General features: G+C 40.5%; 1 protein-coding gene across 2 annotated transcripts; it reads left to right on the forward strand.

Annotated features, from left to right (window-relative positions):
* Positions 1–37,223: 37,223 nt before the first annotated feature.
* PPP3CA (protein phosphatase 3 catalytic subunit alpha) lies at positions 37,224–232,189 on the forward strand. 2 transcript variants are annotated; one of them, XM_086464760.1, is made up of 14 exons: positions 37,224–37,281; positions 119,237–119,437; positions 175,806–175,930; positions 185,095–185,206; positions 186,522–186,667; positions 189,122–189,261; positions 197,531–197,608; positions 199,442–199,536; positions 209,043–209,168; positions 212,212–212,286; positions 221,274–221,358; positions 225,877–225,974; positions 228,703–228,732; positions 231,977–232,189. In XM_086464760.1, exons 1-14 carry the CDS (start codon positions 37,224–37,226, stop codon positions 232,168–232,170), a joined length of 1,563 nt encoding a protein of 520 aa, XP_086320886.1. In that variant the 3' UTR covers positions 232,171–232,189. The 2 variants fall into 2 exon arrangements, with proteins under 2 accessions (XP_086320886.1, XP_086320885.1); XM_086464759.1 differs by lacking the exon at positions 228,703–228,732.
* Positions 232,190–261,624: the final 29,435 nt, after the last annotated feature.

A 261,624-nucleotide genomic window follows, 5' to 3' on the forward strand; every position in this document is an offset into this window, starting at 1 on the left:
GGGATCTCTGCAATTTAGTATGAATATACATTATGTGAGATTAGTTCTGCCTGAAAAGAGCTTGTGTGGACTGGCATGGTGACACAAATGCATGTTTTCTAACATGTGCCTGAACCTTGGATGAAATTCCATGAAGCCTGATATTCAATACAAGCAGTGTAAGTGTACAATGCTTCCTGATGTGGCCCTAGTGATAGGGGCTGACGTGTCTCTGAGATGATTCATGTACACATGTACATGAGCTAAGCTTGTTGCAAAGGTCATTTATAGTGAGATAAATATACAGATGGACAGAAGCTTCTGTGGAAAATTTGGTCAACAAGAGAGAAAGTAAAGACCAAGGGATAATTTGGTACGGAGTTATTTGCCCTTTTAAAGGAATGTGACTTGTTCTGTGCTGCTAGGATTCTGTTATCTTCTGTGTCCCCAGCACAAGGTTGAGGTAGTGTAAAATTACCTTAAGTGGCCTCTGAAGAGACTCTTTTGCAACAACTCTGCTACTTGATTCATTGTCAAGATCCTACTCCACCAGGCATTGTGGCAGCTGGACCAGAATTAACGTGTTTCACTTGCTTTTGTTCTTTGGGAGTGATTTCTGACTGGCCACAGAAAGACTTGGTTCTGACTTGCCAAGCTAAAATATATTCGGTCTTGAACTCCAGAGGAAGCTTGGGTGGATTTTCAGAATATTCAGCAGAGCCAAGTATGTCAAACATTTTTATTTTGTGAAACATGAGGGAACACTGAATACAGAAAAACAGATATTAGTTGAAAATAGCATGAAAATTCTAATGTGTATGGAGAAGAAAAGGTTTAAAGTGTTTAAATAACCCCTCCACAAACTAAATTGTTGCTGACTCGCATAAAAGAGTTAATTACAGCTTGCTCTCCAGTAAGTAAGACCTTTTTAATACCTGTAGGTATCCAGTAGATTCTTTTGTATCAGCTAGCCATAAGGGGTAACATGGTCATCCACCATTTCCTTTTGAGTGGAAGTAGACACAGTTTGTAAGGTAATAGAGAAGATTAATAACTAGATCTTTATTGAAAAGAAAATGAACACCATACTGAAATGCCTTTCAACTTTTTAGAAGTTCAAACTGGGCTCCAGCAGGGCTCTAATCTGCCTTTGGACTGAAACACTCAAATCAGAGCTGCTTTGTATGTTTGGGTCATTGCTTTACAGCTGAGTTTCAGCCCCATCCTGTTGGAAATCCCCATGTTCTGCTGCTCTCTGCCTGGCGAGGTCAGGCACAGGATCCTCACTGCCAGATATGGCAATCAACCTTTTCTTGGCAGCTCTCAGTAACAGCTAACTACCAGCTGTTTCCTGTGACTGAATGAAGCCAGTGCTTGCTGCTGCTGCTTTCTTTCGGGCTTTAATGCCTTTTATCAAGTTTTCTTTGTATTAAAAAGACTGCTATGGCAGTGCACGTAAAAAATTCAAAAATCTTTGAGCAAGGAAGAGACTTCAAATGTTTGGTGTCTCAGTGTCATAATGAGGACAACAATGGCCAATGCATTCAGAAGCGACTCTGAGGTAATGCTTTTGCTGTTCTACTTGTAGGCCCATTAAATCATTTGCAGGGGACTGCATTCCCTCTGCTGTATCCTCACTTATGCTTTTGGAGAAAGAAAGGGTTGGATGAAAGAGGCCCTCCTCCCCCTCAGTTACACATTTTATGCCGAGGTATCTCTGACCAAACTTTCTCTTGTAGACATTTCTGACCACAAGAAATTCTTCTTGAATCGAGATGTCCAATGTTCTTAGAAAATGGGTTGATAGCGCTCACTGAAATGCTGCCAGTACACTTTGATTCAAATATATATTCAGATATAACATTGCTAAATTGGACTATAAGACACAGTTTGAGAGCCTTCTATCCACAAATGGCTTGATGTAGAAATCACGGACCTAAAAGCTACAAAAAGTAATTTTGGCAGTCATTAAGCACTTCTAAGAAGTATAATAAAAAATCTTAGCAATGCTAGGATAGCCATCCTATGTAACAGCGCAGAAATTATTAGATTTCTTCCTTATGAAAAGTGCAAACTGAAAGCCAAAACCAGAGGTGTTCTTTCACTTTGGGAGTCTGCTATCCTTCTGCATTGATTTTTTGGCCTTTGTTCAGACAAGATACTGTTAGTTATCTTGTTTTACCTCTAAAGTATATACTGAAGCATAGATGCTTGCAGAAGCAGTTCTTAAAATACAACATTTTATTTAATTAATAAGCTAGACTTACACATGCTAATGTTGTGTGTATACACATAGCCATTGTAAAACGCTTCAATAAAAATTGGACCTATGACCAATACCCCAGGTATGTTCTCTTTATTGACCTAAATAGCCATCATGAAAACTCTCCAGACAAGTCTACAGCAATGCTCTCCTTTTTGAATGCTGTGGTACCACCTAAAGAGATCAAACCAATGAGTAACCAGGACCTGACCCACGGAGGGCATCTAAACAGAGAGTCATATAAAGGTCTAGTTGGTTCTTTAAACTAAATACAATGATCTGTAGATTACAACATCAGAAGTGGTCACAGAGACCACAGAGACTCCTGTTTGTCTTCCCTCCATAACACTGGTCTTAGAATTTCACCAGAATAATTGCTCGTAGAACCAAAGCATAATTTTTATGAAAAACTCAGCTACTTTTTCAAAAACTACCAGCCATGGAGAACTCACCACAGCTCTTGACAGGTTGTTCCAGTGCTTAACTATTATAAGCACTTTATTCCCCATCTAGACCAGTCCATCTGCACCTTTTAGCCAGTTAAACTCATGTCTGCTAACCCAAATGGCCCTTTACTCATATTATTACTCACAGAGAGGGGTTAGATTGCTTCTTAACCTTTTCTATTGTAGACTACATAGACAAAGCTTTTAGTTTTTCACTGATGCAGGACATTTTGCAATGCTTTAAGCATGCTCATGGCTCTTCTCTACATTTTTTGCATCACTTTCATTATCCTTCTTGAATTGTCAATACCGGAATTGGAGATAATCAGTCTGTAACTGCAGCAGGAATGCCAAATGAAGGGGTTATGCAAGCTTTCTGCTCCTGCTAGGTTCTCCTTGTTATGTATCCATTATTTAGCACCTGGTGATGCTTTTTGACAAAGGGAGCTTAGAAATTCAGAGCTTTGTGATTCTGTCCGGAAGATGTCCCTCTTCCACGTACACTTAAAGCTCTCAATGTGCCTGAACCACTGTTACTTAGTGCTGCATGCTTTGCTCATAAAATGAGGCAAGGAGTCACAAGCTTTTGCAAATGGAAGCCACTAACGTAGAAGGACCCAGCTCTGGCATGGTTTAAAGAAACTGTTGTTTTAGGGACTGATAATTCATCTTTTTCTTTCCCCATTAAAAAGCCAGCTGACAAATATGTATTAGGCACCCAAGGATCTGATGGAGCTTTGATATGGTCTCACACCAAGCAATGATTTGCAATAATATGGAAAGTCAAGCTTGAAAGACAGTGAAGAACAAACACTGGAGCGGCCTCAGTTCACCCCACCACACAGCGGGGCAGCTGGCCAGGCATGCCAGACATGAACGTCCAGCGTGTCTGCCTTGTAGAGATCTTGCCGCTAGATGCATCGTAGGATTGGCTGGGGTTGCCTTTCAGCCCCAGCTGGGTGCATGTCTCTCAAGGTCATAAGTCAAACATAGATTCCTAAACACGCATCTCGTATGCACAAGCTCGCAGGCCAGTAACGCTAATAAAAAGTCAACAGCTGTTAACAGATAAACCTCACACATTTAGAAACAAGGATAACAAATGCACACTGTGCACTGCTATGTTCTCGTAATTAGCCTTGAAGATGGGCTGTACTATTATCCTGGAGCAGCCTATATACCAGTTCGTTTCAAATTGCACTGATGCTTTGCAAATTCAGAGCTTTTGGAAACACTCTCAAAGCTGGAGCAAAGCCTGTAGTTTGAAAGGAGGCAGTGCGAAACTAAACAAAAGATGGAATAAAGTAGATTTTTGGTTCAGGTGGCTGGTTTATTTTTGTTTGTTGTTTGATTCACCCTTTTTTTTGGTGCCCTTTAGCCTTAGTTGCTTTTTAATGTCCTACAACGTGGCATCTTCACGAACATAAGGTAAATTGTTAAGGATAATATAGGAAAATTATATGGCAGCTTTAGACATCAGACAAGGCATAGAAATGAAAAACACTGAATTTACTCATTTTGTAGCACATATACACATATGTCAACAAGTAAGCGTGTGTGTGCGTGGTTTTAAACAAGTTCCAGAATCTTACTTTTAACTTTCCTGCTATTGTTTTCTGTAGAACCATGATTATTTTAGCAATATTTGGGAAATGTTAACTTGTGCTGTTTAGGAAGAAGCCACAAAAATGATCTGATGCATCTAGAGCACAAATAGGAAATCTAGTATTCCTCTGCAGTTTAACTGGGCTGAGGTGATGGTCTAAGAAAAAGACTTTTAAAACCCCGTGGAGATATAACAGGACATCTAATCTCTGCAGCAAAAGTGACTAACACTAAGTTTGGGGAATGAGGCTGAAATTAAAAGCAAGAGGATAGGTTCAGTCTCCTAAGAGGATAGTACTCAGGAGTTGAAATTAATTCAAATAACTGATCAGGTGGGAATTAATTAAAAAGAGAAAGAGATATAGATCATACTTATGAAGGGTTATGGCTGTATAAGCAATTTAGTAGTTTCTATTTCTCTTTTTAATAGGGAGGGAATGAGTGAAATTGGCAAGAGAATTGCTAGAATGAAGCCATTTGGAAAGGGAGAGAGATACAAAAATCATTCTTCAGCCTTTATCACAGAAATTGGCAAAAAGTCTGGGGAAGTGTCATTGTAAATAACCTGAAAGCTCCAGAGTGGATTGTTTTTCTTACAGACTTACGGATTTTAGAATTTCCTTTCATCCTTTCAGTTCTTGGTCATCCCATAGGCATTTTGGTTTCCCTATGATGACATTCTCACCATGTCCGAGGAGGAATTTTTAATAATGAGCTTTCACTTGAATTTTCCAAAGATGGTCTTTGAAGAAATATTTTAAAAAAGGTCAGTGTAGGTATCTGACTGCAGTAAATGAAAGAAATTCTGATATGAGAGAGGCACATGCAGACAGAGGAAGCATGTGGAGAAAACACTTCCCTTCTGTGTGTCCAAGTTGTCATTCTGGTGCTAGATGTCTTAAGAAATATGTTTATTAAGAATAAATCTTATTCTCCCTCTCCACATCCACAGCAAAACCAATGTGTTTACATTCTTTTGCTTGCATATGTGTGTTGTATGTGCCTATATTACCACTACTAAACAAGTGCATGACCTTTGGGAGCTTTTGCTGCAAAGAAAGACAGGCCTTTAACTTCTACATTGTAAAGACAGCCTGAGTGTGAGTTTATGAGGAGTTTCATGAGGTGAGTTCTGCCTGCACAGAGCAGAAGCAGGCTCTGCAAAGGTCAGCATAAGGAAAAGGCAAAGCAGCTACTGCTGCTGCGGCTGAAATCTTGAGGTGATCTGTGTGCATTGGATTCAGTCCACCATGGAAGGGCCCTCAGTACACCCCGTTCCCTGTCTATGGAGGAGGGCTCCTTTGACTCTCTTGCCATGTGGAAATCTTGCTGGACTTACCATTGAGGACTCTGCACTCAACTTTTTAAAAAAAAGTCCCTATTAAACAAAAATGCGGACAGTGGGAGTAAGGACAGAGAGACTGGGAACAAAAGTCCGGAAATATCTTCAACATTTTAATTTTCTATTTGTTCCAGTTCAAATTGCAGAAAGACTCTTGCCTTTTTTTTTTTTTTGAGTTGGTTTTTGGCTTTTGAAAAATGAGTGAACATCCTCCGCAGAAAACTACCCGCATTCACAAAAGCCATTAGCACTGCTAATGTAGGTGCCTTATCAGCAGCCTCAGTGAGAGGGTCTAATGGTGAAGCTGCAGTCTCAGTCTGACCATGGTTCTTCCGTAGATGTTCTGTGCGGCTTGTGTTGCACCCACTTGATGAATGGCACTCTCCAATGCCTCCAACCTCTGCGAAAGGCACTATGTTTGGGTTTAAAAATTACATGGAATTAAATACAAGCAAATCCAGCACTGTGCAAAATATATGCTCTCACAGTTATAACCCAAGCCATTCCAGATGTATATGAAGTTTGATTTTAATTGGCTATAACTTCAAGAAAGTTGATATGGTTTGGTTTGTTATGTTATTTTAGAAAACAAATGCAAAATGTTTATTTAAGCAGTTCTGAAACTTGCCTACTGTAACCCATAATCCTCCGATATTTTTAGAGAAATGCTTTTAGACCAGACACCATGAATGCAACAGATTCTACGTAGCCTTCTGTGGTTTCTTAGCATAAAAATAATCTAGGACTAAACAAACAATAATAGAGGGAAAAAAACCCCAAAACCACAGAACAGAACTATTTCTACAACTTGAGGAATTGTGTCATGTAATTAAAAAAAGTTCATGCTTTCATTTTTATTTGTCATCTGGAACTTCTCTTAGCCAGGATCATCTAATACTGCTAGAACTAATGTGCCATCTTGCCTGTATGATATTAAAATATCCCTGAGTATCTAAGTACAGCTGCTTCTCACGGAGATTCACAAAAAACCACAAGTGGATCCTTTATCCAGCTTATATTTTAAAAAGGCTGGACTTAGTCCCTTGAATAACAAGAATAATATCTAGCAAAATAGGATGAAAATTTATGAAAACAATCTCATTGCTTATAATGCCAAAAATCTGGAGATGCTATCAATAACTCTGTCATCACCGACACAAATCAGGAATTCAGATTATTGAAAGATACATTTTATACATTTCTGATCATCAGTCTTCAATGCCTTATTATGTATTTTTCCTTTCTTGAAGTGTTTTTGTTCTTTTTCCCCCTCCTTCACAGCTCTCAGAAATGATCCAGTCATCATAACATTCACCTTTTTTTTAAAAATAATTTCCCAAACCAACATTTCTACTGCAAGTCTCCTGGATCCATGTATCCGTGTAATTAGCTGGAAATCTCACTTTTCATTTGCAAAAAAAAAAAAAAAAGTTTCTGCTCATTATGGTTGTCAAAGGCATCTTAAGAACATAAAACCCAAAGGCTTCAGGTCCAAAAAGAATATTAAAAAAAAAATCCAAAGTTCAAGAATTCTCATGTTTTTAAGCCACCTTTGTATGTTAGGCACCTTTTACTTATGTTTTGAATGTTCATATTTAGTGGTACTGCACTCAGAAAAAGTAAAGGTTATCAGAGGAGCAGCTCTATGAGTAAATGTTAAAAAAATGGAATGCAAAAACATATAGATAGGGTTAGATCAACCCTGGGACCTGGAAAGGGGTTTCTTTTTACCCCCACAGATTTGTATTTGAGAATCTCCATCCCCCAGAAAAAATAAGTGTAGAAACAGAAGGCACTCTATGCAGTAAAAAAATTGCTTTCTAATCTAATACAATTATTTGTCTTTGGTGAATTTAAAAGCTACCAAACATATGGATCAGTATGTACAAAACCAAAAGAAAATCCAGTAAATATTTTCTCCAAAAAGGGAGTGGAAGTTTTCCTATAAAAATAGAAAGTATGAACAACTCTATCCAATATGTAAAACTAAGAAATTGTTTTATTACTATCTCATCACAGCCTATCTGCATGGCATAATATGCATCTATAAATAACCTCACATATACAGCTATTGTATATTGCCTGTTTACAACAATCTCCCTAGAATAGCCACACAGGTTTTCTGCTTCACTGTCCAAACCATGCATGATTTCATCTTTCAGGAACATTCACAAGAAATACGTGTTTTCAGTATAAAATGGGCCTAATGTACCTCTTCCATGCATGGAAGAAAAATCTAATTACAGACTTCAGGTCTGTCATATGAAAGCGAAAACTTTTAACTAAAATATGTGGGAATGCAATTATAAATTAGATATAAGTGCAATATAAAGGTATATAAGAAATCTTAGGTAGAATGTTCCAATTTTTACATGGGCACATCTTGTTCATGGTATAGTTAGCAGAGCCCTGTAACATGGTAGCTGATTAAGCTGCCAGTACTTCAGTACAGTGTCATGCATCCCAAAGAACTGTAAGGTACTTCACAAGCTACTAAGATTCAAAAACCTAATGAAATATACTTGCCCCTGGCAAAACAGAAGGCAGTGAGTGCCCATGCAGCACTGGCACACTTCTCATTCCAGCTCTTACAATGTTGTGCACAATGTCGAAAGGCTTTCATTTTGATTTCCCTGGCACAATTATTTTTCCTCATAATTAACTCCACTGGCTATTTAAAGGTTTAGCTTGATTTACTCTGGCACAGAACCAGATTCAACACAGATTTGACTGAACAATTACTCCCTTAGTTACTCATCTGGATTACAACAGTGTAAAACACCAGCAGAATATGGATCAATACTATACTCAAGTCCATCCTGACGCCCAGCCCGACCACACAATGTATTGACCGAGCAGAAAACATTGACAAAATAAAGCAATTCATTAGTTTAAATCTTGAAATAAAATTTCCAGTGTCTTTCCTCTCATCACGCTCAAACAACTCACTTGTGTGTCTTTTCTGTGGAATAGACTCAGATTCTCCGAAGTGTTTGGATGCTAAAGTAACCATGAAAAAATACAGTGGGGCTCTGGTCCCTGGAGCTCTTTCCTGAGCTCTTCCTATCCATAACCAAGCATCTCCACATAAAATATTAGAAACCCAAGTAAAACCGACTTCCAGTAGGGATATTTTGATTATGCCTAACTGAAAATGTACCACTGTAAGTTTGATCTGCAAAACCAAGGTTCAGCTCTTGTCAGGTCAATGTTTGATTTGCTAATTATTTCTTCAACAAAATTCATGTCAAATTCTTAGAATGGTTTTAGGCAGTAGAACAGGAATTCCAGTGTACTCTGAAATACTATGAGGCAGGTAAATGCCATTAGTAATGCTCTTACACTTATGCAATGTATTAAACTTAAATTAAAAAGAATATGGAAATAAATAATGCATTTATTAGGAAATTAGTTGTGACTAAGCATAGAATCGTGTCAATTTTTACCCATTTTTTTTCTCAGCTGATCATGGAATTCAAATCCCTTGAGTTTGAAGTGGCACACAAAGTTGTCCCAATGAGTTTAACACTATTTATAAGAGAAGGGAAAAGAAAAAAACCCAAGATAATTGATATGACACAGTTATTCTGTGCATGTTTTTAAATTTGTGCATCTTCCAAGAAACAAGGAAAATAATTATTCACAATTTGGAGAGAGTGATGGCAAAAACCACTGTCAGTATCTCTTAAGATTTGACCACATACTTTCAGTTCTACTAGTGTTACCTGCCTTTGGCTGTGTTGTAGCAGACTAGCTCCATGACATACCCTGCAGTCCTGCCTCTTTCACCAAGCTTCTTTGGTTACTGCCCGCTGCTTGCACCTGGGTTTCCTCTTCAGGTAGTCAGAGAAGAGGATGTGAGTCTGAACATCATATTGGGTCAGCACACTGTTTGCCCTTGCAGACCTGGTAGCTGGGGAATACCTCGATTCCAATAGGAGAGAGGGAGATTTTAGTCCATTTATACAAAGGCTGACATTTTTAGGACAAAGTAGCATCAAATTAGGAAGGAGACGGATGCAGAGATACTGAGATTCAAGAACTGAATGAATTACAAAAAAGAAATTAAGAAAGAATGACAATTATTATCTCCTATTATTGAGAGATTATAATGGCCTAAGGACAAAGATTGAAAAAAAATGTTCACCGATATCCTTCCTTGGTGTGATGGTGATTTTGCTGCATAGGTCTTACTGACCGTAGTAGGAATTAGGCAGCTCTGGGTTGTGAAGCTCTTTGAAGCAGTATTTTACAGTCTTTCTTGAAATATGTATAGAAACATACACTACAGAAACCTTGCTCTCATTAGATAATTTTAGTGTTAAAATTTAGCAGTCACCCTTCTCCCAAATGCAATATGACTGACTGCACTTTGATGCCTGCAGCCCACCAGACAGACCAATGCACTCAAATGCTTTGCATGAAGAATTCCTTGGCCTCAAACACTTCTGTAATTACCATCCTGCTGAAAAATGAGATTGTGCACACCTGTCTGACACGTGAACCACACACAATCTTCTTTGACTTTTCTAGACTATGATGAAAAGAAAGGCATATACTACTACAGTTCCCATATCTAAAGGATTAATGAGGCTATTTAGTAAGTGTTATACAAGTTATGATTGATCATAGGATCACAGAATCATAGAACCATAGAATGGTTTGGGTTGGAAGGGACATTTAAGGGTCATCTAGTCCAATCCCTCTGCAGTGAGCAGGGACATCCTCAACTAGGTTGCTCAGAGCCCCATCCAACCTCTCCTTGAATGTTTCCAGGGATGGGGCTTCTGCCACCTCTCTGGGCAGCCTGTGCCAGTGTTTCACTATCCTCATAGTGAAAAATTTCTTCCTTATATCTAACCTAATCTGCTCTCTTTTAGTTTAAAACCATTGCTCCTTGTCCTGTCACAACAGACCCTGCTAAAAAGATTGCCCATCTTTCTCATAGGCCCTCTTTAAGTACTGAAAGGCTGCAACTGAGGTCCTCCTAGTAGCCGTCTCTTCTCCAGACTGAACAACCCCAACTCTCTCAGCCTGTCCTCATAGGAGAGGTGTTCCATCCCTCTGATCATTTTTGTGGCCCTCCTCTGGACTTGCTCCAACAGGTCCATGTCTGTTTTGTGCTGAGGATTCCAGAGCTGGACACAGTGCTCCAGGTGGGGTCTCGCCAGAGCAGACTAGAGGTGGAGAATCACCTTCCTTGGCCTGCTGGCCACATTTCTCTTGATGCAACCCAGGATACGGCTGGCCTTCTGGGCTGCAAGTGCACATTGCTGGGTCATGTCCAGCTTTTCATCCACCCACAGCCCCAAGTCCTTCTCGGCAGGGCTGCTCTCAATCCCATCATCCCCCAGCCTGTATTGATACCAGGGATTGCCCCAACCCATGTGCAGGACCTTGCACTTAACCTTATTGAACCTCATGAGATTCACATGGGCTTACCTCTCCAGCTTGTCCAAGTCCCTCTGGATGGCATCCTGTCCCTCCAGAGTGTCAACAGCACCGGTCAGCTTGGTGTTGTCTGCAAACTTGCTGAGGGTTCACTTGGTCCCACCATCTATGTAATTGATGAAGATATTAAAGAACACTGCTGCCAGTATGGACCTCTGAGGGATGCCACTCATCACTGATTGAGCCGTTGACCACTACATTCTGGATGTGACCACGCAACCAATTCCTCACCCACTGAACAGTCCACCCATCAAATCTGTATCTCTCCAATTTAGAGAGAAGGGTGTTGTGGGGGACTGTGTCAAAGGCCTAACAGAAGTCCAGATAGATGGCATGCATAGATCTTCCTTTGTCCACTGATGTCGTCACTCCATCATAGAAGGCCACTAGGTTGGTCAGGCAGGACTTGCCCTTGGTGAAGCCATGCTGGCTGTCACGAATCACCTCTCTGTCCTGCATGTGCCTCAGCACAGCTTCTAGAAGGATCTGTTCCATGATCTTCCCAGGCACAGAGGTGAGGCTGACAGGTCGGTAGTTCCCAGCATCCTCCTTTCTACCCTTTTTAAAAGGGTGCAATGTTTCCCTTTTTCCAGTCACTCGGGACTTCACCTGCCTGCCGTGACTTCTCAAATATCATGGAGAGTGGCTTAGCAACTGCACCAGCCAGTTCCCTCAGGACTCTGGGATGCATCTTGTCAGGTCCCATAGACTTATGTATGTTCATGATTCTCAGGTGTTCACGAACATGATTTTCTCTTACAGTGGGAAGTGGGAGGGACTTTGCTCCCCCAGTCCCCATCTTGAAGCCCATCCACTCGAGAGGTGTAAGAAGAGAGGTTGCCAGTGAAGACTGAGGCAAAAAAGTCACTGAGTACCTCAGCCTTCTCCTCATCTGCTGTTACCGGCTTGCCAGACTTGCGCACCGGGAGGAGGAGGGGGGCGGGGCGGGGGGGGGGGGGGGGGGGGGGCAGTGCGCGCTTTCTTTAACCTTTCTTTTCTGGTTGATGTACCTAGAGAAGCCCTTCTTGTTTTTCTTTGCATCCCTTGCCAAGTTCAGCTCCAGATGAGCCTTGCCCTTCCTGACCCCATCCCTACACAACCAGGAAGTGTCTCTATACTCTTCCCAAGATACTCGTCCCTGCTTCCACCACCTGTGCATTTCCTTCCTGTCCTTTAGATTGCCCAGCAGGTCTTGACTCAACCATGCTGGTCTCTTGCCTTGCTTACCCCATTTCTTACACCTGGGTATCAAGAGCTCTTGTGCTCTGTGGAAAACGTCCTTAAAGATCTGCCAGCTCTGTTCCATGCCCTTGTTCCTGAGGGCACTTTCCCAGGGGTCCTATTGACTAACTCCTTGAATAGCTGGAATTTTGCTTTCCTAAAATTCAGGGTCTTGAATTTACTCTTTGCTTGCCCCATATCTCTCAGGACTGTGAACTCCACCAGCGCGTGATCGCTGCAGCCCAGGCTGCCTCCAATCTTGACATCAGAGATTAGTTCACTTGCATTGGTGACCATCAGGTCCAGTATAGCATCCCCTCTGGTAGGGCTGTCTATTACCTGGCTTAAGAAGTTATCCTCATATTTGGATATCTTGATCTGGAAAAGTAGCATAGAAGTATCACCTTATTTTGCAAGGAACATGGTAGGGCAGGAGCCTGGCTTGCATTTACAAATATTATCTTTATTCTGTTGGAAATTTTCTTTAAGTTGGAAATATATTGATGTGATGAGGAAAAAAAAGGAGAAAACTGACCTCATTAACAGTTGTAGCGTGGTTGCCTTCATTATGAAAAGGAGGTGACTAAGGAAGGCATGACACAGGTCTCTAAAATGATAGATAGTTCAGAGAAAGCAGGTAGGCAGTGATTACTCACTATTTCTTACAGTACAAGGCTTCTTCTACACTCCCACTATCAAGTAACTTCAAAACAAACAGAAGGGGGTAGTTGTGCAGGCAATGCAGAGTGACTTAATGCAGCTTGTTAACTCATGACATTGTGAAGACAAAGAACTAAGAGTGCCAAAGAAAGGCCTAGACATTCCTATAGGAGACAGGTCAGTCAGTGGCTATTAAAAGATTTTTCAGGTGCAGTTTTCAGCTTGGGAAGTTCTTAAATGATTGGTTAGGAAGGTGGTTGAGTATTTAAAAAATGGATAATTTCATAACTGTTCTTGCATTTCTTCCCTAGATCAGTGTTAATGGCCACTGGCAAAGAGTGGATAGTGGAGCTGGAGGGATTTGCAGCTGAATGTACTTGCCTTTATGTCCCTTTTTCCTGAAATTTGTAGTTTTCCGTAACATAAGTTGTTCATAACACTGAAAAACTATTACTTTTCATGGCATTTTCTTGGCTTTTGCAATCTGATGGTGTTCTTATTTAGACCAGCACATGGGTTCTCATTTTGCCTATGCACTGACATTTGTGATGAGATAGAGGGATTGTCCTGTCAGTCTCATAGAGTAAGAGCTTTGTTTAGTAGCAGGAAAAACTGACTCAGATTAAAAAAGCCCACCTGAAGTGGGCTTAAATACCGAACTTTCTGCAGACATCATGATTTTAAATTTGTACTGTAAACTAGAGTCATTTCATCATCATTTCTAATCCACGAAGGACTTCAGGATTCCTTCCTGTGATGGTGAACCGCTAGTGATGGATACCTTTTCTAGTGTATAACTCATTGCTGGAGTGGATGGAATATTTTTCCCCACTTCTAAGGACAGGCCCATTTGCAGATTAAAGAACTCTTTCAAAATTAACTGAATTAACTAGTAGTTAATAATAGCTTGGCAGTAGCTAGTAGTAGGTAGTGATTTTTAGAATAAGCAATGGCAGAAAAACTGAAGGGAAACTTGTTTTCACCTGTAGGGCTTTGGCTCCCTGATCCTTAATTTAGGTGCAGAAAATTAAATGTTGACTGACCGTGAAAATGTACAGTACAAGCTAAATATTGGGTGCAGATGGACAGAAGATATGTTGAGTACTTACTTCCTGGAAGGTTGATTTTTAGTAAGTATGCATGCCTAAATATGAAAGTTAATTCCTCAGCATCATACACATTAATGAGTGGCTGATCTTCCTCAAAGCTCCAGGAGCAGCTCTGGATAGCTTTATTAGGCACATGTTCCCCCAGCTTCAAGGTTTAACATGAACCCAGCAAATGATAAATCTGTGTAGTTACATCCATTTTGCACAGCCATTAAGCATTCAATGGATACAAGTGACTATAAGTCATTTGCTGCCCAATTTATACACTCTGTATACAAAGTCTTTTACTGCATTTCTGTCACCACTATATTTCTGCAAGCTTATGCTTATATTTCACTGATCTCAACAACATGCCAATAGAACAGAGCAGAGTGGAATTCTGTTTGATATTGTGCCTCAGAGTCTAAAGAAATATTATATTAGAAAGCCATGGAAAAAAATCAATTCTGTGATTGGTAACTATACACTATAGATTAATTAAGGCCAGAGGCAAGAGATTAAGCCCAGCACAATCCTTTTTGCAGTTTGATTGCAAACACAGTTGTAAGCAAACTTCTCCAAGAGTACTCAAAGTTGAAGGTCATGTTGTGTGGCATTGGCAAGGATTTTTCCCCCAGAATTTCACATAGGACTCGAATTTCTCTCAGCCTCTGTATGAAACAAGGTACTGGTGACACTGTGGCCATGTGAATGAAACTTTCAGTGTTCCCTGTGCTGCTGTGATGTGGAATGGCCTGACATTTGTTTGGTCATTTTCTCCAGATTGGCAGTTATAGTTTAGATTTTTTTCCCCACAGATTTATATCGTGATGAATCATTGTTATCAATGCACAGATTGCTTGTGAGGGAACGTTTGCCTGTGGAGTAAGTTTTATGTTATTGCTTACCTGTATGACTTCCTATGACAATTTGAAGAATAGTGCTAATTAATTACTACCACAAGTGACAGAGGGATTGGTTTGGTTCTGCCTTGGACTGTAATCAATATAATCTTTCCTTCTGCACCCTACATGGAATGGCCTACTCCCATCACGTTGCTCAGATGTGGCAAAACTCCTTGCAGCATTGTAGCCCAATGATCAGTAATATTTTTAGTTAACAACAAACTTTTGAGGTTAGAAGCTTTTTTCTTTTTTTTTTTTAAATTAAAAACAAAAAAAAGTTGAAGACTTCTCCCAACTTCAGTCCCTTTGAAGCAATGCTCGGTTGGCAGAGAGCCCAGAGTCACTAGAGTAAGGAAAAAGGCATGTGGTGAGAACATGAAAATCTGATAAAGCAAGTAAAATCCCAGGTGTAAACACATGGCAAACCCTTCATTACGGACTCAATCATCTTCATTTCATTTAAAGCACTATCCACTACAAATCCAGTTAATGATTGTAATGGCAAATTAAAGTGAATGAAGTTATCTATTGTTATAATCCCAACATGATTGAGAGTAACTCCTCTTTGGCGCTCTGTATACGTAACATATTCAATGTCTCACTGAAAACGATGCATTTCAAAGCAAATGTAGTTCCTTAATGCTTGAAATGCAGCTTTCCAGAACTGCATTCTCTGCAGAAGGTTTTCCATAATTGTGGAACCAAGATCTCTGATTTGAAGAACTTTCTTTGTCAGTGCATCACTGTGCAACTTTAGTGCATTGCTCATCCTCCATATAAAGTAGAAACACTTCTATCTTTACACATCCCACATCTACTGTAGCTCCAAAATACCTCCCAATTTACAGAGTTTCTGTAACGATTACTTTTTGTACAGTGTCTTCAGGTCAAACAGTTCTTTTGAAATAATTAATTACTTCTGTTTGGTTAAACAGTTAATCATGACGTAGGCTTGGTTTCCTCTGATTTTTTGCACTATTTGGAATGCTTACCCAGGTAGTCCCACTAAAACCCCTATGGTTTATTTGGGAATCACTCACCTTCGCTGTGCTTTTTTATTTATCATAGCTAGTCATCTGTATTTCATGGGATTATTTTTATTTTCTGATTAGGTAGTTGACATTTTTTACGCAAGGGTTTCACAAATGAGCTCTGCTGTTGAAGATGGGGGTATAATTACATTACTGTAACTATGGGGAGACTAATAGTGACAAGCATTTAATTAGTATCCAGTAGTAGCTTGAATGCTTAAAAATTAGTAATTATTGCATGGCTCACTCCAAACAAAATACATTCTTTTGTTAAATATGCATTAGAAAATTGAGGATTAGATTTGCACTTTTAGGGGGAGGTTAGGGTTGTCAGTCAGACCTGTGACAGACACGGGTATCACAGCATTACTGTGTTGCCCAGTGAATGTCTGAGGACAGCACAGAGAGTACTGAACAAATTGTACCTGCAGCACAGAAGGTGCCAGAAACCACTCTCAGTGTAACTGAGTGCATAAACCCAGAAATTCTTGAATATCTGGGAAAGGAGCAGCATAAATAAAATGTTATTTCCTAAGAGAGAAAGTGGAATACATCAAACAGACTTTGAGTGAGGAAGAAAAAATGATACTGTGGAATCTCCCAGGAAAAGAAAGGGAATTTGGCTTCCCACAATTGTGCTTGTATATGGTGCTAAACTTTTATTATGGTGCATTGTTTTACTCGTCTCTCTTCACAAACTCTCTAGCTTCTCAGGATCCAATCTGGCTGATCTAGAAATACCTGTCTCTGATGCTCTGTCCTTTTCAATTACACAATGCACTTGGCAGTAGTCATCTTCGTTTACAATAGCTGACTGGAGATCAAGCACCATTAACATCCCTCTGTGGTTTGATTCCTGGAGCTTGTGTTTGTCCGTTTGGTATATAGACTTTGCTGTCACTTTTGCAGTTTTGTTGGACTGTGGCTCCAGGAGCCTCTCCGCCTCTCTGCCCCTTTCCCTTTCCAGTCTCCAGCCACTAAGGAGCCTCTGGACTTCGGAATTCACTTTGCCAGGCCCCATTGAACACAGTTATTTTATCACTCTTGTAATGTTTTTTACTGAGTCTGTTTGCAGCTGGTGTAGAAGGATCTCTTCAGATACTTGCTGATTATTTCCGAGTAGCTTTGGTTGGTTTGCTTGTGTCTTAATTGTAAAGTCCTAATGTTGGGCCATGCAGATGATGCAGGGCGGTTCAGGACTGCGTCAGGACAGGGGGCTGCAGAAACTGTGCCCAGCTGGGGTGGTGTGGCCTTTGTGGCCAGGGAGCACAGCTTTCTCCTGGGTCTGTCCCCAGCCACAGTAACCAATGCATATGTGCACCTGGGTATCTCTGTGTAAGGCTTAAAGGGAATCTGCTGTTCCTAATCGGGTGAAGGGCCCTTTTATGCTATGGATAGCGCAGATTTTGCAATATTAGAGACTTGTCAGAAATGTGAGGACGAGACGTAATTTGCATGTCCATCCACATACATGTGCATGCATTTTCTACTTGCCTGTACAATAATGGATACAGTAAAATTAAAGCTATTTAATGGCTTCCTTTGGAAGGTACCATCTGCTTCAATGTAATATTTAACATTCAGGACTCTATTTATAAACAGGAAGAGGTGTAGACTTCAAAGCTGGATTTGCTCATCCCAGCACTATGGCCACCTCACAAGCTATATATATATTTAACATGATACAGATCTACAGACCAAGCCCTGTATGTTTAGTGAAGGAACAGAGTGTGAAAGTGAAGGCTTATACACCCTCCTCCCCAAGCTTAAACTAGAAGCAATCAGTGGGCGATAATTCTTATCATTCTACTTTCATTAAATAATCACCAGCATGTGGAAAATATATTAGAGAAATAGAAATTGCATAACTGCTTTGCTATTATACAGATGTATTTATAAATAGATACTTCATAAGAATACCTATTATATTGATCTAGCAGTTTAGCTTTAGTCTTATCACTAAAAATGGTTCTTTACTGGTCAAAAGAGAAAATTGGTTGTCCATGGGATGTTGGTACATATGGTATTTGGATTGGATCCAGTTTCTGCCTGAAGCAAGTAGCCGAACCCAGTCATACGGAAAAGTGAAGGAACAGTCCAGAGAGGTTTGTGGCTCTCTGTCTGAGCTAACCCATGAAGCAAAGCAAGCCAGGATTTGTCTGTTTTCTACATGAAGACAAGAGATGAAACCACTTAAAGCCAGTACTTATCAGTTGAGTAGTTTTGGGTTTGTATTATGTCTTTGTATTCAAATGATAAATTGTTCTGTGAAGCAAGGACCTTTAAAGGACACAGTCGTGGTGTTTGCTTCCTTACTTTGGGAAACAGCCTGCCAGGTTACAAAGTGTTTTACAGTTAAAGGCAGATTAACATCTCCACTGAAACAGTTAGCAAATTATTTTTTTTTTTTTAGTAATAATGATGGTTTCTCAGAATCTACTTCTGGGTTTTTTTGTACACTAGCTTTGAATTGGGAAACATAGCTGTGAATTCATGTTTCGAATATGATCCAGAGAAAAATGAGTAACTTGTAAGATAGGTTTACAAATAAAAAGTTGAATCTTTCATAACCATGCTCTTATGGTTGCCAGGAGTATCATATTCCACCAGTATTGATTTCAACCATCTTTAGTCAGGCAGAACTTCCGGATCCATTTGAAAAGTTTAAGTTGTCTTTATTACATGTTCAAATGGGTTGCAGATGTGGAAAAATCCCCCACCTTTTTGATACACCCACAAATAATCTTGAGATGAAATCTAAGTGCAAACAAATGCAGTACTTTTTGTGATAGAGAATATGAAAGCACAACTACCTGAACTGTAGATGGATTTATTTTCAGAACTTATGTTTGACATTCTGGGCTAACAATGAAAAGTCATTTTGACATTTCACCTTGAAAAGCTACATATGCTTCCTGCCATGGTTGGCTTACACTGTCATCAACGTATACTGTGTTTTCCCTCAGAAGGCAAGGTACAGTGTAGACCTTCTGCTCCAAACTTCCCTCTAATTAGACCCATGAATTTGGGCCTTCATGAGAATTTGGGATAGGAAATGAGACATAACTTCTTTGAACCGGTTGTTTTTTGTCTGGTCATAGACGTTAGTGGGACAAGGTAGGAGGTTGTCTGGATTATTACAAATAATTTCTGAAAGAGATTTGAGTCTGCTGAGTGAGAACTGGGTACATACATGTTTTGGAAGAACATTCTGCATACTACACATAATTTTGCGGGAGAGTTAGAAATTATCTTTTATTGAAAAACTAAAAAGCAACAAAGAAAATGTTGATTGCATTTAAATAGGACATTTGTAATGTCTTTGCCTTGTCATTGCTAGAATCAGTAGAGAGACAGAATGGTTAGACTTGAAACTCTTACACTAGAGAGAAAACAAGTGCATGGATGTATAATTAAAAAAAAAGGTCTACAGAAGGCAGACAAGAAAACTCCAATTTGCCTGGCCAAGGGGCGAGCAGGGTTCATTGTAACTGAACAATCGTGAATGCAGAAATGATGGAAAGACTGTTCTTTCCATGTCAAAATTTAGACTGTTGGATTCAGTGGTGGAAGCTACATTTGGGGTCAGCCTCTTCATCTGGGTACAGAAGAGAATCTTTTAAAATACCTAGAAAACAAATATATCCAGAGTTATAATATTAAATGCACAGAAAGTACATAATCAACTTCCAAGTTTCAGAGAACCAATGGATTTCAAATAATTAAATTTTGGGAGGAAATTTTTTCTGGTGACGTGTCTCAGAAATTATCCACTGCGTACTTTTTTGACTGTATTAACAGCAAAATACTAAACTAGATGGACAACAGTATGTCTTGATTTCTCATGGCCCAATGTTTTGAAGTAGATGTACACCTTAACGTTTTCAAGTACTTGGGAGTCTAAGACTCTAGTGAGATTTTCTAAACTGCTGGAGCATCCAATTAATACCAAAGTCAACAAAAATAAAAGGGATTGCTTTTGTCAGGTCTCAATGTTACGCCTCTGGGAATACCTAAAATCAGATTAAAAGCTGGTGTAAACTACCAAAATACTATAAATTGTCCTCAATTCCTGCTAAAGCTTATAAATTACTGTTGTTTGGCCATGGTCGTATTGTATCTAGATTTAAGCCTAAGGTATCCACATCCATACAAATGTCATGCATCATTTTACTTGATTCAGCCCTTTTCAAATACTGCATTAAATCCTTTCCCCTTTCTGAAGCACAGGCGAAGCCTCTGACACCAGTAGACAAGGAATTTACCCAGTTCATTAGTGCAGGATTGCTACTGAATGTGTAAGTTCTATCAAAAAAAGAGGAACTAACTTAACTTTACCATGGAACTAACTTAACTTTACCATGGAGAGCACTTCATTCATCTCACCTGCAAACTCAAACCAGGGCCTATCAGCTCAACTTCATGGGCAGGAAGCTGAGTTTCCTGAGGGTAGAAGGAAGAAATCAGTACCCAGATAAAATTCTGGGGTTAAGGAACTAAGAAGACCACAGGGTCTTCTACAGTGCTACTGCCAGAATGATCCCCTGCTCCCTTCCAGTCTTAAGACACATACATGCAGACATAAGTATCACATGTAGGTAGAGATATATGCAAAAGGTTTTGTCCAATTTGTTTGTATACCCAGCCTTTTCTCTTTAATTGCTGCTTGATCATAAGGCAGACATTACAGAAGTCGAATGTTGTAAATAGTGACCAACTCGTCTCAGTTACACAATGGTTACACTTCTAGGGTCTATGTACAGAAAGCATGTATAATTTCTCTCCATAATAACTTTTCCTTGAATTCATAGCTATCCTTTTTTCAAGTTGTGGCAGCTGGGTACCTGGTAGTGATTTTAAATCGTGACTAAGAAGGAATCCCATGTACAAAGAGACCTTGAGTAGAGATTTAAATCTGAAACCCAAGTGGAATGGTGGATAATTCTGGCCATCTATAATTTCTTATTTTAAAATGAAATCACTTATGAATTCAGTTTGACATAATAGGCCAAATCTTACCTTCCTTATTTATCCCGTAGATGTCAAATGTGAAATCTGAGTAGCAATGAATGGTGAGCACCTAGAAAGGTGAGATATCATGCAGTGTTTCAGTCCATCTTTACCTGAAAGAGATTATTATGGACCTTCTATGGAACAACATGGATTTAGGAACACGCTGTACTTGGATTTATAGACTTATTCATGTATTTATAAACCATATTAATCAATGAGTATGTTTATGAACCATATTGATAAAAATGTTTCCTTGGGACAATATTATTTGCTCCATTGTGTGATATGTTCAGCTCTCACTCATGGTTTGTTTTATCAGTTGACAGTCACTAGTCTGGGAGTGGACTGTAGCAGATGCACATTTAGTTTAGTTTTATAGCTGGACACTCTTTGATACACAATTGATCTCCATTAAAAACTCTTGATTGCTGAAGTTCTAATACCATCTGATCCTGACAACTCTTTTTGCAAACACTGGCCCTTGAAACCAGTCAGCCTCCTCTGTCCTGTCCTTTCTGGCTGCCAAGTCCCTGTTCTTTACAAAATGTTGACAAAACACTGGTGCTACTGAGTGTCTATTTAATTTTTTGACTGATTTTTCTGCTGCATGAGATCACTGGCAACTGCTAGAACACACTCTTGCTTTCCCAAACTTTGTGTTTATTTCCCTGAAGATCTTGCCATCTGCTGTGCTCAGCTGCCCAAATAAGTAAAATTTTCCATGTCTTACAATTTTTTTTTCCTGAAAACATTATCTGTTCCCTCAATCCTTCCAGTTTTCATTAGGTTCTTTATGATCAGTTCATCCCTAAATAACATGTATCATAACAGGCCATGTTACCACAAACAGGAGTATTGATTTTGGCAGTAGGACAGAGGTTACTGAAGCAACATTCAGTAAGTAGCATTCCAGATACTATCTAGAGGTCAGCCAACAGAACTATGGACAAGATTCATGTATGATGCTCTTTGTGCAGTGTATATTTTGTTGGCCTTACTTAGCATTTACACCTCATTTGTTCCAACTTGCTTAGTGTTGCCAACCCCAAGTGTTCAAAATCATGAAATTGGCTTGAAAGCGATAATGCTTTAAGCAATAATACATTTAGAAGTTCTTAAGCCAGAGTGCTTGCACTTTCAAGCTTTTTCCTGTAGCTAGCAGGAAATGTGCTTTCTTGTGGGGAGGGCGGAAGTGACAGCAGATATTCACACAAAATGTTGTGACCACCTCTCAGCTGAGAAAACATCAGATACCTCAGTTTTGAGAACTCCTTCATGCTGGCTGAGTGGCTGAGTTACCTTTGATTTTTACTAGCATAAGTAAATGAGAATGCTGCATAAATAACTTATAAAATAACTGTGTGTGACAAAAATAATGTATTTTTCACCTGTTAGAACTTACATCATCACTGCCCCCCCCCTACTGGTTCCGTATTATTTCTCTTTAAGAATCAGGTAAACAAAAGCTCTTGAAGATGGAAGGGCATGCTGTGCAATTAAATAGAGAACTGAAGCAGTGAAGACATCCACACTGCCAGACCAGCTAGTTCTCATGTCAATTTGTTTATACCTATCAGTCATCTCTACTGCTCTATTGTATCACAAGATCAGTCTGAGCATACCTTGGGTCACTAATCCTCCCTAGAAGTCATTGCATTATCAAATGGGAATTGGGCTTGATGGCATGAAAGTACTCTCTTCCCTTCTTTGCCTTGAAACGTGTTCAGAAATAGAAATGTGGCATAGTAAAAAAAAAAAAAAGACCCCAAAAGCTTGAATATCTCACAGTCAGCTGTTTGAAAAGTAGAACTGGGCCACAGAACAGAGATTTCTTGTGAATTTTAACTCCGAATCTATTTTGTCTATAGCTTTACTAAGCAAGATCTTCACATTCTTATACCCAGGTCCTCATTTATTTTTCTCTCTTAGGTGATTTCTAGTGGGATGAGAGTGGGAGGTTGAGGGAAAGAACAGAATGAAGAATGAATGAGTGTTGCTCGCATGTGGATCCTGGGGACTCCCATAAAATCTAAAAAGGGAACAGTGGAGGAGGATGTGGCTGGCTGCTGAAATGCTCTGTGGGCTACATCCTGCCTGTGGCTAGGCCAGAACTTGCAAACCCTTCTTGTTTGTTTTTTCGTGTGTGCACTAGGTCCTTAGATGATGCTTGCTACAACAGCATATGTATCTAATATAAATAGAGAGACCATGCCTTGGCACCACATCCTTACTGTCAGTATGCATGTATTGTGCACGCTTGGTTTGTTAATTATCTGCTTTATACAGATAGAAAGCTAATGTGAACTACCACAATGTTGCAAGGATGAACTTTCACTGTGGGAACCATGTTAGGGTTTTTTCCTCAACACAATCTGAATTTTTGTCCTACAGTGCAGCATTTTCCCCCAGCACTGTAAAACTTTTCTGAAATGTCTTTATATCACTTCATGTAGTTCAGCAGAGTGTAAAATAACCTCTTGGCATTTGCTTTAGTTCTGTCATATTCTGTTTACAAATTCAAAAGGACCTAACATAAATAGCTGTCAACACTTACATATTAGTGTGATTCACTGACTTCATCACAAGAATTTTGGTACAGCGGCAGAAAGAGCATCAGTATAAAAATCTTATCTTGAAAGCCATTGCAGTTGTTCATCTCTCTCTCAGTGGGTGTGCACAGTGAATCTAATTGTGTTACTTGAGAAATAATTACGCAGTTGCCAGAACAGGACATCAAAATGGTACCTCAGCATTAGTATGTGGGCCTGAACCACCTAGAAGGGCTTTCTTTTTCTTGTACTGCTACAATTGGTACTGCTTTGATCATCTAGATTTAAAAAATCATGTAAATAGGGGGGAGAAGGAGAAAGGAGAAACAATAGAAGAAATCAGTAAAATCAAAGCATGTATGTCTCTTCTTCTGTAAATTTTCTTTATTCGTAGGTCAAAATTTCGTACAATTCTGTTGAATTTTGGAGGGGATCAATTCTGACAGAATCCTACTATGCAATTTTCAGGCCTGAGGAGTTCAGCTCTAAGGAAAGTCTATTTGGGGTCTCTTGTTTGTTATAGCTATGTAATATCTAGCCATAGACTAGAAAAAACTTGCAGTACTGAGAGCTAGCTGCATACCTGTGGTCCTGTGGCCTATGACATCTCAAACCTTTCATGTGAAAAAGCCATTGGCACACAGCAAGCATTGCTGACTGGGATTTAAATTGTGTCTGCTGTGCCATGGGAAAGGAGAGGCAGAGAGACTTGTTGATCCACTCTTACATAACTATGTGGTGGACAAATACGCATCTGGCATGTATTACATTTTGAAAAAGCACTAAGTTCCAGGCTTTCTTTCTCAATTTTCAAAATCAAAAATGCAGAAACACTTTAGGAGAGTTTGTGTTGCAAAATGACAAACAACTAGCTCATTTGTGGCTACAGGAGGTCTCTGCAGGCAGGACTGTGATGGCCCCAGCTGGTTCAGTTTAGCCTTACTGTTTGGAAATGCAGTCCCCAGGACCTCAGTTTGACATCTCACCTAAAAGAGGCCTGGTTTCTCTGAGACCACCATGTTACTGTACTTCAGTGCTGGCTCAGGGGGCTCTGAATTGCACAAGGACTATTCTGGGCAGTGAAAATATCCTAGGAGACATATTTAGCTCTTGTGGAAGCTTGTGGAGCTTCACTGAAATAAATGGACTAATTGAGGAGTAGGGTAAAACCACTGGCTTTAGTGGTTTTCATGCACAGGCTGAACGGACTAAGTGTTGTCTTCCTTTTTTTTTTTTTTTTTTTTTATAAAATTGTAAACAAGGTGCATTTTAGGGCATAGCTCTGGCTAAAATGTTCCATGTAGGTAGTCCGAGTGATGAAATTCATCTGGCAATCAAACGGGTAACTAGATAAAGTTGAGCAAAGTAATGATGGACTATGAGTAATAACTTGCACTAGTATCACTAGAAAGATGTCCCATTGTGTCAGTGCCATGAAGCGGTCAGGTAAAGGACCTTGTCACTGAGCTTCTGAGAAAAACAGTTTTGTTTTCATGCATGGCATATTTTACTTGCCTGCAGGTACTCAGTGTGGAATATTTAGGAAAAAGACTTGCATAGTCAGCAGACTGGATTGATAAATATGCTGGCATAAAATGCCATGAAGAACTTTCTGAATTAATTGGAGGTGGCAGAATGACACAGGGCATCCAGCATTCAAATATATGATTCCTAGGAATGAGAAGCTGCCATGGATTACAGCTCTTTGGATAGAAGCCAAATTGTTATGCAAAACAACAAGGCATGAGCTGTGGAAACTGCTTCACTGCTTTCTGGCTACCTAGTCTGGGTGACCAGTGCTCTGTCAGTGGGAGCTGAAGTTTCTTTTGGCAATGGCTGGTGAGAGCAGAGTGGAGTTTTTCTCTTTACTCTCCAATGAGGATTTTGCTTTGCAGGGGGCTAAGACTGTCTGACAGAACTGTAATTGTGCTCAGGTTTACTGTGGCTTGTACAAATTAAATGATGAAGACATATAGGTGTATCAGAAGAAATCCAGACAGCAGTGCCTTAGGAGTCTCAGCAGCTCAGTCGTGGTCAATGCAGGGTTAAGTGGTGTGACTTTGGGGAGCCGCTACCCTTTTGTTCTCTAGCTGTAGCCCATCACCATGTAATTTTTACTGGAATACAGATTTTAATTTTCAGGCTATTAAACACAACTGGTTATAAAATAAATAAATAGATGAACAAAAATGTGCAAACATGGGCTTCACATTTTATGGGAATTTTGGTTGGTTGCATTGAAGCCATGCTCTCTTCCACTTGTACACATTCTGTTGTATACATTGTATATTCCATAGTGCACCCAAAGAAAACTAATTTTAAGTACAAGTGCTTGATATTCTCAGCAAAAGTGAATTCATAAATAGTGTGCATTACCAATATTGGTGCAAATTGTGTTTTACACTTGAGTGTTTCTGTTTCCTAGCCACTAAAGCCCTTAGGACTCTCTAGTCTTACTTTCTGCATAACAAGGCCAATGGTTTCTACACTGAATTCAGTATCTTGCAACTGAAGCAGACAGCATCTTTTTATAGACATCCAGACTTGATTTAAAAGCTCAAAGTGTCACAGCATATTCCAAGGCAAGCAATTCCAATGGTTAATTAACCGCACTGTTAAAATGTGTGTCTTGTCTCCAGTTTGAATTTTGCTGAGTTCAGCTTCCAGGCTCTGCATCTTTGAATATGAAATGTAAAACTCTCTTGTTGTTGATTACTTATATAGCTTATCCACACAAGGAAAGGAAACGGTTCTCTGGGGTTGGTGAGTAGGGTGGACAGACGGGTGTTAGCATTCCTGCCCTTCTGCACAAGCAATTATGAAAGATGCCAAGCAGTGGCTTTTAAAGCCCTAAAAGGATACGGTAGCAGGAAGTAGCAGGAGCAATAGGAGAGGCCTTGAATTAAAATAAATGTATACTTTTAGTCTAACATGAAGTAAGCGAAAGGCTAGAAAGCATCTGTTTACCGCTAAATACCAAGAAATGATAAACCTCTCTCCTTCCTCCCTCATTTGGGAATTCAGCATACTCTTGGGAGAAAGTAAATGTAATATTTTTATCATTAATTCCTACGAGTTTTCCTATATGATCTTCATATAATGTGAACATTATATATGAATGATATGCAAAATATGCAGAACTTCACAGTAAAAGGCTGGTGTCTGTCCCTAGAGGGTCAGCAGCTTATTCCTCAGTTTTGTGCTAATATTTATTTCATTGGCCTGCCTGATTAACTTTATCTAATACCTCTGCAGTGTCTCCCAACCAATATTTTGGTTATTGCCAAGGCTTAGCAGGTTTTGGAGTGATATTGTACAGGTTGCCTGGGAAATCTCAATGCAGATGGAAGCTGGCTGCTATGTATGTTACTGTTGGCAGTGACTATATATTTAAAGCAGTATTAGGAATTTCTTTTTCTTTTTTAATTTTTTTTTTTTTTAGTGGGAAAACAATAGATTTACTAAGCTTACCTGTGTTTGTGAGTGACATAGTCAGATTTTACCCTAACGTATTTAGGCAGATACTTCAAAGAGAGCGACCAGAGAAAGCTTGAAGTCATTCAAAGTACATGCTCTGATGGGGAGAAATTGGAGACCACTTGCAATAATGGAGTTTGAGATTAAGAATCTTCAGAATACTTGGGAAAGTGTTTCTGAACACTATGACAGTATCTGCTGGGAACACTGTGAATCACTGGAAAATGTCACAGCAGGCCCTTCTCCATCCCTCCCTATCACTGCCTGCCAAGGGCTACAACAGAGCTAAGAAGACAAGAGGAAAGAGAAAAGGGGTGAGGGGAGAGGAAGGAAGAGAGAGAGAGAGAAGGGCCAGTAGCTCTAATTGGCTATTACAAAGGTTCTTCTAGGAGAAGGGGAATGTGGATGGTACTGCAAGGTGCAATCTTCAGCATTAAGAGGAAACATGCTGTTAAAAAACTTTTCTGAAACATTGTTCCAGCTACTTCTGAAATGAGAGAGGAAGGGGAATAAACAATCCAGAATAAAATGCGAGAAAAGAAGAAAGGAAAACAAAAGAGGAAAATTTTGAGGACACAGAAACAGAAGGAGGTGAACCAATCATTCCCCATTGCATATTCTCCATCTGAGCCCATGAATATGCAAGTGAATATCTGAGCAAACATTATCACTGACACAGATTCCCTTCCACAGCATATTTGTGTTGCCATGCGTATGAATAATTGCATTAGTAAGGCAGAAGGTCTGGTTCCCATATTTTACGTGCATCTATATTTTATCTGTGGCCATGCTTTGCACTCTAATTACATGGTGCTGGAAACATCCATTTGTCTTGTTTCTTTCTAGTATGAACAAGACCTTTTTTCCAGCTGACCCAATGACTGAAAGAAATTGGAGCAAGAATCAAAGGTGTCAGCTCAAGCTAAGTCTGGACAAAACAGAGGCAAAAAGAAAGCACTTCAGTGAAGTGACAGAGGTCAGGTCATCTGCCATCTGGTAGGATCTCGGTGTATTGATAGGCCATGTTTAATTGTGTATCTGCATAGCAGCGATCACTTTCCTGTTTTATCTCCTGCCCATTCCCCTTTGATGTAGGGTCCATTACTAAAATAGATGGATACACAGATGAGATGACATGACTACCTTCTCTAGCACCCTGTTTCCCAGCTGGGGGGAACATGACACAAGCGTACGGTGCTAGCACGGTCTGTGACTCCGTGTTTGGCACCAGTCACAGTGTCAGGGCTGCTCCCACTCTTCAGGTCTCCAGGGCCTGATGTATTTCAACGGCATCCAGATCCTCCACTGGTGTAGTTGTGATCAGCCCTCTGCCAGCTGCTGTATTTAAGTGGAAGACTCCTGAGAATCTGGCAGAGCATGCATCTCCTGGGCTACTCAATCTTGGAAGACTCACCAATCCCACTCTGAGGTCAGGATAAGCCCTTGTTAATTTTTAACTCAGAGCAAACTCATTTTTGCGGATATTAGATGAATTCACTACTGAGCAGAAGGCCAGCACTGTAGTACTTAAATATCACTTAAGCCTTATCTGAAGATTTTAATGGGACTTATTTGGTATATGATCTTGTCCTGGCCTCGGCACAAGGGTTATTTTCACCCAAAATGAACTACTGAGGGGCTGACAACATCCTTTGGAAGACAACCAGCAAGAAGTCATTACTCTTGGGATAGCTGTGAACTCCATGAGAGTTACAGAAATAATTCCTTCTTAGGCAGAAAGCGGTGTCATATAAAGTAAGTAACACAAGTGCTGGGCTTATTGGCAATGCTAAGATAGCAAGAGTAACTGAAAAATATCTACTTACACTCAATAAGTAACATCTTCATAGTTTTGAGTAACATTAATGTCTGTTCCTTGCTTATGGTTTAAATTATTTTCACAAACCATTAAAGTCAAGATGATGAAATTGTCCCATCCTGTAGTGCACATCTATTTCTAGAATGGATGTGCCCTGTACCAATAAGGATCTTTTAAAAGGAAGATATATTATGTGAGTGCTTTTCAACTGTGTTCTCCAGTCCTGTGCATTTGATTGTCATCATCTACAGCCATACCAGCCTCTGGGTAGCACTTTTTTAGCAATTCAGAAGATTTATGTGTCTGTTGCTGTGCTGAATGCTATTCTTTGAGTAAGCACAGAGCACTAAAACTTTGAGGAGTGAGGGAGGAGGAGGAAAGATTAAAACAGCTCATGTGCTTCTTACATAAAACTTGAGAAGCTGAAAAGCAATTTGATTAAAATATGATTGAAAGAATGTTCTGTGGCATGCCTGAGGTTGATGTTTTTAAATGACATGGGTGCATGGGGGAGAAGGGGGGAGTTTGTTGATATTTCTGTTGATTTCTTATGGACATTAACACCTAATCTTACAAGCTGCCTTGCAGGAGAGCCTTGTGGCTAGGGCACTGCTACAGTGAAGGAGTCCCTTTGCAGCAGTTGATTAAGACCGTAGCCCTGAATTTGCATCCTTGGTTGAGAGTGTTCGTGTAGTCAATTGGAAACCTGGTTCTGCCTTATATTAGAGCTGCTCTTCCTCACCCTGGGAATATAAAATGGATTTTAAGTGAGTGTAAGTGTAACTTATAACCATTATAAAGCAGCTATGCATCTTACAGCAGTTTAAAGCCTCAGGGTAAGTGAGAATCTGGATTCCCAATGTATAAATTATGGCCAGTCTGACTGAAAATTAATTGAAGATTTTTATATTTTGCAATGCTACCACTAAGCCATCTTGAATAAGTTAGTTACATTTAATTTAATATAGCAATTGTATTCATTAAAGCTCCTCAAACTGTATGGTAATCTTCAGGTTTCTGTGTTTTGCTTCGTAAATATTTGGGAATTTTACAGACACACATTCAGAGATCAGGTTGTTCTGTCCTTTTTTTTTTCATTCCCAAGTTCCTAGGAAAAGACATAGCACAGGAGGTCAGTATGGAAAAGACATTCTAGTCCTTTGTTCCTTTTCATTTTTGCTATGTTTCTTTAAATAATACATCACTCGACACTTTATATTCTGAGAGGTTTTGGCAATTAAATCAAAGTTTTTAGTGTTTCTTCCTTGGGTATTGACTTATTGTGATTAATTATCTCACCCCAACACCAGTTACGGTCTGTTTGTTACCTCTGAGCCTCAGTTGGCATTGAAGGCACTTGAATAAATTATTTACTCCAGGATGTGTTCCATGCATGTTACCTTTAAAGTAGCAGGGATTTAATCTATAGTGTTTTCTGGCCATAAAGGCAGCAAAAATAAATAATAAATTGTGGCATCTTTATGAAAACAAATAAGGCTTTACTTTTGCAAAAGCAGTTACAGACATTCCTGTTTATTCTTGTGTCTCTGACAAAGGCATTGCTCTTGAAAAAGGAGGCAAAAAAGCATCCTGGGTATTAAACATAGTGAGTATCATGTCTTACTTCAGAATCTCTTCATCTGCCTCTGCCACTAGTAGTTTTTAATACCACACCAGAGTTAAATTAGCTATATATTAGATACTTATAATACAAAATGAACATGTATCTTGTTATTTTTGCTGTTTCCATTTCCTTCAAATATTGTTCCTTTCTCTCTAAACAAATTTCAGTCTGTCATGAAGTTTGGTACTGCTAGAACATCTTAAAAAAGCAGTGAGCTTTCCTTCCATTCCTTTATTGATCTATATTTCCTGGAAGATTTTAATATTCACTGGGATAACATCTTAAGGCCTGTTGCAAAATCTGTATTCTGTAGTCTTCCATTAAAAGCAATTTCTAATTAAGAACCCAAGCCTGCAGGATGAACTCTCTGGGAGCAAATGACTAATTCTTGATAGCAGGACTGTGGTTGTAAGCTGTTGCCAGTGTCTTGAGAACAGTTCGATGCTGGAAGCTGCTCCCAAGGGTCCTTTCTTGCAGGTTCACAAAGTACTGGCATAGGCGAAGGAGACGAGGGAGATGCTCCCAGTCACTCTGCAGAGAGGCTTGGGGGTGTGTGCACCAGCAGGGGGAGGTGAGGGGATGTCTTGCCACTTCTAGGAACCTTAGCACTGTTGCCTGCCTTCAGATACATCTATTTCTTCTACACTGAGGCGTTTCCACTGCACAGACTTGCAGTGCTTAATTAGAGCTATCGTCTTAAACACATTTGGGCAAATCAGTGCAGTGCTCTATTGGATATACACATTGAGTTAAATCTGCTGCTTGCACCAGTATATAGGGACAAGCTACTCCTGCAGGTCAGGTTTTAAATCAATGTACATTACCCTATCTACACTATTGGGCTCTGCCTGGGCTACTGGCTCTGCAGCTGGATGCAACAGAGCAACTGGGACTGTGGCCCAGCTGTGCAGAAGCTAAGGCTTGGCTAATTTCCTCTAATAGCAGATGTGTCAGGCAACTCCACCAGTTGCTTTTGGCAGTCTGCAGTGCCATTTGGCTGTAGTTTTGCTTCTGACTCTCTTGCTTTTCATTCTTGTTTGCTTAGTCTTGATCCCTGGTTCCTGTCTCCTTTGTGTTATGCTCCTATACCTCACCTTGTTCTAGCCCTGATTTATCTTATAACAGAGACTCTAGTTTTCAAACTTCTGGCTCTATGACTTTCTGACTATGTTTTTCAGTTTGGTATGACTGTTTGTGTCTCTGGTGTCTTGATTTATTCTTATGCTGTCTTCAATATTTGTCTCCAAACTTAATTCTAACCTGGTGTTCACCTCTGGGTTTACTAGAGTAGTCTGATGAAAGTACATGCCTCTTAAGAAATCTGAAACTGCAGTGGAGGAAACTCGCATTACCTCGCTTCTCAACAGTATTGGAAAGGGGACAGATGTGGAAGTCCCTTGTATGATTTCTTTTGAGTCTGCATGCTGCTAGGGTTTACAGGCATAACTTGTGGATCAGTTTTGCACCAGAGGCTTAATCTGAATGCAAATATTCATTCGCAGCCTTAGATGACCAGTTCTGCTTCTTTTATATTGAAGGCTGTTGTAAGCAGGCCAGTTTTGGCAGGGGGTACAACTATTTCCAGGGTTCAAGGTTATTTTCTTTCACTTGTGTTCTTTTCTTTTACTATTCCTTGACTTTTCAAATGTCAGTCAAGCTCTGTGTAATTGCTTATGACACCATTTGTTACTGTTTTCCATGTTGATTCAGCATCTTGGAATTTGGAGCTAACCTGCATTCCCTCTCCAGTATTCCGGATGCCATTGCTTGTATTTTATTCCAATACAATTCATTTTGGTATCATCTGTTCCATGACTCTCTGTAGAATTATCTATTTTGCTTTGCTTTCTAAACCAGGCACAGTATCATTAACAGTGTGTATAAATTCTGCTAAAAGCTTCAGGACCAAATCCAGAACCTGTATAAATAGCTGAGCCAAAAGCCTAACAGATGTATGCAAGGGGAAAACAAGCAGAGCTCCAGAGAGGCTGACGATGCAACAGGTCAAGTGCCCACAGTGGATGCATGAAGACCGCATGTGGAGTAAGGAGAGGATACATTTGGTGATGGATTATGTGGCTGTGTTTTGCTGTCTGAACTTTCCATCCCTTTGCAAACATAGCCAGAGAGCATGATACAAAGAATTGTTACCTGCTGCAGGCCCTTTATCTAGCTCCCTCTTGTGTGCTGAGGTAGAGTAAGTGTGGGAAACCATTTGTCACGAAAAGCCTTGGACGGTGCCCCTTGATGGTGATCTGAATTGGTATATGGTCCTTTGTATAGGCTCTCTATGCCGGGGAGAATTTCATCTCTTGGATATGATGGAACCAAACAGCATGTGGAGTACTGATAAATTACATTGGCTTTCCAAGGCTAGTATACAGCACTTGCTATGAAATTTATTTTGGTCAGCTGTAGAAGAATGCACTTCTTTCACAAGTTTTAGGTGCTTGTCGTCAGTGCCGTGAGTGTGGGCTGTAACAGAACATTGATTCCACTACTGAGCATCTCCTGGAGATGCACTGTTGACATAGACTAGTATGTAGTGGTTTTAGTCTTGTAGACAAGTATGTTATAGAGGTTATGGCCTCGGCAATAGACTTAGATACACAACTGTTAAGAATCCCTATTAATTTTTATATTGAAGGGAAGTAAACTGAAACAATTACAAATCTCTTAAAAGAAAAATCAGGAAAATAATCAGTTAAGGCAGCACCAATATCCAGACTAACCTTGTTACACATATTTTCCATGCAGCCACTGTAATACTCCAGAGCACTCTCTAACTCCCCTTTACTTCCAAGATACTGTCAAACTTATATTTATTACATACGAACCCAGAACTTCCAGGGGCGTAAAATCTAATGCATGAAGAACAGACTCCCTGTAACTAGAACAGTTTTTCTCTAATAATAATGATTAAAATTTCAAACACCGTCTTTTACAATCAATACTTTAAAACAGTGTCTTAATTGGTTGAGTCAGTGTGCAAATATATGGTTATGTTTCTAGAAGATAATCTTCATCTTGCTGCTGAAATAAAGTCCAGACAACTCGATTGCTAATTTTTCATGGGACCTATGATGAATTTCGGATTCTGTTAGTCTATACATCTTCATGAAACTCTGGCTTGAAATTACTGCCTTCTTGTTGTATTGGCATCTGTTCCTCCTTCCACTTCAGCTGGATGCTGCTGCTTTCTGGAGCTGCTGTGGGCTTAAAAGAATTGTCATGTCTCAGCTAAAATGGCAAAGAATCCTTCATCTGAGGAAAAGCGGTGGGGACCGACTTACTTCGTTCTCAAAATATTCTCTTTCCCCCAGCTCTCACAGACCTTGTCTCCAAAGTCTGTGATCGAAAGTGACTGCTCTTCAGAAGATGAGAGCTTCCAATGTATCATGCTGGTCTCCTTTTCTACCAGAGGATGAAGTGACTAACAATGCCACTAGGAATTGGTGATGCAAGAGGTCAAGTGTGTTAGAGTTTTCTCAGAATCCACAGACTGTTGTTTCCATTCAAAGATGTGATCTTCATGTTCTCTTCCTACTGTTAAACGGAAAAAGGAATCTAATAGGACTCAGACCACATGAAGAAGAAATCCCTCTATGGTAAAGGAGGCCTTTGTGGGAAAAAGCTGAAGGACCACCTGTGTAGATGGGGGAAAAGGACAGATTTAAGTAATAAGGAGTAATTATACAACCTCTACTACTAACATGGATCTGAAATACAGAATTTTTCTAGTCTGTTACCATCATGAAAGAACAAAGATGGTGTTCGATGATTTCTCTCTCTCTCTTTCCCTCCCTCACAGCAAGGGTAAGGATTCTGCAAATGTTCCTGAAACATGTCATGGGGTTAAGATTGCACTGCGCTGTGACAGAGTAGTCATGAGGTCTTATACCTGTGATCTGAATCTATGGCTTGCAGAAGTGGCATGATGCAAGGTATTTGGCAGTGGTAGTCACCTTTGTCTTATGAAAACTGATCTGAAAACACCTAAAGAAGAAATTACCTGAAATAAGGATTCTACCTTGGAAAGGAAGACTAAATGCATTCAACAGCTGCATAACCAAGACCCTCCACGAGATAAAATGCAAGAGCCTTACTTAGCCTGGATGGCATCTTATAATTAAAAATTTAGAAGCAAAGGAAAACTGTTAAGAAAAAGTCCTAGATAGCTTTCAGAATTAATATAAACATGCTGGAGTTGTGACACAATGTCCTTACATAGCAGCAACAATAATTGTATGTTCTTGTCAAAAAATCAGAGCTGAAGTCTTGTCCTGTGACTAATGGGGGAGCAATTGTAAGCTGCAGAGACCCACAGTCGCTGTTACTGCAGCCTATCAAGAAAAATCCAGATGACTCACGTAAACAGCCTGCAGTCACAGAAGAACGGATCCAAACTGGTCCTTGGCGTCTCATGAAGCTGTGGCCCACAAGATATAGGCAATACCTGAATTTACTGGCCATACTGCATTCCTATCATGCTGCTTCTCCTTCTGTGTCCGAGCACTGACTGCCTAAGCAGCACTCCCCGACAGCGGGGGTGAAGAGGTTGAGTTTTTTCTGTCGAGATTCTTCTGTTCACTAGGTGCTTCATGAAGTATGGCTAACATATGGGCAGCCTTCTGCATACTTGTCATGGGCTTCAGGATTTGTTTGGGCATATATAAAATACCCTTGCTTGAGCGCTAGCTCTGTTTCTTATTCTTGTGTTACCACCACGACAGGCATCTCAGATGGGAACTTTGTTGCCCAGCTAGTTTATGCTCATGGGACAAAAGGATGGTCGCACCACATGGAGCTCACCACGGTTGTCGGAACAAGCTGAGAACTCATGCTGTTCTACTGAATGTCAGTTGCATACAATGTCTTTCCGCGTTCAGTGAAAATACCACAAGGACAGCCAACAAAATGTCCCCTAAAAATGTCAGGCAAATCAAAGCAGAGAATATGTGTCATAACTGCTATCTTTTTTTCTTTGTGGCTTTCTAAAGCAATAGTATCTGCTAAGCAAGTAACTTGTACATCACCCCGGAGGGAAATGGGAAGCCGGGCTAGGTGTCTGTTGATTCTTGGCTCATCTACACAGAAGTTATTCAACAACAACTCTGTAAACATCCCTCTTCCAGAACAGGTGTGCCCTAGTTTCCTCTTTAATTAAAAACTCAGGGTGTTAAACTAAACCGGAACAGCTCAGTCTTATTCTGGAAATTAGTCATGAAATTAGTCAGGAATAGCTCCTCCTGAACAACTACATGTATAAACAAGCCCTAAACAATATTTATGTTGTCTGGAACGATGGGGGACACCCTCACAGATAGAAATTACTTTCCAGTCCCCAAAGAAACATGAAGCAAGAGTTGTCGTCTTCCAACCGCGGCCAACGAACACTGCACGCCCCGCGTCTGACCACTGCGTTTGTCCTTGCGGGACAGTGCGAAGAGACGCCGGGGCTGGACGGGCCCCGCACCACGGCCGAGCGCTGCCCCCCGCGCCTGCCCTCCCAGCAAGGCGGCCTGCGCCAGGTGCGCCGGGCCCGCTGCACGGCGCGGGGGGAAGGACCTGTTCGTCCTTTACCCGCAGCGGAGTCCCTTTCCCGGGGGGTGCATTGGCAACCCCCCGGCTGGAGGGTGTTACTTCAGCAGTTTCCCTTTCGGCAGGCCCGTCCCGGCCGCGCCCGTGCCTGCGTGCGACCACACCGGGGACGCCTCCGCTCGGAGCAGGCCCCCCACCCCCTCGGGACCGGCGGCTACCCGTGCCCTCCGCACCAGCGCGGGGCGGACCGGCACGCAGGCGCGGCCACTGGGCACGGTTGCCCCGCGTGCGGCCGCCGCAGCCACCGTGAGTGACAACCAGCGGCCGCCCACGCGACCATACGGGGGCTTCGCCTGCAGTCCCGCGGTACCTCCGCGCCTGCCGAGCCGCGGCCCCGGAGCGCTGCGCGGTGCGACCCCGCCGGTCCCCACGGCGCGGGTGGGCGCAGGCGGTGCACCTGGGCGGTGCGGCGGCGCGGGCGGGGCTACCTGACAGTGATTGGCACCTCGGCGGCAGCCAATGGCGGCGCGGGGGAGCGGGAGCTGGGAGGGCGGGGCCGGGCGGCGCGGCGCGGCGGGGGGGGGGGGGGGGGGGGGTCTGCGCCGCGGAGCGTGTGCAGCGCCGCGGGGCCGCGGCCGGTGTCGGTGCGAGTGAGGCGAGAGACCCTGCGGGGGGCGGGGGTAAGAGACGGATCCGGATCCCGATCCAGTGCGGCGGCCGGTGGCGGCGGCGGGAGGAGCCGGAGCAGCCGGCGGCGCGCCGCGGAGGAAGGAAACGTAGGGCTGGCCGCTGCGTGTGCAACCTGGCTGTTCCTGCTGCCCGCGTCCACTCGTGGCTTTTCCTGCCGGCGCTGCCTGACAGCCGCCCGCTGCGGGTGTTGTCGCCGGGGTCTTTGGCGGGGGGGGGGAAGAGCGAGCCGTCCTAAACAACCCGGAGGCGTGATTGAAAGCGAGCAATAATTAACTGGAGGAGGAAGAGGAGGAGGAGGAGGAGGAGGAGGACGAGGACGACGACGACGGGGGTGGAGGAAGACGAAGGAGGAAGGCACCGCGCGGCAGAGCCCAGCCGAGCCAGCGAGCGGCGGCGGGACGCGGCAACTTCGGCCGCAGCGGAGGAGCCCGAGCCCTGACAGCAGCGGCGGCCGCCGCCTCAGCCCGCGCCTGCCGTGCCCGAGGGGGGAGAGCCCCGCCGCCTCCCCGGCCGCCGGACATGTCGGAGCATAAGGCCGTTGATCCCAAGTTATCGACGACGGACAGAGTGGTGAAAGGTGGGTGCTGCGCCCCCGCTGTCCTTTCGGCCGGGTCGTCCCGCCGTGCCCTGGGCTGGGGCCGTGTCCGTGTCCGCCCCCCCCCCCCCCCCCCCCTTCCCCGCTCCGGGCAGGTACCGCGGGAGCTGCCGGCAGCACGGGCGCTGGAAAGCGGTGGGCTCGGCCCGGGGGCTTGCGCCGGGCCCCGGTGGAGGGTTTGCGGCTTCCCTCGCCTGTCCGCCCGGCGCTACATTGCAGCATTTCCCCCCCTTCCTCCCCCGCCGCCTCCCCCTCTCCGCCTTGAAGGCGCTGCACAGGGCTGGCGTGAGAGAGAGGGGGAGCCCCAGCTTCCTCACCCGCCCCAGTGCCTGGGCGAAAGCGGGGGCAGGGCTCGGCCCCCTCCCCCAGCCTGTCTGCTCCTCCGGGCATCCCCCCTTCCTCCTCCTCCTCCTCCGGACTGCGCTCCCCGGAGCCCCCCCGCAGGCTGCGCCGCCGCTTGTCACCGCCGTTCGGCTCCCCGCATGCAGCAGGATGCCTGGAAACCTCCCCGCCAAACCAGACCCCCCTGCAGGGGGCTGCGCTGCCCGGCTTCCACTCGCCACCCCCCTCTCCGCCCCTGCAGGGCCGCCCCCGCGGCACCCGCGGCGGGGATGCCGGGCGGGAGGGGTGGCCGTGGCCGCGGGCGCTGTGGGAGGTGGCGAAGGCTGCTTCCTCCTCCTTCTCCTCCATCGCCGTCTCTTGCTGGCGGCCCGGCCTGCGTGGATGTGAAGTTATCCAGCGGGCGTACCGTGGCCGCGCACCCGTGTGTGCGTGCAGATGTGCGTGGGGGTGCGCGGCACAAACGCCGATCGGCTTCATGATTTTTGCTGGGTGTTGGAGGTACGCGTGTGCGGCGCGCCGCGGCCGTGCGGGCGAACGGGAGTTCGGATTAACAGCACGCTGCGCTCTGCAGGACAGACCGGGGTCTTATTCACAGGGATAGTGCCCGATTGCAATCGTACATGTGCATTTCTCGGTACGGGTGGAGTGCGTGGGTCCTTAGCCGTTTGGTGTTTGGTTTTGTGGGGTGGTTTTTTTTCTTTTTTTTTTTTCCCCCCCACTTCCACACTGGCCACATAGCTGGATGTGCTTGGATACAGTTGGATAGCGTGTATTTCATCAGGTTGGGTTATAACCCACACATCGGTACAGGGCGTTATGGTGGAAAGCACAGATCCTAGATGCAGCATGCAGCCTTCCAGAACCCAGGAGGATGGAAACTGAAATGGCCTTGGAATATATACACTGTTGTGTTTACATGAGTGTACACTAAAACTAAACAGGCAATGTAAATATTATTTGGAAAGGCATATTATTTGTATTTTTGTGTTTATATTTACACTTAACCTTCTTATGCCATTTCCCCTCTTAATTTTTTTTTCCTTCCAAATGAAATTGTAGCTCTTCAGATGTTGTAAGAAGCGTAATTACAAGCACAATAAGAATTTTTTAAATATGGCTTGGGAATTCACCATTACCTTCTAATGTCTGGAATATTTTCTGCTTATTGAAGTAGTCAGTCTATTATATCACACTAGGAGTAGGCTTCAGAAGCCTGAAACAGCTATGTTTAGCTGATGCTTATCTAGTTTAGAAATAAGAAATGACCATCCCATTGGGAAGACTTCTTTGTGATTATGGGATGCCTAACTTTTTTTTTTTTTTTTTTTTTTTTTTAAACTGCCTTGGTCCTAACTCATGGCCAAATGCCCTGATCCTTCCTGTGGCAGGACTCCCTTTGGCTTGAGTTGATGTTCATCACTAATAGGAATTACCTCTATATTTATAAACCCCTCAATGGTTTCAGTGCATCTTAATGTGTTTCGTCAGTAATTGCTCGTTGCGTTTTTTCAAACATCTGAAAGCACCATTTCTAAGAAAACTTAGCAGTGTGTATAGTTAGGTATTTTTATAATGCAAATAAAAGAGAAATCAACTTTGTTAAACTGAGTTAAAGTACTGAACAAAAAGAACATGACATACATGCTGCTTAGGTGTCCATCTCACCTGGTAACTCTTGTCTTATAATGTCAGCATTTCACTGGAGATGTGGAGATTTGTTTAACTGATTCAGTCCTTTGTTGAATATTGAAATTCTTTTAAGGTCTTAAAATAGAATCTGAAAAGAGTAATACACAGTAAACTGATTCTTAATAGGATTATTCTTTCTTCTATTGTAGGCACTTCACACTGCCTTCGTATAGACTGTAAGGGAATCCAGTAGGAAAACAATTTGTGATAATAATAATAGAGATAGGAGAAGGTGACTTTGTTATTTCTTGCCTATAGAACATTATTTGTACATTCTTAAGATGACAAGTGGAATAGGCTTGGAATGTTAAATGAATAAGGAATAATTAAAAAAATAGGAAGGTACCTTGTAAGCACCTATGAAAGTAGTTGGAGAGCTTTGGTATTTTGGAGAAGAAAACCAGATATTCTGATGTTGATGAGATACAACCTGTGCAAACAACTTTTTTTTTTTTTTTTAAAGTTAGAATAGCGTATAAAAACTTACTTGGAACGGAAGTGTCTTTAGCATATGTATGCAGGCTCTGGATTAAACTCTGTCTTCTGTTCACATGTGTGGGGGTGTTTTGCTTGTTTTTATTGTGTTTCGTTGGCATTTTTTTAAAATTCTTTTACTGGTGCATGACAGGAGATGTCTCCTTCTAAGAACAGTTCTGGGCTGACTGGTGAAAATCGTGGCTTGGCACCGTTGCGTAACGGCAGGGTGGGTTTGGGGAGGTTGCCGTTCCAGCAGCTTGATGCAGATTGCTTGTGGCTGAGAGCTGCCTCTTCAGGAGGTTGCTGTGGGCTTGTTTTTTTTTCTTTTTGTCTTCTCATGCTTAAAAACTCAAATATACTGAGAAGTGGGGTATTTCCATCTGTGAGGAACATCTCATACTTATTTTGCTTTGCTTATTGAATTGTCTGAACTGTGCTTAAATGATTTGAATCCAAAATAACAAATGGTTTTGGGAGAAGGGGAAAAAAGTTTAGGAGCCCCTAAGGCTTATAAGGTCCTGGTCTTCTCCCACCTCTGTTATGCAGCTTGTGCACAATTATGTTTGACAGTTGGAGTGAAATTTTTGGATTTGACACTGTTGTGCAATGGGCAGTGTAAACAAGAAATTCAAGTCTGCGTGTAATGTTAAGTTTTCAGAAGCAAATTACCTCTTGTTAAAGTTGACAAAATTGTGTTCTGTTGAGCTAAAGGAAAAGTATGTGAATCCAAAGGATGCAGTTATGGTTTGAGAAGTACTTTTTGATTTGCTCTTCTGCTCTCCTTAAGATAGTACGTATGTTATGATGCGAAATAGAGAATTTACTTTTACTCTCTGGATTTTGTGATCCTGTAGAGGAGACACTTTGGTCTGTTGACTGCAAATACGATAACCTGTGCATTCAGAAGTTTGCGGGATTGAGGCTCAGGACAACATACTGTTGCAGTAAATGCTGACTTCACATACTTACAAATGGAAATTTCTTGCTTTTTTGTTAGAGGTATGATGCAGCCTTCACCTGGACAGAGCTGTCTTTAAGTTTTGTCCTTCAGGACTGAGGAAGCTACTCCTTATCCATGCTGCTTTTAACTCTTCTGCTCACCAGCCAGAATGTGGGCTTGGTTGTTCTTGTGAAGGTAGGAATACCTGTCCAGGAAAAACTGGGCTGAGGATACTAGCTCATTCCTCATAGGTCACATAACAGCTGTCTGATGTCAACAGCTTTTGGTCACTACTGACATAGCAAGATTTGAACCCCACCGACCTAGAGGGAAAAGCTGTGTATCGTGTTACTTGACCTCCTCAAAATATTCAGTGTTGCATTACTGTCTTCTAGAAATACTGCTCTAAAGCAAAGTAATTCTAAGTAAAAACTTCGAAAGTGAACTGCAGTAGTCATACAGAGAAATAAAGTCAGTATTTCTTGGAAATCTTGCTATTGGCTAGGGACAATGAATGTTTTGATTCTTCTGGGCAGGTTAGGTGGTTGTGTGCTTTTGAGTGGGTGCTTTGGTATTTTTTGCTTTGAAGGGAAGTGGAGTTGTAATGAAATCCTTCTATCTCAGCTGTTTAGATGGGCTGCTGCCATGGCTTGTGAACCCTGGTGTTGGCAGTCTCCTTTCCTCTTGTGCGTCGCGTGCGGAGGTGTACACAGTTATATCAACAATTGACAACGCCCAAAAAACCAACACCGATCTTTGCTGTCTCTGAATTTCAAACCGTGTCATTGTTAATGGTCTTCTAATGTTCAGGCTGTCAGTTGTTTGTAATGTAATATGAATGCCAGCTCATGATCAATATGTTAGCCATCAGTATTAATTTCAGCTTTCTGAAAGGTAAAATTGCTGTCAATAATGGGAATTAGCAATGAAGCTTAGAGTTTCCATTAGTTCAGGGAGACTTGTGTGTACTCGCCAAAGGCTTGTGCTCCAGGCTGGAATCCAGCATCAGTGTATTGCAGAAGCCTGCCTCTGTCTCCCTTTGAATCAAGTGCAATTTTTCCAGCATAGATGTATCCTGCAAGTGCTGGGCTGCCTGCCCTTCAGTGGTTTTTGAGTAATCGTGTGATGACCTGAATGTCAGTAGTGTTGGTGAATTTGGTATATATTTTGGTGTAAATTTGAGTGTTAGGAAATGTATGATAAGGACCAGTGTTACTTGGATAGTTATAGCACTCTAATGATAGTAAATGGTTATGTGCCCCTCTTCGAGGGTGCTGAAGATTCAGTATCTGCTTGATCCTCATGAGGGAAAGGAAGGAGTTGCTTTGTAGCTGTTGCTATTGGGATAGGAAAACTGACTCTGTTTTTCTTTTAATTAATTCATCCTTTTAGTACTTAGGAATGTACTCACTTATTCTGAGAAAGCCTGCATCTGAGTATAAGGAGTGTTGTTAACTAGAGAATCCTCCTTCAGCTATGTCAGAAAGGTGGCACTGTACAGCTGGGGATTATCTGCTCTCCTCCATCCACTTTTACCTTCATTTGAAGGGATGGGTGTTCTTCCACCCCAGTTTTGGCAGCTCTGTAATTGCAGATCCCCTGGTACCTTCATGAAGCAAGGCAGATGAAGTGCAGCAGAGAACAGAAAACTGAATATGCTTGCATAGGCTTTATGGTTACTTAGGAAAGAAAATGAGGTTGGCTTCTGATATGTAAGTGCTTTGTTCTTATCTTGTGGTCAAAACGAAGTTAATACTTGTAAGACCAGTGGATTCTGTCAGCTGGATATTGCTTGGGTATTCTGGTCTTGGTGTGTTTTACATTGCATAAACCTGTATATCTGTGATGGGTGTATGACACTTGTAAATGATTGTGAATGTAGTAATGAGAAACTGAAACAAAACCAAAGTACAGTGCTTGACAGTTATGCTTGTGTAATAAAGCTGGTGATTTATCTTGATTTGTGAACTCACAGAGCCTCTTAGTCATTATGATCATTTTGTAAATAAGCCCTTTAGCAAAACAAGTCTTTTGCTGTATAGGCGTGGGGGGAGAATCGTGCTCACGCTGAAGGGTGCCTTTCTGATGTAGTTATTGCTGCACTGCATAGGTGGGAGGCTTTTCTCATGCTCTGTGTTATGAGAGTGGCTTGCTGAGTGTGCTGAGTCTCGACTGATATGAGGGGAGGGACAAAATTGCTTTGTTTGTGTACTTCTGAATTCCATGTCGGCTAAAGTTGTCTTCTATCACCTGCTCTATTTGGCTGAGCCTAGCGAGAGAGCTGGTGCTTTTGATACCACTGGTGGTGGTGAGATACTTGAAAGAGGAGTTCATGCTGGATGTTATCAGTATTTAGCTTAATTGGAAAATATGAGCCAGTTGAGGTCATTTTCCATAGGGGGATGTTGTAGAGAACAGTTGTTTCCTCTCTGCTATCCATTCCCAAATTGAATGGTATCTACTTCCATCACGTCATTAGAGACGATAGGTATTGCATGGTTATGCTTGCTTTTCTGTGCAGGTTGTGGCAGGAAGGTCAAATTTTTTTGTAGTTCCATGACTTCCAGAACTTGTCCTGTTCCTTCCCATCTGGTATTTCTAAAGGGATTTTCTGTCAAAATTCATTTTGGTTAATGTCAATGAATAAGTACCTGTAACTTGGATACTCCAAACTAATCTCTTTGTGGGGTTTTTTTGTTTGTTTGTTTGTGTGTTTTTTGTTGTGTTGGGTTTCTTTTTTTAGTTTCTTCTATTTTGCTGAGTGGCTCCTACTTAAAGTACAAAAGCATGACTATAATTTAAATTTGGTACTTCATTTAACCATGAATATTAATTAATCCAAGGCTTACTGGTAATGGTGAAGCAGCATGTAGTGGGGCATAGTTCTCTCCTCATAGCTTTAAAGAATCTGGAGAAAAGTAGTTCCTTAAGAGTATTTTAAGAGACAAAGATACTGCTTAGCACTTTTCTCAAGCGTGCCATAAAAGAAGCCACAAGTTTCTGAAGTAAAAGCCACTTCAAATCATCTTCATAAAAAGTGCCTTCTTATATTCTTTTCTGTGTGGTTTCACGAATCAAATGCAAGTTACAATTGCATAATGGTTCTTCAGCTGAACACTTAAATCATTTCCTGTTCTGATAATCAGTCATTTACCTTGACTTTCCCCCGTAAAAGATCATTTTATGGCTACTTAATCAATAATGGTGGAAAGTATCATCCCAGTTTTGAAAAATATTATGGCGTATGTGCAGCTTAGTTCATGTAAGTGTGTGGCTCATTCAGCAATCTGCTGCTCAGGTTGTAGGTTCACATGTGTTGTTGCTGGAGGTTGTACCCCAGGTACGTTCTTGTTGTTTTCCTTTATTTACTGAATGAAGGAAGAGATGGAAGATTTTATGTGGAGAAACAGTGAGACAGTAAATGCTATGATGGTAAATTTTTCTTTTAAAGATAAAAATCTGAACTACTTATTCCTACCCTACTTACTCCTCCACCAGAAAGCTGCTACTGTTGAAATAACACCTCCAGAGTAGTACCTCCTTGACAGTCAGTTACGTGGATTTTAAACTGACGATGATATCTATATTTATAAGTGAGGTTAGGCATGTTAGCGTTGATATGGCAACACTGCTGTATGAGGAGAACGTGACTGTCTTACTTAAAATTGAATTATGATGCCAACACGATTTCCAACTAATACCGTTTATGTTTGGAGCTGGAGAGGAGGAGGAGAAGGGTGGAAAGGCACCAGAGGTCAAAAGTGGTGGTTTTACTTAGAAGTTAATTCCTGGGTGTCTGGGGGTTGCATGTGCTTGAGGTGTAAATGGCATTCTTCCCTTTTAGGGTGTACTTCATGAAGTTTTTGAAAACGTTTAGTTTGAGGATTGTCTACTTTCTACTTAGAAATGAAACTGTGCTGTACTGAACTTCTGTTGCAGCTTCCTCTTGGTTTTGTCGAGGTGTTTTTTTAATACTTTCTCCCCCTTGTGTTTCAATATACCCTTTCTTTTCCTGTCTATTCCTTTTGTACATTTCAGCAAAATTCTCTCTCCTTATGGCTAAGTATGTTGAGCAGCCTCAGTGCTGCCTGGTAGTTGTGATTTGTGTGAATGTACCTAATGCAAGAGGTTCACTGAAGACAGTGTCTTTCCTTTGGTGCATCTGTAGGTGCCTGGGGAAGCATGTGAGAATAGGGGAAGTGTATATTCTGTCACTTCTTCAGGCTTGTGTTGTAATTCTGCAGCCAACTGCTGACTCTGTAGCTTTCTTTTCAGTGAGTAGCTCCACTACCAGTGCAGTACTCAAGCTCTACCCGACTAGTCACAGAGGGATGTCTCTGTTTTGCAGTTCAGTTTCTGCTTGCAGGTTGATTGGCAGTAATGTTAGAAACTCACAGTGTGACTTTTAGTTTTAACTCATGTAGTTTGCAAAAAGCTCTGAGGGCTAGCATAGACAGTGGTGGTTTTTGGTTAACTTGAGAAGAGAGGTGGTTAAGCGCCTTTGGTGCTTTGGTGTCTTTGCAACCAGACACAGAAATTAGTTAGCAATGGAAGGTAAGTTTTGATGAAGTTGGTAACAGTTGGAAAAACCTGAAGTTCCTCACAGATGAGTGAACTTTAAAACCCTTACCTTAAACTCTAAGCATGAAAGGCGCAGAACCTAGTCTGCATAGAGATTGTATAAAATCTTTGTGGTAAAGAAAGGAAAAACTAAGCTAAAATATGGTTGCATTAAATCTTCCAATAGTGATAGCTATTTTTCCATCTTTCAGATAGATGTATATGGCTTAATATAATAATTGACGTTGGATGCATTATGGGGCTTTCAAAACTGAGAGGCACTGTAATGGGATTAAACATGTACTGATGGAGACAGATATCACTATAACTGTGCCAGTATTCTACACCATATTCTTTTTCTCCACGCTGTCTTTGAGACATGCAGCTTGGGCATTTTATTTTATCAGATTTGTGTCAATCAAAATACTTTCCTTGAGTCGTCCTGACTGTTGCACAATGTAGAACCGATGATAGTGTAGAGCAAAAAAAGTATTGCTAACCTGTTACGGAGCAAATTCTGCTATAACATTGGCTCTGATACATGCTAATTATACAGAAATATCAAGCCTTCACAGCGTTACCACAAGAAAGGAAGTACATTTTGAACTTCTGATGGAAATGGTGAAAATAACGTGTGTTAATAATGGGTTACACAGATGTGATGCTGCAGACAGTCTTTCTCACTCTGGGCATTGTTCAATAGCCTTAATTGATAGAATACAAACTACAGGGTTTTGGCCTAATTTAGTATGTGATTAGATTTTAATTTTTAATGTGTGCCTTTATGAGTGTCTTTGAAGGTAGGTTGTATGACTTTTAAAATTTTTGTTTTATTTTTTTTCACTTGCTGATAGTGACAGCTCGGTAATTGTGTGGCCGTATAAAGTGAAGTTCCTGAGATGTTCATGTTTTGAAGTAACTGTCATTTGGAAAGAAATCCTTTGCAGTCTAGATAGATGGCCCAAAGCGAGCAAAAGAGGCTCAGCATCTAACATGTTTTCGATTGCTGTGTTTGATTATAAGTACATGTGTAACAATTTTTTTCTGTCTTTCTTTGGACAGGGATGCTTCGGTTTTATCATTCTCTTGCTGTGGCTTGTTACTTGTTATGGAATCCCAGATTGGCTCCTATGAAAATCGATGTATGCTGTGTATGATTAGGTGGTAGCCTTTCTGAAGTGTTTGGAATTCCTCTGGAAGTGGTGGTTCTCTCCTGAAGTGGAGAAGCTGGTAAAAAGAATGCTAGTTTTCTTAATAAATCAGTGATTTCCTTAGTAACTAGAGTAAAAAGAAAGCGGTGCAGGAGCTTGTGACTTCTTTCTGGTCTATGGTTCTGTATGGGTGATTTTGGAGGGCAAGGCGCATGGCTAGAGAGGAGCATATACTCTTGTATTTTCTCTAGAAATGACATGAAATTACTTGAAATAGTATGTTCAGGGTTCTGTGGAGATTTTATGTGGGAATACATGCTTTCCCCTAGGTTTTTCTCCATCTGTTAAGGGGTAATGCTCCAGTAGAGAGAGTTGTATCTGAAAATTCTTTCTGCATCTATATATGTGGTGTTTTTTTTTTTTTTTTTTTTACGATTTTAACCTTTTCTTTGCCTTTGTGTATTTGAATCCCTGTGAAAAATCTGATTTGGTTCACATATAGTACAGTTAACAAAACAATTAAAAGCTTCTAGATGGGGAAGTCCACCCTGTTGTTGGCTCCAGAGAAAAGATATTTCATCATCCACTTTGGACTTCAGATAATTTTTATTCAGCACACCTCTTTTCAACAACAAATTTGGGATTTCTTGGCTGAATTCTACTTTTATTACTGGAAAAGACAATTTTAGTAATTTAATACCTTTTATTTACCATCATTTTAAAAGCAGTTTAACATGATTGACAACTTGGATGAAGAACCATTCATACAAGATCCCTTCCTATCCTCCCAAACACAAAGAACAACCCATGAACAGAATTTTTTTTTGGAATCAAACAATTTAAATAATTTTTTAGTCTTTTTTCCACAATGCTTGCCAAGTTTTGATTTGATGTAGATTACAATGGTCATACTGTGTTACAATCTTTGAAAAAGTGCAACTAGTTATTAGCTGCTATGACACGAACAGCTGTAGTATTTTTATGATAACAGCTGGGAACAATCTAATTCTCTTCAATAACTTTCTTTTATTGTTCCTTTCATGCCATTTTTTAAAATGAGAAAGCGAGATTATTGTATTTGTTCTCTATTTTACACCAGGGATTTCTTCATAATCAGTGGTGGCAATTAGGTATCAAAATATGGCATTGCTGTTTGTGACATTTCCCTCTGCAGGACCTGTTTCATAACCCGCTGAAATCTGCAGGAGTTGGAGTTATTACATTAACTTGAGTAAACTGTGAATCAAGCAGTCATCCTAGGATTTATAATTTTGGCCTTCCTTTTCAGTGCATGATGTCTCCTTGGTTTAAATGGTTTTGTTATACCTGATTCTATGCAGCTTAGGACAGGACAGCATTAGCCCTTATTTTAGCACTGAACTAAGGGCGTTTCTACTTTGCTGTGCTCTCATTTAGCAAGTGAAAAGGGACTTGTCTCGTTGTAGGTGGCTGATTTCCCAAGAAATAGTTTGCTGTTCTGTTGCTGTGTCTTCAGAAGTGTAGTCTAAAATGTTTTCCATGTGTGTGTGCTTGTTTTTTATAGTCAGAAAAACAAGTAAGTGCCTTTCTCATGTATAAATTATTTTTCTGTGTCCCCCTACAAATGAGTTTTCTTCAGTAATGAACACATCTGGGTTGCCTTAAATAAAATCTGTTTAACTTATTTTTCTGGTGTAATAGAGTAAGTCTTAATATTAAAATCACACTGGTAGTACTAAAGATGTACATGCTAGATCTGTGTGGGAGCGCTATTTTTTTCCCCAAGAGACCTGCTGTTCTGTGTCACACAAGTGGTGTGTCTGACTAGAGGGGAGCCTCGTGGCATAACAAGGGTATATTGGGCATGCAGCTAGGGAGTTCGGGAAGAAGAAATGAAGAGCACAGTGGGAAAAAGGGTATGTGTTTTCAGTTGAGTAAAGTGTTAGTTAGGGAATCCTATGTAGCTTAGAAATCAAAAGTGGAGACCTATTTTAGGAGTGCTTTGCCTAATGAGTTATATTGGCTCAGGTGAGGTGTCTGTGCAGCAGGGCAGGAAGCTGTGTGGTCACTGCTAGGGAGCTTGACTCTATTAACAAGCAGAGAATGGGCAAAGGCAGTTGGTGACATTTTTAGTTACTCGTATACTCTGTGTGTAACCCCAAGTTTGGTTTAGATTATCAGTTCTGCATCTCTTTTCAGAAAAGTTTCCTGAGAAAAAGTGCTTATAGTTTCTGTTAACTGTAACAACTCTTAAGCTGTTTGTGTTTGTTATCAGTAATAAGGAGGGGGAAATGACTTTAAGATGCTATCTTTTGAGCATACTGAGGTGAGGTAACTTTTGGTAAAGGGAGGAAAGGAGGAGTGAACTGCAAAACCCCATATTTTTGTACTACAAAAGGGGGTGAACCTGCATTAATTTCAGTTGAGAGATTGGTTTTAGTTTCTGGGCTGTTGATACCTTAGCAGGTATGGTTTTTTTCTTTATCATTTAGCCTTCTGGTCTCCACTGAGTAAGGTGGTACTCCACTGGAGAAATGGTGTATCCTTAATTTTTATGAATTATGTGTCAAAGTACTTTTCTCAATCACTCACAACTAAAAAGCATGAGCTCTGACAACTTCACAGAAGCACAGAATGGTTGAGACTGGAAGGGACCTCTGGAGGTCATCTGGTCCAACCCTTGCTTTCTTAGCCTTTCATCATAGGACATCAGTCCCTTAAATCGTCTTAATGGCCCTTTGCTGGACTCTCTGCAGCTGCTCCATGTCTCACAGTTTGTGTGAAATAAATGTAAATAAAAGTAAATTTATATAGATCAAGAACTTGCACATTAGGGAGTAGCATGCTTTTATCCTTTTTAACAAAGTACTGCTGCTTCCCTGGGGCTCTGAATCTCAGGTGACACTTTAGTCACAGGTAAATACTGTCTGTTTACCACATAGAAGATCAGAGATATCACTGTCACTAACATGTCTTAAATGCATGTGAATTTTTTGTACAGCATTAACCTCACGTTTTGTATATAGACAATACTTCACTGAGGATATTGTTTGTATAACCCTGGCTAATCTTAGAAGTACTGCCAGTCAGAAAGTTACTCTGCAAATATCTTTTTGGTTATAATGCAGTTGCTATGACTCCCTTTTATTTTTTCCTTCTCCTTCTCCCCCCCCCCCCCCCCCCAATTTATTGGAGTTGAAGGAGTTGAGGTTTTTATAGGTCATCTTAGAGAATTTGCCAACAGCCTCCTGGGCTGCATTAGGAGGAGTGTTATAAGCAGGTTGAGGGAGGTGATCCTTCCCCTCTCCTCAGCACTAGTGTGGCCACACCTGGAGTGCTGTGTACAGTTCTGGGCTTCCCAGTATGAGAAAGACATGGATATACTGGAATGCATCCAGTGCAGGGCCACAAAGATGACTATGGGACTGGAGCATCTTTCATATGAGGAGTGGCTGAGAGAGCTGGGGCCATTCAGCTGGGAGAAGACAAGGCTTGGGAGTCTTATCAATATGTATAAATCTTGGTGGGAGGAAATGAAGGAGGGGGAGCCAGGCTCTTCTCAGTGGTGCCCAGTGACAGGGCAAGAGGTAATGGGCACAAATTGACAGCTCTTACAGTAAGTGAATTTTCTAGTTTTCAAACACTTGTGCAGGTTGTCCAGGGAGGTTGTGGAGTCTCCATCCTTGGGGACATTCAAAAGCTATCTGAATGTGGCTCTGGGCAGGTGGCTCTAGGTGGCCCTGCTTGAGCAGGGATGTTGGACCAGATGACCTCCAGAGGTCCCCTTCCAACCTCAGCCATTCTGTGATGATCTTTTATTGAGATCTTTTAAATGGATAGTTAAAACACTGTTGATCAAGTCACCTTTTGACCAAACACGACATACAGAAATCTCCCTTTAAAAATGAAAGGTTGTATTTGATAATGAGGTATTCTACAGGAAGAATGCTTTGTGTGGTTATGAGGATCCACCGTGAAAATACTTACTTTGAAATAGCAGCAAGATATGTTGCGTTGGGAAATTATATATCTATATATATATTTTTAATTGACGCATCCATATGTAGCTGGTAGTGTTGCTTGCAAAACATTTGCACAGATCATTCTTGGCAATTTTCAGAAATCTCCTGATCATGTATAGCTCTGGAGTTTGGTGTGCCTTGAAAGCAGGGACAGATAGTATGCCCTCTGTACTTTGCTTTGGGCAACTGTAAGAAAAATGGAAAAAAGCTGTTATATAAAAGCTGTTATATAAATCTTTCGTAGTTATTAGCAACCCTTCTGACATGACCATCGGAAAGGTCCACTTTCTAATTACTGGAAGGAAGTGATTATCTCTTACTAGTCCTTGGTTCATGCGATTTTTTTTTTTTTTTTTTTTTTTTTTTTTTTATAGTGGCATGATGATTAAAACTGAGGGTGATGGCAATTCTCTTTCAGCTCTAATATTCTCTGGCATATTTTTTTCTTTGCTACTTTCTCATTTTTTCATTTCCCTCTGAAGATGCACATTGCCCTGTAAAGGTGACTAGGAAATACCTGAATATTGCACGTGTGAAAGTAAAATCAAACCTGTGATAAAGTAATCTGTTGATGTGGGTGATGGGGAATGAAAATGAGCATTTGGAAGAGTTTGAGTGTGACTAAAGTGTGCTGACTGCTTCAGAAGAGTTAGTAGAGCTTCCACACTAGAAGTTTTGAGCAAGTTCTCTAGGTGGGATCACCTTCATGGATAATTAATCTGGATAATGGAGATTTTTTTTTGATTTTTTTTTTTTTTTGGTAGTGAAAACACAGCTTCCAGGATTGCTTATCTGGCTAGATATTTTTGAGGAAAATGATAGACAGATAATGTAATTTAAAGTGTGAATTACCTCGGTGCTTATATGGAACATACTGTATAATAAAAACCTGGGGCAATATAAATCCCTGCGAAAGAAGTTTAAATGCATTGCAACATACTGAGCAACAACTGGGAAGAGGACTTGCTAGTGCAGGTAATAAATCTTTGGTCTAATTATTTGCGATTAGAAAGGTGTATGTCAAAAGTTCCCTTGTTCTGGAGAACTTCTGGTTGCAAACAGGCAAGTAGAGTGTTGAAGGAGTAGCCTTAAAGATACTTTAAAAAAATGAAAGCAAAAGGCAGGTTGAACATAGATATCATGACCTGGAAGGACGTTCCTGGCAACTAAACACACCAAAGGAGCTGAAGAGGTGCTTTGAATAGATGGAAATGAAGAGCAAATGAGAAAGCCCAACAACATGCAGGTGCTGTTAACAGCATATGTTCACGTACCTGAAGCATGAATAGCTATTCTAGGGGTATCTCTTCTAGCTGGAGGACATTTCTTCCTAAGCAACTCTGACGGTTGCGCCATTATCTCCTGCTCAGGTACAGGCCATGCAAAGAGAAGGCTTTTTTAGCACAGTAGGCATATGTCATAGTCACAAATAAGTCACCAGAGGAAATTGTTTCTTGGGATTGTATTAATGCAAAACTTTTTGAGAGTGACCATGGAAGAAAAGTTATCGTATAGCTATTCAAATATGTCTTATTTTATGAGGGAAGATACGTGATGCTGGGATTCGTTATTGAGAATCTCCTGTATTCTGGTGGTCTGATATACTGGGCGGGATTAAAATCTGACTTCAGTTTGTGCTATGATGCAAGCTGCTCCCAATAAATAATTTTATCAGCAAATATTAACAAATTACCATAGTTTTGTAAGGCTTCTAAAATTTTTGCCTGAAGTCTTAATGTAACAAAGCTGCCAGAACTAAACCCTGGCTCTGTCATGATTCCCAGAAAATAAAGGGCTGTGTGAGGGCAGTGAATTCTTCCCATGCCTTGATGCAGGGCCAGAATTTTAACTGCCTCCCTAAAGGTTTAGCAAAAACATTTTTGACTTCAAAAATGCAGGTTTTATCTTTGTTCAAAGATAACTGGTGGCGGTAATACTTTTTCTAATGTGCAGAGCAGCTGAGTGAACTTGAAGTCGGTGAGATCAGATGGCCTGTCTAGCCAGAGAATGCTACAAAATCCTTTCACAGCTGTATTTTAACTACAGAGTGAATTACCTTTGCCTGAGTTGATATTAATCCAGTACCATGGATTATTTTGGTGAAAACAGTTCCTTTTGAAGTGTTGTTCTTCCTTCCCAAGCATCAGTCTTTTAGAAAATCTACCTTTTAAAAAAAGCATAACAGCATTTATAGACAGTAGTCTATAAATATGGGAATAATACATGGCAACCATTTAATTGCTGGGGTCCTTTTTGAAAACAATGCTTCCCCCCCCCCCCCCCCTTCTCCTGGACATGCAAAAATCATATTTCTTGATGAGTATCTGCCAAGCTTTGTCAGATTTATTTTGAGTCTTCTGCAAGTTTCAGGGCAGTAGGTACCTAGGGAGGAGCAGGCTGGGCTATTCTGAAACTTTGCACATTGTTGGAGGCTGAGAAGGTAACAGACTGAATTTATGACTGCTGCAGTACACCACAGCAGTCAGAAAGGATGCTGCTCAGAGCTAGGGAAAGAGACATGTGGAGTTTGAATTACCTTTCCTTTTCTGCATCAGCACCTGTATGAAGCTTATCCATGTGCCTTCCATCTGCTTTGCTGCCATACTACTAGAAGTAAGTATTTTCTACTGTCCGAGGAGGCCCTGCCTTTTGTGTTTTTGAGTTAAAGAAGAAAGTGACTTGTGTACTAGTTCATCCTGGAACATTCTACTTGAATTGGGCTATTTAGCATAAACTTTAGATTTATGGATTTATGTAATTCAAAGGAGAAGTCTTCTCGTTTAGTATTAACCTTCACTAGCAAGGACTGCCAAGTATGTTAAATGGACCAAAGAGGATAGGAAATAGTTATTTATCTGCTGCACTGTAGAAGTCTCCGTTGAGGGGCTGGTTTCTCTTGAAAGAAACCACCAGAAGAAAACAGGTCCATATAGGTGATGTGTTTGTACATGGCGGGACTGCAATATCCTACAAACCTCTTACTGAGATCAACTGGTGCTTCCAACCTTTACTTCAGAACTGGAAATAGAGTAAGTTTGGATGTTTGCTGTTGAATGGTAAATACCAGGCATGCTACTAGTTTGTTTCTGATAAAAACATCCCCAGTCCACATATGCGTCCCCATTTCTGGTTCACTGGTGTTACAGCAGAAGAGGCAGTATTTGAACCAGAACCAGCATGTAAGGGAAGGGTAAGTGTTAAAAGCTTTCTACTTGAAACCGCACCGATTCCCTTTTCAGCCTTTAACTTCTGGTTTAGATGGGGAAATAACTGTGAGCAGTTGTGTGGCCAGGTAGGTCTTGCAGAGGCGTTAATATTTTGTGCTATGTACTGGCTAGATTTGGATGCTTTAGGAAACTTTGTGCCTTTTTTCACCTCATAAAAGTCCTAGGTCCCAGGTTGCTAAATCTTACTGAAAATGAATGAATTTATTCCTGAGTTAACCCAAATGAGTGCTTTTCAATTCTTAAAAAAAAAAATTAAAAAAAAATCAGCAAACACCTTAGAAAAATGTTTGCATCTGCACGTGCCTTCTTTTTTTCTTCTTTGTATGCAAATTTAGACTCTTCATGAAAAAGAGGATGTTTTCTTGCTTTGGTGACCTAGCTGCTATAAAACCTGTGTTATATGGGCTGTCTAATGTCGTACCCTTCTTCTATACCAAGAAAATGGTGATGACTGGAATGCATGTTGTCAAGTTCTGTAATCAGAGTACTTGAAATATTTACAATACTGTGATTACTGTAAAACTTCTTACGTACACACACACTGTAGCTGCATTATATATTTTTGCCTTTGAAGTTTATATCCTGATTTGTCTCCTAGTCTTGGTTTTTTTTTTGTTTGTTTGGTTTTTTTTTTAAGCAAAAATGTTTGGTAAAAATGAATAAAATGGAAGCTTCCTTGTCTTCCATCTGAGTTTTGCCATGTAGACACTTACAAAATATCCCAGAGAAATGAGCAGGAGGAAGGAGCAATTGTGCAAAGTTTGAAGCTGTTCACAGGCCAAAACCAAACCCTCAAGTGTCTACAGAAGCTGACAAATTCTGTATGAGGGGATTGCCTGTCAAAAGACTCAAACCTTTTAATGAATTAAGCAGCAGGGGGATAAATCCTGGAAAGGATTTGCTGGAAAGGCCTCTGTGTTTGGAAGGCCATTGCAAATGGCCAGGAGCAACCTACAAATAACCACCCACCTGAGTTACTTTCAGTAGGTAGGAGATGCAGGGCAGTTTCAGGGCAAGACTTGGCAGTCCAATACATTTCTTTTCTATTGTGTGCAAGAGCTGTGAACAGCGGGTGCCATCCTTGGTTGAAAAAGCCAGTGCTTTGTAGAAGCAACTTCTACTGCCGGTTTCAGACCCTGATAGTCAGTCCAATGGGAACTAATAAGGTAGCCCGAAACTATTACAGCCATAATATTTCCTGTCCAATGGGTAAAGTTCACAGAAAACCTTCTAAACCCCGACTACAGACTCATTTAATTGAATCTCATATTTTAAACTGAACATACCTTGGATTGAGTCCGGGGCATGAAACTGGAGAGGGTCTGGTGGCACTAATAGACGATGTTCTCCTGTAACTGGATTGCCAGGCATCTGATGCCTGTCCAGGACAAGGCAGCATGAAAGAACATGCCCACCCAGCAACAGGCAAAGACACTTCACTCTTGGATTGCTCCTTGCTGGGGATCTCAGAATCTTTTATGCTGGAGCCTACAACTCCAAAATGAGCCTTTTGTGAGTAGTTTCGCTCCTCTGGCACAAGGGAGATACCCGCAGCAAGAGGATATGGATTTTACTTTATTGCTAGGCTGAAATTGTGGAAATATTATGGCTGTAATAGTTTCGGGCTGCCTTATTAGTTCCCGTTGAACTGACTATCAGGGTCTGAAACCGGAAGTAGAAGTTGCTTCTACAAATAAATTCCACAATTTCGATAAATTCCTCCCTCCTTTTCCACTGGGATGAAGGGTTGTCCTAGATATTACGCTCTGTGTAAGACATGTTTATCTTTGACCTTTCCTTTTCTCATGCAATCTATTGTCTGCTTAAAATCTGGGTGGTTTGATGTGACTCCTACCAAGCTGAAGCTCTTTTTTGTTGTTGTTTTGTTTTGTTTTCTTTCTTGACTCTCTCTCTGGAAAGTGTTCAGATCTCATGTTGCAGATGCTGATTGTTGTTAGTTGATTTGGTTCAGGTTCTCCAGCAAGAAGGATGATGTAAGAACAAGAAGTGAAAACAAATACTGATAGAAAGAAATCATGCCCGCGTGTGTGGCCATGTAGCTTTTGTCTTCCTTGACAGGTGAGGGCTTCTCTGTTCGTGCCTGGCTGACTCACCTGGCCTGTGCTGCTGGGCTGTTCGGTCTGCCTTCCTTAACAGGTTTTAACAGTTCGGGGTTTTTTTCACCTCTGAGAATTTTCCATTTTGCATGGGTTTTTTTAGGAGTCCAGACCCCTCCCTCAAAGGTTGTCTTTTGTATGTTGATGTACATGAACTACGTCAAGGTTTTCTTAAAGATTACTGGAAGCAAGCCCACTAGTCCTCCCAGGAGGAAAGTGCAGTGAGGTCAGTGGTATTCCTTTTGCTTCCCTTTCAGTTTGGTTCACTCCTATGCCTTGTAAAACAGCCAGAAAGATTTGTCATGAATCATTTTTAATTTGCTCTAGTGCAGAATATAATCCAATATGGACTTCTATTTTTCATACTGTAAATCTACCAGGAATTGTTCAGGGTTTTTTTTGAAACCTTAAAACAAAATACAAAACCAAAAAAACCCACCCCAAAAACCCATCTGGGTGTTACAAACATATCTTGGGCATAAGTTCATTCAGATTATTTCATTATTGGTGTCTCATTTGTTTGCTCCCCATGTAGTTAATTGTTATTGGCTCATGGGATGCTTAACTAAGGCTCACCTTGCCTGTATAGCCTTTGGTTATTTTGACTTGTGTTTTAAAAAAACCCCTATATTATAAATTTAAATTTAAATGACTGTTATAAACATCTTCACATCTGTCTGTGAACTATTATTCAGGATTTCAGTTGGATGGTTTTATTTGGGGGGGACGATATCATGACACTAGCAGAAGTGCTGCAGGGAGGGATAATCTGCAGAAAGGGAGAAGAGTAGAAAGCAGGGGCAATACAATTTTTTGTTCTCTACCAACTTATTTTCTTTCCTGATGGTTTTCACTTGAGCCGAGTCCACGTTACGTTTTCAGGGTTTTCTTCTGCTTACTGTTGTGTGTTAGCATCCTCCTTGTGTTCTCAATGTGAGTTACCGAAAGGAGAAATGGATCAGGTGGCCCTGGTGGGAGTTAGCACATGTGATGAGACACACAGTAATTTTTCTTGCCGAAAATGCGCTGTGAGTTACTGGAGTTTGTTGCATGACATTATACATCAAAGTAAATGGTGCGACAATAAGAATGGTATTTCGCTGTGCTGGTACTCTTTAACATTCAAGCTGTATTTGTTTCTTCATTCTTTGAGAGACAGAGAAGAACTTAAATTGCCTCTCTGAGTCCACAGCGGCTCAGTGACTTTCCCATGGTCTTGCAGGAAGGCAGCATCAGAGTCAGGAATGGCATTTTAGTCTCCTGATTTGGAATCCTATAACCAAATCTGTTACATCGAAATTGCTCTCAAAATTGTGCCAGCATTTGTCCTGGCATACACAGCTGTGTTCTCCTTGTACTGCTTTGCCTTTTCTTTAAGTTAGAGCATGTATATTCCCCCCCTGCCCCCCGGATATATGATCCTTCTCTCTACAACTGGAATTCCAGAACAAAAGCAAGGATTAGTCTTTTAAATGAGAATATGAATTGTTAGTGTGAAGCCTAGACTTTAAATACAGTCAGTTGTCCTTATGTTTTCAGTAGCAAATTTCTTCTTATTCTTCTCCAGAGTGGTCACAGCTTCTCCTTTCCATTTCCTTTTTTGACTGCAATATTTGCTACCTTTTAATAACTTGAATAGTAGTGGGTGGAAAGTAGTCAAGCTGCTTGCAGCACAATATTTAAAGGATAAGAGTCTGTTACTTTTACAGTACCTTTCATTTTTGATTCCTTTCTCCAATCTAACTTCTTCAAAATCCAGAGTCTTTATGGTGCTGGGAAGTAAATGAGAAGGGCCAAAATGTCTTGTTTGAACAATGACTCAGGTGTGCAGTCACTTCACTTTCCAAAGGCTTTGTTGTATCTTAAACCAATGTGTGCATCGCTCTGATATATCCTCAGACCTTGACAATGTTCTTGGTCACTCAGCCAAATAGAGATTATCACTACTCTTGAAAACTGGTTGGATCCCAGTATAGTTCGCAGTAATTTATTTCTGTATAGCTATGACTAATTAAAACAAATACCCTCTGAAAAGCCTCTTAAAACTTTTGAAAGAAAAGATCTTATTCTCTCTAATACACGCTTTCCTAAGGCAAAGTGATTATTCTACAAAATCTGAATCCCCTGTGGTGATTTGTCTTCCTCAAGAAAATCTATGTGAAAATCATAGAAGAATATATTGCTCTCAGCTTCTCAGAGGGAGAAAGTCTTATTACAAATTGAAAGCATAATAAATTTACAGCATTAGGAGGGCAACTAAGAAATAATTTTCAATGTTTTTAACCTTGAGCAGGTGGCAACAATTAAAAAAGCATTTTTGCAATTCAAGCAAAAATTGACATTGCTATTCATAATGGCTTGTGACTTGTGCATTTAATGAAAAGAAAGACCATGAAGATTCGTCCTGTCTGTTGGTGAACGGCTCATTCTGTGTGTTAGAGATGCTGGCTTTTGGGGGGTGTATGGTGTTGTCTGGGGAAGAAACCCTGTCCCATTTTATCTTTCGTTCCATTTTTGTCCCTTGTCTCTTCCCCCCCCCCCTTTTTTTTTTTTCTTCTTGACTGAACTGTGTTGATTTGTGACATGATCTGAAAGACAATGATGAAAACAAAGTGTGTTGACATGTTAGCATTCTTTGAGATCTGGTGCCTGAAGGCTTTTGGAAAAATACCTAATTTTAGCACATACAGAAAGTCAGATGAAATATTATATGGGAGACTGCTTTAATTTTTGTCACTACAAAAGAGCAACAAATTATGTTCTTATAACAGTGTTCTAGCTCAGGTGGGCTGTCAGGAGTATTGTCCTTCTAGGGACATTTGTATATAGAAGTAAAAAAAGGCAGGTTGTGTAGTTCTCGGGTGGGATTCCCTATATATATATATATATGTATTCCTTTTTAAATTACAGTTATTTTCATATATAAACTGACTTTCTATCTAAGCTCACAATTAGCTGAAACTAAGCTGAAGGGGATATTTGGGGATATTTGTTTAAATAATTCCTAGTCATATAGAAGTTTTTCAGTATTTCATATTGGAGCCGTATTCCTAAGCCTCCATATACTGGACTGGACATGAGTGGAAACGGACCACTCTTCAGTCTTGTCTGATAAGGTTAAAGCATTTGCTTTAGCTGTGTGGAGACTATATTTTGCCTTTAATTTGACTAATGTAATAGCTAATGAAAGCTGTCAGAATGTCTGTGCAAGAAGAGGTGGTCTGGCCACTGAGCGTGTGGAGCCATTGCTAGGTAGGTTGGCTTGGTGCGGCCCTGGCAGCTCACCCATGCTTCTTGAGAGAAAGCCTCTTCTGGGGATGGTGACAAGCTTACAGTTGAGTGTCCTCAGTTCACAGGCTTGTTATCGAGGCAGCTCATTAAAGTGGTGTGTGGTTTTTTTTTTTTTTTTTTTCTGGTGATGCTCTAATGCTGGTTTGCAGTATGGCTGAAGAGCCAGTTCCTTAAAACGCATAGCATGCGAGTCAGCTGTGGTGCTCCCTGCATCAGCAGTCAGTCCTGTCTTAATGTATCTGATAAGCATAACAGTTTATAGAGGACTGAGGAAATTCACTTAAGGACTGGTAAATACTGTTTGCCTTATCTCTGTTAACCTAAACAGTTTCTCTAAATGGCTGGTGGTAAATGATCTTGACCAAGTTCTATGAAAATAAAGTATTTAATTTTAAATTAGTGCAAGCAGCCAGCCAGAGTTTACTTGTCTGTGATGGCAAGTTCTCAAATAGATAAGAAAATTATGTAGGGGAGGTCTTGACACAGGCTAATTAGATATATTCTGGAACTGTAAACTCAAATTGAAATACAAAGATTTCTCTTCCTTAGTTTTTTGTTCTTAAAAGGTTAGTTATTTTATTCCTGAATTATATAGTTTTGTGTCCTATGGAAGTTGTTACCAGAAATTGTAAAAGTTTCAGCATCCCCTCAGAATAAATAGAAGAAAAATTTAAGTGCAGTGCTTTTGCAAACATCTGCAAGAGGCTGGAGTTTGTTACTTTGTCATTTTGTAGAAGAGGGGGATAGATCAAAAGGCTTTTTCCTGCTGACATCTCATTTGCTGGTCCATAGTCAGCTGAAAGAATAATGAAGCAGCATGGTGTCTTGGCTGTGAGGGAGCTATAACCCTTGACATTTTCTTGTAAAGGCTAGAAGATGACCTGTTTTCTCAGGGTCTTGCCTAAAGCCAAGTATGGAGCGCTTGTTCAGTAACTTAATGATGTATTTTTGATAGTGTTACCAGGTCTTGTTCTGCTCATGATGTCTTGCTGATTAATACAGAAGTTACAGTTCTTTTTAAACTTTGTCATCCTCTTGCTTTACTTTTGTAGTATAAAACACTAGGAACATCTCTGAAATCTACTTTCTCTTGCTTTGCTTGACTGCGAAACCCTTTTAATTTTATAATTTGTGAAAAAGTGTGTTAAATTCCGCTGCCACCTATCCTTCTGGAGAGGATGGAGGGTGATGACCTAGGGTTTCTGAATTACTCGGTACCAGTTGCCTCTGCTTGCCGAGGATGTCTCAGTTGGTGTTGCCCTCCATGTGACAGGAGGAGATGCTGCTGGTGGCCTGCTTCTTTCTATAGTCACCCACCATCCAGACAGAGCAGCTTCAGCATTTCTGGTGCTGTTGCCACAATCTCCATAACATAATGCAGGTCAAGGGACTTCTCGCCTAAGGGTGGGAAGGGCCTGGGATCCTCTGTATGGTGTAGGACTCTTCAAAACCTCTGTGCTGGTTGAAAATGTTTCCCTTTCTGTAGAAGGAGGAAAGAAAAGAGAAGCTGAGAATCTTCTGATCCTCCTTTTTCCTTTCCAACATGAAAAAGCTCATTAGCTGATTGCTAAAACTTACAGCAGTTTCATCTGTGGTGCTAGGCAAAAGTCACAGTAATTAATTAACTAAGTAACTAACTAAAGTCACTGTTAAATAACTATTCTAAAATAAAGAATCATAAGACCATTCTGTAGAACATCTGAGATCACATCTGGAGGTCATAAAGTATAGCTAGGATGTGCTTGTCCCTTAACTTCTTTAAAAGGTTTCTTTGGGTTGAACATTTCAGCTTTTAAAAAGACCAAGCACAATATACGAACTATGATATTCTCGAAAGATGAAGTTTAAGAAAGTCATAAGCATTTTCTAAAATCAGTAAAGGAGTAAGTAGACTTGCTGTAATCTAGACTTGCCTTTCAAATCCAACATTCTGTATTTTTTGTATTCATACAGAAATCACTCCCCTATGCTGGAAAAGCCTGGAGCGATGCAGAGCTGCACTTGCACAGGAATGTTTGTCCCTGGTAGGGAAGTTCCCTTGCAAGTCTCCTTAACAGTGTTGTTCTAGCAGAACTTTTCTCTAGCTGTGTGCAGAGCATAGGCTCTTAAAAACAATCCTTACTGTTTATGAATGCAGCAATGAGAATGAGGCCTCTGAAAATAGATCCAAATCCATATTTGTGGGTGGGAGCATGTGAGGTTTTATGGTGTTTTTTTTTAATCTAATGTCTTGAGACAAGCAGCTCTAGCATCGCTCGAAGGGCTGCAGAATTGAATTAACTAGTCATGCTTTTACTGATATTTGGAAACCAATGGCAACTCTGCCACTGTCCATGGTCAGGTGAATTTCACCTAGCTGGAAATCCCAGTGCTGTTCTCTGTAGTGGAGAAAGCTGAGCCACTGGCCAGACTGTTGCCTGTTGACCTTCCATGATGATTTCCACCTTCCCTGAGGAAGGCTTTCCTGCTCATTGAGTGCTGAAGGATTGTGTCCTTTTGCTCGTAGGAATCTTCTGTAATCCTGAACATCCTGACTTAGAGGTTAAAGTGCGGAAGAATATAGACCTGGGCTTCCAGGTTGAGTGTTTTTTGCATCAATCTCTCTTCTTTGGGACCCAAATAATGCACACTGAACAAAAGTTAGATTAGGCATAATGATTTGTGCCTCATTAGAATTGTCATTTTTTTAAAATATAGAGTCTATAGGTAATTCATATGTTGGAAATATAGCAAGGGAAACTGTAGAACTCAAGGGGAAGAACCAAAAATGAAAATATTTAGTTATTCACAAAACAGCTGACTGACACTGTTTTCTACTAGAATTACAATGCTGGGAAAAACTTCTCATAGTTTCTGTTTTTAGTCACTGACTCTCTTTCCTTTGAAGTCCAGAAAAAATAGTGAGTCTGCATGTCTACAGATGCAGTATGAATACATTTCATACAATATGTTAAAATCTGCTAGGTTTCTTGTGGTAATGTGTTATGTGGGGTTTTTTGACAGTGGACATAAAGACAATTACAGTGTTAATTGCTAAAGCTTAGAAGATGTGAATCTGATGGATAAAATGCCTGTCTTACTCCTTTACTTATTTCAGTATCTAATTGTTTAAAGACTCATTGGGGTGTGCTAACAGCAAAACAGAAGCAAATATGTTTATCCCAAGCTAGTGTAACATCAGCTAAATGTGCAATATATTGTAATTTTCCAGACTAGTGTGAAAAGTGCAAAATTCCTGAAAGGCTGGAGGATGCACGGCAGGCATCGGATGGCAGCCACCTTCCTCTGCGTCCTGGCGTTCCTTGTCAGTCCTGCGGCGGGGTGGGAGGCTCCTGCAGGGACAGCACATCAGCTGTCAAGCACTGCCGAAATGCTCCTAGTTATCTCCCACCCTTCTCTGCAGACCAGGGCATGCTCTCGTGCCTGGCCAGATACTCGTTTCACACTCATGAAGCCAGAAGGCAGAGGCTTTTTCCGCACCTGGGTGTGAATGGTGCCTCAGTAGATCTCCTCGCTCGTTTTTCTTTAAAATGTGGAGATACCTGCCCAGGTCACAGAGTTGAAACTAGACCATGCCCCTTAGTACATGGCCGCATGTCTTCTCAAGCTGTGGCTGTGCAGCTTTAATTATGGCATTGAAGCAAAAGTAAGGGAGAGGGAGTTGGTGCTCAAATGCAGTGTAACATGTAGCATAGCGGTCATCAGTGGGGCCAGTAAGGTAGGTCCATTTTGTGTTTGGTATTTGTGCCAGGAGGCGTCAAGCTGAAGGCTGTAACCCCCAGGGGAGGGTGCAAGACAGTGACAGTGGCCCGTGGCTCTGCTGGCAGCACAGCAAAAGGCTTTTACTGCTCTTGAGAATATTTCCAGTTACTTGAGCTGCTGAATGTTTTGTATTTTGTCTTGCCAGATTAATGCAGATGCTAACCTGCTCTCAGAGCAGTTTTGTGTATTATTAATTTCAGATTTGTGAAACCCTTCTCAATAAATATTTTACTATGTGCATTTCACAATTGGGGTGTAGACTAGGCTCCGATAGCGACAGCCTGAGGGAGCCTTGGCACGAAGCATGTAATGAATGAAAAACTCTGCTTGATCCGAAAGCTGGAATTTGCACTTCTTTTGGGATGGCTCTTTTGTTGTTCCGTCTGCATAAATATCAGATCTCGCCTTTACTATGCTCAATAAAACCTGAATAATTCATGCAACTCTAACTAGTCATTGACAAGAAGAACCAGCAGTGCTCTTGCAATTTATGTGATTGCTGAGATGGCTACTTGTTAAGAATTAAAATTAAGTTCCTAAAAGCTGAGTATAGAAAAATGACTTCAACTGGAAGCATGCTATTGTTAGATATTTTTTCTTTTTTGCAAGTGGGCTTGCAAACCTTGCTAAACAGAAGCATGGCGATAAGAAACAGAAACCGCTGAAAAGGAAGACGGTATTCATGTGTTTCCTGTTTTATCATTATTTTGTGTTTAACTTAATTTGTCAGTCTCAAGATTCACATGACCTAAACATCCCTTTGAAGCAAATTTGCCAACTTGTATGACTGTGCTTATTAATTCTGCATTTTAAGAAATCCTGAGTGCATTCATGAGGAGGCTTACTTTCATTATGATACAATATATTGTGAATTATCAAATACTGCTTTATTTTACTTCACTTACAGGAAATGTATATGGATGACCTTAAGTTATTTAGTTAGTAGTAGGTGGTCCTTGTACTTTTTGGTATTTAATTTATAGAAAAAAAATGTATGAACTGAGTGTGGGAAATTTACATTTCTCTTTTTGTATGAATACACAACAAGGTTTTAATTGCTTCCCTAAGGAGTAGGGTTTAGTTTATAAATGTATCCCTCCTTCTACAATGTAACAGATATATTGCTATTCTCCCTTGGTCACTCTTGCATGAAACAGGAAAAAAGATGCAAAGCTTTCCTTCAAACTTCAGGATAGCTGTGCTGTATAAAAGCTGTCAAACACACCGATGTGACTTGTGAGTTGATGTTTTCTGCTGAGGAAATTTTTGTTGAACAGACTCCAAAACTACAGAGAAGGTCTGGTGGCGTGGTAGAAGGAGGAGATGAATTGTGCTGGGACTCTTCCAAAGCAGTGGGATCAAGGCAGCTTCCCAGGCCCTCATGCATGTCCCAGTTACACCATGACTCCGTCTTGGGATGAAATGGTGTCTAGCATCTTTTTCTCTTTCCCAGGCTCTCTTATGTTGTATTTTTCAACACAAGGAAGCTTGTGAGTGGTGTTTGGCAGGGTGCCGGGGTGCTGTGCAGCCTTACCCTGGGTGGGGTTGCTGGACTTCGGGTGGACTGCAGAAGGCACCTGCAGCGGGGCTTCTTCATGAGCTCTCCTCAATGGAGAGGCACCCAAGTGCATCCCATGCTGGAAATGAAGGGTGTGAGGGGGTTTCCAGGTAATGTGTTGAGCAAAGGGAAGGGATAATATTCATTATCATCTTGTTTTAAACTCAGAAGCAAATCTAGGGGGTTGTAGACTTAAGAAATGGTACCAATAATGGGCATTGGAAAGAAGAGCTGATGGTTTGTGTGTAGAACAGAGCAACAGGAAGATATGCGTAGCTCCTGAAAAGGCTGGCGCTTGTCCTGCTGAAGTGATACGTATAATGTTACAGTAGACTGTTGAGGCTACAGAATTTTGATAGATTAACCTGCAGGTTGTTTATATAGATTTTTCTCTAAGGTTCAGTAATTCCAATTGAAGATGTAGCCCTTTAATGAAATAAAATTATTTTTGTCTCTGTTTCCAAAGCTTGCATGGTGTTCAGGCTGAAGAGCAGTTGCTATTTTGGGGCTTAAACAGTAAGTTCTGTTTGTATAACTTCGCAAACATGAAACAGTTCCACAATCAAGTGAATAGTCTTCTAATCTACATAGATGTGTTCCTGCTTTATTTGAAGTACATGGATCATTTAGTATAGTTTTATTACCTCTGTCTATTATGTCCTTGGGAAAAGCGAGTGGGTTTTGTTTTGCCTTTTTTCCCCCCCCCCCCCCCCCCCCTCCCCATTTAGCACATGATTTTGGGAGAGTTGCCTCATATCTGAAAACTTGGCAAGGAGTCTGCACCTCATATAGTTAGTTCCCTTCCTAAATAGTGACTTCTTTTCCAAATATATTTTTGGTTCCTGCTTAATTACACACTTTTGGCAACGAGAATGTATTTTAGGACAGTAAATAGGTATATACATAGAAAAAACAGGCCCTGGTCAAACTCTGACCATCAAACTAAATGTTAGCATTTAAAAGTCTATCAACAAACACGGTGAGGAAAGAAGCGTTCACAGTTACAAGATGAGATTGGTTAAAGCAGATGCTGAAGAAATTATTTCTTTCCATTGCCTGGATGATGACAGGCAACGCTGCAGTCCACTGAGAAATTAGGCTGAAATGTTGAGCTAGGCTCAGTTGTTTGCTGTCAGACTATTGAGTTAATTCCTGGAGGAGGCTGGCTGAAGTTGTTTACTAGTCGATATTCTCAGTATTCATTATCCATTTGTTACTGTCGAAGACGATAATTTGAGCATTTTTGGAAGACAAAGTGGGAAGGGATTATAAACAGTTAGGAGGACAGATTTAAAATTTCAGATGATGAATTAGAAAAACAGTCTGAAATCGATGAGGCGAAATTTAATAAAAACAACTGTAAAGTGTTACACTTAGGAGAAATCAAATGCACAAATATAAATGGGCTGGGCAGCATGCTGGTCAGGAAGGACCCAGGAATCACAGTGGATTGCAAACTGAATTTGTCAGGGGTGGTGTGCATAGCACTGAGATTTCATTAGGGCTGTATAGGTCATGAAACATGTCAGATAAATAGTGGAGGAGGTAAATATTCTTCTGTGCTTAGGACTGTGCTTTTAGCCTCTCTTTCAGACTTCTTGTTAGAGAAGGATGTGGTAAATAAAGGGGCAGGGTCTCAATGTCACCAACAAGGCTAGGAGATGAGGCTTGAAAAACTCAGTCTTTGAGGAAAATATGAAGGCTTTGAGTTTCTTTAGCCTAGAAAATAGAAAGATTGAGGTATGCCTAAATCTTCAGTGACAGGAAAAGATGGTGTAAGGAAGATGGAGATCAACTATTATTCATTTCTACTGAGGCTAAAATATTTTTTTTTTTCATTTGCAGTGGTGGAGCTTTAGATTACACAGGATGGAAATTTTCCAGTACTGAACATGTTTTAAGGGCTGAAAGAAATTATCCAGGGACTTACAAGAGAGAGATGAAACACTGACACCATTGTAAAGACGCACAAATAAAAGCTGGCCTAAGTAGGTAACCCCTGCAGTCCCTTAGCTGTGGTGTACAGCATAGGAAAGGAGATCATAGCTGGACTCTGAAAGCAACAGAGCAGCAAGTTAACCCTGTTGAGAGCCTGTCACCTCAGCCTTAGAGCTGTACTGACGTAGCCGGGGATATCTGGTTCTGTTCATGTAGCTGCCTGGGATGCTTCTGCAGTGAAATTATGCTGCCTGTGGTAGAGATGGCCTAAAGATGCCAGAGTCAGTCCTGGAGGCAGGGGCTGGTAGTAGTCAGGGCTTCTCAGCTTCTCTAGTCCATATCCAATTTTTCTTATTAAAAATCCTTGCCTCATGATGGTATGTGGTTCTTAAAGTGTGGAAGGGTCTTCATGCCTCACTTGTTTTCTGCAGTGTTTCAACAGTGAGTTACACCTCACAAGTTGGGAAGAACAGACTCAGATGGTTGCCGGGGGCTATTTTTTGAGTTCTGGTTTTCTCATTCACTGTTATGATGATCAGCTCTTTGTGTAATTCAAGACTGTTTGCAATTGAGCCTGAAATCTTACCTCTATCTTGCTCAGTTTCCTTTCTCTGTACACTAGCTCCTTTCAGGACAGCATCTTTCATCTACCTAGTATAAAACTAGTAATATTCCTTTTAAGACCATGTTAATGTTTACTTGTGCTCTTGTATACAAAGCTTATGTACCCTCTGAACTGTGTTTGATAAGCTAATGTGATGCTTACTTAGCTCTGTACTCATTGAGGTCAATCTTGTGTCGCAGTTACCTGGAAAAAAATATGCTTCTTTACTTCTTTCTAGTTATCTATATTCTTTAGTTGTGATTTGTTTGTGTCTTTAGCTTTGGTAAAGCTGCATGCAGCTATGCAATGAATTGACGTTCTGTAGCGAGTGGTAGTTTTATTGCTTCCCTTTTTATTTCTGAAAAGTACAGCATGTACTTCTGGGTTCCCTCTGTGTGTGTGTGCGTATGCGTGAATACTTTAATTGGAGAGTTTTCATGTTCTCTAAATAGTACCAAGTGATTATTTCTTGGATGTTTTTCAGTTTTATCTAAAGGTGCATTTCAAAGTTAGGAAAATGAATATATAAGGATTAGCTTGTGATTTTAAAATAAGTCTTGGATTCATAAGAAGCCTTTAGTTTAGCAGGCTCAGAAGCAGGTAAAATAACAGAGCAGACTGTAGTGTACACATCAGAGTCAATGCTTCTCAGCCGGGTAAATTTACCTACAAGACACTCTATGCTACAAGGACTAGATTGGTTCTTGTATCTGAGCTAACACGTTGAGAAGTGGCTTGAGGGTCTCTGCAGCGCTGACCTACCTGAGTCTTGGGTATGTTCCCCAGCCCCATGGCTGTGGTACAGGGAAAAGCAGTCTTTCCTCTGCTCTGTGTTTGTCAGCACTACTGATTTTGAACCAGCCGGACTATGTTAACTACTGTATTTGGAGAATTATTAGGTGGTAGCTAGAGTCAAAATGTTTTTCTCTTCCTGTCTGGATCTATCCAGCTGCACAGAGCACTGGACTGGATAAATTGTTTACTTGCTTTTTGCTGTGACTTGTAGTAGGAGCTGCTTGCACTGATAAATAAGAGGTGATTTTTTTCTATTCCCCCCCCCCCCACCTCCCCCCGCACTGGGCTTAAACAGCAGAGTGGTAGATGAAAGAATTAGTTATGCTTGAACATCATGGGGGAAAACACCCACACCTGATTACAGGTCCTAATGACTTTTTTACTTTATAAATATGCTTGCTATTTTTGAAATGAATGTCTTAACTCTTGCACAAAAAAGGGGGGGATGAGACAATTTCAGGCAAAAAGAAATTAACAGGGTTTTTTTTACAAGTTGTGGAGCTCTAGTTCGGGGTTTTACTGGAGATTGGCTTTTGAGCTCAGTGAAGTAATTTTTAACTGAAGTGCTACTGCAAATGAGAAGAATGCTTATCTTGGTAAATTAAGGGGGCAAGATTTAATCTGAGCCTTCTGTGAAATTATTTTATTATTTATGGTGGAGGAATGTGGGTAAAAGTAAAATGATGATATTTACACTCATTCAGACAACAAATTGGTTATTTAACTCTGATTATGTAATTTGCAGAGACTAAAAATTTGAAACTCTGATATTCATATAAGTATGTCACTTTATAAGGGTCTGAGTTTGAAAGTGCTACAAATATGAAATTTGTGCCTTTCTATATACTTTTATTTTGGTCAAGTGAAAGCATACAAAACCAAAACATTGGTTTTCAAAGTTGAGGCCATTGACCATTTATATCAGTCTCGGGGAAGTTAAAATGTCATATGCAGAATGGACACACATTCCAGATGATTTTCATCAGATGACTATTAGAATTTAGCATGGTGTAATTTCCAGGCTGCTGCTGTTAATTCCTCACTCAGGTGCTTCTTAAGAAGAAAGGAGCATTTCATTTGGAAAACCTTGTTCTTTGGGCAACTGCAACTGGTGTGTTATTCAGACTTTGTGACTTCTGACATGAAATAAAGACTAGTCTTAATCCCTGCGTTTTCTCTTTATTGAGGTCTCTATCTCAGCTACGGATCTGATACAACACTTGGTGCAGTTGCCTCTTCAGCTGGTTCAAGGGTTGTGTTGGAAGTCCATCTTAGTGCTCGAGTAAAATTAATAGTGTGAAGATTTTTCTAGGTAGTCTTAGCTCTGTTTTGTGGCAGTTATTGAGATGCAGATTAAATGATAACGTGACAGTCGCCTTCTAATGGGCTCTTTCAGTGCATTTTTGTCAGCAGCAGGCTGGTTTCACTTGAATGGCCTCTATTTAGCAGCTTGCATCAGCCTAGTCTGTTTTAATTTCATTTCCTTCCTTGACAGAACCTACAGGAGTTTCTCCTCTGGTTTTTCTCAAGTGAAAATAGCTTTGTTAATTGGCTAACATCACTGTTAGTGTTCCCTTTGCTTCTGGTCAGTTCTTTTTTCTTCAGTGTGTGAAAGTATTAGCTTTGCTGTTTGCCATATGAATAGTATTGTTTTTTTCAGAAAAACTCAAATATTTAGACAGCTGTTTCCTTTATTCAGTACAGCACTAAAGAGGATATTTTTACTAGCCTGACACTGTGCTCTTAAACTAACTCATTAATTCATTTGGCTTGTTTTTCTGCCTTGTCTGTGATAAGACAATTGGTTTATGATAGTCTGTTCTCTTACTTCTCTGCGCTACTTTCTGCTCTCGCTGTACGAGGTGCAGTGGGTATTTTATCAAGGGATTTGGCATTTGTAATATCAATTGGTGTCGGAGACAGGACTCTATTTCCCTGAAAATCTGAAGTAATAATTTTCAGTGTTGTAAATTCAGGCTTAAATATTTATTATTTATTATTAATATAGGCTTGTTGCACTAAAATGAGTCTAGTGTTCTCTTACCAGCCTAGGCAGAGCTTGGCATCAGTTTCTGCACAGCAGCACTTCTGAAGATCTCCCCCAAAACACTTGGAACGCTTTCCACATTGGGTGGAAGGCATTTGTTATTTGTCATCTGATACGATTTTATGTACCAGCAGTACCTGCTACTTTTGCAGCATGTAAATATACCACATAAATATGCCACATGCTTTAATATACTGATTTAAACTTAACACTTGAGACACGCTTTGGTTTTCAGCTGGCTTATCTTTGCACATCCTAGATTCAGACAAATCTGAGGCACCTCCTGGTAGAGATTTTGCTGAACTTCTTTGCGAGTGACATTTACTGTCAGTCCCACTTTGAACATCATGTACTTAATGACAATTTGTAATCAACAAAGCAGTTGCATAGGAGAACTTTTAAACCTGTAGTTTTATGTAGGCTAAATAATTCTCTGCAGCTTTCTGAATTACTAAAATTTGTCATATTTTGAGAGAAATTACCCCATGTTTATGAGTCTATGGAACTTTCAAAATACTCTTTATAGCACCCAGAGCTAGTGTTTGAAATGTATGCAATGCTGGGAAAACAGGACAGTGCTCCCTAAAACAAGGCTTTCGCAGTCTACAGCCTTCTGTGTTGTGAGGCTGTGGAGCATGTAGTGATGTTACTCAGCATGCAATATCTGTATTTGCCAGAGATTGTTCTGAACAGCAGATTCATATGACAAAAGCACATTTATATAAATATAACCTTGGATATGTTCATGTTCTTTTCCACTTCTCGGATAATTTTAGGAACAGCAGCAAATTTGGATAATGGGCTTTGTAGAGTTACTGTGTGGCAAAGGGGTTTTCCCAGTGGTTCTCTCCTTTTTTGTAAGATTCTTAACTATTGATGTCCAAAGATGAAGAAACAGTGTCTTTGAAAATATCTTTTCAAAGTCTTCGTTATTTCTTGTTTTCTTCAGAATTCCTTAACTATCCTTGTTTTCCCCAGCTAACTATTTATAGCCAGTATCTCTTACTGGGAGGACTCAGCTGGCAAGGCTTGGGGGGGGATTCCTAGAGGTGACATCATCTCGTCTGCACAGCAGTCTCCTGCTGGCATGGCAAGGAGGGAAAAACCCTATACTACAGATGAGATAAGAGAGCTTGCAAAATGCCTTTTATAGAGAATACAGGCAAAGAAAGATGTAGTACCTCAGCCACTTCTTACTGCCTGAAGAAATAATACCTCAAAACTCTTGTTGCAGGCTTGGTCTTGAATTTTTAAACTGTCCACCCACTCTTTTCTGTCCTGAAGACTCCTTTGTATTTATTTTCAAGTGGAACTTAAAAGCTTTTTGAAGCAAACAGGAGAAAAGAGATTTTAATTTCCTTGTCTTCTAAGTGGTGGACGAAAACTGGATGGAACTTGAGAAGCTTCGTTCTAACAATAAATGTGCCTTCAGTGGCAGGTAGGGATAAGAGGGGTATGTGTTTTATTGTGTTTCTGTCCTCTTGGATACTCAGCATCCTTTCTTTTACATATCCAAGAACTAGATGGTATCATCAGGAGAAGTGAATATACATGAGACACATACATTTCTTATTTGCCACCTACTTTTTTTATATGAGGAAGTAAAAGGCTTTCTATAGGGCAAAAAGGGAAATCAACATTTTCTCCTATTTGTGATATGCAATAAAATATATTTTGAGAAGAGGTACATGTGGACCTCGTCATCTGGGAAAGTCCAAGTACATGAGGAGGGAGGATAAACTCTTTTATCACATCTTGCAGATAAGGATTTGGAGTGGATGTGGGCTTTTTTTTTATAATTATTATTTTATCAAAGAGTAATTTTAAAACCCCAAATAGCATGAGATCCAGCTTTCTGCATTTGAGGTTTGCCTTTGCTGCAGCCCTGAGCCCAGGTAACAGGGCTAAGAAGACAGACGGTGACCACGTAGCAAAAGCAGCTCTTGAGCTCCCCAGAACGATTTTTGATTTGCAGCGTGGCAGGGCCGTAGCAGCAGCTGATGGGCTGTTGAAACTTGAGCAACTGTATCCCCACTTCACTTGCCTGAGTGCCAGAACATTTGAACTCCAACCCACTTGCCCCTTCGTTGTCCCCCAGGGGTCCAGCAAACTCAAGTTTAAGGTAGTGCTTGCTTGAGAGATTTTAGTCATGGTGAATCCTTTTCAAAATAATATACCTACAGTGACCTGTGGATTTCAGAAATATTTGTGTGAGAAGAAAGTAGTTTGGGAGTGGTGCTTTTTAAAAACAAACTGTTTGTTGATATGATTGATGTTATGACATTTATTGTTGCTGTCATGACCTGGAGAGTATAGATATGTGCCAAATGGAGGTATTTAGGAAGTATGACTCCCTGCTTCCCTCCCCAGTTTGGTTCCATTTTGAGGCACAAAGTGATGTGCTTAGCTAGGCCAAAAAAAAAAAAAAGTTTGTATTCAGGATGTGTTTGCAAACTTGAAAATACTGTGTATATTTTTGTTTACTTTAAAATGAGGGATTCTTGCATCTTGATTCTTTTGCAAGTCTCGAAACAGACAGCTAAAGGTGTGTCAGGGAAGAGGTCGTCAGTGCAGCAGCTGGAGGACTCCTCCAGCTCATAGCTTTCCCTTATAAAACCGAGGCGAGGAGTAAGCTGATTTCTTGACTGAAAAATATACTGGTGTTTTCTAAAGGCAAAAAGATTTCAGCCTCAGCTGTCGAAAACTGATCCTGAGATACTGCTGATAATGTGCTCTTCTGTGAGAAGCTTGAACTCTGTTGCAGGTGATGGCTGACCTACTTGCTCAAGCCTCGTTGAAGAGCAGTGGCCAGCCCTAGTGCCCGCGAGGGACAGGGACATGCAGCCGCCCCGCAGGGACCTTGCCCTGGCCGTCTGCTCTACAAGAAATCCTCTGTCTCCTCTGTGTAATTAGTGGCAGTGTTTAAACCAGCACACTGGCAACAGTTTGGTGCTTTTAATAAAAGCCTGTACCCAAGGGAGGAGGAGATAAAAGGGGCACGATTTGCAAAACGCCTGAATGGTTTAAGCTTGTGTAGAAGGAAGGTGTCTGGTGGCTGAGAGGTTGTAGAAGGAAGGAAAACTTACCATGTAGGTTATACCACTTAACAGAGTGACTTGCATATCCTTTAAAGTATATATATTTTTTTAAATGTCAGAATAAAAAACTTACTTTGTTTCATCCCTTTTTAAACTCTTCAAAATAAGATTTGGTTGGTTAAGGTGAAATGTGTGTTAAGACTCTTGTACTGCCAGTCATGATTAACTCTCCCCTCTTACCTTGCTAATTGCTTCAAATAATGTATTAACTGCCATCAAATGCTAGCAGAGACCTATCACTCTGGGATCCTAATTTACTTGTTCTTGGAATTGCAGTGGGAGGGAGGGAGAAGGACCAAGATCAGTAGGAGTTTCGTTCTTGCTACTTGTATGCGAGTCGTGTAAGTCAAATGAAATTGGAAATGTATTGCATGCCTTGCACTCTCTCTGGCAGCCATCCTGAGGAAGGAAAACAACTAGCTCCTCTTCATATCACTGGGCCGTGAGTGTGCGCTTGGGGCTGAGTGCACGTTGGAGTGCTTTCTTCAGCTGGGGCCATTAGTCATACCGTGCACCCCAGTCATTTTCTCTGTGAAGTACTGATGTTTTTATGAAGTTTAAAATAAAGGGAATAACAGCCACATAAGTGTAGCTTCTTAGAATTTTTTCAGTTAGGCTTTTATGCTATTTCTTTGAGAAGAGGTAAAGAAGCAAAGAGAGAAGAGACAAATGCAACTGCCTGAAATCGCAGCTTTTACCAGTGTGAAGGCCACTATTCCCTAGCTGGGGCTTGTGAATGTGTGGGAACCAGGTAATACTGCTTTCTGGTAAAACACAGATCTCTCCCTGGGGATCTCTCTGTTTTTAAAATCGATCCCACTGTGTATATGCTAATAGATTTAAAAATCTTTGCTTCGTTAAAAAATTCTGCTGGGGCCCTTTTGTCCTTGATGTCAATTTTGTGGAGTCAAAATTTTGTGGGTTTGACCAACTTGGAAACAATATTAACATAAGGCAGAAGAGAAATGTATTTGTCAATTAGAAAAGGCAATGAAAGAGGGCTAAATATTTTCAACACTCATTAAAGGCAGCTCTTCACTGTAGCTGCTTGAGTTAATGAAGACCATTGTGCCATGTAAAGCAGCTCATGTTGATGTCCAGTTGCAAGCTGCTGATCTGGACTCCTCTGAATTCAGCCCTGATATGGCATATTAATTTCTGACTGTTCAAAGGGCAGATCCCGTCTGGAGATAGTACATAGAAGGATTTTAATTTCCCAGTTGTTAAACTAATGGGGTGTAGGGGGGTCATTGTTTGTTTGTTTGTTTGCTTGCTTGTTTTTTTTAGCATGATGTTGGGGGTTGAATGATGATTGGAAACCCAGAATAAAACAGATAGTCATAGCTTACCTGAGAATTAAGGTTTTTTCACTGCCATATCCATTTTGGTATGAAAGTTAATATTTTGGTTTTATTTTAAAACATCTGCATGTTGTATCAGGACTTCAAGATTGCATTTTGTGGATGGGAAGTACATCATAGGCAGCAGCTCAGATGTGATGCTTGTTTGGTACTACTGCTCCTTTACTTCAGTTGACTTTCCTGTTTAGCTGCCAGGCTCTGACAACTTGGGAACAAATTGAGAAATGTTCACACCACAGGTTAATTTAATGCTGGCAGTCCTCTGGTTCCGTGGGTTGGCACGACTCTGGTAAGTGCGTTTGGTCCTCTGAATGCCAAGATACTCAAACGTCCAATGTGGTGTAGACAAAGCTGCAGTAGAACTTGCTTTTAAGCATCAGAAGGTGGCCAGCTACTGAATAACTCTTGAGGATGAATTTGTTTGCACTGAGTTCCCAGTAGGTCCCTACCTCCTGGTGCCAGGAGCCAGCAGCGTTGTGGTAGGTGTGACAGGCCAAATACTCCTGCTTCACGATCAGTTAAAGATGGTGAGTCAGTGATTGCATCTAGGTTTTCCTTCTCGGCAGCTCTGACTTGTCTCGACCACAAAAGCAAAGTGCAGGAATAGAAAGTATTTGAGCCTGTTAGGTTTAAGGGGTGGAGAACAAAGTCCTAACCAGTCATGTCTTATTCACTCGCCCAGAAGCTGCCATTTTTTTCCGTGGAAGCCAAATGCCACGTGTAATATCCAATGTATATATTTGTGGGAGGTGTGGGGGAACACTTGGGTGACCCAGGCTGTTGCACCCCCATTGTTTGCATCTCTAATACCCCTCTTCACACTGGCATTGTGTCATGAGGTCTGTATGGCTCTAAATTCAGTATTTGACTACTCCAAATTGTACACAGTGCAGCAGTGAAAACCCATAAGCTGTAAAATTGTTATATCTTGATGTCATTTTTCAACCTCCTTCCCATCTTATTTCTTTGAAAAGGGATGTTTTTTCCTGCACAGCTGTTGATTATGATTACAAAATTGTATAATGTGGATGCAAATAATTAATAGTATTAAATAAGCTTTTAAATATTATTTCTAAGTGTAACTGTACCATTTGCGATATTAAAATACAGTAGCTAACTTCTGACCCTCAGATATATTTGTAGAGTTGGAATTATTTTTGTTGCATATGTGAGTCAAGCCTGCTTTTAGTCAAATAATAGTTATATTTGAAGTCCTGTAGTCATTGACAAAGCACCGGATTTTAATTTTTTACATTGCTTAATATTGCATCCTGTAATATTACATCAACCTTGTAATTTGTGCTGGAAGGTGAAGAATCTACATGAAATTTCTGGTAATTATTAGCCTGCACACTTTGGGCCACCAGGAGAAGCCTTCTCACCTTCAGTATCTTACTGCAGTTTTGAGCATATTGCTGAGTGCATACTAATGTGTAAAGAATATTCTTCTAAAGAAGAATAAAGAACAGTATTCTAATTGCAGCTAAGCTGCCTCTACTTAAGAAGTTTATTATTTTTCTATAATGAATTTTCTTTCTGTTTTAGTATCTTGTCAGATTCAGTATCTAGCAGTTGACAGTGTCTTAAGGACCAGATCAGTACACGTTGAGTGCCGTCAGAGAGACAAGTTGGGCAAAATTGGACTTTTGAGTGGCAGACAGGGCAAGGTTGGGAGCACCTCTGTAACAGTACTAGCGCACGTGGCCCTTCTGAGATCAGATTTTTTGGATCGTCGGGACAGTGACTCCATTGACAGTAAAACCAACTATAGGGAACGATGTTGGAATTTTAGTACAACTGTTCTACAGTATTCAAGGGAAAAAAAAATCTACCACTTTCCGGAATTTCTGCAAAGCACCGGGTTTCATTTCCCCGAGGAGCGAGCGCCGCTTGAGTGCGTTGCAGTGGGACAGGGGACGTCGGAGAGCAGCGCTGGTGCCGCTGCGCGCCAAAACCCGCCCTGCCGAGCTACCGGCGGTTCAGCCTTGGCAGAGCTGGGGGGAAGCGGGAGGACATGGCTTACCTTGACAGGGACACGAACGTTGTCTAACAGTGCCACCCAGTGATGCCTGCCATAACGGCACGGGAGAGCAAGGCGCTGCGGGTGCGGGGGCCGGGGGGTCCGAGCCCCGAGGGCACGAAGGCCGCAGCCGCCCGCAGGGCGGGCGGGTGTTGCCCGCGCTTGAGCCGCCTTCCGGGAGCTGGGGTTGGAAATGGGGGGCACAAAGCTACCTGCTGTGACAAGCTGCGTCTGCTTCCAGCGTCAGGGGGACATCTTCCTTAAATACGTGCACACACCGGGTTAAGCTTTATAGCTGGGTCTCAGGAGAGATGATTTTTGGAGCACACAAAATGCGTTTCGTTTAGTATGCCTCGTCCGTATGTGGTAGTATTAAACTGACAGCGCAGTCCTGTTCTTGTACGTGTGGCATGAGCTCTGTCTAGCTCTTTGACCCATTTCTAGTCCATATGTGCTAATAACACAATAATTTTGAGACTGGATTCAGTGGCCAAATATGGCAGTAATTGAGCATAACCGGGCTGTTGAATCAAATCACTGCTGAGTATGTCTTACTGATTTAAACTGTAAATCAGTCTTTTGTGAGTACACTTACCTTCCATGTTTAAAAAAAATGAGGTGATTTTTTGAAGTGTTATGAGAAAGAGGGACTGTATAATTTAATCTTGAACTGACATCAGCCCTTCTGTCTTCTGCCATGTCTTCCCAGAGACGATGCTGGAAAACAGCAAAATCTGGAAAGTTGCAGTTCAACTTGCAAGTGCTGAGTCCAGGGTTGGAATTAGGGAGAACTGTAATTTTTAACCTCTGAAAGCCAGCCGGAGAAGTGGAATGGTGACTGGGCTCTGTACAGGCAGGCTTAGCATTTTTAGACTGTAAGAGCAGCTATTGCATATTTTTTTTTTTTTTTTTTTTTAGGAAGGTAATACAGAGAAATCGGAATGTTTTCATGAACAAACTGTTTGTATTCAAAACTGTAAGCGGCGATGACATGAAATAAGATCTATGTGTATTTAAAAGAAAAAGACACTGAACAGTGTGATTGTGGTCTGAAACAAGGATGGTTTTTATTATTATTCAGCACTTCTTTAATTTCAAGCCAGATATAGTCAATAAAAGTCACTGCAAGGCTACAGCAGATGAGCTGCCTTACACTTTTTAATAGTATCTGGCTCCAAACATTTTGGAAAACATGGAAGAAAGAGTTCTGACTACTAATGATATCATTGGCTAACTTGATAATTTTGCGTATTTTAAAACAGTTCATGTATCATGCTTCCTAGAAATACTTTGAGCAAAGGAGGGATAGAATACCTTTCTCCAGAGTTCAGTGGCAAAGTTGCCAGTAAGAATGTAAACTAACGGTGCTGTTTCAAAATTTTCAAAAAATTGATTTTTATTTTTTTGGCGAGTGTGTGTTGATAATGTTAAAGCAGATAAAACATATACTCTTGAAAAAGTGAGTGGATTTTTTTGTCTTTTTTTTTTTCCTTGAGATATATAGATAGATAGATAGATAAAAGTTCTTTAAAAACTTTGGAAACTGAATTCTGAAGGCAGATGCCTTTATGTAGATCAGGCTTTTCTGCATCCAATAAAAATGTTGGTGCTGGTACATGTATGCGGTGCAGAGTGAAAGTAAAAAGTGCTTGTAGGCCTTTTTAAGCTCTCTCACCTTTTGAATTTCTGCATGGTGGTGAAGACCTAAAGGGATGTCTTTCCTACTCTTTGAAAATCTGCAGGCATAAGGTGAGTTTGGCTTTTGTGCTGTCTACTTGAAATGAGCTGAGTCCATTGGTAAGTGGAGCATCGCTCTACAATTTTATTATCTTACCTTGGGACTAACGGGGTTGTCCATGTGCATGTCCATGAACTCCTCTAGTGTTCATAGGGATGAGTGTTACCAGAGAGAAGATTCCTCAGCTGAACGAGTTCAAAGCGCTGCCTGAATGCAAGGCTAATCTGCTGGAAGTGTGTGAGGAGACTGGCACTGCTTGACTTGCAGAGAGCTGCTGTGAACCTTCATGTATTCCAATAAGCAGAATTTGACAATTTTCATTGGGTGCTCTTCCTTTGTCTGCAGTTGTGTTAGGGTGGAAGAGAAGGAAGAACATTAAAGCTCTGTATTGCTTGAAAATCCAAATCCAACTTCTAAAAAACCCACTGTTGAGCCTTTCCGGGATGATGGGACCTCTGCTGTACCATCACTGGTTCCTCTAGATGTAAGCATTGGTTTCTAATGGTAGTTGATGTTGAGTCTTTGGTGTATGGACATTCTGTGGCATTTTGTGTTAGTAGTCTGAAAAACATGCCATATAGAACAAATCGTTAAGTCCCCTCTTTGATATCAAAATACTTGGACCTATTGCTTGCAAAGGAAGATGTACCAAGCTATCTGCATTCAGGGGTGTGCTATAATGACTGTTCCTGTGTGATAGTCAAGATCTAGTACTGGTTTCTCCGTAGCAGGGGTGTTACTCTGTATGCTTTCTGAAGTCCAGTGTTAATGTCTGTTCAAGTGCAAACATAACGAGTGCTTTTCTGAAGTAAATGCAGTTGTTCTTCTGTTTCTTTTTTTTTTTTTTTTTATGAAATGTGCATGACTGTGTATTAAAATTTTAAATATATTTCCCCAGCTTACACAAATGATAGCCCTATCTGCTGGAAGGAAAAAGAGAAAAGTGATCTCTTGATAGTGTATTTTTTTCAGAGTAGTCTTTTACAGGATCAAATATTTAAATTTTACTTGGTCTCACTGAACCCTGGTGCTTAGCTTTCTTTTGACATTTGTTCTAAAATGTTCCATAACTAAAGCTGACCAATTTTTTTTCCTCTCTGTTTCTTAATGTCAGATTTGCAGTAACATGCTGTACATGTACGAGGATGTGAGTGTGTGTAGGTGTTTTGGTCTGTGTTAGTTCTTTACTCAGATAATTGTTAGCACTATTTAAGTATTTGCTTTACTAGCTTAGATTTGCTTGTTCCTGTTGGATTTGAAAAAAGTGGCCTCATGTGCCATCTGTTATTTTCAGACTGCTGTATAGCTTGACCTCTGTAATCCTTGTCAGATGTAGCGCAGTGCTGCCTTTGCTGGAGAGTATCTGGAAGCTGATGGCTTCTTCTCCTCCCTACCTGTTTGAAAACAAACCTGGATGATTTTGCTATTTTGCAGGGTTTAATTATTATTATATGTTTTGCAAAGGCCTTTCCCACAGGAGAGACTTGATCTGTGTACAGGCTGCAAAACTACATCTGCTTACTGTTTACTGCTGTAAGTAGGCCATCATTTTGGTCTGTCATTTCTTTTAGTTCACAGGACTTCAAAATATGAGAATATATAGGAAACTTCTTCAGTTTGTTTTGCAGAAATACGTTTTTTTCCTTTCTTAAATTGGTAAACCACTAACCTTTCAGTCCTCAACTCAAAACATGCAAAAGCTTTTATTGAAAGTCTGTGTGCAGCCTTTCTACTGCAAAGGGAAGGAAAAAAAAGGCACTAAAGGAATATGTGAATTTTGAACACCAAAATTCTCAATTTTGAGCAATTTCTGTTTTCTGTATTGCCGTCTTACTAAGGGACTGATCTCAGTCTTATTGAAAGGTCCATCAGAATTTCAGTTCAGAAAGTGAACTCTCAAATCAGAAGTCTGTGATGCAGATTCAAATAAACACCACCATTTAAAACTTAGTTATACTTAGAATTAATTCTGATACTTGTGATTATGATACTCCAGTAGCTCAGAAAAAAACCCAACAAAACAGTAGAAAAGTCCAGCAAAAGAAATGAGTCTTAAGATGCCTGCATTTTCAAACGGGATGAGTATGGGAACTTAAAATGCTTATACATAGGACAAAACCATTGGCATTCATAGTCTTTAAATACTTAATACTGATGTTTCCTAAACCAAAGGTGTTCAGTGTGCTTCAAACTTTTGAATGCATCTTATGATAAAAAAGGAAGATTGCAACAAAACAAAGCAAAAAACCAATACCCCCCCCGCTTTCTCAGCTACATGGCTGTATGCTTTTCTGTCCAATTCAAAACTTTTTATCCTTTCCAGTCAAATAGTGGAACACTGGATTTATTTGTGGTTTATTAAGGTTTTTTAAGCTCACATCTGTTAGCTGTGAAAACAAAGAACATTTTAAGTTTTCTTTTTTTTTTTTCCAATATATTTTAAATTATCACATTTCTTTCAGGAATTGAGCTGGGAATTAGCAAGACTCACAGTTAATTGTGCATTTCTAAGCAACTGTGAAGCCTCTGACTAGTACTTAGTTCCTTTACCATTAGTTTATTTTGGAGAAATTAGGTTGAGTGAAATGGTATGGTAATTTTTCTTGCTGAACTGGTTTTCAGAAATGTGTTGACTTGTGTATTAGTTAATCAAATTGTTGGGAAAATTTAATTGAAGTTAACTAATTAATAATAATAATTTTAAAAGTCTTGTGCATTAAGCATTTGATGTCTTAATGACATTTGACATGTGTCCATGTGCATCATATAGACCTGAAGAATATCCCACATATGGGGATTAACCAGGGTGATGTGTAAATGTGACAAAAATGTGTATTGGTGGAAGAAGAGAGAAGTTCCAAAAATGTAGACTTAAATAAAAAAGTAGACTTGGAAGCAGTCTACTTTTATAGATAAATAGCTGTACATAAATGCTAGTCTTAAGATGATGAACTCTCCCTGCATCTGCATGTTAAATTGCAGAAATGGCTTGCTTGATAAAATAAAAGTAGTAACAATTGTCCTTCTCTTAAGCTGAATGAGTTTTGTGAAATGGAAGTGCCTAATCATAGCAGGGTTTCATAATGGAGAAGTTGCAAGAGTATCTCTGAGGACAGTATTTTTTGAGCCAGAAGAGGCCTTGTTCAAAAAGCAAGAGTCTAACTCAACAAAATGGATTCCTTTACAGGAAGCTCTGTAAGGTGATGTGGAAAGGTACACAGGGCATAGTGTTACTTAAACTGCGTTGTAAAATTATCCATACTTTTAGTCATATTAATATTAGAAAATTTAGATATTTTTCCAGTGAAACTGTATATGAACAGTCTTCAGCCTTATATTTAGTAGAGAGGTTACTGTGCAATAAAACTTCCCTAAATATTTATCTGAAGTAACTTTTGGATAGGAATATAAATACATAAATGGAGTCCGTTGTGTGTCTGCACAATATAAAGTTATTAAAATCATATCCATGAAATAAAATTATATAAAGATGTCTCTTACATAGCGGCCGCTGAGTAATGCTGATAGAATGACTGCCGCGTGAGAGTCGCCTGCGCTGCGCGGTGTTGCTGAAACCTAAATCAAAACCGTGAACGTTGATCTCTGAAGAAATTCCTGCTTCCCAAGTCAGGAGCCGATGTCCCCTGCCAGCTGTAGCAGTGCTGCCTTATTGCTGTCAGGGCTCTTCCCTGTGTTTCTGCATATGTAAATACTTGGTTGATAATGAACTAGCAGTTGCTAGTCCTCTGGGAAGCTGCTTACATGAACTCTATGGCTTGCTTGCAGAATCAGAGCACTGTATGCATGGCACCACTGACAAAATTAGCAGAGCAGTGATGGCAACTGATTTTAAAAATCACAAAAGGAGGAATCACCCGACCAGGAAAGACCTCTCCTGGAGCACTGAATCTGCTCATCTGCCACCTCCAGTGTTCTTGTAGCCCTTTCTAGAAAGGATTCCAACTCCACTTTAATGCTGTTGAGATTTGTTTCTCTTTCTACCTGGATTCAAAGACTGTGTGAGACCTTTTCAGTGCTCATGTCTGGCAAGCTTCTTATTTGTGACCCAATTTATACCCACGTGTCCTCTGGTCAGCACTGTCCACTGATTTCTCTCCAGCCTGTCTTTCCCCTTTACTGCTCTGATGTCCCTACAGCAGTCGTTTCCCTTCTTTTCCTCCTGCTTTCATTTTGCATAGCAGAAGGACGCAAACTCTTTTAGCTTCTCATAAAACAGACCCAGGGTTGCTGTGATCATCTTCACAGCCCTGCTCTGCACTCGTTTGGGTATGAATTTATTTCTTAATCACAGGTGGCCAGAGCTGTGTATGGTGTTTCTAGCAATCGCTTGCCATGGCCTTCCCAATTACTGCATCTCAAAATTGCCTTGTATGTTCCAGGGTTGTACATATTAAATAATTTGTGCTGTTTACTGGCTTTCTTTCCTCTGTCATAAATGTATTTAGAAAGACTGAATGCATGTATCTAACTTAAGCAAGGATGATGAAGGTCTGGAACCAGGGCATGTTTTGAAATGACAAAGTTTGGGAAATAGAAATATAAAACTTGGACTAATGAAATGAAAAATTTTAGTGGAGTCTTTCAGGAAGAAAGCAGAAGACCTTCAGACCTCTACTAGTAAGTAGATAGCAATGACAAGAATAGTTTAAAAAGTTGTTGCTTAATATTTTTCAAGTTGGACTGTGCAGAACATCCTAAATTTACTAATAGGAAAAAATATCCAGCCCTATCAGGAGAATGCTCTGAGTGATGCAATCAGCATTTCCTTTTTTAACCTCAGTATTTCTGTAATATACCATTGATCCTTACTTCAGAAAATCATGTAGGGAGACAGCCTGAAATAAATAGACCGCAGCAGAAACACAGCCTAAAAATTGTCTTGGATGCGATACACCAAGTCTCTAAGTACAGTAATGAGCTTGAGGGGAATCATCAGCAGGTTCTTTGCACATCAAAAACCGCTGTGCTGCAATGTTGCTGTTCAGAATATAGTACTGGAGCCCTTGAGTACTTGCCTTTGGTACTGTGAGAATACACACCTCAATTCCCCCCCCGCCCCCCCCCCCCCCCCCCCCCCAAGCTTTGGTTTCCCTCTCCTTTCTTGGAGGGAGGGGGGGGGGGGGCGGGGCATATTTGGAAACCAAACAAAACTTTCTGGTTTTAGTACTTGTTTTGAGAGAATGGAATGAAAAAAAGAATGACATTCAAAGTGATTCTTACCTGTGGAATGCCTAGCCTAGCAAAGACTACAGCAGCGTTACCTCTAGACTGTATAATTACTGTCACTGTGGATGTGATGCATTTACTTTTACATCAAACAAGACTTCCCACCCCCCCCATTTATCTCTTGCACTCCATGTGATCTCTGCAGTAATGGTAGTGATAAGCATTGTTTACAAAAATCTTTTGAACATGGTATAAACTCTGAGGTGAGAGGGAGAAATTGAACAGCAAGGCAAATGTTGGTATAACTTCAGATGTTAATTTTGCAGGTAGAAATTAGATAGGGATTCCTAGCATGGGCGTATGGTGGACCTCTGATCATGAAATATGGGATGGGGGCACTGGATTGCTCATGGATTGTCATAGATGCCTGTGTAGGGATGGGACTATAAAAACCTGCTTCAGACTATGTGATTGGAAATGGCAGTTTCAAACCTCATAGGAGTCTCACGCCGGTTGAGTGGACTGTGTGTGTTGGGAGCTGTGGCATGTGGCTCTGAGGGCTGAGTAACTCTGCAGTGAGAAGGTAAAATGCAATAGTATCCTCCTACTCCATTTCTGAAGAAACACTTTACGTATATGAACTAGAAAATGACCCAATGTTTTTTTTCATCTAAGTTATCACACACTGACCTTGTGTTTTAACACAGAATTTACAGTGGCAGGAATTCTACATTATATATGGTGACAAATCTTCTTCTAATTAATCTAGATATTTTTCTCTGAGGGTTAGTAAGTCATTTCTAGTTAGTACAGTACAAAGTTTGCTTGACAGTTCTATTCTCTGTTTGCAGAATATTGTGCCCACAATGAGTACTTCGTGCAAACTTTTCTGATGTAGCAGCCAAATTTAATCTACAGGACCAGAGATGGTATTGCATGTGTAAATTCAGTTTGGTTTTGCAGTTAGGAGCTGTAAGTCCACAATTACTGTGTTTGTTACTACAGAATTAGCTGTAAGTCCTACTTTCGACAGGTAATACCCTTCATCTAAGGAATAATTTTTAAAGAAATCTGAGAGATTCTTGCAGGTTTTTGTCACGAGTGAGTCATTCTGGTGACGTGGTTTCTCCCCACCACAGGACCAGTCAAAATCTTGGTTTTGGTCTAAACCTGCAATGAGATGTGTCAAAACAACTTCTTTCCTTTTCCTCTTTGCCCTGGAAACTCGCAACACCTAATAGAAACTGGGTGGAATTTTCAGTTGGTGCTTGTGGCAGAAAGTGCAGTTTTTAGAAACACTAAAGTATTTCTGGATTAATTTTGATTTTATGCAGTGGTTTATATCTTGTAGAGATGATATTTCTAAAGTCAAGAACTTAATGTTGGCATTTAAAAAGAAGTTAAATGTTTTAACAAAATTTCCATTGGTTCAAGTTTTCTTAGTCAAAGCAAAATATTGTTTAACCCAAATCAGGCTCCGTAAATTCCCGTTTGCCCTGTTTCCTATGTAACACTCTCCTAGGAGGTAAACTTCAGTGAAGTTCCAGTGAACCAGAGGTGGTTTGCTGCCATGATGCTCACACAGCTAGTTCTGAAAATTTCTACTGCTAGGAAAATGAGCAGGAGAAAGCAAGACAACTGATGTTTGATGGCATTTAATTAAAAATAAAGAAGTAAATATGGTTTGCAATCTACAGAAGTAATCTATTTCTAGTATAATTACTCTTCAGTAATTATCTCTCAACCTATCACCAGTTTCTGTTTGATGGGGCGGGGACAGAATTTGCCATTTTTCAGCTCATAGCCTTCTCCTGCTCTCTCCCACATCCTCCAAGCTGGCTCCCCATCCTTAAATAACTTCCATACCCGTGCATCCCACAGCGTTGCGATCGTTACAGTTTTTAATCGACTGCTGTCCGGCTGGCTGAGGAGCCCTGAGCAGCAGGTAGGGGCAGCTGGCAACCAGCATCTCTGGGAGCTCAGCTCGACCAGTGTTGGTCTAATTGGCAGCCAGCCCCAGTGAGCTGCTGTGCAGCAGTCCGCTGCAGCTTTTGGACTTGGCATGGCACAGCTGTGGTCTCAGGTAGCAGAGGAAGCAGAGCGGTGCTTTTCAACCTGTTGTGAAAGAGCAAACTCACGTTACTGCTCTTCAGACTTGAGCAGAAACCTTTGATTTATACACCTGAATCAGCATCGTGGGAGGACTTGTTGCACCCATTCCAGTTATGCGTCTTTTTGTTGCTCATTGCCAGCCCTGACAGAAGAGGTGCAGTAAGTAGGGGAGGCAACTGAAGTAAGGCAGCGGCGGAGAGGGTCTGGGAGCCCAGAGGAGGGAGTGTGGTATTCTAACATGAGCTGGTTCTTGCAGAAGCGCCATAGGAGATGTAGGCTGGACGACAAGGAGGTAGCCTGCTGTCAAGGTAGTTGTGGAAGTGAACCGTCAGGATCATCTTATTCTTAATTCACCCTTAATTAAATGTTGCTTGCTTAAATATGTAGGTAATAGAAGGTGAAAGCTGTTGCAAGCTGACTAAATTTTTTTTCTCTAGCTAGGGTTTTCTATAACCCCTTCTACAAGAAGTTTTCAGTTATATTTCTTATAGTGGTAGATACGTTACACTTTTTTCCTGAATTGGGCTTTGTATAGCCTGTTGTGGTTGTGGCATTCTAATAAAGCTGATGTGATTTTTAGTATCTTTTTTTCAACTAAAATAGAACAGGTATATTATGAATGCATGTTATCACCCTTACGATGTTGCAGATTTATGATTGTATTGGAGTGAGTGGGAACCAGCTACCAAAGTTACTTATTTATGGTCATGACAGGGAAGAAGATGGCTCTTTGCTTCAACAGTATCAGTCCCTGTCTTTAATCTTTAATTAACTCTCTGAATTTGACTAGATCTGCAAATAGCAGATGGTGAAGTGTTGCCAAATTGCTGCTCATCATCTGCTTCTCACATACGTAATTTATAAAAATATAAGTACAAAAAAGATATATCAAAAGTCCTCAGTATGGTATTCCCTGATAGCAGGGAGCTGTGTTCGTTTTTCTTTTGGCAATTAAGTTTAACAGTGAGCAGAAGATTAAATGAAGCATTCACACAAAAGAACACTTTCATGATCGATATTTGAGAACAAGCAAATGTGCAGCTACTCCAAAACTTCGCATTGTACTAAACCAAATGAATAATTGATCTTTAACTGTGTGATGTTAAAATGAAATGGATAGTGACCTACAGATGAAGTATTTTGCTTACTTCAGGTACTAGTAAATGATGCTTTTTGTTACTTGCAGTGATGCTTCTGAACTCTGACTGCGTTGTAGCAGTTAAACACAAAAAGGGGAAGAAAGGCTCATTAAATGCAAGAGTCCCTTTTGCAGGCTGGGAGGAGCATGGTGACTCTAATTTTACCCAGTACAAATACACAAAATTTCTCCTGTCATCTCTGAGGAAAGCTGGAATTATAGACTGTTGTCATGACAGCATCTATAAAAGCTCTTCTTGGTTACTGAATGTCTGTTATTACCTTTAAAAGAAAAAATATAAACACAAATTTAAAAGTAAAATTGACATGTTGAGAAAACTTGCTGCTTGGCCAGTCACTCATCTCCTAATTTAAAGGTATTTCATATTATGCAAGGCTGGCTTTGCTTTATGTTTGCAGGGCATTAGTCTGTAGATAGTACAATCCTCAACTTTAATACTACACTTGCTGTAATTCAAATACGGGCTTACATCAGCAGGTCTTTTTAAGTGATTTGAAGCTTAACGGTGTGAGCTTGACCATATTGCTTCCAATGCTTAGGAGTCATTTAGAATCTGCAGCTGGGAGATGCGTATGTGAAAACGTGCAATGTAGGGGAGGAAATCGCTGCTGTCCTTTAAGAATTTAGTTGGTTGTAGAAGCTTTTTATACCAGAATAAGAAATTGGCCTGGATTTTTATCCCAGGAGCAGAGCCTTACAGCACTCACAGTTTAACAAATGCACAACTGAGCAAAGTATGTCCATAGAAGCAACAGACTTCAGGGAAAGACTTGGGGGAAGGAGAGGGGAGAAAATGAGTAGGGTTTTTTATCCATTATCTGTACTCTTTGGCAATATTTTATTAATGGTTTTTTATGGCTTCTTAACTTTTCAATTCCCTTCTAATTAAGTTTGCATTTAGAGTGTACCCATTACCTCTAACTGACATTTGTCATACTGTCAGGGTTTTATACTTATTTTTGCTCTCTAGTAATAGACATGTGGAAAGCTACATCTTGAGTATATGGATTGAAAATGAAGGCATTAATTTTTCCTTCTTCACAGATCAGTCTGTCATGTCACTTCAAAAAAATCTGTTTCTAAAGAGCTAGTCATTCTGAGCAATGTTCTAATGTGCTTGGCGGGGAGGGGAAGAAGGGATTCCTGAAAGGGAAAAAGTAAAATACGTTTTGCTGAGCATGGTTCAGGAGGTTGGTTGACTTGAATCAGATTAAACCTCAGAGCTCGGATGGTGTCAGTTGTGTTGGTGGGAGGCTGGTGGAAGTTGACAGTTTCTCCTGCTGTAAGTATTATGCATGTGGGTAGTGTGGTTGTCATCTTCTTCAAAAGAAAGTCACAGAAAAGCTGTAGATAGGAGGAAAAAGCTTCTCATTTCTGATTACTGTCATGTAAGCGTTCAAACCCAATAGGTGGACAGCTTGCTCTTACATTTAGAGGTTTATACGTACTTCTATCACATTGTACGTAACCAGAGGATGGACTGTGACTGGTGGGGTTTTTGGTTTGGTCTGATCTGGTCTGCTGACTCAAATCTTTTAACTGACTATATTGCTCAAACTGTGTGATGGTAGCAGCTAGAGGCCTTAGCTGAAAAGGAGAGGCCATTTTATGAGGTACGTACACCGACGGGGCTGGATTCATCTTGCCCTATGTCTCCACCTCAGCCAGTTGCCTTCATCTCCTTTTCTAGGCATGTGGGGCCCAAATCCAACCTATTTAAGATTCGTACCATAGAATAAGCTCAGTCATGCTGTCAAAATGTGGTAAGGGAGTCTAAAGATACTAGGTTAGTCATGCACGTCTGTAGGTAATCTTATGTTAGGGATGAGCTTTGCCCAGGTGATCTTGCAGTTGAAGTCTCTGCTCTGGGAGCATGTTCCACTTAAGGACAGTGTCTCAGTGTTTGTTATGTCAGTGGAAAGTTCAAGGGGACTTGAAAAGGTTTTTAATGTAGTTCTGTCTGGGATGGTCACTGAGGTGGTTTCGTGATCTGGGTTTTGGTTTGCCTGGGTTCTTACACAAAATGCAGACTAGGCAAGCAAAGAGTATGGGAAAGTGGCGAAATTTGCTTGCAGTCATGGAGCAGGTTCATGGCAGAGCCAGAAATGTTGAGAGTGTATGAGAGCCATTTGTCTGGACTGAACTAACTTTTAGGTTCATCTAACAAAGCATAAAGAAATAGGTTGGTCTAGCTTTGATGTTCAGTATATTAGGTAACCTCTGGAAGTCTAAATATGACCTGACTATAATTTTATAACTGAGTCAGGCAGAGCTGGAGGAGTTCTTTTTTTCATCCTGGTTTCAGTATACTGAATGTAAAGAGGTATTCAGTAAAATAAGGAAGGTCCAACTCTGAGAAAAAAACCTGACTGCATCCCCTAGTCCTCTTTTCTAAGTAGAAGAACTCAGACCAGAATGTGGCTTCCTCCGTTTTGTTATTTTACTTGGGAATGAACATATCTGATACATTCATCTGAATTTCAGCTGCTTTCTTCTGAGTGCTGTGAAAAGATGGTTATGCCTCTTATGCTAATATATAGATTAGATGCATAATGTCCTATATTTTGTCTCCCAACAGACAAAACAGACAACTCTTGCAATGTTAGACATAAATCAAAACTGGAAATGCGCTTTTGCGAGAAAATCATGGGGATAGCAACAAGCTAAACGGATTTACAGTGACGAAAGCATGTTGAAAGCAATGTAAAACTGTAATTTTTAAAACCTGACATTTAATTTCTGTTTTGTAAATCTCTGTCCTTAATGGGGGATAACAAGAGATTTAAGAGATAGGAAGTCTTCTTGGTTGCAGATTCAGACGTAGTTAGGGTTTGGGCTAAAACCTCATTTTCTCTTAGCCTGCCTTTCATCCCAGTCCCAAGAAAATCTGACAAGGAGAAACAAAAGCAACTAAAAATATGGCTAGAATTAACACTGTGTAGAAGAAATATGTTTGTGCTTGCTTTTGTGATTTGTTACGTGATCTAAAGGTAGTTTTGAATCATGTTTAGCAAATGTTGCTGGTAGAGGTGGGTTGTCACAGTCCTTTGTATGTGGGAGTGTTACAGGAGTACATACATAGGAGGGGAAGAGAGCCCCTGGCAATGTCAAGCCCTCGTGTCAGGGTGCAGGAGGTAGAAGACAAGTCTGTCTGTGCAGCAGAATTGCATAAAGAACTGGAGATTATCTACTTTTTATCCCTTGCCTTCAAACCAGCATGAATGTCTTTGACTCCAGCGTAGTCTCATAGCGGCAGGAGAGGGATGTGTAGTAGTTTATTGCTATTCCTGTTACCTTTTAAGTTTCACATTGTGCATTTGTAACCCTGCTGAGTTGTGGACGATGGTTTTATCTTGACAACTTCTGTATTTGCTCTAATGCAGATAAAAAGCTGTATTTGTAGCTGGCACTCACAGGAGATTTTTTTAAAGGACATATGAAGTTGCTGCCAGAGCAAGTGCTGCCGTCGCATGGCAGTCACCCGGGCAGCGTGTTCTCCCCTTCCGTGGCTGATGAGTTCAGAGGGGCAGGTGGGCATGCCATTCCTCAGTCTTGCACTGATTTCTGATGGTGACCAAATAAAGGGCACGTGCAGGGATTCATTTTATTGATAGTGAACGAGCAATATACTTGGAATTTGTTCTTCCTTCTTGCTTCTTTTTCCAGTGACAGTAATGTCAGTGCTCAAAAGGAATAAAGTTTCTTGTGGCTTCTTGCAGCTGTCTGTTCCATTTAAAGAGCTGCTTATGGCATATGGATAGCAATGTTAAATATGAATAGGAAGGCCAGTGATGGTAACCGTTGGAGAACAAGGATGTTGGAGGGATCAAGTATGTAAAGGCTAAGTATTCAAGTGGTAAAGCTCTTTCATTGTGTATGTGTGCATTTGTATCTTCCAGTTTTGTGAATACAGTGTTGGAGAGGTTTTGGAAGACCATGTCTTATTCTCTTGATGCTAGAATCACAGAATGTTTTAGGTTGGAAGGGACCTTAAAGACCACCTAGTTCTAACCTCCCTGCCATGGGCAGGGACACTTTTCACTAGACCAGGTTGCTCATCCAACCTGGCCTTGAACACTTCTCGGGGGGGGGGGGGGGGGGGGGGGGGGGGGGGGGCGGGTTGGGGCATCCACAACTTCTCTGGACAACCTGTTCCAATGCCTTACCACCCTCACAGTAAAGAATTTCTTCCTCATATCTAATCTAAATCTATCCTGTTTCAGTTTAAAACTGTTACCCCTTGTCATATCAGTACACTCCCTGACAAAGAGTCCCCCCCGTCTTTCCTGTAGGCCCCCTTTCAGTACTTGAAGGCTGCTATAAGGTCCCAGAGCCTTCTCTTCCCCAGGCTGAACAACCCCAACTCTCTGAACTTGTCCTCACAGGGGAGGTGCTCCAGGTCCCTGATCATCTTCATGGCCATCCTCTGGACACACTCGAGCAAGTTCATGTCTTTCTTGTGTTGGGGGCCGCAGAGCTGGACGCAGCACTGCAGGTGGGGTCTCACCAGACCGGAGCAGAGGGGGAGAATCACCTCCCTCGACCTGCTGGCCACACTTCTCTTGATGCAGCCCAGGATGCGACTGGCTTTCTGGGCTATGAGTGCACACTGCTGGGTCCTATTCAGTTTTTCATCCACCAGCACCTGTAAGTCCTTCTCTGCAGGGCTGCTCTTGATCCACTCATTGCCCAGCCTGTATCTGTGCTTGGGATTGCCCTGACCCAGGTGCAGAACCTTGCACTTGGCCTTGTTGAACCTCATGAGTTTGCATGGGCCCACTTCTCCAGCCTGTCCAGGTCCCTCTGGATGGCCTCCCTTCCCTCTAGTGTGTTGACTGCAGCACACAGCTTGGTGTCATCAGCAAACTTGCTGAGGGTGCACTCAATCCCACTGTCCATGTCGCCAACAAAGATGTTAAACAGCACTGGTCCCAATACCAGCCCTTGAGGAACGCCACTCTTCATTTGTCTCCACTTGGACATTGAGGCATTTGCCACAACTCTTTGAGTGCAACCATCCAGCCAATTCCTTATCCACCAGTGGTCCACCCGTCAAATCCTTGTCTCTCCAGTTTAGAGTCAAGGATATCATAATGGACAGCGTTGAATGCTTTGTCCAAGTCCAGGCAGATGATGTCAGTTGCTCTTCCCTTATCCACCAACACTGAAACCGTGAAATCAGGATGTTAGGAAATGAGGGCAGTAGGGGATACAGCTCATTGAAATGGCCTCATACATCTTTTTGTTCTTGCTGTAACTGATTGCAAAAATATGTTAAAACAGAGAATGAGAAATGCTGACTGGCCTTCTTATTCTGGAGGTAGCAGTATCACACCTGAAACCTGTCATTAGCTAATCTGAATTACTAAGAACATGCTTGTCGGTTTCTTATTTTAGAAATATAGACGTTTTAAGAATAATATTCCCCTCACTCCCTTCTTCTGTAGGTATTAGATCAAAACCTGTTTCTGTTTTACAAGAGCGAAGGCATTTTATCATGTTTCTAGGGAAACCTACAAATTGACGACTTCTCCATCATATGCTAGACGTAAAAGATATTGTAGGTATTGATAACGACCTGAACAATGTGCTGAGTGTGCCCTATCTAGTCTGACTGTTGATACTAACCTAGGGTTTTTGGTCCCATTTGAATGAGAGCATGGTAAGCTTCAATCAAAATTTGCTGGTGTTTCCTTTTGTTGAGAGTTATTGGAAGAATAACAGCACTGTTGGAACTCAGAGTTGCATGAACTAAGTGCTCCTTCTAGGTAAGGTTTATTTAGGTTAAATTTATTTACTGATTATAACCCAGTAAAATGTAGCATTTTCTCAAGTTGTACCATAAAAGACTAGGCTGGTTAGGTTCTGATAGGATCAAGCCTATGCTGCAGCTTTTGTGTAGCTGCACTATGTGATGGGGTAGGTAATCTCTTTCAATACATCTTATTCCAGTTACAAACAGATTAGTAATTTTTCTTCTGGGTGTAGTATTGCTTTTCCTGCTTCTTTTAAGATTGTTTCCTGTGGTCTAGTATATAGTGAGGGGAAAGCAGTTCTAGGTTTATTATGTCATTGTGTGTGTTATTTAATGTTTTAACTATGTGCTGAGTGAAGATGACAACTGGGAGACTGATTCTGTATCTTTGTTTAGGCCTTAGTGATTTTAAGTAATATTTTTTTTGTGACAAAAGAGATTTTTGGTGCTTAGGTGAGATTTTTTTTTTTTTCTAAACTAATAACAAAACTTTATTTGCAAAAGGCCATCAAGAGATGCTTTTTAAAGCATGATTGCTCATTATTTGAGTTATGGTTTCTTTTAAGAGACTCGCCAGAACAAACTTGCTCAGTCTGCAGGTAGAAATAACATTTTAATTAATTTTTTATTTTTCCCCTCAGTTTGTAATTGCCAGCTTTTTGGTCATAGTCTACAGCATGAAAATGAAAAAATATACATATAATATGTATTTTTAGGACATACATTATTCCTGTTATGTAGAGGTTCTGCAGTTAAATTTGAAGAGCTCTTTTAATGATGCATGAGTCAGAAAAGAATCCAGCAGCTACTTCTGACCAATTCTGCTAATTTTCAAGTTGAAAGCTTAGTTCATTTGTCATCTTAGTTTGTGACGACATTATTCCATTAGAGTGATATTAAATTACTGCTAGTAGTGCATTGGATCGCTCTGTGCTGTGGGACAATCTATAGAAATCCAGAACTATGCTCATTATTAAATATCAGTTGTTGACTTTGTACGTGGTATGAAACTCTGATGGTTCTCCACCAGCATCTCAACATGTCTTGGGATATCTTGGCACAAGCAGGAAGTCCCTGATTATAGGATCAACCCTATGCAGCACTGGTGAGGCTATGCCTGGGGTGCTGTGTCCAGTTCTGGGCTCTCCAGTACAAGAGAGATGGGAACATGCTGGAGTGAATGCAGCAAAGGACCATGAAGGTGACTAAGGGACTGGAGCATCTCTCACATGAGGACAGGCTGAGAGACCTGGGGCTGTTCAGCCTGTAGAAGAGAAGGCTCAAGGCAGATTTTGCCAGTGTGTATAAATATGTTGGAGGAGGGAATAAAGACAAAAGAGCCAGGCTCTTCTCTGTATTTCAGTTTGCTTTGAGGACTTTGTTTAAACGCAGGAAGAAATAATTTTACTGTGAGGGTTGTCAAACAGTGGCTTAGGTTGCCCAGTGAGGTTGTAGAAGTCTCCATCCTTCGAGATGCTCAAAACCCAACTGTACACAGTCCTCAGTTTCAGCAGTTTTCCCTTCTGTGAGAATCTAAAACTATAAATGGAAAAATAATGTGGGATTAATGAAAATGATAAAGAGACTAAGATGAAAAATTACTGTACTATGGGTTTTGCTTTAGATGAAGTTGTTCAGTCACATTTATCAGTTCATGCTGTTGCACTGACTTTTCTGCAATCACTTTATTTGGAGTGACAGGAGACTCTGAAGCACAGGCTGCTGCCGCTTCTGGTTTTGTCTTTGCTCTTCTTTGACCTCCTTGCAACCTCCACTGCAGTCTTCCTTAACTGATCTTCCCCTTGCTGCTGGACTGAAGTGACAGATTCGTGTCGTTAGGGTTGTCACAGTACCCGTGCAAGCGAACTGGCATCACTGGGCGGCTGTCTGAAGCCATGTACTTTCCGAGTGAACAGGGAGAGAACCACACAGGCGCTGAACCTCCGACAAGCCAAAGTCTGGATACCCAGTGCTGCTTCTGTCCTTTGTGCCATGTGCTTGCAGTTCTCGGATAATTTCTTATCCCCTCCTCCCAATACTGAAGTGCTGAAAATATGCTGATGAGCTACCAGTGAAAGACTGTAAAAGTGTGATGTGGGAGGAGATTATTAATGATACCATGATGAACATGCTTTAATGGGTTGAAAAGTCATTAAAATAAACATTTTGGCAGCCAAATGTTTTATGCAGGCCTCTGAAATGCTCGTAGGTAGGGTTCTGAACAGAAAGAACAACTGGGCAAATGAAAAAGGGCCTACAGAGGTATGGTACCACTCCTCTCTTTCTGTAATTAGGGAGGAGACAAAAGGGGAAAAAAAAGAAGTTACCTGTGTGAAGAAGCCCAAGCAAAACCACTCTACAATTCACTATTCAGAGAGGAGAAAAAAGAAGTCTTCCTTGAATCCAGTCTTTGAATTTCTAATTGAGGTCTTTCACTGCGTCTTTTGCATTCTGCTGCAAGCAGTAATTTCTGTTAAAACCAGAAAAGACAGGCAAAACTGAAAAACTGCTAAGAAAATCACAGAAGGAAGAAATTTTTCAGGAAATATTAAAAAAAAAAATTAACTAACTTGTAGTTCACACTGCTCACATTTGCTTGCCTCTACCTCCTATCCCACATTACTATTATCTTCCCATTTAATTATTTCAGGAGATCTATGGTAATGAATGACGCTATATGGCTACAATACTGAGATGGTATTATGAATAGAAGTTAATGTTTCTGTGTTTTAAGCCAGTTTCTAGCTGCTAGAAATGATATGCAGTGGTGATGTGGACCCCAGCCCTCCATTGCTGGCCCCTCTCATATTTTCTTCTGAAATGTTTGATAATGTGTGATGTGATGTGTTTAACAGTTAAGGTACTTCACTGCATAGGGGAATAATCACTACCTTGATTCCCCGCCCATGAGTTTTATAATCCTAGGGTCCAGCCTTATGCAGACACTTAGCAAGGTACTTACATATGCTCCCAAAATGTGCCTTTTCTCAGTTGATCTGAGACCTCCTTTTCTTCTGGCTTAGTAGCTACAGCATGTAATAGGCACCTTTTGCTTTTGTGCTTCAAGAAGACCTCTTACCCTCTTACTGCTATGCAGATTGTCATTTCACATATTATTTTGATAATTAGACCAAGATTTTTGTTTGTACCTGTTCTTTGTTATGTTAAAAAAGTATCAGCTGCTGAAACTGATGGGCACAGAGATAAGTCCGTTATCTTTTACTGTAACTGTGTATTGCATGAAACCAAGATATGCTGACTGGAAGTTTTATTCCTGACTTCCGTGGCAGTTGATTTCATCTTCCATCTGTTAGGTCTTAGACATTAATCTAAGCTTCAGCCATGTACTTGAAGTTTATGAGAATTTCCTCTTTTATTAAACTTAAGTAACTTAATTGCAAGCCCAGCACTCTCTCCTTGTTAGCTGCTAAGTTAGATTTCTTTTCAAGTGCAAGTGCCCATTTGTTTAACTGCTTTTCTTCTCTCTTGCCTACCACCTTGCTGAAACGTATGAAGTCTTACCAGGTCTGCCAATCTGTGTTTTGTTAACTCTTCAAAATAAATCCCTGTGCTTCAGAGGTCATTGGAGCAGCAGGCCCACAGGATTATTAGTTCATTTTGCAGTGAGACTGCAGTATCTAGTAGACGTGAAATTTTATGAGATGGGAGGGAAGAGATCTGTTGGCAAAAGCCAAAATGTATATTGTCAGCGTGGAAAAAGCTTTTGCTTGTGCTGAAGTGACATTGAAACAATCTTACTCTAGTTTTCTAAGTAACGTGGCTCAGTGCTTATCCTGAAGTTGGAGTTCCTTAATTTGCATTCCGTTTGAGCCAAGTCCCTGATAGTAGATCAAACTGTCATTCTTAATGGAATCAAGAGCAATAAAATAAGGACGAAGTGTGATGTGTTGTAACACTGTGGAACTCGAATCAGGTTTGTTACTGCAAGAGACATAATGGCACATAGTTCATTCCTGCACACAGGCTGCATCATCTCAGGATAATGATCTCCAAGATGAGACAAAGTGTTTCTGAGAGAGACTGCCAAAAATGAAGAGTATGAGTAAGACAGTGGGGTTTTTTTCCCCTGCAGAAAAGCACTATGTTCCGTAGCCCTAAATGTCAAATTAAATGGTAACTTCCAAGTATAAATACATTTTGGAATAGGCACTATCAACTGTGGAAAGCTGGAAACCTTATAACGCATATTGGAAAAATAAGATGAGATTTCTGTTCCCTGTTGTGTTGGCTGTATAAATGACCTGGAAGAGCAGGTTAACAGTGAGGTATTGAAGTACTAATTTATTCAGGGTCGTGAAGGCCAGCTGTAGAGAATTGTGCAACTGCCTTACAACAAAGCAAATGAAAAACCAACCAACCAACCAAAACCCAAACTCCAAGTATCACCATGACAGCTATAAAGCCCTGCAGAGAATCATGTGTTACAAATACTTGTTCCTAAGAGGAAGAGACATATTCTAGTTGGGAATCCTTGTATTAGGGGGAAAAAATTGTTGGGAATTTTCTTGGCAGAGGGTTTGAGAGTGATTGCTGCTGACTTCTGTGGCAAACCTTGGAGAGCTGAGCTAATGTAAGCTACCAGATGTTCAGGGGTCATTTTCAATTCTAGAAAAGAATAAGCCTTTCCTTGGGCCTAGGGCTTCATGAAAAAGAAAGAAGGGAAAGAAAAACCATCAATAGTATAGAGGCAAAGGCAGGGAATACAGCCGCCTGTTTGAAAGAAGGGCTTGCCTATGCATTATGTGTAAACTTATCTTTAAAGAGCTGCTCAGTATTTAAACCAAAATAACTGTTTGGAAATAGTGTGTTGCCTGTTACTGCTGCAGGAAAGGTTATTTTTTGTTTCTGGATGTGTGTGTGTTTGTTTTTTTTGTTGTGGAGGTTTTTTTTGGGGGAGTGTGTGTTGTTTTTTTGTATTTTAAATTAACTATACCAGCCTATTATTCAGAGAAATATGTGTCCCTCAATTCTATCCTTGCTTCATAGCTGTGTTTATTCCATGCTTGTGGTTTGCTATTAGGGTTTTTCCAGTATGTGCTTCTGAACCCTGGAAGATGAGGGAGACACTGTGTTTTCAAGTATTGTGTTTGAAATGTCATTTCTCAAGTAACCAGGTAGATGGTGTGGATGGCAAACTTCATTTCTTAGTGCTCAGAAAACAAATGCAGCGTGACTGCATGTCCTGGTTTATTTTGAATAACAGAGGAGAGGATTTTAAGCTCTTTTCTGTTAACATATGTGTATATATTTTGCTTTTTGATAGTAGTTTTTTTTCCTGTGGCAAGATTTTTGCAATAAATACATCTTTAGCGTGCTTCTGTATTGTGTTTTGCTGGGAAATGTATGAAGTTAGTTCAACTGAGTGAACCATTACTGTTTTACACAGTACAGCTCTCCCACACAGTGTGAGAAGTAATGCATCATTACTACTTTATAGACCTGGTGCACTGGGAAGCAGGCCTTTTGCTTTTGTTCTGAAATGTCTATCTGTAAGTAAACCAATTACAGCTAACTCCTTTTGAAGTATGTGTCTGTGAGTAAGGCTGGCATTGTGATTTCAGTGTGTTCATCTCGTTACTGGGGAGTCCCACAGAGATGAGAAAATTTGGATGCAGTCCAACATGCATCCTAAAAATTCCAGGGTGAAGTTTGAGGAAAGAGGAACTGCTGTGGAAACTAGATCAGTTCTGTTTTGCAGGATCTCTGCCAAGGCCCTTCGGTTGTAGAGGAAGGCATAATATGTTTTATCTACATTGTGGCATTATAAAATAAAGCACAGTCCCTTGTATGGAAAAGGTGGATATGCAGTGTTTTCTTTCCATTCTCTGAGACTCCACAAACCTCAAAAAACCCATTCATCATCCCTTGCCTTGCGTTTTCTGTGAGGAACAACAGTTTCTTCTTGCCTGCTGGACTAGCCTAAACAATTTTTATTTTTTTTTCATCTTGAAAACATAGCATCATACATAGCTTCTAGCCAGGAAATGTTCTGGGATTCCATTTGGAAGGTTTTAAGCATGAGGTGGGGAAAAAATAGACAAACAACTTAACTTGCTTGACATCTGCTGCTAAAGTTGACGTGCATAAATGTGTCAGATCATTTTGGCTGCCTGAAGAAGAAGGAAATACTAAACCCATAAATTCAGTACTGTTTTGTTTGTCCTGTCAGCTGAGGTTGCCGATTCCAGTGATGATTACTGGTTAAGAGTTTGTGATTAATTTTAACAGATCTCCCTGTGTATCTGCCCCTGACTATAGGCAGGATAGGTTCTGACAGTGATACTAGCAAATATAAAGTGTCAGTGTCAGACTCCAGTAGTTTAGAAATAGTGTTTTTGTAAGATTGAGAATTTAGTAAATAGGGTTTTTTCCCCCAAAGGAGTTAAATTGGAAGCTATTGAGCATAAAGCTTTAAATGTAGAATTTGTCCTTTTGAATTTGCCATTAAGTATTCATTTTAATATTTAAATATCTTTAAAAGATTAGGGTAGTGACATGGGTTTTAAGATCTTCAGATAATGAAAAAAGAGTGGGTATCCATGTATTGTGATTCTTTAATGCATCCCACAGGGCAGAACCATAAACCAGGTTTGAGTTCGAACTCAAAGGCCTTTAAAGTGTGATAACTGCCCTCATGCAGCTGAGTCTCTTGGTTTTCAGGTTGACAGGCTTTCTATAAGGTTAAGTCTATAAAAGCTAACTTCAAAGCAGGGGTCTGAAAGAGCCTGATGATGATGATGCAGGTTTTGCCAAAGCACGTTGTGAGATGGTGCCTCCAGTAGAAAATGACAGCAAAGCAAAAGTAAAAAAATAATATTACTAAAAATTAATATGATTATTTAGCCTATAAGGCTTAATTCTGACATGCTATACTGAACTAGTAAGAGGAAGGGTGGAAACTATAACATTATTTGCATATAGGGAAGCAGGACATAGTTTGGGACAAATCTTTTAGGCCTAGTCACTTCTTTTTGTATGATAGTGCAATTAGTCCAGCAATCTTTGAGGTTATTGTTAGTCTAATCTTTAAACAAAGAAAAAATGTGAAAGTTGTTCTGTGACAACAACATGATTGACAATGATACAACTTGAGAAACTGGAGTTTGAGCTTGCTGACTTGCCTGCGTCTGGGTAAGGGATGGATTCTTTGCTGCTTTGGGAATTTCCCAGAGGCGGTCTTGGACTTTGTTAATACACGTTCAAGAAACTAAGCACAAAGGATTTTGTTTCTTGTGTGCTAAATCCTACTTAGTAAACATTAGTATCTTTATGTTCTTAATGCTAAGATAATATTAATCTTAGAAAAGCCTTTGTGTCATACAAATGTAATATATAGTACATTTGTACTTGCCTTTCGCTTACATGACAGAAGGGCAGGATTTTATACTCTTTATCAAGTTGCCGAGCAATTTGAGACTGCTTGATTCTGCAGAAAATTATTCAGTTGAAGTGCACTTAATTTAATCTCCTCTCTTTCACTGAATGTTTGATAAAAGATAATTGAAAATGCCTCAACTTGTGCTTCAGAAAGTTGTGCTTGTAGTTAAACCAGACTTTGGTTTGCTCTTTTTTTTTTTGCTGCTCCCTCTTAAAGGTCAGTGGATCAAAGGTGTCAATTATGCTTGAAAGCAAGCCATTTACGGACTCAGTCCAGAGCTGATCTAAACCATAGCTGTTGCATTATTCTCTGTCTTACAGTGGGAATGCTGAATTGGTAATCCAAGCAAGTTATCACTGACCTCGAGGTGGGCTATAATTGATTCAATATCTGATGAGTTCTAGATTTTTCTAACAAGTCTCTTTTTGTTCATTTGTGAAAGTAACTCAGAAAGGCTCAGGGGAATACCTGAAAGGTTGGATTGATTTTGCTGCTTATTTTGCAGACAGTGGTTTGGTGGAAGGCTGACCAGGGTGCTGGTTCTGTAAGGCAAGTTCCTTACCAGTTATCATCCCAGTAATTACGATCACCTTGACAAGAGTAAAAAAAGGCAACTCTTTCTGACTCACTTTCATGTCCCCAATTTTTTTTTTTTTAAATAATGGGAAAAATTGTCTCTCTTTTTTTTTTTTTTTTTTTTTTTTTTTTTTGTTCTCAGTGGTGCTTTTTTACTGGCTCCCTAATTCAGTGTAGAGTGTTTTGCATTTTTTTCCCCAGAAGCCAATGCTAGAAATACTAACATATCTTCAACAGAGCAAATTTCCTCTCTGTCTTTCACCATCATTTTTGTTAGAAAATAAAGTTGTCGCCTCCTCCTCTGACAAAACAGTGATGATTTTCTTAAAGATTGTTCTTTAAAGCTATTCAGGAAAACAAAATGTGTCTTAAAAAAGAAAGATTGCATACGGTTTATAAGCAGAGCAGACGAGACTAACAAAGTTTGAAGGAGATAGCTAAGGGAAGGAAAAAAATTTTAAGTAAATAATGACTGTAATTAAATCTACTATTTTGTAGTTTAAATGAAATTAAAACAACTTGCCAGTTGTGAGGTGAAAGGTATTCTTTCCACATTCTGTGTGATATTGTTGCTGCTGTGCATTACTTCTGGTGGCATTAACGAAGTAGTAATGTGGTAATATAATTGTGGGGTTTCACTTCATACCTTGGAAAGAGACAGAGGGAAGGCTGGGGCTGCACGGCATAAACCCTTGTTAATTCAAGCATTCAATAAAATTATTTGGAAAATGGTTCAAGAAGCTAAAGCCTACCATTTCTAGTCAGGAACTTGAGATGGAGTACACCAATGAGCTTCTGTGCCAAGGAGTTTCCACAGCTCTTGGCAGGTCTTTGGCAAAGCAAATCAAGTACAATTGTGAGGCTCAGGCAGAGCAGAAATTATTCCAACAGTAGCTTCGCTTCACATAATGTACTGAGTTAGGAGATGACCTAGCATAATCAGTGTATTTCATTAGAGTGGCAGGGCAAGCACGTTGGAAAATAACGTGCATAGTTATGTTGGAGGAGGGCTGTTGGACAGGCTTTTGCCGTGATTTGTAGTACCAAAATACCTTCTTTTTAGTGTTAGTAACCTTTCCTGGCAGGGAGGTAATATAAACAAAGGCTCTGTGCATGTGATGTGAGGCATGCACAGTTAAAGGGAGCTACTGTGAGCTGAAGTACCCTGTGCTTTGCCTAGTTTGCTTCAACGGAAACCTCCTTACTGGTTCTGCAGGCTGTGATGGAAGGAAATCAGCTACGGTGAAATGAAAAGCAAAAACCCAGACTCTCTAGAGCTTGACTATACATTGAACTGTGTTGCAATACTTCTGTATTCGATGATGGATTAATTCTTGGATATGCTCCAAATAGGAAAAAAAAAAAAACAAACACAAAAAATGGCCAATACCCCACCACAAACTTTTTTTTCATAGACTCCAACAGATTAGGTGGCCACCCGTGGGTAGTAGGCAGAATGCATAGAATCAGTTACACTTGGGAGTGCTAGCAGGGTTTTGGAGAGTAATGATAATCCCTCCCTGCCTCCCTCCCCCAGCCACGGTAGTTTATTGCATTGTAATAAAAAGACGTAAACTAGACTTCAGTATTCAGAAGATACACAGTGACATGTTTTCAAAACCAAATTAGATGCAAATCGCTTAAGCCTTTGCAGCTCCTGTTGAGATTTTGCACATGTTGGATGACAGGAATTAATTCTATTAAGTAAGTCTTATGCAATACAGTAAGTGTCATGAAAAATTTCCTTTATGGTAAAGTACAGTTGAGATGGTTAATTGTATTTTTAGTGTTTTAGTGTATATGGGGGGGCGGGGGGGGGGGAGCAGAGTAAGAGAGGCAGATCTGCAGTCTTTTTAGACACATTCTACTGGAAAAGTATAAAGTGAACAGTAAAAGATATGCTTTCTTCCATGTCAGAACTGGAACCAGATTAATGGCCTGGGAGGATTCTGGTCTGAAATGGAGCCATTTTTTCTTCTAACAGCTACATCATAGTCTACAAGGAGCTGGTTTTAACAAGTGTAGGAAAATGCTTATGTGTATCCACTCATAATATGCTCTAGGGGGAAAAAACAAAGTTACTCCTAAGGCAAAGGTGGTTATTGATCTCTATTGACTCTATTTATAAATTTATTTATCTTTAAGATATTTTCTTTTTGTACTGGAATGTTTGATATTTTTTGTGATGTGCATACAATGTATTAATAGTGCAACTCTCAGCTGCATTTACAAGGAAATACTGTAGGCCGTTCTGGAAAGCTGTAATTAAGTCAGGAAAAGCGGCCTGCTTATGACAAATACGAAAAGAGTATTAAAAAGTGTGGAAGCAAGTTTAAATATCGTTTCAGCTCTCCAGTGGTATTCCAGAGGAACAGTTAGCAGAATGGGAGGGCTGGGAACTGCTATAATCTTTCTAATTTGTTCTGTGCTAGAAAACTTATTTAAAAAATAGATTATTAAATTGGAAACAAAGGTATTCTGTACTGCCTTTTTGATTGTTTTGGAGACCTTCATAACAGGGCAAGCATTTTATACCTGATCAAAAATTACTCCTTAGGGTCAGGAGGAGACAAGCATCTGTCCCTCAGTTGAGCACTTACCTGCAATATCTGCCTGGGTTTAATTTGTTTCTACAGGCACTTTTTATGAAAGGGGGAGGGCTTTTGAAAGGCTCACCTTCTCCCTTGAGTTTTCTGGTGATAAAAGAGGGTACTTCAGTACTTCAAACCTGGAGCTACCCGCTGGCTGCCCATAGAACATGAGAGACTCTTTTGTGTTCCCCTCTCAGAGCAATACTGCTTCTGGAGATAACAACTTTGCTGAAGATACTCTTTGAACAGAGGCAAGCTTGCTGTAGTGATTTGGGTCAATATGAAGGTTGTCTGTACTAAGGAGCTTCTTTCAGTGTGCAGTTCAGGTAAAATACACATTATTTTAGAAGGATCTAAAGGATCTGAATTGCTTGGGGTACTCACAGCCCCGAGATGCATTTCTTTTTACACATTCCCTCAAAAACTTGTTCAAATGGGATAGGTACTTCTGGTGGTAATGTGCTTTTGGGGGTTTGTGCTTGCATTTGCATTGATCGAGAGTTAGCATAGTTTAGAAGCCTTGCAGTTATTTGGTGCATTTGCTAGATAAGATTCTTGAGGTTTTTGGGAGCATGCGAATTGGTGTCCGTTTCCCTTTGAATTCAGCTGGAATCTCTCGTTGAGGTGGCCACACTTAAACACATATACTTCCCCCAGACTTTTACAGAATTGGTTTAATTTTTTAGGGCAGCACTTCTGGAAGTGACAGGTTGTTCACATCTGCACAATGTAATGTTACCTGTCAGCAAACCTAAAGAAGTGTTTTTAATTTCTCAGCTGTGTGTGATGTGGGTTTTTTTTGTGTGAAAAGGAAATAGAAGTTGGTACAGCCTTTGGTACTTCTTTCTTGTTCTGTATAGCTTTAATAGGTAAAATCCATAATCTGTATAGATTTTGCTTGTGTGCATGAACACACAAACATAGGCATGTAGGTATATATAAGTTCATTGCAATTTCTGTAATAGTAATTCTCTCCTTCATTATAAAACATGTAAGAGTGGGTAACAAGGGCATCAACACTATGTCTTGATACCACTATGGTGTGCATTGTTTCCTCCATAGATTGTCTATCAAATACAAAACATATCAGAGTGTTTTGTTTAGAATAATTGTGCACAGATAGGTATTATAAATACTTCGTGTCCGTGTGGAATATCTGTTCACCTTGCAGATACTTCTGTATTTGCTACAGATGGTGCAGAATAACAGAAGTTAAAAATGACTTCAAGAAGATTCATTGTAATTTTTGCAATTATTTTTAATTGTGCAAAGCTGAAAATGTTTGACATACACCCCCCCCACCCCCCCACCCCCCCAAAAAAACCCTCTTGATATTGAAAACGTATAGGGCAAATTGCTCAGTTTGGGATACCTCTCCATTTGAAAGGTGCCTTTTGTTACGCTGTTCCCTAGAGTGACTGTTGCCATGGTCACAGCATATCCAGAGCAGTGGTGATGGGGTACTGGCTATGCAAATCTTCACACACCTTTCAGGTCAGTAAGGTGTATATTTCAACACCATCTTCCAGTTAGTGATATTATGTACCTTTTTTTAATGCCATTCTCGCATATTGTCAAAACTAGGCGAGCTTTGCCCTTTCTCTGAACAACAAACTACTTTGCAAAGGTGTTCATCCTCTTACCAAGGAGAGAACCATAGCAAGCCTTGATAGGGATGGTTTGAAGTGCTCGTCTTGCAAGTAAATACCAGACATCTGCAGGATCCCTACTGGAGGCTCAGCTGAGAGATGTAGCAAATATTTTGCTTCTTCTGTGATGTTTTCACCCAGCCTAGTGGGGGTTGCATCAGGGTGTTAGTCAGCGCGCAGCATCATCTCAGAGATTTTGCTGCATGTGTATTATCAAATCATAGGTTGAGCTTACAACACGATGAGGCCGTGCCAGGGGTTTTGAATAGGTGGTACATCAGAAGTTTACCTTGAAAACACAGTGAAAGAAGGGACAATCCCAAAACCTAAATATTTCTAAATTCTGAATGCCTTGGGAATTACCAGGTTTTATGTTGGTATTTTTATTCCATTTGATTTTAGAGGCCAGCTGTACACAAGAGGTCTTGGAGATGGTTTTGCGTAGGAGAAATAAAAAGTGTGTGAGGGGTAATTTTGTGGATTATTGTTTCCTAAGGCTTTATTAAAACTGCATGAGTACATACAAATGTAAAAGAGTTTCTCCTCAAACAGGAGAAAGTCTCCTCTGTGTGGTTACATCTGTTTCAGGAAGTGTTGAGCACCCAAACTCTTTTTCCCTATTTTTTCTTTTTTTTTTCTTCCTGCTTGTTTTCCCACTGCTTGTTCAGGCTGTGACGTTTTCTTTCCCCTCTGAGCTTCTCTGACCTGCTGCCTGTCTTGCACTGGTAAGAAGATCTGCATGAAGCAAGAACCAGTGAATTCTCTGGCCTCGTGCCACCTTGTGCCCCCTCATTTGAGTTGTGAAGTATGCCTGTTATCTGTGGGTCTTTATTATATGCTTAATGCAAACCCATCGTTCAGTGTGAGAAGTATCTGCAGACTTGGAAAGATGTTTCTTTCATTTACAAGTAGCAGGAACTAGCCCCTTGGTACTTGAATAAAAGCACTAACCACCCCATGTTCCAATGAAGTCAGAGCTGTTTTCCTTGAGTCCGGGTGATCTGCAGAAACGAAGTAATGCATCTAACAAAACAGAACAGAGCAGCACTTTCTCTGAGAGAGAAACTAAGTGGCACATTTGTGGATCGTATATGATGGATGGCTTCTTGGTGCTAGGTTGTGATTATGGCTTACTTCTCTAGGTCCTGCTTCGCTTTATGCTGCTTTGCTTCATTATGGTAATAATGTAGTAGGCCAGCTATATTAGTTAGGTCACTAATGTCAGTATAATGGTATTTCAGATAAATAAATTCTTGTTTCTTGCTAAGGTCACTTAATAAAAAAATTCTGATGAATGTTAGATAAGCTCATCTCTTGGTAATACAGTGAGCGACTGGTCTTGAGAGATTAAGAACCAATGAAAATGTGTAGGCTGGTTTTATGATTTGCAGTCCATTGGTGAATGGATCTGGGGTTTATATTTCCACAAGAAATAGCATCTGTGGCTTCTCATCTGGCCAACGGTGCTTACTTTATGTGTAAGCAGAAATCTTACAGAAAACCTGACTTGATATCTTTGCTAAAGCACCTGAGTCCTGTTTGTCACTTTTGGTTTTTACTGTTTCTTATGTGGAAAACATCTTAATTTTATTTGTCCTAACATTCATTATTAATACTAACTTCCGTAGATGTATGCACACTGCAATCCTGCCAGGCTGCAGCAATAACTTGCACAGTTGTCTCTCCATTCTTCTCTCCTTAATCTTGTAGCCGTACCTTCATCCCAGGCTAATTAAAATACTTTTTCAGTTCAAGGAGGATTAAAATTTCTCACCTTCTGGGAAGGTGCACTAACACTCTATCGCTTCTTCCGGGAGGAAGAGACAATTTCCTAAGCTTCTCTTGAAAACGTAACTGCTTAGCGTAAAAAAAATGGTCAGACTCCTTAGGACCAGAGAAAAGTTGCTTGTGCAGGAGAGGAATGCTGCTGTCAAAATTCCTGACCCTAGGACAGATGAGGCCATTTTTTATGCCCAGTGACCACCAAATGTCAAATGTAGAAGCAGTCTATAGAGCAGATGGCGTAAGTTTAGTTTTCCTGGTGCCTCTATCTGTCTAGGTTGCAGCATCACATTTCTTCTGTTCCCATCTGATCCAGGACTTTTGAGTGATCTTTGGAAAAGTATTTTGGGCTTGGTCAGGGTGAGGGAGAGGACCTTCAAATCTCAGCTTGGACAGATCTATAGCAGAGACGTTCACCAAGAGAAAAGGACATGGCATTGAGCTAAGGTGTCTCAGCCACAGCACTTCATGTTTGAAATAATAGTGACCTGTTCTGCACTAAGGCATTTGAGACCTGAGGTGTGACCGAAAGGGCCTCCCTCCACCTTGCTGTTAGCTGATGAAAGAGTCCTCTCTTCTTGGCTTCTCCCTGGTAACTGTGCTTATTCACTGGCTTTTTTGGAAAGAGTGCTGGAAGTCCTGTTGTGCCGTGCTGGTCTCCATGCAGACATCCCTCACAGAACCACCATGCCCAGCATATACTAGTGGATGACAGAACTGAGCACCCCAGTGCTGAGGTCTCTCTGTGGGTGTAGTCATTGGCAAGTGAAGATTAAATTGCTTGCACACAACAGACCCAGGAATAAAGCACAGATCTCTGATTCTCTTGTAGCATCATAAAGCTGCTTTTTTAGACTCCAGTGTTCTGCTAAAGAACAGGATGTTTCAGAGAGTATCAGCAAAATGTTAAATTTAGGCAGATTTATTTTTATCCAACATGTTTATTACCCAGCAATTGAGATTTGGGGGAAGATATGGTTTACAAAAAAACATAAAAGCATCTTTAATAAATAAAAGGAGGATTTGGATTAAATATCCTTTTACATACAGGTCTAGAAGCTTATACTGAGGGCTTTGAAATGCTACTGGTGCCACGTATACTCAGATTAAATAAATAAAGTCTGTTTAAGTACATAATGGTTTGATAAACAAAAACTTGCCTTTTCAATTTTTTTTTATACAATCCTGCATGTGTCACTTTTAAACAAAAAACAACTTTCTACAGCAGTCCAGGTTAGCTGATAGAAATAAATCTGCTTTCAATATGAATCCAAGGCAGAATTTCCATGCAGACACTACTCTGTGGTGTAAGCACTGGTAGAGACAAGCCATGAAAACCAAACAAAAATACCCAGGCTGATTCGTACCATGTTACTTCAGATTAATGGCAGTGTCACTGGGATTGGTTTGGTAAGTTTTATTTCGACATTGAGAGCAGGCTGAAACCTATTTCAAAGCTCATGGTGTGACCCGTTAATGCTGGATTAGCAAGAATATTTGTTTAATGTCATTACAGTGGCATTACAGTGGCATAGTGTGGTGGTGAACGTGGTCCATAATCTTTAGTATTGATCTATGTGAACTGTTATAACATCACAAGAAAATTAGTTCTTTGAGTGTTTTGGAAGAAGTCATCATTATTGGGAATTGGTTCATACAATGTACTGGAAGGGTTTAAATTCTTTTCATTGCGAGTGAAAGGCACCGTTGCTTACATTTCCCATGGAGGGCTGACATGCCCTTTCTGAAAATTAAGGGCTGAATTTCCCTATTAAAATGTTCTAGTTTGGACTGTAAGCAGTATCTCCGATATCAGGCAAGATGAAACAAATTGTGCTGAGTGTGTGCTAAGTTGATTAAACTTCAGTTCCAGGAGAAGGCAGTCATTTGTACTGGCTTTGGGTATTTAGTAAAGACTCTGGTGTGGTTTTTTCCTTTTTTTTTCTTTCTTTTTTTTTTTTTTTATATGACTCTGTGTAGCGTGATGCATATGTACCTTAATCTTGATCTAGACAAAGCAAAACCATGCTGTAAAGACTGCTGTTACCTAGCTGCAAAGGAAAAAAAGTATAAAAAATGACTGGTACCTTTTTATGTTGCTGTTTTTCCAGGTGTATGACCTGACCCCTAAACAAGAAAGGGCTGTTACTGGATCAGTAATAGGTATAATTGGTTGCATCTTTTTCATGCCTGTCCTGTGTTTCCTGTCTATTGATTATGGCTGAACAAGCAGAATTTAGTTAGTGTAATTCTGAAATGATGCTTTTCACACAAGTATGTTCCTCATAGAGCGTAAACCAGTATGACTTTCACTTGTGCACAAGTATGCTGATTTAAAACTTATGTCAAAAGCAAAAATGCTACTAAAACAAGCAGAGCTGTTTGGGAGTTAAAAAAAAAAAAAACAACAACCACCTGCAACCAGAACCAGAACACAAACTCAAAAAAAACCCCTATCAACTGCTATTTCCAACTACTTTTTAAGGTTAATTTGGCTCCTGCTGCACTTAATCTATACACATATTTATATTTGTAAGGCTTTACTCTTTAATTGATATAGCTTTGGCCTTGTCTGACTGATATATGAAGTGCTGGTGTAGGTCTGCTACTTACTGCATGTCTCGTAAGCAGCAACATAAGAAACCAGGTTAACAGTTACAGATCAGCATGATTTTTTGATTTAGTTCACATGGAATAGTTCAGACATTAATGCTTTAAATGTTCTTCACATCCTGATATTTATTGGCTTAGGGTAAGGGGTTTGGGTCTTTTTTTCATGGTTTTTTTTGTTTGTTTGGTTGGTTGGTTCGGTTTGTTTTTTTTTTTTCCCCCCCAAGGTTTGCTTTTTAAAAAAAAATTTAAATAAACTAAAACTTACATGATTCAGAGATGCTCCTTGCAAGTCCTTTGGTTAGTGTTAGCAGCTTAGAGCCTGGAAGATACAGACAGTAAAGTATCAAGCTCTGTTAATGTCCCTGTCCCCTTGTCTTTGCCCTGTAGGCTGCAGGCTCTTTGGACAAGGTATCGATTGCTGGATGCCAAACCGTCCTAAATTGGAAATGTAAGGGGTTTATTTTTTTTCTTTTAAAGGATTACTTTGTAACACCAGCAGGAATTTCCATTTCCTCTGCCTGGTGAATAGCTTCTTGACTTCCTTGTAGCAGCAAGAAGTGAGCTGGTGTTTCTTGTTCCAGGAAGCAGCTTCTGCAGGCTGATATTTAAGCAGAGCAACTTCTGTAATGTAACATTTAAGCCGTGTTAGAAAACAGAAAATCTGCAAGTAAAGATTGCTTTTTACCTGCGCTTCCTTATCCCTCCTTCTAAGACTGGTTTTAACAAATGTGTGTGACTAATGCCAGACTCTCTACAGTGGTCAATTTTTGGAAGCGATATCTTTGTTGTATTTAAACCTTGTCCTGATGAAGCAGATTTGGAAAGGAGAGGATGTTTGCTTTTCTGCCCTTTCACATGTCACTTGAGACTTTGAGGTAGACCTCAAAGCTAAGCTGATTTTTCACCAAACTTTGTACTTGTGAGTTAAGACCCTCTCACAAAAGTTGTGAGAGGGTCTTAACTAAGACTTAAGTTACTAGGTGAGGAATTGTCTGCAGTGCCACGTTTAACTACATTACCAGAGAAGAGACTAAATTTGGTAGTGTCGACTGACTGAAGTATGTTGAACCAGAAAGTCAGAAGAAAATGGTGCCATAAATCTGGATTGACACCTGAAGGTTATTCAGGTCCTAGAACTGATTTTTTTTTTTTTTGATAGACTGAAAGATTTCACATGCGGTCACTTCCCAATTACTTCCAATTAGGAACAATGGTGAACTCCCATCATAGAAAAAAAATTATCCATCACTCAAGTATTTTGGGGGATGGAGGAGTGCACCTGATTCCTTATCTAAGTCTTGGAAGACCTTTGGTATTTTCCTTTGTTACAGGGGTTCCCCCCCCCCCCCCCGACTTTGTTTTCTCCAAATGAATTGTTCCTATAAAGGAATTTAAACTCTGGATAATTATTGTTCTCTGTTCCAAAAGCTAATAAAAACAAAGCTCGACAGCATGCAGTTGGAGGCCTATGGAAAAACTTGGGTGTAACACAGAGTAGAAAACCAAACTTTGCTGATGAGGCCAGGAAGCTATGATCACATTTTCCAGTTTTAACTGTATGTGTTGGTCCTAACTGGGAATGTTTCCTGTTAAACAGAATTTTTCCTCTCTATTTTATTTTGTAGTTGGCTTTTTATCCATAAACTGTGGACAGGAGGGGATAATAAATGTCAAAGATACTTATATATGACCTCAAACACAGGGAAAGGATATATTTTTGTAATATTTTATAGGGACACATGTTGCTTTGTGCTCTGGTAGGATTTGTTTGCTTATTCCAGTAATTGGCCAAAAAATACTTTGGGATTGATGTTAGTAAGTAACAACATACCCTACAATTTGATATTTCAAACAGACCCGTTTCTTTGAATTATGAGGCTTTTCTTTTGTGCAGCTCTTTTAAATTGTGCTTCCTTCCCTTCTGCTTTCCAACCCATACCTCTTCCTAGGTTCTCAGGATATGCTTTCTGGTGCCCCCATTGCCTGTGAATATAATCTTCTGTAAAAGTTTTTATGTCATTCTTTTTTTCAGTTTTCTTTGAGAAAGTGAAAAAAAAACCAAAACATTTTTATTGCTGGTTGATAATGATTGAAAATTAGTGTTAGATTTGGCTGGTTACGGTAATCCAAATTTATGTGTGTTACGGATATCAATGCTTTAATGTTCAGAGTAGTTAGGCTGGGTACGTGTTCATCAATTCACCAAATGAAAATCAAACCACCAAGGGAATCTGCTGTGTTTATGCAGGCCTTTTTGTGGTTTATTACTCTTCATCTGAGCCCAGAGTAAGAACAATGTGTCACTGCTCTAACCCTTTTGATAACTCCTTTATGTATATTCTTCTTTGCGGTTTTTAACGTTTCCTGTGGTGAATATAAAGAACATAAAATCCTATATTGGTGAGTGGGTTTTTTGTGGGTTTTTGTTGGGTTTTTTTTTTTTTAGGGTGTTTTTTTAAATAGATTATTTTTTTGTGCATGGTGACTTAAGGTGGTGTAACTACTTATGGTTGTTCTTTTCAAGTATAATTTGACCTGAATTTATGAGGAGATCTCTTTTAAAGAGTTGAAGAAAAGTGTTGCTATATACTTTTCTTATTGTTAGGTATTGTATATTCTGGAGAAGGCCAGTAATGTAAAGCTTTTGGTAACGGGCAGGGTACAAGGGTGGCTTCTGTGAGAAGCTACTAGAAGCCTCTCCCACGTCTGATAGAGCCAATGTCATCTGGCTCCAAGACAGACCCACTACTGGCCAAGGCTGAGCCCATCAGTGATGGTGGTAGCACCAGAGCAGAGATTCCCCTGCAGCCCGTGGCCAAGATCATGGTGAAGCAGGCTGTCCTCCTTCCAGCAGCCCATGGAGGTCCACAGTTGAGCAGATATCCACCTGCATCCCACTGTGGACCACATGCTGGAGAAGGTGGGTGCCCAAAGGAGGCTGTGAACCTGTGGGAAGCCCACACTGGAGCAGGCTTCTGGCAGGACCTGTGGACCCATGGAGAGAGAGGAGCTCACACTGGAGCAAGTTTGCTGGCAGGGCTTATGACCCCACGGGGGATCCACGCTGGAGCAGTCTGTTCCTGAAGGACTGCACACCATGGAAGGGACCCACGCTGGAGCACTTTGTGAAGAACTGCAAGCTGTGGGAAGGACTCACATTGGAGAAGTTTGTGGAGGACTGTCTCCCATGAGAGGAACCCCATGCTGGAGCAAGGGAAGAGTGTGAGGATACCTTCCCCTGAGGAGGAAGGAGAGGCAGAGACAAGGTGTGATGAACTGACCACGACCCGCATTCCTTGTCCCTCTGCACCACTTGGGGGGGAGGAGGTAGAGAAATTGGGAACAAAATTAGGCCCAGGAAGAAGGGAGGGGTGGGGGAAAGTATATAAGATTTAGTTTTTATTTTCTTGTTATCTTACTCTGATTTTGCTTGGTAATAAATTAAACTAATTTCCCCAAGTCAAGTCTGTTTTACCCATGACAGTGATTGGTGAGTGATCTCTCCCTGTCCTTGACTTGACCCACAAGCCTTTCATTCTATTTTCTCTCCTCTGTGCAGCTGAGGCTTTGGTGGGCACCTGGCATCCAGCCAGGGTCAACCCACTTCACCTCAGCTGGGTAATTGGACAGAAACAACAGTATTTCATCCCTGTTCTGTGGCTTCAAGTTAGTGGTGACTTTCGATGCCCTTCCTTTTTGCTGTGCTACTCGTCTGTTTGCAAAAAGATCCCTGTATGCTCATTGAAATGGCAGAGGTAGTTGAGACAAGATCATCCTGTCAAAAACATATCCGCATCTTTGAGAGGTAACAAAACAGCTCCTGGCACAATGTGCAGTCCCGGCTTCACAGCTGGTCAGCTGAAGCCTTCTCCTGTGAAGTAACAAGGTGCTACAGGGGGTGAGGCTTAATCTTTCCTTTACAAATTTGAGGCTCAAATCCTGAAAAAAAAAAAAAAAAAAAAAAATTAAAAATCCCATTTTGTGTAAAGAATTTTCTTCCCTTGAGTGTCACAGATTTATGCTACATAAGGACTGGTTGCAATGTGCTTAAATGGGTTGGCTTAGGGTGGGGCATTTCACATTAGGAGTGAAGGGGTAAAGCGTACTGTTTAGAAGGCCACGTCGAGTGCCTTAGCATCTGGAAACAACTTGGCAATATGTTGGGGACGCTACACAGTTGACATAGCCCTTCCTTTTACAAATACCTTCCTAGCATAGCTTCTGCCTGAAGTTAGGTGAGCTACTCTGAGGCAATTCTGCCTTTGCTGTTGTCTCCAGTTACGATTGAAATGTCAGAAGGTATTAAAAATAGTCATCAGAGCTGGGATATTAGATGCAATGTCTTTTGTTATTTTCTTTTTTATCTTTTTATTTCGAGCTTTCATGTGTGAAGAGATTATGCTAGCAAGGCTCATCTCAGTCTTCTGTGAAGCAGTTTCTTTGCAACCTATGATATTACTTTCTGGTGATGACACCAAGGACTAGAATTGGTAAAGGTTTCAACAGCAATTAAGCAGCTCTGTTGTGGTGGGTTCTATTGCCCCCAGCTGTTCCTTGACAAAGATACTCCCCCCACACTTTACATGAAGAGGTGTCAGTGATCTTGGGTAAAAACTGACCATTTTTACCACAACTGACTGCCAGATCTATTGATGACAGTTATTTCTGAGTCACAGGTGTTATTTCCTCTTCTCAAGTGGCCTGTTTTCCATGCTGCCAGATGAGAACTCCTTTCTATTTTCTCTCTAAATTTGATATATGTGGGCTTTGTTGAGGAACAACCCTCTTGTCTACGCCTGACCTGGTTTGCAGGTGCTGTTACTCTAAGGTGACTTCATGCAACAGCATCTTCTTTTTGGTGGACTGTTTCTTTTTGCAGTATTGACTAGCTTGCCTGGTGGAACCCTCAGCTTTATGTGAAACCTCATACCTTGTTCTTGAGTGCCATTGATTTAATTATATCTTTAAATAAATACTGCTGTGAGCACTTCTGGTTACACTGTAAGAACTTCTTGGCTGTGGGGAAAAATTAATGCTAAATTTCTATATGAATCCTCATAGTTTCTTAGTATTTTACATTGTAGATATATTTTCCAGATTTTAATTTCTGACACTTCCACCATCTGGAGAGCAGATTTAGTAAAAACTGTCCTCAAATACATTGTGTCTTAAAATGATAGGTGAAAGCTTGATCTTTTAGAAGGGGGTTGCTAATTCCAGTGATGTTTCAGTCAGGAGTAGCTACCAGGCAGGCTTTACATCATGTGTGCCTACTTTAATTACGGTAACTAATATAAATGAAACCTCATAGTTTTTGTTAGAAAACATCAGAACATGAGTTCCGTTTTCTGTTCCAGTGAGAAGATTTTGGTTTGAGTTTTATGCTGTCATATAAATAGTTGGATTTACTAGGTAGAGACATATTTTCCTGTCTAAAATTCAAGTGGACCAAAAAAACTAATAAGAACTTGCACATTTTATGAATGCTGTAGTACAAATTTTTATACTGAAAGGAAATTTTGTCTTCTAAACTCACCCTTCTGTACGCTACTGCTAAAAAATACCTGCTAAGAAAAAAATGTGTAGGTTAAAAATAGATCCCAGTGATGCAATGTGTTTGAATGGTGAATCTGTCGACCGATAACTGTGTGGACACGAAAGCATTGTCCGCGTGCTGCCTGAGGAAATCTGTGGATGGGGATGTTTGTCATGTGAGAACTCTGTCTGTGTGGCCGAGTGTTTTTGCCAGCGCCCTTTCCCTTTCCAGCTGCTTTGGTGAGCCTGTGTTGCCTGTGAGGTTTTGCTCTGTTCCCCTTAGCAGCTGTGGATGGCAGTGATTCATCCTCTTGTTACTGTCTGCCACCTTAAGTAAGTAGTGTTCTTGGGGGAAAAAAAAAAAATTCATCGTTCCTTCCCTTTTGGTTCATAGTAACCCTGTAAGCCAGAAATTTGTAGGCAATTGTACAGGAACATGCTCAAAATGATGTAGTGTTAAACTGTTGCCTTGGGTCAAAAATTTGATCTTTGACTGCTGCTTTATATACTGGACTGTAGCTTTGGTCAGACGCGGCATGATACAGAAATGCAGAACTCTGATTAAACAGTAAATACTGCAGTATGGGTGGTATTATTGTTTAGCAGGAATGCCCAAGAATATGCCACGTGTTGAACCATGTTGTAAAATGGGGGTAGATTTTCAAAGTCAGCCTGCAAAAAGTGTTATTTAGCTATTAAAAATGTTCCTGGCTTTCAAAAATACAGTTTTGTTGGAGTTTCTGAGATGACAGGAAAATTTTATGTATTCCAAGTCAGAAGGTTATTAGTAAGTAGATGTAAAAAAAATAAAGCTGCTTAGTGACCGACTTTTTTTTTTCACATGTAGAGTAAGTGTCGACCTGTTTAGTAACTTGTGCCACTGCTATAGTGCAAATGTTTCTCAAAATGCAGAGTTGCAAATTGCCATCAGACAAATGCAATGCATTTGGTTTTTGAGGTGATGGTAGTTATTGGTGTGTTTTCCCTACAAATGAGTAGGAAAGCATTTATTTTTCATAAAATTGTGTGCTGTAAACATAGTTACGCACAGACATGCAGCATAAGTTATATGAAATTACAGGACAGGCATTACACAGGGAGATAATTTGCAAGGAACTGAATATTGATGAAAGAGTTTTTCTTATGGGCAGCCTCCTCTGAGAGTATTAATTTAGTGTACGGCTTCATTTTAAAATGAATAATATATAAACAAAATAACGCTTGCCTTGCCGCATGCTTGTATTTTATTTATGTGTGCACGCATCGTCCACTCTAATTAAGCACAGCTCTTTATGGTTTATTTATTTGTTCTAGAGAGGCTCCTTAATGTTTGAGAGAAACAGTAACGATGTGTCTGACCTTTGCAGTGGCTGTGTTAACAGTAAGATAGGTTTTGCAGGAGCGTGCAAGAACAGTAAAATAGCAGGTTGATCTTTTTCTCCATTTGCTGGAACATGCTCAAGAGACCTTGAAATCGCAAGAGAAAAAAAAGCCCGACACAGTAAGTGGTTAGAGAGTATTTTCTTGTGTTTTCAGATCTCCAGAGTATGCTACTGACAGGCTGAGGTAAAGGGTTAAAAACTTTATTTGATTTTTGTTGTGGTCCGTTTTTTATTACCAAAACACCAGGGTAGTATTTCACATGATGCATAGTTGATTGGTTGTTTCTTTTGTTTTGTTTTGAATGCCAATAGAAAGAAATAAATGTAAAAGGAGGTGGAGACCAGTCCAGATTTTAAGTTTTAGAGAGTATGGGTAAGTGTGCAGGCCTTTCTTGTGTGGTGGTCTTGTAGTGGGATTTGCTACTAAACTTCCTAAAAATACGTGTGGTATGTACATACAAATTTTATTGCCTCTCCCTTTTTTGTGGCCTTTGTTTAATACAAGTTTCCACCTCTTTTTACAAAAACGTCGCCTGTGCCGTGGAGCTCTGTGCTGGCAGTTCACCTCCTTCCTCCTGCCTCTCCCTGGTGGGCTCCTCTCCCATTTCCGTGCTCTTCCCTTTGTGCGTGCTGCGTGCACAGTAGCTGTCTGATGAGGCTCTCGGTTTTATTTCTGATAAAGGCAAAATCACTGGGAGAGAAAGAGTTACTTGTTGCAAGTGCCAGTAGCATAGGTTTTAAAAAAAGTGGAGAAAGAAAAGCAGGTATGGAGAAGCTGATGGATACCTGTATATTCAGATGGCAATGTTGCTATATATAAAGCAATGGAAATAAAATATTTGTTATATTTTATAGAAGGATTTTGATTGATCTAGATCCAGGCATTTGTGGGTGATATCAGTAAAGAATGATGTTTAAAGGACCTCCACGTGAACATGACCATTTCTTACGTTGTTCTTCTGTGTAAGCTCTGTGTATGTGTACATACAAAATTAATATTCTTGTAATGGAAGACGCAATTTGTGGTCTATTCAGTCACTCATGTTTTTGCTAATTAATCATTAATCATCTGCTGTTGGAACAGTATCTTTTTTTTCTTTAATTATCCACTAGTACATGTTTGTTAGAAATCTGCCTGCAGAGCTCTCACAGTGCTGCAGTGTATGCCATATTTTTCTCTTAATCAGTAGGTAACATTTCATAGCTTCTGTTTGGTTGCTTGTCTGTTATACTGTATCTTTATAAATGTAAAAATTTCCATTCAGCATATATGCACATATGGTATTTACTTCAAAGTAATAGTACACTACATAGATTTTTACACTATGATACCTTTGGGAAAGAACAGAGCTGACTGTCTTGCAAAGGAACGCAAGGTAGTGGTACATGCTTCTTGCAGCCAAACTGATTGGAGATAAGTAACAACTTTTCCCTCTCCTCTTCCTCCACTTGAGCAATGCAGGGTCATTAGGACTAGCTAGCCTTCTGGGTTGGGTTTTTTTCTCTTCTCTTCTGAGTTGTAATTCAGCTTTCTTCTTCTTGCAATGATTATTCATTTTGTGTTGCATAATGAATTGTTTATAGCTCATGTATATAGAAATCGTGCATTTTACGGCCTGCTGTAGATATGTGTGAAAGGTTGATAAAGCATATAACCTCACATTTGTGAGTGTCATGGGATAGGCTTAACTGCAGTAGCTGCAAAAAGCAGGGTAAAGTTTTGGTCTTTAACAATCTACCTCTTATCATAGACATACCATTCTAAACATAAACTAATTTAAAGCAGTCTAGGAGTACTTGTTGATTGAGATCATAATCACGGATGTGTGGCAGGACTTTCCGGTGCTGAGGGCTGTATTTTAACTTCGTTGTTGGTTGTAGATGTCATTGCTTCAGGAGAATCCCGGTGGTGTTAGGGACATCATAAACTTTCACTTTGTCCCCATTTTCTTCTACTTCTAAGTCTGAGAGCCCTTGGGCTCATTAGTCCCCACCAGACTATTTAAGTGAATGGACTGCTGGAGCTAGGGCAGCAAAAAGAAGAAAAACAAACACCGCCCCCCCCCCCCCCCCCAACAACAACAACAACAAACAAGCCCAAAACAAAACCAAACACCCCCCAAAACCAACACAACGGAATTGACCCAAAAAAAGGGAAATGGCATTTTTCTGAAGACATTTCTGTTTGAAATATCAGTGGAAAATAGCAGCACAAAGTGAAATTGTTTATCTGTTCTGTTACTTCTGGAAGTGCAAATGAAGAGTTCTTGGCTTGGGCTTTAAGTGATGCGTGTGATTTGTGGGCTGTTCGTGATGTACACTGATTGTAAGACGAGAAGAAAACTGAAGCTAACAGATATATTGATCCACTGTGTTAGGGTTTTGTGTGTCACTATGTGGCAGAGCTGTCAGTAAGACACTCTGCGGGAGACAAGACCCTTTGGCAGGGACAGGGTCTCACTGCAGATGTGGCCAGCTGAGACCAGCCCTGCGGCCATCTGCTCTTCCAGCTAGGAGCTCCTGAATAACCTGAGCCTCCCACAGCTGTGGCAGGGATCAGTATAATTACCCTGTGGCTGGTGAGGCAGGTGGTGCCTAATGCCACTCCGACTGAGCTGCGAGGAGAAAACGGGTTAAGCTGGGATAACGCTCCAAAGTCATCCTGGCAGCTGACAGCATCACCTCTGAGTCTTCTGCCTCCGTCTGGCTCCAGGAGAGTGACAGCAGGAGCATCTGAAGTTTGCTGTGTGCCTCGGACCTTACGTGACAGCAGTATCCAGCTCGCTAGTTGCTGCCATGTTGCTAGGGCAACCCGCCTATTTAGTCATTTATTTCCAACTTCAGTCTGATACATCTTCTGCCCTGCCTTTGCTGGAGTGGTCTGTTTGGCCTTCAGGCGTGCTTTGATGGGCTTCAAATGTATCTTGTGTAGCTAACTATTACTTATGCAGGGAAGACATCTTCCATCCCCCTACCCCAAGTTGTTAGAGAGGTCTGTCTTGGATTTTAGCATTTTAATTGGAGTGTATCTACGTGTGTCCATGCACGGAAATTAAATATTGCACTTGTTTGTGCATTTTATGCTCTTAATGGAAGAGAGCATTATATTAATGTTCTCTAGTGCTACTAGAGCAGTTTAAGCTCCATTCCTTTCTTTCCCTGATATTCATGTGCCTTTTGAGGGCTTGTTTGAATGTATCTACCTATAAATATGGCCTAAAACTTCCTCTCAGTTTTTTATAAGCATGAATTAGTTGGTTTTGAATGTGTGAATAATGTAGCCTGCAGAATACATGCACTTTAATGGTGTCTTTGGTAATCTATGTACAATTTAAACCACAAATTATGAGAGACAGTAGAAAATTCATATTAACACTGTTTTGTGGCAGATATGTCTTTTGAAATGTGTCATCATCAGTAACAGAGGCTTTGCTGTAAAAAGTGACCAGATATTTTTGTTGTTTTCCTTTTTTCCACTCAGCTGTCCCATTTCCTCCAAGTCACCGGCTCACAGCTAAGGAAGTGTTTGATAATGATGGAAAACCTCGCGTGGATATCTTAAAGGCACACCTTATGAAAGAAGGGAGACTGGAAGAGAGCGTTGCTTTGAGAATAATAACAGAGGGAGCTTCAATTCTCCGCCAGGAAAAAAATTTGCTGGACATAGATGCACCAGTCACAGGTTAGTATGGAGTTATGATGATGGAGGGGATGGTTGCTGGTTTGGGACATGTTAAGTAATGCATTACTGTATGTGGCTTCCTAAGGAGAGCTGAAAGCCAGCTTGAAAATCATTTGTTCTCTCCAATACTTGATTCTCTCTTTGCTACCACTAGGGTAATAGAGGCCATCAAGCATCTTGTAAAGAAAGGATCACATCTGCTGAGCCCTTTCTGTTTCTAAGGCAGAGAACATTTTTAGTGTCTAGGAGAAGACTAGAAGAACTTTCTTAAACTTGAAAAGTTATCTGGTCTTTTGCACCAGGTATTAATTCCATAATTTTATAGATGTAATTTACCATAGTAGCACTGTTCAGACATACAGACAGCACTGGGCTCTGAACAATGGTGTAAGAGTACATGGAAATTTTAATTAAACACTTAAGGAAAATAACGAGTGCAGAAAAAAGGAAAAAAAATTAGCAGAGTCCCAGTTTGTGTTGCCTGGGGATTAATGAATTGTGCTGGTTGCAGAACCCATCCTGCCCTTGACTATCAAACACTACCACCCACTCATTAATCCTCAGGAAATGCGTTATGCTTTGAATTTCCTTCTCTAATTGTCTCCTGCCTCTGACTGCATTCTGAATGTATGAATGCATTTGCTTGCTCTAATGTGCCTCCTCCCGTTTTTGTGGTCTTTATCAGTTATGAATGCATTTTTGGCAAGAAATCAATCTGTGGCATGGAAAGTTAGCTGTGGGGCAAAAGATAACTAATTCCAGCCAGCTGAAACTCTGAAACCAAACTATAAAACTTCATTTAAGAAGGTGGATCCTTTTGCCATTTTTGTTTCTGGAGAGCCCTGACAAAAGTAAGAGAGAGAGGTTCATCTGCTGCAGACCAGTCTTTATTATCAGTACTGGGGGCATTCACCAAAAACTACACAGAAGTAGCAAAACCTTCATTTTCAGGAAGCTTTCTTTGAAACTGAAAAGCATAGTGTTTGAACTAGAATTTTAAAGCTTGTAATTTTAGAAATGACATCCAAATACGGGATTGTAGCTTGACCTAGAGAGGTAATGTGTGTCATCTTTTATGTAATAATTAACTTCTCGTGCTGCTGTACAATTCTGATGAAAAAGTTATCAATCCTATTGCAGCTCATAGATGAATAAAGAAAACAGGACGAATAAAAGGAACCACCGAATAGACTGAGAATAAAGTTCTACAGATATTTTTGTTGACATTTCTGGATAAATGGAAGAAGTTGGAGAGGTGCAATACCATTCTCTGTAACTGAATGGCAGACATGCAGAAATTCTACCTTACTGTGGATTTTCTCCTTTTTTTAAGTGTGATTGTTTTTTTTTCTTTTTAATCCATTGAGAGATGTAGACAGTTGAGGATGGTAGCAGGACGGGTCTGGTGTGTTGTGTCCCAACTGATTTGCATGAGTCCATGTTTAATGTTCTTTTTCTCTTTAATTTTTCTCTTTATTTTTTTTTTCTTAAATGCTTTTGAAGGTATTGGAATTGTTCTGAATTGTATTTTGGAGATTAATCTCCTGAAGGTTACCCCACTGTATAACACTGGTATAATGTAAGTCTTTGATTCTTTTTTTTTCAGTTGAGCCTACATCTTGCTTTGTTCCTGCTTTTGAAATTATTCTCATGCAGTGAGTGAGATACTGCAGCATTCGTCAGGGTGGCTGGTAGCTACTCTCTTTTAAGCTAGCGTAGGGAAGCTGGGCTCCTAATGCTTGTTAGCAGGGTAGCTGAGAAGTGCTAATGTTCTGTATGAACAAACATGAAAGCTGGAGTTATGACAGTGATCATCAAAAGAATGAAAAAAAAAATTGTGAGGGGGAGGCTGGGAAAGCTTGTGAGGCATGTTGTTGTGGGCCTGACAATTTTCTTTGTGTAAGTAATATGACAGCAGGTGACTGGGTAAAGAGAATATCAATTGACCAATGATGTGGTGGAAGTGCAAGGTATACAGGCAATCAAGAAATGACTATGGAGTAGAGGAAAGCTCTTTTTCAAATGTATACAAGAACAAACAAAACCACTGATAGCATGGAGAAGAAAATAAATTTTAGATTTAGATTTTTTTTAGACTTTAGACATGGCAAGCACTCTTGTGACAGTCATAAATCATTAATATCTGGATCCTTTGTGGAAGATGCCTTCATCTTTTAGAAACATATCCCTGTAGCTGGTTAATGAGATGGTGATCATCAAAAAGAAGAGAGAAGAGCATAACTCTTGAAGTAAGAGTCCTGTGGATTAGTACAGTGATATACTTGATAAATGTTAAAGAACACAGAAAGTTTTTTCTTAAAGCCTTGTGCAGGCATCCGTCAGTTTGAAATTTCTCTTTTGTTTATTTTAAGGTGTCATATAATTGTCCTCAGAACAAATATCAGAGTTCTGTTTATAAGCCAGGTCATGTGAAATAGAGTGGGTAGATAGAAGACCTGGATTTGAGGGAGAAGATGATTTATGGGGCGAGGCATACAAAGAGCCTTCATGTGGAATACACAATGCGTTGTTTGTATTGATGTATAAAACTGTGTCTGTGGTTAGCTGGAAGCACCTATGAGATTGTAATTTTGAGTTAATACTTTTTTTTTTTTTTTTTTTTCCAAATTTGACAGGGTTATAAACCTTTTGAAGTATTGATGAATTCATTTGCAACCTTAGCTCAAATTCTCAGTTTGCTACATACAGACATACATACATGCATAGTTTGCTACAATTCTGGCTTACAACCAAGGTGAACTATTTGTGTAGTCATTACATGGGGCTGCTGTTCTTTGGGTATGAATCTGAACAGAGCCTGAACCAAGAAGAGACTCCAAGTGCTCTGCTATCAGGGCTCTTCTTGCATCTGGGAAGTGGCAAGGGATCTGAGGCAACTTTTATCTTGACTTGTGAATGTGAGTTGGGAAGGATGGGGAGAATTGGTCCAAAAAATTGAGTGTATTGAGGGAAAGGCTGGGAAAAAAAAAAAAGTAAGGATGAAAAGTTGTGACAGGGGCTGCTCAACAGACAACAAAGAGGGGATTGAGACTGACCACTTGACTTGAAGACAAGAATGTATGATGGGATGCACCCACAAGTGCTGAGGGAGCTGGCAGATGTTATTGCGAAGACACTTCATTGCCTTTGAAAGGTCATGGAGAATAGGAGAGGTGCCTAAGGACTGGAGGAAAGACAATGTCACTCCAATCTTCAAAAAGTGCAAGAAGGAGGACCCAGGAAAATGCAGGCCAGTCAGCCTCACCTCCATCCCTGGAAAGGTGATGGGGCAGCTCATTCTGGATGTTAAGCATGTGGAGGAAAAGATGGTTATATCAGGAGTAGTCAACATGGATTCACCAAGGGGAAATCATGCTTGACCAATCTGATGACCTTCTATGATGTCATGCCTGGCTGGGTAGATGAAGGGAGAGCAGTGGGTGTTGTCTACGTCAACTTCAGCAAGGCTTTTGACACTGTCTCCCATCACATCCACATAGGTAAGCTTAGGAAGTGTGGGTTAGATGAGGGGACAGTGAGGTGGGTTGAGAACCAGCTGAATGGCAGGGCTTGGAGGGTTGTGATTAGCAGAGCAGAGTCCAGCTGGAAACCTGTAGCTAGTGATGTTCCCCAGGAGTCAGTACTGGGACTGATCTTGTTCAACATATTCATCGATGACCTGGATGAAGGGACAGAGTGCACCCTCAGCAAGTTTACTGATGACACAAAGCTGGGAGGAGTGGCTGATAGACCAGAAGGCTGTGCTGCCATTCAATGAGACCTGGACAGGCTGGAGACCTGGGTGGAGAGGAACGTAATGAGGTTCAACAAGGGCAAGTGTTAGGGTCCTGCACCTAGGGAGGAATAACCCCATGCACCAGTACAGGCTGGGGGTTGAAGTGCTAGAGAGCAGCTCTGCAGAGAAGGACCTGGGAGTCCAGGTGGACGGCAGCTTAGCCATGAGCCAGCAATGTGCCCTTGTGGCCAAGAAGGCAAATGGTATCCTGGGGTGCATTAAGAAGAATGTGGCCAGCAGGTTGAGGGAGGTCATCCTCCCCCTTTACTCTGCCCTAGTGAGGCCACATCTGGAGTCCTGTGTCCAGTTCTGGGCCTGACAGTTCAAGAAAGTCAGGGAACCACTGGAGAAAGTTCAGTGGGGGACTACAAAGATGATGAGGGGACTGGAGCATCTCTTTTGTGAGGAAAGGTTGAGAGACCTGGAGCTCTTTAGCCTGGAGAAGACTGAGAATAGGATCCTATCAATGCTTATCAATATCTAAAGGGTGGATGTCAAGAGAATGGGGCCAGACTCTTTTCAGTGGTGCCCAGTGAGAGGAGAAGGGACAATGGGCATGAACTGGAACATGAGAAGTTCTGTCTGAACATGAGGAAAGAGTTCTTTCCTTTGAGGGTAACAGAGCACTGGAACAGGCTGCCCAGAGAGGTTGTGGAGTCTCCTTCTCTGGAGATGTTCAAAACTCACCTGTTATCCTGTGCGACCTGCTGTAGGTGAACCTGCTTTAGTGGGGGGGTGGACTAGATGATCTCCAGGGGTCCCTTCCAACCCCTGCCCTTCTGTGGTAGAGGTGAAAAGCTTGGGAGACAAGGAAATAGCCAAGAGGCTGAGTCAGAGGTTGACAGAGTATGGCTGGGCAGGCAAAGTAGGAAGATGAGCAAGAGGTTGACAGGGTATTTGGACTAGCTGGGCAAGGCACCTGGTCTGGGAGATGAAGGGACACGTGGTGGAGTGGGCTTGGCTGCAGAGTGACAGCCGTGGTAAAAGCAGTTACCAGTACAGACCTGTCTCATGACTGGCAGCAGTGAGGGGCTGGCACAAGGGTTGTGGGGTCATTTGAGTTTCCAGTGTGGGCAAGAAGCGAGCTAGGCACCTTGGGTTACCAGGATGCTTTCCACTTGCCTGCGGCACCATGGGGAATGTCCATGCCAACCTTCACCCACCAGGGAGTGGGCAGACGGCAAGGGGACAGGGAGCCATCTTCCACAGATGAGTTGTTCCTGACATCTATACTCTCTTCTCTCGGAGGCATGTGGGCTTCATCTTAAGCTTGTGCGTTTAATGAGGTTGATCTACTATTAGACTTCAGATGTTCAGTGTTCAAAGGAAAGATGTCTCTATGGCAGCCTTGGAATTTCCAGTCCTGTTTTGTGTTCATAGCAGTATAATGACACATGGAGAAATTGGCTCATTTGTAATTGTTTTTTTCTAGAAGGCTAAGGAAATGTATCTCTGAACCTCCCTAATGGTAATATTTACTGAAGTCACACTTCAAAGAACAGTTGGGAATGCCAGATTTCAAATTGCATGAGTAGCTTTATGTGGCTTTATTATATAGATTCGTTACTATACAGAGCAATTCTGGGCAAGTGAATATCCCCTTTGCGTGATGACTGACTAATTACCTGCTTGTTTTTATGGACCCTCACTTCCAGGTCTAAAATCTGCTGTTCTTAAGTACTGAACACTCTTAACTGCATGCCAAGCAATGTGTCCCTTTGACTTCAATGCATGGATAATTTTCACTGTGCATGAATATACATGTATACCTCCATATATTATAGAATTATCTAAAATGATAAGTTCTTTGGGTTTTTGAATGTGTTATGTCCGTAAAACAAATTTAAGTAAAGCCTTTGATGGCAATGTTCCCTTGCTTGGCTCCCAGTCTGTAAAATGGACCCTTTAGCTCACTTGTGTTTTGAAGACAGTAATTCAAACGTCTTTTGAAGCGATGAGATACTGCTATACTGAGTGGTGTTGAAAGTGCATGAGCAAGCTGATCATGCTGTCTTCAGAGCAGGGTTCATAGAAGTTTTGTAACGAAAGATTTCACGCAAGTGAAGAGAACACATCTTGAAAGGTGCTCACTCCGTGATTATAGTTTGTTCTGTCCACTGCATGGAAAAGAGCAGAAAGTGACTGTATCATTAAGGACTTTGTACCATAACACATATGCAAAAGAGTTTGTACTTGAAACCTTAATTGTGTCACATCCTATATATGGAGTTCTTTTTTTGCCGACATTTGTGGGTTTCACTTTAATTATTAGGTGTATGGTTTATTGACATTGATGGGCCTCAGTTCACTGATCCTTTTCAAAGCAACCAAACCTGCATTTTTGGAACATGAGAAATTGTTGTTTTCCAACATCTGCAAAAGTTACCAGCTACAAGAAGTTAAATACCATTATTAATCTGGAGGGGCTGGGATTAAAATACAAGAAACCAAAGGTCATACTCCATAATTTGATTTCAACAGCGAAGTAGCTGATGATAACAGCTAATTCCAGCTTTGAAGCTAGATCTAATTTTGAACTTGGCTCTGTTTTGAGCAGAGCAGGTTGCTTTTATACCTGCTTAAACGACATACTTAACTACAGGGTAGACCTAGAATTCTAAATGGTATGTCTGTCTAATATCTATCATTGTGTGTCTTTGCTTGTACCTTGTGGATTATTTTTCTTGAGGATACTGTTAGATTTACAGATACTGAATGAAAAATGGCATGATATCTCTTGCACATACGACTGCACAAGTGAATAAGCTTATAAGAGATGTCTGTTGGTGTTTTTAAGGTAAGTCTTTTTTCCCTGTTGATATCTCTTTTAAAAGTAATTAACACGTGCTTTGTTTCTTTTTGGAACATTTGACATCTCTTATTTTGCATACTCAGTGTGCACTCCTTTTGGTTAGTCTCTGCCCATCATTATTAACAAGAGTTTTCTAGTAAACTAAGAACACAAAAACCTAAGTCATATGCTGCTGTTTTGCATATGGTACTTATATGTAACATATGAATGTTACCAAGGCAGCTGTCTGTGTACAGATATTCTCAATTCTGTTTGTGTGGGTGCCACCACCAGCAGTGGCAACAACAACAGTTTCTGGCTTGGTGACAATAGCCAGGCCCATATACAGGCAGAGGAGGTAGCATCTGTCAGTCCTTCATTTAGAAATAATGGAAAATATGTAAAACAAGCATATACAAAATTGGTTGAGTGTCACAGCAGCATGGAAATCTAACTTAAATATTTGAATTGCTTGTAACGTTTGTGTTGTAGTGAGCATGCTGAGAGTTATTTGCAATTTGAACTCTAAATTGATGGGAGGGGAGAGGTTTTAGGCATCCTGTGTGGGAACAACCACGGCAACTCTGGGGACCTTTGGAAATCTTTGGTGCATTATATGTCCATAAGCATCTGTCAGTCCCTCATTTAGAAATAATGGAAAATATGTAAAACAAGCATATACTCTTGTTCTAAACCATCATGTGCTTCATAGATAAAGCCCTGATGCTGTGCTATCCTGTGTTCAAAGCTTTCTGAAATGCCAGGTGCATGCAGCTTGGTATGTGAAGACAGGAGAGCACTGAATGAAGACAGAATAAAAGGTTATTGTTACAGTGTAGAGAGTGTCTCAGTCTCTGCAGGTCTTTTCCTTGGCCATCCTGTTTTCCTCTACTAGTTCTGTTTTTTCCAGCTCCCACATTTACGGATGTGGTAGATGCATGGAAACCACTGTTGCTTGCAGAACTTTCCTTGCTATTCCCTTTGCATTGCATATCGTAACGTAGGGTGCCTACATATTTCCAATAGGTATGTAAACACTAGCCTTGTGGATGCTAAGGGAGAATATACCCACTTGCAGTTTTGTTGTAGTGTCTTGGCGTAAAAAATCCAAAAAAAATTGGTTGAGTGTCACAGCAGCATGGAAACATAACTTAAATATTTGAATTGCTTGTAACGTTTGTGTTGTAGTGAGCATGCTGAGAGTTTTTTGCAATTTGAACTCTAAATTGATGGGAGGGGAGAGGTTTTAGGCATCCTGTGTGGGAACAACCACGGCAACTCTGGGGACCTTTGAAAATCTTTGGTGCATTATATGTCCATAAAAACTATGGAGAGAAAGCCCTTTCCTGCCAGCATGTGCCTTTATGATCTTTGAGGCATCCAGATATTCTCTGGGTGCATTATTCCATGGGATGGTAGGGTCTCTGGGGACTGAACATTTCTTCATGTTCCACATGCATTTTTCCTTTGCACAATTTCTCTCATTTGGTAGCATAAAATAATATTAGAAGGTTGCTAGTGCTATGCAAGTTAGAACTTTGTAAACCTTGAGAATATCTAGCTAAGGTGACCAATGCTAAGCCAAGCTAATAAAAGTACTTATGCCAACATTATAGTAAAAAGGCAATACTGTTTAAAATTGCATTGAACTGTGGCTCACGTGTAAATGTTCTGATGCAATTGGAGAGTCAAACTAAACCAGTTCTTTCTGATTTTTACCTTTGAGGCAGTTTAAGATAGAATTCCAGCATGGAAAATAAACAAGATTGCTTATTAGAGGCCTACAAGTACTGTAAGATATATCCATGTTAGCACAAGATCAAAATTTGTCTGAAATTAACATTTCAGTAAAAGCACTTTTAGTTAAAACTTCTGTTTCACACTTAAGTTATTAAATTTTTACCTAAAACTAATGTACCATGATTTCCATCGAGGAAACAAATTTCCAGGATGCTGTTCTAACAAAAACATTTACTTCTGTGTTGTGAAAAAAGTGTTTACATGATCATATTATAAATCTTCATCCCAAGTGGCTGGTGTCTTCCCAAGTCTAAAGACTTTAATGCTGGTTTGAAGTCTAGATGCCTGGAGCTTCTGAGGGTAAGTGTTAAACAGAAGAACTACTCTTTTCCCTTCTTTGCCATAAAGCATTCATTAAAGTTGTCCTTAAAAGTCTTCAGTATTGTGATACTGAAAGTAAGTGCCCTCCGAACAGGGTGCTGGTTACAGTATGACTTTTTTCGGTATCTCACCCAAGTAGTGGTATCTTCAGTTGTGAGTAACTTCTTTAGCCGCTTTAACTGTATCGCTAGTTATTCTGAAAACATGCTGGTATCTTGCTTATTCTAGCCTTAAAATGCATGAGAGTCCCACATATTGCTGGTACTACTACAGCAGTTTGAGTTTCTGCATTACATTCCTTGTGTGGACCAGTAACACCTGAGAACTGGACACTTTTCAGCAAATTATTCTCACTGTCAGAATAAATTGCCTGCTTTTAATTCTCCTTCATCATAGGAAAATTAACTTTGGCTGCAGTGAGGTAAATGTTAATTTGAAATAAACTTTGACTTGTTTCTTTCTTAATGTCAATTCCTGATCTCGTTTCCATAAATAATATGACATTTTAACAGAACAGGTTGAAATTGTGCGAGAGGAGGAAACGGAAAGTAGCAGCAGCACTATCTACTCTTGCATCCTTCTTGAAAACAAATGATAGTACAATCCTTTTTACATGCCTGTATAAGGCAGATGTGTTCTCTGACTTAATAAATTAATCAGACTTTATGAAGAAATATTTGCTGTCCTTTAAAAAAATGTGTTAGAAATAGTCTTTGCACAAAGTACGCATGAACAGTTTGCTGTTGCAGTAATTTTCCCTTTACATATCACTGTTGAATATGTTATTAAAATACAGAGAACCTGCATGTTAAACTCCTGTTAAAAATAATTTATGATATAAACACACTGTTGAACAGCTAAAGTGAACTTGATTGGATCCTTTAATTAGATTGCTGATTAAACCCGACACTGCTCCAGCTATTTTGCATGCTTTATTGAGAACTCATAATACATCAAATCACTTGTAGCTGAAAAACTGGGACTTCCAAAAGAGGGTGAAGATGTAAGGCTGTATGTATTAAATTTTTTTTTGATCTGTTCGTTCCCTAAATGGTGCTGTTGGTTCCAGATATAGATTGAAATATGCCTGCCTGCATCCCTTATAGAATAAAGTGGTTGCGTCTTGGAGCTTAATTGAGCTGCTTCAGACATTAGCGTCTGACATTTTGGCAGAGCTGATGTTTTCTAGTAGCAACTGCTTGAATCTGTCATTATTGCCAAGGCAGTGGACACTACAGGCTGTATTCTTTACAACTGTCTCACTTGTTCTTAGAAATAATCCATCTCTAGTTAACTTGCTTTGGTGCAAAAGCCATAGTCAAATAAGCCAAAATGAAATCCTGGAATCTGATATGGAGCTGAATTTGATGCTGTGAAGTGGAGGATCAAACATGTATTGGGCTTCAAGTCAACACAAAAATTTCACTGATTAAAAAATAACCACTAGCAAAACCACAAAAACAAACTGCTTGGAAATACCTAAGTCTTTAGGACTTTGTTCTTACCATCTTTTATCTAGTGTGTGGGTGCTGCTTCATCATATAAATACTGATGACACAGTATAGCATGTTAGCATTTCTTCTAGGGCTGTTCCAAGAAGACATAGTACATTGTACCAGTGGTGTTTACTGTAGCTTCTCAAAGATTCTTATGAAACTTGTAAATCAGGTTTTTTATTTGCTTTGCATTTATGTAGTTGGTGGCGCAACTTGAGTTAGAACTGCTTAGTTCTGGGTCTTTGACACTTGGTTTCTTTTTTGAAAATAACCATGAGGTTTGCAGTGTGTAATCCTCATTAGAAAGAAAGAGATCCTTTGTTCTTTCCTTTCGTGTTCTCTTAGCTTTGCCTAGTTAATCCTCCTTTTGATTCTGGCCTCAGGTTAATTTAATTCAATCTTAGGTCGTAGTTTATATTGGCAAGGGGTGTGGGAATGCAGTGGGATCACTGGTGAAATCACAACCACCCACATTCCTTCCTCCTCTGTTTTGGATGGAGGAGCTGCTGAAATGAATGAGACCTAGAAGGGAGCAGAGGGAAATTCCAGCATCTATTTGCATTCCCCTTTGCCCGGCAAACCAAAAATCTTACCAGTCACGTGCGGACTGATGGGTCCCGACTGTCTGTGTGTGTCTGTGTGAAATAAGAGGGTCACAATTTATACATGTGTGAGGCAGGAAGGCGTATTGATTGTGTCTTAATCACACCGTACCTGCAACAGCTGTAGAGCAGCTGTAGTGCAGAAGTCAAGCCGGGAACGACAGTGGGAGAAAAGAAAAGGAACTGGAGGAGTGCAAGGGGTGGACTTGCAAGAGACAGAGACAAACAGTGTTTTGTGTCAGCTGATCATTGCCACCTGGAGGTACCACTGCATTCATCTGGTACAGGAATTGCTGTACAGGTGTGTGCCCCTGTTTAGGGTTGGGTTGTGCTTTTGGAGCTAACACCAACTGTCTCTTGCCTTCATCTGTGCTTTACTTTGTGGGTCTAACCTTTCACCAAAACCTGACTGTAAAGCACTGGCAAGTGCAAAGGAGATAACTAGCAGGTTCACTCTTAAGAGATATTATAAACATTACCTGTCATCACTTAGGAAGAGTGTTAACTCAGCATTGAAGTTGGGAATGGTGCTTATAGAAGGATGTTATTCTGGAATGAGTGGTTCTTCTACTTCTTCCTGCCTTTAGATGCTTTTTTCATTAGCCTTTTAATTCTTCTAAAAAATGCAACCAGAGCTGACACAGATACTTTCTCTATTTAGTTTTCTGCAGTTTATCTAATAAAACGTTTATAGAATAATTTCCATGTGTTCATAATATATTCTGTGAAGGTATTGCCTTTTTAAATGAAAAAAAATATTTGCTATAGTTCAAACCACTTTAATTCGTTTAAAAAAATTCTCATTTTCAGATTGTCTTTAAACTCTGTAAAATCCATGCTCTCTAAATAAATGCACCAATTGTGAAGATTAATTGTGCTGAACAGGAACATGTTTTCAGTCTGCAGTTGATTTCGGAAAGTCTTCGGAAGTATCACAGGGGATTTGGCAATAGTGTACATGATTTGTACTGGTAGTATGTCAAACCATAACATTTTCTTCTGACCCGGGGGTCATTATGTGTTGTTTTTTAGGGCATCAAAAAATTAAATGGTGAGTTTCAAATTGTTCCTTGGTGCTGTCTCCAGAATGATTCTGACTTCTGCATCTCTCTTCTCTTAGGTTTGGGCATCTAAATTTCATTGAAATTAATGTATTGATACCACTTGGGATGGTAATTACTTCATGAGAAAATACTCTTGATCGATGAGGAGGATCTTGCTCCTCATCCTCTGATGAAGATTCAGCAAGAATTAAATTTTCAAGAGGAATCTAAGTCCTATGCCATTTTTAAATTCCCATTCTTTATTGCGTAGATAATCCTTTGAGCTTGGCAGTTGTGTTGAACCTCATGGATCACTTGGTTTAAGTCAGTGTTATTCCTTTTTGTGATTTTTTTTGGATTCAGCTACGTCGTCATCTTTAAAGCAGGCAACCCAAGGACACAATGGCAATGGATTAAGCTCCAATTTAAGAGCCTATGGCTAAGAATCAAAACAGCTTTTTGGTTCTCAGCGCAAGGGAAGGTGCTACGGAGAATCCTTCTGGCTCATTAGGTGTATCAGCATCAATGCTTTCATATGTTACTAACTTGCAGTTGCCATGTTGAATGCCTGACAGTCCCTCTTACTCCCCCTTCTTGCTCCAAATCTACCTCTGCAAGAAATTCTATTTTACAAGTGTAAAACACCACAAAAGTATTGCTTCACTCAAAGTAGGCTGAATTCAGAAATCAGGAAAAACAGCTTGTGAGAAGTCACTGCAGGAATTTATCCAGCCAGACCAAAAATATATATGTTTTTTTTCTAATAATCAAGGAGATAAAATTGAGTGAATTGTGTCAGATTTATTCTCTATTAACCGTTATTAATAAAGAACACCTTAATGTATCATTTTTAATTTATAACCTTAAAAACCAAAGAAAGCAACCCACAACACATTTAGTCTTTCATGCATGTTCTCTTTTGTGTTCAGTGCCCTCTGTACATACAGCCCAAGAGCTGCAGGGTGGCAGTGTGGGTTGGGGGCATTGCTGGTGGCCATAGAAATCAATCCTGTGACTTCAGCCTTTGATGAAGTGGCAGTGCAAGAACACTTCCATTTTCTTCTGCTTGGCTTGATTTCTGTCACAGGCAATAGTCGGAGTTGTCTAGAACAATAAATTATGAAAGCTAATGTTGCTTCTTTGTTCCACTTCATTTCCTTTGGCTCCTATCAGACTTTAAGAAGGGGGGAAAAGCTAGCCTCAATGCAGACACAGAACTAAAAGTAAAGAGAAGTAGCCCTAAGAGCTGTTGGTGAGACCAGCCTACATACTTAAAGCTAGGTTACATTTTTTCCCCAAAGAATCATAAAAACTCCAGTTGAAAGGGTAAAACTCCTTTGAGGAGAAAATTGTCTTTGAATTCTGAACAAATAAGAAAAAGTGTCTCTAAATTGCAGTTAATTATTAGAGTCTATGACAGGTGATAGCTCTTTCACCAAAATTTTACTTGAAATGAGATTAGCATGGTAAGCCAGTGTTGAAGTCAGCCTAGGTTGCTTTGTAAGTACAGTGAAACATTGTTAAGGATTTGAGGGTGGTTTGTATGCTATACTTGTTATTTTAATGATTAATTGCAGCAGATTAAAAATGGGTTTGTAGTCTACTGAATCTCTTTGAATTACTTGAGGTTTAGGGGTTTTTGGTTTGGATTTTTGTTTTTTATTGTTTTGTTTTTATTAAGGTATCTGGTACTGGCAATAGACTTGCTCATTATAGATGGAAAAGATTTCCAGACGCACATAGACGTTTTTTATGGTCAAAACCACCTCTTAATATAGAGGGCCAACATTGAAAGTAATTAAATCCTGTGTAAATCAGTAGTCCCTGGTTTCCCCTGGAAATTCAGTGGCATTGCACCTAGATTTTTATTGTAACATTAGAGAAGAAGCATTAAGGAGATGTGTGGGGAGAGGACACCAAGCATGGTGCAGAATACTTCTGTGGCTTCCTGAACCCTTGTTGAGGGAACAAATGTATCCTCGGTAAACTGGTGGTTTTAGCAACACAAAATGACTATCAGATCGCTGGCACTGATCAAGGCGTTCAAAAGTGCTTCTGCTTTTTGCAATATAGAGGCTTGAGGCTTCAGAAACAAAGACTGCATCAAATGTACCATCTCTTTCTGAAGGCATTTTAAAATGTAACTAGTTGAAGATGCCATCTGGTGGTATGCGTTTGATATGTCTGGCTGCTTCCTGATGGACCTGCCATTGAGGCTGTACGTTCTTTAACATGCAAGAGAGAAAGAATAACCATTATGGTAAGGCCAGAACACAAAGGTCTCCAGTTGTTGCTATAGGCACAGGCCGGAAGACTGCCACAAGGGTAGGAGAGAAGATAAGCATAAGCAATTAATGCATGCCAGCCTTTTATTTTGAAGTCTGATTTTTCTTTTTCTAAGTAAGCATTTGGGAAAAATTTCAGGTTATCTTACTTGAGAAGGCAGTGAAAAATAAACTGGATTTGTGTTGGATTGAGGTAGCAATGAAATGATGAAGGTCTGCCACCTTTGCTTGCTGCAGATTTTTGTGGCAGAAGGAAACGTGTTTCAATTGCATAAGCAAAAATTCTAAATTTTTACATTAGATGATCATGTTCTGTGTGTGTTCTAAAACCTCAATGGCTGTAATTATTTTTTTTTTAATGTGTAAGAGTATCAGGAATATGAATATAATCTTTCCTAGTTTTTATGTAAAACTTTTTTCTTTGAGAAGAGCTTTTAAGATCTAACATTAATTGAATGGGTAAAGGTTAAAACTTTGTAGCAATAGCGGTTATTCACTGTGCTCTTGAAGCTAAATTATTCACTTTAGCTAGTTTAAACAAAAGCAAAGCATTAGTCTGCCAAAAGACATCTATCTTCTCTTTTGCAGGTTCTTTTGCTCTTATTTCATCACATGCTTTCCCTAGGCATCAGTGACTTATTCTCCAAACGAAAGCTTTTTTTTTTTTTTTCCAGCATAGAGTTTCATTCAGTAATGAAGATAATGTTATTTTTGTTACGTTCTTCCTACATTAAGGCCTTTCCCTAAAACCACAGAATAATTTAGGTTGGCCAGCAGGTTTGGAAGTCACTTAGTCCTGCTTGTTGTTCAAAGCAGGGCCAGCTTCAAAGATAGATCAGAGCTAAACTCTGCTGCTTCTTTTCTCAACGAATCCATGTTCTTCCTTCCAACTTGCGCACATTCCTCCTTCCCTCTTAACACTGTTTCTCAACAGACCTCCTACTGTTCCAGCTGTGTAGTGAGGGAGAGAGGATAACTCCTCACAAAAGCCATCGTATTCTTCAAGCATCAAGACTATTCCTTGTAATGTCTGCCCCTATTTTATCAATTATTCACATTGTCTGTTTTGCTTCAAGAACCCCAGTGACTCAGCTGAGCTCAGACTGTTTCATGCTAAGCCTCTTAAACATTTCTTTGATTCTTCATAGGAGGAGCACCATAAGCACTTCCTTTTCCCATTTTTTTTTTTTTCCCTTGGTCACTATTCTTGAAAAATCTGGCCTTGGAAGAGTTGCTCTTTGACTTGTCTGTCTTTTCTTAAGACCAAGTCCTTTCACATGTGCTTCCTGGGACAGGCGTTTGACATTTAAGCTACCATTAAGAGCTATTACTCTGCAGTGCCTGACTGATGATTATTCCCCATTAAGCTTACCGAAGCGTATGGAGGAGGGCATGTTGTTCAGAGGCTGTTTGGAGTGCCTGCAGCTGTCTCATCTGTACCCTCCTTGACCACCTACTCTCTCTGTCTGCCTTTGGACTCCCAAAGTATTGCTTATGCAAGACTTTGGAGAGAGAGTAGTAACGAAGAGGATCCATCTACCTGATGTGTCATTGTCCCAGCTGAAACCTTGGCCTCAGAGACAGATAATATTTAAAGTATGATTTTTGTATCCTCAGGAGTACCTAGGAACAGATTCTGACTTGCAGAAAATCTGACTGTTACCTTTATTCCATTCTGAGGTGGCCCAAATCTCTTCGAAGTTTTGGAAGTTAAGTGTTTGGTTCAACTTCTGTTAGTATTTTGGGGTATAGGAATACAAAAAAGGACCCTCCCTGAAGTATGTACATGGAAAGCATGGGGAAAGGCATTTCAGTAAGAAGGGTATGTTTCTAGTTGCAAGAAATTAATTCGTATTGACAAGACTTTTGTGGAAAGTACAGATGCTAATGGTTAGATTTTTTGATTCGATGTCTGTTCTGCTGTGTTTTCCTCTTTTTTTTTTTTTTTTTTTGGTGAACTAGAAACCTTTTCTAGTAAATAAGTATTTATATCTAGAAGGTATACCATATGGGCTCTCAAAGCACAATTGTTACAGCTGATAAATGTGCTGTGTGGGTGCTGTATCAGTTGTGAGGCTCTGGTGTATTTGCATGCATACAGGGAATCGTGTAATTAACCACATTAAACTGAATAACACACAGCCTCCCCATTGTTTCTCTTTATGGGTGTAATTAGATGCTGAGAGAACTATAGCAGGAAATAGGAACAGTTTCCTCCTGCCACCCCTCAAACAAGTTTTCAGTTCCAATTAAAATAAATTACATTTTCAACCAGAAGAGATTACTCACATGATATCTATGTCATTTAGAAACAGGCACAGAAAGCCTGGTGTAAAGGTAAATATTAGAAAGGAGAAAGCAGAGGAGAATAATTTAGAAATCCTATCCAATAGGAATTCAAAAGCTGATTCTCTGAATTGCTCGGTTACGCTCCAATGAGGAATTTCTACTAGAGGTTGAGTAATGAGGAGGGAGGCCTCCTCACAAGATTTTTGGATACTAGAGATTTCTTTAGTTAAACTATATGATATGCTTTGACACTTTGACTGAAAAGTAAAGTTCTATAATTTTATATATTTTTTAAAAAAAACCTTTATCTTATGAGACTACTTAAGGAAGAAATAATACATGACACTTTCTGCCCAACACCATCCATCAGATGTTCCAAGAGAGCAAGAGTTCCTGCACTGCTGTGGCAATAGGACTTGTAAAACAAACAGAAGAGAAGAAAGCCCTTCATTATGATGCAGTTAAGTGGAAGGATAGGATTTTTTACTATAATTATTTTTGTGGAAACACCCGTGTTCTTCATGTCACAAATAAAACAATTGTTTGGTTTTGAAAGTATCAATAAGAAATGAGAAAAAAAACCCACATAGTAAAAATCACATGAAAAAGGAAAAGCCTAGTCTTTTAGGCTATGATGAACTTTAAAACTAAGATTATATTTGCATTCTTAGTTAATAAACTATGTAAGAGAAACCAGCGATCTCCTTAGTAAATGTTGTCCAGGATAGGAGCCTTTTATTCTTTTCTTGAGGACAAAAGGATGGGTAAGGTGATGTGAAAAAGATTATTTGAGAGATGAGAAATTCCTAATTCTCTGTTGTCATCAAACACTTCCAGTGACTTTTGAATCTTTTGATTAATATTATGACAAATGATCGCTGTCCTTTTAGCTTAATCGTGCAGAAAAACTTAAGCTACGTTGCTGTCTCCTCTCTTTTCCTTAAGTATTATGGCTGTTTAAGATGATTTAAACATATTTGTGAAGAAACATCTAATTAGTATATTAATATCACTGCTTTCTATGTGTGGAAAGTGTTCATTTCAGTGGCTCCTTAATCTGGGTCTCCATGGTACCTACTATGTACATTACCTCAGTATGCTAATCAAACGGTGAGGGGGATGTGCTCTGGGGAAGATTCTTGGATCAAACAGAAGGGAGCACGTATATTTTTAAATTATCACACAGGTGTATGTTTTTCAGTAGTTTCTTATTCTGCAAATGCAGTCAAGCTTATGTGAATGTGTCTGGTGGAGGAGGCTTTTGACAATGCCAATGCCTGATAGTCTTTCATGGTTATCCCTCCTTGCTTTCTTCTTCTCCATTGCATAAATATGCTTTTGAAGCCATTTGTGCAATGCATCCAAATTCAGAAGTGTTTGATACTTCTTGCGGGAGAGAGAACTCCATCCTCCAAAAATAACACATGATCTGTGGCCTGACAAGTACAATATTTCAAAGGTTATGGCTAATAAACTGAATATCATGATTTAAGATACAGAAAAGCAAGAAATTTTAATGTAACACAATTTTTGAATAGAAAAAGCAGAGAGTTGAAGAAACTGATTGATCCATGCTTTTTACATTGGGTTTGAAGCAACCTATCACCTTTCTGTGAGTTTTCAGAACTGCTTATTTTGTGAAGTTTAATATAAAGATGATACTGTAGTTCTGGGCTGAAAATCTGAGCTGCATTTGGAAGATCTGATAGCTGTTCATGTCTCTGCAATTGTGTGGTAAACTTTGAAGTAAAAGCATTGCAATGACAATTCGATTGGAAAATTATCTACACAATATGGAAGACAGCTCATTCTCCTCTGACTTCTTCCTCACCCTTTCATCTACAAATATAGTGTAATTCCTGGCAATCTTCTTATTTTTTGTTCAATTTTCCAGTGTCCTTGGTGATACTGGAAAAAGTACAAGTCTTAATTGCTTCCTTTTTTGAGATATATGAAGAGACTGCTCTTCTTTTTCTTTTTTTTTTTTTTTTTTTTTAATACGTGCTGTTGCTTTTTCGGGTTTCAAGTGAAAATGCTGAGACAGTTTTGTAAAATTGGCTGTAAATTCAGCTCATTACATAAGGAATTTAGAGCATGTTCTTGTGCTGTCACTGCTGTTAGTTTGCCAGCCACATAACTGCAAATATCCGTATTCGCCTGACAGAATCATTGAACTGTTATGGCAATACCATTATACGTATTGTCGATTGAAGAGAGCGAAACAAGTCCTGCAGAAGATGTTTCCTCAGGTGAGCAGAGCTGGGCATCTAGGTCTTCTGTTTTCCTTTCATCTCCTGAAATGCTGAGCCAGTGTAAGTGACCCTTTCCTCCAGCGTGACTGTTGACCTCTCAAGTGGCCAGCTTGGCTGACTGGAGGCTGTTGGGTGGCAGCAGCCTGACCTGCCTGCTGGCTGTCTTGTCCCCCTGGGCTCAGGAGCTCCCCTGGGCCTGTATTTAGTTGTTCCAGCATGCTAAGCCCACTGAAATCTAACCTGGGAAAAACTATGTAATTAAATACAGTGCTTGGCATTTTGCTGGTTTAGTATGCTGAAGCAGTTCATTTTGCTTGGGGGTGTCTGAGACCAAGAGCTGGAGCAAGGAGTACTGCAACGGCCAGGAGCAGAATTAGCTTAGGCTGCCGTGAACCCTCAGGCTGAAATTACATTTGCTTATTAGGGAAGCTGAAGGTACTCTGTAATTTCTTTGAAATACGGTATTTTCCTGAATGCTCGGGAAAGAATAAATATCAGTACCTGGTAAAGTGAAATGTATAATCTCGGCGTCTTTAATATGCATAGCTACAGCATGTAATGCTTTTTTCATTTTCTTACCATATGATATTTAAATTACAGGAAAAAAGCAACATTTCTTGAAAAGTGATTTGCTGTAGTCCTTATGCTGCTACTATATGGAAAATCTGCTGATATCTTTCTGAGTATTGCAGAATAATCCTAGACTCAATATTTGAGTCATCCTATGTCAAATGGGCTGTGATGCTTTTGTCATCAAGAAATGACACTTCCTTGCTATGATTTCTATCTGGTAAATATGCCTGAATAATGCTCGTGAAATTTGCTCAAAAGATGAAAAGGTTATATTTTCATTGAAACAAATCTCTGTGCAACCATTGTAAGGGAAGTCAACTGTTCACTCCTAGGCTTAAAGAAAATCTGAAGTTGGTACGTGCATATGAACACACCAGATAAAAAACTTACACTTATTTTGAGATGGGTTTCATGCACTTGTGTGTATATGTGCACCCATACTGCACCATGTCCTGGTGAAGCATTGTGTATGTATTTGACATAGATTTTAAAGATACTTGAGGTGTTTACAGTAAATAAGCTAGCATTATTCTTCAGGATTAACAACATTGCTTGTGCCAATGCTCAAATTACAGCTTTGCAATTGTGTTTGTTACTTGTATATTGCTGATTATATACTAGATGTATCTCTTGATGAGGGATGCCTGTACTCTGTTTTGCTGCCGTTTTCCCAAGTTTTTGAATTCTATCCTTGCAAGTTTCATTTTGCTGTACTCCAAAGAATATCGTTTACAAAGTAATGTCTGATGCCTTAGCATGTTAGCTACTTTTTCTTCTTTTCAGTCATAAAGTCTGTTTATAAAGATTTTTTGTCTGTGGTGATAAATGATCTTCTGCTTGCTCTTGTTGTACCCTCTTTATGCCATCCTTAAAGAAGCCAACAAACCTTGTATAAGGAATATCAATGTGAATTTAACTTTGTAGTTCTGGTGGGAAGCTTTTGGCTATATTCCTCATCTAGGCGGTGGAGACCTGAAATGGTGATTTTTTTTTTTTTAAATTTTTTTTTTTTTTTGGTATTGTCTCCTCCCTCTTTATTTTTGTTTTGCAGAATCTTAAGTGTTTGCTGTGGTGTTCCCAGCCTTCCTAGGACAGGCACCTAACATTATATCTGTTTCTGTTGCATGTTTGGGTGAAGACTGCTTGAATACCAAGGCTGAGAGCTACTTAAGTCTGCTTAATTTTTTTTAAAAATCCCATTTTGTTTCACCAGAACCTCTTGCTGAAAGTATGGTGATGGTGGGAGGGAAGTTAAACTTCTGGGGAAAACTTGCCACATTCATGGGTTCTCTTCTTAAATTAGAAAACAGTCACTCTCAAACAAGGAAATCTAGATCACTCAAAAATTTCTGTTTCTTAAAGCATCATGCAATGTGCTTTAAGAATATGCTTGCAGTATTGAAGCAATTTGTGTGGTGCTAAGTTGTCTCGTATTAAAAGCACAGCAGCACTTTTGCCTTGTCAAAAGCCCCGTGCAAGTTCTCGTCCAGTCATCTTCCTCAGTGTCTCTCTCCTGCATCAGCTTTCAAAGCCATCTGCAGCCTTCTGTTCACTCCTCTCTCTGCATTCTCAACACATCTGGCCTTGGCTCTTCCCATTGTTTCTCTTTGCTTTCTCTGGAGCTCCCTTTCTCTCTCGGTCACTTCCTTTCCTCAGAAACACATCAGTGCACAATCAGTGTAAGTCTTTGCTTTATCTTGGCCGTCCTTTAAATGCTATGTCTAAAGGCTGATATATGGATCATGCAGAACTTCCTCTGAAAGATGTTTAGATTGGTAAAGCTGAGCTACAGAGCTTTGATACCAGCATGCCAGTTCTTTATCAGCTATGCTTCATACCTGAGATTTAAAACATCAGGGTCCCTGTGCAGAAGGGTGAGATCTTTCACCTACAGTGTAAGTCCAAAAGTCTAAAGCTAGGAGCAAGGCAGTAACCCCTGCCCAGCAGTGGAAAGTCAGATTTGCCCTTTAGTTTCCGTTTGAAGTCTGGGGAATGTCTTGGAGGCAGGATGGGGGCCAGGTGGCTGACACACCCTTTCTCTGGATGTAGGCAGGCACCTTGTGAAGCATCAAGTCATATGACACCTCTCCGACTGCCAGAGAAAAGTTTCTGCTGTCACCTATGGCTTGTCCTTTCTTTTGCAAGGCAGGTAGTTATATCTGCAGCAATGCAATTTTTTTTTTTTTAATTTTTTTGCAAAGGCCCATTATAAACAGAGTTGAAAGGGCTTGCATTTTAAAAAGGAAGATAACCCATTTTAGTTCTGTCTTTAATCCAGGTCGCTTCAGTGGGCTAATTTACAGTGAAACAGAGTTGCATTAGCACCCGTTGAATAACCATCTGCATGAAGGAAACACAAAGTTTCAGTTTGAAAACAAGCTGTTTAAATTGACTGCTGGGACGTGAGGAAATGTGAAGATGCATTAGTTAACCTCAGATAGTTTCTTGAAAGATTTTAATAAATTGTGTAGAAAGATGCAGCATTGTGCTTTTATTAAAAAAAAAAGAAATAAAAAAAAAAAGCGGCGAAATCTTAATAGAAGGAAGAATGTCTGTCTCTTCCCTCAAGGAAAACGGTGTGTGCATTAGATACCTCTGAGTTGGGGGTGATTGTGTTTTGTTTTGTTGTTTGGTTTTTTTTTTTTTAAATGAAAAGTTTATGAAAAATACATCTATTCGCAAAGGAGCTTAAACTTATTACAATTCTCATCTCAGACTTTTCTTACAAGTTATGCAGCTTTGGAATTTAAATAAACTACATTAGCCCCTGGTTGGACTTGAAGCTTTTAGGTCTTTTTGCTTCTCATTTCTCATAGTATGAAATACAGTGTCTGCATTTGGTAATGCTGGTAGTAATACTACAGTGAGTGCCGGAACACTGCTGTGTAGTGATTTTAGACACACTGCATCCAGGGTAGACTGCAGTAACGGATATGACACTACTGAAGTACCTAGTATAATATCTCATTTAAAGGGATATTTAAAAGCCTTTTTTCTGCTCAAATTGGATGTTAAAAGACCTTCTTTTGCTCTGGAATTAGGCAGCTATAGTCTCTGCTCCCAACTTACAAAGAATCAACTTCTAATTCATTTACTGAGGATGGCTTTTGAAATAAGAATGACAGTGAGAACCGCTTGCTGTTCTCAAAGGAAACTTAAAGCTTGGACCTCTGCTTAAGAGATGACAGCTGTTAATCCTGAGTGATGATTCTTGCCGTAGTTAATATTTCATAACTAGGCAGAGTGTTTGTTGAAGAGAGTTTTAATATAGTGGGCTCTAGTCTCAGAAACAGCTCTGTATCCATGTGCTCTCTGAGAGAGCAGAGCAGAAATCTTCTCTCTTCTGTGTCACTGCTCATGTTTGCAGAGCTTTCAGCTGTGCTTTTATTTGCTTACTAACATTTTGTTCCAAATATTTTGTCCAGCAAGCACCTTTTAGGGGTCTCCTAGTTTTGTAATAGCATATGTGCAAGTAAGGTTGAAGTAGGTATTCTTTAGGTTCTTGTTGTCCCAAGGTGCTGTACAGCCTTCCTGCTTTGGTGTTTCTAGAAGTCAGAGAAAGTTATTCTGAGTTCTGTTTAATCTTTTGGAATATGTAGCAATAAATGTCACAGAGAAATAGGTGTTAATTCTGATTTAGTTCCTACCTTAGAGCAACTTTTTCTGGAATCTAATGTGCCTTTTCCATTCCTTATTTTATTTGTTAGCTCATTATATACTGCTTGGGCAGCCTGATTGCTCTTGGCAGCTGTTTGCTGTTCTTAGCCTAAGCAGCTCATAGGCAGCCACTTGTTTTTGCTTTGCAACAGTATCACCTGTGGAAGTGAGCACTTGTGTTGGTCCCTAGCACAATTCGGAGTGGCTGTAGTTGTGTAGTACTGAACATCTTGCTTGTGATGATGTTTTTGTCACTGTATTGTCTCCAGAAGGAGAAGAAAACAGTTATTTCTGCTAGGCTGAGTTAAGCCTGTGGTAGCTGGATTGACCTGTAAGCTGTGAGCTCCAGAGGTTGTAGAAGGTATGGTGGCGGATCACTGTTGTTTGTGCCAGTGACACTGTATCTTGACAAAACGGTTTCTGGGAAAGAGCAAAAGGGTGGGTATATAGTAATTGCTGGGAAACTTAATTTATTGATTAATAAACTGATTGGAATTTCTGTAAGGAAAGCTACTACTGAAGAGCAAAACATTATTTTATTTGTGCAGTTGACCTGGGAAAAATGTATGTCAGTGTGTTTATTCCTTAGTCTAAACACGCCTAGTTGTATCAGTCTTTGGCGTGTCCTTATTACCCTTCCTTAACATTGGGGTTAAGCACAGTCAGAGATTGCAAATGCTATTTTACAATATTCAGTATAGTCACTTCAGGACAGATGAATCCTCAGTGGTATTCAACCACTATTTTTGATTATGTTTGTTATAGTACGTGTGCATGTTTATATATTTTATTAGTCTGTTCATTTGGGCTGCTGTTTCTTACCAGCAAAAATGAGGAAGAGATAAAGAACGACCTGGTTCAGATACTGCAATGGAAATGAATTTGAAAGAAAATGCATCCTTCGGGGAACAGCAGGTCACGTTTGCTTTATGGAGTGGCTAGATACATTGCTCCAATCTTTGTTCTGAAGCCTTAAAAAACCCTGTATTTTAAAAAACCTTGAAAATGGTTTGGCCTTTTGTATTCTCTTGTGGCATGTGGAGGTTTGATGCTTTATTCTTTGGAAAGGTATATTAATTTGATGTTTGTCAGAAAGGTTTTGGCAGTAGCTGGCTCACATGGAGTACTCTGTAAAGGTGTAACGGGAACAGGATACAGATGAAACATGTAGTTTGCTTATTTACTATTCAGAAGAGCATGGTGTCAAACAACCGATACAGATAATAATGGTAGCATTCCAGAAAACAGAAGATTTCAGGGGTTAAAAAGGTAAATTGGAATGGATTATGATCTCCCAGGAAACAACACCCAAGCAAATGGTATAATTTGAGCACTGAGTTAATTTCCTTGTATCCCCCCCACCTCGAGGATTTATGTATAATGATGTATGCAGTGGGCTGTCTGTAGCCAAAGGCTTTTAGAAAGTACTGTGCCTAGGTCTTTGTTTCATCCTACCAAAATGGAAAAGGATCTCCAAGGGACAGAATCAGGCAGATATTAAAAGGTTTTGAAAAGCTCCCTGTTCATACATGCTGACTGGATTAATGAGGCACTTCCCAGCTCAGAGCATAATTTTCATATGCTATTTATGTTTTGCAACTAAAAAAAAAAGTTGGTTCCCTTTTTAATTCCTCTCCTTTGCTATAACTGTTCCATTTACCTGTTCAAACTTCTGTTGACTCTTCCTTATGAATTTTAAATTCATTTAGAGCCTTCATATGTATTTTCTAGGTATCTGCTCCAGCGAGACTTCAGTGGTGCTGTTGTGAAAGGATCCATCAAATTCCTGCAGAAGTTTAAGGCAGTGTGGAAAAAATACACTAAATTGAAACGAAATATTAAACCCAAGGACTTCTTGATTACTAGATATTGTAGTAACTAGAAAGTATATATGTAATGTATTTTTAAAAATGCAGAGAACATTTTTGTTATATGTGTACATCCTAAGTAATTGAAAATATCGTGCAAAAGTACTTTTTTTTTTTTAAATAATTTTAATGAAGTTGCTTCCACCCAGGTGGTCAGCATCTAAAACCTGTAGAGCAGATGGTTCTCTCCAGGAGAGTGAAATGCAGAATTGCAGAGTGCGATCTAATGGTGCCAGACCACGCAGGACAATCTGCTGCCTGAGCTTGCCTTAAAAGCAGAATGGGAACAGCCTGGAATTCACGGATGAAAAATAGTCACAGGTTGAAGTGGGGCAGTACATAATTTATTGGATTATTTCTTGGGAAATACAAAGAAATACTTGAATAGCAGCAGATTTTAAAAATACAGCTGTGCTTAAGGATAATTCCCTGCTTTTACCTATTGAGTTGCTAAACAGTACGGTGAGGAAAGACAACTGCTTTTGAAAGCCGCAGCCCCTTTATTGTGATAAGCCGATAAAGACGTGGTTTGCTGAGCAGCTGGCATGCGAATAGATGCAGCAGGAATACCTCTGTTCCTGGCCTTAGAGCAAGCCCTATAGATCTTGCATTCTTCGCTTTCTCCCCTTCTCTGAAGGCAGCATCCAGTCATTTTTGCAGTCATACATTCATTTATTTGTGCTCTTTAAACTGCAGAATTTCCTGCAGATAATGTAACTGTACTATCAAGGCGGTGGTGGTTCCCTTCTCAACATGGAAACCTCTTTTTCTTTGGCCTTTGAGGAAATTTCCCATCTCTTCAGCAGACATACAAGCACAACTTGAAAGGCCTCTACATAAGTAGTTTGGGCTTGCTTGCTTGAGCTGCATCTTTCATCTCCTTCAGCACATCTGCATCTTGTTTACCCTTGGGAGGCTTATCATGTCCTGTCTGAGAGGAGAGATGGGTTTGCATCTCAGAATAGGCTGCAAAGGCAGGCAAGTGTTAATTTACTATCTCTTTAGCAAGTAGCTAGGTTTAAAAGTCTGGCAGCAGATGGAAACTAGGAATGAAAGTGAGAAGGAATATGTCCTGCAGTATCCCTGGCTGGAGAGGATTCTTGCAGGGGTGCATTACATCAGTTCTTCACATGATTAATGGCTGTTGTTCCATTGTAGAATTTGAGTGAGGTGTTTTTCCTTTTGAATTAATTCTGTTTGCAGCAATAAGAATTCTGGTGTGTAACGGAGTGCTTTGATCTATGCAGTTGTCCTTTTCAAGCAGACGATGGTTGAAAGAATATAATTCATTTATAAGCACGTGTTGCCTTCTGCTTGAGGCATTTTTTCATAACATGCTTTTATGCTTCCTTTTGCTCATGTATGTGTGAGATTGTCAAAAAGAAATCCAAGTTTTTATTGTCTTATTTAGAATAAGGCTTTTCCCTTGCTCTGATGCTGAAGCATCTGAGAGAGCAAGCAGGTACCAACATATTTTCTTCCAGGATTGAACTCGGGGCCCTCTCCGCTATCCATCAGTGTTACATGGGACTCTTGTCAAGGCTTTGCTGATGATGTCCTGTTTATCTGACTGTAGATGACTCTGGCAAAAGGTGGTAGTGGGGCTAAATACAGTGCCGAAACACAAGCCTCTTCCTTGGGGGCTTTTCGTACGTGCACTGAGAGGACCGGTTTTGAAAAGACCTTTAACTTCTGCACTTGAGTGGGGCTCTGTGTTGCACAGCTTCTCTGGCTGTGTGTGAAGGAGAGGAGGGCTTGGGCTGATGACTGGGCTTCAGTTTATCTGTATATCCACTGCAGAGGAAGGTTGTTGCTAGGTGTTTGGATGTGTCACCATGTTAGCGAGATAGCAGAAATAGAGATGAAGCGATAGGGGTTAGTGTCCCTGATGTGATGTATACACATAGCTGACATGGAGTGGTTAATTTGGAGAAGGAGAGACCTGATGATCAGTTAACATATATGCTAGAATCTCTTCTAAGAATCAAATTTGGTCATGTATTTAGTACCACCTGAATTTACTGTAATATTGAATTATTTTAATCTGTATCATCTGAGGGTTCATTATTGTAAATTATTATTTAATAAAAGAGGTACTGAGCCATGCTAATCAGATTGTAGTACCATTATGCCAAGCTCTCTGCAGTCATCTCCTAAATGGCAGTTTCTGCTTCACAAATCAGTCTTCACAAACCACTAGTTCTGGTCCCCTCTGTTGTTGCAGGTTTTTGTTGTTTGTCTCTTTTTTTGCTTATGTGTAATAACTGATGCTAAGTAATCAATGTAAGAATTTGAGCTAAACAGCATTTGGGGCAAAATTCTTTTTGTACTATGTTACCCATCAAATTTTGGTGCAGGTCCATTGGATAAAAGGAAATGGCAGTGTTTATATATGGCAGTTTTTGTTACCAGCCCAGAGTGAAGATACCCATGTTTTAGTCCTCCTAAAGAAAGGATTATAAAGTCTTCCCTTTTACTTTGTCTTGTTCTTGCTCTTGAATGTGTTTTTAAAGTGACTTTGGCCTTTGCTTTGAACTTATGACTGTGTGGGCATTGTGGAGGTAGTGTTGTATGGTCTGGCTTTGCTTGTTCCAAAGGAGGGTGAGAGTGTTTGTCATTTTGTATGACTTGACATCTTTTTTTCAGGCTATAGAGAGAGGGAGAGAGGAGGAGAATGGAAGACAGAAAGAGGTAGCACATGTACCTAATACACGGTGTGCTGACATTTCTTGAGAAGCAACAGAAATTGTGCTTTCCAGGTCATGAAGGACAAGAAAAGGCAGTTCAAGCCTTCATGTTTTCTGTGTATTTCATTTGTGTTCAATAACACAGTTGTTGGTGATGTTGCACTTATGTAACAAAATAAAGTCCATGTGTCACTTCATGAGTCAAGTCTCAAGACCCTTGACCCTGTCTCCCACCCCTCTGATGGAGCGGCCCTTGTGTGTCAGCTGAGTCCTGTGAACTTTGAATTCCTACCTCAGATGGGATGGGATGTTGATACCCAGATGTTCAGACAGAACAGCGAGGGGCTATTCAGTTCAGCTGGGTGCATTGAGTTTGTATCATGCTAAATACATTTCTCAAGTGGTAATAGTTAAGCAATTTTTTTCAGGTTCGGCTTGAGGCTGCAGTAATGTGTGATGCTAACCATGTCATAGAAGAGGAAACTCGGCTTTTAGATGGTTACATAAAAGAGAAGGCTAAATGTGCAGTAGTATGGAGTCAGCAAAAAGACAGATACTTAGCATATATGTGACAGTTTAATTTCATGTTTTCTATAAAATCTTTTTAAGCACTTTTGCCATGTTTTTTGCAACTTGTTCCATTTAGAAATACTTCCACTGTCTCAATCAGAGTTTAGATCTACAGGTGCAATATGGCCAGTATCATGGAGATGGTGTGAAGATTGTAGTATGGACCTTATGTCCATTTTGATTCTGAGGATATGTCAGGCAACTTTTGCAAGGTAGGCTGGTAGAGCTGGTACAGCCAAGGAAGTGAAGAAAGTGAAATGTGAAGGGAGGCCAGGTCAGAGAACTATATATGGAGATTATAGAAATCTTAAAAATGGGATTAAAGGAGAAGTTAGTTCCAGCTCTTTATCCCTGGACACATACTGTAGTAGGAAACTACTGGAACAACTGACAGTGCATAATTGAGCCTCACAGTTTTAATGTGCATTCTTCAAACAAACATTTTTTAAATTTTCTTTTTTTAAGTTTTAAAGAGGCTGTTACTGAACATGTTGATTTTTCACTTATCCAAATAGGTTAGGTTTCTGTAGGGAAATTGAGTATCTGCAAACTAAGTTTAAGAGAAACAAAAGAATAGAGCACATTTAGTTTTATTTATATATAAAATGTAGTATAAAATTAAGTATGTATGAAGAAAAAGGGATGAGGATGTGGGGTTTTTAATTCAGGTTTTCATTGTCCAAAATGGAATTCTCAGTATAAATTGAGAGTGTGCTTTTAATTTATTTATTTATTTTTTTTAAAGAAAGGGAGGAATGAGGAACCTAACTATCTCTCTCAACAAAACGTGTTTATTTAAACTTGACTTGGGGGATTTCTGAATGTGATGGAAAAATAGGCTTGCTCTTCTTAGAGTATTGGTTTACGTCGTTCTCGCTTCCGAATTGCTAGTGCACACTGTGTTATTGCATTAGGATGTGTACACCAGATATTCATGACTGGTCTCTTGAAACTGAAACAATAAAACATGCTGTTCTTGGAAAATTATCTAAGGAGTATACAAATGGTTGATCGGACATTGCTAATACATGCTTTGAGGAGTACGATTTAGATCCTAGATGTCTAGTTGAGATTGCAGGGATGCCCCAGAATATCGGTAGGTAGTTGCTAGGGCAGGATGCCCCTTTACCTGGTACAGCTATAGGTGAGGGTTTTTTGAGAGACAGGCATGATATTTACTGAAAACAGTAACTGAAATGCCAGCAGAAGAGTCCCTTGTCTGTGACTACCCGTGGTAAAGGGCCAGTATGCCTAATTGCATATTCCCCAGCAAGGCTAACCAAGGGGGTTTAAAATAGCATTGTGTTAGCTAGGGAAAGTGTTTGGGTTTTTCGACGATCCAGTGTCTTTGTACTAAATGGTGTGGAGCAGATGCCTCTTCTAAGTTTCTGTATTTCAGTGCAAGCTTGTTTCTAGAAGGGTTAAACTACTTTTAAGGCAATGTGGGTGGATGGCCCATGCTGCTTACTGCTGCTGAGAGATCGTCTGTGCTGTGGGGTGGCTCATGCTGCAGAGTGGAGGTGAAGAGAGAGTCTCTGCGATTCCTTGCCTGGGTGTCGATGTCAAGAAAAACAAACCAACTCATAATTCCTCTCTTGAATCGCCTACGGAGGTGTCTGACTCATGTTGTGTAGCTGCTGCTTTTGTCAAATAGGTAATGGATCATTGTTGGCAAATGGTACTCCCCTTTGCCAGGATAATCGTGGGCAGTACTTGGCTGTTGTGCAGATGTTTGCTGCCCTGTTTCTGTGTGGTGGCCATGTCATGCCAGACAGCTGATGTGCTGCTAGGGAACTTGATCTGCAGCTTTTGTAGCTGCAAATGACATTTTCTGCAGCAATGTCTTTTGTCTGAAGCTGCACCAAAAATAAAATAGGGTTAAAAGGGACAACCAGTTGTTGAGAGTTTTGGTCATCTTGCTGAGCAAAGCCTCTCCCCTGTGATAAGTGCTGACTGGCAGGATCAGAATATGCATTAAACCTGGAATGATCTGGGCCACAAGGGTTACAAACATTTGGGATGACCAAGGACGTTTTTCTGCAGATACTAAAAGAGCCTGCACCGAGATGTTGCAGCAGTGTGCAAACAGGAGACCACCTTCCCAGGTGTTTGGAAGAAGTGTGTGGCTTTTGCTGTCTGTTTGGACTTTTGCCAGCTGAACTTTGGCCATCCTAATGAACCATTAGCTGATGAACCATTAGCTGATGAACCATTAGCAACCAACTGGATGCAGTCACATTGAATCTTTGGGTAGGAGCTTTGCCCTACTGCAAAGAGGGTGCTGTCAGTGCACCTTTGAGACCTTGTCAGTCTTCAAGGTACAATCAATGTTTTTGCATGGGGTTTCTGTCAGTAAAACTGAGGTAAAGCAAGTTGTTAGTATTTTCTGGGAGCATGTATATGCATAACTCATGGTGGGCGTATAAGAAAAAAGAGGAACTTCTTTATTGTGCTTCAGTGTAGCTGCTGTGGTTCACTAGAATTAATACATGCTGATAAAGTTTTCCTGAGATTTGCTTTGTTTTCTTTTTTTATTCTTTCCTGAATTTATGGTACGTAGTCTGTAGTACCATAGCTAGTAGAGGTTTTTATTGAGCCAAAGCTGTGACAACAGTAGCATGCTGTTTTCAGAGACAAAGGGAACTGATGGTCAGTAATTAGAAGGCTTGTGGCTGCCAGTTCTTACTCATTGATATATTACAGGTACGATGTTTCTAAAGCAAATGAGAGGAAAGCTTTTCTAACTGCTTGAGATGCAAAATTTTAGGGATTTCTAAGATGTATAGAGCATCCTGTGAAAAATTCTCTTAAATAACACTTACCAAGGACATGTTATCACTGAATGGTTGAGGTTGGAAGGGACCTCTGAAGGTTATCTGGTCCAACCGCCCTACTCAAGCAGGTCTGCCTAGAGCCACTTGCCCAGGACCATGTCTGGACAGCTTTTGAATATCTCTGAGGTTGGAGACTCCACAACCTCCCTGGGCAACCTGTGCCAGTGCTTGGACACCATTGCAGGGAAAATGTGTTCCCTGATGTTCAGAGGGAATGTCCTGTATTTCAGTTTGTGTCCTTTACCTCTTGTCCTGTCACTGGGCACCGCTGAAAAGAGCCTTCCCTTATCCAGATTGAAGAATTCCTACTCTCTCAGCCATTCCTCATAGGAGAAATGCTCAGCCCATTAATGATCTTTGTGGCCCTTTGTTGATCTGTCTCCGGTGTGTACATATCTATTGGGAGCCCAGAACTGGACACGGCACTCCAGGTATGCCCTCACCAGTGCTGAGGAGAACGGAAGGATCACCTCCCTCAACTAGGAAACCGTTAGCCTTCAGTGCAGCAAGGGCACATTGTTGGCGTATGACAGCCTCTATGAAAGTGATTGAATCTTCAGCTGTTTTAGGAATTGTTTATTTGTGGTTTTAATTTGTGTCACGATGTATAATTGCTCTTTCTGGTTCTATTCACATTTGTGGATCTAAGGCTGTAACTTAAGATACGGTGTTTGATTAGTAAACATATGGGCAGACCTGTGGGACCAAACAGCATGTATGGAAGAGAGCTAAACAAAACCCAGTTAGGCACAGCCATATAGCCATGGGCACAGTCAGCTGTGTCGTGTTGTGTCGTGTGACTGGGAGAGCCTTGGCACCTAAAAAGAATGAGGGAGAAGGCAAACTTGTCTCTTAATGCCCTGTAAAATAGATTTATGCATCTGCAATTCTATCTTCTATTCATTAAAGTATGATTAAAGCTTGCTGTTCATAGGTGTTCTTTCCTGGCAGCATTAGGTACTGGAGGTTAACCACCTTTGTGGCTTGTAAACAGCTGTGTAAATTACAGGTTTCTTACCTGGAGTTTCAGAATTGATGCAATGCTACCTCTTACAAGCTTTATCCTGATGGTAAGTCCTTCTTAAGGCATGTATTGAGGGGAGGATAACACAGCAATTTTGCACTGACTACTTGATTGTATTGTCTGCTTTCAGTGAACACATTTGTGTGATCTGAGTTTTCTTTTGTTGTTTGGATACAGTTGGCATCTCAATCAAGGACAGGATGCTAAGGGCAATGTTGGTCACAGATTGCAGCGTTAGGGAGAAAAGGTGTATAAATAGGAGTTTGACTGTCAGGTTGGTCCATTACAAAGCTGGCTACAGCGTTCCTATTAAGTATGAAATGATTACCCTTTCAACATGTAGTGGGGGTGATGCAAGGAGGTTGGTCAGAAAGAAGACAAGAGCCAGGCAAGAAAACCGAGCAGCTATGGTGGCTGATAGATTACATTTTGCAAAATTGTCTGCTCCATTCTCTCCAGATGCAAGTGCAGCTGCTGGGCTGCGTGTGCAGATGTTGGAGATGGGAAATAGCTCTCAGGAAGAGCAACAGCAATAGAAAAGGCTGCTAGATCACGTCCTTCCAAGCTGGACCTTAGCACTGGGGATAACAATTAATTCCAGGAGAATATCACAGGATATTCTACCCTTTTAAAAAAGGGTAGAAGGGAGGACCCTGGGAACTACCAACTTGTCAGACTCACCTCTGTGTCTGGGAAGATCATGGAACAGATCCTCCTAGAAGCTATGCTAAGCACATGGAGGACAGTGAGGTGATTCAAGACAGCCAGCCAGGGGCTGTCCTGCCTGACCAACCTAGTTGCCTTCTGTGATGGAGTGACTACATCAGTGGACTAGGGAAGAGCTATGGATGTCATCTATCTGGACTTCTGTAAGGCCTTTGACACAGTCCTGCACAACACCCTTCTCTCTAAATTGGAGAGATACGGATTTGATGGATGGACTGTTCAGTGGATAAGGAATTGGTTGGATGGTTGCATTCAGAGAGTAGTGGTCAACAGCTTGAAGTCCAGATGGAGATCGTTGACAAATGGTGTCCCTCAGGGGTCCATACTGAGACCAGTGCTCTTTAATATCTTAATCAGTTACATAGACAATGGGACTATGTGCGCCCTCAGCAAGTTTGCAGAAGACACCAAGCTGTGTGGTGCAGTTGACACTCTGGAGGGACAGGATGCCATCCAGAGGAACCTGGACAAGCTTGAGAGGTGGGCCCATGTGAATCTCATTAGGTTCAACAAGGCCAGGTGCAAGGTCCTGCACCTGGGCCAGGGTAATCTCCCTCTCTACTCTGCTCTGACGAGACCCCACCTGGAGCACTGTGTTCAGCTCTGGAGTCCTCAGCACAAAACAGACATGGCCCTGTTGGAGCGGGTCCAGAGGAGGGCCATGAAGATGGTCAGGGGGCTGGAGCAACTCCCCTGTGAGGACAGGCTGAGAGAGTTGGGGTGCTTCAGCCTGGAGAAGAAAAGGCTCCAAGGAGGCCTCGATTGTGGTCTTTCAGTACTTAAAGGAGGCCTATAAGAAAGGTGAGGACAATATTTTTAGCAGGGTCTGTTGCAATAGGACGAGTAATGGTTTTAAACTAAAAGAGGTCAGATTTAGGCTAGATATAAGGAAGAATTTTTTTACAATGAGGTTGGTGAAGCACTGGAACAGGTTGTCTGGAGAGGTGGTAGAAGCCCCATCCCTGGAAACATTCAAGGAGAGGTTGGATGGGGCTCTGAGCAACCTGATCTAGTTGAAGATGTCCATGCTGACTGCAGAGAGGATTGGACTACATAACCTCTAAAGGTTCCTTCCAACCCAAACTATTCTGTGATACCATAACTTAGGATAAAGATATTCTCTGTGTAATATTGCAGTCAGCTTGTTCTAGGGCTGACCGGCTGCATGAGAGCTTGGGTGTAGACTGGTCACCTAGGTAGTGTAGTCACCAGGCTTGCCATTCTCACCAAAACTCTATCAGCCCTGTAAGCTAAGGTGAGTTGGCCTGAGCAGTGCTGAAGGAAGTGCCTCTTTCCAGAAGGCTTGGACGTTGATAAGGAGACAAATTGTGTCTATTATTTTCATTAATTATCTTGGCATAAAAGAGTGGGCATGCGCTAATAAGTTTTGCTGAGGGCATACTCTGGGAAGCACTGTCAAATAGAGAAGGACTGGAAATGAGGGAAGAACTGGAATATATTAAAGGTTGCAGTAGTAGAAATGGGACAAAATCTTTAGTTTTGTATATGAAGCTGAGAGTTTCTGTTCTGAGCAGGTTGCTCATCAGTTTTTCCGTGGAAGAGAGTGTCCTGGCTTTGATAGTGGATTGCAGAATTGGCTGTAAGTGTGAAAAAGACAATTCCATCCTGACTGAAAAGGCATTTCTAATAAACAGAGAAATGTTCAGCTGATTTTCATCAGTGTGTGGTTCAAAGCCCTGGGGCAACTTGTCTGGAATAATGCATTTATTTCTGATTGTTTGTATTCAAGATGAAATTGAACAGAAGCAAGTAGAGAGAAAATGGTCCAAGGATGAAGAGTGCAGAAGTGGTGGAATGGGGCAGACTGGAAACAAAAGATTGAGGGGAAAAAGCTGGAGGGAGTATGACCTATTTTCTTTAAAAGTCAGTATTGGTGCAAGAGTGGATGGTCACCAATTAATAAAGACAGGTAGTCAGCTGGGATTTAGGAGAAAAGTTCCTCCTCTTCAGAGCAAAAATGTTCTGGAAGGATTCCACTAGAATTAGTAAGGACAAAGAATGAATTTGCTTAACATTGAACTGGGTTTTGATGTGTTTGATTTTGTTTGTTTTTAATGATTCATAAGAAGAATTATCAGAATGTGAGGACTGTGGGCTTTGATCCCCTTCAGTCCCATATTGCAATGCCTCTAAAAATCATAACTGAGGGTGTGTGTTTAACATGAGGTCTTGGCTGATTAAAGGTGGGGGATTTTTTTTTAATTTTAAAATATTTAATCTGTATATGGGCTTGTGTACTGCTGTAGGAAAAAGTATCTGAATTCAGATGAGAGGCATAGGTTGTTGACTGAACTGTTCTCAGTGCATAAATTAATTCTTACCATAGTATGGTATTACTGGAAGACCTTTAGGTTTTTTTCCTCTGAGGGCTTCAGAAAGCAATCTTAGGGCAGAAGTAGCTACATGGGTTTTTTTATTAATGCATGAGCCAGAATTGCAGTTGGTAGTTTCTTTTAAGATTTTGTATTGCAGTATAAAAATGGAAGGGCATGCAGATCATGAAAAATAAATTCAAAAGCCTGTCTTTAAAGTAGGTCTAAAATAGCCTGAATAAAGTGAAGAAAGGACCTATTGAAGAACAACAACAAATCTTGAAAGCAAAGAAAATTTGCCTCAGTATCTTAAAATTTAGAAGCACAAGTCTGTTTTTGTAAACACTTCCAGTTGTAGGTGCTCATGGGATTTGGTGCTTCTGCCTGAATTACAGGGGTTCACTGGACATGGAGCAGAATTAAAAAGAAAAACAGAAGAGTCAAAGACCTATCTGTTTCATTAAATAGTACTTCCTTTTCAAAACACTGCTGTCATTACTTAGAGGTTTGAAATTTTGTTGTGTTATAAATTGTCATTTAAGCCATTGGAGATATTACAGCAGGAGTCCAAAAGGAATTTTGTCAGATTTTGCAGCGTGGAGCCTGTAAAGATCAGAGCAGACATCTCTTGCTACCCTTAATCTCTGCAGTAGAGCATTGGTACAAGTGGCAGGGCCATTAACTTATGGCACATGGGATAACTTTAGCAATAGAGTCATCTTTAGGCTTCATTATGTTATTCCAATTTCACTGGTGTAGCATGAATTAGGGAGCCTCCACTAATGCTGTTAAAATTACAGCATGGACAAGGTACACATCTGTGCCTGAGCTTGTAATTACAAGAACTGTGATTTAAAGTCAGATAGCACAAAAAAAGGACACAAGCACCCAAACTAGGTGTGAATTTATAGTTCCTCTGCTGTTCCTGAAATCGGGCTGCCTGTGTCTAGGCCTCTCCGCCTGGCAGAGCCAGCAGCGTAGGCTGCTTGTCAGTCCAACCCAGACATTTTACATCTGGCTCTTCATTAGTTTTGTCTCATTATATGAGCTCCTGAGTTGAAACCCTGCATTATGATTTTGCTGTATTGCTGACTACATAGTTCAGCACTTGAAGTTGCTGGGGACTGTACTTGAATTAATCGCATGCTGAATGTTTTGTTGGTTGGTTTGTTTGGTTTTTTTTTCCCTTGAGAGTTTTTTAGCTTTGTGTATCTCAAATTGATCTGCAGAGTTGATAGGTATTTGACAGGAATCCAGCTCCCGTGAAAAGCTTGTTATTATGTCCTACTTGAAGCCCCTCTGTGCATGCCTTCGAAGAACCCCCAGGGAAACTAAGTGTCCCTGTGTTTGAATCCTGGTGTGAGAGAGAAAGAGTGCAAGGCTTCAGCATGGAACCATATGTTGAAGCAGGACAAAACCAGAACGTTGCTCTTTGAAAATCTCTACAGTCCATCCTTTGCACTGCATGTGGCAAGATTCTTAGGGAGAAAGGAGGTGATACTGTGGTCTGTAATTGAAGGTGATGATAACACATATGAAAAGAAGTCTGGATTCTGGTACTGAATACTTGACTCTGCAACCTTAATTGTTCTTTTAGCTCTTTTACCATGCATACAATTTAGTAGTGTTGTTTGGGTTTGTGTAAACAAGCACAGATTTTTTTCATTTTAATGAGGTAAAAAAATTAATGATGAAGTTGTGTACTTTCCCATGGAATGGGAAAAGCTAATATTAAAAGCCAAGGTCAATTGTATTATTTTTATTTACTCTTGTATCTTTTGGCAACACATATCTAGTGAAGGAGTAGTAGTGCATTGTCAGCAGAAAAGGAGAGGAGCCTGAACATCATAAGTCACTAGTATTTGGCACCTGCAATGTGGCTGAGTGTGTCAGATAACTGGAGTGGGCATTCTGCAAATTGAGCACATGGGTAGTAGTGCTGGCAGCCAAACCTCCGTCCCATCACTTAAGAATATCGAGTATGCTGGGAAGAGGAGGCCAAGCTCGGGGGACAAGAGACTCTGTTGGGAGTGTCCATCTGTTCTCCCTGCTGATGAGGTTACATGCCTGTGATTTCTTGGCCAGAGAATCTTAAATAAATAAATAATTTTAAAAAGCTTCTGTAACTAATAAGAACAACTTGTGCCAGAAGAGGATGCCATCAATAACAACTTTCCCGTGGATCATTCAACATCTGTGTGAAACAATTTTTGCTTTTCCCCATTACGATCTTTTAACGCTTTGATATCTTATTCAAACCAATAATTGCATGTTTTGGATCTGCTAATGCACTTGTTCTTACAGCTACTCTTCCCATTTGGGAAATGCAGTGCTATTAACATAACCTTCCTCTGAGGATGTAAACCTTGCTATTATGTGTTGGAGGCCTGAATTGCAGAGTTGTCATAGCTGGAATGGTAGTCAGCTTTCTGCAACCCATGAAGTAGTATGTATGCAGTAAATTACAGTTCCAGTAACTAATGGTAAGTGAGCTTGACAAGATGGAAAATAAAGGATAAATTCCATTATAAGATTGCTTACTTTTAATTAACAGTAATTGTTTTTAATTAAGAGTAGTAAGAAGATGGACACTGATATTTGAAGCATTTTCATTAGTTGTATAAGGTTTCCAAAGTCATTGTATGTTTCTAGACTCTGTCTGAAAGTTAAGGAAAACAGGTTTAAGTTATTTTCTCCTCTTGTGACTCAGCATCATAAGGCCATAGAGACTTAAAAACCCTCCCATTAATATTAGGGAAGAATGAATGCTTTCTTTGGTACTTAAACTTTTCTTGTCACTTATGGTGGCCTGCCTAGTCATCTGTTTGGAGTCATGAGGCAACATGCTGTCTTCTGTGACCTTTTGTTGAATCTTCTAGCTTTGTTTTAGAAAACCAGCATAGCCTGCCCAGCCCTCTTTGAGTCCAGCCAGAAGTGAAGAGTTGCGTGAAGGCATGGGTTAAGTCTTAGAACTAAACAAGGAATTGCTGAAATTTCTTTACACTTCTGGGGATTTATGGTTAGGGAATATCATCAGTTGAGGAAAAGCCCTTTTTATAGCATTTTTTTTTTTCTTTAATGTAGGTGAGTTTAGTTTAGTATATAATAATGTGTGTTGTGTGAACATCTTTATATTTTGGCGTGATCCTGATGATGGAGAAATGTCAATATCTGTTGCATCTGGTGACAATCATTTTCTTTCCTGAGGAATTGCATAAGGAATACTGTTGAAGAATAAATTCTGCTGCAGCATACTGTACAGTTATTTTACTTGTAAGTGCAGAGAAATGAACGCCTCCAGAAACATGTGGAGGCATTTAATTATCAGAACCATTTCTTATTATTATTTCATTTGCTGTTAAGGAAAATAGCAAGAAAAAAAAAGCCAAAACCCTTCTGGGAAACGAAAAGCTTTTTAGTTGTGTTTTGTGGTTATGTTTTGTGCTTGTTAACTCCAGGATTTGGTTTCAAAACCCTTTTAATAGAGATGCTAATAGGATTCTTCTCCATCTTACAGAATGTCTGATAAGAGATTTTTGTGTGAGAGCAACGTGAGCTGCAAAAGGGCAACACCGCATTCAGTAATACTGTCCAGATTTCCATAAAGCTGGTGTTACTGGGGTAGTAGTATTTCATAAGACAGCAGGGAACGATTCATCTCCAAGCATCGCTTATACACTTGTTTAGTGCTTGTCAGTTTGCTGGCAGTCTGCTCTGGACCATGCGCTTAAACTTGGTTTTGTTCTTTAAAAGCCAAAGTGTGGGTAGAAATGAAACCAAAACATCCCCCCATACCAAACGCTTGAGCTAAATGCCTCCTTCAACATGGCCCTCCTCACCTGCGGAGTGAAAGCTCATACCTGGAAATGTTTTTCTTCCTACCTGCAGTTGCAGTGATCTGTTCTGGAGAAACCAGAAGCCATTTGCTAAACAAATTAGCATGGACACCTGTGTAAACTTAATTGCAGAGCCTGGAGCTTCATGTGGGCTAATTTACCTTGTTTTTCAGGGAGTTTCCCTATTCCTGCAGGTCAAGTGCTGTTAATCTCTAATATTGTTTGGATGTCCATCCATGGACTAGGCTGTCTGAGGCACAAATGGCCAGAAAAAAGAGATTTAAGGAGGAGGAGGAGGTTACTTCCTATGAACTCTCCATTTATTTGTACAGTTTCCAGGTCTGTCTTTGGTTTGTGACAGCTCATCTTGGTTAGTACTTAGTCCACACACTTAATCCTATGTGGATTGTTCCACTGATGATGCTAAGGCTTTATTTTATGAAAATAAAGTCTTACCTTATGGGTCTTTCATTTTTTTTATTTCAAATCTGTAGATATTTTTTCTTATAGCTTCTCAGGTCCTTCTGGGATTTGTAGTCTTCTGCAGTGTAATGTTACTATTCCAAGTAAAATAATATTGCTGTTTTAAAGTCAGTTTATTATGCTATGCAGTAGACTTTACTTTGAGCTGTGGACTTAAGTGACTATAGGCTTGGATTTGGTGAATTATTTTTTTCCTCTTTGTTTTGTTCTCTTTTGCTGTCACCCTGCCAAAGGTAAATCCTTGAGATGAATGGGTGAGGTGAAGGATAAAGTTCTAATGACACTTGTTGGAAATTAGTTTTAAAAATAGGTTGTGCTCTGGATGGTTCCTTAATTGTTTGTGCCCAGGCAGCTTGAAAACAGGTTCTGTTTAGATTTTGTAATTTCTGGTTTATGTTATTTATTTTCCACTGGGAATGCTATAAATCCTTTTCAAATAACGTGCCTGACTATCAGATGTGTCCCCGTGCCTGTAGTTTTAACATCAGGCACACCCTTTCTATACGTACACAGCAGGAACTGTTTCCCCTGAAGGTGCAGAGAAACAGAATTAGGTTTGAATGGAAAAATCAAATCAAGCTGAATTGAGGAGGAGAGAGAAAGAACTGGCATAAGTTTCAGAGGTGAGAGTTAAGCATATTGTATTGTAGGCTGTAAAACTACTTAATTTAGTGACTAATGTAACTGTAGCTACTTAGCATAGCATGGTGCCTACCCCTGCACTCTATTGACATTGTCCTTTACAGTCCTTAAAAATTGATTTGACGTGCTGCCAGAAGATATTACCTTACTTTATTGCGGAATATCCACCTAACGTTTGGCAGCTGTTCTGTGTTGAGCCCTATACATTGAGAAACTAATGGTATAAAATCTTTCTAAAGAAGTATTTTTATTTTTTTAAACAAAAAATAAAGGAGATGCAGATTAATTCCTGAGAAGGAATACCACCTACTGTAAGCTGTCAGCCATTCTTCAGCAGTATCTGAACCTACTGGCTGTCCATTCTGGTCCTGGCTCAGCCTGGCAGTACAAGGGGGGATGACCTCTTTTCACACCGGTTGGTGCAGGGCCATTGTTATTGTATCACTTGTGTTGCTGACTTTGCAGAAGCAGGCTGCGGTGTAAGTCCAGTGAAAGTGAGGATGATGCCTTCATGATGATGAGGCCCTCATTCTGACTCTTAGACTGTAGCCTGATTCATACCAAGTCAGAGTTCGAGCTGATGCAGCTCTTCTTGATAGGTAAAGTACGAGAATTGAGGACCCCAGCAGACGTTAAATAAAGGCTTGGAGAGATGATTAAACTTTGTGAAGCTGCTATTTTCCGCTTTGTTTTCCTGATGGTTTTCAATGGAAACAATGACATGCCTCTCTTTTGTTTTGTTTTCTGTTGAAATAAACTCCTCTCTAATAGTATGAAGAAGGTGATGAGGGAGAACTTTTTTGATCTGGGATTCAATTCTGTATGTGACTCATGCTTCTGGGTAGCATTAGACTGATGATGAGAGAAGATTGTTTTCTGTAAAAAAAGCATTAAACTAAGCATGAAACTTGATTCTAACTTTGAATATATCCTGGTTTTGTTTACTCATTCCTTTCGGAATGGCTGATTTTTTTCTGGCTTGCATCATTTAAAAAATGAAGCATGGTCGTGGATTACTAGATGACGGCTGTTGTCTCAGAATTCTCTTCAGGAATTAATTTTTTTCACATCTGCACTTCATTTATTCTTGGCCTGTCACTTAAGTATGGACCTGTTGCTGCCTTGAGACTGAGAATTGATTCTGGGTGTCCCAGGTTTTGATGCAGTCCAAGTTTCAGGACAAGCAGGGACCTTGAAAGCCGTGCTCCCTTCCTTCCTCCTGTTGTAGCTCTGCCATCTTTGTCCTGATGTATTGAAAAACAGGGTGAAATGAAGCACAAGGGAAAGAGCAAAATAAAAGTAGGAATTAAGACAGTTGTAAAGCATGTATTTAGAACAATTTTAACAGTGTGCCTATACTTTATTTCAGAAGTATATTGATACTTTTGCATGATCATGTTGTGTTTTTTCCTTAGTGTTGCTCGTTCTGTAATTTCTCGCAAAGTCTGCATCTGCCACACTGAACCCCTCACTGTCTCCATTCCTGAACAGTCATCTCAGACAACTAACCTGTGTGATTAAATCAATGTATTTTCCCTTCATTTGTATTTAGGCAACCATTTTCCTCCTGCTTAAAAACTGCATCAGCCAATAATGAATATTAGAGTACTGTACATAAGAATGATGAAAAACAAAAGTCTGGCTACAGGGAATAGAAATGGCCTTTTGAGTTACCCAATAAACTCTTTTACTGTTGCAATTTACAAATGGAGAAATATTTCCTGATTTCTCAGCAAACTAAAGTAGCAAAAGAGGCTGGTGCTGATTCTTATACTAAATTTTTGATTCAACAGAAAAGCAGAGTTTTGCAGCCTACCACTTGCTTGCATTGTTACTAATTGAGTTTTAAATGTTGTGGTCTGTTTCCTGCTGTAATAATGATTTATATCTTACTAGTTAATGAGCCTAGATCATTAGAGCACCCATGTGCAAGGGCTGCCTTGAAAAGCACAGCGGTCTTGCAGTTCACTGAAAAGTTATCTTAAATTATGGTTCTTTACCCTTTAAAAGGAACTTCCCAGATATACTGTTCTTATAGGTGGCAAATAAAAACCTCTGACAGAGACAATCTCGGTCTGAAAAAGTATTTTGGCTATTCAGGTATGAAATAATCCCACAAATCATTAATATGAATGATCTATAGAAAGAAGACAGGGTTAGTTCAGTTCTCAATGACTGTGTCTTGCAGTGCCTCATAGGGATGTGAGACTCTTTATGTTTCACAACATAATCTTCTACACCTGAAAGGACACCATAATTAAAGACAGACAAGTAAGATAATCATATTTACTAACATTGAGTACCAAAACCACCCAGAAAACAAGCAGTAAATGTTTGTTTGGGTATTTTTTCTCTTTTGCAAATATTTCTGGAGGTGTGTTTTTCTGAAGAGAAGCGATAGTCTGTAAATGAGATTGATGTGAGTCAGTTTGTAAGCGGATAAAGATTTTATTGTGAAGGGACCGCTGAATGCTACAATGTTTCTTGGGTATGAGCTACCCAACAATTTATTTAAATGGCAAAAATTATATTCTTTAATTGAGAAAATTTTATATAAGATAACTATTTGTATTCAGTTGTATACGACAAACCATCCAAGGAACAATTTTGAGACAAGGAGTACAGTGAATATTAAGAGTCATTGATCCACTTCAAGTCACACCTGATCCTTGTTTACCCATGCTGCTGAAGGCTTACTAAGAATGTGCAATTTAAACTGTTTTTAGCAGAGATATGAACACCTGTAGTAGAACTTTATTGTAACAATTTTTACAGGAAAAAAAGTGAAAACTGTTTTCATGACACTTGCAAGACTTGTGGCTGGTGCAGAAGCCTTGCTAGTCTGCAGAAGTCTGTTGTGGCTTTGTTCTTTGAATTGCCTTATTGCTGCTGTTTGTAAGGACAGATCAATGGGAGGGGATCAAAAAGTCCTGAGTTCTTCCCTGCTGAAGCTCAGGACTGGAAGCTGCTCTGTGCTCAGCTTGGGAGGGTCAGCTCAGACTCTCACTACATTGGAGGAGTATCTTGCAGACCCTGCCCAGATCCTGGGATCCCCTGTAGCTGTGTCCTTGGTTTGTCAGTCCTTGATGGAATAGATGACAGTAATGTTGTTCATGGCAAGTTTCTAATCCTTGGTTCTCTAAGAGAAATTGTCAAAACAGCTCCAGCATTTTAAACCTTTTTATGTGGTCCAGTTTCGCTGACACTTTTAAAAAAGTCTTTAATCAAAACTGAACAAGTGTTTGAAATAAACCAAGATAACTTTTTTCATGTATTTAGTTCTTAGTCTTTTAGACTTTAATAATTCTTAAACAAAGTACTAACATTTGTCAAAGGTGACACTGTCTGTTCTTCTTAGTAACAGTTGTAGAGATTAATTTCATCTTTTGTAGTCTCGATGAGATGCTGTTCCAGAGAACATATACTTGTCCTCCATATCAGTATTTTCATACCTAACTGGCTTTTTTTTTACTTTCTTTGGTGAAAAAACTCAAATATTTTATAGCTCTACATGCATTCTTTTGAGTTAAGAGAATCAGTATTTTTGATTGTATTTTAGAATTGTCTGAGAGTGCATGAAAAATGAGAAAAATATGTCGAAAGCCCATTCTTTTCAACTTGCGTTTTTTCATAGCAGATTCAAAAGCTCTGCTTCCTGTAATGCATAGATATCCCTGCTTCTCTTGGATGCCAAAAAGACAGACCCACAATTACTTTCTTTTGTGGGTGATGATCTTATGAAACCTGATTACCTTCCTTGTATGTTTTCTGAAGATAAGATCCTGTCTGTACTGACTCATATGATGTGTCTTCCTTTCTTATGAGAAGCTTCTGTTGATTTGGTTTTTTTTCCTTTTGGTCACACGCTTTTCAGCTTTCCAGCAGGCTATTTATGGTAGGTAGACCGTTGTCAGTTGAAGGTCTTTAATGAATTTTCTCTGTGAAGTTCAGTAACATAAATATTTCAGTTTTATATGATTTTCTTGTATATTTATATCAAATATTCAATGAAAATATAGGTTATAAAACTTTTAGAGTACATGGAAACTTTTGGGTGTAATAAATACAGGTTTATGATCTGAGAGGATTTTTTTTATTACTTGGCCAGATATGAGAGGCCAAACAAGAGACTGCCAAGCAATTTCTTCAGTTTCAGTTAAGCACAGGCAAGCTCTAACAAACATGTGAATACATTAGAATTGTATTATTTTTAAGTGCCTGAAAGGTTTCTGCCTTGCAATCACTTCAAATAATCATGCTATTGCAATCCAGAGGGAGTAGCAAGCAGCCTGAAAAGTCACTGGAGTGCATATAGTGCATTTTTTTCTTAGCACACGTTTTTCACTTGATAGTAACAAATCCATGAGAGATCTGTTTCCCTTGAATTGTTGGACTGCTGAGAGCCAAATTTGACCCACTGGTTGTACTAACCAATACAAGGGAGATGCAGCAGCAACAATCTATGCCTCATAAAGGAATCTATAATGAAGGCATAACATTTTGTTTTATAAAATCAAGACGGCATGTTCTTGAGAATAAGAGCTCTTGCGTGCTTGCAAGCAAGGAATAGAATAGCCAGAATTATGCATAAAAAATTATGTAAGTTCCATCACGAAAATGTCTTCAGTGTAGAAACTATTCTCCTGTAAAGGAGCCAGTTAGTTAGGTTACCTACACATTATAGAAAATAAAGGGAATTAGACATTAATAAAGAAATGAATGAAATAGTAAATACAGGAAAGCTTTTTGTAGTGAAAGTCTGTTGAACTTAGGTTGGAGTTATGATTTCTTGCCAGGTGCTGGAGTCCAAACTTTTTGGCTGACACCATGTGAATGGTGGTAGTATCAGCTCACTCAAGACAATAACTACCAATCTTGATTCTCTTGGGAAACTTCTATTAATTTTTTTGATTAGCAACAATGTAAAATTTAAGCGTCTGGAAGTATCAATTGACCCATAAAGGCTTATAAATATGCGGTAGATGCAGACAAAAAGACAATGAAGTCTTGTGTGTAGTCTGTTTTCCTTACTAATGACAGCAATTTTATTGCAAGAAAATTTGTAAAAGTGCTGAGCTTAGTGCATTTGCCCTGAATGTGTGAGAAAGTTGACTCCTTTCATTTGGCGTTTGGTTTGGGGGGTTGTTTTTTGTTTGGGGGTTGGGTTTTTTTTGTAGTACTAATTTTTGTTTTGATGAATGTTCAACTTCCCATGATTTGCTGTTTCAATTTATTTCATTGCTCTAGTGGAGGATTATGGTCAGTGACTCCTGTAGTTGCCCTGATAAGGGTCTGTGCTTTTGAGCACTTCCTTGGGTTTTTGCTTGACTTTGACCAGAGGTTGCACAGCTTAATTGAGCGGAAGCATGTGCTGTGGAGGTCAGCTTGTCACCAGCTTGGAACTTCACAGCTGTAAGAGGTGGTAGAAAGCAGCATTTCTCTCTGAAATTCAATGTTAATGAGGAGTCACAAATACCCCACAGATTAATAACACTCTAGATAGAGGGTTTCAAGTAAAAGAAATACTCTGTAGCTGTAAGCATTTCCAAGTGTTTCTTTTGCCAAACAATTTTGCACCATGAACATTTTCATGGTCCTTGTTTTCTACAGCTGTGAGCTGAATTTAAAGCTGCAGGAAGTGCAAGCTAAAGAAATGGAGAGATGAGAAAAATAAATGCAATTGTTTTAATATCATGACAAGGAGGATTATTTTTTTGTGTGCAGAACGAAAGTAGAGTAAATATGGCTGGATTTGGGGTTAGCATTGTAGTAGTTGTGGTTGGAAAGAGCATTTTCTGGAATGAATTAAACTGATAATGTATATGATCTTAGCCAAAAGTAGACAGTGTTCTTTCTGAAAAATGAGTCATGCTGCAGAGCAAGAGAGTTAAAAGGCCCCTGAAAGAAGGGCTTAACTTCAGTCACTGCACGCTGTTGTGTTAAAAAAATATCACCAGTATCCAACTTGCATGGAATAGAAACAGGGAGATGGTCATCTTTTAGTGCCCTAGTAAAACATTATTTTTGCTGTATGCTCTGACAGGATAGTGTTGCATATAGTATTTGAAGGAGTATGTGCATTGTGCTCTAAAATAATGATCACAGCTCTGGCTATCCCAGTGTGTTTTGAAAGTACAGACAATATTAGCCCAGTAAGGTTCTGAACAATAAATGTCTCCTAATAAAATACAGGTTTGCATTTTTGCACTGGAAGAAGTAGTCATTTAGCAATATTCTGCTCCTTAAATGCATAATGTCTTACAGAGCTGGGGTGTTATGCTTATGTATCTAGTATTAGTTCACACACCAGCCTCCCAAGAAGAGCAAGCACGAGGGACATTGTTTCAGAAGTGACTTCAGTTATTCAAAGAAAAGAAAGAAGAAAAAAAAGTTTATATATTTCTTCTCTGTCATATTTTTGATTTTTATGTCGCTTCATTATTAGAACTAACAGATGTGAGAGATTGGACTTTCTCCCTGAACTAGGGGGACTTGAAGTTTAGACTGTTTATACTGTCTCAGTGCTGAGAGAAGAGTATGAGCTATAGTGTTAATACAGACAGGTAAATCTGGAGAAAGGCTATTCAATGGGTATTTCCCAGTCTTTTGAGAATAGCCAAGAAACTTTACTTGCAACCCAGACGAAATACCAATTTACTTCTCAAATAGCTTTTTCTTGGTCAATGTGACTTCACAAAATGCAAATTTAGGAATTAACTTGTTTACTTCATAGCAGTTTGGAAATCCCTGTGACAGAAAATCTGTAGCAAGAGAAGACAAGATTCTGTTAACTGAGTGGAACAGATTTGACCTAAGCAACTGAATGAAGTCAATGCCAGTAGTAACCCTGTGAAGCTGTATCTTAGATCTGTTTCATATTTAGATTATGTATATGTCCAGGTTTATGGTGTTCCATATTCTTGGAAACCAGTCAATCTGGGAAGTGCTGTGGAAGAAGTAATCAAATAGCTTCCACCAGAATTAATGAACTCTGTAGCTAGATCCTCTGAACTTCCTGAAAATCTTGTCCTTGCAATATAAACTCAAGAGTTTATATGATATCTGTACATATAAGTTTTTATTAGAATCTGAAGTCTGTGAGATTGTTTTTCTCATCTGGAGCTGTAGCTGGGAGTGTTTTCAGGCTGTGTATATGTATGTTCTGATTGCATGGTTTGCATTTGTATGATCTGTTCGGCTGAGGCTGATTCAAACAGTGGAGGCCTTTATCCTCCAAGTGTAAAAAGTAAGGTGGTGGTGATCCTTGGACGGAGATACTGAATTCACATACACTTAATTCATGTATCAAATTTAACCTAATTAAATGCCAATGAAATCCTGTTGGGCTGATTGGTAAGATAGTAAAGATTTATTTACCTCCCCTGGGAATGTTTGGTCTCTAATTATTAAAAATGTATCTGATAACACTGTACTTTAGAAACCTGAAAGGATGTCATGTTTGAGATTACTGATAGAGTACAGACCAGAAGAGTGCCATAAATGCCAATTCAGTGTAATAGATTTTTTCCATTTTTTTCACCTGATACTCTCTTTGCAAGCTATTTTTTGATGGTGACCTTTACTTCTCTGTTTCTGAGTAACAGTACTCTATTACCTCCCAGAACGACTTACAGTATGTGATGTGGTTGGTGGCTGTCTGCCAAAAGAATATTTCTTCACTGTCCTTCCTCTCCTCTGATTTTGATTTTGGGTTTTTTCCTTCCTCAGCCAGCCATTGGGAAAACAATTCTCAGTACGGTGGGAGAGGCTGCTTAGTTTGCCTGAGGAGCATTGTGCAACTGCTAGCCCAAATCTGCCTGGGTGCCACACCTAATGCTATCCAGAGTCCTGTCTAAATTGCGTGCACTCCTTATATGCCTGATAGCCAGGTTATACAAAGAAACATAATTAAGGCTATTCTCTTCATCAGTGTGACTTCTTTGTGTTTATTTTCATACTTGTCATTAAGTGATAGCAGTTTTTTTCTGGAACTAGATGATCTTTAAGGTCCCTTCCAACCCAAACCGTTCTGTGATTCTGTGATTCATGTTGATTTAGGATCAGTGTGTGAATTTAACCACCTACTCAAGATGATGTTTAGGTACGCTTTCAGCAACAAGAAATTAAGGTGGTCAACTCCTTCTTGCACTGGCTCTGCTAATTGTCATATGAGCTGTTACCAGGACATAAATTACTATGGAGAGTTTTCTCTTAAAACCACTTTCCTCAAAGGTTAATAATTTTTCACTGAGAATTAGTTTTGTATAAGACTTTGGTTATAGAATTTAGATTCTATAATTTTTAGAAGTCATATTACCTGGCTTGAGCTAGAATTGGGAAACTTGCACATTATTTGCTTTCCTTAATCCTATACCAACATACACATGAACATGAACACCTGTAGTACAGAAAGGTTAGATTAAAATAGTAGCTCAAGCCCAGTAAAGACGTGGGTGCAAAAGCTGAGGTTAAAGCTCAGTAGGTCTTCACTGCTGGTTCTTTCCGCTCACAGCTCTGAATATAGACCATTAAGACAGAATTTCTTTGAAGCTAATTGTGCTGGCTTCTTCCACTCAGGGTGCATGCAAGTATCCATGTTGATACTGCTGGTTGCTAATTAAAAGCCCAGGAATTTGAGAAATAGTATTTTTATTTTCCCTTAGCATCTGTTCCTGGGAAATACAGGCAGAGTGCTATAGATCCAAAGGTAATGAACAAAAGCATTTGTTTGTGTCAAGCAAATCTTTATTTTCCACTGATAAGACAAATTGTTGTGCTGAATGAAGGAGGATGCTTTTTGGCATCTTCTGATTCTTAATAAAACACCGTGTGGGGGTGGGCTGGAGCATAAAGCAGGTCTGCAATGGCACAGAATGAGGCAACTGTGACAACAAATGTTATCCTCAGGTGAAAATGGAAAATATATATTACAAGCCAACAAGAACATCCAGGTTTTGTGGTTAGGTTTTTAGATGCTAGGCATTCATATACTAAATCTTGACATGCTAATGCTGCTACCCATAAAATCTTCTAAATTGTTGTGCTTGGAAGGTAATTGGATTGCAGTCTGTTAGGGTAATACTGCTTTAAAATTCTACAATAAGAAGAGCAAACAAGGGTACTATCCATCAAGCTCTTGTAAATACCGAGGGCTTCTTTGTGATTTGTATAACTATCGCTATATCCATGTAATACCAGTGCCTTTGTTTTAACTTTACTGGGGTTGAGATTAGCACTACTGAGAGAGATACTAACTGTAAGGCAACCTGATCCTAGGAGTTGAATTAAAACATCAACAAAAAAAAATATCACATCAAATTGTGATGGACTGGCTACAAAATACTTCTAATGGCAAATTGCTGACTCTGTAAAAATATTGTATAGGAAAAAAACTAATGGAGGTCTCTCTTATGAAGGGGCTTCTCTGCTGGCCAGGCTTATGTACATGGTTTTTATTTTGTTTTGAGACACTGCAAATAATTTTGTGATACAAAAAGTAATCTTGTGGAGCTATTTTTGAAAATTTGTGCTAAAGATATTTTTGTAGCCTTAACATCTTGAAGGGCTTGCTGCCACATGGTTTAGGGTATTTTTTGCTTACTCCTTTAGCAGAGAATATTAATGACTGTTATCCTGAAGGTCTTTTCTGATGTGATTTTTTTTTTTTTTTTCCCTTTACTACTTATTTTCACTCTACCTCTTCACATCAAGTGTCATTAATTTGTTCTAGCCTTCAGGGGATGGTGGGAGAAAACTAGCTCCTATTACAAGGAGTGAGCGTGGGTTGATCCTTACAGACACTAGCATTTCAAGTCCTGGCAGAGCAGAACACAGTATAGTGTCCTCCTGTGTTGCACAGAAAACAGCTTTTCCCAAGATACTCCATTTATTTTAGTTTTTTATCAGTACAAAGAAGGAAAGCTGGCAGCCAAACAACATTGTCAAATGTGGCGTTGGTGGTCCATTTGCTATTTCCTTTGCTGTACCTGTATGGCTAATGGTTTGGTGAAGCAGGCCTCTTTATGAAAATATGTAATTGCAGGGGGTTTTTTAATGCCAATGCTCTCTGTTAGTGTAAACTCATCAATTTGCATGCAGTGATTGAAGGGAAAATATAGATGAAAGCCTATTATAGTCATGTTAGATAACCAGATATGAATATGAATGAGATCATGCTTCTTTTGGAAATAACAGAGTTGTGTTGTTCAATACACTTAGTATAACAAACATTCATATGAAAACCCATTGAGTCTAGTAGATGTTTTCTTAGGATGATAAGTTACCTAGTGAGCTGTCTAAATGATTCTGACTAATTTACGTAATGAAGTCTGCAAGTTCTTTAAACATCTCACTTATAAACAGAAACAGAACTGCATGACTATAAAAGCAATGTATGTAACTTAACCACTGAGTTTGTGTCTTGAGTAGTGCTTTAGTAAGCAGCTTCAAATAAAAACGTTTATTTAGTTCTTCTCCTTACTCCTTGTTCTCCAAAAAGCAAGGAAGAAAATCGCCCAATCATTAGCGAATTAAAAAAAAAATAAAAATGGAACAAAACTGTGGCGTTTCGAACATTTCATGCTGCTGCGGCAATATATAATGTTCCTCAGAAACACAAACACTTTGAAACAAAGCTCATTCAAGCTCAAAGATTGTGTAAGCAAAGACATGTGACTCATACATGTGACCTTGTTCTTAAATCTAGGGGAAAATGAAAGCCTTCTGGTTAATCATTGGGCCCTTCAGGAGCAATGCAGTAGTTTTTCTTGAAGGACCTGAGAATTTCAGGCATATAGCTCTTGCAGGTGTTTTCCCTCATATTTACCGGTTGGCTAAGGAAGCCCAGTCTTTGACTCCTCGGCTAAAGAATTTTATCTAGTGCGTTTTACTTTGCCTTTGTGTGTCCACTGTTGCTTGGAAGTACTCCTTCTTCACTTGGCAGCTTCATTCAGCCTTTGGTAAATTTTCATTGCTCCAGACTACTTCCCTGGAGAAATGTCTGGAACATACTTCTCATTGGGGTATGCAGCCTCTTTGCCATCTTATCCTGTAGACCTGGACAAATGGACATTCACGAGTCAGCTCAGACCTGTGCAGGATTACATGATGCACTTGTCCCTTAGTCAATAAGGCTTTGTAAGTACCAGCTGTCCTTGGAAAACGGTAAGCTCTTGGAAGCATGTGCTAACTAGTGGAATGGTAAGAAGCTGAACACTTCCTAAACATTGCACAAAGCAAACACTTTTGCAATTTACAGTCTGTGTCCTGCAGTGTAACTCAATAGGGTGTTTTTCTCCTTAGGTTTTGCAGTATTGCATGCTGCTTTGCTGAAGCACAGTCTCTTGGAGCTCAGTGCAAAGACAGTCCTAGCTCAGTGAATGTGAAGAACAAGTTGTCAAGCGATGGATAACATTCCCTACACAGTGTTAGTTTCTTCTTTAAAAGGTGTCTTTGCTTCATTATTGTTGATTGGCATACATGTATGAGTTTGAGGATGTTGCTTCTGAAGGTGATGATGGAGTGTTGCATATCTGCTCCTAATCCCTGATGACATTTTCAAGATGGGAATATAATCTTATGATTCATGGAATGTAAATTCACTTGAAATACTAATGGTATTTTACTATCAGACTGTAATGTTACGCCAATTAAGTATATACATGATAAATGAGAAAATAAGTGCAGCATATCCAAACTGTTGCAGGTAGAGAATTTCTGAATTGATAGTGTTTAATGTGCTATGAATATACGTTTTGTTCTTGATATCCATCTGAAGTGGGAAACCACACAGAACAGTCTCTGGACTGGGTTTGTATGTAGCGAAGAGCAATATGTTATCTGAAGGAAGGTATATGAAGAGCATTTTCAGACGACTTGTTTGTGCCAATGATCATTGTAATCTAAATCACTGCCATCCTGCTTTGTCTTCTATAAGTAAGCTGCTAAGCTTTGGGTTTCCTTCGCTGCTAGTAAAATTTGAATTTAATGCTTCCTGTTTCAATATTGCTTGTTCCTTTGACATAAATCAGAGAGAGATCCTCGCAGTGAAGCCATCAGAAACATAATTTAATTTGTATTAGGATGACAATTTCTAAAACCAACCAACCAAAAAAAATTTCTCCCTTCTCCCCTCGATGTTCAATTTCTATTTTTATAATAAAATAGTATTTTATAGACGGTTACGTTTGGAGAGTTCTGGTGCTTTAGTGTAAGATGGTGTGCCCATCATAACAAGTAGGAAAAACTGCTCAAAAACATGATTTCTCAGTAATTGCATGGGCAGTCCTGTGAACTTGAATCTTTTGGAAGGGCCTGTGTCTTCGCTGAAAGCTTCGTCAACAGAGATAAATTTCTAAGGAATCCACAAAAAATCAAGTGCTTCTTAAACCTCCTGATTGCGCCAGTGAGTTCAGTAGATCATCAGTTTAAAACAGCTTAAAAAATTTCTTTATGTAGCACATAGTGCAGTTCCGGAGCTTGCTGCCCTGAGAGGTTAGGTAGGTAGACACTGTCAACAGGCTCAGGTAGACAAATTCATGGGCCACAAGTTTGATCCATGGAAGTGGTAAGTCAGTGGAAACATCATTCTGTGGTTGCCCAGTTGGCAATTTAAGGATATAAAGACAGTTGAAAAGCACCAGATAAATTATGCTGTCTTTTTGTGAAAAGAATGTATGCTGCCAGATTATTTAGTTATCATAAATTGATGAGTGTAAAAAGGCCATGACTTGATGGCACTTTTGGGATATCAGTGGTATACTAAAATATGTAGATTTCTAATAGAAGACATGTCACCTAGTATTTCTCCTTTTGATACATTTGTTTTGTACAAACACAGCTGCTTCTAATGTTAATCACACACACATACAAACTGTTTTATGTTTACTGTGTTATTCTTTAAATCCATAAGTCTGTTGATCCTGGAGATCTTCATTAAGAATTGAATTTCTGGCTTCACTGTGCTGGGTTTTATTTTCTTCTTATTTGATGGAAAAAATGTTCCTATCTTGTTGAGTGCGTTGTTCTATAGCAAGTGCTCCAGTACAAAAAGAGGTCCTGCACAAGTATAAAAATGACATTTTTGGCAAAATTAAAAGGAACTTGTCCAATGGTAATGCTTGTACAGTAGTAAACATGAATATATAATAATTAGTGTGCTTTCAAAATTGTTTTTGGTAAAATGAAGGGGGAAGGTAGTGAACTTTAAAAAGAGCTTTGTAGAGGCAACATGGAGTGGATGTGGAACCTCTCCTGTGGGCTTTTGGTGGGACAGCACTGCAGGGGTCTTTGCTAGTGATGGGAAGCTGCAAGACACAACCTGAAGAGTATGGTAGAGTTATTGGCTGATGGATGTTTCTGTATCTATGAATGGAAGTGTAATGCTGGATCTCTTCTGCACTCACCTAGTGTAAGATAAAGCATTGATCTGGCTGCCTGGGAAATCTTCCAGTTTTGAGATTTGTACAAGTTGGAAAAGAAAGCTGGCAGAAGTGTAGCTTTACGAGCAGTTGATTTCGAACTACACATGGCACATAGTACTGTGTAAGTACAAAATTGCCCTTTAATTTATTTGTAAACAAGGCCATCCATCATAATGTGAGTACGCAGGATTTATATTGTAAGGATGCTTCAGGTCTATACACACAGACCTGGAAAGTACAAGATCCTTAAACTATTCCATGCTATTCCAGGCAAAATACTAATTGGATTAACCATATGTAGCGTTGTGGTCTTTCAGTAGGAATTCTGGGATCTGGCCATAATAAATTAAATGTTAACTCTTACTTTTGAGTGTTTTCTCTTCCTCCTGCTGATTTTAAGCTCCTCTTTTGGAACTCCTTTAATTGCTTGGCAAGGCTGGGTCTGAGGGCTTTTTAGCTTTCCGTCTTTTTATGTGTTTGTTTTTTCCTGGATATGTTTCTGCATCTGTTATCAAGTATAAAAAGAGTAGGCTGCTGCATGCAGAGTGCCTGGAATATCTATCATGTATCAGTTCTTAAGTGCACTTCGGAGTTTTGCAAGTCATGCGGTTGCAGGGCTCTGCACTTGTTACTTCTGTCCTCTTCACTGGTTTGCTCTCTTGCTTTTCTGACTTGACAAATTCATGGGCATACAGCTACTTAGAGAAGGTTCTTCAGCCTTCTTGGTTTCTTTGTAATAGCCTCACAGTATTTACCTGTTCACACACATCCACGTTAAAAAAAAAAAAAAAAAAAAAAAAAAGTAATTAAAAAAACATGTTTCTTTGTGCTTTAATGAAAAAGCAAAAGTTAAATCCATTAAAAAAATCTTTCAATCTTGTTCAACTTCAGATTTTTGCAGTTGGAGCAAATGGGGGCGGGCGATAATTGGTGGAGCTGTACAGTTATATAACTAAAAGCTTTTCTGCTGGAAGTTAGGAGAGCAGATTGCTTGGCCATCAATACACGACACGTGTTGTTAATCTTCCCACAGTGTCCATGCAAAGGAGTACAGTCAAGCAGTGTGTATTGGACCGGTAGATTAAGCAGTTCAAATAAAAATTATATCAAAAAATTTCCTTTGGGGTACTTTTTTTTTTTAAGAGAAAGAGGGATGGTGGTATACCACTTGAGGATTTAAATATTATTTATTTTGCATAATTAATGGCAGATATTATTCTTAGACAGAAATTGTAACTGTTGATGGCTTTCAACATGAAAGTTATCATCTAAAAATCTTGATGGGGTGAGTATCAACTAGGAAAAAGAGATCATACAGTGTAACACAGTGGTGATGAGGGTACAATATGATATTTTATGGGGAAAATACCCTGTTACTATCACAGAAGAATGCTCAATTAGCCAGCACTCATGAATTGTCACCAATTTTCCATAAATATTCATGAAAGCTGTGACTGGAACATCAGTGATTTTTTTTCTGTACCTGAGGTGGGTTGTTTGGTTGATTTTTGGTTTGGATGGGGATTTTTTTGTTTTTAGTTTTTGGATGGAATGACAACATTATATTGATTGTATTGTTAACATAAACATTCAGAGGAAAGTGATGCAAGTAAAAAATATAATGTAACACTGGACTGGAGTCAAAGACACTAACGTATGAACACTGTTTGCACTGTTGAGTGCGTGGTTTTGGTGTTATGGCTGTTCTGTATAATCCTTTTGTATCTATGTGGAGACCTGACTTCAGCTTCTCCATGGCATGCGATAAATGTGACGTTTGTTTATCTGTGATGATACAGAGGTCTTGTTCTAACTTCCAGATAAAAGCTCAAATGAGAGCACTGCTAGAATACAAAAGCTTGAACCATTACATCAGAGAGAGCATCTGCTGGGCTGCTGTTGCAAGATAAGGTCTATCTTGGACCCTTGGTTTATTCATTTTCTTCATAATCACCTTTCCAGTTTGCAAAGTGGATTTTTTTTTTCTAGTCATTGAAGGGAGAACCAGTCTAAACCGACCTCAGTAAGAGTCAAGGCTGTTAACATTTTCTTTATTAAAGATCGTTGCCAGGAGAGGTCTGGACTTGGCTCTAAACTGGGGGGGTTCTCCCCCTCCGTTAGGTAGAGGAAACAAAGCAAGATAAAAGGAAGCAGGTTTTGGCACAGCACTGTTAGTTAAACTTCCACGGGGGCCTCCAAGAGCATTGCCTTCCTTCCTGCAGGTGCTTAAAATCACCTACCACAGAGTTTGCAATCTCACAAGATAGCTGAGCTGATCTCTTGATTCTGAGGCACAAAAAGAGGCATCTCTGCTTAGTCCCGGCTGCAGATCACTTGTGCTCTGTCTGTCATGTTTACTGGGTGCTGCTCTTTCTAGAGAAGCCGCTTGTTAGCTTGACTTCATTGCAATGAAGTGAAACAAATCATAATTATACGAGGTTAAATGAAGTGGTAGAGGTTAAAGCATGAAAAAATCAGTGTCCTCTCGTGTAAGACATGCTTTTGGAAAGCAAGCAGGCCATCTTTCTATACAGAAACCAGAATCAGAAATTTGTCAGTTTAACCAGTGGTATAGACAAGATAGGCACGCTTTGCGTTTTACAGGAAGCATATTGATGTCTGCCTGGGGTTAACACTAGGAGAAACAGAAGAGTGGTGTCAAAAGAAAGAGTAGCCTTGCTTGAACATGTTCTCTTTTTCAGGATGACTTTGGTTTGTCTTAGAACTATTGTCAGTGTTGTGTGCTCTACTGGGCAGTAGAAGGAATGGACAGGTACCTATGAAAATAACTATTTTCAGGTCAAATTTGCATGATGGCTTTCCTTTAATTGGTAGCCCTTTGCACACAAATATTATGAATGTATGTCATAGAAAAACAGCTTCAACTGAGCAGCTGCAAGCTCTCACTGGTTGCTTAACTAGAGGATGATGCACAAAATTGTCATAACACGTTTTTTTATAAGACAGTGACTTCAGAACGCATGTGCCTGAGATGAACTTTGTATGGTGAATCTGAATATTGCTTTTTTTCTCTTCTAGTTTGTGGAGACATCCATGGTCAGTTCTTTGACTTGATGAAACTGTTTGAAGTGGGAGGTTCTCCTGCCAACACGCGCTATCTCTTCCTGGGGGACTATGTGGACAGAGGGTACTTCAGCATTGAAGTAAGTTTCTTATTTCTGCTTTTGGCTGCGAAACTGCTTGCAGCCTTTTGTGTGTGTATTTAGCATCATAATTCAACCGGTTCAGGAATACTGAACCTTTTTGTAGATACCACTTGTAAGCAAAAGAAGTCCACATTAATGTTGCTGGTGGTGTTTTCATAAAGGTTGCTTGGTATCAAGCCAAATCCCACTATATCTGTGCTGGAAAGGTGATGAAGAACAGATCTTGGTGCTAAAGAGTGGCCATCCAAACATAGCACAGAAGGCAGTCTGCTCTGTAGCTTGTGCAAACTTAATAGGATGAATAGACATGAGCTATTAGAAAAGAGACATAACAGGAAAAAAATGAATGAACAACTCATAGTTTAGTTTACCTTTTAGTTTTTTTTGTGATTTGAGTATCCTGGATGTGAAATTTTATGAAAGTAGAAGGACAAGACAGGGGGTAAATAGGGCAAAATGCCAGCAGGTAACATGCTGTGCTGGAGAGAATGAACGAGTTCTGTTTAGATATGGCATGCAGGAGTGCATGATCTCTGGCTGTTGATGCAGCACTTGAATCCACAGAAAAGTTATGCACGTGTGCCTTGTTGAAGGTGCTGAAGACCTGGTGCAGATTCTTGTATGAGGTTGTAGTCAAACAGCAACATCTTTAGCTGGCTAGAGAAGGAAATGGTTTCCTGTCCAACCTGCCTACCTTTGACTAGAAGCAGTTCAAGTACCAAGCATAAATCCCTTGTTCCAGTGCTCATAAAACAAACTGGATTTTTTTTCTTCTGTTCTGTGTTGCTGCTTGGTTATGTAAAATGACAGATTAGGTGCACACTTATCAAATAAAACCTAATCTGGATTTGTTCATCCAGGTTATAGTTGATCTAGTCACTGAACGGTCAGTCGGGAACCCTTGCACAGCTTTTGAACTACAGCTTGACTTCTTTTTCTGAAATGTTCAGTCTTTAACCCCCACTGAGTCAAGGGAGAATACCCATTATCTGTTAGAAGCTCTTAGGTCCTATGATACATGGCTGTGTGCCTGTGACTAGGTAAGTTGGCAGCATGCGAGACACGTATACTGCTGTTTCATTCTACATACCACATCTTAGTACACTGTTGCCATATTGATAAAAAATGTGTAATTCTAAACAGCTGAGTTTATAGTGTGTTTGTAAAATGGATCATCTTGCAAGTTTTCTATTTATACTATGAAGAGGAGTTTCTTTAAAATAAAATTCTGTAAAACTACTTTTGCTTTATTAGTTGACTTTAAAACTTAATTTAAAATGTTAGAATCATTGGGAGGTGGCACATTTTACAAATATGTTGTTTCAAGTGCAAATGCTCTGAAATCTTAAGAATTGCAAGGTTCTTTTGCCCACCTGCCAAAAATCAATATAGTTAGGATTTAGCCTCATACTGAAGTCAGCACTTTGATCATGATTTTTTTGAGCCACATGTGCCTGTTTCCTCCCTTCTCTGATCCATGACAAGCTGTGAGCTAAATCAGCACTGTGTGGATTACCATGCTGGGATGGCTTGGGGAGGGTTGGGAGCGTGAGGAGTGGCCTTGCAGGCTTAAACTGTTATGCAGCTCAATCTTAAACTACTGTTTTTCAGTTGCGATAGCCTGGTTCATGTCTCCTGTAGACTTTGACCGAGCCAAGTGGTATCTGAAAGGAGGAGAGTTTTGTCTTCATTTCTATATATGTTTTTAATATAAGAAATAGAACAAGTGGATTTGCTTTAGCTTTCAAGTGATTGTCTGAATGTTTGCCAAAATCTACTCCAGGGCTATTACTGATTAAAGGCAATAGCAAGCCATATAATACAAAACATAACAGCTTATGGGTGGGGAATGAGCCCGTTAAAATTACTCATTTAGCAACCTGCACATACATATTTAGCAAATTATATCCTGAACTTAGTTTTTCCGTTCTGGAACTCTGCTTCTTCGTTGGAAACAGAAATATCTGAGCTGTCACTTATATTACTCCTTTTTGTATGTAAGGTTCTAGTATTACTACTTTACTGATTCTCCCCCCCGTCACCTTGATTAACGAATGCCTTTGAAAGGAAAGGCAGGTTTCTGTTTCGTAAGTGTATTTGGATGTAGAGCTGTGCATTCAGGCATGAACTCAGCACAATAAGTAGTGACAAGGAAAGGGAAATGGTGAAGAATGCAACTTGGCATGTTGGGGCGGGAGGGGGATGCTTTTGGTGGAGAAGAGGCTCTGAGCACGTGTAGCAGGCACCAGCTGTTGCCAGTACTTCGTGCTGGAGAATTCATGGTGGTAAACAGTTCTAGCCCGATCTCAACGCATGTTTCTACCATGTCAGTCACACCATGATTTTTATCCCATCGATCTGTTGGCTCCCCTTTTTACTATGTAGACATGAGACTATTGCAGTTCTGGGGTCTTTCCAGAAGAATTAAGTAGCTGGTCCAAGGTACTAATCATAAGTAACATAAGCTTTAAAAAAAAAAAATCCCTTTGATTGCTGTGCGATATCTAGTGTAATAGTGACACCATTGAGCCTAGACGTAGCTGATTTCTGGTAGTGGGCGAGATAATCCTTGTCTGTGGGCTGCAAAGCATTTGAGATTCTTCTGGATGAAAGGTACTATATAATGTAAGCTATTATCATTAAGAACAGAGGAAGAAATTGCATAAAGTAGGTGGAAGGCATTTGGTAATGCAGAAGGAAAAAGAGGAAAGTATTTGTATAAGGCACTCAGCAGAAATGGCAGTCCTTGCCCCACAGAGCTCTTGATCTAGGGGCTCAATGCTTCATGTATGTGCTCGGTTTTTACCAGAGTTCACTCCACTGTTTGAAGGAGGAGTGTTTTGTGTCTTTAAACTCACTTCTAAGCAAGATGTCGCAGGATGAGAGACTAATAAAGGAATTACAACAGGTAAACCAAAAAATGTCAAAATTATAGGTAGGATGAGATGATGTTTCTCGTCACAGACCTAATCTTTATCCTGAGCTGCACTTTTTCTGTTTGATCTTTTGGCGGAGGCTGAGCGTTTCTTCACTTAGAATAACGAATTTCTGCAAGTTGCAATATCTGATGTGGCGCACTTGTTTCCTTGGCTCATAACTGATAACATTTCCCTGTTGTGCTTGTGCACTGTTCCAGGGTTTTGACTCTATATTAGAAACCCCTCAGTTCTTGCTTTCAAACAAATTTTATGGTCATGGAGAAAAGAAAACCAAATGATCAAAACAGAGGGCTATTTTTAAAACCAAAGAATAGTTGGAGCATAAGTGGTTCTGCAGGAATTGGCTGTAAGGAAGAATAACTAATCTCTCTCTGCCTGAGTCTGAAAACTCTCTTTTGAAAGGCAGGCAGAAATGCCATGTGGTGTAGGGGGAGTATACATACAGACTGCTTTTCATCACAGTCTTGGAAAAATTACGATCAGAGTAAATACTGACTATAATGCATTAATAATATTATGTAAATGAACTGTTGGAATTACTTTCCTGTTCAATCCCACATGAAAGTATACAGGCTTAAATGTCAATTCAATATCATAAGGTACATACTGATCATTTTTGAGAGAACAGGTAGTTAAGATATGAAGAATTAAACCAATGTTCAAAATTAACAAAACCAGAGTTGTGTTTTAAGGTTCAAAACATTGTACATCTTCATTTCACAAATGCAAAGACTGAAATTCCAGAAGGGGAAACTGTTTTTGTGGTATTTCTGGCAAGAACAAAGTGAGGTGGTTGGAGTGAGTCTGGAATTTGATCATCAGACCTTACATCAATTAAAAAAGCATCTGGAGTTTGAGATGCTTCTGAACTCAGTGAACTGTTCGAAATTATTAACTAGTCTCTCCCAAGAAAAGAATTACATATAACTTTGTGTTAGTAAACTATGTGAAGTGAATGCTGGTGAAGCTCTGTGTTTGTCATCTCTCAAGTCTCTGTGCACTTTCTAGGACTTTATTGGAAGAACACCTTTCGGTTTGCTTCATTGCTCTAGTGTGTTAATGTTTCCCAATAAACAGCTTGATTTAAAATAGTTTTGGCAGGTCAGGAATAGTTTACTGATGAAGTCAATTGGTTTTTTCACTTCTCTCAGAGCAAAGAAAATCCCAGTAACTTAATTATCCTGAATTTCCTTGGCCTTTTCTTCTGTGTAACTGAGGCAAATATGTTTCTCTGTAGCAAGAATTTGCATCTTGTGAGATCTCATTATTGCTGGGCAGTGTTCCTCAGAGCCATGAATATTCAGTAATTCAACAAATTCATATTATTTTTGTATATATTAGATTCCCAGATTGGAACATCTGTTTGTGTCAGGGCCGCTCTCGCAGCTTGCCTGGTCCTGTGCCAGCTTTTCCCAGAGTGAGTCCCCAACACGCCAAGAACCCCTTTTGGCTTCAGGGAGAGAACATGGGATGGTGCCCTGGAGGTCGCTCTGCTTCTATCTCTCTGTGGGACCTGTCTCCACAGAAAACAGTTGGGGCCAAGACACAAGGTCCAATGAGGAGAGATAGGAGCCAGCACTTGGATACCTGTTTAGAAAGTGCTAGCTATAAGAATTAGAGGAACATTTAAGAAAAAGAATTTTCAAGTCACTTTCTGGTTGAAAAAGAGGTCCTTTTTTTGGATATTTTAAGGTCCTTCCAAGAGCTGAAATGGGAGCAATGTGGTCTGAATGCTAGAAGGTATAAAGCAAGCAGCAATGTTTTGCAGGTGATCACTTTCAATAAAATCATCTGAAATACTAGCTAGAAGAGAGTCCTGCAATAATTGAAGCCTAGAGGTGCTGAAGTACCACACAGGTGTCAAAACAAGATCCCAAAGCAGCTTAGGAATATTCACCAGGTTTTTAAACAAAAAATAAGTAAACGTTGAATGATCAGAATGAGATTCTTGAACAACATTTTAGAAACAGCTGAGACCCTGATCATGGGGAATGGATTCGCTGTTACTGCCCAAGAAGTTTGTTTCCACAGCAGTAGCCTTTTAAGTTTTCTAAACGTACAACCTGTATGTACCTGAGCAGTGGTTTTAGAAACCAAGTGCAATGGCAGAAAAATTGTGGCAAAGACTGTAAGTTGTCACTGAAGATCGGGTTGATGCAAGCGGTACTACCTGGTTGTCCCTGTTCTGCAGCAGGGCCCTAAGAGACCATCTTTTATATCCTGAAAGTTAGGGGGAAAAAGAATGAAATTGTAGTGAGGACAATACAGTTTTTTCTTTATTTTCAGAGTTTGCTTTCCCTGTGCTCAAGGGATGGTAGTTAAGAAATGGCAATTGCTTGTGAGATTTTTGTTACAGATGCAGTGTATCTTTATTTGTCTGAAATAAAGCCCTAATAAATAGTCATACTGGTATTGTGAACACAGTTGCCTGTGTAAAAAGGTACATGATTTCCATTGGGATAGTTATTCCATTTTAGAAAGCTATACCTGTACTAGGTACTATGATGGTATAATTATTTCAGTGCAGTTAAAGTAATGCGATTTTTATATTTAGGTGAGGTGTGTGTTAGTTACAGAGTGAAGGAGTTATGCCAGTACACTGTTCAACGGTTCACAGAGCATCAGTAGAGACCTTAGCAATGTGTGGCTCCAATTATCCTTTCAAGTATGAATTACCTTGCATTTATTCACACTTAATTTCATCTGCTGGGGGAGCGCTCAATGCTATCAGTCATTTGGAGGGAGAATTCGTCTTTTGCTACCCATACAAAGCCACAGAGCTAGCAGAGTGAGCTGCATCTCTTTCTTCCTGGCACGATCAGTGCAAGAGCACCCAGGAGCGAGCGCGTGGCGTTCTGGATGTTGCCGTGGTTGCAATCTAGTGGCAATGGTAATGATTTTTCAAACTTCCCTGTTTTGAGCACATAACTTGAGATGGGTACAAGAGGTCTGGAGCTTTTGGTTTTCCTTTTCAGGAGGTGCTGAGATGTTGAATTGTGCAAAGGCTCAAATTCAGCATGCAACAATGGAGTTAAATCCCAAGTCTGTTTTGAAAATATGTTCCTTTGGCTTACGCAGCGCTTAATTGCACAGACCTTTTCTTTCCTGATGCTGAGGCTGCCAGAGCCTCAGCAGGAAAACAGCTTGACTATAGGAGCTGGGACGTGGGCAGATTACCTCTTTGTTATAAACTTAACATACCCGCTAGTTCAACAGCTGAAAGACACTAAGCAAGTAAGCAGGGGTGCAGTTTGAGGGCTGGCATTTAGGAGATGTAACCTTTTTTTTTTTTTTTTTCATATTATGAAATGAGACAGGCCAAAAATACCTTAGAGATGTCCAGATTGCAAGGTTGCTGCTGTACGTTTTACATAGAATTACAGCAGAGTTGATGTGTAGTATATTCTTGATGAAAAAGTTAGAGGGGAAAAAAAATAAAGATTGTAAAATTTTGCTATTAGGAAGCAGTATTGCCTGAAGATTGTAAGCTCAGATTTTCAACAAGGGTAAATTATCATAAATCTTTTGACTTATGATATGCAAAGCAGAGTTAGAAAAAAATGAAAACAGAAGGTTTGCTCATAGTATGTTGTTTGGACAAAGTTCTTTGTATATAAACGACTGTAAGTCAAAAAGCCATGAAAATTTGTCACCCTCATATTTGCTGTTTAGTTTGCAGAGGAAAAAGAAAATCTACTAATTGATTCTTGTGTACTATTACGGCATTATATCGCTGGACTACTGAACAGAAAAGGGAGAAAATTAAGGGAATTTTCTAAACAAAATAAGCTTTCGATATAGTACCACTGAAAACAACACAAAACGTGAACGGTGGGCTTACATTACTTGAATAGTGGCAGGGAAACACAGAAATTTCTGGATGACATTGATTCTCTTATCTTCTCAGTCTGGTTCTCATCAGTGCTTCAAAGGAAGCATAGAAAAAAGAAAATATAGATCTATGATAAGCAAATGTAAAGAGATCTACCCATAAGCAAATACCAAATGCCAAAAAGATAAAGCTTCCGGCTTTCCTTATTTTCCCTGCTTCCCAAACCTGGATGACTTTTTAAGTACCTACTGCTCATTTCAATCTTGCCACAGCTTTATGAAAATGAAAAACTTAGTTATAAGAGAAACGTAAACCACTCTTTTTTTTTTTCTTTTTTTAGTCTTTTTCTTTTTAATAAAGCACTAATCATTGTGCTTTTCTAAATTACAAAGTGGTTTGGCAGGATTAGAAGCTCAAAGGCAACTTAGATACAACTTTAAAAGCTGGAACTTTTCTTGCATGGATGGAAGTGTCACTTTAAACTTCTTGTCTCACAACATTTACATCACATTTTTGCATTAGCCAGTGAGTTCAAAGAAATTGAAGGTTCTGTGAATTCTTGGAGGAATGAAGAAGTTTTCATCATCAAAGAGATGGAGAATTGTGCTGGTGATGTGGAGAAGCTTCCTTCCCCATTGAAATGAAATCCTCAAACCCAAGTTTTGTCTTTCTGTGCAAACTCCAGCAAACTTTCCCCATGCACCCCTTTGTGGTTATTTTGGGCCACAGCAGATGATTCCTGTGGCCTAATACCATAATTTCACAATGGATTATGTCAGTGTAATCTGCATGGCACTCTGATGTCTCTTCTTACTTCCTGCAGTGGTAAGAGTGCCTGGGAGGTGTAAGAGGTGGCGTGAGCTGGGAGGTCTTCCACGTGCTTCCAAGGGGGAGAGTTAATTTTGCAGGTCCTGGAGGATGTTGCCTGCTCTTTTTTCTGCTTTTTTTACCTGGCCGTAGACCTTGCGAGTAGAACAGAAATTCTGGAGTGCAGGCAGAGCATCCAGATGTTTACGTGTAATAAATCCAGGACAAAGAGTAGTATTATAAAACTCCTGCTGCTCTTCAGTTATCTATGGATTGTGTGAGATTTAGCACAAACATGAAAATAATCAAAATGTTGAGACATGATTAACATAATGTTTATCAAGACATTCTGAGTTGTAGAAGGGAATTTACACTGTACAAATTTAGAGGCATTACATTGACAAAAATGCTGACTTTGCTCTAAGCAGAAACTGTGGTTAGGAGTATGTTCTGAATTTCCAATGTATTGATTATTAAGGTAAATAAAGTAAACAGTTTTTCTCAACAGAATGAAGGGGAGCACTAGGAGGTAGTTGCAAATGAAAGTGGGGATTTTTTGACACCTTTTGTTTCTCGTGCAACAGTTCTGCAGTTCATGGATATTTAAGAAAAGAAGGGCTGGAGGAGAAGTTCTTCAGACAGTTTTCTAGCTCATGTTTTTTGAGAGGCCACTGTGGTCTATATAGCGTCCTTGCAGACAGGAGACCCATTTCATGGGATGAACGGGTCTTTACTTCCATCAGCTTCCTTGGAGCTGTGAGTTTGTCAGCCAGGTACCTGGCAGGGTCATCCTGCACAAAGGATAAATGTTCCATTTTGCATCGTCAAGGGTTTCCTAATGCTTTGGCATTGTTGCCATGTCAGATTTTTTTTCAAAACAGCTATTTTAATTGGATAGTTTCAAGAGGTCTGAGCAGAGATTAGCCTCTACAAGTCTTGGTTTTTATCTTTAAAAACATGTCTAGAGGAAATGTCATCTCAAATAGAAATCTTCTGGAAAGATAAAAGGCTTTATAGAAACTTTGTAGTAACTTCATTTAATGCAAGAGTTTTGTGGATTTTTTTTCTTGGTTGTTTGTACAGAACAATGTTAAGTGAAAAATGAACAAGTGTTCACGTAAGAACTGCATAATACTGGAAGCTGAGATATTTCCTGAAGTGTGAGTTAAATTGTTCTAGGACAACTTTTCCTTAAGGCAGGAAATGCGGATCTTCCGGTGAAATTGCTTCCAGGGCGGGTTTCTGCCTAACCTGCCAGGTGGAGAGCGCACACTTCGTTTTAGAGTTGCAATTACTTCTTGATAGCTGGGGCCACTGAAGGCGATGCATGGCTGAACAGGGAGATACCACTTACCAAAGTGTAAAACTTTATCAGAATATACTGATACAGTTTCAGCCAGTCCAGGTTGAAGTGCAGAGGAATATTTGCATGTATTGTATGAAGAGTGAAGTTAACCCCTTGAAAATAAATGTTTTACACAGAATACTTGTTCTGCTAGTTTTTTTAGTGGAGGGGAACATACATGGTGGTATTACGTCATTAATTACGAATTATATTTTTCTTTCTTGTTTCTGATTTGCAGTGTGTGCTGTACTTGTGGGCCTTGAAAATCCTTTACCCCAAAACACTGTTTTTACTTCGTGGGAATCATGAATGTAGACATTTAACAGAGTATTTCACATTTAAGCAAGAATGTAAGTCTGCCTTGACCTTTCTTCTCTTAACTTTTAAACAATTTGGTTTGTTATTTTGTGAGTATTTCATACTGGTTTACCAGTAATTTTAAATGTACTTTTCATGTTAGCTATCATTAATTTTAAATTGTGACCGCTGTTCCCTGAGAGGGCAGTCATATTGCAGGGGCTGGAGGGGTGTCTCAGTGGTGGAGAAAGGAGGGGCTTAGACCCCCCCCCCCCCCGCAGCAGGTGGGCACTGACCACCCATATGAACCCAGGGGTGTTGTCAATTGGTGCCACAGGTATGGGGACACTTCAGCTTGCCAACCTGGCCTGGGAAGCAGCCCGGGGCTACTCTGGGGCCATCTGGGCCTGGATGCTGTCAGTAAACCCACGCTGCTCAGCTGCTTGCAGCAGCTGACAGTTTGCTGCCCCATGCAGCAGCCTGGCAGCCAAAACCTGCTGGCACGCCAGCTCTGGCACCTCTGCGACAGGTCCCTGCTCGCTCGTGGAGGAGGTGGCATCTCACCAGGTCTCATCTGCAGCAGAATAAAAATTTAGGAAATTTTTATGTTGGTTTTTTTTTTCTCCTTTACATGTAGCGTTTTCACATTTACCCTCTAAGTCGACTTAAACTTTTTGGTATGCTCTTTTTTTATAGGAATTCCTTTATGTGTTGCAAGAAAGAATACAGTGACATGTAAAAGCTCATTAGGTGTAGACCTTCACTTGCACAATGAAGCTTTTTTTTTTTTCTGTGGCACTGTAAGCTGAAACTATTGCCATAAGTCTGTGTTCCCTTTTCAGCGTTGGGGATACGGGAAATGTTAATTGGCTCAACGGCTTCATGGTTTACTGAGTTTAATATGCATATCGGTAAATTAACATTTCAGCTTCATTGTACCACCTCGTTCATTTCATAATGGCATTTCTGTAGACAATTAATTATAATGGACTGGGCTAAAGTTCTGATTACTTCACAGAGAGTATATTGAGTGATAATGCAGTAGATGGTAACCATTCAGCGGACTTTTTAAGCCTTGCTGTTTGGATTTCATGGCAGACTATAATGGCATTTTAAATTGTTTATTTACATTTTTTTAGAAAAAATAACATAACTTTACAGAACTTTTATTAATTTCACCTCAGAATTTGAAGAATTTTTCCAGCAGTGAATAACAATAATCCTGAAGAATTTTTTGCATGAGGCAAGCTTCAGTACAGTGCAAGACAGAGCAGGGAGAGCAAGATTGAGATATTAAGCAGCATCCTAGTTTCTTCTTTCTTCTTAAATGTCGACGGCACTTTCTGATACCATCTTAATCTTTAAAAGGTAAAATCAAATATTCAGAACGTGTATATGATGCCTGCATGGATGCCTTCGACTGCCTTCCTTTGGCTGCTCTGATGAATCAACAATTCTTGTGTGTACACGGTGGCTTGTCTCCAGAGATCAACACCTTAGATGACATCAGAAAAGTAAGTCTGAATAGTGCTCAGGTCTAATAAGTGAACAGTTAATTGCCATCAATTAAAACTTGAATCCTTTCTCACTGTCGTTCATTTGTTTAAGATGATTGTATGTCATTTTGACATTCGTGTTGACATTATCGCCTTCTAAAGGTCTTTTTAAGTAGAACATAAGATTAATTGCTGCAATTAGTCGTATTTTGAGGTGAGGAATTCACCAGCATCCAGTAAAACAAAGGATTTTTCATCTTAGTGTTCTAAAAAAAATAAATATGTTGGGTATATAAGTATTCAGGAGCGAATGAATATATAACATTAATTTATTTTATCTACTAGCACAATGTAAGCACACCATCTGATGATTCCTTGTGCATTGTTAGGGATTCTGCACTTTCTTGGAGAAGAGATTAAAATAGCTCTAGAAAAACCTCACAATACTTAAAACACATAATAAAACAGTATGGTATGATTGCAGTGAATATAGTCAAAACAACATTATTATTTTAAGAAGAGTCAGGAGCTTCATTCTCAATAGGTCCTACCACATTTTTAATAGTACTGCACTTGAGTGCCTAGCAGATTATCTAAGCGAGGTTTAGTAAGTGGATGCTTGTGTCATACTCTTGTGTTCTGAGAAGTTTCCTAATAAATTTCATGGAAGTTTGGAGAACAATGTCAAACAGTTTCTTCACGTGATCCATCATAGTTGTATGTTATGAAGGATTAATTTTTTTCAGATGTTTTGTAAAACAGATCTCAGTTAATATTTCTAAAAGGAGGTATTGAGGGTGGTGAGACACCAGAACAGGTTGCCGAAGGAAGTTGTGGATGCTCCATCCGTGGAAGTGTTCAAGGCCAGGTTGGGTGGAGCCTTGAGCAACCTGGTCTAGTGGGAGGTGTCCCTACCCATGGCAGGGGGTTTGCAACTAGATGGTGGTTGAGGTTTCTTCCAACCCAAACCATTCTATGATTCTGTTTATACCATTTGTTTTTAATGTTTCCAGCAGCAAAGTTTTTCATATTCTTGCTTGTAGTTTGAGACTTGCAATCATGTATATATACTTCTGAGCTTTAAAGCTACTAAAAGATTAATTATATTCTGAGGTTAATTAGTAGCCTACTAAGAAATTAATATGGTTTAAAAAAACCCCACAACTTGAGCCAGTAATTACATGTTTTGGATTAAAAGCAATTAGGTTAAGATACTAACTACGATTTTAAAAATTACTGAATGTAAAGTTTTGTTTCTGAGGTAAAGGTTCACTGTCTCATTAAGCAAAAATATTCTCTGACTAAAAATTAGCTGGCTTTGCAACAAGGCAGAGTAAAGCTGTTTAGCTCTCAGATTCTAGATTAAGGTCATTAACATCTTCACTCCCCCCCCCCCCCCCCCCCCCCCCCCGCAGGTTTATTCATCTTTGGCAATCAGCAGGAATTGGTTTTACATATTTTTGATTTATTATTTAATTTAAATTCATTATAGTTACAAAAGCATTAATTGGTAGAGGGCTGAAATAATTAGAAGTGTAAGTATGCTATGAATATTTCATGATGTCGACACAAAGGTAAAATTGTAGAGATCTCATTAAAACTTTTTAAATGAGTGTTGAAAATGTATAAAACCATTTCTTTCTCTGAAATTTTTTTGGGGGGAGGGAAAAAGGTATGTTAGGTATGCTACTAAATCATTAATTGGTGTTTCTGGTCAGAATAGAGAATGTTTTGGACTGCAAGTCTGGTTATTACATCCATCTAAAAAAGAGCTATTTTTATATTAAAGCGTTCTTGCAGAGGAATACTGATTTTTAATATTTCCCTATTTTGCTTTCCTTGTCTTATTTGCAATATGATTCTATATAATTTGAATTTTTTAATACCTATAGTCAGGCAGAAAGAGGAGTTTTTAGCTGTTTAATTAGGGGTAAGGTTGTGAGAGCAACAAGAATGTCATAGCAAGATTCTGTGTGATGCAGAGATGTTGTCTTGGTCTTTATATACAATTTTTTTTTTGTGAAAATGTATTTAAATCAAAATGCTTTGAAATAGTTATTGTATTTTGTTCTGAGGTGCCTCACTCACATAGATCGAGTGCCATGATGTTTGAAAAATCATGAAATACATAAATACCATCTTTTGTCTAGTTCACTGAAATGCTTGCAAAAAATAATAGAAAAAGGAAAAAAAAATTGCACACAAAAATGCACGTAGAATGGGAATCCAATGTATCTCTTTAATTTTTTGGTTGTATCTGTCCGTCTTCTCTTTGTCAGTGTTAGCAAGGAGTGTTTTACTGTTACTCAAAATCCTTTACTTTAAAGCTGAGAGCAACCCAAAGCTGAAAATCAGATTCCTTTGGGTCCTTGTTTGCCAAACAATGAAATGGAAAGTAGGAACTTTGCTTCAGTTTTTTTGTGAAATATAGTTGAAAGAAGTTAGTATTTCTTTGTCTCCTATTTTTCTTAGTTAGATCGATTCAAGGAACCACCTGCATATGGACCTATGTGTGACATCCTGTGGTCAGACCCGTTGGAGGACTTTGGAAACGAAAAGACTCAGGAACACTTTACTCACAACACGGTCAGGGGGTGCTCGTACTTCTACAGGTGAATATTACTACTTTGAATGGGTTTCTGTATGTGAACATGTTCTGGTTTTGCAGTATAAATGTTTGCTTTAAGTTTGTGGCACTACTTGCATAATTGGGCCTTTTTTTCTGCAGGCTTGCCTTGTTTTCAGGTTAAATTCATGTTTGGTTGCTTTGTATGTTGCTTTGACCCACAACTGGGAAACCGTAAAATTACTTAATTTTATTCGCCAAAGCCTGTGTATTTGGCTTATTTCTATTCAGGTAAGTTAGGGAATGAATGTGTCACTTTTAAAAAGGGGTGGGTAACTACTTTTCTAGTTTGAAAATAAGAACTTAATTTTGAATGAAATGCCATCAATCTACCTATTGCTCTGCAGGATAAGTAAAAAGTGTGATTTCACACACACACAGGTGCTTTTTTTTTTCTTTCTCAGTTTCATCAAAGTTTTGTTTATGTTTGGGAATAGTTCTTCCCAAGAAATTCAGGATTTTAATAGTATTGGTTAAATGGGACTTGTGAAGAGCTGAAATGCAGACAAGTGCCTGTGACAGTCTTGCAGAAACATGTATGGACTTAAATGCTAAGCCATGAAGTTGTAATGCATCTTTGAAATTATTTCTTTCTGTTGATGTTTGTTAGTAAAATATGTGAGAATGTTCCTGAAAAAAGTAATAATAATGGGGTTAGAAGGACATCTAAAGCAAATCTGTGGGTTAATTTGTGACTATTTAAAGCAAGCTTTCTTACCTGTTTCTTTTCTGCTTAGTGGTAACTGCCCTTTAAGCATGGGGTTTTTTTGTGTGTGTCTCTGTGTAAAGAGTCAGAGGACTCTCTCTCCTGTACATTAGAGGAGTGGATTTCCCTAGGTCTGGGGGGTATCCTACTGTTCCCTCTTTGGCAATGCACAGGGAGACCAAAGCAAGCAACGAATTGTTCCCTTTTCCCAGTTCTGCCTGGTTGCTGACTGCTGCCTTTCTCCATTTCCAGTGGTAGGCAGCTTGGTTTGTAGACCAAGCCCTGTGGACACCGGGCAGAAAATGCTCTGTTAGGTGTGCTTGAGCTGGTGATGAAGATCCTCTCGAGCACTGCTTCCATTCTCTGTTCATCATAGGATGGGCCTGTGTTACCTCGTGAACAGTGGTGCCAATTACATGGTACCCTTCTCTGACAGTGTGGTGATTTTGAAGGGTTTTAGCTTTTTTGTTTTGTTTTGTTACAGTAGTTAAGAACAACTTACGAGGACACCAGAGTAACAAAACTGGCAGGGTATGACCAGTGTATCCAGTGAAATCTTAATTAAAAAAATAATTTTTGTTCAGGAGGAATGTGAAGATCCTATTGAAATCTTAAGAGGTTGTTGAACCTTTTGAAGGGAGCTGTTCTCCTTCAGCCTGTGCTGTTTTCCCAACAAGCTCAGCAGAAGTGAGGAGTCTGGCTCTTTTAGTTATCTTAGAAAATCTCACCTTGAATGTAGCTGACCTGTAGCTGTTTAGTAACATGTGTAGAGTAAATCAATAGATTTCACCAGTAACTAGGACACAGAACCTCTAGAATCAACCTCCTTGCTGATAATGTTAGCAGAAAGGTAACAGATCGTTTGACTTTTAGAAATTAGTTTTCCTAGTCCTTTCTTTGAGCTGTAATTGCTGCATTATGGGGATGGGCTGGAACAAAGCAGTTTGCACTGCAGCCTGGGTGCTGGCACGCACCTTTTGTGGGTGGGTCCTGCCGCCGCCTTCAGATCGATAATGTCTGGAAGGTGCTCAATGAATGTGTTTGGTCTCGTCATGAAAGAAGGTGTCAAACTGTTGCAAACAATTGATCCATGCAGAAATGGGCTTATGACTCTGAGGGCTAGAATCATTCCTCTTCCTCTTAGCAGTACCAAACACTGGAGCATGTCTGGGACTCCGGGGCACTGCAAACAGTGAGTAATAGCAGTTTCCCCTCGTGAATCTCTCTTGCAAACGTGCCTTGTGCTTAGATACAGGGCTTATTATTTACTGGAACAACTTTTAAATTTAGTGGGTTTTTTCCCAGAGCTCTGTTTGTTACAATTACCATAAAACTTCCTGATAATATATTAGTTTCCTCCTGAAAATATATCAGATCTACTCTGTATCCTGATTTATATTCAGAAAAGTGCATATTTCAGGAAAAGAGGAAATATTTGGAAGATACCTCATTGTCAGGTCATATGTGAGGGACATGTGACTCCTTAATGACATGAACAGACAACTAGCTTGGAGTCACGTTATCTGAGATTATATAAAGGCGAGTGTTAGTCTTAAAAGAAGTGCCAAGTTGCTCTGGAAGGTCACTAATGGCTTATCTAATGGTAATTCCTGATTAAAAAAAAAAAAAAAGTATCCAGCAGTGTGCAATGTCTAATTTTGTTTGCCTTTTTGAGTTACTTCCTGAGGAAAGGAGTGAATTTTCCTAAACAACCAGCTCAGCCTGTGAAGGAAGAACTGAATTATGCAGTCCTTCTTCAAGAATGTCTGTTGATAGGATGGACTTTGTTTATTCTTCAGTGAATAAAACTTCGTAGTTTCTTCAGTCATTTCCAGAAAGGAAAGTTGAAAGACAACAGTGGATATTTTAAAAGAAGGTCAGGAAGATTTCAGGCACACATGTGAGCCAGGGAAATGATTTCTAGATTATTAAGATCCCTTAATTAATTGCAGGAAATTGCAAGAGAGGTTCATGAGGGGAAACTGTAATAAATAACTTTCTTTTTATCAGACATGTTCATTATAATGACAAGTTGCAAGTGACTTTTCTCTGCTTTAAAGTTATTTCCTATAACAAAATGCAATGAGGAAAATAACAGTAATGGGACATTCTGTATACATGCAACATGTTAACAGGACTTTCCAACTCAGTAGTACATGAAATCTCCATTCAGCCAAAACTCATTTGTGAGATGTTGAGCCACTTGTATGAGGTAAATACACATGAGAAACTATAAACACAGTAACTTACAGTAGTCTGACAAGTTTCTCACTGCATTTCTTAGGTGGTCGCTCATGTACAGCCTGTTGAATTTCAAACTGATCAAGTTTTTCTTCAATAAATTTCCTTCTGTGTAAGAGTTCTTGAAACTGTAATGGCTAGCACTGTAACATGTCAGATCTTGAAACCACAGGCCTAACCTGTCATGTAGAGATGTAAAGAATAGTCAGCTTAATTTTCAAGGGTGCTAAGAGTCGATGCTTAATGCATGCCTTTTGCATCTAGCAGCATTTTGGAGTCTGCATTGTCAAAATTTATGGATCCCTAGAAACAGTGCCACAGCGAAAAGTAATTGTGAAATTTAAGTACTTCTTGGAAGTTTATTAAAGTTCTCTGTACCTTAAAGAGAACAAAGAGCAATAGCGATGAGATTTTATTTCCCATTTCTGAAATTTAAGGTTGTAAGTCCTTCACAGTTGTGGTCATGTTTGATGCAATTTCATGAAAAAGTAGAAATAATTAATAGAGTGTTAGTTGTGTAAATTGGTTTTTAATTATGAGTTAAGTGAAGCTTTTCTTTCATCCTTACCGAAAATAATGTGGTATTCAGGGAATGGTATGAACAAGAGGGAATTAATTTGTCCATGAGTGATATTCCCCCCTCCCTTTCCCCCCACAATTTTTCAGCTGATCCCACTGGTAAAGAAGTTTTCCCCTTTGTTTGTCAGATTTTCTGGTTTTGCCTTGAATTTATTTAGTGAATATTTATTTGCACTTAGCTGGTTGTACTGATCTTGTCAATGACCTGTTGCACTTGTTTCATGGACTAGTGGTACAATAACAACTCTCAAGTATTTCTATAAGAGACATATCTGACTTGGCAAGACATACTGCTACTTATCAACTTGAGAATGGCTTCTTTCTGTGATCAGATAGCTTGAAGAAGTCAGCTGGACTTTTTTTCTCTCTGAAAATAATATTAACTTAAGGAGAGACAGACACTAAGTGGGTTTAGCAATTATTGAGACATGGGGAAAACTCTCTACTTTCTAAGCCACACTAGAATGGGGAATGTCGTTATTTCCATAAGATTTACTGGACGGATGAAGAATTAAAATGTTCTTTCATCACATTTGGGCAAAGTTACTATGAGTATGCATGGTCCTAACCATGAAAAATTGCAATTGGATCCATGCCCAGCTTGTTTCATTTCCTTTGTGCCAAAGCTCTGGTAAAGAACATTGGGTGTTTGGTTGCACCACTGAGTTAACTAACAGTGTCTTATGCTATGTAGAGTATATCAAGGGCTTCCTGTCAGGGGTAAGCACATGTGTATGCTTAACACTCCCTATCTGGGATCATTTACCTGTATAAGACATGGTTAATTACTGACTGTTAACAAGAGCATGAGAGTGGTGTGAGCCAGGCCAAAGTCAATAGATGGCCTCAGAAGATACTCACAAGTTTTCTGCACGCATGGTGTTGCAGTCTCTTGGGTTTTCTTAGTGAGTTTGATATCAGTTCTTAAGGAATGTTAAGCTTTATAAAGCTGTTTGGCTGTTGACTACGTTGTTATACTTTTCAAAAGCAAGAAAAAAAAAAAAGGCAGAAATGATTAGCAATGGCAAGAGTGGCTAGCATTGTAGACTCATCTAAGAACTTCGTTTGCCTGCCTTGGATGGCAGAGAAATGATTCAGCCTTACAGATGCTCTGAGGTAGAATAATAATTTTGGCCCTGCCAGCACAGCATTTCAGTGGTTTACTTTACATGCATATTGACCTTGTGAGTATGCAATGCTGCTAAAAGCTTTTGAAGACTGTAGTGTATTCCACCTCAGGGCATGAGGCACAGTTGTATGAATGGGATTTTTTTTTTTGCAGTAGCATTTTAAACAGATTCTTTTGCCCACTTTTTCACTCTTCCTTCTCTCAGGCCTGAAGCTTTTTGCTGCCCTCACGGTATCTGCCCAGCTGTATTGATAGAATTGCTCGTGTGCTCCATCAGACCTGGGAACACATCCAATTTTAATAGAATGACTCTTCAAAAAAGATATGTGTGTGTGTGTGTGTTCCAATCCCATGCAGTTCCCTGCTCCACAAGGCAAGAAAAAGCAAGTGGAAAGAGATGTGCTGGGAGCTGCCGAGGACAGCAGAGCAGCAAAAGCATTTACCTTTGGCCCTTGGAGACTGAAGTGCAAGGCCAATGGGCTTTGCTGAAAAACAGTTTTTATATGTACATGTAATCTTAGAGAAGCTGTTGGGCTAAATTCGAATGTCCTCTTTTTGAAGAAATGTTTATGTCTCTGCTTTAATGGTATGGTGAAAGAGATAAAAAAAAAAAAAGAAATAAGATTAAATCCATCCGGTTGTTCCAGTTATTGGTGGAAGAGCAATTTGAAAACATCTGCCATTTTGGTTCATGTTAGCGAAGTATTGCTTCTCTTCCAAAACTGAGTAGAAGTAATCAGTGGTCATGCAAAAGAGACCTCAGGACTAGTAAACTATGCATGAGGCATTTTTATGAAAAAGGATGCTGAAGTAGGGAATATCACAGTCATATACTCCATGGGGAATAACATCTCTCTAGTTTAGCGGTGGGGTATTTTGTTTTCTCTGTGAGTCACTGCTTTTCCGTGATTCAGCATGACACATGAAGGGCGGGCAGAAGGCTGGGTTGTTCTGGAAAAGCCTGTTGCGTGGGGGGGTTCTGTTTGTTTGTTTTCCCTCTCGGCCAACTGCTTTATTTCTGGCTCATCTGATTTACAGTCTGGGCTCTGCAAAGCAGGGCAAGGAGGACAGTGTTTCTGGAAGGGTAGTGATCAGAAAAACTAGTAGGGAATTGGATTGCAAGATGATAATTTTCATTAGGAAGATTAAAAAAAAAAAAATCCAAGCAGAATTCTTTTATGTAAAAGCTTGTTTCTGATAACTTTTGCCATAATGTCTGTTTTGTTGTCATTTTGCAGGACTTCCTGCTATTTCCTTGGGAGGCATGTATTTTTTTGTTGAGGAATATTGTTTAATATGAAACTGCATTTGGGCAGGAGCAAACTGATGTTAAGAAAGTGCTGGAAATTAAAGCCTTGAATTTATTGTTGCAATTGATATGGCATATGTAATAGCTGCATACGGTGAGAAGTTTGCTTCTCCCCAGCCCCCACTTCAACAAGCAGCTGAAGAAAAATACCTGAGAGTTGCTTTGGCTTTTTCAAAATAGAGTATCCAGATAGACTGCTCAGGGGTTGTAGTGGTCTAGGTAATATGAGTGCTTACTCATTACAGATACCATGCTGTTCACTTAAAAGAAAAGATTTGCATGGAGCACCATGTGGCATCTCTGCCTTTCCAGGTGTGGGCCCTGTAGAATCAGCCGAATTCTGCTAGTACAAGTCTATTTTCCACAGATTTATGAAGAATAAGATAATGAAGGAATTAAAAAAACCCACCACTTCTGTACTTTGAAATGGAAAGAATAACCTATCATGTCTATTTAGGAGCATTTTTTTACCACTTCATTGTATCTTCTTTAAAAGCAGTACTTAACACTGTGTGAAAAGAATACTATGGAAAAAAAAAGTAATAGGCTAGACATTTTGAGCAGCTGCACTGATAATGAACATAATCAACTGTCAGATTTTTCATTATAGACCCCAGCTTTCAGAAATTAATGTAAAAATTTCTAAACAAAATGTACCATAAGTCTACATTTAGTCACAATTAATTATGAAAAGAAATGTATGCAAATTAGTTCTCATTTGCCAGTGATTTGAATGGCAGCCTGTCAGCAACTGCAGATCACTGCCGTTGCCAAAACGATACCCCACGTAATTTGGAAATGAAATTATTCAATAATGGCAATCTTTTTAGACAATTCCAAAATACTAAACCTGCAACTGAGAATATATGCTAGATGGGTCAAGTTCAAAACCAGCATTATACCATTCTACTGGGTTTGTAGCCTCTAGCTGCAAATGACATTTCAACTTCAAAATATCCAGGAAGGTTGGAAGCAAGCAGTAGCATTTCTCTTGGATAAACTGAAGGAAGATGATGCGTTAGATTTTGCCTTTTTTTTTTTTTTTCCCATGAATTTTCATCTCTTTCATGCATGAAGTTAGAAACTGATGGGGCTGTTAAATGATTGCAAGTGGGCTCTGAGCATGGTCCGTGAAATCACAGCTGGGACAGCAGGTCTTTTGTATAATGTTTAGTTGAGATTTTTTTTTTTTCATTTGTTCAGTATGTTTTGCAAGTATTTTGCATAAGTATTTTGCATAACAGTGTTACTGTATGACTGCATCTTGCCCCTAAGGTACTGTAAAACAGTCTGCTTTTGTTGGGGTCTCCAATAATGCGTACAGTTCCGTAACATAATGTGTGAGTTACGCTTGGAGATTTAGAGAACTCTGCAAGTTATTTTTTTTATATTGTGTTATTTACAGGCACACTGTGAGCCCACCGTGCTGCAGAACCAGCACAGAAGTGATCATGGAGGTGCCTTAGTGTCTTCCCCAACACCTCGTATTTTCTTCTTTAAAAATTTCTGACCATTCTATTTTTTGAACTACGGGAGAGTCGAATTGATAGTGGAGAATAAACATGGTGAATTGATGTTAATGCAGGGCTTATTTTGCTTTTTCTCCAGCCATCATGTGACATTTCAGAGCTGCTATATGAGGTTTACACCTTTTACCACCAGTTTTGATTTTTTTTTTTTTTTTGAGCAACAGTTTTGATTGTTGCTCTCCAACTTGCCCAGCAATGAGAAGAGGGAATTATAACATTTACATGTCATGTCCCAGGCCTCAAATCAAGGAAAATTTGTGTCCTACTCCCAGTCTCAGGTCGGACGTTGCTCTGGGGCAGGCTGCACTTGGAAGACAGCCCAACTCTCCACCCATGCCAGCCTGCCTCTCCCCCACATTGGCGTTGGAGCTAGGGCACTTGGAGCTGGTCAGGCTCCAGTCAGACAGAGGGGCACAGGAGAGTAACAGCTCAAACTCCCATGCCTGGCCAGCTGGTCTGGCTGCTGATGTGCAGGCAACCTCTGGTATTGGGAGTAAATTCAGAGAGTGACAGGAGGTGGTAACAATTGGTGATTGTTGCTATGCAATGAATTGCAACTTTCCAGCGTTCCTCTCCACACAGTTGTGGGGTGGGATTAAAAAAGGTGCTGCTGCTGCTAGTGTTGTCTCTACTGAAATCTGCTTGCAGAGTAGGGACTGATTTAATGAATGATGCATGTTGGATGAAACACTTTTTAAAAGCTAGAGCTAAACATAGTGCTTCTGATAATGCCGTAACAGGTGCTGTTATTTTCTTCAACAGTTACCCTGCTGTATGTGAATTCCTACAGCACAATAACTTGTTATCTATACTCCGAGCTCATGAAGCCCAGGATGCTGGGTAAGTATGTGTGGAGAGGGGTCACTAATATTGAATAATGGCTTACCATTGTCAAACAGAGCAAGGGAAGGAAAAACAACTGAGTGAGAATGAACTGGAAAACTTAAAATTAAGTCGCAAGACCTCTCACTTTTTATTAATGCTATAGAAACATACACTGACATGAGAATGTCTTTTACATGATTATTAATGAGTTAAAGGACTTAATGAATCCTCATATATCCCGCTTACTTAGCCTTAGTGATCTTAAGTGGCATGAAGTGACCAAAAGTTATTTGAATGCCAAACTTGGGAAGGAAAAGAGATTCAGCTCAGAAAACGTTTTGCAAAGTGCCTGAAACTTCTGACACGCTGATTGCCAAGATGCCTGGGGAATGATTTGGCTCATGAAGGCTCCTAAGTCTTTCACACCTACCTGAAACTTCTGGGCCTACTGGTTTTACACTTTGTCAAGAAAATATACTTGTGAAACTCAATAGCAATAATTTTATGCAGGAGTATCATTAATGAATTTTAAGTAGTTTATCAAGACAGTGTGTGCAAAAACAATCCAGGTCAAGCACCAGGTAGTGTTGATGGTTCCCACATGAAACTATTGCCAGTGTAAAGAAACAATTTTTTTATGCCACTTAAAACAATTATAAAAAATTACCTATTCATAGAGATGTACCATTCTTATGAGATTTTAAGGAAGGACTGGTATCTGAATAAATAGGTTTGCAAATTTTGCATCAATTATTAATGTGTTTATTTGGAGGTAGAAACTTCAACCAACCTGAATAGTAATACAATATAAAGTAGCAAGATTGTAGGAATGAGGTTGATATTCACTATGCATATAAAAAGCTATTCTGAATGTTTGAATTATCACATACTTAAAAACGTCAATGCAATTAAAAGCAAGCTATTACTCTGCCAAAAATAACTAGCATGAAATACCCAAGGGTAATGAAATTTCACTTTTATTGTATTGCTTTCCAATAAAGAAAACTTTGTAGAAGGGATTGCATTGAAACTATACCATGTGCAACTATTGTGGATGTTTGCCAAATTCTTCAGTTTCTTGTAGCTGAAAACTGAAGAGCAGTATTTGGTGTTACTTGTGTCTTAGTAAGACAAAAGTACTGTTTGGTTGGTTTGCTTCCAGTTACGTGCAGGTTTAATGCTTGCTTGATTATATATTGGTCCAATAAGCCTTTTTTTCTTTCATAAGACAGCAAGGTTAGGTAATGAAAACATACAAGGACTAATAAACTGGCTAATAGACTGGATGAGATTAGGCACAGCACTGAAAAAATTGGACCCCCTGTTTCCCCTCCTCTTCTCATACTTTCCGTCTTCCCTGGCCTTGCCATCACTCACATGTCCAGAGAGGGCAGGTGGCTGGAGGGTCATGGAGGACATGCACGTCTCTTCTGAAGGCAGTACCATGTGCCTAAGGCACATGCTGGTGCTTGCCTTCATCTGCAGTCCCACAGAGAGAGGGTCTGAGAACGTCCTGGGGTGCACATGCATGGAGGCCGCCTGGCTCCAGGGATGGGCACTGAGTGCATTCATAACAAAATCCACATCTGGCTCACTAAATTTCAGGCAGAGACGCAGCTTTCGAGCATGGTGTGGATCCCTGGCCATCCCAAATGGATATAATGAATAAGCCTGCAGGAAATACTTTTATTTTTCCATGGCTTTAAGAAGCACATATGCATGTTTTTCTGTCTTGGCATTTGTTAACAGTCAGTGCGGTAGTGTACTAGTGGTTTTTGCACTATATTTGGTCAGTGACAGAGCACATAAATCATTGCACAATAATTAGTATCTTCACTTTCCTTTTAGGTATCGTATGTACAGGAAAAGCCAAACAACAGGCTTCCCTTCACTAATCACAATTTTTTCAGCACCAAACTATCTAGATGTATACAATAACAAAGGTAAGAATTTAATTCCTGTTAATATACAGTAGACTGTACTTTGCTTTACTCAAATATATTACATTGGTTTTCTTTTAAATTCCTTTCTCTATTTATCAGTTCATGCCCATTTTCTTCCTCTATTAGTTCATGCCCATTCCATCTATTACATAATACAAATCTAATTAAATATATTACAGACAGATGTATGCCTCTGAACGTAACTGTAGATTCTACTATGCCTTAGGATATTTCTGTATTTTGACTATAAATTAAAGAGTAAATATTACACAGGAAGCAAAAGTGAAAACGGCTATGTTAACTAAGAGAAGTATATTAAGAAATGCTGAGAGTGAGATGTTCAGAGCCCAGTGTTCCTTATAATTAATTGTTTGTCCCTTTACTCATTTCCAATAAAATGAATGGCATTTTTATATGCAAACCCTCTAGCTAGGTAACAAACTTTGACGGATCATCAGTGGATAAAGCATGGAAGAGGTATTGTCTGAGTTCCTTTATGTTTTGGGGTTTTTAATCACTTGAAAACTATTATGTAGGAAATGAAATATCACTAGCGAAAAAAAAAAATGTTTCTGCACAAATAAGCAATCACTGGTCACTCTATAAAGACTCCACTAAATACAAGTTTTTGCAGCTTCTCTGAGTTTATTAGTCTGTTGCCTTCTCTGAAATCTTCTCTAATGAACTGGAAAAAGAAATCATGTTTCTAAATATAAAGCATTCTAATAAACCTGTCCTCCTATATCTTGAAATGAGCAGTAATGTTTACTTTCTCCTGTTCCCAGTAAAGCTATATTTGTGTTCCTCTGAGCAAAACAAAGTAATTTTTTCTCAATGATATTTATGAAACTAGCTCCATTGCAAAGAGATCAATCTTTCTTGAGAAGAGACATTTTTAATTTGGATGCTTGCCTGCAAAGGAAGTAAGAATTTTTTAATTTATTTTTTTTAAAACTTGCAGAAAAAAGCTTCTTTAGGTATCATTTTATGTTATAAAACTTCTAATCTAAAAGCTGTTATGCCGTGAACTGTATGCAAGGGAAGGAAACACTTCACTGTTAGATAATGGTGTTTGTACACATCAGTATTCTCAATATGCATGTTAACTTGTGGAAAAATTAATAAAAGCATTCTGCAAAGAAACATGCAAGCAAAGCTGTCAGTAGCCAAAAGTAAAAAACATAGGGACTCTGCTAGCAACCCAAAAAGCGCAGAATGAAACAAGGAATGTGTTCATTTTCTTGGCAGCATCATTTCTGCTGGTGGAAAAGTGTGCTTGCTGTCTGGGTTGGCTCCTTTGGGTAGAAGGCAGACCCGTGACGGGTCTGTACAAGTACGGTGACAGAAAATGTTCACCTTTTATTTCTGAATGCATGGAGGCAGTTCTGTGCACATGAAGGCAATGGGTGAACAACGTGAGATTTTTGTCATGAAGACAAATGTTAAATGTAAAGCAATGATTTATAATATTCGAAATCTTGACTTTGAAGCAACAGAATTTGGGTGGTGAAGAAAAGTGCCTCTCTGTTATCACTGTTTCAGAAAAGAGGGTCATTTCCCTTGTTCCAGGATGCTCTGCTGTGGCAGGCAGGTCTTACAACTGGTAGAAAGCCTTTTCTGGTGAAAGGCTGTAGGCCAGCTGCTGAGTTAGCTGCAGTCACAGCTGAAGTTTGGGTGTGCTGCTGGTGATACCTGCTCTGAGTGAGCTCAGGCAAATCAGCAGTGGTGTGAGATCAGCACCGGTGTGCCACTCTTTAATGTATGACTTGTGGTAAATGTAGAGGCTGACCTTTAGCAACTTTGAAATGAATTTATGTTGGGTTTAACTGCCTCCTTTTCTCTCATTAGAAGTTTTGATGCGTTATTTCATGTGACTGATTGCACTGGCTCTTGGCATTTAAAGTACATCAGGCATAGTTTTTCATGGTGCATTGCTCATGCATCTTTGTCTGGATAGCATTTGGGTGCTCGCTTCCTTCTTCAAGAAAGAAAAATACCACCATCCTCAATGAGTCCAAAACATGGCTACTTGTTAGCTCCCTTGATTTGCAGCAGATGAAGTAACTAAGAACACAGAGCTTCTGCCTGACTGATTTCAGGAGGTGAAGGAAGGCTTTTCTATCCAGAAGTGTTACAGGACAGTCGCTCTAGCTGACTCATCATGCACTGGTGCAGAACCTGATTGATTTTTACAGATCATTTGGGGTTTTGATTACTGTCAGTCCTTGGAAAAGGAGTTACTCTCCTAATAACTAGTATGTGCCTTCCTTTCTAGTATGCGTTCCCAGTATGCTTCTGGTTATTACTTAGCTAACAAAGTCACCTTAAATAAATTCCTGAGAGGCTCCATCTCCCACTGGCATGAATGGGTCATTTTAAAATGTAGTGTTGTTTAAGATAAATACATTATCTTTAAAAGCTGCAAGAGGCTAGGAATGCTCATTTTCTAACCCAGGTTGATAGTTCTCATACCCATTAAAGCAGATGTACTTTCTTGTACTTCTCCAAAGCACTTCAGAAGGAGTGGGCTTTGTTGCCAACTTTATCCAAGGGCTTATTCAGTCCCTGCTGGAGAGCAGCCACTGGGGTCAGATATGTCCTCACAGAGCACTAGGGAGGCAGCATACTCAGAGCAAAAGGAGGTTTGGCAGGAGTAGCTGAAGATAAGCTACCTGAACAAGACCATGTTCAGCATATCTGCTGTTAATAATGCTGCTGTGGACCCGCTGCACGGGCCGTCTCACAGTACCAACTGGCTTTGCTCTGATGGATTTCGACACTGAAGGGAGTTTTCTGTATCCTTTTGATTACTGGCCATTGCCTCATGAAGGCTGCATGTGTAACTTGTCTGTCCTGTGGCTTCTGGTCCTGTTGCAAACCCATCCCACACACATGCACAACTTTGGATGCCAAAGTTAGATTTTTTTCAATTAGGAGGCTCCTGTCAGGGGTTCCCTGTGTAGTTAATGGAGACACAGATACACGCTTTCAGGGGCTGATTCAGAGACTCAGAAACTGCCTAGATATGGGGAGCCTAGCATCCCTCCTCTTTCCAAGACTATCCTTCTTCATCACTGTTATTAATGCCTTCCATATTCATTGTAATGGAGAGCATTGGCGAAGGGGAGGAATTTATACATATGTTTTTTGGCAACTTCTGAGCTTCTGTTTGGTGTCTTCATAGCTTTCACAAACATTTCTGCTCTTATTTACATTATTAAAAGACATAAAGAAAAAGATACTTCTAAGATTATCATTAAAACTTGTTACAAGAAATGCTGGTGAGTTGATGATTTTCTATGACTGCTCCTTCTGGAGAGGATCAGAACTCCTCATGCAAGAAGATAAATGTTAATTGGATTGTGATAGTTACCTGTGCCTGCAGGGCCTCGGAGGAAGGCTGTGCTGATCAAGAAACTCCAAGAAAGTTGTGTAAGTACAGGTTTACCCCTGGATTCAAGGGTGCCCATCACCACCAGAGATTCTCTACAGCAACAGAATAAGAGGGTGCCAAAAATTACTGCATTGTATGATCTGCTGGCCTTGTACTGTGTCTAAACTCTCATTCCCACATTTAATATTTCTTAATGCCTTAATTAAGGCTTGCTGTAATGCTACTTGTGCCCCACCAAAAAACAAACAAACAAAAAAAAAACCACCAAAAAACCCCGAAACACCAGTTCTACAGAGGCAGGCGATTTATTTGTAAATCATTGGCAATACTTCATATTTTAGTGTCTGGCTGTCACTTCAGTGAATGCATGCTTTTTGGCTGATTGAACAATTTTAACTAGCTGTTTAACGACAGATTATTGTCTTTTGAACACTTTTAAAAGATTAGGTTTTGTAGTGGTGAGATAACCACCAGAGAATCTAAAGCTATCGAAAAAAATAATGTGATGTCTCTTCTAACGTGCTGCAATGTACATGTGGTGTTGCTGAAGGGAAAAGCAGATGATGAAGAAATAAAGAAAATACACAGGAGAGCTTGGGATACTAGAAAAATCAAAACCAGCTGTACACTGGTATGCTTGTTAACGTATCAGATAAGTAATATATCAATGAAGTGTGTATAAAGTATCAGCATGTGGTGTACCATAGATACAGGTTAAGAAATGCACCTGATCCAAATGGATCTAACAGGAAAATTATTTTCATATTGGAAAAAGGCAGAGTAATATACCTGGAAGACAAGGATGGTCTTTGAGAAATAACAGCACTTCGGGAGAAAGAAAAGCGGCATAAACTTCTGTTTGCCCTATCAGTTTTCTTTAACGCTTTATCTCTGCTCTTGTCATGATGCCTTGTCATGGAAACAAAAGCTTTTAAAGAGGAGCTGTCAGGGTATCTAGGCCATCTCATTGCTGATGCAGAGAAGTTTGCCAGAAGTGGGTTTTGCACTCTGTTGATAAAATCTTGAACACTATTGTGCTGTTTCTTTGGAAGATACAATTGCACATGTGAAATAAAAATCTTCAGAATTCTCTAAGGGAAGAGTTTCCCAACTGCAATTAGTCTCACTTCTGTACTGACTTATTCACATCATTACCTTATATAGTAAATAACTTTTTCTTTTGATAATGTTTAAACTCCTTAAGCGTTTTACTAACCCTTATCTCTGACCTGTCTTGAGCAGAAGACGCTGTGGTTACTTAGCAACTCTGCTGGAGGAGAAGACACTGTTCCCAGTTGCACAGTTAATGCTGAAGATAATTTGGCATTAAATCAAAAATTGAAATTGTTTCTTAGGTATGAAGAATTTGAGAGACCTGTCACTGCATTTATTTTCTAAATGCAAGAGAAGTTTTCTGGAAAAAAAATCACAAAAATTAGTTAACTTGTTTGCTAAAATTATTTTGAGGCTGTTTGTCTGAAAACAGGTAGTTCATTCTGGGCTACTATTTCCACCATGCTCTTTTTTTTTTTTTTTCTCTGATGGAAATGTTATCAGTTAATTTATACTGAGAAATGATTCAGCAGATCTTGAAGCAGGATACATAATGTCTTTGGGTAATTCTGAACTATCGGTCACACAGTTTAATGTTGGTCATGTTGCTCAGGGCTCTAATCCACCTCCCAACAGACAGACTTTTAAAGCGCCATTAGAGATGCCAGAGGGGTCTGAGACATCACTCACGTCTGACAGGTATGACACAGGAGATGGGGGTGATCCCGGCTCATCTTTAACTGAGAGAAACAAAGGAGATACCCCAAGGGGTCTCAGATGGCACTGGGTGTCTATATTTGACCCTGAGAAGGTTAAAAGAGCTGTTTCCATTTCTAGCTAAAGGAAGGAGGTTTCTTACCTGCACATTTTTCACTACCTGTATGTCCAGCCTTAGGTACCTATGTTAAATGCTTAAAGCTAAACAGTACGAATGTCCTTTGCCTGCTGCGTTATTGTTTCATTTCACTCTAATGTGATTTCAGCATCCAATATCTCAGTTTACTAGCATTGGAAAGAAGTGTAATGTCATTTGAGATATCTGCACATCTTCACTTTACAAAACGTTATCTTCTAAAACTCATTTACAACAGTGAATACCAAAATTAGGTTAAAATATGTGTGACTGTTAAGGATAATAAAATAAGATTCTTGCTCTGGTTGGTGAGTATACATGATAAAACTGTGGCTGGTAGCTTGGTCTGCTAGCATCTGTCCGAGTAGATGTTTGGAAAGAAAAGTATAGAGGTTGCAGCCTGGAATAATAAGCAAATGTTGGAGAGAGTCAGGTTTTCCTCAGTTACAGGTTTCATAACCAAGGGAACCCATCCCACTTTCTTCTGTTTCCTCCATCAGCGGCCGTGTGGCCTGGAGTCATGTAGCCTTCAAAAGATTCCTGCTCTTTCAGGGCAGCTGGGGTCTCCTATAGCTACTTAGGCATCAAGTTACTATGGACTAAGAAATGAGGCAGAGGTGAAACCTCCAAACCTTTTCTGACCCAACAGAGAGGAAGAAAAGAGCTATGACCGAAAGAAAGCAAGGGTCCAGAAAAGCTCAGGGAAACTCCTACTGTTATCTGAGAAGCATTTTCTTCTTGATCCAGGTGAAGTTTTCTTCTTAGTTAGAACTGCACAAGCATAACAAGAGCCAGTTTATTTAATGTTACATATCATCTTCGTTAGTTACCTAATAAAAATCCTTTGTGTACATTGTGCTTGTTAATGAAAGATTAAATTGAAAATTCAGAAAAGTATTTGTGGTACGGGTAACTACCCTACTTTATTTTATTCTTTTAAGAGTAGGGTTATTTCAGAAGACTTCTGTCTCTGTTATTACTCTGCTCTATTGTACAGTGTTATTTTTCTTCAAGTGGCTTTTGAAGACACTTGTGGGGGAGGTCTACAGGTCATGTACAGAGGAGAACAGTTTTTAAAATACCATTAGCGGAACTTGCTTTTCTAAGATATTCAGGTATATAAAATAATGTGGTGGTGCAAAGATATTTTTTTTTTTCAGTAATCTCAAAATAAATTATCTTCCCCTAAAAAAAAAAAAAAAAACAAAACAACAAAAAAACCCCACAAAAACCCAACTATAGCCATTTGTTTTTAATTTGATGTTTTCCAGCTGTTCTGCTTATGATTCAGGCTTTTTCAGAGGTCAGTTTTAAAAGTTCCTTGTAAAAATGATTCATTGAACTTTCACAGAATTTAGAAATAGACTTAATGGATAAATTGAAAAAATAGTGGGAAGGGGAGCTACCTCAGCTCGCTAAGGTGGTGAGTGGATGAATTTGAAGGTTTTAGTTCTTCTAAAAGAATCTTCACAACCATTAAGTGGTCCTTTTTGTGTGGTTTTGACTCATTTTTGCTGTAAAGCCACAAACTATTTATTTTTATTATGCAATTGTGTCACTGTAATAGAAGGAGAATGAATTTCAATCTCCCATATGTAATTTCAGCCAAAAAAATGATGGAAATATTAAGAGCATTGACACTAGTTTTCTCATTTTCGCTAATAGCAGTATTATGCCAGTTTTATTTTACTGAGCAGCAGAATGGCTGCCAACTGTCATATGAAGATGGGCAAGAGTCAGATGCAGCTTATTTAGTGGAGGGTGTCTGCCTGGCAAAAGTTTGCATAAATGTTAGCAAGCCATTTTCTGTGTCTATCAGTGAGTAGGCTTCAGAAACTCCCAGGTCTACTCTGGACTCTGTCATTGGCCACAAAGTGGAAGGCATTTAGCAACCTGTTAAATTTTTGTGGGAAGTGACAGTCTAGTGCATAAAAAAAAAAGTTTTTTGTCTGATTGACAGTCACTTTAGTCAATTGAAGGAGATGAATACTCAGAAGACATTGTTCACTCCCTTCAGCCAATGTTGCGGTACGCTGCATTTCCTATGGTTCTGTGCCATATTGCAGTTGTGCAACTTCATTGCTGGCTGTTAAGTGATAACCAGCCCCTGGACCTGTGTTCCTCTTTGGGGTGCCACAGGTGGGAAAGCTGGAGGAAAGGAGAAAACGAAGTACGATATCCCTCCTTCTTTATGTGTCTTTTGTATAGTATATTTTTGACATAATTCTGATTCATGCTGTTTTATCATTTATGAAGGCATTATCATGTGCGTTGCTTCCTTGATTCAATTTTCTCTGACTAAAGCTGAGGAGGACCTTCTGAAGGTCACAGGTTACTAGATCTCATTAGGGTTTTAATAAGTAAAACTCCGCCCTTATTTTTCTGGTAACAAAAACGTGAAGTGCCAGCACCTTCTACACTGGATGGAAGCTTCAGCTTGCATGGCCTGTTTTAGTCCCGTGTTGACTAAAGAAATCCTGCCTTCAGTCTCCTGTAACTATTGTTTAAGGACTTTTATGTCTTTGTGTTCAGGATAGTTGTGAATCCCTTTGGTTTTAGGTGGTCATCTCAAAATTACTTTTCTCCATGAGCAAAGAAATACTTGTTCTTCTATTTCATAAATGCTCTGTTCGCATCCAAGAGCACATGTATTCTGTGCTTGTGCAATTTAGAAATTACTAAATTTCAGGAAACAGATTCTGTAAATTAAAATATAGGCTAATTAGGTTAGAGATACTGTAACCAGGTTGAGTAACTCCATTATTAAGATTTTGCATTACATGTGTCTTTGCAAGAAGACAGAAAAGGGGAATTAAAAAGAAAAGAAAAAAAAAGAAGGAAGGGATGAGATTAGTTTTACTGTTTCCCAAGCCAAGGCAATTGATGCATAAAGTGAACAATAGAAATCTAGAACTGGATAATTTTTATTGAAAGACCATAGTATTGAAAGCTCTCCCTCATTACATTTTTTAAAGCTAACAAATAGACCTGTGTTACAAACAGCTGCTGAACCCACCCTTGTTCTGTGTTCTTCCAGGCAGTCTCAATGAATGGCCTGAGGTTTGAGTGATCTACAGCACCCTAATAACCACTCACTGCTATAAAAAAATTTTAAAAGTGCATGGAAGTTTGAATTTGGTGTAGAACATTGTGCTAGTGTAGTGTTGGGCAAACTTCATGCTTTGGGAAATGAGTTTTGATAAGGGCAGTTATCTAGGCTTACTGTAGAGTTAATTTTATTTCGACTGCTGCATTTTCAACATGATTATTTTGCTCCTCCTTAACCACATTGATAATTTCCCTTTCTTTCCCACCTGTGCTCCGCCCTCTCAGTTATACCCAAGCCACATTTAACCTTTCCCTCTTTCATCTGACTTTTGACTGCACTGGGCCTGGGTGCAGCTATGGTCATTTCTAGAAATAAATAGCTGTTTCTTCCTGATACGCTTTGTAATACTTCGATTTACTTTGTTCTATTAATATAGCAAAAATAGGTTAATCAGATGCTGTTTCAGATACAAACCTGTAGTCCGTTAACACAAGTTAACATTGGACTTGGTGTAGTGCTTTAAAACTTGGCCATGGCATAAATATCTTTATTTCTGCCCATTAACAAACGTAGTCTTTTTGTGTGTGTTGTCAAGAATTACGTGAATTTTAAATGGTGCAAGACCAACCATATTAGTATTCAATCATACTATAGGGAGCACAGTCTCATGTGCCAAGAGTTTGGATAATGTGAAAGTATAATCTGTTGTACAATAGAATGAAATCGTTTGAAAATCTTCGTTGGGAAAGCAGCATTCAAACTCTGCATGATAAACACTTTTCTCTGTTATCTTCAAAGCAAGGTTGTGAGGAGCTCAGATAACTGTGTGAAATAGGCGATTGTGGATATTCTGCCTCGTTCCCGCTGGTGGCAGATCCTAGAGCCTACGTTCATGACTACTCAGTTATTAGTTCACTTACCAACCCATCTTAGTGCCAGGGAAGGCTGACGCCGCTGCTTTCAGACTGGAAATGGCTTGCAACTTCTTTGAGGCTGTATGCTATTATAACTAGCAGTCAAGTGCTGCTGCTGGGTCAAGTGGTTGAAAGCTGGTGAGCAGCTCTGTAGGCTGTGCACACTGTAAGCATTACTGGTCTGGTAGTCAGTCACACGTGTGTGGCTGACATCTTTTTGTTTCTTTCCTTTCTCCCTTCTAGCTGCAGTGTTGAAATACGAGAACAACGTTATGAATATCAGACAGTTCAACTGCTCCCCTCATCCATACTGGCTTCCAAACTTCATGGATGTGTTTACCTGGTCCTTGCCATTTGTGGGTGAGAAAGGTATGTAAATTGGCTCTGATCATAGAAACTGCAAAATGTTTTCTTAGTCACTGTGCATGTGGCCTCATTTATTTGAAATGGCAAGAATAATTTGAAGACAGATGACTTGCCTTTGAGGACGAATTTGAAGAAACAGGTCTCAGAGGGGCAAGCAATTGCCGATGGTTAATCACACTTCTCATGTGTTTTTGTAATTTCCACTTTTTCCAGGCTGTGCTGCTATTATGTTTCTGCTGTGGAAATAGATTTTATGGCATTGCAGGCCAGAGGTGCATTCACTGAGTAAAATTCTTGTTAGTTGTTCCTTTGTAAGCTCTTGTGCATTGCTTTGGCTACTGCTTGCTGCCCAAGGGACATCACAACAGACTTCACGACATCATAGAATTGTAGAACCATTAGGTTGGAATAGACCTCTGAGATCATCAAGTCCAACCGTCAACCTAACACCACCATGCCCACTAAATCATGTCCAAAAGCACTACATCAACACATTTTTTGAACACCTCCAGGGATGGTGACTCCACCACTTCCCTGGGCAACCTATTCTAATGTTTGACCACTCTTTCAGTAAAGAAATTTTTCCTAATGTCTAGTCTAAACTTCCCCTGGTGCAACTTGAGGCCATTTCCTGTTGTCCTATCGCTTGTGACTTGGGAGAAGAGATCGACACCCACCTCACTACAACCTCCTTTCCAGGTAGTTGTAGAAAGCGACAAGGTCTCCATCCGTACACAGCTGGCCTTTCTGATAAGATGATGGGGGGTTGCTTTTCCACCAGCAAACACAGAGCTGGTGATGCAAAGACCCAGTCTGGTTAACTGTTCCTGGGGAAAGTAGAGAGATGGCAGGAAGAAGGAAAACCTGCTCCTCAGCCCCTTCTCTGCCCAGGGTGTAGAGTGCCTCATTGCTGGCAAGAAGACTCTAAAGAACATAAATGATGTTCTATTGAAACAGGATGCTCTTGATGTTGCCTGAAGACAACTTCATGCTATGAATGGCAAGCACACAAAAGGCATGAAAACACTTTGGTCTAACATATTAAATTAATACATAATGCGAACTGCTTAAACCCCAAGTCATTTTATTCAGGGCCTGAGATGAAGCTTGCTTTGATCCATCCATTATAGTGTATTGCTGCAACAGCAATTGCTGCCAGAAAACTATAATAAACTCTTACAAGCTGCTTGGAATAACAGTTCTCTCTTAATAGGCAACTGGAAATACAGCCAGCTGTGGCTCTTACCTGCAGTCATGACGAGCTTTGTTTTCAGCTACTCTTTTGTACAAGGAAAGCCACTGTTGAGACGCCCGAGGTCTCTGTGAACAAAACAGATAGACAATGAAATAGGGATTAACAAAGAATAGACAGCTGTTTCCACTAATGGAGACATTACATAATCCACACTGACGCGTGTTGTAGACTCTTGTGAAGCAAATAAAACGCGTCCATTTTTCTCAGAGGTAAACTCAGACAGGCCATTTTTATGATGGACTTGTTCTCCATACATGTTGCAATCCTGTAAGATGTTCTGGAAGATCATTTTTTTTCAGAGGCTTCCCATCAGTGGCCGCCTCAGCTGGGGCTGCAGGATACACGGTCAGGTTTGTTGAGGTTCTGAGACCATGGACACTCCTCCTTTTTTTTTTTTTTTTTTTTTTTTTCTTTTTTTCCCTCCCCCCTCATTCATGTCTTCCCAGTGGTCATTCTTACCAACTGCTTGGAAACTTTAGAGCCTGGAGAAGTGAAATCGGTGTTTTCCTTTTCTCTGCGAAACAAAACTCATGGATGTAAGAGTTGATGTTCTACGCAGCTTTTTATTTATTTCCTTTTTTTTTTGCTAGATTTTTTTCCCTGAAAGGCCAACCAAGGTAGGAAGCTGTTAGTTTCACTGGTCATTGTTAATGTGGAAAGTCTTTCCACTAATACTGTCAAAGGAAAATATTAAATCCTTCACTAATGTAGGAAAAGTATAGCTTTGTCCCACCCTTGTAATGTTCCAAGCCATCATACTTGTCACAGATGAGGACTTTAATAACCTCTTGATTAAAAAGTTTAAAGTTCCAACCTGTCTAGCTAGTGCAAGACTACACATGCCTGGTAACCCTTTTAATGATGCTTACTGCATGTAGATGTAGTGGAGTTTTCTCAATCTGCTAATGATTTTGCATTTTACCTAATAACTTTGGCCTTTTTGAACTCTAAATTACGTTTTCTTGGTTGTGATTTTTGCTGGTTTGTTTTTTTGTTGAGTTTTTTTTTGTTGTTGGGTTTTTTGGGCTATTCTTACTCTATGTGCTCTCTGATTGGTGGCTCACTGTTGCCTTTCAATAAAGAGCTGGGACCAGGTTAGGGGTAGCCTGAGGCTGACCCTTCTGTGCCCAAGTTGCAAGTAAGCAAGCTGGATATATTCTGAATTTACTGATAATAAGATTTCTATTGAATATAGAATAGTCCCAGCTGGAAGAGTCCTAGAATGATCATCTTTGCCCTGGATTTCAAGGGACACTGCCCCTTTGTGGACAACTTACAAGGGTTAATGTTTTGTTGAACTGAAAGAACAGTGTCCAAAACATGGATACATAAATAAATAAATATTCTGTGATCCCTCTTGCTCTAACTTTTTCAATTGGGATGTTGTTCCATTTGCTGAGCAGGGAAATCAAATCCTACTGCAATGTAGCAGCAAGAGGAGAGCGGTCAGTTCTGGGTGAAAGGCAAAAATATATCAAGGGGAAGAAAAAAAAGTTACCTAGTTTATTGACAATTGCAGAAATAGAGATCGTAAACACATTAATTTTTTGAGGTCTCTTTGTTGTGGTGTTCTTTGTATTTGGAAAATTTTTTATGGAAACCTGTATGTTTTATTAACTATACAAGGCACTTCAAGCTTATAATATTACATGCATAAAACAAGGTCGTGTGGTATAAAAATCAGTGCTGTTTCTGTACTGAATTTTCATTGACAGTACTACAGCTAGAGTTTGCTCTCTGACAGACCAGGGAAGCTTAACACCAACATTTTGCATTTCTTTTCCATTTTAGTGACAGAGATGCTGGTAAACGTGTTGAACATCTGCTCAGATGATGAGTTGGGGACAGAGGAAGATGGGTTTGATGGTAAGAGCCTCCTGCCCTTAGTTGAGATTGTTTTCCTTGAAACTACTTTGAAAGTTTTTTTACTAACCCTGGGATAATTTTCTGAGTTCCGTTTAAGTTCTGTGCTGCTGAAAGCAACTGTTGAGCTAGACTCCAGTGGGTTTGCTTACTGCATGCTTTGGAAAGAATTAAGGTGTCTTCTGCCCTGTTCTAACCCTTTCCTTAGTCTCACTCATTTGGTCAAAAAAAAAATGTATTCCTCTGTGAAATCTGGGTTGTGTTGTCACGAAGGGGTCAGATGTTGATATCATGCATAAGATCACAGGGATTCCCATAGAAAGTTTAATTATGTCAATGAAATTATCTTCCTACAGTGAAATAAGCTTCCTGCAGAGCTCCTTACAAAACATTGGTACTGCAGCTTTGGAAGTCTTGCACTTGCAATATTTCATTAGCCACCTCTTTTAATGCACTTGTGTATCTAAAAGGCTTTAAGAAGCAATAGAATCAACAAAAATAAATGTGCAAACACAGAGAATGTCCCAACCTGACATTTCTGCTAAGAAGAAAGGAATGGTCATTTATGTTGTTGTTTGGGTTGGACTTCATGTGATGATAAGTTGCCATGTACCTATTGGTTTGACTGGAAATGACACTTTATATCTTCAATTTGGGGATTCTTAGAAGTCAGTTTATTGTATTAGACATTATTTTCTGTTATGCTGTGCAAGAGTAAATTGCAAGTCTCCAGAATGTCCCTTGACGATTGAGCAAAACTGAAAAAAATCCGATGCATCCCTAATGTTCTTACTATGAATACTTTCAGTGTTTTTTAAAAAAAAACAAACAAACAAAAAAACCAAAACCAAAACTCTAGGAAAATGACAGACATATTAAAAACTTAAAAAAGAACCTGGAAAAATCTAGCACTACCGAATATTCTCAAGGTGTTTTATAGGTAGAATGAATGAACAGGGAGAATGAAGAACTTTCAAGACAAATATTTAATAATGAAATAATAAATAATGAAACTTCTCTCTCAAAGTCTTTATTTTTAATTTTTGGAAGAGGAAGCTAGTTAACCGTTTTTGACAAATATTTCCTTTGCGATGGAGAAGAAGGGTATGGATGATAGCACTTTGATTTTATTCTGAAAAGCCGGATGGATTCCCTGTTCAGCATCTGCCATGGAGTGTGGACGTGAACAATTATCTTGCAGGACTTGGGACAAAAGCTGAATTTGCTGAAACCAGTAATCAGTGAAGAAAACACCTGTTTGAATATTGTGCCCAATTTTTTTTCTCATGAAATTTAAATAAGTAGCTACTGTGTAATTAAAGCAGCGTGTGAAACAGCACGGAGGCATACAATGAGTAAAAACTGTGTCAAATTAAATACAGTAGCAACAAAACCATGTGCTTAAAATCCTTGGCTCAAGAAAGCACTTGAGCACGGGCTGAAATCCCACTGAATGCAGTGCGAAAGCAAGGGCTTTATGGGAAGGATTTTTAAATTAATTCAGCATTGGCCTAATGTTAAAGTTGTACTATAAACTTCCATTGAGCATAGATAGGCCGATGTCTGTAGCCCTTTACTAAAATTTTAGTGTGTCAGCGTTCCCATGCCTAAGTTCCAGTTCAGGAGCCCATTTTCAAAAGCAGAGTCAGAAGTGATGAACGTTAGGGGTCTTTGGGAACAGCAGCCCTCTCCGGCTACAAGGAGGTCTCTGCATCTACTGCAGGTTTTCTGGGAGGAGAGTGAACCTCCCTCTGTCTCCCAGGGAGTTTTACTGCAGCACTCCTTCAGACACGGAGTTTGCAGCATTGCAGGTGCCTAAGCAGGGAGACAGGCTGAAATCCTTTGGGCTTGCATGTGTGTGTACTGCATAATGATATCTAACAGCGTTAAAGTTTCCAGATGAGGAATAATTAAACCAGTCCTGGTACTGCAATGCTAATACTGTTGTCTAAATCTGCTTTCATTTTTTTCTGTATAAATGATTTCTCTGTGTCAAACAGTATGTTACGGAAGATAATAGAAATGTTGTTGTCTTTAGCATGTGTAGCTACAACCAGAACTGGCATATGTTCATGTCTGCTTTCCCAGATAATCCCCTTAGAGATATAAAATGGGATCTGTGGCGCTGGTGCTGCAGCTTGCTGTGGGTGCACACTTGTACCTCCAGCCCGCTGGAAGCAGTGGGCTTGTGGAGATCGTACACATGGAAGAGACTGAAGGATTCGGGCATAAAAGTAAATTTGAGTGTTGATTTAAATTTATATAGAGGCTGATGTCTTTAATGATTTCCTGGTGGGTTCTGATTTATCTGTACAACAAAGGAAAACCCTCTTTTTCTCAGAGGCAGTTGAGTTCCCTCTATTTTCTTCCTTTTATTCCTTAGAGCCTTGCCTTTTGAGGGAGAAACTACAAGATGTATTTCATTTGTGTCCTTGATGAAGCAGACTACTTATCTGTTGGGTTTTTTTTAATTTTTAACTGGATTTTATTTTTATCCAGTTAATTATTAACTGGAATTATTATCGGCTTAAAACTGTTTCTGTAAGGGCTATATATTGACAGTCTTGTCATGGTTCAACATTTCCACTATTCTTCTTCAATAATTTCTGTCCAGCTTTGTTGGAGGACTGCAGCAGTACAGTCCTGTTCACCCATTGACACTTTTCTTGTATTTCCCCTAGAAAGAAACACCTGATATCTGCAACAGCAGATGCATTTTGTTTGATGGAATGATTCTTTAAAATCATCATTTATTTTTATATCATCAGTAGTTTTCAGGGCTCGCTGCTGATTTCCTTTCTCTCCTTGCAGTTTGAACATGCCCTGACCTGGGTTCCCACATGTAATGAGAATGATCCATCACTATGGTTTGCACTGATCATTCATTTGATTCATTTATTACCTTCTCTTACACTTTCTTGCCCTCTGTCTTCCCCTCTCACTTCCCCCTTCAAAACAAAGCCCCGTCAGTATTGCCTGACCTCACTGCATGGTGTTCTTGTGAGTCCTGTTATTATTATTATTTCTGGGTCATGCATGTTGCATCTAGCCATGAGCAGGATGCTCAACAGCATGTATTCCTTTTTTTTTTTTTTTTTTTTCCCCCTCCCCCCCCCCCCTTTTTTTTTTCCTTTTCCCCACCTGCTTAAGGAAACACATCGTGGGTATCTGATCAATTTGTTGTAGGCAGTTTCTGTGTATGCTTAGTGGGAGAAAGGGTAAATAGCAATTGTAGTGCCCTTTGTCCCATATGTCCCTGCTGGCCTATATTGGCCTTTTGGTTTCACTTGCTTTAAAAATGAGAGGATATGATAGGTCAAGTTTTCTTATCACACACATATCTCTGTTAGTTTCCTCTTGCTGTACTTTCTCTTTCCTGTTTGCTATGGTGGTTGCAATATAATCTGATCCAGCAAAAAATGTTTTGTGTGAACATTAGCTCATGTGCTGTATGGTTTGTGCATCAAACATATCGCTTAGCAATAGGAGCTGCAAATACTTCTACCTAGCCAGCATATAGAGTCCTGTTAGTTTAATTAGCAGCATTTCTGGCCTCATGTGTTTGATTGAAAAAACTAAGCTGCTAATTAAAAGTGTGCAATAATGTAATAGACAACTTGACACGGATGCACTGCTTGCTTTGTAAGCATTGCTATCATGATTTGGCATAAAGATGCTCCCAAATTACCTGCATTAATTTTTGTATTGCCTTCAACATTGTAGCTCAGAGCCTTCTCATGGAAAAGCTGTTGTCACAGTTCTAGCTGCAGCATTTATTCCTTGGTTGGAATACAGCTTCCCCAGTACAGTGCTGTAGTCCAAGCCTAAAGAGAACTACCAAGTCAAACGTTTCTGTGATCAAAACCTGGTTCTGCTGTGAACAGTGGCGCATGGAGTTTGCCACAGCTCTTCAGTGCAATAAACTGTGCCTGGGGCAAGCTCTGCTCTGACTAACACAGAGACTGATTGAGCAAAAGCAAATGCCTTGTCATTAGGTCTATTACTTACTAGTGCCTTGGTAAGGGTGTTCATGATACTACCTGAGCAGATGAGAGATTCTTAGCTTTAGAATGAGTTATTTTTTAACTAGGAGAGAAATTGAGTGCTTTTCCCACAGGTTGGTTTGGTGTTCGTCTAAACCAGAAAGGTTGGGCTGCAGTGTATACCTGCTCTCTGTAAGCTGGTAGCAGAGGGGCATTTTAATGTGATCTTTTTATTTATTTATTCATTCATTTATTTGGCCAGGTATGCTTGTTTCCATGCTGAAACCATGTTTCATGTGAACCATACTACGGCACGTTGCTGTGCTCTGCCTCTGGACCAACCTAGCAGCATGCACTAGGGAACTGGTGCCCCCAAAACACATGTCATGGTGCAGTTGTGACTGGGCACTGAGTGCTGCACTTGTCTTGCTCTCAAAAATAGTTGATTTTAAAATGCAATACCTTGTATCATGATGGTCTTTGGATTTGATAACTGTAATCTGCTGGACCATTTGAACAAACGCGTGTGAGCCGTGGATGGCACAGATTTTGGTAGAAGCAACAGACATGTCTATGATAGTCAGCTATTCTTTCAGATATCAGATGAAAATAAACTGGAAGAATTGGCTTGATACCTCTAAGAAAAGAGTTGTTATCAGGCAGGCGCATCTCAAATAAACTCGGGGGATTGCTTTTGAGAAGTGATGGAGCCTTACCAAAGCAGCTGCAGTAATGTAGGAGAAAGTATGTGTCCAAGGGGCGGTAACACCAAGGCTAAGCTTCCCTGCCAGTCTTCTGCTTGCATGTTGGTTTCCTGCAAAACCTACTAACAAGGCTTTAAGCTGAAAAGGTTGGGGTTTTTTCCATTTTTTCCCTATTGTTCTCAATCTGTTTCTTTCCTTTTGGAAGTTCCCTGCCTAATTTGTTTCTTTTCTGTTTTTCAGACTTTACTTAAACATTGTGTTTCCATTGATGTTCTCAAATGTTCTGTATTATTTTTTTATTTTCATTCTACAAACATCACTGATCTTTTTCTTTCCCCCCCTTTGGAATTCATAAGAAGATCCCATTTGTGCACAGAAGAAAGGTATTAAATAAGTTGGAAGGCTTAAGTTTCTTTAATTTTCTTAGCACTTAATTAGATAATATATATTAGGATACCAGTGAGAGATTTGGGGTTGGCTTTTTTGCTCAGTAGTGTTTTCTATCTGTTCAATCCTACATCTGGGAATATTTTCAGAGTTTATAATCTTTTTTTTTCCAGTGTTATTCTTCTTAAACTGAAGGTCTAAATTACATTTCACGTATTCCTACACATCCAGCTTGCAATATCTGTATTTGGATGCTACAAATCCAAAATCCAATAGAACTTGTTAAATTACTGAAGTAAGATTTGAAGCTATTGTTCTACCTCCCAAATAATTTTTCCACTCCAATTTTAAACATGGCTGTCTTTATGATTTTATTTTTAAGTTCCTTCATGCAGGTAGGGTTTGTTTAGATACTGAAAGAAAAGTAAAAACTTAAGAGGATATGTTTGCAAAGGCTAAAACTTAACCCTTTTACCCATACCCAGTTTTCAGGTTATGACCCACTTAAATTCACTTAAGTGTATGCTTAAGTGTAGCCAAAGTAATTCATAAGGATTTGCAGTAATACTGAATTTCAGAATACTAAACTGCAGTATTCACACTTGAAATGTGAGCCTAAGGTTTATGTATAAATAGTTAGGAAATCCAAATACTATAACAGGTTAGTGGTATTCAATCAAAACTAACAGGGCAATAAAACATTGTGAATATCAGGTGTGTTATTTAGCAAATAATGTTTTTAAAAAAAGAAATAGGATAAATAAAATCATTACTAATATTTAGTAAACATAGAATATTTTCAGTCATTTTCACATCTGTTACAAATTAGGAAATTCAGTGGAGACTAAAATCTTTTAAGTGTATTTTTTAGTAACCCTTTATGTGTATTGATGAGAAACAAAATACTCCCTTTGAGCCTGTTGTGTTTTATGATTAAGTATTTTTTTCCTTTCTTATTTTATATTTAAGCATAGGGCATTGTATTTCACTTTGGTCATAACTTATATTTCCAATTTTCAGTTCTCAACTCTTCTGGAAGTTAAGCAGTGTCTGAAAAAGGTCAAATATACTTATAAGACCTACTAGAACAGTGTGGGTTTGTAATAAACAAGTAGGGGTAGTGACACTTGGGAGGGGACACGATGACAAATTGTGCTTAAGTGCTTTCCGGGTGAAAAAGGCTAAAACCATGTCTTGTGTATCTTGAGAGTTAAAATTCAGTGAGATTGTAGCAATTGAGGCAGGAATATACACCCTCTATTTCCTGAAGAATCCAGCTGAATCATTGCTGTTTAATTTAAATTTTTCATTAAGCTGTTGAGAATATATTATATTTCATTCAGTTACAGCTGAATTACAGCTGTTTCTACTGCTCTTTGTTGTCTTAAGGCATTTATGCCTAGGATTTTATATCTTTATGCTTTTATCCTCATATTTTTATGTCTTTTCTTTATATTTTTATCTTTATAGGTGGGAGATTTGAAAGCCATCAGTCTAAGCATAGTTTCTTTCAGTTTGAACTTCAAGATACAGGCACACAATTTCAAGACTGTCTAGGAGGACAACTAGAAATGCCTGGAAATAATGCATTAATGCCTGCCCCAAAAGATGGATGCATGCAAAAGTAGCATGCATGATTGTAAGACATCTAGTTTATGCTCCTCAGCAGATGTATGAACATATCCCAGTACATAAGCATACAGTTACCCACATTTGAGCATACAGATTGTTGTAGCTGTGAGCACATTCGAGGAGGCTCGTGTGGACCCCTTTGTACGCGGGCTGGTCAGGGACACACGACCCCACAAGCAGCTCTGTAGGGTTCCCTGTGTGTGGCTCTCAAGCTCCCGCTTTATCAGTCTCACTCCGTGCTCTGTTTGGGGTTAAACTTGATCTTGGCAATGTTAAAAGTTCAGTGAGATTCATCCTGAGTTTTTCTGTCATTATCTGTGATATTTGTTCTTACAGTTACTTAGCTTTATTTTGGACAGCTCTTGGATTTGTGAGTTGAATTTATTTTCAGTTTTGAAAGGTTTTTTTGCAAAGGTTGGCTTTTTGAAATTCAAGCACAGGAAAAAAAAACGTACATCCTTTTCACATCTTCTAAAATGCCAGAGCATCAGCCAGGCCACATAGACATCTAGAAAATAACATAAAGCAATGCTTGCGGTTCCAGCTGTGGTCTCAAACTGTTACAAGTTTAATTGTAATTGAGAAATCTGCAGTAGGAAAGGTGACAGTGCCTCATAGTATTGCCACGGGGCTGCTATCAACAGAGATGCATGGGGAAAACTGAAACTGTGAGAATTACTGCACAGCCAGCTGCCAGAAGCCACCCATTGAATCTCCTGCATGGCAGCATTAGACCTCTCCAGCACTGCCCAGAGTGGCTGGGACCACACAGAGGAAAAGAAGCGTGTGAAACGCTGGTGCTGCTGAAGCAGATGGGCCTTTTGCCCTTGAGTTCAGCAGAGCCCACATTTTGTTATGAGCACTTTTGGCTGAAGTACAGCAGAGGAAGGTCTGCACAGCAAGGCCCCATGGCTGTGTCTTCTGCAGCTTTTCACCTCTTGCATCCATCACCCATGTTTGGCAGCGCCTTGCTCCTCTGTCCGGTGCCTGCAGACAGCTGTCTCTGCTGCTGCCTCATCTCCCTGGGGCTGTCCCCTCTGCTGCCTTAACCGCCTCCCTCATTTTTGGCTCTTTCTCCTATTTTAGCTTCCATGATGGACTCCACCTTATAAAATGGATCAATTTGCTAGGAATTGAAAATAGAAATTTTCATCTTTCCTGGAATCCTGGAGCAGTGAAGAAGGAAGCGTTATTGTGATATGTAGTAGTTTTCAGGTTTCACTCTTGAACCTCGAGGCAGGAGTTGTCAGGCAGCATCCACACAAGCCAAGGTTACCTGTCATTCAGAAACCTTTGGGAGAAGTCTTCATGATGTATGTGGCTATGATTCTGAGAATTAAATTAAACTGGTTTACTTAGTATAACATGGCATTTTCTTGGGGATGTGGGGGATCCTTATTAAAAGAAATTCCTCATCCTGATAACTTAGTACTGTTTGCTTTTCCCATTCAGGTGGTTCTTTCTTGGATGCACAGATACTATTCTAGGTTTTGTTGATATCCAAATAATAAGTACACATGCAAACTTAGCTGAACTGTAGTCTCTCTCCCAGCATACGGTCTTTTTAAGGCAGATTATTGTGTGAGTTCCCAAATTTCAGAGTAATTGTAATTTTGTAAACTGGCCATAGCAGTGATAAGAAGGAAGTTGCTCTATGGAACTCTCTTAACCACTGCCAGCCAACATAATCCCTTCCATTTCGTGCTAGTTTTCAGGACTCTGCCTTTAGGTTTTATAACCATTTGAATACTTTTTGACTAGGGATGGGAAAACCCTAAGTGGACCCTCTTGGCCTTAATCACTTTTTTTAGAAAATTAAGTGAAACATAAGTGGTTTTCACTTATAATCTATTAATCTATTTCATAATCTTATTTTAACTCCATTGTTGTTTAACTTTTAACTTTTTGTTTTATTTTGTTTTGGCACTGTTCATGTTGAATATCTTTCTAGCATTTCAACTGTTTTCTAAGAAACATGTTTTCAAAAGCATATGGTCTGAAAATTTTTTGAAATGGAAATTTAGCTTACATTGAAAAAGCATGCCGCTTTAATGTGTAGCAGGACAAGGATCACATTTCTAAAGGTACTAATAACTAGGTTGTTCAAAAGTGATCAGTCTTCAGCTGTAAATAACAAAAAAAAATAGTACTTTTGGTTTTTAATACAAATGTGACTTCGTTTGGCAAACTGTGGCATTAATACGGTGTTTCTTGTATTTAGAGCTCAGAATAATTATGCATTGTTTACAAATCTCTATACCTGTTTTTAATGTGTTTTCCATAGGAGCAACAGCTGCTGCTCGAAAGGAGGTTATAAGGAACAAGATAAGAGCAATAGGAAAAATGGCTAGAGTTTTCTCAGTGTTAAGGTAAGGGTTTGTCCTGTTTCAGATACTTTTAATATTAAAGGACATCTTTGAACAATTACTTAGATCACTCTACTATTAATCAAACAGCAAATTTGCTATTTTAGTATACCACCTCACTGAGCTTTACTGGAACCTTTTAAAGATTCTTTTATACAATACTGCTGTTTATTATGGCTCTGAATAATCTTCCTCAGGGCTTTTGTTGAACATAAAACGGACAAACAAACAGAAGACATCATCAAAGAAAATAACAATTGCTGGTTTTTTAAAGACTTTTGCTCACCGGGTTAATTAACTCTTAGCCACTGTGAGGCGGGAGTTAAATGTGGAGAAAGGCTATATTCAACATAATGGCTCATTAAAAAGGAAGCCAACTGTCCCACTTTGTCACCCACAGTTGTTGCTACAGCCATGAGAAAAGATGATTAAAGATGAAAGCATAGGGTCATTTAACTGAAAATCCAGGAAATCATTGTGCAGACAACAACTCGTTACCTTGGGCGGCACTCCCCCAAACACATGAACATGAGTAACTAACTGCTACCCAGTGTTTAGAACTCTGCATTTGATGTCTCTGCGCAGAAAAGAAAACATGCTGTACTGTGCTAAAGTCTAAATATAGAAAATACAGTTTTCCTGCCCTTTCAGCGGAGGGATTTTTTTCTCAGGAAATTGTATGTAGCTCTGCTGTAGTCAGTTTATGGCTATTATGGTTAGTGCAAAATCAAGGATTTTTTTTAAAAACATACTGGTATGTTTGTATGATTGGTATAAAAAGAAGAAATAAAAATAGTTGAAGAATACACTCTTAATTTCAGATGAAAATCTCAAACTTGCTTGTTTTGAGACTCTTCTGCAGCATGGAAGCGGTGGGCAGGTTGTCACTGGGGCTTGGCATGGACACAGCAGTTCGCCCACATGTTGCAGATTGCAGCAGTATAGCTTTAAATAGCATACTGGGATGGAGGACTTTGTACCTGGGGTTCCCAAAATGTTATACGTGAATTACTAGTGATGCACAAGCTACTTTGAAGTGATACCTATTAAAAAAAAAAAAAAAGAAAAGCTGGCATCATGCCTTTTCTCTAAACAAGATGGGGGAGCAATCAGATGTTTCCGCCTGCTCCTCTGTACCAAGTCTGGCAGAGAGCCTGGATCTGACTTTGCCACCACCTTCATAAAACAGCACGATTATATTTCTCTGATGATAGTTGAGCAAACAAAGTTTGAGAAACCTGGCTTTCTCCCATAACCTTGAACTGCAGCTTCTGTATCTGCTGTGTTTTGTTGTGGAGCACCTTTTGAAATACAGGATTAATTCAACAGAAATGTTAATATGCAGAAGGGCCTGAAATTGGATGCTCAGCTGATAGTTATATTTGGGGTCTGATAACTTCCAGATGATTGACATCACTTATGCATCAAAGGCTTTTTCAAAGGAAACTATGGGGCTTTTCAATGGTTTCAGGGATGGAAAAAGGGTACAGGATAATTCTTGCATGTGCCCTGTCTACAGTGATATGCATGAGCCTCATAGCTTAGGGGTTTAGCACCATTTGAAACTTTGAGCCCTCTTAAATTATTTCACAAAAATCAACATCTTAAGGCACTGGTGGAAATCAGTCTTGATCTTTCCCTGAAAAGCGGTCAAATTCATCTCAGAGGTGTTCATGAGACAATTTTTTTACCCCTACCACATGCATCCCAACATCTACAGAAGACCAAAATGGACAGTATCTGGTAGAGGAGAAGCCAGCGGTTCACTCACTGAAGCTGCTGAGCCTTTTACAGTTCTTGGTTACTGGTGGGCTTGAAACTTTGCAGGAGGGACTGAAGGGGAAGTGTATATTTGTGCTCCCTTAGCTTTAACCAGCAAATGCAGTGCATCCTTACTGTGGTCAGAGTAGTCAGCAAATAAACAGGTGCCTCCAATGGGCAGTTTTGCCCACCGGTCTTCGCGGGGGGGAGAGGTTGGTTGGATGAGTGATGTTTTATCCCAGCCACCATTGCCTCTCTGGGAGCACCTCTTCTCTTTTGCTGGGAAAAGCTGATTCTCCTCAGCTAGGTGCCAGGCTTCTAGACAGCAAAGATTACACAAGGTTAATATTGCAATACTGTTCCTATAGAGTAGCTTGCGTTATTTTTTTCTGCCTTGCCAGCACAGTCCACATTTAACACACAAGCGTCTGATAACTGTGTATAACCCTGCAGAGACTGTGGTGACACCATCACCTAAACCGGCCCATTTCAGAAAGCTTTAAAGTAGAGCCACAAAGATGATTAAGGGAGTGGAACATCTCCCTTATGATGAAAGGCTGAGGGAGCTGGGTCTCTTTAGCTTGGAGAAGAGGAGACTGGGGGGTGACCTCATTAATGTTTATAAAGGGTGAGTGTCAGCAGGATGGAGCCGGGCTCTTCTCGGTGATGTCCAATGACAGGACAAGGGGCAATGGGTGCAAGTTGGAGCATAGGAGGTTCCACATTAACATAAGGAAAAACTTTTTGACTGTGAGGGTGACAGAGCACTGGAACAGGCTGCCCAGAGAGGTTGTGGAGTCTCCTTCTCTGGAGACATCCAAAACTCGCCTGGATGCGTTCCTGTGTGACCTACTCTAGGTGGTCCTGCTCTGGCAGGGGGGTTGGACTAGATGATCTTTCGAGGTCCCTTCCAACCCCTAACATTCTGTGATTCTGTGAAGTTCCCGTTTGAACCATTGCTGGTTTATGAAATTTATTTCAGTAATCCTTGAAAAGCATTTCCAAACAATCAGCACCTGATGTGAACACCTCCAAAGGACCTCAGTCAAACATCTCTTGTCTGAGCTGGAATGGCCACTTTCCTCAATGACGTAACCTGAGTGTAAAACTGAGATCATTTCAGCCACTTCAGTTTCAAAATTAGATATCAAAATAGTGTTTTCTTGAGTTTCAAAGGTTATAAATGAGCTTTCCTGAGAATAGTCATCATAGAAAGACTGCCTTAAGCTCAATGAAAGACCTCACAATTCCCTGTCATTGCCTCTCTGCAACTTTGTTTCTTAAGTCTGACTTTTCTTTGGATATATTTAGACAGCAGGAAGGAACACAAAATGTTTAATCAATTTATTTTCCTTTTTTTTAAAGCAGAATTAGATATCAAACAGAAAATAAGGAACATCAAAGGCTGAAAAATCTCAAAATTTCTGTTACAGATGTTTCTTGGGAATGTGCAGTTTAAAGATAATAAAAATACAGTGAATAAACTTAGCATATGAAGGTGAAACTAAAAGGGCCATTGTGGTTTAATTAAAAAAAAAAAAGAGTTTAAATGGACTGAATTGAAAATGCAGATTATGCATTTGCTTGCAGAGGCAAATAGTCAAGAGAAAGCAAAAACTTCGGTGTGTAACTCTTGATGATGAAAATACCATATTAATTCTGGAAATATTTGGCTGTTGCATTAGTTGTAATTGCTTAGGAAACTTGCAGGGAAAATGGTCACAATTTGGTTTTGGTTATTACACAAAGAAAAGTGTGTACAAGGAGAATCATTTTCAGACTGAAAATAGAACTTGAAGAGGCTGTGTAGTAGGTAAACAGGAGTTGTTTGAAATACGTGAGTAATTCAGGGCACGTAGGTCTAAAGAAAATTATAAGTAGTAGGATTGCTGAGAGACAGTTTTGATAGACAACGCCACATTATCCTCAAGTGAATGTGGAACTAAATTCTGTCTTTGTGTTTGCTTCCTCCAGCTTAATGTCATTATATATTTCAAAGTAACGCACTTCAAAATAGGTTTCTCTTGAAGAACTGGGGTCAATTTTGCTGCTGAGAAAGTATGTCATCACAGACAGCATCACAGTGCTCATAGAAAGCTGTACTTAATGGCTTGTCTGGGTAGAGTCACATAAACATGCTACTTGCAATACATTAAAAACTGTATGTATTTGAAGATAGGCAAAAGATATTTAGGTTTCCTAAAACATTTTTCTTGAATCCAGTATCATTTTTAGCATACAAAACTATTAAGAACAGTGCTAGTAAGGGTGGAAGTGCTTATTAATTTTAATGAGCTTTTAGCTGCTTTTTTTAAGTGGCTGATGATCATTAATAAATAATGCACTTGACTGCTAGTGTAGACAAAAGCAAAACAACAATGTAAGTTGATTTTGGACCACACAGCATAAGACGCTTGAATGTGGTGTTGGCAATAACTGCTCCTTTGGTCCTCCTTCTATCAAATTTGTGGGTTTATGTATATATATTCAAATATATGTCATACGTTGTTTCATAGATGCCGGTTACAGTGTTAACTATAGTGGGAGTCTGTGTATGGTGTAGTGTAAAGATGAACCACTTACATAGCAGAGGGGGGAACTGCACGGGTGCTGGTGTTATCACCAGATTTAGTCTATCCTGGTAAGGAGGCTGGAGATAACCAAATCATTACAGAGCAGGTGTAGCTTAAGGAGTCTAAAACATGTTCTGTGTTTAAAAAGAAGACAGCTATTTACTTGGGGTTTTTTTCCCTTCTGCAGAGAAGAGAGTGAAAGTGTGCTGACGCTGAAAGGTTTGACTCCAACAGGAATGCTGCCCAGTGGTGTGCTCTCTGGAGGAAAACAAACACTGCAAAGCGGTAAGCGTATTTGCCTCTGTGTGTCATTATGTGTGAAGAACCCAATTGCTTTTCAACTGCAGAACCCAAGAAAAGTAACTGCAGTCTTCTCAGAAAAAAACAAAGGACAGGATAAAACAGGCAGTTTGTTGTACTGGAGCGTTTGTGAGCAGTTCATGTAAGGCCACTTCTCAAGACTTATTACATACCACTGATTTTCAAAGACAGAGAGGGGGAAAAAAGTCCCTGGAAATCAACTGTTCGGAATGGTACATCAGCATTGCATGTGAAGTGCACTCTTTCCACAGTTTAGAGCATCTTTTGGGGTTTTTGAAGAGCAGCCTTTGATACAAGGAGTACTGAAGGTTCAGCTTAGATAATGACACTCAAACTCTTATTTTATCTGATTTGTTCTTCCTCATAGAGAAGCACTGATGGAAAATAGCTCTAGAATTAGATTTTCTCTCGTAGCAATTCTAGGTGTCAGCATGAGAACAATTTCACTCCAATTTAAGCCCAAGTGAAGGGAGGCTCTTACTAACACCATATTTGCCTTGTACACAAACACAATACAAATTGTCAGTTCAGTTTTATACCAAGTGCTTCTTGTTACAGGAAATCTGTAAGTCTATAGTAGAGCTGTCTTTGATGAAGTACTCCTTTTGGAATAAGGAGCTGCAAAGTATTTAATTTACTACTGTAAGCTCTCCTTGTTTTCTGTGTGTATTGCTGTAAGTATATTGCAGGCACACAAGAATGTCTCTTGCTTATTGAGGTTCTGTTGGCAGTAGATGTAAGAAATAGAAATGCTTTAATACCTTAACACAGTCTCAGCCTCTTGTTTTCCTGTTTCCTTCCTGGCGCATTCTTTCTTTGTATTTTTCCCTTTACTGTCTCTTTTACCTGGAAGATTCAGGTATACGGTGGTAAACCTTCTTTTCCCTGATTTCCCTACCCTTTTTTCTTTTTGATGACTTGTGTGTTATGGACATAGTAACGTTCTGCTTTGAAAATGCTGCAATATGATTCCACAGGATGCCTTTCTTAATGGTGTTGTGGTCTTTACCTAGGTTTTTCTCTGCATAGTCACTTTACATTTATCAGAAAATTAGGTCCAAGGAAACTGCTAATTGTTGCCCTGGAAAAATATTAGGAATTTAAATGAATTTGAGAAAATTGTCTAAAGTTCTTGTTACAATGGCTAAAAGGAAAATCTCCTCATACTGCAGTATTCTGGCTTAGTAAAACATTACTATACACAAGCTTCGGCATTAGTTAACATGTAGTACCCCATTCACCAAATAATCTGAAGTTTACATAGTTTCTGTTAAGTATACATTCATATTACCATATATATTAACAGAAAATATGAGTAGTATGTTCTGTTGTGGAAGTATACATTTTAGTCATTTTTTTTTCTAATGTGTCAGTGCTGGTTTGGATCTGGTTATTCATTTTAATTTCTCATCGTAATTACAGTGTTTTCTTTTAAGTTTGTGTTGGTTTTTTTCCTTGATTTTTGCCATCTCTCTTGCTCTGTAGCATGAGAGGCATAGGCTTACCTTGGTGCATGTGGATTAGCTCCTCTCATTTCCCCATGCAACAAGATAATAGCATAAATATTTCATTATTGATCTCAATCCATATTTAACATCCTAGCTACAAAAAAAAAAAAATTGTTTGGGTTTTATAGAGGACGAAAAAAGATCTTGCGTAGGGGCAAATAAGACAAAAAAGAAGAGGGATTCCTAAAAACTAGGCTGCTTGAGCTGTTCTCTAAACGAGAGAAGTTCTTGAAAATCAAAATATCTTTTGAAATATTTGAGCTGTACCGTTGCTATATTGGATTGCATTTGCTGATTTGCATTAGCTTCTAAATCTCTGAGTATAGAAACAAATTAATGCCAAAGCTGATGAGTAGAATTCAAATGAAATTATGTCTTTAAGAACAATGAATGGTTTCAAAACAGTGGTAACATGGTATTCACGACACTGCAGCAACCACCCAATTACAAACTTTTCTTTCTCTGACCAGGCCTTGTAATTTTGGACATCCAACAACTTTCAATCTTGTATCTGTGTCCATTGATTTAAATAAAATATTAGAAGAATGCTGTTTTCAGAGACCAGGTTGACAAAAAGGACGCTTACAGATGGAGCAGACTGGGCGAGATTGCAAGCAAAGTATGAGCAAACTCTGTCCCATGCTGTGAGGAGCTTTCTTTTAGTCAGGCGAGAGAAAAAAAAAAAAAAAAAAATCAGTCTGAGAAGTTGCATATGTGGCTCTTTTGCCTTGTACTGGAAGCTAATACTTTTCAAGCTGACATCGTAAGTGGTATGAATTTTGTGTGATGGCTTTATGCCATTTTTCATTCTTTTTTGACAGGATAAATCAGACTGCTCTTATTCAAAGCTGGGAGAATTATACAATGACCATTTCAGGTCAGGTGTGCAATATGGAAGACATTTTCATTTTATAGGTCTTTTGAGTCAAAAGAAAACTACTCAAATGTGTCTTTAAAAACTTTTAGTTTGCGAAACTTCTGCTTCAAAACAAACTATAGCTTAATTCAATCTGCATATTATTGTTTTTGTGTAAGCATTTCTCTGTGTGTCTGTTTTGCCAAAATCCAGCACTTACAGTAACATTAGTGTTGTAGCTCCTTTGCTATTCACTGACTTGTTCTTAGAGTTAAAAATCCTCTGCTCATTTATCTCATTCGTTTTGCTACCCCTTTCTTCTCTTCAGCTACTGTTGAGGCTATTGAGGCTGATGAAGGTAAATTGGCCAGTCCCCTTTCTGTTGGTGCCACAACAGATAAGGGCTCTGCTGGGTGTATTCATTTTGCTGTAGCTTGTACAGATTGTGTGGGTGTTGGGCTAACAATTGTGGCTCGGTATTAACCAAAATGTAATTGCTTTAAAGGGGAAAATGTCCTTTGTTTTTGGTTTTTTTTTTCTGTTGATGCTGTTGTGATTTTTTTTCTTTCTGAAAGTTACAGTCACGTTGGAATTGCTGTATGTTGAACTAAGCACTGAGTAATGCCACAAGAGTTGATCAGGGGACTTGGATTTCACAGGATATAACTCGGCAGCAGCTCGTAAATGCTCGTGACACGTAGCTCAGAAGCTGTGTGCTGGAGGCTGGGTCTTGTCTCCACCTCAAACCATCCTCAGCAATCTCTAGTGGAGGAAAACACAGCTTTTTGTAAAGATTTTCTCTTTTTGTTGTATTTTTCCCCCTTTTTCTTTTTGCTTCAGTTTGTTTCCTTTCTTTTAGGTCACTAGTAAAAAATTTTTCTTGATCTTTTGTTACAGTTCAGCATGTTTCTGTTTCTCTTTAAAAGTAAAACAATATGAGACGTTTGTCTGCAAGATGTCGGCTTCCTCTGGTAGTGGCAGTTTACACACTGGATATTTACATTAGAGCAACCATTAACACCAGCACCATTTTAGTGACAAATATGAAGTGACTGGCTGCCTCAGAAGATTTCTGAATGCTTAGTATTGAAAGCTGTGGTGCTTTATTGACAGACCTCTAATTTAACCCTTAAGCAATTTTTAACGCTATAGTTAAACCTAAGTAATCACATATTGCAATGTAGATGCACAATATTCATTCAGCATTATAAAGTTTTGGAAGAAGCATTTTCAGAATTCCCCTTTAAAACAAAATTCTTCAGTTGTATTTTGTTCTTGCCCCTCACAAATTTTCTGTGGGTATTTTTTTTTTTAGTTAATTATAAAAAAAATCTGATGATTGCTGTCCATTGGTAAGATGTGCCCTTTTGGCCAGTTGAATTTGTTTTTGATTTTTTGTAAAGCAGTGAATAAAATTACAGAACAAACAAGTAAGAGAAAATACAACTGCTTTCTAAATAGCAGTGAGTAAGCTGCTATTTATGTTGGAATTATCTATTCCTATTGGCAATCTCTAATCTGCAGTGTGCATTCTTGTTGACAGTTTGGCTGTTTTCTGTGATTTTCTGTGACTATGTGTTGTGTTTTTAGTATAGTATCAATGTAAACTGCTAATACTTGTTGTCTGACCAGCAGCTACAGCAGAGCACCTTCCTCAGTATTACAGACGATAACGTGTCTCCTTGAAATACAATGGATTCAATGTGCCCCCATTCCAGCAGTATGCGCCCTTCAAGTTAATTCTTGATTTGCCATCCTTGCTAGTTAGACACCATAACCGTAGTCATAATGACTAGTCTACATAGACAAAGCTAATGATGGAGAAAAAGTTATGCCCTTTACTAATTGTCCCTCTGCAGTTTGATTCAGGGCCCAATAACACCAGCTGGGCTGTGCTACTGGTAAGCTCCAGGACACAGCAAATGTTTCAGCTTTAACATGGCCATCCATTAAGCTGTTGCTTTAAGGGATTGGCCTGGGTGCTTGTTAGACATCTTCTTTTTTGTGGTAGAAGATAAAGTTAAAAAAAAAAAAAAAGAAACCACAACCCTTGAAAAAACTCACTGTAGGGCCTGTTCTATTTTCACTGCTCCATCCCTGCTCACTTGACTAACCACCGTTATGTTGTTGTTGTTTTTCTGAGTTGAAGAAAATACATGTTAAAACCTGTGCACTTCACAAAGTTCCAATATAATGTTTGTGAAACTGGCTAAGGAACTAAATCCTGAGGCAAACAGGATCTATCCATTTTCTCAGGAGTGGTTGGCAGAAATATCAGCATGAAAATGCATTTCTCGCTCCCCCCAAAATGCAAGGAGTGGTAGATTGGTACCAGGGATGTTCTGGGGTTTGGGGTTTATTCGCTTTTTTTTTAACAGAAGTTACCAGCTTGTCCAGAATGGGGACTGCATATTGAAAGGAGAGCAGGAGTACTTCGGGGTAACGAGAAGATAAAGGGAGGGAAGGAATATTGAATTTGATCTTTGAAACTCCCCTAACATTTTCTCCCCAGGGAGTCTGCAGTTTCCTGGTACTAACACACCATTTCTTCTCTATGGCTTGTTAAGATAGAGGCATAGCAAAAGTGCCAGTTCTGGAAGTGCAGTGCATTGATTTGGTGCAGATAAGAGAAAAACACACAGAAGGCTATGACAAATTATCTATGGAGCTGTGACCTGCTGTTTGCCTACGGTGCTTTTTTCTCTTTTGCTTTAAATCTAAAGATCTTGAACTCTTCAATTAAGGAGGGAAAATAAAATAAAATAAAATAAAAATCACACTGTACAAATACGTTCCCCAGCCTGTGGCTGCCTTCTGATGTCAGTGTGGCCTCATCATTGTCGCTGCTGAAGGGCAGATCAAAAGTCCTCAGGTTCAGTTGGAACTTTGGTCCTTTGTCAGTGCATTTCCAAAGTTAAATTGTACCAATGTGCCAAAATGACAATATCCCTGGTCCTTGTTGCACGAAATCACTGCTATTTCACTCAAGCTGCTTTCTAGAAGTCCAGGGACGTGTCGGGGAGGGTAACTGCCCCAAGCGATCAACAAGCAGCTCACCTGTGTTGGGAACATAAGGCAACCTGTTGTAGGGTCGGCCCAGATCTCCATAGTTTTAATGTATATCCCGCACACTGGCCTCACCATGTCATCGCCATCTGTAACTCACCAGCGCTTTTTCCCCTGGTCTTTGAAAGTCAAATGGGAGTTTTGCCTGATTAAGGATGTTACGGCAAAGCACCATGTCTTTAAGGCTGTAAGTGATGATGATAAATGCTAACTCACTGGCTCATGGCTGTGCCCTAAGCATGGTTTCTAATTGCAAACTGTAGTTTCATGTCAGCTTCTAAGCATTTTAAGCTGAACCCCAGCGGACAACAAAATATTGGAAGTTGATCTTGTTGAAAAAAAAATGGTTGTATTGCAAGAGACGGTGGTGATTAACCCCCAGCTCTTTCTGAGTACGGTAAGGAGTCAGTCATGTTGTCAGATCTTCTCATTGCTGCCTTCACAAAGAAAGACTTCCGCACTCGTTGCTAAGTTGGGTGAAAAGCTGCCAAGAGTTTTACCTTGCTAATTTTACTTTTTAATAATCCTTTATTTAGCTATCAAAGGATTTTCACCCCAGCATAAGATCACTAGCTTCGAAGAGGCCAAAGGCTTAGATCGAATTAATGAGCGAATGCCTCCACGCAGAGACGTGCCATCCGATGCCAACCTTAACTCCATCAACAAGGCAATCTCCACAGAGACTAATGGCACGGACAGCAACGGCAGTAATAGCAGCAATATTCAGTGACCACTGTCTGGGAGGGGGGGGATTGAGCTGCAGGGCGCGATGGGGTTGCTGCACATCAGCAGTGGGATGTTCTTGCCTCTGATAATAGCTTACTTGCTCTGGGGGCCAGGTATTGGATTCAGTTTACAAAAATCATCTATGAAGAGATCGTCAACTTTAATTTGGTGGGAGGGGGGGTGGGGTAGAGACACCTCCTTTGGATATGCCTTTAAAATGCTTGTAGAAAAATGAAAGCTCGTGCTGGTATATATTGCAAAGTTAGAGGAATGAACATGTTTTCCTACTGCATTGGGAACGTCTAGATATGTTACTGAAAGGCCTTTTATTATGTTACTGGACATGAAAACTTTGTTTAATTTCTTACTAACTATTGTACGTTTACAGTTGCAGCACTAAACATGGACAACATCCAAACATTTTTAACAAAATGTACAAACTAAATAAGGACTATTTATTGATAATGTTTTGCTACTCTTGTCAGACAATGGCTATGAAACAAATTAGGCAGTCTTTAAAAATAGGGAAAAAAAAAAAAAGAATGTTGGAAATTTGTTTAAAATGCCAAAAAAAAAAAAAAAAGAGAGAAAGAGAGAGAGAGTGTGAGAGAGAGAGAGAGCGACAGTTTAATTTTGTACAGATTATGCTTACCTCAGGTTTCTTTAGTGTGCTTCAATGCCCTTCTTTAAATATAACACTTATCTTACTAATTTGGCAGCAATTATCCTTTTCTTTGTTTAAAAAAAAAAAACTGGAATAATGATAACATTTATCTTTTTTTGCTGTTTATATTTAGGGGGGTTTGGTTTGGGGGGTTTTCTGGGGTTTTTTTTGGTAAATCAAGTCTTGGTTGTGGCTTGCTGAATTTAAATATTTATGAGTGGTGCATTTTTAAGTATAGTGAACAAGACACCATATTAAGTGCAGTGAAAAGCATCTATATTCTGTAAAAATCTGCCTATGCATGTTTTTTAAGAAAAAATGGCTGTATAGGCCTGTATGGGACTGTAATGCGCTTAGTGGTCTGACTTATACTGGAAATGTATGTATACTGGCGTACTTTATATTCTCTAAAAAAAAATGCTTAATGCCTTTGAAATTTTGTAATCAAAAAAAAGCTTTGAAAAAATCTAAGGGGAGAGTATTCTTAAAGTTTTTAACATAAGCTTGTCAGTGCACATATAGATGGGTAGCATGTTTAGCAAACCTTGTGAAATTTAAATAAGTTTGTAGTTACATGTGAAATTCTAAATGCATGATAACTGTTAATGTCATAATGGTTTAGTCATTTTGTTCTGTTCTGTCATGTGCCACAAAATGTGTAATTTTTTCACTTTTTTCCCTTTGTATATCAGTTACGGGTTTCAACTGGTTCATTCTAAAAAAGAAACAAAACAAAACAGTCCATTGATATTTTTTAACAATTGTATAAGTGCCCAAGTAATTCACTACAGCCTACAGCCTTGCCTTTGTAATTTGACTTCGAAATGTTGGCAATCAAAGCATGCACTTGTAACAATGAAAGAAGCATTTTATATTACTACTCAATAAAAATGTGCATGAACTTAAGCGCTCTTCCCTTTCTTGCTGGCTCAGTTGCAGAAGCACATGCAGGCACACACGCATGTGCGCTTGTTTCTCTCTTTTGCTTTGGACAGGAGACCACCATCAGTGTAAGAGAAAAGTGACTCGTTTCACGATTCAAGGTCAGTTCTTTACTAAGAAAAATATTTGTTTATTACCCATCTGTTTTAGGCTACTGAACATCTGCAGCCTTCCCCCAAGTTCTGGTTAGAAAGTTGGGTTTTCACTAAAATGAGTAGGATGTATCCCACAAGTAGAGTGCAGAAGAAAACAAGTGCCCTCAGTGCACTTCACCTGCCTCATCTGGAGTGTTTGAAAAGGGCAATTAGTATCATTTAGTGTTCCTTTAAGGAAAAAAAAAAAATCTACAATTTCAGATTTCAAACACTTTCTCTTTTAGTCGTAGGTGAACTGTCAAAGCTCTGTTCTCATTTTCTCCCTAACTGTGCTGAGCATCCTTCCCCAGTCCGTCATCCTGTGAAGAACTGATGGACAGTGCCAAATGGTGCAACATTGTGGGTATTGCTTTAGTCCTCCTTTCAGGTAGCATTATTATATGTTGGCTCAGTGCCTGCTTTCTTACGTGTTTTTCCCACTTCAGCTCTTGCTAATTTTGTCAAAATATGACAGGCAGCAAAAATAAAGAGAATTCGTGATATACAGAAGTAGGAAGCTGGATCAATTTTAGATTTAGATTTAAACTTTTATTTCAGATTGTATAGAAACGTAGCACAGGGGGAGAGACGTGCAGAGTCTAACTATTCATCTGATAGGTGAAGCTGTCCATCTGGTTAATGAACATGGTCTCTGCAAAAAGTAACAGAGTTGGAGTGACCACTTTACTTGCCAGTTAGGTCCTGCGTACGTGCTAGCTGCTGAGCAGCGGTGGGTTACCTCAGGTAAATTTTTCTGTGGAGATGTCTGAGCTAGCGCTCAGCAGGCACTTTGTGCTGCTTCTGGGCAGTGCAACGTGTGCTGTCTGGTTTCGTTAAAGTTCTGCCCTGGCAGTTGCCCAAACCAATTTAACAGCAAGAAAGGGGTTTTTCCTCTCAGCAGTGACAGTGTGGCGTAGACCTCTCAATTGGTAGACTTAACCCAAAAGGTCCATTCTACAAATCAGTGGTGGGTTTGCACGTGCCTGCTGTAGTTGCTGAAGAGCTTATGGGTAAGCAAGGTAGCCTGGGCTGAGTACTGCATTATAAAATGTACAAAGTCGGTCTGGTCAGTAAGGAGATTTTTGAACTTTTTATATCTTAGGAGAATGAAAAGTGTCCTGAGCATGCAAAATAAGTGTCCCATGTGTCCAGGTAAGAAGGCCTGGCCCTTTTCTGGAATGAGCCCCGTCATCTTGCCGTGAGGCAGGTTCCGGACTGGCTCTGAGGTGTAGTCTAGGCTAGACTCAAATGTTTCTAAAAGGACAAAATAATTTCCAAAGGTTATCTCTTTCCAGGGCTTCCCGTCTCTTCCAGCTGTCCTTCCTTTTTTCCTGCTGCAGAAGGAGCTGTAGATGAATTTGAAGAAAAACCCTGGTGCCACTGAAGGCTGAGATTTGGATTTTGTGGCCTCAGTCTGTGACGTGCCATGCACTGGAATATGTCTCCCAGTACATGTTTCTTCCTTCTTACCAAATATGCTGCTTTAATGCCGAAAATATCATTGGTGCCTGCATCAGGATTTGCTGTATTTTTTTAACCACTTTATTCCCACTGTGTGATATAGTATATTAGATACATGTATTATATCTTCTGCACCATCATAATTTTCCTTTTCAACAGCTGTTAAACATGAAGTGTATTAGCTCTTAGCGTGCAGTTTCTGAAGGAGACAATGTTCAAATTTTGTCCAGGTTTCCCCCAGAATCACGGTAGGTGTAACCCTGCTTAAGCTTGTGCCAGAATTGCCAGCTGTCAGACACAGATATAATTTCTTTCAGCATTTTCCTTGACACCCTTTTTTATTGCCAGAGGAGGATCGTCTGGAGCCTCAAGAGGAGTCTGGGTATAATTTAGTTTTCTCCTAAGAACCTGGCCGGCAAAATCGAGGTCAGAAAGTAGGGCTAAAAACAGGCACTGAAAGATGCTGCTGGTTAGCACAGACCTGACCTCTGTCCTCTCTTGCTTTAGCTTTGGTTTTTAGTGAAACAGTGGAGTGTAAAAAATGAGAATTTAGGGACACTTTCTAGGTTCAAACTGAATTTACAATTTTAGTCCTTAGCAATCAGTTTCCCTTCTTTTTTTTCGAAGTACAGTTGCTCAGATTAGTCAGATTCATGAATCTTCCCACTTCTTTCACAAAGAGAGGGATGTGAGAATCGGCTATTTCAAATGTTAAAAACCCACAAGCACCAAAGCAACCATTTGGAAAATAATTTGCAGATCACTTTCTTAGTTGCTTTGGGGAGGATGTTTGATTCTGCTAAAACCAGGCATTTTTGGCGTGCAAAAGGATGAACTTTCTGGTTCTTCAGTGATTTAGGAAAAAATATATACTAGTTCACATGTGTTGAGATGTATATGTTCATATGTATGTGAAAACATGGAGGACTTCCAGCCATGTCCATGGGGGTCACAAAAAAGGGGAGTTGATGGAGCTAGAGGTAGGGGATTTTTTTTTTTTGTCTTGCTGAGCTGACTTTGCAGTATCAAGCCTGGTAAGCATTATAAAATGTAAGTTTTATGAAGCGTTGATTTATTTTTATTTTTTTAAATAACTTGAGGGTAGTTTCAGTTTTAGATGTGACACCGTGTTTCATCATGTTGACAGACAGCTGTGTGCTCTGGGCAGTATTCTGCTGCAGGACACAATTGTAAAGGGAAGGGCTGCCTTGGCTCTGTCATCCCCGTCAAAAGCTTTTTTTAGGTGAAGTAACTTGGCAAAGAATGTGCTAAAGGACTGATTTTGCTGCCAGTGGGAAGTCTGCAGGCATGGTGGCAGACATGACAGCGTCCGCTCCTTTGTGGAGTCCACTAGTGGCCATCACTAGTTGCTCTGGAGTTCACCAAGGCCCCCTCGCCCTTTTTGGCATGGTCTTGCCTGGTCATTTGCTGGAGGTTTGGGTCTGGGTGCCCAGTTAGGCAATTCTTGCAGCAGCAAGACCCAAGCAAGAGATGGTTGTTTTATACTTTAGCTATTGCATCCCCAAGATGGTAGGTGTAGACAACCATGGTGTGAGCAAGCAAGCAAGCCCATTTCTCTTGACATCTGGGTATTTAATAATCCCTTTTGATTTAAATGAGCAGTTGCACACTGTGACTTCGACTAATTTCGCAGCGGTTTAGGCCAGAGGAGCCTGTTAGGTTACAGAACTGAGACTGACTGAGGCCAGCAGGCACCACTGAGATTGGCTCCTCCAACCCAGCTGCTCACACAGGGTCAGCTGGAGCAGGTTCCTCAGAGCCGTGTCGAGTCAGGTTTTGAGTATCTGCAAGGATGGAGACTCCACAACCTCTGTGGGCAATCTGTACCAGTGCTTGACAGCTCTTACAGTAACAGATCTTTTTCTTACATAAAAATTTCATGTATTTCAGTTTGTGCCCACTGTCTCTTGTCCTGTCACCGAGCCTCACTAAGAGCCTGGCTTCATCTTTTTTACTCCCCCCACCAAGTATTAATACACCTTTTCTCAAGGCTGAGCAGTCCCATCTCTCTCCATCTCCCCTTATAGGTCAGATGTTCCAGTCCCTTAATCACCTTCATGGTCCTTTGCTGAGCTTACTTCAGTAAATTCATGTCTCTCTTGCACTGGGGAGCTCAGAACTGGACTCAGTAGTCCAGGTGTGTCTCACCAGTGGTGAGCGGGGGTGGGGGGGAGGGGGGGGGGGCAGGGAGGAAGTTAAATTACCTGTCCCGGTTTCCCGTATATACCATTAAATTTCTACAACATATATTGATGCCAATTAAGACAAGTGAAGACATTTCTGGCCTTGTAAGTTGAAGAGATGGGAGCTGTACCTCAGAAAATGGAAGAAGCAGAGGCAAGTTGCAGTCATAGAGCTGAGATGTACTAAGATAAAGATCCAAGAAGGTAAGAGAAAATTAATGCCTCACGAGTCTGAGAGGACAGTGGAAGACTGGAATAATATTTATTGCTAAATTTGGTAATAAATTAGATCTGCAAATTATCCAGGTAGGTATCAATTGCAAGAAGGAAGACCCTATTCACTGCCTGTCCTGTACTGTGTCCCACCTACTGCTGATCCTTGGTGCTTCAGAAGAAGGTGAAGTCATCAAAAAATTTGGCCAGTCTTAACCGAGGGAAATAGTCCCTTCCTGGGTTCAGCAGGCAAGTGGCTGAAGCCCTGAAGCATGTGACTTGTATACAGTCATTATTGTAGTGCAGATCTGCACATGTTATCAGCACATCACATAAATGAGAGATCTTGTGCCTCCCTGGGGAGGGAGAAGTAACCTTCCGAGAAGGTTGCCTGAGGAGAAGGTAATTTGTTTATCTGTCACTTGGTTTATTGGTTTCAGTACATCTTTAATAAGCTTTGCACTTGGACTGCATTTTTCTAAAACTAGAAGAAAGTGCACTCTGAAGGGAATATGAGGCTGACTGCTGATGAGCTTAAACAAGGCTGCAGAGCTGATGTTTAGGTAACTGACTGAGGAAGCCTTGCAGCCATGGACCAGGGTGCCAGAGAAAGGAAAGGAATGAGGAGTGGGGCTGGCAGGAGAGCTTGGGTTATTTATTTCATTCCTTTCTTAAGGTAGATAGGAGAAGAGGTGGTGGTGGCAGTGCTGGAGGAGACCTGGGCACTTATGCTGCGTGACTGAGATGAGATACAGAAGCTGCACAATGTAGCTTGGCTTTGGGTAGGCAATGACAGAAACTATTTAGGCTAATAAAATTCACCTTAGACTAGATGTGTGCTTAAAGCTGTGATCTGAAGGCAGTCATGCATAAAAGGAGAGTAGGAATGGCATGGGAAATAAAGTCTTGGAGGGCAGATCTGTGATAAGGAGCAGGCTGAGGCTCACAGCCCTGGCAGAGGAAGAAGCACAGATTGCAGGATTGAATGCTGTATTGCATACTGAAGAGTTGAGTCTGTTCAACTTTAATGCAAGGATGCCTGTAACTAAAGGGGCTGGACCTGATACAAGGGAGTTGCCATGAAGTCAGCTGGGATGACTAGCCAAAGCCTAGGTGCTCCACAGGATAAAAGGGCAGGACTTACAAGAACCTTAAATATCAACTAAACTTGTAAGGCAGGGCTTGCAAACTAACCAGGTGATGGACACCTCAAACAGAGAATGGAAAAATGATCTGTCAGCCAAGTAAGCTGGTAATGGAATACAGTGAAAATCAACATAAGTCCAGCTAAGTTGTCTTTGCTGATCATGGTTGAAAAGCAGCAGAAAACTTTTCCAGGCACTTGAATAGGAAGAGCAAGGTATAAATAAGTGGGAAATGATGCAATGAGGATAAGGGAGAGATTTAAAGTGAGCGTATTGGCTAAAGGACTGTGAAAGGAAAGCCAAGAATGAGATTTAGGATATGGAAACAAGAACTACAGGAGTCAAGACAGAAGCACATTCTGAGTTTAATGTACTTATTCCAGGAAAATGCAGTGATTTCTTTCATTCAGTTGCAACAGAAAATACCACATTTGCTTACTCATCAAACAGCAATGTCTTTAACAGCTCTGAATGAGTGGTATGTTTTTGGAGAATATATAAGTACAGAAATATATATAAATAAGGAACAACCGCAGAGCCATTGGTCTGAGCATAATCGTATGCAAAGATTTAAAGTAAGTCTTGCAGGAACCACTGACCAAAATGTGTGCAAGAGGGGCTGCTTGCTACAGTGCTGTGTGGCAAACAGAAATAAGTTATGGATGTCAGGAATCTGTACGTGAAAGTTAAGGTAGAAAGGACCCAGCTGAAGGGAAGATCACAACTGTTCGTGTTGGGAGAGGAAGTTCCGGGTAGTGAAAATGTTCCTCAAGGGTAGCAGATAGAAATTTAGTTAAGCAAGAAATGGCATTGTAAATTGTTCCTCCCTTCCCTTGTGCATCCATTTATCTGGTCACCCTCACCAGCTTTCAGTGGGAGACTAGGATTACTGGTGGATATCGGGGTTACCGGGGGGTGATCGCTGCTGGAGGGAGCTCCCTTCCACACATTTCTCTTCCTGTTCCTTTCCTCTCCGCTTTCTTCCCCTCTTGCCCCTTTTCCTTCTCTCTCCCTTGTTCTTTTGCTTTATTACAGCCACTATTTTGCTGTTGGTTCCTTTTCCCAGATCCCCTGGGGCACTGCCAGCTGTCTGCCGGGCAGGCAAGCGCCACTGCCAGCCCTGGCTTGCAGCACCCACCTCCGCACGTGGGGAAGGCACGGACCAGCAGAGTCCTGCAGCCTGGCTGCACCAGGATCACACCTCCACATAACCTCGGGGGTGTCCTCGCCTCCGTTCCCCATGCTGCTGCCATTACCTCCACCGCACCTAGATCTGGATGCCTGCGTGTCCAGCAGTCACTCAGTTGCTGCTCACAAAAAACAGAATAAAACTTGATGAATTCCATGGAGACTGGCCCTGGGTGCAGGAGCATCACCAGCAGGTCACTGACTCAAGATTTTTGTTCCTATTAACAGAGTTAGGAGCATTCCTTGGGAATAGGTGGTGTCAGGAAAACACGGATATTTGCAGGTAGAGGGTGGCTTGACAGAAGAATAAGACAATCTTTTTTTTGATTTTTTTTATTTTAGGAGATGAGGAAATAGTACTGGTAACAAAAGCTTTTACATATGTAGTGAGAAGTGCTGAGGTTGCCCCAAATGTAAGTTGGTATCAATAAGTGATAGCACTGATCTTTTCTGAGCAGCTGGTGGGGAAAAGCAGCAGAGGGTGCAGCTTTGGATGGGGGGAGAAGGGGAGGTTTCTGGAGAAAAATATAATGGTCAGTTTTGCCTTTGCTATCACCCAGCAAAGAGTTTCTCTTGGCCCTTTTACTTCCACAGCTTTTTCTTATAAGGAGTGATTCATGCGTGTGCTATCATATCGAAATAGATTTGCAAGACTTGCCAAACACCGCACCTCTTAAAAGCACAGCTGGGTGCTGACACGGCAGAGTTTCCCTCAGTCCAGAAAGTTAAATCCAGAAATAACCTCCTGTTTCTAACAGCTCGATGACTCAGGCAGGCTTTGGGGAGGGTGCAGGGATTCCCATCCCCAGAAAGCCCCGCTGCTGCCAGTGTGGGGGGCCTCAGGGAGGGCTCAGCTGCTGGGGAAGCAGCGCTGAGCTGTTCGAGCCTGCGCGAGGAGATGCCGTCTGGCCCCTGAGTCAGAGCAAAAGGCTTCTGTGGAGGCAGAGAGTTAGAGAAGACGGGCAAGGAGGGACCGGGGCAGGGGCCTGAGGATAGGTTCTGAAGCAAGGCTGGCAGGACTGCCTGCCCTGATTGCTAAATGTTCCCTTTCTCCTGCAGAGTTGGAGGAAAATGCCCTGTCTGTGCCCACGGAACAGGCTTTCTGTGCCACGGATGAGGCTCGTTCACCGAACCCAGGAAGGGCCGGGGAATGAGCCCGTGAAACTCCCTGGCAGAAACACTGGGCGAGGGCTGTGCAGCCCTCCCAAAGGGGTGTAAAAGCAGGTGTCTTCAGCTTCCCGAAGGGGAAAGGGGGGAATGATGTCTGTGTTTGTGGTCCTGATTCACCCCGCTTCCTGGCCACAGTTCCTGCTGTGGCTGGGCTGGCAGCTCCTAAATGTCGCGTTTTCTGTTAAACCATCTAAGCCACCACGTGGCTTGTCTGAAACTCAAAGGGGTTCATCCTTGTGACCTCTGTAGCAGTCTTCCATGAGAGAAAAATATGTGCTATGAGATCTCCAGTAAATTATTCTAAATTATTCTGACTATCAAGATACAGATAGCCTTTGGGTTAAAGATACCCATGCAGTAGTTACAGAGCACACGGTTACTCTGCACCACCCAGGATTTCTTGCTGGGCTGGTCTTTGGCATCTTCGCCCCTGTGCCAGTCCTAGAGTATGAAGATTTAGGTAAATATATCTATGGAAATAACTTTTTTTTTTTTTCCTATTCCTATGGATTGTCCTTTTAGTGTTGTTTTTAAACACAGTTAACCCAACTTAACCTTTGTATCTAGTGTGTCAAAATTACTCCCAGCTCCTCACGGCTTCATCAGGAGTGTGAATGTAGCGTCAGCACAGGCTCTGCCTGCAAGGATATATATATATATATATATATATATATATATGTGTGTGTGTGTGTGTGTGTGTGTGTGCATATGTGTGTGTGTTAACTGACATGAGTGTTTTGGGGAGAAAATACGATCTTTTTTCAGCATTTTAGATTAGACCTGCCTCGTTAACCCACAGGCATCAAGAGACAAGGTACAAAATTTGGACGCAGCCATGTCTGCCTTTTTCCCCTCTCCCTGTGTCCACATGTCTAATCTGTCCGTTTCTCTGGGTTTCTTCACCACCCTTTCCTAGAAAGACAGAGGGACTTTCTACCCTCTCTCTGGGAAAGCTGAAGAACATGCATGGCTTAAAACCAGCAGCGAAGACATCTCAGCCCAGGTGTGCAGGCACTAGCACCGACAGCACCCATGGCCCAAACCCACTGCTGGCACTGGTGGGTGCACCCCCTGCTGCACTGGGTCCATGGGGACCGGAGCCGGGAGGGATAGCTGCAGCTCACTGAGCCAAAATTTCTCAGGAACCAGAGCACAGCCCAGCAAACAGCACTTTTGAGCTGGAAAGCACCTGTCTGGGTAACATTATTGTTATCTTTTCTGGCTGTTGCTGGCCCGGCAGCCTTGCCTGTCCATACCCCACTTCCTTCAGTGGAAGCAACAGGCTAGAGATGACTCTGTATGGGTGGGGATGAGCTACGGAGGAGCTGAAGCCAGCAGCTGGGCCGGGGGGTCGCCTGCTCAAAGCATGCTGCAGGTATTTGCAGAAAATCCAGAGCTGTGGGAGCCCGGCAGGGCTGCCCAGTTAGTCCCTGGGATTTACATCAGGGTGACAAGAGCACGTTTATTATGGTGAAAATATTCTATGCAGTTTGGCACGCTTTACCAAAGCGGTCTCAGGAAAAGAGAGAGGTACAGCCCAGAGCAGCAGGACAAAAGGGTATCTGGGCCATTTAGAGCTGGTAGGGAGTTTTAGGTAATGTTATTAACTGTGTAATGCTTCTTTAGTGAAGCTTGTGGAGGGAAACCTTTATATCTAATGGAATAACTGTCATTGTTTCCTGGCTCAGAAATAGTTCCAGTCTCCTGCGGTACCACGTGTGCTGGAGAGGTCTCCAGAATTGCCTGTTTGCAAGGGCAGTGAAAGGCCAAGGCTGGGAGAGTGTAGAGAAAGAAGAGAGGAATGGAAGAAAGTATGATTTTAATAATAGAAAATACATTTTTTCTAAAGCTCCATTTTAATTTTTTTTCTTATCACCAAGATAAATTAAGGATAAAAATCCCAGAAATATGGATCATTTGAAAGAGATCATCTGGGAACAAAGCTTTAGCAAAATTGTCAAAAGACTAAACACATAATTTATTTCTGTGCCACAACAACAGAAAAATATATTCTGCTGAGCACTGAAAATCAAATTATGCTTGTGTGAGCATTTGTACGTTGTTAGAATAAGACCCTGGGGTTTTGTAATGGCTCGGGTACTAAACTCTTTGGGATGGCTGTTGTGGGGTTGGCTTGCTCAGTCAGTGGATTGCAGCCCATACACCTGTAATGGCTGCTGGGGGCTGTGGGACATGATAGCTTGAAAATTACAGATGAAAAGCTCAGTGGGAAGCTGCATGTTGCTGTTGGACATAGCCCTTTCCTAGAGCCAGCAGCACACCTCACTTCTTCCCCAGGGAGCTCTCTTGCCTTCCCTCCTTTCCTGCAGGCTCCCCGGCAGGATGTGAGTCCTCCTCAGTGCAAAGAAAACAAGGGAAAACCCCAGTGTGAAATACGTAGGACCTCTCTCCATCCTGTAAAACTACTTGATGTTACACGGTGTGGCACCAGCAATCAGGGGTGATGGACGATGCAGCGGATAGTTTATTTAAGTGATACAAGTCATGCTTGAAATTCAGCCCTGCTCTTTTCCACCCCATCCGAAGCCTCCTGCTGGTGCCCCTACCTCCCAGCCATTCGTGAGGACCTCATCTTCTTCAAAAGCTGCTGCCATCCCTAGCGATGCGAGGGGTGGTTTGTGGCTGCATGGCTGCCTGCTGCCTCCTGCACTACTCTCCCCTTTCCCTTCTGGAAAGCTGCAGTTTCGCAGAGTGCAGCTCAGAATGATGGAGGCTTGCAAGGTATGTCCTTTGAGGGGGTTTCTACAGACACCTTCCCTGAACTGAATTGCACCTTCTGGGAAGAAAGAGAAAATGGGAACTCCTTTCTTCTCCTCCATTTCCATGCCAGGAGATTTGTTTGAACATCCAAATAATTTACACCCACAGCCCTTAACCCTGATGCAGGGTGAGCAGTGACACAGATCCCTGTCAAGCAGCTTGAGGTGTCATCACCTTCCTCAGTGCGCAGGTTTGGAGCACGCTTGCCTGTGCATCCCTATGTGTAAGTGAAACCTGTTGCTGTGGTGACAGCGGAGCGTTATAAATATGGCCTGTGATGCCCAAAATCACATGGGTGTTAACTGCTGAGGTGCGCACAGAGTCCCTGCCGACACTAGTAACCTGCTGTTGGGGCTCACCAGAGGAGAAAGCGTTTGCGCTGCAGGGGTGAAGCCCCTGAACTGGTGGTGGTGTTAATTACGGGTTGCTGATTTTATCTTCTACAGCATCCCAGGTGCTCCCCAGGCCATGATGGCTGGCACTGGGACACTGCACTGCAGCTGATAAGAGGTTGGACTGTATTTATCTTACAAGTGCAGGGAGGGATGTGCAGCGTTTTTGCTACTTGATGCTGCTGGGTTCACTCTCACTTGAAGCAACATAGCTGTTCCAATGCTTATCTGTGCAGGGCTGAACGGAGGTAGGGAGAGATTACATCTGATACAATTATTTGTCTTGTAATTACATGCAACAGCCCCAGACACCCTCCTGGGTTTAGCATGCAAACCTAATAAGAGTCAGGCACAGGAGTATTACAGGATAAGGAAACCTGTGTTTGCCAGACCTTTGCCTGCACATTTTGGTGAGAGCTGTGTCATGAAACGCAGTGATGTGTGTGAAGCCACAGCGCTTGCTGTGCATGTGTCCATCAGTCTGTGTCCCACTGAGAAGAGATGGGAAGTCCACATGCTGCCCACCCTACGGTCCCTCTGATGCTTATCCCTCCCGAGCACAGCGGTGGCATTTGCTCGTATGAGGTGAGATTTCTGTGCCACCTGCCCATCTGCATGGCCTCCATGCTGAGCTGGGGGTTGTTGGAGTAGTAGGATATGAGACTGTGGTGCCCCTGGCTCTCTGCAGCAGCCTGGGCTTTCCTGGCTCTTGTCCCAGCTGTGGCATGCTGGGGAGAGCCAGGTGAGGACCATGCACGTGCCCTGCCCTGTCAGTCTGCTCCAGCGCTCCTGAAGAGACTTTGGTTTCAATGAGAATTAGGAAAATAGCCAGGACCTTTTGTTCCTAATGCTGTAAATCATAAAGATAGAAAAGCATTATTCTGGACTGGTTGGTGAGACCCCTCTCCTCAGTGTGGGCAGCTTCTGGGCTCCCCCTCGACTGATTTCGGTGAGAGGCTCCCTGCAGAATGGGGCAGGATGTTGGGGTCTGGCCCCCACCAACAAAAAGCTTTCCTCAGGTTTCAGGGCTGGTGAGGCAGCTCAGCGGGAGCCACACATGCATCTTCGCAAGCTATGCAAGATGCACTTGGGATAAGATGGAGCTGGAGAACAGAGGGAGAGGGTGTGAGGTGAGGGTCAGCCTCAGCCTCACAGTGGGAGAACGGAATACAGCAGAGCTCACAGCTCTTGCTCGACCTGCCTCCCAGAGATTCCCAACCTCTGGGAGCAGCTAAAACCTTCCTAATATCAGATTTCCTGAAAAAAGGACAAATAGTTCATATTTGAGGTATGAGGCAGGGGGAGGAAAAAAAGGGCAAGGAGAGAAATACAATGCCACAAGACTTCCAGAAGCCATTGCAGGTAATACATAACAAACCTAGAAGCAAAGCAGAGTGGGAAAATTGTGGGGCAGCCCTGCAATGGGCAGCTGCTCTCTGGAAAAGCAGGGAGAGGAAAGGGAGCCAGGCACACCTATTTTGCAGATGAAAACCCATGTATACACAGAGAAAGGCCAGCCACAGGAATTATTCAGATGGTATAAGGACTTTGGGGACATCCTCCCTTGGCAGATGCCCCTGTGCAGGGCCACCAGCTTCTGTGCTGGGTCTGACCTCCAGGTCCATCCAAGGTGCATGGCCCAGTATGTGGTACACGAGCCTGGGGCTGAGCTGTAGCTAGTGGCATTCAAGGGGGTAGAGAGGAATTTGGTGGGAGGGAGGAAGGCTGGAGGATGGGAACCACCCGCCACCCATGTTTCCATTTCACAATGGAGGCGAGGAGGTGTCTTTTGAAGCTCGGAGGTGGTTGTGCTTTTTAAATACTGAGTGAAATGTGAAAAATAAAATTGTTCCCGGTCCTACACCCTCGGAATGATTTATGGTGGTATTTAATCCTGCTTGTGTTTCCCTGCCCACTGCATTCTGGTTTTCTCTGTGGTTTTGTAAGCAGGGGGAAAGCAGCACGCTGCTGATTACAACACAGGGCTGTTTGGACACAGAACTGGGGAGAGAGGTGAAGAGAAATAAATAAATAAATGAAAAGTCCCATCATCACCGTAAATCCAGATACCACTGTGTGCAAAGCCCACCAGTGTGTTTCCAGGGAGACTGCAAGTTATTGGTAGCGATTTGTTGAAGCCTGGCTGGCTCAGAGTTTGGCTGGTGGTGGTACTTGCTCTCCACTATTCACAATGCTGAGATGAGTCAAAATCTGCTGGTGTCAGGAGTCTTGCTGCCGCACTTTTCAGGGGACCTCTGCATGGCCAAGGTGGTGTGTCTGCCCCCTCCCCGTGGGGGCAAATGGAGGTTTTAGGGGCTGGCACTGGCTTCAGGGCTGGACAGGCGGCTGCTGCCGTGATGCCCAGGGAAGCACAGTGTGGTGCACGATATGTGCACTGGCAGAGATGTTTGCTTTTATGATGACCATATCTTAAAACCTCGTTCTTAAACTTCCAAGCTCTCTTTGTGTTCCCGTGCTGGTGGACTGCACAGTTATATCCTTCACTAAAAACAAAGGCCCCTGGATTGCCTCTGGGTGGGGTACACAGGCCTTGATAATGGAAGTGCGAGGAGTGGGGAAGCAGTGGCGGACATGCGCATCACTGGGACGCTCCTTCTCCCTCCTCACCGTGTGGCCCCAGCACCTTGGCCGGTGGGGCCGGCAGGAGGGAGCCAGTAGTGGTTGCAGACAGGAGCTGGTGCTGCCTGTGGGGTTCCTGCTGCCACTCAATTAATTAATCACTAAAGCTTTCTGGCCTCTTATCCACCATTTCTCTCAGCTTAGGCTCCCTGCGGCAAGTCCGTGACTGTTTTTACTCACTCTTTTCTCTGTCTGAAGGTCCTTCAGCCCAACAAAAAAATCATGCAAACTATACACAAAACAGGGCCATGGGTGTTGAGCCCCTGCTCAATGCTCTGGCTTGCAAATTTGGCTGGCTGAGCTCTCTGTGTCATCTCCTTGAGCCCATCGCCCTGGCTTGGTTCAAAGCAGTTGCACGGTGGCCTGCTGCTGGCAGGTTTTTCTCCTCCTAGGGTGGGGTGGGTTTTTGGTGGGGTTTTTTTGCTTTGTTTCAGGTTTTGGCGGGGGGTTGAGTGTTTTTTTAGTTGGTATGTTTTTTTGACAGCCTGAAGGGCAGGAGATTATTTCAAATAAAAGCAAAGCTTTGCAGTGTGGCTCTTCAGGTAGAGGCATGTGACCTAGAAAACCCTGCAGCAGCAGCAGGGCAGCCTCTTGGGGGATGATTTAGGAAAAGACACCTGGAGGCAGGGAAGGCATAAGGCATGCATCCTTAAAGTGCTCCTCCTGCAAGTTTCTCTGTTTTTCCTCAGGAGCCCTGCTGTGTAGACCAGCCATGTATCTGCCCTTCCTGCTGGGGCTCTGTCCCTGGTACCCCCACGCCATCCCTGTCTGGGACAGCCAGGAAGGAGCTGATTTCATTTAGCTGTTGAGCAGCTAGACCTCACACTGGTGAAATCAGTGAATTATTAATAAGAAAGTAGCGCGCCCGCAGCTGCACCGCTGTGGCCTTTCCCAGACAGAGGTAATTGCTGCAAAAATTTATGCAGTTTTTTTTGGCGCCCCAGCTCCTGTCATACCATGCTGGCTTCTCCTGGCTCCTCCCTTTGGCTGGTGATGGCCTGACATAGTAACAACAGAACTACCCAAGGAGTAATTAATCTAATCCAACCTCTGCTGAGATGGAGCCCTGGCAACTGCTTGCAGCACTTGTGCAGAAGGTCACATCAGCACAAGTGGCTGGTGAATGAGGGGAGAACATATGCTGTCCAGCAGAAAGCACCTCAGGAGCATCTGCCCCCAGCCCCTCTATCAGGGAGCACAGCCAGCCCATCACAAGGTTGCTGGGGCTAATGGAGCTTTTTCCAGCCCCTGCCCTGCCCACACCATGCCTGGTAGCTCTTGTGGAAGTAGTCCATTTCTTTAGCAGGAGCTGTGCAAAAGCTATGCCACACAGTACTTCTGGGAGCCAGCTCATCTTAGGGATGTGCCCATTTCCATTTCTGCCTCCACACCAGCTTCGGAGGCAGCCTGGGAGCTGGTACCTGGATGCCTCTGGTGCCTGTGATGTCCTCTGAGGTCTGATGTCTCCCAATGGCTGTATAAATTGGTCTGCACAGGGATTATTTTAATCCCACAAATTTTGACTGCAGTTCATGTAAATACCTGCTCTCATTTTAGCGATCACCAGGGACCTCCTGGCATGCAGCTGCATGAAGACGATGCTTCCTATCAACTGTCTCAAAGTTTTCCCCGGGTACATTTACCTGTAGGAACAGAGAAGAGCCAAGCCGTCTGCCAGCCTATAGCCCTAAGGCATCCTCCCTATCCCTCTGCATGGGAAGGGAAATCTGTTACCTTCAGTTCATCCGTTTGGTTCGTAACAGCAGCTTCCCCACCTCTGGTCTCCTTGTGTCAGCCTCTCCTCCATGGAGCCACTGGTGTGGTGCCAAGGGGAGCCAGGGCTGGCTGCTGCTGGGTCCCTGCCACTGGGAGCCATGCTGACACCCAGACAGCTCGAGGTGAAGACGAAGTGAAGTTTCTGAGTGCTGTGCAATGAATAAAATACGAAGAGAGAGAGGGAAAAAAAAAAAAAAAAGTCAGCCTGTGTTTGAAAGTGAATGTATTTCCTTGTTTGGTTGGTTGGGATTTTTTAACTCTTCAGAAGAAAGACTTGGGAAGTATTAGATCATTGCTTCTTCATCAGCCTTTTTCTTTTCAGAGAAGAAAGGTGTTAGCAGAGAGAAATGCAAGTGAGTGCTTGGGTATTTCAGCTGGAGCTGGAGGAGCAAAGAGCCCAAATCCTCCCAGGTTTTGACGTGCAGTTATCCTTTCCACAGCAGAAAATCTTGATGGGCTGAAAATACGAGCATTTTTGATCATTAATGTTGTTACTTATTACTTGTCTTCCATTAAGTACTAAAAAACACACTCGTGGCTCACCTTTCTGCAGTGTTTGACACAAGAAAATGTCACTCCTTGTTTTCCAGGCCCCTGCTTTTCCCATCGCCCGTCAGCATGGGCAAGGTTGCCCTCGCCTCAGCTATGCCACCATGGGATCTGGTTAGAAGGGTCTCCAGGTGGTTCACAGGCACTACAAACCCAACATCTCTTCTTCTGCTACCTTCATCCTCCCGCCATCCTTTCTCTCTTCCTCATCCTCCTATCTCTGATCATCTGGTCCCACAGGTCTCACCATGTAGGACAGACACCCCCCCCCCCCCATCCAGCAGCATAATCTGGGCATTTCCAAGGCAGTTAAACATTCCTGGGTTTATGTTCAAAAAGAATCAACATGATTTAAAAGAAAATAGATTGGCACTAAAACCTGCATATATTCATACGAAGAAACTCAGGGATTTAGCTACCTTGAGTGGAAAAAAACCAACAACAACAACCCCCCCCCCCCAACCCACCAAGAAAAAAACCCCGCTGCAAACAGTGTTAGCTGCCAAAGCCATAATTGCGCAAAACTGGAAATCTCTTGCTCAGCTGAACCTAGCATATTGCTATAGTATCTTAAGTGAATCAGCTGGCATTGAAAAGCTAGTGTTTCTTATAAATAATAAACCAAATATTTTTTCCAAGTCATCCTGACAGTTTTCTTTGAAATCTACAGATACAATACTTATGTTAACCAACTGTGTCATCAGGATCAGCTTTTTAGTTTTCTGAAGGGGAATTAGAAAAGGTAACATCTGTAAAGCAGTACAATTCATATAGATTATAAAATACTGTCTCTAATGTAGAAATAGATCAGTTATGAAGTGATCATCCCTGTAATTTATGGATGTGTTTATATTACATAGTAATTTATTCTGTTATTTTGCTGCTTTTCTTGCTGTTATTCAGCTTTTATTTTTCCATGTTAGTCATTTACGCATAGAAAGGTATTTTCAGCTGCGTGCCCAAGAGCTGGGAAGCTGGTGCACATCATGGGTGGGACCTCCTGATTTGTGCTTTGGATGATCCCAATTGCCCCTTGTAGACTTGAGCGTGTTCATGAATGTAAAGACCAGGCCAAAAAAGGAGGCCCAGCAGTGTGATTGTTGTGTTTACTGAAGGAAAGCCATTCGGTCTCCTTGTTCTTCGAAGTCTCTTTAGGTTGCAGTAGATAAGGAGCAAGACTGTTTCATTAGCATGACTTTTCTTAAGGGAGATCGTTCTACTTCTGCCACACAGACCTTTGGTACTCTCAGGTCCCTTTTGCATTCACTGGGGGTTTCAAATTTTTGCACGTTGGGCAGCAGCACACTTGCCTAAACCGCCTCCTCTTGTCTGAGACGTATGGAACCCTGAGAAGGGCCTTTGTGATGGAGGCTGCTGGTAGTTTGATTCCCCTTCTCTGTCTGGTAGGAGGTGTGTCCTCCAGAACACACCTCATTCTGAGTAACTCTGTGAACCCATGTCTTGTATCTCCATGTCTCGATCCACGGATAGCAGGGCTGAAGAAGGAGGCACAGAAAAAAAGCATCCAAAAGGCCCAAAACATGGCCTGGTCAGGTTCACCATTTGGCTCTCTGATCTCTAATCTTCTAATCAAGAGCAGTCCCATGGCCACACAAAGAGATCCCAGGGCAATGTGTGGGTGACTGTAGTTTCCAGAGCCTAGCTAGAAGAACTGGTGAGGTTCAGGCACTGAGATCCCTTTTAAATCTCGAGACAGGAATAGTTGTGGAAAGGGAGGCCCCGGAGCAAAGCATCAGGATTATCCCGTGCAGGGTGCTGGAAAGGGAAAGCCCGAGAGGACAGGCACCCTCCAAGGGAAGAGACAGTGCCTGGGAAACAGCAAGACCCTACTGAGCAACATCGCTTTTGATCCCCAAAAGTACATAAAATGAGGGATACATAAAAGCAAACACCCAAGAAATGCTGAAAATGTTGATGTCTTTCTTCTCCGTGTCTTTTTTCAAGGGGTGGCAGGTAATGTTGTGTTGCGGACCAGAGGATCCATAAAGGTGCCCGAGAAGATGTGGAAGCTCCCATGAGCTTCTAATGAGCAATGCTGAGTCTGGCAAAGCTACTAGATTATGAAATCTCAAGGCATCTCTCCTCTCGGGTAACATCATAAAAAGTAAGTGCAGTTGGTGGCTATTTAACACAGATCTGATCATGAAATTCACATACGAGAAATCTTTTTGGGTCTTAAAGTGGTTTCCAAGCATAGATGGTGAAGGTGGGCATGTCTGCCCAATGTACTGGCCAGGAACCTGAAATGGAAACAGAAATTTCAGTGATGTTCTCCACACAGATAAACCCCAGTGTTGTTTTGTGGTACCGGAGGGATTCAGAGTATTGCTATCACTTCTTACTGTATTGCTAGAGAAAAGGAAGGAAAGGCAAGACTGTACATATTGAGGAAGCCAGCCATCTCAGGATCCTGAGGACAGGCCTGTTCAGCTATTGCTGCTGGCAAACAAAACATCCCACTGAATTGCAAAGGCTTGTGTTGGGGATAAGAAAATAAAATCAGTTCAGTGACAAGTAGTATTGGATCTGTCTTAGCTGTGTCAGGAGGGAAGTCGGTTAGTACTGGGATCTGCCTCAGCTTCTCTAGGAGACGGACATCTGCAATGGAAGAGACAACAGGTTACTCAACCTTAAACCTAGCCATCATTCTCTTATGTGGTGCTGGAGAAGAAAATAAGGCATAGAAGAAGCGGAGGAGCAGGTCTCCCGCTAGAGATCATACAGGGCCCTTTACTTTGCCAGAAGAGCTTAACGGTAGCTGTTAGTAACCATGAAAGATTTAAATTTAATTCCATACCCACGTACATTGTCACCACTCAAATTAGAGCAGCTATCCCACAGTGTCGTGAGAAATCACAGATTTTTATAAATACGTGGTAATTAAAACTATTAGAAAAATTAAACATTTTTGTAACCTCAGTTTCCCAGATCTCCACTGGGATTGTGGTGCTGGTAATTTAAGACGGGGAGGGCGGGAATATGCACATCTGTTAGAAAGTTAATTTGGGGCTGAAGTGAAGGAATCCATCCTGTGTTATGAAAATTGTCAGCAGCTGCAGCTGAAGGAAGCATAAACAGCTCTAACCTACTTGTCATACAACTGTCCATACGGAAACACTTATTTGGGAAGAAGTAATTGAAAACCTTAATACGAAAATTGTTTCAGATTTGCCTCTCAATCAAAAGGCCTTTCTCATTCAAGATTAAAATTTTACATTAAATGTTAACAAAAGAATGAAAGCAATTTCTGCTGCGTGTTTATGGTGTGCCTGCGAAGCCGTCAGGAAAGCGCTTGCAAAGGTTTGCAGTTGCGGGAAGGTGTGCCTACAGGGCAGGGGGCTCCCAGCCTCGTGGGAGGCCATTGGGCCCTCGCAGGGTTGAGATCTCAGCCACAAAGTCAGCCTGGCTCAAATCATTTGAAAATGAAAAATCAGTTTCCAGAGCAAAGAACAAAAGAAAACTGACTTGCTTCTTCAGAGGTTTGCAATTAAAACAAAGCATTTGGGGGCTGAGCTCTTTCCACTGCTGAAAACCTCCGTGCACCTATCATTTTGCACAGAGTCCATGCAGAGTTACGCAGAGGATTCAATCTCCTTTCCTCCTCCTCCTCCTACTGCTTTGACGAATAGGCAATTGTAAATAAGTTAAGGCTGTAAATTGTCCAAGTCAGTGACCGCCTTTTAAGACAAAGTGTGCTAATGTAATCCATACAGCGGTTTGAAGTGCTGGATTACAGACAGCAGGTACAATTTTATTTCAGGGTGTTTCTGGCCAGAGCAGCCTGGCTACGGGAAAAATTTGAAAAAGCGTATTTCTACCTCTGCCTAGTTTTAAGGATGTCTGGCTCTAGGTTCGGTCCATCTTCCTCTCTAGGTGCTCTTTGCCTGTAAAGTACTCCCCGTGTGAAGGTGTTCCCCTAGCTTGTGGGTACTGGAATGCTACCCTGGATGGTCCCACCACTTTCCCACCTGCCCCCTCTCCCCTTAAACCTGTGCAGAGGCAGAGGGGACGATGTGCTCAAAAAACCGAAGCTAAGGGGAAAAAAAACCTCGAGCGCGCCGTCTGCCTAATGTCTGGAACAGAGCCAGGCTTTCCGGTATTTAGAGCAAGGGGTACAAGCAAGTATTTATTTATTGATTGAGAAACAACACAGTGTTTCTCTGACTCACTATCGGTTTCCAAATCTGATTTAAATAAACTCTTCCAGTGCATAAATCCAGACAAAATGTCATTCACCATATGTTTATTACTAAAACTTGGCGCTTGCTTGCATCAAAGTAGTTTTCACATGCAGGCTGTTTGTTACAAAACCTCAGTGAAGCAGGTATAATTAGCACTAGTGCTTGAGGGGGAAAACTGGGGCTGAGAGCAGAGAAAATAATTTCTCACTGCTGCAGAGGGAGTTGGCGCAGGGATTTGGATTAGAAACAGCCTCTCCTAGCTTCCCATTTTCTTCATGCAGATGACTAGATTTGCATCTTTTATTAATTCCTATAACAATTGGACAAATAGTACCTTGCTCATTTCTTAAAGAAAGTGCTTAAAATGCTTGTAAGACTAGCTTAGAAATATCCAAATAAATGGTCTTCCTGCCTGAACGGCAATAACTACCTTGCAAGGAAGATGTATAACGAGTTGTTGTATGCCATTTTGCATACAATTAATGTTTATCAACCAGAACACAAAACACTTTCTGAATACATCATTTATACGAGCTTTGTAAACAATCCACTCTTGTACTGCTGGCATCTGTCACTCTGATGAAGCCATGCTGTAACGGGTCTGCATGGCAAGGTTTTGGTAGCAGGGGGGTTACAGGGGTGGCTTCTGTACGAAGCTGCTAGAAGTTTCCCCTATGTCAGATACAGCCAATGCCAGCCAGCTTTAAGACGGACCCGCCGCTGGCCAAGGCCAAGCCAAACAGCGACAGCATTTTTCGTCTCTGTGTTTAAGAGAGTGAAAAAGTTGTTGTGCAGCAGTAATTGCAGCGAGTGAGAGGAGTGAGAATATGTGAGAGAAACATCCTGCAGACACCAAGGTCAGTGCAGAAGGAGGGGGAGGAGATGCTCCAGGCGCCGGAGCAGCAATTCCCCTGCGGCCTGTGGTGAAGACCATGGTGAGGCAGGCTGTCCCCCTGCAGCCCATGGGCGGTGGAGCAGATGGCTGCCTACACCCCGTGGAGGGCCCCCACGCCGGAGTAGGTGGATACCTGAAGGAAGCTGTGACCCCGTGGGAAGCCTGCACCGGAGCAGGCTCCTGGCAGGACCTGTGGCCCGTGCAGAGAGAGAAGCCCACGCTGGAGCAGGTTTGCTGCCAGAGACCCCGTGAGGGGGCTCACGCTGGAGCAGTCGGTTCCTGAAGGACTGCACCCCATGGAGAAGACCCACGTTGGAGCAGTTCATGAAGGACTGAACCCGTGGGAAGACTCACGTTGGAGAAGTCATGGAGGGCTTTCTCCCATGAGGGGGACCCCACATTGGAGCAGGGGAAACATGTGAGGAGTCCTGCCCCTGAGGAGGAAGAAGCGGCAGAAAACAAGAGAGTGATGAACTGACCCCAACCCCCATTCCCTGTTTTCCCTCTGTGCCGCTGGGGGGAGGAGGGAGGAAAATCGGGATCAAAGTTATGCCTGGGAAATGAAGGAGGGGTGGGGGGAAGGTGTTCTAAGATTTGGTTTTATTTCTTGTTACTCCTCTCTGAGTTAATTGGTAATAAATCACATTTCCTTTCAGTTGAGTCTGTTTTGCCCGTGACGGTAAATGCTGAGTGATCTCCCTGTCCTTATCTCAACCCCACAAGCCTGTTGTTATTTTTTTTCCTCTCCTCTCTCCTGTCCAGTTAAGGAGGGGGAGTGATAGAGCGGCTTTGGTGGGCACCTGGCATTTTGGCCAGGGTCAACCCACCACACACGCAAAAAGCCTCAATAGGATAAGCAACTAGCACAAGATGGTTTTGTACGAAACTTCTCCAACCATTTACGTATCACCACCAGGATTTTTATCAAGTGCTCAGATATTTTGGACTTTCAAATGAAGTTTGAGAGCTCTAAGGAGGCAAAGAGAATGGAACTTTTTCCTTTTTTTCACTTTACTGTTTATACATGAGCAAATAAATTATAGGCTGATTTTGATACTTTCTTGACTGCAGAACAGACCTATCAAAAGATTAAATTCACATGCAGGTATCCCCTTTTAGTTAAATTCCTAATAAACAAGAATTTGAAATTTTGTTCGAAAATGGCAAAAGTAAAAGTTAAAAAACCCACGAGTTCTTTCTCCTAACATCTGGAATTTGATTTTTCTTTCCTCTTAGAAATCTGCTTTATGCATGCTAATGGGTCTTTCTAGCAAATCCAAAGATTGATTCTCTCAAAAGAGCATAATTATGCATGCAAAGTCTTTGTCTTTATATTTCATTAAATATTACTTTTAAATTTACTTTCTCCTGTTGTAAAATCCTTCAAGTCCTCTGTAGCAGAAGTGTGTAAGAGAGAGGCTGGGTAAGAGATCAATGGAAAAATGTTTCCTGAGAAGTGCACTGCCCCTCCTCTGGGAACCTTTGTTTGCTCTGCGTTCTTCATCTGCTGTTGCTGTTTTCACATCTCACAAGTCCGTGTTGCCATGGTCTCCCAGCTCAGCTGGTCTTGCTGATCTTTCTCTCCAAATCTCCAGCTTCCGGGTGCTGTATCGCTTAGTCTTGAAGTTTTTTTTCCCCTCCTCAAAAGCCCACAACCTTCTCTGACATGGGAACTTCTCTGCCACCCTCTGTATTGCATTTCCAAAGAATCTCCTGAATTAAAGATCTGCATTTCTGGATATCTGATGGAAGACTCCAAGTGGGCTAATTTCAAGGAGGCCTCAGCACTCTTAATTTCCAGGTGAATTTCACAGACCATGCCGGCCACTCCACATAGCCAACTCCAGACCTCTTTACGATGGATCCCTCAGATCACCATTCATCTCCTGCTCACTCAGCCCACAGGGACGTTGGCTTCTTCCATGACCTCTCACGATCTCATTTCTCCTTCCTTCACCCACAGCTAAGCCTCTCCAGCCAGTTCATGTGATGGCCCCATCAAAGTGAGATGGGACTCAGTGAGGAGCTCCTCAATACCTTGTATTGTCACTTTCCACATCCGCAATTGAAAAATGGCATGGTTGACTACCAGGGATCTCTGCACCCTATGGCAATGAGAATGCAAAGTTTCTGGGCATGCTGAGTAAAGTGTACAGGAATATGTTTAATTTCTAGGGAAGTCAGTTAAAGGTGACTCTGCGAAAACAGAAACAGGAGAGAGAGCGACAGAATGGTAAAAGGAAATGTTGGCCTCCTGGTGACTACTTTTAAGTTTCCAAAGAAATTAGATGTTTTATGCAATCCACAAAAGTAATTGGTTTTCAGGGAGCACAATGAGGCAAGATAAAATAGCATAATCCTCTGGCTATTGTACATCCTGTTTAGAGGTATTCGAACAAGACATAAAATAAGCAAACATCATCTGGAATATTGTGTCCAGTTCTGGGCCCTCAGTTCAAGAAGCGTAGGGAACTGCTTGAAAGAGTCCAGTGCAGAGCCACAAAGATGATTAAGGGGGTGGAACATCTCCCTTATGATGAAAGGCTGAGGGAGCTGGGTCTCTTTAGCTTGGAGAAGAGGAGGCTGAGGGGTGACCTCATTAATGTTTATAAAGGGCGAGTGTCAGCAGGATGGAGCTAGGCTCTTCTCAGTGATGGCCAGTGACAGGACAAGGGGCAACGGGTGCAAGTTGGAGCATAGGAGGTTCTACATTAACATAAGGAAAAACTTTTTGACTGTGAGGGTGACAGAGCACTGGAACAGGCTGCCCAGAGTGGTTGTGGAGTCTCCTTCTCTGGAGACATCCAAAACTCGCCTGGACGCGTTCCTGTGTGACCTACTCTAGGTGGTCCTGCTCTGGCAGGGGGGTTGGACTAGATGATCTTTCGAGGTCCCTTCCAACCCCTAACATTTTCTGTGTGTCTGTGTGTGTGTCGTTCAGCAGTTCAGGGAATTAGAGCTCCTGGTCTTTGGTTTCAAAGCATGTACCTGTGTGATGTAGTGCCTACCTTGTGATATAATTTATAGCTTTCAATGCTCCCTTCATGTATTAGCTTCTCCCATTGAATCTAGTGGCATGGGTCTTCAGATTATACTCAGATGGAAGAAAGGTATTGCAGCCTGGGATTAATTGGTAGAGACTGCAACTGCGGAAAGATGATGCAGTTGGTGCGAAACATATGATGTACACAATGTCACTCAGTCAGGTTTTTCCCTGGGTAGTACAGTATCAGAGACAAATTAAACCAATTTTTCTGGTCCCTGAGTTGTGCTGGAACCTGGAAGTTTATGGGTAAATGTTAGGAAATTACATGTGCTGCTACCATAATTTGGTGATAGAGCGTACTATTTTAAAAATGCTTATGGTACTAACTCTTTCATGAAAGCATTTTTAGTGCATCCAAAGGCCTATTTGTACCTTCAAAGAAAGGACCTTACCAGTCCTTTCTTTGAAGAAAAGAAGAAATAAAAGCTGGATAAATGATATTTTCATAAGGTTTGTTTCCCCGTCATTTTGCATATGCCCTCTGGGGAATATTCTGCAGCCTAGAAATAAACATACTCCAAGGGCTAAAACTGAGCAGTGTGTAAGGCTTACACGGCAAATGGCTCTGATGCTTTTAGGCTTAGCCCATTGCTATGCCTGGTTTCCACACAGCACTTTCTGGGCTCAGTTATCTTTGTTTTGGGCTGATCCTACAATCACATGGGGAAGAGCCTGGAGCCATCCTGTGAAGTGCACAGTGTATGCCCCATGTATTTCACCAGATGGGGAAAACGGGTGCTGCTGGAAGCGTGCTGCAGAGAGTAGGTTATGTCTGAGCTGTATAGCTGGGCTCTCCTCCTGGGCAGGCACAGGAGTGGCCAGGCAGCTGGTGCCTCTCTGTTCCTGCTCCAGATACACTTCCGCAGAGGCAGATGAGGTTATTTGTCACCCCCATTCCCTTCTTTCCACCCTCTTGACTGCTGTTTTGTTTTGTTTTGTTTATTCCCTTTGAGGTATTGAAAGTGGCAAAGCTTTCACCAGCACATTAGTGCTGCCTCAGGTGAGTGGTTAGCAGGTAAAAAAACCCTAAGAGCACGGAGGCACCTGGGACATGGGTTGTGCTGTCAGCACGGAGGCAGGTAATGGAAAACTGGAGGGGAAAGACCATTAACCACCTTCCTCTGTGCCATGCCCTGGGTGGGGGGGAAAGGGCTGCTCCTCTTTTGCCTGCGCAGCTGCCTCCTGCCGTGCTGCTTCAGCATCTTCAGCAGGGGCAGCCTGCGGAGGCTACTGCTTGGGGTGGGCTTTGCAGGGTGGTCTACACCCTCTTACCCACAGCTCTGGTGCAGTGCTAGACCAAGCCCCCAGTAATCATCACTGTCCCCATGTGCAGCAAGCATGGGGAAGGGAGGGAAGAGGGAGTTTAGAAAATGCACAAACCCCTAAATTTTAACAGAGGTATCAGTTTAAATATTGTATCTTTTTGAATCACTTCAAAAATTGCAGCTGAGGAATGAACCAGAGAATAAAACCCTGATCCAAAAAACAATTAGTTCCCCACATAAGCCCACTGGGACTATTACAGGAGATGGGCTGATTTCAAGATGGTGCTCTATGGAAATTAAAGTTTTATTCAGTCTCAAAGGGGAGGAATCGAAAGATGTGGAAAATTTTTTAAAAGTGTGTCTTGTGATAAGAATTGGGAGTTTGGGAGCAAGGCAATTGATTTTCTTGAGAAATTGGCCACTATTTTGGTAGGTATAAGCTGAAATGGGTGAGAGGGTGCTGGATTCAGCCAGCATGGATGAGACTGCAGCATCCGCTGGCAGTGTGCCCTGCCCGGGGTGGCCTTCTTTTCCTGGCTGCTGCCAGTGTGGCTGAGCTGGTGGGTCATCCTTGCTCAGGCTTTGTTGAATATTTTCATCTCTCAGGAGCGCAGGTTTGGTTATTCACCCAGATATGTGGGGGGGAGGAGTTAAGAAACTACTACCACCTTAGGACAACATTTCCCCAACCAACCAAGTTGTTTAGAAAGGAAAATTAAATAAGACCAGGTTAGAGAAGATGCATTGAAATGCAAATCTCTGTTGATGCAAACATGCAGGGACGAAATAATAATTTTACATCAGTAGGGTCAAAGAAAAAAAGTTGAAAATAAAATAGAAACTAGATTGGGCAGGAGCAGGATAAAGGCCATGAAAATAAGACCTAACAAGAGCCCTGTAGTAAACATGAATGAATGGAGATGATGGTAAACCGAAAGGGATTAATTAGAAATGTAACTTTGCATACAATCAGGTTATTTGTCTGAAATGCTGGATACGCGCATTTAAGCTTATTTAGTTGCCATGACAACCTGATGCAAGCATCATATAATCTTTTATCGCATTATTTTGGATATGATTACATTATTTTACAACTTTGGTTGCTAGGAGAGCACAGTACCTTTCTACATGCTTCAAACAATTCTCACTTTGCAGAGGCATCAGCTCCTTGTTGCTGGCCTCTGAGATAGCTTATGGAATCATTAGCAAGGCAAGAAACTGAATTATACATGTAGGAGTGAGTTGCACTGGGAAAACTCTCTGCTAGATGATGGCTGGGATTTTCTCCTGCTGTGGGGCTGGCAAGGGTGGCTCTTGTTAGAGAAGAGCCAGGAAGTGAGGAGGCAGCAGTATGGGGGCAGCCTCGGAGAGAGCTTTATTTGAGAGGTAGCTTTAGCTGAGCAGCCTCTTGTGCTCTTGTTTTGATGAGTTTGTATTATAGAGTACAAGTTGCATTTCATGCTATCGGATTCCTTTGCTGGAAAGGCTAACAAATGAGGAGTTATAACTCTGAAGTAATTTCTAACATAAGAGCGTAAGCCAATTCCCAGTCACTGAACTGCACTTTTGCCCGCAAAACAATCTAATATACCCGGAGCAAAGACAGCAGCTAAACTGTGGGGCAGCTGTCTGCCCTGTGCTTTACAGTACCAGGGCACTGGAGAAAAGAAGCAGTTGCTATTTAAGGTTTAATGGCAGGCACTTCTCGGGGCGCACCACCCAGCAGAAAGCAGTTGCAGGCAAGGTTAAATGTTCCTGTGTTGGAGGTGGGTCTGCATCGCACTGAGGAGGCATTGTTCTGGCATATGGCCTTACAGACAGATTGAGGGACAGCAAGGATGCCTTGCGGTGACAAGTCTGGACACGGGCATTACAGGAGAGAATGTGATTTCCTGCAAATATCAACTGCTGAAGGAGGCAGCGCTGGGAGAGAGGGGGCAAGGCTGATGTTCCTCTGCCTGGAAAAAGAACCAGCAGTACTTTCCTACCTCTGGTATCTCTGGAGGCTTTAATGCTTTGCAGCTTCTGGAGGAAAAAACATTACAGGTCTGTGTGTGGATTGTGGTTACAATGGGTAATATGGAGGTCTGAAATGAATAGGAAGATGTGAAGAAGACTGAAATACTTTTAAGGTGTCTTTGAAAGCCAGGAGCTGTTAGTAGGAGGAGGGCTTTTCTTTTCTTTTTCCTTTTAGATTTATTTACAATTACAGGAGCTCTCTGGGAAGATTTTGTTCTTAAACCACACCCGACAGCAAGAAAGGGAAGAAAATTACTTTGGGTTTTTTTCCTCTCAGTCTTCTTCCCTCCTGTGCCTTAAATTGGGATTGCAATTAAGACAAAAGCCCAGTTGCCCAAGAAACAAAACAGAAATTCATGGGGCGGCCTAAATATCAGCTTCATCTTATTTTCCTTCTAGTCTTTTGCTTCGAAAGTTATAGCAACTGGACAATACGGGCAGCAGTGCCAAGCCAGGGATTTGAATAACAGCATGCATGTCTTACAAGGAAAACACAGAAACGGTGCATTAATTGCTCCTTGTGATGGCTGTGCATCTCCTCGGAGGTATGGAGGGACAGAGATTACAGGCACGGACCTGCAGGAAGAGGGATTTGATCTCCCCGACAGCAGTCCGCTTGACAAAGCTGCCGAACTAACATTTCTCAGCGGTATGGGACCCTCCTCCTTCTGCTACGAAATGTCAGGCTTTGGCACCTGCAGAGTACCTCGCTGCTTTGAAATGACAGCCTGGCTCTCCAAGTGTCATCAATGATCCAGTCTCCAATTAATGG

The sequence above is a fragment of the Leptosomus discolor genome, chromosome 4, assembly GCF_034619465.1.
Source record: "Leptosomus discolor isolate bLepDis1 chromosome 4, bLepDis1.hap2, whole genome shotgun sequence".
NCBI classification, from domain to species: domain Eukaryota; kingdom Metazoa; phylum Chordata; class Aves; order Leptosomiformes; family Leptosomidae; genus Leptosomus; species Leptosomus discolor.

Excerpts from the sequence above, each read along its gene's own strand:
- PPP3CA (XM_086464760.1), top strand. The coding sequence starts at position 37,224 with ATGTCGGAGCATAAGGCCGTTGATCCCAAGTTATCGACGACGGACAGA. Across the intron at positions 185,207-186,521 it reads TTTCACATTTAAGCAAGAAT|GTAAAATCAAATATTCAGAA; the intron begins GTAAGTCTGCCT and ends AATCTTTAAAAG. Across the intron at positions 189,262-197,530 it reads GGGTGCTCGTACTTCTACAG|TTACCCTGCTGTATGTGAAT; the intron begins GTGAATATTACT and ends TTTCTTCAACAG.